Source organism: Eumetopias jubatus, unplaced genomic scaffold (genome assembly GCF_037043125.1).
Source record: "Eumetopias jubatus isolate StellerSeaLion01/CBP00866 unplaced genomic scaffold, mEumJub1_p1.0 scaffold_2, whole genome shotgun sequence".
In the NCBI taxonomy this organism is placed as follows: Eukaryota; Metazoa; Chordata; class Mammalia; order Carnivora; family Otariidae; genus Eumetopias; species Eumetopias jubatus.
The window spans coordinates 197,471,322-197,745,927 of record NW_028274808.1 but is presented as its reverse complement, the minus strand read 5'-3'; the positions used below and the strand labels follow the sequence as shown (position 1 = coordinate 197,745,927).

Sequence of the window (274,606 nt, the reverse complement as noted above, 5' to 3'; positions counted from 1 at the left end):
GCGAGCCTCTCCCAGCGCCCCCGCTTCTGGCTGAGCCTGTCACTGCGCCCGCACCGCAGTTATATAAGTGCGCCCAGTTGACGGGGAAGAGCCAATCAGCGACGGCTCATCTTTGAATGATGTATTTTAATATTTCCAAATCACACCAGAATACACAACGCATTATCACTATGGCGAAATTAGAAAATTCAGAGCAGTCCCTCTCCTGGAAGCTAGCGCTTCAAAGCCAACCACCTGTTAACCCATTGGTGCCTCCCTTACATTAAACATGTTTTTTTTTTTTCAAAATAAAATTTCTAAACATATAAAAATACCCACAAGCTCCAACTCTCCTTCCAGTGGCAACACTTCCAAGATCTTCTGGTCTGTGGCAGGTGACAGGAAGGCCGTCAGGGGCTTCATGCACTCTCTGGGTAATTTTAAGGTTGCCTATGGGACGGCACAGCCCCTAGAGCCAGACGGTCTGGGTTCATCAACCTACCTCTGCTGGGTGACCTTTGGACTGCTTACTTCATCTCTCTGGGCCTCAATCTCTTCATTGGTTAAATGGGGACAGTAATACTGCTTATTATTAGGCACAGTTGTGGGATCAAAGAGTTAGAGCTCCTAAAGCACAACGGAGGCACTCAGTAAATATGTCAGTTATTATTTCTGAGGTCTTCTGCATATGTCAAGGGTAATGAGCAATAGTTATGTAACAATAGATTTTGGTTTTTTCCTACTCCGCAAAGTTCCCAACTCCATTTCCATGTTTTCTTTTTAACCAACCAAGGGCTTCCACAAATAAGTCAGGAAAGCTGTCTGTTCCTCAGTTTCTTCCTCTATAGAATAGAGGTAGTATTAATAGCATCACAGGGATGTTTGAGGATTCTATGAAATGCTGTAAGGGTGCATGTATATAGGTTTGCTATTAATCGATACTGCTGATAACTGGCTAGCCATCTAAAAAGGGAATAGATTCCAATCTAATAAATAGAAAAGGAAACTCTAGATGGATTAAAGACCTAAATTAATAAGGCAAACAATAAAAACCACACAAGAAAACTTTGGCATCCCAATAGCATGCTCAGATAAGAAGCTCTCAACAGCAATACCTTGTCAGATGAAAATACTGAGATGGGGGATTATTCATACTTAAAATGCCTTGCTGAACTCACAAGAAAATCAGAGGAAATACCCAAGGACCACACGCTTCCCCACAAAAGGAGGAATAATCAGCCCAAACCAGAGTATGAACCCAGAAGTCTGGCTTCCACTGGGTACAACCACCTGGGACAGACAGGAGCTTCAGGTTTGAGGAACTCAGGCGGGTGCCATGGACCAATGAACAAATCTGCCCATATCGGCTGCCTCTGGTGGAAAAACCGAAGATGATATAAATAAACAGTCTCTCCCGTGTATATGTAGCCAGAAGACTGCTCCCATGTATGTCTGAGGATCCAGTCTGTACTGTCCTGCAGGGAAAATCTCACCCATCAAGCTAAATTAGAATAGCTACAGGTTAGTAGCGCCCCCTGGAGCCTAGAAGAAGCCAATGCAAACTGATGAATCACTAAATTCTACCTCTGAAACTAGTCATACAGTATATGTTAATTTGAATTTAAATAAAAAATTTAAAAAAGAAGCAAATGTAAATGCTCTCTGGAGAACAGTATCTTCAATCCAGGCCTATCATTTTGTACAGTAGATGAACCCATAATAAAAATGAAAAGACCAGTGAAGGTGACTTCATACCTATGAGAATGTGTAAACTTAAAAGACAGAGCATAGCAGGTTGTGGTGAGGATGTGGGCTCGACACATTGCTGCTGGGGATGCAGACTGGTGGTACCACTTTAGAAAGCAGTTGTCCGTTCTTAAAATTTCAACATACATTTCCACACGATCTGGCCATTACATTCCTAGGTATGTGTCCCAAAGAGATGAGGGCATATGTCCACACAAAGGCTTCCACACAAGTGTTTACAACAGCTTTATTTGTAATAGCCTTGAACTGGAAACATTCCAAATGGCATTAACAAGTGACTGGAGAAACGACCTGCAGTCCTCCCATGCAATGGGGGGCTCCTGAGCAATAAAGCCATAGTCCTGGCACATGCAACAACCTGGATGAAGCTCAAAATAACTATGCTTCGGTTCAGAGCCCCCAGTGCGCCCAAGTCCAGAAGGATGCCAGGGACCAGGGCTGGGTGTGGGGGAGGGGGAAGGGGTCACCAAGAGGCTCTGGGAAACTTTCAGTGGGACGGATGCATTCACTATCTTGACGGTACTCATGGTTCCACAGGTGTATACATGTGTCAAAGCTTCTCTGCATTCTGTGTATATGAAGTTTATTCTAGACTGATTTTACCTCAATTAAGTTGTTACAAAAACATAATTGACAGTTTTAAGCAAAAGTAATTATACTGCACTTTAGAATTTGTAAGAAATATGGAAGGAAAATAGCACAAAGTAAAGGCTGTGTGAGGGAGTCTATGTTATTGGAGTGAGACCATGATAAAGATGCACATTATAAGGACGCCTGGGTGGCTCAGTCACTTAAGCGTCCGCCTTTGGCTCAGGTCATGATCCCAGCGTCCTGGGATGAAGTCCCACACCGGGCTCCTTGCTCAGCAGGGAGTCTGCTTGTCCCTCTGCCTGCCGCTCCCCCTGCTTGTGCTCTCTCTCCCTCTCTGACAAATAAAATCCTTAATAAGAAAAGATGCACATTATAAATTCCAGGACAACCAGTAAAAGAATAGTGGGATAGCTGTTAATAGAAGATATAAAATGGGATGCTAAAAAGACTTAATTCGAAATAAGAAAGGGAAAAAAGAAACACGAATAAAGAACTGGTAAGGGAAATGAAAAGCAAGTACTAAAGTGGCAGACTTCAGCCGGACCCTGTGAACAATTACACTCAGGGTGAATGGACTCCCCCCACCATGGAAGAGGCAGAGACTATCAGACTGGGTACATAGAAGGGCCCGATGAGGTGCTGGCTGCAAGAAACTCTCTTTAAATATGAGGGAAAAGAGGCTGACAGGAGAAGGGTGGGAAAACAGACCATGGAAGACCCAAGGATAACGGGTTTCACAGGGCTATGTGAATATCAGACAAAACAGACCTTGCGCCAAGGAATAGTGCCAGAGATGTGTCACAGTGGCAAAGGGCCAATTCATGAAGAAGCCATGACAATCTTAAATACGTACATCTGTATTAATAAAGCTTCAGGATACACGAAACAAAACTGGCAGAACCGAAAGGAGAAACAGACAAGTTTGTAATTATGGTTGCAGATTTTTTGACATCATTGACTCTCTCAGTGATTGTTAGAAAAAGAAGATAAAAGTCAATAGGTATATGAGGAGATCTGGAAAGCCCCATCAATGACCCTGACCTGGTTGACATTATGGGATCCTCTCCCCAATAATAGCAGAAATTGCATCTTTTCACGTGTGAAAGGAAAATTCACCAAGATAGACCATGTGCCAGGCAATAAAACACATCCCAAATTGAAAACAACCCAAACCATACAGAACCATGTTCTTTGATGGCAGAAATGTTAAATTATAATTTAGTAACAATAAGATGTCAGAAAATCTCCCAATTATTGGGAAATTAAGTAACACATTTCTAATTAATACATCAAAGAAGAAATCAAGGGATTGATTGGAGACAGAATATTTAAAACTGAATGATAATACATATTGTGTCTATAAAATGGGTGATGTTTACTTTACAGGGTTAAAAAAAAAAAAACCGGAGGCTAGAACTACAATACTGAACAGATACCTTGTAACCTGGGAGAGCAGTGATGGAGGTCAAACCATTTATTGTTTGAGGCAATGGCTGAGTTTTTTTAAAAAAAGATTTCATTTATTTATTTATTTTTAGAGAGAGAGAAAGAGAGAGTGTGTGCACGTGGAGGGGCAGAGGGAGAGAAAGAGAGAATCTCTAGCAGACTCCATGCTAAGCCCAATGAGGAACTCTACATGAGCTTGTTCCTACAACCCTGAGATCACGACCTGAGCCAAAACCAAGAGTCGGAAGCTTAACCGACTGAGCCACCCAGGCACCTCTGATGGCTGAGATATTAATTAAAACTTTGTAAAATAAATACTGTAAAATTTCTAGGTTAAGCCCTGAAAACATGGAAATAAACTATATAACTTTCAAACAGAGGAAAATGGAATAAGAGCAAAAGCTCAAACAATCCAAAAGAAGAACAAAAAATGGAGAAAAAGGAGAAGTAAAGAAAAGAAAGACAAGTAAAAAATACAAAATCAGATGGGTAGAAATAGCTCCAAAGATACCAGTTGGTAGTCACAGGCTGCACAGACAAACAAGCCAGTGGGCTGGGTCAGAGAGTGTCATGTGGGCAACAGTACAAAACCCACCATACGCTCTTTGCTTGGGATGCACCTGAAGTGTGAGGAAGACTGGGGGAAGGGTTGAAAGTCAAGGGATGGATGAGAGTGTACTAAGTAACAGAAAGCCGCAGGAGCTTTAATATTGGATAAAATAACATTCAGATCAAGTCCTCATGGAGGTGGGGGGTGCCCGGGTGGCACAGTCAGCTGAGTCTCTGGCTCGGTTTCAGCTCAGGCTCAGGTCGTGATCTCTGGTTATGAGATCGAGCCCTGTGTTTGGCTCCATGCTCATTGCGGAGTCTGCTTCAGACTCTCTCTCCCTCTCTCTCTAACATGAATAAATAAATCTTTTAAAAATCATTAGCATAAAGAAGATTGCTACCAGATAATAAATCCACCAGCAAGAGACCACAATTCTAGAACGCATGTGTTTCCTATGAGGCGAAGACAGAGCACCAGAAGGAGAAGCTGAGGAATCGGCATCTCAGGGGGGCATCTCGACATGCCTCTTGCCAAGGTTCTGTTTGTTGTGATAAAATATGCATAACATAAAGTTTGCCATCTTTTTTTAAAGGATTTTATTTATTTATTTGAGACAGAGAGAGAGCATGCAGGAGCAGGTGAAGGGCAGAGGGAAGAGCAGACTCCCCGCTGAGTGGGGATCCGGACGTGGGGCTCGATCCTGGGACTCTGGGATCATGACCTGAGCTGAAGGCAGCCGCTTAACCGACTGAGCCACCCAGGTACCCCTAAAGTTTACCATCTTAACCACGTAAAATGTACAGTTTGGTGGCATGAAGCACGTGCACACTGTTGTGCAACCATCACCAGTATGTGTTTCCAGAGCTTTCTTCCCAAATGGAAACGGTCCGCATGAAACGTTAACTTCCCATTTTCCACTCTCCCCAGCCCCTGGCACCCACCCACCACCCTACCTTCTGTCTCTGTGAGTCTGACTGCTCTAGGACCTCCCTCACAGACGTGGAACCATACCGTGTCCTCTCAGGAGTGGCTTATCTCACTCAGCATGTGGTGACATGTGTCTGGATTTCCTTCCTCACTAAGAGTGAATAGTGTTCCTCTGTGTGTGTGTGTGTGTGTGTGTGTGTGTGTGTGTGTGTGTGTGTATCATGTATAATTCATCCATTCCTCTACTGATGGACACCTGGGCTGCTTGCACCACTTGGCTGCCGTAGCTAATGCTGCTGTGGATATGAGCGCACGACTTTCTGTTCAAGCCCCTGATCTCACTTCTTTCGGGTGTGGACTCAAAAGTGTTATCACCGCATCCTGCGGTGATTCTCGGTTTCATTTTTTGAGGAATCCCCACATCATTTTCCACAGTGGCCGCACCATTTTATTATATTTGCGCCAACAGTGCACAAGTGTTCTAATTTCTCCACACTCTCGCCGACACTTGTTATTTTTTTTGGACAGCAGCCGTCTTAATTAGCGTGAAGTGTTGATATACCTCTTAATAAATTATAGGCCAAATTGCAAAAAAAAAAAAAAAGCTGGTAAGGATAGAGAAGACTTGAACAACACAACTAATTGGCTTTATTTATTTAAATTTTTAAAAAAGATTTTATTTATTTGAGAGAGAGAGTGCATGTGCAAGCAGGGGGAGGGTCGGAGAGAGAGGGAGAAGCAGGCTCCCAGCTGAACAGGGAGCCCGACTCAGGGCTTGATCCCAGGACCCCGGGATCATGCCCTGAGCCAAAGGCAGATGCCTCACAGACTGAGCCACCCAGGCGCCCCCTAATTAGCTTTATTTAATGAATGTAAACAGAATATTCCACCTATCATATAAAGAACAGTTATAGTTTTAATAAAGATACCACTTATGGCAGCAAAATAAAATGAGAAATACATCTGCGGACAGATAGGCAAGACCTTTACACAACTCTCTATCAAAAGATGTTTAACAAGACCTATGTGAATAGAGGGATTCATCAGTGGGAGGACTGGATAGAAGGCGTCATATCCCTCCAAATTGTTTGATAGATTTAATGCAGTTCTGATCAAAATCCCAATAAGGTTCTTTGCAAAATGCGCCTTTCTAATTTCAAAGTGTATATGGAAGAGCAAAGGGCTGAGGGAGGGCTTGCTTGGGCAAATATCGAGACTCACTATAATGCTGACATGGTTATGACAACGTGACCCTGACACCGAGACAGACAAATAGACCAAGGAACAGAATAAGCAGACCATGAATGCCTGGACACCTGATGTATGTCACAGTCCATACTGCTGCTCCCTGTGAGAAAGGATGGGGTTTCTAATAAGCAATGCTTGGACAACTGGCTATTCCCAGGAGGGGAAAAAATGAAACAGGACCTCTTGCTCTCACATACATAAAGCTCAACTCCAGGGGCATTAGTCTCAAAACCAAAAAGTAAAACTTGAAAACACTTGGAAGGGAATGTGAGAGAAACTTCTTAAGGACTCTAGATAGGGAGGAATTTCTTAAAACACAAAAAAGTACAAATCATAAAGGAAAATATTAAAAATGTGGATTATGTTAAAATTAATATTTCTACTCACCCAAGGGAAACATAATAGAAAATGGCAAGTCCTTACCCAAAAGGAGGTATGTGCAAAAACATATGCCCAACAAGACATTAATAGCTGGAAAATATAAAGAATCCCTGAAAAACAATAAGAAAAAGACAACCCCCCGCCACCAAAATGGGCAGGATACATGAAAAGGCATGTTCATGGAGAGAAAGTATGAAAAGCCAAAAACAGACAAAGAGCCTCTGTTAGAGAAATTCACAATTGAATTGCTCCGAGACACCAGTTCACTCTCCCAGGGCCGGAAATAACCTAACATCCAGCTAAGACTGTAGGTTGGCAAAGATGCAGAGGATCTGGATTTCTTAGAGGCGGTTGGTTGGATGCTAAATTGGCACAAACATTTTGGACAACTATTTGGTAGTGTCTTGTAAAGATGGAGATGTCCCCGCCCCATGCTCTAGCACTTCCCATCCTATGGTGTCAACTCTAGAACCCTGGTTCTCAACCAAGGGTGATTTTGCCTTCTCGGGGGACATTTGGCACTGTCTGGAGACATTTCATTGTCACGTCTAGGAGGAGGGTACTAAGGGCATCTAGCAGGTGGAGGTCAGGAACAACCACCTCTACAAAGGATTATCCTACTTCCGCTGTTGAGAAACCCTGATGGAGAAACCTCTTGTCTGTGTGCATCGGAAGATACGGATGCAAATGTCCATGGTTGTGCTGTTTAAATTAAAAAAAAAAAAAAAATTGCCAGAAAGTCTATTCCCAGTTCAGCCACACGTATCAAAATGGATGAATTTTTAAAAACTCAGTGTGAAGTAAAAAGGCAAATGTGGGAGAATATATATAGGTATGATACCGTGCATAGGAAATTAGGAAAAAGATAAACACGCACAGAAAAATCTTGAAGTAATGAATCTGATGGCAAGTTCTTTGTAAAAATTACTTGAGGGCATCCTGTCCTCCGTCCAGCCCCTGTCCTCTAAACGGCCCCTAACATTTCTTACTATGTGAGGGGACTATGATCACCTGGAGCTCTCTGAGGTCCCTAATGGGGTTATTGTGTAGGTATAATTTCACTGGGTTTTTTTTTTGTGTGTGTGTGTGTGTGTGCCTTTTTCTTTTTTTTTTTTTAGGCAGTATAAAAATGCAACTGACATTTTTGGAAACCCCCTTCCTGGGCTTTGGAAAATACATATGTTATATATATTACTTGGCATTCTTGAAATATTTTCTACTAAAAATATTTTTTAATAATTGGAAATTTCTCTATTTAAATGTATTTTATAAGGTCACATTTGCTAGCCAGATCACAGGGAATAAACATGCATAGCAGCTGTCTGAGTTTTCTTGTACTTACAGGAAAATCTAGGCTACATGTACTGTCTAGGTGCCATGGAGACCATCTAACCAAGAATGAGACTCAGAAGCTACATTAAAAAGAAAAAAAGTGACAGCTCTGTCTACACATTTGACTACACAACAAGGTTGTTGTGTAGCAAAAGATGCCAGGAGCAAAATCAAGAGGGGAAAGCAAGATCTGGAAAAAGTGCTTGAACCCTAAGAACGAGCAGACAGGTGTGTCCATTGAGAACACTTAAAAATGGACAAAAGAAAGCAGACTCATAAATACAGAGAACAATCCTAAAGAGAAATATGATTTTATACATACAGTTTCCAGAGGGGAGGGAGTGAGCCGATGGGAGAAACAGGGGAAGAGCAGTGAGAGGCACAAGCTTCCAGTTATAAAATAAATGAGTTGCAAGGATGGAAAATACAGCACAGGGAACATAGTCAGTAATCCTGTGATACCGTTGAATGGAGATTACGCTCACTGTGGCAGGCACCGACTAATGTATAGAACTGCCGAATCGCTAGGTTATACACTGGACACTAATAGGACATGGTATGTCAACTATACTTCAATAAATTAAAAAAAAAAAAAACTGGACACAACCCCTCCCGCCCAACAAACGGACGAAAGAAAAAGCCCCAACTACAAATGGACAAAGAGTATGAAGACAATTTTCAAAAGAGCGTGTCTAAAGGCACATATCTATTCACATTCTCCTCAGTTCCCCAGGAGGCAGGGAGATGCATACTAAAATCACAAGGGCATATCACTTCGCACCCAAAAGGGCGGCAACATCCTCAGTGCCGAGGCATCGGCTGATGATGAGGAATTCGTGCACTGGGGCAGAAGGGTGACATGTCACAGAGTCCTGGGAAGGTAATCTGTCAGCATCGATTAAAATAAAAGTTTATGCCTTCAAACCAGCAATGCCCCTCCTGGGAATTCATCTGTGGAAATAAAAATACTGATACTGGCCAGGATATTTGCCGCCCATGGTTCTTAGCTGGCGGGGGCTAAGGGGATGTCCACATCGTGGGGTGTCATCAGCCTTTCAAAGAACAAAGCTAGTTCCCTCTGGATGCTGGCGGGGATTTCAGCAGGTGTTGGCGAGCGTGAAGAGTAAGAAGCAAATAAATGGGATTACATGATGGATTCATTTTGTAAAACAATGACCCCCAAAGCCCTGTATGGGTGTGTGTATATAGTATAGACTTCCATACGTCTAGAGAGAAAAATGTGAACCAAAACAAGTGAGTCTGTTATCATGGGCTACCTGATGGGGGATGTGATATGGGAATGGGAAGGGGGAAGCATCCATAATAAAATATTGTGTTTCGATTATGCCCATTCATGTAAATGACCACGGAGCCCTGGTCACCCTGATGCTCGTGGGGGTCACCCTGGTGCGGCGAGATTCAAGGTCACCTTCTTTATATCTGCCTATACCGTCTGAATTCTGTACAATAAGCATGTATTATTCATAGAACCAGAAATAGCCCATAGAAAGCTGCTTTCATTGCGAGGGGGAGGGGAGAAGAAAGAGCGAGTCCTGGTGTGGGGACCCTGCGTCCCAGGAGGCCGGACTCTCCTGCAGGGACAGTGATGGAGAACTTGGGCCCTCTGCCTGCCTCCCACCCCTCATGGCTGCTCCCCCTTGTTTCTGGGGGAATATCTACAGGCCCTCGGTGCCCATCCCCCTGCCCCAGTGACAGCCCTGTCCCACACAGGAGCCTGGGGCAGCTAGCTACCTTTACGGTCATCACTGTCTTTAGAAACCCTTTGTATTGAGATTATCGGACACTCACATGCAGTTGTAAGCAATAATCCAGGACCAGTATACCCTTCACCTGGTTTCCCCCAAAGGTAACACCTTGCAAACCTATAGTATTAATGTCACAAACCAGGCAACTAACATCGATACGATCCACCCACCTTATTCGGATTTCCGTGGCTTTACCTGAACTTTTGTGTGTGTGTGTGCACTTAGTTCCACGCAATCTTATCACGTGAGCAGACTGCTGTGTGCACCACCCCAGGCAGGACACAGACCCGCTCCGCACGAGGACCCCTCCTGCTACCCTTTACAGCCACAGCCGCCTCCCTCCCCTTCCCCAACTCCTGGTAGCATGCATCAGTCCTCTCTTTCTAGAATTCTGCCATTTTGATAAAGTTCTATAAATGGAATCAGGCAGGTGTTTAATGCATCGTAATTCCCACCATCATCCTTTAGGATCTGAAAGTGGACTGATGACAGTGTGGGCTTGGGGCCAGAGACCTGGCTGGAGTTTCCAGATCCTTTTGTCTGAGTCTCCATTATCTCATCCAGAACATGAGAATACAGCGCTTGCAGGGATGGAGGGCAGTAGGCTTTTCTGCTATGAATACCAGCAGTGTTCACCCACTGTGCACATTAATGGCCCAGCTGCTTTAGGTGGGTCACAACTGTGGTCTGCTTTAACAGCCTAGCCTGCCTGTGAAGTATGTTCTATTCTTCCCAGCACTCAGATGGTGATGGTGGGAGCAAACGGTGGAACCAGGACTCACAACCCAGGGTGGCCGGTGGCACGGTTCCTATTGGACAGGGAGGAGCCCAAGGCTCAGAGCACTGAGGGGACTTGTCCCAGGGACACAGCTAATTTGTGGCCAAGCCCGCAGCAGAGCCTGGGCCTCCCCACCCCTCCCCCAGCACTGGTTCATCTGTGCCCCTCGGCCTCAGGGGGACACCCGGAGCCTTCTCAAGCGTCTCCTCAGCAGCAGGGGGCTTTTCTGCTACTTAGGAGATGTGGAGTACCTCGGTGGTGTCTGTCACTGTGGGAGCCCGGCAGGCTGGAGTCAGTCCCCACTCAGCCACTCACCAGCTGAGAACCTGAGGTAAATTGTTGAACCTGTACATTTCTCAGTGTCTAAGGCTAAGGAGGGATTAAAATGAATCAATTCGTATGGAGCTCAGACAGTGCCTGGCACACAGTCTGTGATCAGTAAATGTGAGTCGTTATTAACCATGTGATGGTTTCTTTATCCCCAGAGCTAGGCTGACAGTGCTCTGCCTGGCTCTGGGGATGGAGAGTGCGGTGCACTCTTGGGCAAGTTACCTAACCTCTCTGTACCTAGGGCGGTTGTGTAGATTAAATAGGTTGATGCTCACAGAATGCCTGCATCAGTACCTGTCAGACCGAGCTTGACCAGCTCGTTATTACTACCCCTCCCCCAGCACAGCCCACCACCCAGAAGGCTAGTCTTACAAGTCAGATCAGTTTCCATCACCTGGTCGGGAGTGGGGGTGCTACCTGACCTGTCCTCCTGGGACCACAGCTCAAACTGTCCTGGTTCTGACCTTCAACCTCCCTCATCTCAACCAATTCAATAATAGTCTCTCACCTCTACCTTCCTACTCAGCCTCCACGCAAATCCTAGAGTCTGCCAACCAGCTCCGGTGGTCTGTTCCAAATTCCTTAATGACCCGAAGTCCCAGTGGGGCTTTCAGGGTCCTTACCAGCCTCTTAATCTTGTGCGCAGCCTTATGGGGCAGCAGGCCTGAAATCCATGTCTCAGTCTTTGATGCCTTCACGGTCCCGCCGCACCTGCTGTTCCCTCCACCTGGAAGGCCTGCTTCCTCCCCCCCTTGTCTAACCTCAGTGTAAGGGTCTCCTCCTCCAGGAAGCCTTTCCTGACTCCCTGAAGTGGCTCTAGGAATTCCTTCCCCTACACTCCTATCGCCTGGACTATCCCATTGTAACGATCCACTGTGGTCTCTCCCACTGACCCATGAGCCACTGGGGAGAGACAAGCTCTTTCCAGGCCATGTGCCTGCTGCCTGGGCAAAGTACCGATGTGCAGTGGTTGCCCATCTATGTCTGTGGAATCACTGATGGGGCGGGTGGGACCTGCCCACGCTTCTGCACGTGACCACGCCTCCTTTAATCCTGTCACTCATGCCCTTCCTCAAGAACCCTTGATGGCCCCCTTCCCGCTGGAAGGTTAAGTCCAAACTCAGGGCCCTCATGCTACCACTGCTTGCTCTCTCTGGAATATCCTCTCTTCCTCTTTGTTCAGCTAGCTAATACTCAGGACTGACCTCCTCAGGGAAGGCCAGGCCCTCAGATCAAGCCAAGTTCCACACGATGCGATCTCCTAGTACCTTTCCCCCCTCCTCGATCGGAACGATTACAACTGTAATTAAATAATTCTATAATTTATAACAACATCCTGGAACGTATAAATGTGGTCTTATTTGGAAAAAGGGTCTTTGTAGATGTGGTTAAGTTAAGGATCTTGAGGTGAGATAATCCTGGATTAGCTCAGTGGGTCCTAAATCCACAGACCAGAGTCTTTATAAAAGAGGAGGCATAGGAGCACCTGGGTAGTTCAGCGGGTTAGGTGTCCAGCTCTTGGTTTTGGTGTAGGTCATGGTCCCAGGGTTGTGGGACTGAGCTCCACGTCGGGCTCCACGCTGGGTGTGGAAGCTGCTTGGGATTCTCTCTCTCCTTCCCTCTCTGTTCTCCCCCTGCACCCCACTCCACTCACATGCTTGCTCTCTCTCTCTCAAAGATAAATACGTAAAAAAATTAAAGTAAGTAAACAAATAAATAAAAGCGGATGTGCAGACAGAGGAGAGGGCCTCGTGAAGGCAGAAGCCGAGAACTGAGTGACGTGGCCTCAAGTCTAGGAGCACCTGGAGTCCCTAGAAGCTGAGGGAGGCAGGGAAGAATTTCCCCTCAGAGCTTCTAGAGGGAACACGCCCCTGCCAAATCGCTGGACTTGGGACTTTTGCCCTTCAATATCACAAGAGCACAAATTTCTGTTGTTTTAAGCTTCCTGGTCTATGGTAATGTGGCAGCCTTCAGAAAGTAACACAGATACATATATACTAACTTATTTAATCCCCACCCAAACCCATGAGGTTGTTACTATTTTAAGCTCCATTTTACAGATAAGGAAACTGAGGAAAGCAAAGGGTCAATAACTTGCCTAAGGCCATCAGCTAGTAAGTGGCCAAGCCGGGAACCCCCACCTCCCGTGCCCTCGCCCCAGACAGCCTGGCTCCAGCAGAGGCGGGTTAACAGGCAGTCACTGCTGTTCTCCTCCCCATCCGGAAAGCAACAGGTGCCCCTTCCCCAAGACCCTCAAATGTGGATGGCCTCTCGAGGGGATGGTGGCTTTGAGACCTGGGCACACACACCACAGGTGCCCCGGTACTTGGAAGGCTGCTCTGGAGCCAGTCGGACTCTTGGTTCCCATGCTGCGGCTTGCTGTGTGTTCTGGGCCCCAGGGCCTCCTCATCCCTAATGAAGAGAAAGGGATGGTACCTGCCTCTTGGGTGGTCCTGAGCTGGGCAGTGTCCATGCGGAGCCTCTCTACTGAGAGGCAGAAGAAGCTGACCAGGACATTTAAAATAGGCACATCCGACAGTGGTCCCACAGACCACCTTTCCTGGTGAGACAGTCTCAGGATCAACTCCAAAGTCTTTCCCCACAGCCTACAGATCTCACACGTCCTGGCTGGCCTCTGCCCACCTGCCCATCTCCATCCTTGCCATTCTCCTCCTCACCTCTCTGTAGCCCAGAGATGCCCCTCTTCTTTAGATTCTCCAATATGCCACATTTTCCTCCAATCAAGCTGCTTATGTGAATGCTCTTCCCTTTCTTTTCTTTGCTGGAATATAAGCTCTCCAGGAGGGGCGGGGGCCTTCTTTCTGTTCGCTGCGGTATCCCTAGATCTTAATGGCTCCCTGGTACATAGTAGGTGCCCAATAAATATTTGTGGAATGGAACCGAATGAACGGATCTTTGCCTTGCTAAATCCTACCCTCCCTTCAAGCCTCCGCTGGACATCAGATCATTCATTCCACTATTTTTGGTGACAGGGTGATTTTTTGCCTCGTGATAAGACTCCTGGCTCTGCCACTTGCTAGCTGTGTCGCTTTCAACATTTCCGTTAACCTGTGACCCTGAGATTTCCGTCGGCACAAAGGGGAGAATACAGGACCGTCGGCAGTTGCGTCTTCCCTGACCACGACCGATGGCCTGGGATGGCCACAGTCCCAGGTGAGGGCAGGGATGAGCCTCCTGGGGCCTTTAGCCCTTGCTGGAGCCGGCAAACTCCTCCCCAGGGCCGCTCCGATCCGGCGGGCGCCACGACCCCGGGTGACACAGGGCGCTCAGCCGCGGGACCCCGGCCCTTCCCCGCGCTGGCTGCGCGGCCAAGTGCGCACGCTCAGGCCTCCCCGCACCTCCTCTGGCTGCAGCCGAACCGCTCCCGGCCTCGGCCTCGGGCGGGGGCGGGGGCGGGGCGAGCCCCTCGTCTTCCCCCTGACTGGCAGGAGGACGGGCCAATCGGAGGGGCGACCCGGGGAGGGGCGGGGCCGCGCCGCGAGCCGGGCGCCGGGCGGGAGCAGGAGCTGCAGCCGGGAGCGTGCGGCAGGCGCCTGCCGGCTGCCCCGAGCGCGGTCACCGGCGCCGCCGCACCTCGACCCCCGCCCGCCGAGCCGCGCGCGCATCTGTCCGGCTTCCTCGGTTGCTTCTTACGATTTTTCTTTCTCTCTCTCTCTCTTTTTTTTTTTGCACGCAACCTTTTTCTGTTCCGTTTTGTCCTTTTTAAGGCGGGGGCGGCGGCAGCGTAAGCTCGGGGCGGGGAGGGGGCGGCCGGAGGATGCGGCGCGGAGCTGCGCTCGCTACGTCCGCAGCTGCTGCCCGGCTCGGGCCTGAGCGCGGAGCAGGTGGGTACAGGTGCGCCGGGTGGGGTGGGGGGGAGCGGGAGGCGCACCCTGGCCGAAGGGGACCCGCGGACCCAGCGACCGATGGGCGGACCCCGCGGCAGGGGACACGGTGACCGGTGCCGCCCCGCCCCATCGCCCACCTCGCCCTCTTCCAGCCTTCTCGCCCCTCCAGATCCCCTGCCGCTCTCTCGTCTCACCTCTGTGGTCCCCCACCCTTCCGTTCCCATCCCCCATTCCCCTCCAAATTCCCCTGCAGTGTCTCCCAGCAGGAGGACTCTGCGTCGCCTCCCTCCATAGGCCCCCTCCCCGTTCTGCCCCCAGTTCCCCTCTCTCCCTCACGCCACCCCCATTTCCACTCCTCTCCCCATTCCGCCCCCGAGCCAAGGAGGGGGAGGGGGAGGGGGACCCACCGGCTGCCTCCAGGGAGTGGCGCGGGGGGCGTGGCCGGCCGGTTCCCTCGGAGTCCTACCCTCTGAGTAAGTCAGGGTTCCCCCAGGTCCCTGCCGAGGTGGCACAGAGGTTGGAGCCCAGGGCCGCTCCGGGGCGGCGGGGGGGCCGCCCTGCCTGCACCCTCGCCTCACGCACAGCACCAGCCGAGGCGGCCCCTGCCACGCACATCCCGCGCTGCTCCGCCCACGTGGGCTCCGGGAGGAGGCTGAAGCGCTGGGAAGAAAGGCTGGTACCCACCCTCCTAACCCCGCCGGAGCGCCCTGGACGCACGCAGCCTCGGGAGATGGCGCACAGAGACTGGTTCCGCGGGGCGGGGCACCTTGCCTGGACACCCTGCGCTCAGGCCCCGGCCTGTTGGCCAGCGTTAGTGCCCATGCCCTCGTCCCCAGCCCCCTGCCCCGTCACTCCATCACCACCCTCCCTGCTGCGGGCTCTTGAGGATCCGGCCTCGTCATCCCTGATGGAGGCCACTTGCCAGGCTGGAGTCTTTTGCCATAGAAGCATCCCGCCCTCCCACACACACCACCCCTACACCACCACCCCTCCCCACACACCGTAGTCTGCATTTCTCCTGATGGCTTGGCCGGCCTGGGCTCTCTGCCCGCCTCTGCCCGGCTCTTTAGACTCCAGAGATACTGTATCTAACTGCTGGTCCTGCGCCACCCCCACCCTTTACATGCACACTCACGGGCACGCTGTCCTTGGCCTTTGCTTGTGCTGTTCCCTCTCTGGGAACGAATGCCCTTCCTTCAACTGGCCAGCTCCTTCTCCACTAAGGTCAGGAAGAACCCCTTGCCCGGTCTGAGCTTCCTTGTATGGCAGAGCAGGACACACTGTTGTCCTGTCTGATGGTCTCAGCCTCCCAGGCCCCTGAGTTTTGGAAGGGCAGGGGCAGCCTCAGCCCTTCACACAGGGCTCTGATCACAGTAAATATCCCACCGGAGGGGGGCCCTCCCTGCTAACAGAGTGACCGGCTGGTGTAGAGTGAGTCTGGTTTCTCCTCCACACCTTGGGCAGGTGGGTGGCACTTCCATGAGCCCAAATGGGCAGAGATGGTTTGGGGATGGCACGGGGTGGTCAGGACCCCTCTCTGACGCTTGCCCAGCAGGGCGACTTCCAGGAGATCTGCTGCTCTAAGAGAGGTCTTCCAGACAGGGCATGATTGGGAAGTGTTTGTTGTTGAGACTCTTGCACGTGCTCTGTAATGCTGACCATCTCTCCAGAGCTTGGGGGTAACTCCCACCTTGAGAGCGCGGACCCAACAAATGCGATCATTGCCATTGTCTTTCACAAACCATCCTTAGCTCCCACTTGCCTCGGTGACCTCACATGGTTCTTCACATCCTGGCTTCCCTGTGCCACTGTCTCAGCCTCATGTGCTACCTCTGTGTTCCCTGGACCTGTCTTCACACCTAGGCTTCTCCCCACATTTTTGGTTTTCCTGGGAAATGTGCCTCTCTCTTGTCTGCCTGGAGAACTCCTACTCATATGTGAAGGCCCAGGTCTCCTTTGACGTCTTGGTGGTGTTTCCTGACTTTGCCAAACAGATTGTGGATTCTCTCGTCTGTGCTCTATTACAACATATATCCATGTATAGTTTCATATGTGTGTAGGTTTTCCTTAAGCAGACCTTGCCCACCGGAGAGTGGGGTCACAGTGAGGTCTGAGGGGGAGCCCTGCTTGGACGGGGGCTCCACCTTCCTGGGGAGGTGGTCATGCCCGCAGCGATCATGCCAGGCGCTATAAGAGGGACATGCATAGGGAGGGACAGAGCTCGACAGTCTCCTTAGCCTGGCCAGAAGATTTCACAATGAGGAGGCAGGATGGAAGCCCCACTCTGTTAGTGTCAGGGGTCGGTTGGGGCCGGGAGATAAGTGGCAGAAGGAATAATTGCCGAGCAAGGTGTCTGCCAGCATGAGAATGGGACCTGCCTCTCTGCAGGCTCTGGAGCCAGGCTGCCTGGCGTCCACTGGGGCCCTGCCCCTTCCCCAGCTGGGACTGAGGAAGTACCTCCCACCTGGGCTTTGTAACCAAAATGGGGTGCCTCCCTCAGAAAGATTGTGGATGACTGCGCCGTGTTCTGGGGCTCCTCGCTTGGTCTCCTTGGGGTGTTTGAGTCGACTTGCGGGGGCCCCTGAAGTCGATTCACCTTTGTCCTGTTCCTTAAGGCTGTGTGATCTCAGGCCACAGGATTAACCTTTCTGAGCCTCCATTTCCTGTACGACTGGGGGCAGTGGTCCTCTGGCCGGCCTGGTGTGGGCATCAGAGCGTGGTCTCTGGGCACAGGCACCACTGAGTAAGTGGTCATGATGATGAGGGAGTGTGTGGTTCAAAAATTAGTCCTTCGGTTTTGTCCCAGAGCAGCCACCCCAGTTAGAGGCCCTCCGTGTCCCTCCCCAGCTAACAACAGCAGGCCAATAAGCTAAATATTCCATAAATGGGAGTGAGAGATGGAGGGAGTGGGTGCGTGTTGGCTAATGGGAGTTGTGCACACTCGTGTGAGAAGGTGCCGAGGGATGTGGGCAGGAGTCCTGAGCTCATGGTGCACTAGTAAAGGCCACCCACCTGCCCCGAGCAGCTCCTTTGATGCTTCTGTCATCTGAGCTTCTTTCCTGCTCAGTGGTGACAGTGATTTCCACCCAGTTCCTAAGAAGACTCCTACCCCCTTAAAGGAACAAACCATCAGCACCAGCTAGGTGAGCTCAGCTGTGAAGGAACAGGGCTGGAACAGGGCTGGGTCGGAGGGGCTGCATTTTTTGAGGACCAGCTCAGACCCTCCTGGCTGTGCAACCTTGGGCAAGGCGCTGAACAGCTTGATGCCCGGTTCCTTTTCCTGGGATGCTCACATGAGGAATAGAGCTATTGTTGCTTAACCTCCCACTCCTGCTGGAATTCTCTTGCTGAAGCTGCCGAGAATCTCTCTAGGGAAGGGCTTATGTGAGCACCTGACAAGCAGAGACTGAGCCTGGAGGTGGAGGTGGAGGGAGGCAGAGGTGGGATTCGCCAGCGGGGGTCCCACACTCTAGAACTTAGGTGTTGCTCCATGGAACATGCTGATCCCTGTAATGGAAAGTCAACCTTCCTACAGGGCCCATGTGAGGAATCAATCAGAGGAGGCTTCTCAGTGCTTTTGATCGAAACCCGTTACCTTGAAGCCAGTAGAAACCATTTGTGTTGCTGTGATCTGAGGTTCAGGAAAGGACTCCAGGGCCAGCCAGCGGTGGGACCTTGCTTGTCATTGTCCCTCTAGCCCTGAACACTGTCAGAAAATGTTTTCTTTACTCTAGCCTTTCCAAGGCCAGGTGGACAGCCCAGAGACCGTGGGCCCGTGGGGGAGGGGCAGGAACAAGGAGGTGGGGGGGTAGGGTGGGGGCGCTGGGAGCCTCAGGCTGTGAAGCAGGGATTAGGAGCCCCTTCCTGTAGGAGGTAGGAGGGGAAGAGCTTGCGGAGAGTGGCCAGGGCTGGTCCAGCATGACCCGAAAGCAGCAGAGTGAGGGCGGGGCCCCCTCTCCAGCGGGCCCTGAGGTTCTGCTCCTGCCTTCCTATTAGTATTTATTTTTGGAACTGCAACAGGAAGTATTTTACCTCTCATTCATCTCTAGAAATGAATTAAGATAAACGCCATTTTTCTTGATCGTAGCAGTTAACATTTGTTAAGCACCTACCAAGGGCCAGGGTGTATGCCAGGGGTCGGCAAGCCCCGACCCTATCAGCTAGCCACCTGCTTCCGTAAATAAAGTTTTATTGGTACCCAGTCCTGACTGTTGGCACACCTGTTGTCCGTGGCTGCTTTCCTCCTGTGTTGACAGAGTGGCACAGCTGTGGCCGGCACCTGTAAAGCCAGAAACCCTCACTACCTGGCCCTTTGCAGCCGGAGTTTGCCGCGCCCTGGTCTGCGCTGTCCCTGATTTGGGTTCATTCAGTTCCGGACACAAGCCCAGAGGGAGGTGCCTTGTGTTTCTCACTTTACAGATGGGTACAGACAACCTCTGAAGCCTGCCGCTGGGTCACAGAGCTGGTAAGTGGGGAGCAGGGATCTGCACCCAAGCAGCCCGCATTATTACTTTTTTCGGGGGGGATTTATGTATTTTTAATTAGCTTCTAATTGAATTTTCCCATGTTTAGAGAATATGGTCTGTATGATACCTATTTTTAAAAATTTACTGACAGGGCGCCTGGGTGGCTCAGTTAGTTAAGCGACTGCCTTCGGCTCAGGTCATGACCCTGGAGTCCCGGGATCGAGTCCCGCATCGGGCTCCCTCCTCGGCACGGAGTCTGCTTCTCCCTCTGACCCTCTTCCCTCTCGCGCTCTCTATCTCTCATTCTCTCTCCAATAAATAAATAAAATCTTTTAAAAAAATTTACTGACAATTTTTTTAAAGATTTATTTATTTCAGAGAGACAGAGAGAGCGTTTCCATGTGTGGGGTGAAAGAGGGGCAGAGGGAGAGGGGGAGAGAGAGAATCTCAAGCCGACTCCCCACTGAGTGTGGAGCTGATGTAGGGCTCCAGCCCATGACCCTGAGATCATGACCTGAGCCGAAATCGAGAGGTGGATACTTAACCAACTGAACACCCAGGTGCCCCTATTGACAATTTCTTAATGACCTGGTACCTGATCATTTCTTAAAATATCTTTGTGCTACATATATATGTAATATTTAATAATGGTTATCATGTTAAGCACATTTAAGTGTACCGGTCAGTAGCAGTAAGTGTGTTCACACTGTTGTGCAGCCGCCCCCATCCAAGTCCAGAACTCTCCCGTCATCCCAAACTGGCAGTCCACGCTCTTAACCACACCCCCAGGCTGCCTTGTAGGAGTTTTGTAGGAAAAAAGCAAATGTCAGCGTCATCATAATTTAGTGCAGGAGGCTTTTGACGGCAGCTCTGGGTTCAAATGCTGGCTCTGACATTTGCCAGCTGATGGTGGACGAGCCTGTGTCCTCCTCTGTGTCCTCCTTTGTGAAACGGGGACAGCCCCAGGTCCCTATCCCTGCAGATCACATGGGTAAGGGGATGAAATAAAGAGCAGAGGTGAAGGCCCAGCCTCACGCGTTGGACAGTGGCTACGATGCTGTTCCCTCGAGCAGCCACACCTTAACAGGGTATTAGGTCTGTCCTCTCTGTGAGGCCCGTGGTGTCCCCTTTGTCCTTTCCAGGTCCTGAAAGGATCCTCAGGACCCGTCACATGTCCTGAAGCCCCCGCCTGGACCTCAGAGGACCCACATGCTGGGTGGATGTGGACTCCTGCTGTCCTTTCTGCCCTAGGGCCCAGACTTGGCTGAAGGGCCACGCTAGGGAATGAAAGGAGGTTCTGTATGCGACCGTCCCGAGACTGCCAAGGGCTGCCCATGTGGCAGTAATGCCCTTGTGTGTGCCAGGTCAGGGGACGCACTGGCTTGGCCTCCTGGCCCCAGCGCTTCCACTTCGGCTGCATTTTGATTTGGGAGCCCTGGACTGACCCCTGGTCCCTTTCTCAGAGCTGGAGGGGTGCGACATACCACCGAGGGGTGTCCTGCTTCCTTTGCAGGACAGGCAGCCTGTGAGGATCCCAAGCTATCGGTAGTGTGGTCACAATCTGACTTTTCTGTTGAAACAAGTCTCCCCCTCTCCCCCCGACCCCTGCTTTTTAAAAATTGAGGTGAAATTCACACAACCTAAGATGAACCATTTTAAAGTGTACCACTCAGTGGCATATGGTGCATTCGCAACGTCGAGCAACCACGGCCTCTCTCTAGTTCCAAAACATTTTTGTCTCCTGCAATGAAAGCCTTGTCCCCATTAAGCAGCTCCTCCCCATTCCCCCCTCCCTCAGCCCTTGGCAACCACTGGTCTGCATTGCGTCTCTAAGGATTTGCCCATTCTGGACATTTCGTGACAATGGAGTCCTCCTACATGTAGCCTCTTGTGACTGGCTCCTTTCACTCAGCATCATGTCCTCAAGGTTCACCCAGGTTGTATTGGGTATCAGTACTGCAGTACTTTTTATGGGTGAGTAATATTTCATCGTGTGGATAGACTGCATTGTATTATCCACTCACCTCTTGATGGATGTTTGGGTGGTTTCCACTTTTTGGCTGGTGTGCATAGTGTTTGAAGCAAGGCTTATAAAGTGTTAAAATGTTCTTCCTGGGGCTCCTGCTGCCCAGATTCCCTTCTGGCACTTCCAGGCTCTCCTCTCACTGCCCATGCATCATTCAGCCACTCAGCAGATGCTCCTGGGTGCAAACTCCATGCCAGGCGCTGTGCTGGGAGCTTCCAGCCTTGACTTGTTCTTGACATCTGGAGAATGGTTTGTTGGCTTCTCATTTTCCAAGCCAGGGCATGGGAGTGCCCTGAGGCAGGAGGAATGGCAGGGGGGCCAACCTGCTTGCTCCAGAGAGGCTTCGGGCATGGGAGCCCGGCTGCCTTTCTGTTGGTTCCTGGAACATGCTGGACTCTTCCTGCTTGGAGCTTTGTGTTTGCTGCTTGCTGTCTGCCATGCTCTTCCCTGCCCTCGCCAGAACTATGGTCTTCTCATCCTTCACATCTTGGCTTAAATTTCTCCTCCCTGCAGAGGTCTTCCCTGTGTACCCCAGGTAGATGCCTACCTCCCCTCTGCTGTTACTCTCTCCTACTGCAGTCTGTTTTCTTCTGAAATCATCACCATCCGAAGGGGGTTTTCCTTGTCTACTATCATTCTGCCATCCCCATAAGCTAGGGCGAAAGCACCAGGAGGGCAAGAACCTTGCCTGGTGTGTTTGCGCTCATCTTTCAAGACAGGATATTGGCACACAGCAGGTGCTCAATAAATAATTGCTGTTGTTGCTCGGAGTCAGATGTAACTTGACTTCCCGATTGCACCTTGTTAGCTCCGTGACCTAGAGCACATCTCTTAATCTTTCTGAGCCTCACTTCCTTTTTCAGTCAATGTGAAGACCAGCCAGGGTTCCCAGCTCTTGGGGTTGGTGCAAGTTCAGAAAAAACCTGTGCAGACCGCCCAGGGGCTTGCTGGTGTGCAGTAGGTGTTTATAACCGGTGCTGCTGCTGGTGGTAGTTGGAGATTGTGGTCGTAGTGATTGTGAATGAGTCTCCATGTGCTGGGTGACGTATATGCTTGCTTGCCCAGAGGTGGGCAGGGAGCTCCTGGAGCTGAGCTCCTGTCCCCTTGCCGCCCCTCAGCACCATTGAGCCCTGAAATGTGGCTCCTCTGAATCGACCTGGACTGGTGAGTGAAAAATACACACTGGATTTCTAAGACTTTGTATCAACCGGAGAGTGAAAAAGATCTCAGGAAAAAATGTTAACATTGATTACACATTAAAATGATACTCTTTGGGATCTGTTGGGCCAAATGAAATGTGAAATACGTTTCATATGTTTCTTTTTATTTTTTAATATGGCAACTAGAAAATTAAAAAATTGAAAATTGCGGGTGGGGTTCCCATTGTATTTCTTTTTTTTTTTAAGATTTTATTCATTTATTCATGAGAGACAGAGAGAGAGAGAAGCAGAGGGAGAAGCAGGCTCCCAAGGAGCAGGGAGCCTGATGCGGGACTCCATCCCAGGACCCTGGGATCATGACCTGAGCCGAAGGCAGACGCTCAACCATCTGAGCCACCCAGGCACCCATTGTATTTCTTTTGGGCAGTGCTGCTCTAGATTCTTGTCTCCTTGAGGGCAGGGGCTGGGCTTCAGGGGGCTGTGGCTCTGCCCTCTATGAAGTGCATGGCCTTTGGCAAGTTAATTAAATTTTGTTGTGCTTCAGATTCCTCCTCTGTAAACAAGAAGCTCAGGCTGATGATAGGCAATGACAGTGCATCTTTGAGGGCTTCCTGTGTGTCCCTGGAAGGAACGAGGGCCCCAGGAAGGAGAGGTGTGGCAAGGTCCCTGCCCACATCAGCCTTCATTCTGGGGAAGGAGAGGCCCACACAATCTAAATAAATCACAAACCCAGTCACTGAGACTGTGATTGTTCTCTGAAGAATCTAAGGAAGGAGGCGCTGTGGACACCATACCTGCCACGAGAGCTGGCAGTGACGGATCTCCGCGTAGCCCGGTGCACGGCAGCTGAGATGGCTACTCTGGGATGGCCTAAGAGCAGTGGGCCACTCTACGAAGACAGACCTCCATTTGATGGCTCTAGCCTTTGTAATCCCAATGCATGTAATAGCCACATCAGGATTTTGTTGCTATTCTCTGAGGAATTTGCAACCTCACCTGCGTTTTCCATGGCTATTGAACGCCGGAGTCCCAACCCAGCAGCTTCCCCACGACCAGCTCTGATTGGGTGAGAGGAGCTGATCAGCCAGCTCTGATTGGACAAGGGCAACTGATGGCCAGCTCTGGTTGGTCGAGGGCAAGATGGCAGACTCTGATTGGTTTAGGGCAGCTGCGTCTTAGGGTGTGGCACGACCGTCCTCTTATTGTGCACATCTCCTCTGCTCTGCACCCCATCTCCACTACTTCCTACCAGGCCTGGGAGTGAATCTGCCTTTCATCCCCGATCCAGCCAGGAACCACTAGGGAGACAAGTCACCTTACCCCTGGGAGCTCTGGCGTCCTTCTCGGGGTGGGGGGGGTGACCCCCGGACCCATCCCAAGGTGCTTGTGCTCCACATAGATGTCTGGGGAGGGCTTTGTTTCAGTTTCGCAGGGGTCACCTAATGTTGTCTTTGTTTCCCACATGCACACCTGCCTGCAGGTGCCTGGCATGGTACTGCCTGCTGGGGTGGGAGATTGAGAGTGGGGTGTGCTCACAAAGAAGCAGAAACGAGTCCCAGTGTGGCTTATGGAGGGCGGGAGAGTCTTTCTTTCCTGCCCTCATCGGGCCCGCACTGCCTCAGTGTTGCAGAATGAGTGAATTACCTGAGGTCGCAGGTAGAAATGGCAGTGGTGGGTCTGCACCGGGCACTTGGACAGTTGCTGATTACATATGAAAAGTGTGCAGACCTTAGCTGGGCGTTCAAAGCCCCCATGCCTGCTCCCAACTCAATTGCCATTATTTACCCCAGTGGAGTGTAGCTACCTGCTGAGCACTGCTCTTTCTTCCAGATCCTTGTTTGCCAGTTCCTTCTGCCTGGAATGGCTCCCCACCTCCCACCTGTGACATCCTGCTTGCTCTGTGGCCCGGCTGAGGTGTTACCTCCCACATTCTTCCTGGGCCCCCAGGAGAGACCTGTTTGCTTACTCTACAAGTTTGGATTGGGTGAATGAAGTCACCAGGGCCGGATCAAGACAGGAATAGCCTGGAAGCAGAAGAATGGACCAAAGGGGCTTCTGCTCATCCCAATTTTGCTAGCATGGTGTGGCTTGCTCCTGCCTCCCTCTCTTCCAGCGCCTTCCGTGGTGCATGCGTCCAGCTGCACCGTGTGCCCATGGCTCCTGATGGAGCCAGGCTTCTGCACATGCTGTTCCCTCTGACGGATTTGCTGATTCGCTTTTCCTGCCCTAATCCACGTGGTGAACCTCTTCCACTTGGCTGAGGATCCACCATTGGCCTTATTTCCTCCAGAAAACCTTCCCTGATAGCCCCCTCCCCCTTCCCCAGGCCAGGTCAGGCATGTTCCTGGGGCTCCTGCTGCCCTAAGTGCCCCCTGCCCCTGCCCTGGATGTGGTATTGCAGCTGTCAGTGACTTATCTGACTCTTCCTCTAGACAGAAGGCTCCAGAAGGTTCTGGGAGGCTTGAGATACCATCTGATTCACAGGAGGCTTCCCAGAGCCTGGCAAAGGGTGGGCTGCACAGTAGGTGGTCAGTAGATTTTGGGCCTTTAGTCTTGCAGATCCCGATAATCCCGATAATGGCAGTGCTGAGAGGGGCCCCATCAGGGAGGTGGTTGGTTGTCTCTGTTGCTTGTGTCGGGTCCGCTCTGTCCTTAACTAGCCTCACTCCAGTCTCTGCAGCAGCCCCCTCTCGTTGACTACCCTGCGAGCCTTAGATACCACAGCGCTCGGGCTGAAACAGCCCGGTGGCCATGTTAGCCTAGAGAAGACATTGTGGAGCATCTTGGCTTCTTCACAGAGTCTCCTTCCCCTGCACCCAGGGATCTCACCCTCTCACCTTCGGTTCGGGACAACAGATAGACTAGCAAGCTATTCTTCAGAATCCCAAACCCTCCGTTTACTGAAGCTTGTAGTTCTTGTTAAATTGTCTTGCTTTTTCCCTTTCCCTCAAAGTGGCACCTCACAATGCACTTTGGAAGACATGGCTTCTTTTGGGAAGTTGGCAGAATGGCTTCCTGACCCAGGGCAGCAGGGTGAGTGAGCTCATTGAGCCGGGCAGGAATTGGGTTCCTGCCGCAAGTCTGGGGTCCTTCCAGGCTGAGGGCTAGATGTTCTTTTTGCCAACCAGATACCTTATTGCGAACAAGGGCCTGGATGCCTACAGATTGTGCCTAATCTGTTTAAACCTTCAGGCAAACGGGTTCTTTAGTGACATTTATCTCTCCCTGGAGTTACCCGGGATGAGCCCAGTTGATGACGGCCTGGGCATTTTAGATCCCCTGAGACTTCTACAGAGGTGACTAAACCCAAATGCAAAACACTTCAGACCAGAGACACAAACAAGTCCTATTGCTGGGTAGGATATTGGAAATTGGGGGTGCTCCAGCCAGAAGATGGGGGAGGGGTGCCGGGTGCCGTAGACCTCACGTGTTGACGACATAGATTGTGAATTTGAGATTGCACAGTTCACAAAGTCCTGAGTTGTAGCTTTCCTTCATGGTTGTTGATGAACCAGAGGGCTTAGTAGGGAAACTAAGAGGTCAAGTGACCAGGAGGTTGGGGGCATAAGTCACTCAGGCAGGGATGTGGGCTGATCAGTTTGGGATGGGGTCTTAACTGTCCATTGTGACATGGACACAAGGACCCTCTGTTCACCAGAGGCTCATTAGTGTCTGTGCCAGGTCTGCAGGAGCAGTGCCATACATTTGAAAATAGCCATACCGTGGACTTTGTTGTAAATTCCAACTACCACTTTTCACTTTGGTTTGAAGCACTGAGCTCTCACCACACTTTTAGTTGCTCCATGTCATGAAGGTGATTCCCAAAACATTGTGAGTGGCCCCATCCCTCCTGGTGGGCAGGTCAACTTGTAGCTTCAAATCCTCCAACACAGGAAGCTGGTAGTAGACATTTCTTTAGATGGTGTCCCATGACTATTGGACAAATAATTGATGTGCTCCTGTTTGCTGGAACTAGAGAGAAAAAAATGGTTGATTTGAAAAACAGCCAGGGGTGCCTGGGTGGCTCAGTCAGTTAAGGGTTCAGCTATTGACTTCAGCTCAGGTCATGATCTCAGGGTCATGAGAGTGAGTCCTGCATTGGGCTCCGTGCTGGACACGAAGCTTATTTAAGATTCTCTCTCTCCCTCTCCCTCTGTCCCTCCCCCTCCTGCTTGCAAGCCCTCTCTCTCTCTCTCTTAAAGAAAGGGAAGGAAGGAAGGAAGGAAAAGAAAGAGGGAAAGAAAGGAAGAAAAGAAGCCATTTCAGAAACTAAAAATTGTCAGAAAGGTAATTTTGCTACCTGGATTCAAAGTAATTAGCCTTTTGAAGTTCTTGCTCTACTTTTTATGCCAAACCCAGTGTCTGATTCATTTAATGCAAAAGAACGCAGTAAAGAAGGAGCAGAGGAACCAAAAAGACATGAGACACATAGAAAACAATCAGTAAAATGGCAGACGTGAACTCAGGTGTACAAATAGTAACATTAAATGTGAATGGGTTAAACAATCCAATCAAAAGGCAAAGATTATCAGAACATATGAAGAATGATCTAACTATATGCTGTCTACAGGAGACACACATCTTTGGATTCAAAGATAAAATAGTTTGAAGGCAAGAGGATGGAAAAAGATCTATCATGCAAAGAGCAAAACCACAAGAAAACTGGAGTGGCTGTACTGGTACTATATAAGATAGACTTAAAAAATAGAGATAAAGAGGGACACTTTATAACGATGATGGGTCAGTCCATCAGGAAGATACAAACCATCAGAAAAGCATGTACACCTAACGACAGAGCGTCAAAATCCATGAAACAAAAACTGACCGAAATGAAGGGAGAGATAGATAATTCAATAATACATAGTGGGATACTTAAATACTCCACTTTCAATAATGGATAGAACAACTGGATAGAAGATCAACAAGGAAATAGAAAACTTGAGCAACGATGTAAACCAACTAGACCGACCAACAACATCAGGATACATATTCTCAATGGTACCTGGATTGTTCCCTAGGACAGATATGCTCAGCCATGAAACAACCTCAATACATTAAAAAGGGTAGAAATAATGCAAACTATACTTTCTGACCACAAGGCAATGACGTTAGGAGGCAATACCAGCAAACAGTGCCTGGCCTGTAGCTGATGCTCAACTCCTCTCTTGTCAGCCCGACATCCAAGACCTCCACTTGTGTCCTTCCCATTTCATCCTCCATCACCCCGACTCTCACCTTTACTTCCTGGCTGGACTGAGCTACTGACTTCCCCACCCACTGTTTCCAGCTTCCTTGCATTTGCTCATGCTGTCCCAATTCCTGGAATGCCCATTCATCTGCCTTCCCCCCCCACCATCCCGCTCCTAAGTTTGCATCCTGCCCTTCCTACCTTCCATGAACATCTGCCTCAGTGAGCCACAATGAGGAGAGTGTGTAAGCAACTGACCAGAGCAATGGTTCTCCAAGTTGGGTCCCGGACCAGCAGCAACAGCATACCCTGGGGGCATTTTAGAAATGCAACTTCTCAGGCTCCAGCCTGAGCTACTGGACCAGAAACCCTGGGCTGGAGCCTGGCAGCCTGGCTTTTAACAAACTCTGGAAAATTCTGATATTCCCTCCAGTCTGAGAACCAGGGAAGGCAGGGCTGGTCCCCACTTATCTTGTAGTTACACAGTCTGTCTTTTGGGTCATCACTGAGATAGTTAACTGGCTGGTTCCCTCCAGTAGGCAGGAATCACCCCCGCTGTCCTGAATCTACACCTGAGCGCGGAGACCCTTGCTTCTTAAGGGCAGTTCCTAGAGGGCAGCTCTCTGTCCAATATGCACACATCCCAAGTTGGTGCTCAGGGTGAAGGGTGCTTGGCTTCTAGTGGTTTCCTTTGGAAGAAGGAAGATGTCCTGGCCTTGCTCTATGGTACTCTCTCCCTCTTTGTGTTGGATGTGGGCTGTCACCTCATTTCTAAGAAAGAGGGAAAGTGGCAGAGTGTAAAAACCAGCCCTGAGCCGGGAGTCCCAGGCTCAGGTTCATGTGCTGCTCACCTGCGGCTATAATACCTCACAGTGGTCCTTTTTCCGCAGGGTGTGTGTGGAGTGCCTGCTGGGTGCTGGGCACTTGGTCTTTGCTCTCTCGAAGTGCAGTGAGCAGGGATGATTGGTCACAGATAATCACTGAACAATGCAATAGCCTTACCTCTCTCTGGACTTTTTTCCCCATCTGTAAAATGAAAAAAAATTTTTTTAATTTAACAGCTATACCATAATATACCTGAATATACAAAACAGGGAAATGATGGTTTGTTATGGCGTGTATTTTATGACCTTAAATTCGTAACACTTACTATAAGGTCAGTGCTTGAGAACAGCAAGGTCGCTTTGATGAATATAACTTCCGAAATGAAAAACTGGGAGTGATAGTTGTGGTCTTAACAGTCATGGCATCCTCAGTGTTGCCGAGCTTTTGTTGTGGTTGTGGAAATAGACTGTGTTTTGCGAATCTTTGCATACCATACTTGCAATTGGTAAGGGTTTGATCGGTCACTTGGCTTGCGATCTCAGGATGCCCTGTACTGGGGGGGATGAGAGAGGCTGCGCAAAGCTGGGCATTCCCCTGGGAGCTCAGGTCCATGCAGTGGGGTCTGCAGAGGGTTAACATTTGGTGTGCAGCTCATTTGAGCTCGTATGCTATCTGTGTAGTTTAAATGATTACACCTGAAAAGATAGAATCAAATATTTGTTGCTGTAGATCCCTGACCCCCAAGCATCTTCAGGGAGTACCAGGGCTCCCTGGAATGGGGTGTGCAATCCAGATCCCCAGTGTCACCTCCCAGGCCCCCGACATTCCGATGGTTCTGCTCTGTTTTAGACATTGGCCGCCATCCCTTCCCAGGCACCTGTGCCCATGTGTTGTCCTCCACCTGTCGGTACCATGTTTGGTTCTTTGTGGGGTCTCAAACTCCCAAGAGTCCCACGTTGCTCAGTCTGGGGCCTGGGAAGCTGGAGCCTCCAGGACCACCACTGACGGAGCTGGGCTGCGTGGGAAGAAGAGCCCCATGAGGGCCAGCCCTTGCCTCACCTTGAGTCTGTGGACAGATCCTGAGGGTCCCATGTCCTCCTAGGAGGGCTGCCGGTCCTGTCTGCCCACTCCTTCTGCATTACGGCTCTTGAGTTATTGGGTGTTTGGGAAGAACAGCAGTCATACCAAGAAAGGGTGATCTTCTCCTGAAATTACACCTGGCTACGTCACTCCTCTGCTTAACGCGTTCCCCGGGGCCCAGGATGAAGCCTGCCCTCCTTGTCATCACATCTGTGACCTCTCCTGATGCTCTTGCTTTTCCGACTGTCTTAGCTCAGGCCGCCATCCCCAAAACACCATAGACTGGGGGACCGAAACACTGGAAGTGTATTTCTCATTGTTCTGGAGGCTGAGGAGTCCAAGATCAGGCTGCCGGTCGATTTTGACGTGAGCTGTCTTCCTGCCTTCTTCCTGTGTGCTCCTGAGGGGGCAGGAGAGAAAGCCAGCTCTTTTGTGTCTTACAAGGGCCGGACCCTCACAATCTCATCCCACTCTAATCGCTCTCCTGAAGGCCCCATCTCCAAATCCCATCACACTGGGGATTCGGGTTTCAACACAGGAATCAGGGTGGGACACAAACATACCCTCCGGGACACTGACCCCTCCCTGGCAAACCCTGTGCCTTCCTTGAACTTGCCAGGCTCCCTTCCTTCCTCCTGACCCTGGGCTTCTGTGCCCTCTCCCTAGCACTGCCTTTCTGCTGCCTCTCTAGGTGCCTCAGGCTCATCTCCTTGGGCGCCTCCCGCCCTCCGCCCCCGGGCCCTGCACATCTCTCTGTCACTGCCCTGACCACACTGTGGGGCTGTCCTCTCTCGTAGTCTTTCTTGCTCACCGGCTGCCGCTCAGGACCCATGTGGGAGTCATGTCTGAGGCTTCTGTGCCCAGCCCGGGGCCAGCAAATGTCTACACCTGATGAGGTCATTGTTGACCATCCTCCCCCCTGGCTCAGCTGGTACTAACCTGGCAGGGAGTAGCCTGGCGGTAAGCCCATCTTGGACCGAGCACCCCAGCTCTGTAATTATGCCCCTCCTGGAGGCCCTGGTCTCTCCCTACCTGACTCAGCCCCACCCTAGCCCCATCATTTCTAGAGTCACCTGCTTGAGAGGAGCTAGGACACAGGCTCTGTGGCCACTCCGCCCCAGCTTTGTGCACACAGCAGGCGCTTGGTCGGTGTTTGCTGAAGAGTGCCCTAGGCACATTGAGTGGCTGGTGTAGAAAGGATGTGGAAACCACAAACGACGTTTGCTTGAAAGTCACTGGCTGCCCCTGCCTGTTCTTGGCGGTGTGATTACTTCTCAGCCTGGTGACTCATTTCAGCAGAGGCGGGACAGAAACCACCTGACAGCTGGGGCCTTTTCTGGGACTTCTTCGCAGGGGACTTTGCCCATCAATAAAGAGGAGATTCTAAAATGGAGCAGGGAGCTTGCCAAGAGCCAGCAAGTAGCAGTTGAAAGAGCAAAGGTAGGGACTTGAGCGAATCCTTTACTCGCTTTAAGCTGATATTTTGTCCTCGTGAGATGAGACTAACACATGTCTCTCTGGGACCTTGTGAGCCCTGGGATTATGTGTGTAAAGCACCTGATGCCTGGTGGCCACCCAGGGGCTGGCAGCCTTCTCCCCTCCCAGGTGTGCATGACTGCCGGGGCTAGCTGCTCAATAGTCACTTTGACCTTCCTTTGGACGAGGCAGTGTCCCGGCCACCCTTGGGGCTCTACGCTCAGGTCCTGGTGTAACACCTGTCGCCGGGAGCTACATAGCAGAGCAGGTGAGGACATGGACACTGGAGCTGGACCACCTATTTGCACCCCTATTTGCTAGCTGGGTCCCCTTGGCCAAGTTACCTACCCTTTCCTGCTGGGACACTAAAACGGGGACACTAATAATACCCATGTCTTAGGGCTGTGGGGTAATAGATACCTGGGAAAGTTTGGAACACTTTGTAGCACACGGGGACCGCGGTGTGAGTGGGGACTGTGGTTATTATTGCTTGGTGCATGTTGGTTGAGTTATATTGCATTGTGTTTGACGGGAGAGGATATGGGTGTCGCCAGGATGCTTTACTTTTCTTGCAGCCCAAGTATCAGTTGCCATTGCTCGTCCCCACCTCAGATTTTCCCTCCCTTTCAGCATCTGTAAGATTTTACAGCGAAGGGCTAAAGAAAACTCCACAGGCACAGAATGTTCAGGAGGAAGTTTCCTCATGTTCTTGTGAATGTTGATAACAACTCCCAACCCTCTATTTGATGGGAGTTTTCTGGTGTGGGTTTTTGAATGTGAGTAGCCGTTTTATCAGAAATTGTTTGTGTTTGTGGGAGTGTTTGGTGGGAAATTGAAGTAGGGGGTTTTTTGTTGATATTGGAAGCTTTTCATTAACTGGAATATTTCGAAACTATAGCTTTATGGAAGTGTTGAGGCTAACTCAGTGGTATTTAATTTGCTATCAATATGCTTTGTTCTGGGAGGGTGATGGCACCGTGAGCCTTGCTGTTCCTCCCTAAAAATGTGCTTGGGTGCCTTCCGGGAGTGTGCCTGGCATGCTGCTAAGTCCTGAGGATAGGAAACAGACTGACACCATTCCTCGGGCCGCTGGGAAGTAGCCTTAGAGTCAGACGGGCCTGGGTTCGAGTCCTGACTCTGCCACTGGTAAGCTGTGAACAGTGGGCAAGTGATTTCACTTCTTTCAAAGGTGTTCCTTATCTGTCAAATGGGGATGGCACTGTTCTGTGTTTTACAGGTTTTGAGGATGGATTGAGATGGGTATGCCCCGCACATTGCCTGGCAGAGAGCAGGCTTTTAGAAATGGCAGCTCTTGGTTTGGCTGCAGCTTTTGGGCCTGGGGGCAGGAGCCTGACTTGGGGCTGCCCTTGGGCCACTTCCTTGCCTTTGTGCTCTGCCTGGCAGAATGGGCAGGGTCACTGTCTGGGAGACGCCTGTGTCTGAGGGCGAGAGAGGCCTGGTTTCCTTTATGTTCCTCTCAAGCACCGCGCAGGAGGCCGGGAGGAAACCAGGCCCTCAGAGGTGGTGGAGGTGGCAGAGCCGTTTAGTGGTCAGAGTAGGGGAGCCATGGGGCCTCAGGACGGGAACTTGCACTCACCCACACACAAGGGGCATTGGCGGGCTGGTTCAGGGAGGGCAGCCTGGGAGTCAGGTTTGGGCAGCGGGTTGTTCCAGAAGCAGCAGCTCCGTGTGGACCCCCCAGCCCCCATAAGATTTCATTGCACGAGAAAAGCAAAACATGTTTGAGAAGCACCCTCTGGTCTTTTTTTCTTCCCACACTTTTGTGTGCAAATTTCATATTTCACCAGGCCACACTGTACCAACTTGGTAACCCGGCCTTCTTTTTTTTTTAATTTTATTTTTTAATAATTTTTTATTGTTATGTTAATCACCATACATTACATCATTAGTTTTTGATGTAGTGTTCCATGATTCATTGTTTGTGCATAACACCCAGTGCTCCACGCAGAACGTGTCCTCTTGAATACCCATCACCAGGCTAACCCATCCCCCCACCCCCCTCCCCTCTAGAACCCTCAGTTTGTTTTTCAGAGTCCATCGTCTCTCATGGTTCATCTCCCCCTCCGATTTACTCCCCTTCATTCTTCCACTCCTGCTATCTTCTTCTTTTTTTTTTTCTTAACATATCTTGCATTATTTGTTTCAGAGGTACAGATCTGTGATTCAACAGTCTTGCACAATTCATAGCGCTCACCATAGCACATACCCTCCCCAATGTCTATCACCCAGCCACCCCATCCCTCCCACCCCCCACCACTCCAGCAACCCTCAGTTTGTTTCATGAGATTAAGAATTCCTCGTATCAGTGAGGTCATATGATACATGTCTTTCTCTGATTGACTTACTTCACTCAGCATAACACCCTCCAGTTCCATCCACGTCGTTGACCCGGCCTTCTTTTTAAACACCACAGTCCAGGGTTGCCTGGGTGGCTCAGTTGGTTATGTGACTCTGCCTTCGGCCCAGGTCATGATCCTGGAGTCCCAGGATCGAGTCCTGCATCGGGCTCCCCGCTGAGTGGGGATCTGCTTCTCCCTCTGACCCTCCCCCCTCTCGTACTCTCTCTTTCTCTCATTCTCTTTCTCTCAAATAAATAAAAAATCTTTAAAAAAATAAATAAACACCACAGTCCATTCTGAAGGCTTCCCCACTACTGGGTTCCTCAGTGGTTAGTTTCTTCATCCCTGGGGAAAGGGGGCGGGACATAAAGTGGAAGGGGAGGAGTCAGTGTGACTGCCTGGAAGTGGGGCAGGACCAGAAGTGGGCGGGGCGGTGAGGGGTGACTTCGGCACCCTGGGGCGCGGCCTGGCAGGGGTGGGGAGGCCTGGCAGGGGTGGGGAGGCCTGGCAGGGGTGGGGAGGAGAGGGCTGGCCCGCAGCGCGAGAGGCTCAGAGGCACGATGGAATCAGGTACTTCCCAGGCCGCCAATGGGGTTGTGACCCCGATGTGGGTGGCGGCGTTGATTTTGGAGAGATGTGGCCATTATCGTGTCCTGGGTCGGTCCGCGGGTCCGTCCCGGAAAGGGGTTGCCTTAATTCACTTAATCTGTGCCACAGCCTCAGGAGGCAGGACAACCTCAGCTCCTGTGACATGACTTGATGTAGGTCCCACAGGCAGTAAGGGATGGAGCCAGGACTCAATTCTGGATCTGACCGACAGGCTTCCTGGGGAGGCTTGGGCCTTCAGGGGAGGGATCTTGGTGATCATGGAGGGCTTCCTGGAGCAGGTGGTGGTGTGGCTTATAAACCTTCACTAAGCTGAGTATGACACCAGGGTAAGAAGAGTCGGGGTTCCAGTGCTGCTGCCCTGTGTGCATTTGGATCAGACACACCCTCCTCTCTCAGCTCTCGGTCCCATCTGTACAATGGGGAAATGGTACCAGATGGCCTTTTAACATGTCGCTTCCAAGTCTGGAGCTCACTTCTTCTCTACATCAATGTTTGCTAAATATTTTTCACTTTAGGGAGCCTGGCGTCTGACTACTGACACCCTCTCCCTCCCCAAGCTCCCCTTGTGGTTTCAGGGTGCCAATGGGTGTCCAGGCAGGGGGTCACTGTTCATGACAGCAAGGACTTTGCCCTGCCCACCATTTGGACAGGCTCTGACTCCTGGCCACCAGGCTGTGGATGCTGATAGGAGGTTCAGCCTGTGGGGGATACCACAAAGCAAGCCCTGGGACCCGACAGATCTGTGTTCAAATCCCTGGTCTTGCACATTCAGTGGAAACTTCGGTCCATCAGTCCACCTCTGAGAGCCTCTAGTTCCCCATTTGTAGATGTGGAGGTAGTCTCTCCCAGCCTTTAATCTCCTTGGCCCCGCTGCCCCATTCCAACTGGGTCAGGGTCACGTGGCACAGTGCTTCTCCTTGTTCCTGCAGTAAAACAGCCCAGCAGCTGGGAGTGGTAAGGAGCTTGGCAAATGTTTGGAGAGATTCAAAAATAGATCAAAACGTATAACACAGCTTAACTCAAGCTTCAGGAATTCTTCCCTGTCCCTTGCACTTGGGCTGTAAGTCCTGTGTGGATCCTTACCCGTGGCTTGCCTCTGGCCTCTTCTCCTTCACCAGATGAAGACACAGCTTCATCTCTGTCTCTGCCCTCAGGAGGTCCCCTCCAGGCAGCCCTCGGTGTGGACCCTGAGCAACTGGTCTGAAATGCACAGGTGTCCAACCTTTCCCTCCCTGGCAGAAACCTCTCCATGGCTCCCTGCTGTGCTCAAGGTCAAGTTCAAGCCCTGTAGGGATTTATATTTCTTCCTTCCACGAGACATCCATTCACCCCCAGGGCAGAACTGCCTTGTTCATCTCTGTATCTTTAGTGCATGGGAAAGTATCTGGAACTTAATAGGTTCTCAAGAAATGGTAACGATGCCGTTTATTGTTTGTGGAACAGGGTACCTCGCCACTATTAGGAATGTCAGTTCCGGCCCCATGGATGTCGGTATTTCTATCTCTTACATGGATGAGGAAACAGGTGCAGAGAGGACAGGGGCCTTGGTGGGATTCAACATGATCCTGAAGTAAATACATGCTTACCCTTTAGAACCTCTTTAAAGGGACTTGTGAAGCATCTATTGCTGTAATTGGAGAGGAGAAGTCTGAGCCCTGAATCCCAAGTCTTTACCAGGCTCAGAGACAGCCAAGGATTGGCCAGCGTGGGGCAGGTGTGGTCTAGGGCAGCGTCCCTCTGCCTGGGCAGAGCCGGGTGGGAAATCCCGCCTGGTGCCAGCCACGGGGTGAGTCCTCAGCTCAAATCAGGCCACCAGCTTTATCACCTGTACGTAGCGTATCTGCAATGTGAAATGCTTGTGGGACTCTTTATCACTGATATCTGCTGATTTCTAGTCATTAATAGTTTCCCATTATGAACATAAAACTCTGTGAAATGATGAATGTCTTATGAAAAGAACAAGAAAATGGCATTCATGTGTATTCTCACCACCCTTCCAACCACTGTCAGGGTTCTTTCCAGCCTTGTCCAGAGGCAGCGTGAACGAAATGTTTTGCTTTTTATGTAGAATGAAGGCAGCTCACTCATTTGTGCCCTGGTCTGTCCCTCCTGAGCTGAGTGACCTTGTGCAAGTTCCTCAACCTCTCTGAACCTCCGTGGCCTCAACCACAGAGGCCTAGAGAATTCACCCACCTGCCAGGGTTGCTGCTTTCTGACGGTTGGTTTGGTGGGTGGGGAGAGTTGGAGTGGATCAGTGGTAAGGGAAGGTGGGGATCAGATGAGGAAGGGCCTCATTCAGGCCCAGGAGTGTGGTTTTCACCCCGAGGGCACTGGGGAGCGGAGGGTCTGTGAATATATTTTACTGCTTTCTAATTCTTAGAGAAGTAGTAATGGCCAGGATCAAGGGACCCTGAATGAGAACTCTGCACGGCTCAGGGTGACCATGGATGAGAGGGTGACTGGGGGGCTGCATGGGGTGGGAGAGGGTGAGGAGGTGGCCCGTGGGGAGCACACTGTGGAGGGAAGCAGAAGAAACCAGTCCTCAGCAGGGAGATCGGTGTCATGGTCTAGTTGGGAGTGCCGAGGGGTCAGAATGGGCCAGAAGGGGAGGGGAAACTGAGGCCCATGGCAGCTGTGTGACTTCTTCAGAGTGACTCAGGAGGTTGAGGGGTGTGAGCTCAGGTCCCCTGCTTTTCTGCCCCGTGACCTGACTGGCCAGCTCCCAAGGACAGAGGGGACTCCACAGTCAGGCTGGAGGGCGTGTGGCTTGTGTTTTCTTAGGCCGGAAGCCAAAGACCAGAGCTGGCATGAGCTGAAGATTTGTCATCCTCTCTCTCTCTGCGCTCAGAGTCCCTTCCAGCTGCTGTACCCTGTTGTCAAAGATTATTCTTTACCTGGTGATGCTTATTATTCTTGGTTATCATTATATTTTGCTTTTCTACTTGATTAATTCGGGGAAGTCTGTCTGTGGTCCAGAGTATCTCTGACAGACATGGCTGCATACTGCAAACAGTTGCTTTTAATAAGTGCTCTGAGGCTTGGGTCAAGAAAAATCATCGTTTTGCTACAGAGACATTATTGTGACAACTGCTGACATTTGAATATGAAACATGTATCAAGTACAGAACTGTGAAATATGTATCAATGATAACATTTCCTGGGTTTGCTAATTGTGTTGTGATTTCATAATGTCCTTGGTCTAAAGAGATAAAAGCCACGGCATTTAGGGTGAGATGCTGTGACTTCCGCAGCTTACTTTCAATTGTTGATAAAAATAGATGGAAATGTGTTCTTTATCGGTAGATAAAGCAGATGTGGAAAAATGTGAACAGTGAGTCTAGATGAAGGAATAAGGAGTTCATTGTACTATTCGTGGAATTTTTCTGTAGTTTTGCAACTTTGCAAAAATAAAAGATTTGAAAAAGTGTTGCTGAGTGGGGAGGTGTCTTAAGGATCTCGGGGTCCACCTGTCGGTCCCGTGCCCCCCGCCCCACCCTCGTCTCAGTCAGCTTGAGGCAGAGAGAAGTGCCTGCCCCCAGAGTTCAATTCTGAGCAGCCTCTTGGGGTCCAGTTTTGAAATAGTGGCAGAGGCTTTTGACAAAATGCATCCCCCCCCATAGAGAAATCATTACATTTTTAGAATCTTTGCTTTGGGATCAATTTTCCTTCAAATATTCATTTCTCCCCTCTTGTTTTTTTTTTTTAATTTTTATTGCCTTCTAAAATGGCTGAGGTAGTATTTGTTGTAATTACTCAAACAGAGAAGAGAATGCAGAAATTAAGAGACCCTTGTTGTCTCCATGCCCTCGGGGGGGGGGCGGTAGCCGGTGGTAGGTGTAATCCTGCGGAACACATACGAACATGCATGGACATCCAGTAGGGTTGGACGTCTTATCATTTTTATCCTTTGTTAACCTGGTTAGCCGGCTTCCTCCTTCTCCTTGAAGATGCAGCTTGGGGGTCGTCTCCAGGAAGCCCCCACCCAGGCTCTCTGTGCTGACGTCATCCTTTGCAGTCATCCGAATCTGAGCCGCCTCCCCTGCCAGGTCTTGGGTAACACGAGGGCAGCTGTTACTGTTTCACAGTCTGTACTTGAGCTGGGAGCCCAGGAGATGCACAGTCAGTGTTTGTGGAGGGAACAAATGTGCACAGGAGGCATCCCGAGCAGGGAGGTCTCGTGAGCAGAGCCTTGCAGGTACAAGAAGCTTTCTTCCTTCCTTTCTTTCTTTTTTTAAAAAAGATTTTGTTTATTTATTTGACAGAGAGAGACACAGAGAGAGAGGGAACACAAGCAGGGGGAGTGGGAGAGGGAGAAGCAGGCTTCCCGCGGAGCAGGGAGCCCGACGCGGGGCTCGATCCCCGGACCCCGGGACCATGACCTGAGCCGAAGGCAGACGCTTAATGACTGAGCCACCCAGGCACCCCTACAAGAAGCTTTCTCATTCAAAATGTTCCTCCTGGCCCCTGGGGAAGAGAGTCCCAGGGCCGTGGGTGTCTGGGGACAGAAAGTCACTTTATGGAATGTGGACACTGCCTCTCCGGGGCTCCCATGCCCTGGCTGATTCTCTCTTGGCACTAATGCCCTACATGGGTCGGGCTGATGGGGTGGCCGTGAGCTACCCAAGGGCTGGGCCGGGCCTGGGTCCTCTCTTCTCCCCAGGGCTCAGTACAGCCTGGTTTGCTGGGGGGTCTTGGGGACAACAGGAAGAAGCCCAGGCCAGGGCTGGAGCAGCACAGGACTCAGATGTGGGCCTGGCCTGGGTCTCTTTATCTTTCGTGATCCTGACTCCTTCCTCATTATAGGGGCACTGTTTTCCGCAGCTGGGATCTATTAATGTTATCTGCAGCTTGTCTGATGGATGCCAAGGATGGGGTCACTGCCAGCTTGAGGAAGTGGGAAGTTGAACGGGGCTGGAGAACCGAGAAAGATTCTCAGCCAGTGTGCTCACGCAGTGTCGAGAAAAGCATCCCTTGCTCTGAGAAGCCGTCCCGGGCTCACCCCCCATTTCAGGCCAGAGGGGCCCACCGATCTGATGGTGGGACTGTAGACAGTAGAGCATGGACCATGGTTTTGAAGGACTTACATCCTAGGGAGCGAGCGGGGCTGGGAATCCCCGTGTGACGCTGTGTGGCCTGCGTTCTGGGAGAGTGGTCAGTGTCATTGGGGAAAATATGGAGAAGTGAGAGACATTCTGCTTTTCTGTTAGTTGTTGATTAATGTAAATACCAATAATGTCTACATAGCTTTGTGAAAATATCCACTTCACCAGTTTCGGAATCCAGCACTTTCCCATTGAATGGAGGCATAAACGGAGTGGGAAGGTGGCTTTGGAAATCAGGGATTGTTGGTTCCCCTGATTCTGTGCCAGGCCCTGGAGAGTTTGGAGATGAGAGGTGCATGGTCATGCCCTCAGGGCGCACCTGGCCTAGGTGATTTTTGAGGTTGAATCATGGGTATTCAGAACACGCACACTGGTCTTCCCACACCAGTCACTATTTTGCACTTCTGCCCTTGACATTAGGTTCTGAACAAATGCTGAGGCAAATTGAAGCAGGTTATGTGACAGTTGGCTCTCTGTCCTTCTTTCTGCCTTTCTTGTCTGCCTTTTTGCCTAAACTGGCATTCTTTGCTGCTGGGACTATATTGTGAATATCTAGTGGTGGTGATGGTGGTGATAATGGTGATGGAGATGTTGGAGGAGATGGTGGTGGTGACCGTGGACACAGGGGTGGTGGTGGGAGGGGTGGCTGCACTCAACCTGGAAATTCCAGGCCCGTAGTGGGCATTCTTATCAGTCATCACTTTAGCTCTCCACGTCTGTTGCTCCCTCACAACAACCTATGATTTAGAACCACCACGGCCCATTTTCCAGGTGAGACGCCTGAGTCACAGGGCCATGCGGTGCCAGCTAGAGGAGGCTTAAAAGCCTGATAGACTAGCTTTTGAATACTAAACCAGGGGTACCCAACTGTGATCTCGGCATTGAGCATTCCGTCACCTGGGCGCTGGGTGGAAATGCACATTCAGGGCCCCCAGCCCATGCGATCCACCTTGCTGGGGAGAGGCCAGTTAAGGAGAATTCGAGGCACCCCTAGGCTGGTTGTCAGGCACATTACGGTTGAGAACCGCTGCCCTAAGCTGCCCCCACTCCTGTCCTCAGTGGCCGAGTCAGCTTGGACCCAGGCTCGTGGGACTCTGGTCTTATTGCTCAGTGGCCTGCCAGCAATGTGGCGTCACCTTTACACGGGACGTGGGCCTCACCCCTGGTGAGGTGAGGGGTTCTAATTTAAGAGTGCAGGTGGGGAGAGGAGGGAGGAGGGGCGCTTCTCAGTCAGAGTGTGTGTGTGTGTGTGTGTGTGTGTGTGTGTGTGTGTGTGTGTGTGTGTGTGTGTGTGTACGAATCCCCTGGGGACCTTGTTTAAACTGCAGGTTCTGGATCGTGGGTTTGGGTGGGGCCTGGGACTGTACCTTTCACAAGAGCCTGGTGACGCTGACATGGCTGGCCTGTGGCCCCACTTCCAGTAGCCAGGCTCTCTGCAAGAGGTGCTCACACTTGCGGTGGCATCAGCATCCCACGGAGCGCTGGTGAATGCAGACTGCTGGGTCCCACCCCAGAGTTTGGGGTTTAGTAGGCCTCGGGACCCGAAATCTTGCAATTCTAGCCAGCTTGCTGGGGATGCCAGCACTCCTGGCTAGAGACCGGCGCTGGAGCACACAGGGCCCTGAGCCAGATCTTTCTGCTTTGGCTGCACATTGGAATCAACTTAGAAACCACCGAGACCTGGTCTGCACGTTGGGGTCCTGAGTCGGTGGGACTGAGCAGAGCCTAGGCATTGGGAATTCTCAGTTTCCAGATGATTCTCACGTGAGACCCACTGCTCCAGAGTTATTCTTTGTACCCTGGTTGCCTAGGTGCCCGGGGAGGTGACAGCATCATATTAAGTCAGGCCTACCCACTAAGAGTTCTGGTTCTGGCCCGGTGGAGCCAGGCAATGGCACAAAGAATAGATTCTCTTGGTGTTCCTAGTGGGCAGTGGGGCTGGGACAGACTCCCTCGCATCGAGTGCTGGCCCCTCGTAGCTCCCCGGGCCACCAGACCCAGGCCCTGGGGAGCGGCCCCTTGTTCTGAGCCTCCCCTTCTTGCCCGTGACAGGCGAGGCATCTTTGCAGTCAGAGACCTACACGGAGACTCTGCTTTTGCTGCTCCTGGCTGGACCGTGGCACCTTCAGCAGCTTCGTTCCCCTCTCTCGAGCTCTTTCTTCTCTGTGAGATGGGAAAAATAAACAATTTGCTCCAAGGAGTTGCTTGAGAAATAGTGTAGCACAGTGCCCGACGCCCAGGAGGTCCTCTCAAGATGAGTATGTGCATCTGTCCAGCTAGTGTGGGTGGTCATGGGCAGCAGCTCTCAGACACAGGTGGCGGGAGAACCGCCTGGAGCCTGCAAGATCTGGGCCTCTGTGAGCTTCCTCAGCTGCCCCCCGGGGTTCCGATACACGCAGTCTGAGAACCACTGATGTGATTCTGATAATCTGATGTCTGGGGAATCTGATAAATGATGGTTATTATTCGCCAGTGGCTGAGAAGAACACCCCAGATTTCATATATATATATATATATATATATATATATATATATATATACATATATGAATTAGTGTTTTTGTTTTCTTTGGGTAAATACCCAGTAGTGGGATTGCTGGATCATAGGGTAGTTCTATTTTTAACTTCTTGAGGAAGCTCCATACTGTTTCCAAGAGTGGCTGCACCAGTTTGCGTTCCCAACAATGGTGCAAGAGGGTTCCCCTTCCTCCACAGCCTTGCCAACACCTGTTGTTTTAGCCATTCTGGCGGGTGTGAGGTGATGTCTTATTGTGGTTTGGATTCGTACTTTCCTGATGATGAGTGATGTTGAGCATCTTTTCAAGTGTCTGTTGGCCATCTGGATGTCTTCCTTTGCCGATTTTAGAATGAACTTGTTTGTCTTTTCATTGTTGAATTAAGAGTTCTTTATTCTGGATGTAGACCCTTTATTGCATGCATTTCTCCCATGCTGTGGGTGGTATTTCCCCCTTCTTTACGCTGCCTGTATTCATTTCCTAACCTGTCATAACAACTATAAATTGGGAGACTGCTGCTGTTAGCCGCCATCAGAGTCCCATCGGCTCTGACGAGATAGGAGCTGGTGGAGGGTGAGAAGGTGGGGGCGAGAGGTGAGTGCGGGGACAGAGAGCTGGGCCGGTCCAGGCCAGGACAGGACGGTGGGGACAGAGAGACAAAGGAGCTAATCCTGGCAGGACTTGGGGCCTGTCAGGTGTGAGAGGGAGGGAGGGGTAGGCTCATGTAGGTGGACTCGCAGGGCTCGGGCCCAGATGATTGACTGGAGGATGGCCCTTTGCAGAGCCCGGGGCCCCAGGGAGGAGGAGGAGTTTGGAGTAAGATGGATTCTGAGAATGCTAAAAACAACAGCCGTCCTTGAGTGCGTCTGTGCGCCCGGCGCTGTTCGGAGTGCTGGACGTGGATTGTTGCATGCAATGTTTGCCAGACCCTGAGTGGTAGAGGCTGTTATTACAGACAAGGAAACTGAGGCACGGGGCGAAACCTGTCCAAGGCCCACAGCTAGCGCGGTGAGCCAGGAGCCTGAGATTTGAGCCTCCAGGCTGCACGGCTGTTCTGATGTGGGCCTGTAGCGCCCCCCTGTGGCCGATAGGCAGACCTCTCCTGTCGGCTAGTTTCCACCTGTGGTATTTATTGGTCGTGGGTGAATGGTGGCCCCCAAGAGAAACGGGCACGTCCTAATTCTTGGAACCCGTGACTATTACCTTACATGGCAAAAGGTGTTAAAAGAATTTTGAGGGGAGGAACTTATCCTGCCTTATGTGTGTGGGCCCTAAATCCAATTAACAATTGTCCTTAGAAGGGTGAGGCAGGAAATGCGACACACAGAGAAGGCCATGTGAGAACGGGGTAGGGACTCCACAAGCCAGGTCATGCCACAGCCACCAGAAGCTGGAAGCGGCAAGGAGGGATTCTTCCCTAGAACCTCTTGGGGGGTGTGAGGCCCGGCTGACAGCATGAATTCTGCCCCATGATCTGGACTTGGGCTTTTGGCCTCCAGAGCCGTGAGAAATTACCTTCTGTGGTTTTAAGCCCCCAAGTCTGTGCTTATTTGTTAGAGCAGCCATGGGAAGCTAATGGCAGTCTGCGTCCCGGGGACTGGGGCCCCTGAACTCTGCAGAGCCCAGGCCTCCAGCTCTCAGGAGCATGGCCATTTCTTTCCACTGGAAGTCCTGCAGAGCCTGAAGCTGGATTTGATCAGGAGGCAGCAGAGCTGAATGGTCCAGCACCTCTCATGCCCCAGGCCGTGGCCTCACGTGGTCACCATGAGACTTCTCGGGCCAGCCCGCTGGCCCTGGCTGGGACCGATAAGCCGGCTTTGCTGGTGGCGGGAGGGCACAGCAGTGAGCGGCTTTGCAGGAGCAAAAGGCCTGGGCTTGCTTTTGCATGGCTGTCCGTCAGTTCTCCCGGCTGTTCCACAGCCCTCGCGCTGTCCCGGACCCCCTCCTTAAACTCCTCCCTGCCTGCGTCTGCTGGCCTGTCAGGTCGTGAGTGGTGCTGATGGTTGGGGGATGCAGGTTATGGAATCAGACACACTCGGGTCCCACACCTCGCTCCTGGCTGGGTGACCTTGGGCAAGTCACTCAGCCCCTCTGAGCCAGTTTCCTCCCCTTTACGATGGGGGTGCGGATGACATGGTCATGCTGCATCCCTAGCAGGGGGCCGTGGCCATGGAAGAGCGGATGGATGGGACGAGATGGTACTTTCCCAGTGCCGTGACTGCCTCGTGCAAGTCAGCCCATTCCGTGAAGTGTAATCACAGCTGCATTCTGGGACTTAAATGTAAAACCTCATCTGGATTGTGGAGAAGAGCGAAGATGTCTGTTTTCACCTACTCCTGCCGCTCGGCTCCCTGGGGGCCTCACCCGGAGAGGCCAGGGTCAGGCTCACATGGACGCACCATTTCCCAGGCCCTGGCTGACCTGACAGTGTAGGAGCAGGCTCGGCTGTGATGCTGGGCTGTGTCCTGGCCCTGGTGGCCTGGCCTGGCTACCGCCTTGGCGGGCCTTCCTGCAGCTGAGTCACGTCACTTGTCAGACCGGCGGCCGGCACTGGTTCCCACCGTCCTCCAGTAAGACAAGGTCCGAGTTCAGGAGTGTCCCTCACAAGCCCCCTCTTGACCTCGCCCCTGACCCCACTGAGCTCTCAGCATCCCACACGGTTCCAGCCTGCTCCATCCCAGATGTGGCCCAGCCTGCATGTGCAATCTGCCCATGCAAACCCTCCGCTGTATCAGCGAGGCACCACATAGCCCACTGTGCAAACATGACACGAGGGGCGCTCCAACACGGCCCATTCCCTGGGCCCCTGTGTCCCGTCTTCCCAGTGATCCTTCCTGATCGTCTCCCCACCACCTGGGCTCCTTGCTCTCCCCTGGGGCACCAGTTCCCCTGCCTGCAATGTTCCGTTCCTTTTCACTGGGTCAGCCCCTTCTCCTCCTTCAGAAGTCTACTCGGCATCGCTTCTTGCTCACAGTCTTTGCGGAGGGGCGCCTGGCTGGCTCAGGTAGTTGCATGGCCGACTCTTGATTTGGGCTCAGGTCATGATCTCAGCGTCCTGGGACTGAGCCCCACCTTGGGCTCTGTGCTCAGTGGGGAGTCTGCTTGAGGAGTCTCTCTCTCTCTTTCTCCCTCTGCCCTCCCCCACCGCCGTGTGCTCTCTCTCTCAAATAAATAAGTACATCTTAAAAAGAAAAAGTCTGGGGACCTCCATGTCTGGGACAGTTTGACCCTCCCATCGGCCAGTTTCCTTTCTTTGGGAGCACCTGTCTGGGGTCAGTCATCTGCTCAGTCGTCGGTATGTTTGACTAGTGTCCGCTTCTGCCCCTCGAGGGTGGCGTGTGCTGGTCTGGACACTCGCTTCCCAGGGTCCACAGGGCCGCGCACGGAGGAGGGGGCCGGTGAGTGCCCTCCCACCGAATGGCTGGAGAAATCCGGAAAAATACACGTGGTTCCTCCAAAGAGCGGCCTTTTCCTACTCCTCTGGGCCCTAACCCTGCACTCTGGTTGAAGCCCCTCCTCTCCCATGTCCTGGCCCCTGTCCCACCTGGCTCTTGTGGGTGCTGATTCTCAGGCAGCTCAGGGCTACTTTCTCTGGGACCGTCCCTGAACCCCAGGCCCCCACAGGACTGTGGGGTTCCCTGTCAGAGCTCTTACGTCCTCTGTCTCCCTGGAGATCTTCCCCACCGGACTGATGTCTTCACAGAGGCTGGGAGAGACCCACCCACACATGGGGTGCTAGGAGCAGATGCCCCCTAGGCATGTGGAATGTGAACGAGTCCGACCCAGTAAGTGCTAACAGTGACCCAGAGCACCTACTATGTGCTATGCACTGTGCTAGGCACTGGGGGCACAGTGGCGAACATGACAAACCATGCCCCTGCCCTCCAAGAGCTTATCTGCTAGTGGGGGCGGAGGAGAACACGCATAGACAGATGTATGACATGGGAGGTGTGCTGAGATCTAGAACTGTGTGAAGGGAGGTCTGGAGAGGCCTGAAGGGAGTGAGGGAGGAAGTCATGCAAGCATTTGGGGGAAGGATGGTCCCGGGAGAGAAGTAGCAAGTGCAAAGGCCCTGTGGTGGGAGCATGCCTCGTGGGTTGAGGAGCAGCAGGAGGCCACTGTGGCTGGGACCAGTGACCAAGGAAGTGAGGATGTGAGGTCTGAGGGGTGTTGGGGGTATACATGACAGAGGACCTCAGTGTTTGATGGCAATGATGCTGTCTTACCAGGGCCCACGCCTTTCCTTCCCAGGACCCTGCATTGTCAGCCAGCCAGTCTGGGGGTGCGCCCTCTTGCCTGGATGGCATAATGCCCTCACAGGCCTCCCTGCTTCCACTCTTACCCCTCAAAGCTACTCCACTGGGTAGCCAGGGGGAGCTTTTTAATGGAAACTGGGCCTTCGTGTTCTGTTGCTAAAAGCCCTTGCCTTTGTGCATTCAACAGTAATGGAACTGTGTTCAGTCACTGGAGAGAGTAAGTACAAGGCCCAGATTCTAACCTTGGGGAGGCTCCATCTGCCTCCAGTAGAGGCTTCACTCATCTGTGATGACTTCCATTTCCACAGAGCCCTCCCACCAACCCCCTGCAGTGGCATTGCATCGTGGGAAGAGAATGGGCTGGGGTTGCACTGACTAAGGGTGGGGCTGGGATGCTCTAGCGTGGTACCTACACATCGTGAGCGTTCAGTGATCCTGAGCAGCTAGGAACACGACGTCATGGACGAAATATGACAATAATCATCAGGGAAGAGTGTGTCTGGGCGGGAAGGCTGGGGTCAGGGGTGTCCAAGTCCACTTAACGGTCAAATAAGTTAGATTACAAAATGCAGGCTCAATCTGGCAACATGGAGGTCAAGGGAGGTGAGTAAAGGCCAGTGGAGGTCAGGGGAGATGCATGCGGCTAGTGGAGATCAGAGCCGGGGAGGAGGAGGTCAGTGGAGGTTAATGAAAGTCTGAAGAGTGCAGGGAAGGTAATTGGAGGCCGGGGGAGGCCAGGGGAGGGGAGTGGAGGCCAGCATAGCTGCATGGGCTAAAGCCGTACTGCAGGGAGGTGAGGGGGCCATGCAGACAACAGATGGAGACAGCCTCGATGAATGTGGACGAGCAGAGAGAGCCAGAGGTTGGGGGGATTGGGCACGGGGGCAGGGGAGGCTCTGTTTTGTTTTAATGGGAGGGACCTGAGGATGATAAGCTGATGGTGAGGCGCTCCTGGAGAGAGGACAGAATGGGGAGGTTTGGGGAAAGGTGGGAAGGAGGAGGGGGGTCCAGGGCCCAGGAGAAGAAGGGGGTGTTGATTTGGGGGTTTTAGCTCCGTTTAGTTTTCTTCTGCATCCTTAATAAAGAAATGCCATTTTCCTCTCTCTCCTGAACATTCTGTGCTATTTTTCATAGCTTCTTTTGATTTGGTTATAAATGGAATCACCTTCCAGTTTTACGCATGGGTTGCTTATTGCTGGTATGTAGGAAAGAAAACAATTGGTTTTTTGTTTGTTTTTTGGGTTTTTTTTGGCATCAAGCCACTATCCATTGCTTTGAGGGACCCTGAAGATCCCATCAGTGTATTTCCAAACAGATGTGTGCCTTACACCTCTCCCCATCTTCATTTCTTCCTCTGTTTTCTTGGCCCAAAAACTACCCTCTCCCGTCTCCCCTGCCCTTGGTGGGAGCAGGCCACCTTCTTTTTCCAGGAATTCCAAGCCTCTTGCCCCTGCCTCCATATGGAAATAGCTTTCTGGGTTCACCCTGTTTGTGAGGGCTGTGATGTCACAGGTATCTGTATCCGCATGGGTTTTTTCCTGAGAAAGGGGATCTCGCTGCTTGTGACTGGCTTTTCCCATGCGGCAGGTGTGGCCGAGATCTTCCCACGGCCTCCACGGTGTGGGCATCCCATGCTTGATTTAACCAGTTCTGTACCATTCCCGTTATTCTGGACTATGCCCTTGTCTGATCATTCCCTTAGGGTAGATTCTAGAAGTGAAGCTAGTGGGCCAAAGTGATCCATATTTAAATTTTTCACAGAAATTGTCAAAGAGCACTCCAGAAAAAGTTGTGCCAATTTGTACCCACCGAGAGTGAATGAGAATAGCAGTTTCCCAGAACCTTGCCAACCATGAATATGGAACATCTCTGCTAGTGGGATAAGTGAGGATTCTCCTTCTGGTCCTCATTCCGTTGGTTACCGATGAGGCTGAGCATCTTACTGTGTGAGCCCTGGCCCCGTGCTTCCTCTTCTTTGGGGAATTACTTCATTATTCATACTAATTTTTCTATTGGCATGTTGCTTAAAACAACTTTGATTTGTAAAGACTCTTAGTCCATTAAGGATATTAGCCTGTGGTCTGTGATACGGGACAAGTATTTTCTCCCAGCCTGTGGTCTGACGCTCTTGCCACGATGCTTTCCCTACGCAGAGCTTCAACATTTGTGCCTTCTGTGGCCGCTTATACTTTTTTTGCCTCCTTTCCTATTTGTGTTTCGGAGATTTCTTTGTTTTGTGGTTTCTTTGTGTTTATTTCAGTTTGCAGTCCACCTGTAAGTTCTTTCGCTGTAGGGATCTAAGTGGATATCCAGTTCTTTTGGCTCCCAAACAGCTAGTCCTTCACCCAGTGGTTGTGGACCAGCTGGTATCTCTCCCCGCTGGTGTGTGTTAAATTCCTGTCCACCCTTGGACCTGGTTTTGGACTTTCTGTTCTGTCTCATTGATCTTTTGAGCAGCCTAGTTTTTCGCCCTATGGAGAGAGGCACACGCTTCCAGCTTGGAATTTTCAAACCAGATTTCATTTCAAGCTAAAAACATGGACTTCCTGTAAGAGTATGACCGCGGCTGCCTGGGGGCAGGGAGCCCGGAAGGCCCTGTTGGGGTGATCACCCTTCCACTCCAGCCTTTCTAGAATGTTCTCATTCCTGCTTTCCATTTGTCATAGCCCACCTGTGGCCCCAAACCCCCAATCTTTATTTAACCTACAGACATTTGCTCACCACCTCCCCCTTGGGGCCCTGCGTCAGGGTAACCAGATGAATTCACCAGGGGCTTCCAAAGCCACAGTCTCTGGTGCCTTTCTTCCCCACTGTGAACCTTCATGGCCTTGTGCTCATCTGCAGCATCTCCGAGATCCCTACCTGGGGACAGGTGGGCAGGCGGACACCACCAGCCCACTGCTATCCCTGTACTGGAAGGTTCTTGGCCTTCAGTGCTTTGTGCTTGCGTTGTGGGCACTGGTGGGAAGCTGGAACATGCAGGGGAGCCGCTGGGACGCCTGGAGCACCTACTGTTCGTGGGACACGGTCTGTCGGCAGTCCTGCGAGTGTCCCGGTGAGGTAGCCCATTCTTAGGTAGCATCCCTGTGAGGTAGCCTGTTCTTGCTTTCCAGTCGGGGGACAGAGACAGAGCGGGCAGGAGTGACCTGGCCCAGGGCGACGGAGCCAGCCCACAGCTGGGGTCCCCCCTTGTTGCACTGTTCTCTAAGGCTGCAGCCTGGGGACGACTGCCCAGAGAACTCTTCTGCAGTTGTACAAGCTTGGTTCACTTTGTTGTCTGGGGGACTAAAATGACCCATGAAACCAAGCCGAGCCAGCCTAGGGCTATTATGAGGACTTCACTGGGAATAGCCCCCCTCCCCCTGCAAGGCTCTGGCCCGTGCTTTGCAGAGAGCTGGGTCTCCTGCACGGCGAATGTGAAGACGTACCCAGTTAGATCCAGTGTAAACACAAGGAGGCCAAGGCTCAGAGGGCTTGGGTGGTGTGTCTGAGAGTCTGAAGATTGCTGTATCTATGCATTGTCTCTTCCTAAATGTCACTCATTACCTTGTACAGAAAACTTGCTGCTTTTTAGGGAATTTTCAAGTGAATCTCACTTGGTTCTCAGAACAACCCTGGGTAATGGGCCAGATTCCCATCCCCAGCTCCTCTTTTGCAGATGAGAATGACTTGCACAGGGCACTCGACTCTCTTACTAGCCATGGGACCAGTTACAGGAAATGGGGGGCTGTGGAGTGTCAGCCGGTAGGTCCGAGTTCTCCGAGTGCCAGGAAGTCACAGCAGGACTGACAGCTGTCGGGGACAGACCACACGCCTGGCTGAATATCCAAGGCCAGTGGAGTAACCAACTAGCACCAGCCTCTGGCACATCCTGCGCCACCAAGGAAGATGTTGAAAAACCCTCCAGCTGATGCTGTCAGGAGCATCCAGGTGAAGACAGGTGCCACCTGCCATTTGCATCCGGTCCTGAGTTTATATCTCAGGAGCTAAGAGCTGGATGGCCAGAACTACTGGGGGCTGAAGCCAAAAGCTTAGAACAGATGGCATTGGATTAATTTTTGCAAATCGTAAGAAAGGGAGTGCACAGCAATCTGTTAGCTGTGTTGGCATTTGATTTTAATTTTTTAAATCAGAATCATGGACTCCATTAGTTACCATCTTCTATTAAATCTAAGATGCCATCAATTGAGAGATGCATCATCATTTTTGTACTGCTAAAGAAAGGGGCAGAAAGCAACACTGACAGAGTTAGGCTGTAAGACACATTCTAATTTCAGAAATGTTAAAAAGGGCATAAGCGTGCACCGCTCCCTTGTTCACTTGCTGGCAGACCACATCTCAGGGCTGGCTTTGTGTGGGCACAGGGGGATGAAGAGATGCTCATGGTCCCTGCTCCCCCAAAGAACATGGAACGCTCAGCAACATAAACACACTAAACAGATTCATTTCAAAAGTTTGCTGATCAAGGGGTTCGTTCAGGCACAGAATATTTCTTGAGCACCTACTCTGTGCGAGGCACTGTTCTAGGCACTGAGGACCCCACAGTGAACAAAACTTCTCATGGAGCTCACTCCTTCCTGTGGCAATAAATGGGCATCCTCAGCAGCCGTTCTCACACACTGCCGTGCCGAAGTAGCCACGTGCAAGAAATTTACGTTCTGACTGCTGGGCCCTCCTTCCAGGGTTTGCCACTCATCAGGTCCAGGGTGAAACTTAGGAATCTGCATTTTCACGAGCATGCCAGGAGATCCCAGGGCAGGAGGACCTCAAACCGGAAAGTGACACGTAGAGCTTTGGTGTTAATGACTTCGTGGTGTCCCATGAATGTTCTAGAATACACTTAGCTGTTGGGTATTTAGCAAATACGTAGTTGGTTTTGTATCTTCCTATTGTAAACAACACATCCACGAATGTCCTGCCGCTAAATAGTTGCCTCCCTTCTCCTTGGTTTCTTTAGGGTAAATTGGACAGGCATCCTTGGGCTGAGTTTTTAAGGGTGAGGTCGTCTCACTCTGGTTCTCCCAACCACCATATCTGGCCCCAGAGCCTGACTGCCTGGGTTCACTTCCCACTTATTAGCAGGGCATTTTTGAGCGAGTTCCTTGCCTTGTCACACCATTTCCTCATCCCTGAAATGGGACAATAATAGTACCTACTTTTTAGGGCTATCGTAAGGAGTAAATGACCAGAGCTGGTGGACAGCGCTGTGCCGGTAGCGGCTGTGGGGGTGGTGAGTGCTGATGTTGCACTGCAGGGGGAGGGGAGGGGGAGAGCTGAAGGGGGAGGGGAGGGGAGGGGAGACCTGTTTGTTCTGCACACCGCCTGCATTCACAACTTGGGCGCAGCAGCGGCTCTGGGGACGGAAGCTCTGGATGTGCGTAGCCAAGCATATACGACTTGATGCTGGAGAACAGACCTCGTGTCACGAATCCAGTCTTAGCCCGACTCCCACACTGCCGCTGGAAACATCTTCCCACCACACGGGTCTGGACGTGTTTCTCTGTTTGCATCTCCTCCCTGACATCCTGCTGCCTAGGCACGAACCATAACCTCCTTTACACACTGAACTAGGAAGGAGAGCCCTTTAGAACTTCGTTTCAGCCTCATCTGATATACTTCCACCCCCACCCCCACGTGCTCTGTGCTGCTGTATGACAGGAGTCTTCACGTGGGAGGTGATGGTGGGATTTGGCTGTCATCCCTTGGCTTTTGAGGGATGAATAGGAGTTTTCCAGGTGGAGAAGGAAGGAAGGAAGGGCTGTCCCGACAGATGAGCCAGGGCGTGCACAGGTGTGGCAGTGTGTTTGGGGTGATGTTAGGTTGTGGCTGGGTGTGGGGTGTTGGGGTGGGGTACATGGCAAGGAGGGTGGCTGTGGGCTGCAGAGGTGGGCCCAGCATCGGAGGGCTCTTGAAAGTCTCCCTAAATTTCCTCGTGTCTACGTCTTCAGTAGTGCCTCTTTCTAGGCTGAAATGCACCCCCACTCATTTCCTATCTTTTTAAAGGACCGTAACCATCTGACAAATTCCTTGCCTAATTGCTAAGGGCACAGAAGGCCTCCCCTTCAATTATTTAGTCTGTCTTGAAACTGGGACTTGGAAGGCGCCCAGTCCTTCTTTACACGCTTTGTGGTGAATCCCTTCTGGGAAGGCAGATGCGACATCTCTGAAGGTTTTTCTTGCACGAAGTTTGATGTGAAAGCGACAAAGTTATTAAAATAACTTAGCGGGCTGAGATGCGGCTCCCCAGAATATAGTCCCTGTGAATTCATCCCTCCGCTTCTCTTCTGCATTGGCCTGGTGTCCTGTTCGCTCTGCCTCCCCCTCGGCCTCTAGAGCCGTGTCCAAACGTGGTATTTATCAGCCCTGCACAACAGAAGCTGGCTGCCTCCTGCCAGGGGCGGTGGGTCTCGCGCAGCCGGAGATGGAAAACTGGGCCTTGAATCGTCACTGTTCCTCAGCCGACAGTAAGCCCCTGCTGTATGCAGGCCTCAGGCTAGACTCTGGTCCGATGAGGAATCCAGACTTCCTGAGCTGGAAGGGGCCTCAGGGAGTGGTCATTCCTCCAGGGGGTATGTGGCCCTGTTGGTACAGGACAAGGTTTTAGGTGGCACGTGGACAGACGGGTTAATTTTAATAGTACTTATCTCAGTGTGAATTGGAGAAAATACAACTCACACCTGAAACCTGTTTTTTTGGTGTGTGGATGCTATTGCTTAGGATAAGGCTGAAAGTGTACGTATGTTTTTTTAAAAGTGAGTAATTGTCAAGAAAACCTTGGCCGCTCGGTTGTCAAGGGAGGTGGCCGCGGTGGCCGTGCGGGGCGGGCAGGTGGCGTGGGTCCGCTGGAATTGCTAAGGAATGCCCGCTTCTGTGAGGAGGTTCTCAAGGAGGGGACTTTTCTAAGTTTCAAGAACTGGAGCTTACGTTTAGGGGTTAAAGAGTCATCCACACCCTCCCTAGGTATTAGCTTCAAATGTCCCATTTTCTCTTTTAGAGACTGCCGGGGCTGTGAGGGCCGAGGCCAGTTCTTCCCGGGCCAGGTCTTCTCTCGGTTCTGTGGCAGGTGGGCGGCCGTGCTCCGGGGGGCGCCTGGATCCGGGGCTGCAGTGCACCAGTGCCGCCGCTGTGGGGCGCTGTGGCCAGAATTCGAACACCCTGGGCTTTTTGGCTCCCATTTAGGGACTGTTGGCTAGGCTGTTGTATTCCCGGGTGATTCGCGGCCCTTTCCTCCCTCCCTCTCCCCCACCCTCCCTCCCTCAGTGGTTACAGGGCATCAGGCGCAGTGGTGTGGACCACAGTGGTGACCAAGTTAAGTAATCCTACTGACCCGAGCTAATGTTTAGTGAGCGTGTATCCTGTGCCTAGTACTGGGCGAACTGTTCTTCTGTCATCTCTCGCTTACTTCTCAGGATAACACTAGGAGTTAGGAATGTTGTTTAAGACTCCCACGTTAAGGATGGTCGTCGCCCCGACCGGGGTCCCTAAAGGCTGACCTCCTCCAGCACAGAACGGCGTCTTTTGTCCACGAGTGTCTTGCTGGGGAGGAGGAGCCTAGGCCCAGGTGTAGATGTGTCCTGCGTGTTCTCTTCTCCCCGTGCTGGTCTAGGAAGCGGATTTTAGAAGCCTGTGCTTGCAAAGGTGCTTTTTAAAGATTTTGCTTCCCACCAGCAGCATCAAAGCAATTTTCTGGGGCCCAGATGGAGTCTGTTGGGTTTCAGGGAGGAAGCCAGACAGATGCTGATGCAGGCGCTGCCAGGGCCTCGGGCTATTCATCACGATCGGGGAGGCCGCCCAAGGCCGGGAACGCTGCATCAATGCTGGGAGCAGAAGCATGTGTCTATTCCTGGAGGCAGAAACCACTCTGTTCAGCAAGCAGCGTTGTGTCCCTGCTGCGTCAGGGCCCTGGGTAGGGCCCTGGGGACACAGACGTGGATGAGCTGCAGACACTGACCTTGAAGTTCACCGCACAATAGGCAGGGTTCGGGTGGATAGAACTCTGAGCAGTGGGTGCCACTTCCCAGTCCATGATCTTAGGTGGGTCACTTAGTTTTGGGGGGGGGTCCCCTTGTCTACTTCTCTGAAATGAAAGTGGAATGGGGAGAATGACAGCATCTATTTCAAAGCCTTATGAAAGTCCCTGAGCTAAAACGCACAGAGCTCAGAGCCCAGGGCCTGCCCTAGGAGCTGCCCATTCCTCTGTCTCTCTGACCTGGTAGAATGTTCTGTGCTGGAGAGACAGGACCTGTCTCCTTCCCCTTTCCTCCCACAGCTGGGCATACAGCAGGTGCTCACGAACGTTGAGCATGTTTGTGGAAAGAATGAACGTGACACTGGCCTTGGAGGATTTGGGGTTTAGGCGGGGTAGAGACTTGGGAAGAGGGGCGGTGCTGCGGGCAGGCAGGGGGAGGGAAGGAGCAGAGGTGCAGAGGAGGGCAGGCCAGAGGCCCCGGCAGGGAGTGCGGGGGACGGATTTCTGTGGGGAGGACCGGGCGCTGGTGGGGAGACTCAGCTGGGGCTGTGCTGCAGATCCTGGACGCAGTCCTGAGGCCAGCTTTTGAGCCCAGGTAAGAAGGGTTTGGCCTTGTTTTCTCCAAACCGGTGGCAGATGAGGGCCTGCTCTGTGCTGGTGGGGAGGCAAGAAGTGTGGGCCGTGGCCCCGGTCTCACAGAGCTTACAGCCTGGTTGGGAGAAAAAGACCCCACAGGTAGAATGATATGACTTGGACTTTGTGAGCAGATCTAAATATTGAATTTAAGTTAGGTAATTTTTTTTGCCTAATCTTTGGAAGACAGATCTTGGGCACGTGTGGGACACGCTGTGATTTAGCGTCGGTCCTGGACTCTGTACTTCTTACCAGGGCAGCCTTGGGCCCCGACGCCTGATTTCACTGAAACTCTGTCTTCCCATCTGAGCCTCGGGCCATCAGGCCTGACCAGCCCTCCAGCCCCAGTACCTTGGATGAAGTCCCACCAGGGTGCAAGCCACCAGCCCCCTGTTTCCTGGGTGTGTGTTCTGCAGGGGCCAGCTCTGTAGCCTCTTGGAACTCTCCCTGCCTCCTGCAAACCTAAAAGCATCCCATGATGTCTTCCTGCCTTCTCCCCCTGTCCACTCATCCGGCCCCAGGCCCTGGCTGAGAACTCCCCTGTCTCCTTCCACATGTCTGTGCATGGAGTTTCAGTAAAGAAGAATGAGTGCTTATTAGAAACCAGGCCTGAGGATGGATGCTCTAGAAAGTCAACAGATAAAGTCCCAGCGTCCTGGACTTTTTATCTGGAGTGTGTGATGGGGCCGCGTGGGTCGGCGTGGGAGAGCAGCAGTGACCAAGCAGAAAATAAACGAGAAATGCACGTCTGCATTTGCCGTAGCTCCTGGAGGGCTGGACTACGAACTCAGTCTCTCAGCTCCAGTGTCCCAGTACCCGGTTGGCACCCAGGAAATGCTGCCCGCGAATGGAGCTGGGGGGAAGAAGGGAAGAAACAAGCTCTGCCAAATTGAAAAGGTAGACTTGCCCTTCATGGAGTCTGAGCCCATAGCAAGCATTCGGAGTCCAAGTTGTGTCTGGCTTATTGCAAAGGGCCCTGGGGAAAAGGGACGTTCACATGCATTTCCTAGAGTGCAGAAGCTGAGGCTTGAAATCCTCAGTTGCTTAAGAAGAAGCAAATGCAAAATGGCAGCACTCCTCTGCTCAGGGAAAATCTGCTGGGTGCAAGCCAGCATTTGAGACTGCAAGTCAGTTTTCTGCACGGAGTCTGTCACCAGGAAAGGCAGTTGTCCTACTCTTGGTCTGAAATAGATGCACCACAGCCATCAAATCGTTGTGCGCTAGCTGGCGTTCAATGTGGGGTACTCTAGTGTTTATTTAGCAGTGTACGTGTCACCCAACCTACAGCTTTTCCAGAAAGCTGTCATGCAATGGAAAGCATGCCTAATTTTCATTTGGTCACTCACTATTGTCTGGGCTTCTTCTCAGTACCAGGCTCTGGGGCAGGTCCCGGAGCACAAAGTTGACTAGATCGGGTCCTTGTTCCGAAGGAGTGAATGTTCAGAGAAGGTCAGCTCTGGGCGGGCAGGGACTTCTGGCTGTGTGGTGTTCCCAGTGCAGAGCGGAGGTGTGACGAATCCTTGAATGAACGAATGTTTGGGTGAAATGAATGAGTGATTGGATGGGAACAAGTCAGAAGGTGATGCCAGGGCAGGGTGGCCAGGGTGGCCAAGTCAGAGGGGAGCACGGGAGTCAGGGAGGCCCTGACTGATGCAGATTACAGAAGCTTCTGGGGGAGGCTTGTGAGCCAAGGAGAGTATCCATAGGGCGCCCAGGCCCTCCGGCAGAGGGAGGCATGGGGGCAGAACCCACGCCTGGGAGTAAGGAGAGTGAGCGTTTGGAGGGCTGAGTAGGGGGTGGCATGGGGAGGCTTCAGAGGAAGCAGATGCAGGTGGATAGAGCCCTGTTGGTCTGGCTAGTGGGCTTGGGTTGGACCCCAAGCTGGGGGGACCACCTGAAGCCATCTAGGCAGAGGAGTGGCATGATGGGGTACCCTAGGAGACCCCCGTGGATAACAGGGAGAGCAAGGCCTGGGGCACAGACCAGGCGGTCTTTCAGAGCCAGCCTTCCTCGGCTCTTAACTCACCAGGCACTGCCTGAACATACTGTCTGTGGACCGCCGGTTACTTACTGAGGTGCCCTTTTTAAAATAAGCAACTTTTTGTGAGCCCCCTTAAATGACTTAGGGGCCCCTTACGTGACTGAGTTCTAAGAGTTGGTCCTTTCAGACTTCTCATGCCATGAACTTGAATGAGGCAGAGAAGTTTCTCGTGTCATTTCCGCTCGTCAGCTCAAGTGTGCATTGGGAAGAACCCAGACCCGTGTTCCAGTTCTGCTCCATTACATAGGGGCTGTGTGACCCGGGGCTGTGTCCTCAGCTCACTGTCGGGGGAAGTGGAAGGTAAAGGAGATGATGCCTGTGGTGCGCCCAGTGTGATGTAATTCCCCGCCCCGCAGAGAAGGCGGTGTCTGACCTGGGGGTGAGAGTGCCCAGTGTCTTCATTAACTGAACTTGCTAATTAAAGTTGGCTCCAGGGAGAAGGGTACCTAGTAATTGAAGCTCATTTCCTTCATGCTCATTGGGCTTTCATGTGCACAGGGGGCATTTGGGTTAGTGGAGTGAAGCTGTGTGACCTTGCTCAAGTCACTTAACCTCTCTGAGCCTCAGATTCCAGTTTCTTAGCCTTTGAACTGGGGACCATAATAATTCCCATCTCACTGGGTGTTGGGACAGATATGAGAAGTCCAAAGCTAAGAGTTTTCTGATTCCTGGTTTTGCAAACTCAACCTAATTTATCTGAAGATGTGTTTTTGAGATAACACCTTATGTGTCCTTTTAGGCCTTCTGTGTAAGGTGATGCTTAAAAACAACTGAACATACTAAAAAAATAAACATAAACTATGCTGCCAAAAAAAATAAAAACAAATGAAGAACAACAGTTAGTGCACACCTTTCTTTGGTCAGTCTTTCTTTAGTAAGTCTTTGGTATGTCTTATCATAGTTGAGGATGAGTTCAGCTCGGCTGACTTCCCTAAGTGAATTGCAGGGTTGTATCTGGAAGGAAGCACAACCTGGGACAGCCTGTGTCTTTCAGGCAGGCAGGGTAACGTGGGAGGAAACACTGGAGAAGCTGCCATCTCTGCTGACTGTTCAGAGCAGATGTTCTCGACCCTGGCACAGGCTGCATGTTGGAATCCCCTTGGTTGCTTTGGAAATATACCAGTGTCTGTGTCCCGCTCTAGCTCAGTGTCGTCCGGACTATATCTGGGCATTTTCTCAATTTTGTTTTTAATCGTTGATTGCACTCTGTAGAAATACAATTAATTTTTGTATGCTAATCTCGTATCCTGCCACCTTGCTGAATTCATCTAGTCTACTAGTTTCATTTTTTTTTTTTTTTGTACGTTCCTTAGGGTTTTCTATACACAAAATCCTGTCATTTGCAGATAGAGATAGTTTTACTTCTTCCTTTACAATCTGGATGCCTTTTACCATTTTTTTTCTTGCCTAATTTCTCTGGATAAACCTGTAGTACAATGTTGAATAGAAGTGGTAAGAATAGACAGCCTCACCTAGCTCCTGTGTGTAGAGGGAAAGCTTTCAGTCTTTCACCATTGAATAAAATGTTGGGTGTGGGCATTCTGTAGATGTCCTTTATTGGGTTGAGGAAGTTTCCTTCTGTTCCTAGTTAGTTGAGTGTTTTTATCATGACAGGGTGATAGATTTCATCACGTGCCTTTTCGCATCTATTGAGATGATCATGAGGTTTTGTCCTTTATCTTATTATTATGGTGTATTACATGGATTAGGTTTGGGTGTTAAACCAGCTTTGCATCCTGGGATCAATCCCACCTGGTCGCGGTATATGGTTCTTTTTATATGTTGCTGGATTTGGTTGTCCAGTATTTTGTGGTGTTTTGGCTTATAGACACATCACTCCAATCTCTGCCTCCATCTTCACATGGTGTTGACCTCATTTTTCCAGGTGAGGAAACAAGCTCCGGGAGACAAGTATCCTGCCCAGGGACACACAGCTAATGTGGCGGCGCGGGGCGGGGGTGGTGGGGTCTTGATTCTAACTCAGTCTGATACGGAGCTGGCCCTCAAGAACACTCCACTCCACTGCCATTTTGAGGTTCTAGAATGTGAAGTTCTGTCAGTAGACCATAGGTGTAGATGGGGTCTATTTGTAGCAAGCATGAACAAAGTATTAGGTTTTCTGCTGTGTTATTTAAAGTTGTTTCGTGTGTTCCTCTTTAATTTTTTAAAAAGATATTTATTTATTTATTTATTTATTTATTTATTTATTTATTTGAGCGAGAGAGAGAGAGAGAGAGAGAGAGTGTGTGTGTGTGTGGAGGAGGGGCAGAGAGAGAGAGGGAGAAGCAGACTCTCCGCTGAGCAGGGAGCCCGATGTGGGGCTCGCTCCTGGGACTCCAGGATCATGACCTGAGCTGAAGGCGGACGCTTCACTGACTGAGCCACCGAGGTGCCCCTCCCTCTTTAATTTGAACTCAGGTTTCTGGGGCACCCCAGTCTCCATCTGCATTCATCTCTTGGTCTACTTTAAACAGACGGGGTGTAATACAGAGATGCAGGCGTGGTTAGAAGGTGGAGGAGCAGGGTCTTGGCTGGGCCTCAGGCTTGACACTCACCCCCAGGTGAGTGACACCCCAGAGTAACACCCCAGAGTTGCCCTCTGGGGAGCTGGGGGATCAGAAGCTATTGTGTCCAGGCTGACTCCGGTCACAGCTGTAAGCAGGGATGATGCCCAGACACCAGACACACCAGGGCACACCCTATCTGCCAGGCTCACACTAACAAGTGGGCACCTTGCTACACCACCCGGGTCCCCATTTGTCCTAGGGTCAAATCTTGTGTGAATGAGTGAATGAATGAATGAGTGAATTGAATGAATGATGGATCTACAGGTGCATGCAGAACCCTAGCTCCAAGGGAGTCTGGGAAATGTAGTTTCTGGCTCTCTAGCCTCCGCAGTTCAGGGTGGTACATTTGATCCCCCTTTGGGGTCATTTCCTCCGGGGGATGAGAGAGTATGGGCAGGCCGAGAAGGGTCACCATCTCAAATCTTCGAGCTATTCACAGTTCCCTGGTTCCCGGATTCCTCCCGGACTTGTGGCATGTACTGTCTCCAGGGTGTGCAGCGACTTCAGGAGCTGAGTCAGGTGGGATGCAAGCAGGAAGTGCAGCCTGAATCCGATCCGGCCCCTGGTAGGACAGCACACCTTCTCCCAGCCTCTTCCGTTCAGCCCACCTGGGTGAGCGCCAACCTGGGTGAGCCCCGGCCAGGAGGCACTGGGGACACAGGGCCTGACAAGCACGTGTCCAGTGACATGGAGGAGGTAGGGCTGCACACGGCTGTCTTCCGGGGCAGGAAGTAGGAAGTGCCCGAAGCAAAGCAACAGGAAGCTCCTTAGCCTGAAAACAGGTGAGGAAGAAGGGGTGGGGGCCACCGAGTGGGAGTCTGAATCATGGAGCAGGCGAGGGCTGCACCGGGCAGCCCGCAGAATCGGACAGGCTGGGTGGAATCTTGGCTCCTCGCTTCAGCAACTTGAGCCTTAGTTTCTTCACCTGTAAAATGGGGTAGTTGATTGAATTCCGTGAGCTTGTTGTTGAGATTCAGTACAAAACTCTGTTTAAACGCCTGGTGGAAGATGAGCTGCTGCCGCTCCCGTCACTTGTTCGATCCCCGCACGCCCCCTGCCAGAGCTTTCTGGCTATGGTCAGAGGTTTTACAGTGAGCTGGCAGGAGTGGGGGGAGAGGAGGACCTGACTTGTTGGCCTCTGCTTGAGTTGGCTCTTCCTTGGAAATCTAAATTCATTACCTTGGTTTGGCTCTTGACTAGTACTAATCACCATCAAAAGTAAGAAAAGCAGGAAGGAAAAGGGTAACTAGGGATCACTGAGCAGGGGGTGATGGCAGGGCTGCGTCTGGCTGTGTGAGTGCGGGCAGTGGCTTGGCCTCTCTGTGCCTCTGTTGTTTCTTGTACAAGGTATGGAAAATGAGCCCTCCTTCTCAGGAGCTTGATAGGGTTAAAGGGATGACCCCTTGCCGACACTTAGCATTTCTAACGGGTTCCTGTGGTGCTTCCCTCATTCCTGCTCCCGGAGGGAGGAAGGTGTTACCACTGGGATGCTACAATAGGATTTCCAAAAGTGCTTACATGTTTTCCTGGTTATTTGGGTTTAAACAAACCAAAATACGGGTTTATGGATGCCTGCTGGGAGTCCGAGCACTTCTGTATGTGCTGAAGGAGCTGTTCTTTTATTGTGAGATTTTCCCCACATCCACCATTTCTCAATTCCCATGACCCCAGTCTCCGCCACGGTGTTGGCTGATAATTCGAAAATGTGTGTAAGAACTTCCTTGAGAGCTGGAAGTGCTTCTGGGCAGTGGTTGGGGAGGAGCCAGTGGACCCAGCTTTCAAAGGTTTGGGTTCAAGTGCAGGCTGGCCACGGCTCTCTGTACCTCTGTTTTCTCCATTGTGAAATGGGGCCATACGTGCTTCCCCAGGCAGGCTGTGGCGGTTGATGCAATGATATGTGGGGGCTAGATTATGTCACTCCGCAAAGTGCTATGTACACAATGGCATTTTGATTCAGGAAGGGCCAGGCTGGGCCTGCTGGGAAGTGCCCGTCCCTGGAATGGGCTGGGTCAGCTCTGGTGACAACCCCTAGCTTGAGAATGGGAGAGGAGTGGTTCCCGAGGAGACTACGCAGCCCTGCCCCAGCCCCTTCCAGACTCCAAGCAGATGGACCATCCGGCTTGCTTCTGTCTCTGCGCCAGGTCCTGCCAGTCTGGCTGGGCCAGCTCATCTGTCGCCTCCTTCATGGAAGGCACCTCCCTGGCCTCTGGGAATCCACAGCGGCTATCCCTCCTCTTCTGTTTTGGGCCGTGACCACTCGTGGGCACCTCACCCTTGCCCTGCTGGACTTGAAGAGCTGGTGGAAGAGGTTGGGAAGAGGTCTCTAGCGCCGTGCAGTGTCTGGTAGCATCTGTGTGCCTGGAGGAGGGCATTGCGGTGTTTCTTGTGTGCGCATGTGGTCATCCATCTCACAGGCAGGTGCCCTCTGCCTTTACTTGGGTGCCTAGCCAGCCAGGCTCTCCAAAGGTGGAGGGACACTGAGGCCTCGCCAACCAGGAGTGCCTGGTCTGGTGGGGCGGACATGTGTGCTAATGCAGCACGATCGGGGCTGCGAGGAAGGGAAGCTCAGGGTGCTGTGGTGTGCAGAGGACACCCCCTCCGGCCTGAGGGTGGGGAGTGGTATCAGTGCTAGCTGTCCGAGGAGGTAATGCCCAAACTGAATTTTGAAGAAGATGGATAGGTGGGAAAGGGAGGGAAGGGCATTCTAGGAAGAGAGTATCAGCTAGGTTTGGTGAGGCAGTGCTGCGTAACAAAGGCGCCCCCAAAGATCAGTTCTGGGTCATGCATGCTCTGGTGCACGTCCCCTGGGCTCCCCTCCAGTGGGTGATCTCAGGGGTCCTGTGCTCCCATCTGGTCACACCATCATCTCAACACGAGGCTTCTCAGGTCCCTGCAGCCAGGGAGAGAGAGAAGAGGAGTCACTTGGGCTGTTCTGTGCCTCAGCCCCGCAGTGACACAAGTCACTGCTGCTTGCACACCACTGGCCCGGGCTGGTCACATGACCGCCACCCACTGCAGGGGAATCTGGGAAGTGGAGGGAAGCAGGTGGGGGGTTTGCCGAGCACACAGGGAACCCACTTCCAGAGGTACCCAGGCCCTGGAGAATGCAGCATCGATGGGAATTACAGTCCCAGGACCTCCAGCTCTGCCGGAACGCATAAAACACCGACTCCCTCCCCACCCATGAATATCATGGGTGGAAAAGAGACCAGGGGAAGGAACAGAGCTCAGGGGGTAAAGGGAATCTGATTATAACATGTCGGGAAGGGTTACGTTCTTTGGTGATTTTTATGTTTTTAAGGAATTGGGTTTAACATTGGCCCCATCTCCTTGATCTCCTTCTGTCCCTCTCAGAGTATAAATAAAATGGAGTACGTATGGTAGGCTTTTTCATATGAAAGTGAACCTTTTATGTTTATGAGTCTTCGAAGCCTTTCAAAGAAATTGTGCACAGAGTTACCTTCCTGTTACTTTGGCAGTGTTGGGGAAGCGGGGCCGAGGTCTGCTCACAAAATATCCAAGAGCACAGGCAGAAAATTTGTGCTCAGCTAACTTCCCCATTCTTATTGGCAAGGGCTTTGTCTCTGCTTGTGATTTTTTTTTTAAAGATTTTATTTATTTATTTGACAGAGAGATAGAGAGAGAACACAATTAGGCAGAGTGGCAGTCAGAGGGAGAGGGAGAAGCAGTCTCTCCGCCGAGCAGGGAGCCGGACATGGGGCTCGATCCCAAGACTGCAGGATCATGACCCGAGCTGAAGGCAGCCGCTTAACCGACTGAGCCACCCAGGAGCCCCCTCTGCTTGTGATTTTAATTTAGATTTATCCTTATGATTTTTTTCTGTTCTTACGGGCCGCATTGCTTCCTAATGGGCTTCTGGAGTACCATTTGTATAATGCAATTTTTATCTTACTGAATTTATTACAAAGATCTTTCTTCAGGTGGGGTTTGCTATCTTGGTTGTAGGTGAGAGATCGTCAGCATCGAGAGATCCACGGTGACTGGGAGTTCATTAGAGCTTTGTTTCCTTTAGCTCACCGTGAGCGTGCAGAAGTCCGCTGGCTCTGTGGCAGCCTTGTGGGTCTTGAAGTTCAGTGTTGTCTTGTAGACGACACATAGCTGTGTCTTGTTTTTCCACCCACTCTGGCAGTCCCTGTCTTCTCATTGGTGCAGCTAGACCCCTGATAGTTCGGTGATTATCAATATAGCTGGAGTCAAATCTACCATATCTGTTACTTTTCTATTTGCCTACTTTTGTTTCCTGCCCTTTTCCTGCCTTCTGTGGTTTTGACGGAGCATCTGTGTGTCCCTTTTCCTCTGTTTCCCCAGCGTATTGGTTGTACAAGCACACCTTGTTCTGTTGAGCTATGCTTTATTATGCTTTGTAGATATTGCATTTTTTTTTCCCCAAATGGAAGGTTTGTGGCAACCCTGAGTCAAGCCAATCTATTGGCACCATTTTTCCGACAGCATTTGCCCACTTCATGTCTCTGCATCACGTTTTGGTAATTCTCACAATATTTCAAACATTTTCATTATTATATTTGTTAGGGTGATCTATGATCAGAGATTATGACTTGCTGAAAGCTCTGATGATGGTTTTAGCAATAAAGTATTTTTTAATTAAGGTATGTGCATTTTTTTTAGATATAATGCTGTTGCACATGCAACAGATTACAGTATGGTGTGAACATAACTTTTATATGGACTGGGAAACCAAAGGGAGTCGTTTGACTCCCTTTACTGAGATGTTGACTTCATTGCAGCGGTCTGGAACCAGACCTGCAATATCTCCAAGGTGTGCCTCTATTTCTTCTTTAGCTTTTTAAAGTGGTAGCACTGGGTGTTATACGCAACTGATAAATCATTGAATAGTACATCTGAAACTAATGATGTACTCTACATTGGCTAATTGAATTTAAATAAAAAAATAAAGTGGTAGCCTTAGAATTTGCAATAGACATGTGCAGCCAATCCAAGTCCCTTTTCATACAATACCATGTGACTTCATGTACAGCGTAAGCGCCTTCAACAAAGTCTTCCTGTTTCCGTCCTTCCGTTCCTTGTCACAATGCTGTCATTCATGTCACTCATCCAGAAGCTGTCATCATGTAATACACCGTTGCAGTTATTATTTTTATCTGTTAGATCAATTGAGAATAAGAAAAATTAAAGTTTTTATTTTTCCTTCATTTATTCCTTGTCTGGCTCTCTTCCTTTTCCTGTGTAGATCTGTGTTTCTTTAGAAAATTTATTTTTTATTTTATTTTTTTTTTGTTTTTAGATCTGTATCTCTGACCTATGACATCTTTCTTCTCTCAGAACTTCCTGTAACTTTTGCTTTTTGCCAGGAAGATCTACTGGTGACAAATTTCTTCAAATTTTTTTTGTCAGAAAAAGTCTTTACTTCTCCTTCACTTTTGAAAGATAATTTCACAAGGTATAGAATTTTAGGTTGGTGGGATTTTCTCTTAACACTTGACTTCACTCCATTCTCTTCTCGCTCGCATGGTTTCTGAGGAGAAGTCGGATATAATTCTTTTTTTTTTAATTTTTAAAAATTTTATTGTGTTATGTTAATCACCATACATCACATCATTAGTTTTTGATGTAGTGTTCCATGATTCATTGTTTGCATATAACACCCAGTGCTCCATTCAGTATGTGCCCTCTTTAATACCCATCGGATATAATTCTTACCCTTGTTCCCCTATAGGTAAGGTGTTTTCCACCCCCTGGCATCTTTCACGATTTTTTTAGTTGTCTTTGATTTTCCTCAGTTTGCATATGATATGCCTACATGTCGGGTTTTTGATATTTGTCCTGTTTGGTGTTCTGTGAGCTTCGTGGATATTTGGTTTGGTGTCTGCCATTAATTTTTGGAAATTCCCAGACAGTGTGGGTACAAATATTTCTTCTGTTCCTTTCTCTCTCTCTTCTATTTCTGGTATTCCTATTATATATTTGTTACCCCTTTTGTAATTATCCCCCAGTTCTGGGATACTCTGTTCTGTTTCAGTCATAGTTTCCCTTGCTGTTCGGTTTGGAATGGTTTTATGGCCCTATCTTCAGACTCACTGATTCTTTCCCCAGCTGGGTCCAGTCTACTAATGAGTTCCTCAGAGGTGTTCTTCGTTTCCATTATAGTGTTTTGTTTTGTTCTTTTTTTCCTTTAGTATTTCTTTTCAGTCCTTTCTTAGAGCTTCCATGTTGGCTTACTTTAGCCATCTATTATTGCATATTGTCTACTTTTTCTGTTAGAGCCCATAGCATGTTAATCATACTTATTTTAAAGTCCTGGTCTGCTCATTCCTGCATCACTGCCGTATCTTAGCCTGGCTTTGATACTTGCTCTGTCTCTTCAAACTGGGTTTTGTATGCCTTGTAATTCTGTTGTTGTTGAAGGCTGGACAGGAGGTATTTGATAAAGGGAATCTGAACTGATTCCCATGGAGGTTTCTGCTCTGGTAGGGTTGTTATTCTCAGTATCCATCTGTCTGCCTCTCCAAATTTTGCCGTGTGATCTCAGTTCTCAGATGGATATAAGAAAAGTTACTGATTTTCAGTTTCTTCAGCTTTTTCCTTGTTGTGTGGATGGAAGTGATGACTTCCAAGCTCCTTACATGCCAGACCAGAAACTGGAAGTTAGATTCAGTTCTTTCTAGATTCTCCCCCCTCCTCCCCTCTTTCCCTCCACCATTTCCTCCCCTGTTCTTCCATTCCCTGCTCTGTTCCTCCCTCCTGTGTATGCCCCCACCCCCTTCACATCGGGCAGGACTTTGCTAAAGCGGCCGCAGGTTAGGTGACTGCACAGTGTTGCCCTGATTAGAGGTTACTCTGTTTTTTTTTGGGGGGGGTGGCATCATGAGTTCAGACCTGAGCTCCGTGCATTGTTGGCTGTGAGGTCTGGTGTTTTGAGAGGACTCCCTTCCCTGAACTTGGCTGCATTTTACTCCTTTGGGACATATCAAGATGGACATGCTAGGGCCAGGTGGTAGAGGTCGTCCGAAGATTCCTGATGAAGGCAGTGTCCTCATGGTGTCCAGCTGTTGGTGGGTCAGCTGCAGCCCTCCACCCGGGCCTTGAGCTTTAGCCATGACCATGCTTGTTCTGTGACTGGGGTGAGGATAACAAGTGACAGTGGCCGGTGGTGTCTGACTAGAGATGGAGGTGTGGTGGCCCATGGAAGAGTCTCATTGTGCCCTTCTGTGGCTGTATTTAGGATGCAGAGTGGCGTTCCTCCTACCTGTGTGTGGAGATGTTCAAAGGAGCAGACAGGCAGAGGTCTGCAAGGAGGGGGCTTTGGGCAGGAGAGACCGTGAGCATCATGGGGCACGGCAGGGTGTGGCTTTCTCAGTATTGTGTCACCGCACCACGCGTGGTGCCTGTGGGTAGGATGTGGGCAGTAAACTCGTGCTGGATGCATTCAACCAGCCGAGCTCCTCTGCTCATGGCTCTGTTTGCCCAAGAACAAGACCCAAGGTACTTGGGTCTTTGTGCTGCAGCCATGTTTAAACACCGAGGGAGCCTGGCTGGCAGGGGGAGGGGCCAGCTAACATGTGACCTGAGCCCACCTTTGGGTGCCCCCATCTCTGCCCACACACACGCCAGTCCTTATGTGGTTATACTTGGCTTCATGGAATGAGGGTTGTTTTTACCAAGTACTCAGGAAACCTGTGTCTCTTGAGGGATCTCTTGCGTCCTTCTGCCTGAACTTTGTGACTGAACCATGGAGATGGGCGCGAAAGGAGCACGTCACGTCCAGCGGACGTCCAAAGAGGGGTCCTGATGTTTTGGGCACCTGCTCTGGGCTGGTACTGGAGACTCATTCAATCAGGTGGTTTATAAATGGAGGAGCTGAGACTCTACAGGGCCAGGGTGAGCAAACAAGTAGGCAAGGCTGTGGGGGGCTGGTGGGGGGCCTTGCCAGCCAGACCTCCCACTGCGAGGTCATGTTGGTGCTCTCCCCTGAGGCAGTGGGGACTGGGAAGCTTGGTTTTTATTATTGCCATTATCACTGGTGGTGTTTTGTTAATTTTCTGCACTGGGGTGGGATGTGGGGACTTCCACTTCCAAAGACGCCCTGGGCAGGGGTGGTGGCTCGGAGGTGGGGGGCAGGGAGACTGTTTAAGGCTTTTGAGGTCCACAGGGCTGCAGGTGGTGGGGTGAGGGGACCCAGGAGAGCTCCAGAGGGAACCTGGCAGATAACACTGTGGGGCTTAGGTGGTGCCTGTGGGGGCGAGGTGTGGCAGGTGGCCATTCTTCTGCCCCCATTTGAAGATACACAGGCACCACCACACAGTCTCCCATTGTGGGACGGACTCCCAGGCCACGCCTGGGACCTGGTGTCAGTGAAGACTGCCCTTCACTCCCTCCTCCCAGCGTGTCCTGAGCTCACTGCAGTGCGTACCGCCACGGTGCCCTGTCTCCACGGCGAGCATCTGCCATCCAGGAGCAGTAAAGATCTCCGCTTCACAGATGAGGAAACTGAGGCCCAGAGAATTCAGGTGACTTACCCCAGATCAGAGGGTTAGATCTGTTTGGGATTTAAATCCACGTCTGCCAGGCTCTTTTCTAACCATGTGACCGTCTAGTTACTTACTGTATTTGGGCCTCAAATTCTCCACCCACAAGATGGGGGTAATAAGAGGACCCACATCATAGTCGTGAGAGGCTTGCTTGAGATTGTCTTGTGTGGGGCTGGTCGAGGTGTCTGGTGTAAGTTTGTGCTCCAGAAACACTCCTTCTTCTGATCTCATGTTACCTGGAGAAGAGAAGGTTCCAGGAGTATGACTGAGTTTCCACATCACTGAAGGGCCCCTCCGTGGGGAAGGGAGAATGGACTCCCTCTGGGTAGCTTCTGAGTGCTGGAAGGGGCCCGGGGGAGAAGTTACAAGGGGCCCTTTTGTTTGTTTTGTTTCTTTTAGGCTTGAGACAGGAGGTGCTTCCCAGAGCCTAGGGGCTGCCCTAGGGGAGCAGGTGTCCCCATGGTTGCGGTGGGGGGAGGCTTCCTGTCCTGGAGAGGACTATGGAGAAGGCCCCGAGGAGGGGATTCTTGTGGGGCCTGGAGGGCAGGAGGCGACAGGTGGGGCCTTGGAGTCCCAGCTTCTTAGGGACTGGGAGTCCTGCATCCTGCGGCTAATCGGGTCTTCATGTGTGTGATTTGTTCATCACACAGTGAAGGGCCCATTTCTGGGACACTTCATGGCCTTCCAAGTACTGTCACACCCACTGTCCCATTTGGTCCTCACCGACGTGCCAGCGAGGGTGCCGCGCTGACGCGGCCCTGGCAGGCAGGGTGGGCCACTGACTCCCCTGCCAGCCAGGGCCTGCCGTCTCTGCCCTGTCACCCTCGGGCACAGCGCATGCCCCTTTGTCTCCCCCACTTACCCACTTTCCTTCCAGAACAGCCAGCTTCTCAGCAAACCTAGCTGTGTGGCTTTCTGGTGTGTGTGTGTGTGTCTCGGAGGCTCCGTTTCTTCATCTCTAAGTCAGGAGGACAGCTGTGGCCCTGCCTCCCCGCAGGGAGGCTCTGTGGCTCGGCCGGGGTGAGGTGGGCCTGGGTGGGCAGCCAGTGGACGAGTTGGAGGGGCCCCCCTGCCCGTGTGGGGCCAGAGCCCTCTGAGCCTGACTCCCCCGATGGAGAACGGGCATTGTGGTCCCATGCAGCCCCCCTGCTCCCAGCCTGCATCCCTGTGCTGCCCCAGTTTGACGTGGCAATCCCCAAGGCAGCCGGGCTTTCCATCACCGGAGACTCCTTACAGGCCTCACGAGATGCCCGGGACCCCTCTGTGGGAATTCTGCTCAGCGGGCTGGAGAGACCTGCCTGCACAACCCAGAAACACTTCTCCTGCACATGTGGGGTTTTCCTGTCCGGGTCAGAGCTGTTGGGCTAGTGGGCGTGTGCATGTGTGGTGTGTGTGTGTGTGCGTGCACGCACGTGTGTGTGGCATGTAGTGTGTGGGGTGTATATGTGGTGTGTGCAAATGTGTGTGTAGTGTGTATGGTGTGTTGTGTAGTGTGTATAGTGTGTGTGTTGTGTGTAGCGCGTGTAGTGTGTATGTGTGGTGTGTGTTGTATATATGTGTGTTGTGTGTAGTTTGGGTGTGGTGTGTAGTGTGTATAGTGTGTAGTGTGGGTGTGGTGTGTAGTGTGTGTACATATGTGTGTTTAGTGTGTGTTGTGTGTGTGGTGTGTATATGTGTGTTGTGTATAGTGTGGGTGTACTGTGTATAGTGTATGTGTAGTGTGTTTATATATGTGGTTGTGTAGTGTGTGTGTGGTGTGTAGTGTATATATGTGTGTGGTGTGTAGTGTGGGTGTACTGTGTATAGCGTGTGTGTAGGTGTGTGTGGTGTGTAGTGTGTGTGTACTGTATGTGTGGTATGTGTAGTGTGCGTAGCGCGCGTGTGTGTGTAGCGTGTGTGTAGCATGTGTGGGGGCATGTGTGTGTAGCGTGTGTGTGTGTGTAGCCTGTGTGTAGTGTGTGTGTGGTGTGTAGTGTATGTGTAGCATGTGTGTGTAGCGCGGGTGTGTGGGTGTGGTGTGTGTATAGCATGTGTGTAGTGTGTGTGGGGGGGTGGGTGTGTAGCATGTGTGTAGTGTGTAGCGTGGTGTGTGGGTGTGGTGTGTGTAGTGTGTGTAGCGTGTGTGTGGGAGCGTGTGTGTGTAGCGTGTGTATAACGTGTGTGGGGGCATGTGTGTGTAGCGCGGGTGTGTGGGTGTGGTGTGTGTGGTGTGTGTGTACTGCAGGTGTGTGTGTGTGTGTGTGTGTGTGTGTGTGTGTGTGTGTGTGTGTGGCGCGCATCTCTGGGAGCCCCGCTGCCGGCCCTGGACTCTGCAGAGCGCCTGCCCGGAGCCACACACCTTCATCTCCCGCCCTGGCTGCGGCGGTGGAGGCTGGGAGGCCGGGGTTCCAACTGGGGGGCAGGGGGGTCGGGGGGGAGCTGGGGAGAGCCGCTGCTGCCCCGTCACCTCACAGAGCGGAGAGAGACCCTCTGTCCCTGAGGGCACGCACTGCATTCACGGGGTGCCACATGACCCAGTCACCCCCCGAAGCCCCCCCATCACATTGGCCCGTACAGGTCTGCCACATGAGGTGGGGCACGCGGACGTGGGGGGTGTGGGGGGGCGTGCGGGGTGTCTGTGCGCGCTGCGCGTGCGGGGCCTGCACTGCAGCCGCCCCTCCCTGCCACACCGGGGCTCTCAGGGGCTCGCCTGGCCGCAGGAGGAGCAACCTGGGCCCGAGGAGGAAGTCTGCAGGGCGCGGCCCCGTGGCGCTCAGGTCGGCAGCTGGGAGAGTGCCCCAGCGGCCTGAGTCCCCAGCTGGCGGGAGCGGGTGGCCCTGTCTGCAGGGAGGGGCTGGACGTCTGGGGCTTGCGTGGGCCCCTGGGATGGCAGGATCCTAAAAAGCAAGGCGAGGGGGGGACCCCAGCTGCTGTGATGAATGACATCATCTGCTGGACAGTGGGAGCCGGCGCGGGGCCCATGGCGTCCTCGTGGGGTGCTGTCCACTCCAGGGCCTCTGAAGCCCCAGGTAAGCTCCGCTGACCACCTGCTGAGAGGAGGGGAGCCTCCGGGTCTCCTCTCCCCTCTGGGTTGCCTCTCCCTCTGTGACCCCAGGCAGGCAGGTAAGCCCCTGACCTGTGTGGGCTTCAGTTTCCCCATCTGTAAATGGAGTTTGTCTCCTGTGACCACCCCCGCCCCTGCAGGCCTGCAGGCCCGGAGATGGTGGAGCAAAGGCACCTAGAGTCATCCGGTGTGGCTTGGGCCACGACGATCCCCCCTGCACCTTGCCTCTGGGGATAAAGGAGGCGTGGAGGAGGTGTGGCCCGAGGTGAGTCCTGGGGACGGTCAGGAGAACAGACGGTGTAGCTTGCTAACCTTGTATGTAAAGCACGAGATAACAGGCTCCGAGAGAGGGGCTGGCGATTTGCCTGTGGTGTGGTGTGCACTAGCCTCGGGCGATATTTGCGGAGCCTCCGTGGGGCTTCTCTGTCAGTACTGGGCTGTGCCGTCTGCTCAGTGGGCTGTCATGAGTTTGGAAAGCCCCTGGTACGGAGTGGGCACCGAGCTCATCTCAGGTCGGAGAATGACCTGTTGTTGCTCCCACGGGGGAGGCCCTCGTGGAGATCAGCAGCTGTGGGGCTGATTGTAAGGATACCAAGTGGCACCCTGAGCCTCGGGCCGGACCAGCCATGGTGTGTTCCTGGCAAGGAAGCCAGCCGCATGGGGCCCACCGAAAGCCCCGAGTTTGTCTTAAGCCCATAGCTTTGGGCACTGTCTCCTTCTGTGTCCCCGCATCTCAACCTTTACTGAGGCCCGGGCCTGAGAGTGAGTGTTGGTGTTAGTTCATTGCAGGCTCGGTGTTTGCTCACTGGAATTTATTCATCTTGGAAACACAGAGCTTGGAGTTTGGGCGGAGCACTGGGAGAGGCCCTACAAAGATGGAAGTCAAGATCCCACCCTCACAGGGGCTGACAGACGGGCAAACAGGCCAGCCCTCAGCCACCCTGGCAGCTCAGAGGAGGTGCCCGACCATGGGCTCATTGGGGGAGGCTTCCTGGAGGAGGCAAGAACTGGGCCGTCCGTCCCCAGGCATGGCCCGCCTTCTGGGTGTCTGGCCTGTCCCGCTGCCGTCTGTCTCTGCCCTTTGGCCCTTCTGCTTCTTGGGGCCTTGAAAGGCAGGCTGGGAGACTAGGGGGCCTTGGGGTCCAGCTGGCCAGGGTGTCTGAGAACAACTGGAGTCTGGGACTGGCCCTGAGACTGCCAGCCGCTGCTCTCGTGGTCCCCCAGATGCTCCTGGTGTGCTGTCTCCGCATGGGCCGGGTCTCCTCTCCCCCGCTCCCCTGGGCTTGCTGTCCCAGGGCCTCCCTGAGGAGTAGAACTGTTTCACTGCCTGCATCTCGTGTGCTGTGCTGCCTCGGGTGGGTGCTTGACCTCCCTGAGGCCCAGATGCCTCCTCTGCTGCGCCTTCCTCCCTGGCATCTTCAGTGTTCCTGGGAGGGTCTGCTGGGGAAGGAAATGGGCCTTCAGGTTGTACTAGGGCCACTGAGAAGCTGGGACAGCGTGACACCAGATGGGCCACACCTTGACGTGGCCCCTTCCAATGGTGCCTAGGCTTAGCACCTGTTTTCCTAACCTTCGTGGAGATTACTGGGAGGCTGGCCTTGCTCCTCCTAATAAGTTTGGCTTCATTTTGTTCGGTGAGTGTCTTCACTGGGCTGAGCATGGCTACGGATCGCAGCAATCCCCACACATCCCTGTGAGGCCAGTGCCATGGATCCCATTAAACAGATGGGAATACCAAGGTGTAGAGAAGTTCCGTGACTCTTCCAGAACCATCCAGTCAGCAAAGCATGAGCTGAGAGGACACACTTAACTGTGCAGGATAGCCCTTTGCTGGGGGACAGCACTTTTCCGGCCCTACAGAACGGCCAGCTCTGTCCCAGGGGGTGTGGCCCGTGTCCTCTCTTCTCGGGTGACCTTCCCCTTGCAGGCAGCCCTTAGAGACTCAGGCAGAGCTGCAGCTGTGTCCGGCTGTGCCTGGAGAGCTGGTCAGCCTCCAGACCAGGCTGTCGCGGCACTGGGGACAGGGCCCACGTGCTTTTCCTTCAGCTTCTTTCTGGTCTCTTTCCCAGCTTTACCCAGATGGTTTTCTGAAACTTGCTTACGTTCCTTTGGAAAAATGGCATCATTTTTTTTTTTTTTTCTGTAAAGCAGGAATAGAAATAGAAAATTGATTTATCAGGAAGAGTATAAAGAAGAAGATAAATATCACTTGTCGCTCGGGCCATCACGGCTAACATTTGGGAGGCCTGGCTGTCTGGTCCTCACTGCTGTGTCCCCAGGGCCTGGTGCCCAACAGATACTCAAAAAATATTTGTGACCAAATGGAAACAGTGAATGAGTATTTCTGAAAACTGAGATCAGAAATTATATTTGTTCTTTGGCTCTGTGACATTCACCTTCTCCTTTGGTGTCATTTACTTAACCATCCCTTTGGATGAGCATTGGGTTGCTGGGAAGAACACCTGTGTGTATGGAGAGGCCATATCTCTGGTGAGTCCTTACAGTGCATTCCTAGAGGTGGTGTCGTTGGGCCATGGGACGGAATCAAGGGGAGAGAAGCCTCCCCCATTCTGGTGCAGGATCTGAAGAGTGCTTCCTGCCGTCTCTTTGGGGTGGGGCGCCTTCTGAGTGCTGCTGTGCTGGTAAGGGCAGGCAGGTCAGAGCAGCAAGGAATGAATTATGGATTATGCTCTCATAAGTCACATCAGAGCAAATGGAGTTCATACTTATCTGCAGACACAATGTACCTTTCTGGAATCAATCAGTGGGGATGCTGATTCCCCCTGAATAATCCTGCGTGGCGTGTTGAGAAATGCTGCTCCCTCCTGTTCGAGAGGAGTATCACTGGCTTCCACCTCTGCCTTCCCAATCGGCTGGTTTGCACAAACATCCCAGTGCCCCTGGGCACGCTGGACCTCAGCTCACAGGCATTGCGGGTCTGCCGCTGGCCGGAAGTGCCGGCATCTGTGAGACCCCACCCAGCTCCCTGTCTGCCTGCCTGTCTCCCGACTCCCACCCCACAAAGCGGCTCCTGCTGAGGCCACTGACCCCCTATTCCTGAATCTGGTGGCCAGTTTCCCCTCCTCATCTTGACCACCTCCTAAAACCCCTTCTTCCCTGAGCCTCTCTGGTCCTCCTTCTGTCTCCAGGCTGCTGGTGTCCGATCTTCCTTGCTGATTTCATGTCTTCTGTTCCACTCCAAAGCCTGGCATTCCTCCATGCTGGAATGTTCTCCTCTTATTCTGCATTCTCTCCCAAGGCGATCTAATCTCATGGCCACCACTGAATCACTCTGTGGCCTTAGGTAGCTTACTAACCCTCTCTGTGCCTGGATTTTTTTCTCATCTCTAAGATGGGCCTAATATCTGTACCTATCTCTCCAGGTGCTGTGAGGACTATATGCTCCCCAACTCCTATCACAGGGCTTGACAGATAATAAGTGCTTCATTCATTCATTCATTCATTCATTCATTCATTCATTCAACAAATGCTTCTGGAGTGCCTCCTGCATGCTGAGCTCTGAGTCCAGGCACAGAGGATGCAGCGAGAATAAAACCGACCCAGGCCCTGCTTGCTTGGAGCTCGCATCATGGCGTAGCATGGTTTGTCATATGGAAAAGAGCAAGAAGGCAGAGCAAGGGGCCTGGGGAATGAGAGATGTGCTGTCAGAGGCAGGGCAGCGTGGCGTCAGGCTGGCCCAGGGCTCGGGGTTTGGATTCTGGGTTCAGACTCACCACGTCCAGCCCAGCTGCGGAGCTTGACTGCGTTAATGCTGTTGCCTCACCTTGGCTATGTGACTCTTGCTAGCACTCAGCCTCTCTGTGCCTCAGTTCCTCATCTGTGACACTGGGCAACCTCACCTACCTCACAGGGCAGTTGTGCGGATTAACGAAGGGTGGTCTAGGTGTCACACCCAGGATGCAGCGGTACTAGATGTCACTCCAGGCCTTGTTTTAAGGGCTTGGGCTTTGCCACCATGTGGGCTGTGAGGGTAGCCCTACCAAACGAAGGGCCCGGGCCTCCCCAGGAGGAATGTGAATGCTGGTGATGCTGTTAGCTCATCACGACGCCCCTGTCAACTGGGCAGCCGCTTGGGCCTGGCCTGGCAAGCATAGAGGCCTGGAGGGACTGCAGGCGCTTCCACTGGGTGCAGAGCTAGCGGCTCAGGGTGACCAGTGCTGTGCTAGTCTGGGGTCGGGGAGAGGGAGCCACCGACCTTTATGAAGTCAAAAAGGCCATTTTTCAGAGTGCAATCCTCAGATCCTACTCCAGAGTCACCTGGGAGTGTGGATGGAGCATCCGGATTCCTCGGTCCCACCATGCACCTCATGCTCTGAGCTCAGGGCTCCACAGGGACCCGCATTTTGGAACAAGCACCCTTGGTAACTGGGGCTCACTGACGGCTACAGCTGCTGGTTTACAGGTTGCTTGGGGGTGGTGGTGTGATCCCCTCTCGAGAAGGACAGAGGTGCACCAGAACTGCTGAGGGTGTGTTCGCCCAGGAGCATCACCTGGGTGCTCGTGAGAAATGCAAATCAGATTCTCTGGGGTGGGCGCAAGACTCTCCACCTTTACGAGCTTCCGAGAGATTGTGTGGCATCCAGTGTGAGAAGCACTAGGTCAGTGTTGTGAATGGCGGGGCCTCCGTGGGATGAGCAGGTGCGTGGCCCAGGCAGGGAGACCTCAGCCAGCGCTGGCTGCCGTTGTGTTTGAGTGCTCAGGCCAGGACGCCAGCCTCTCTGTCTCTCTGCTAACCTGGACTCCCTCCTCCCCAGCGTCCCAAGTGATGGTGGTTTACACGGAGGACAAGCTGAGCCCTGCACACCTGGTTAGCACGGCGGAGCCCGTAGCTGCACCTGCTGGCTGGTGGGTGTGAACCAAGGGATCTCAGCGTCTCAAGCCAAGAGGAAGCATGTCTAAGAAGAGCCGGAACAAGGGCGAGAGGCCCGAGATGGAGGCTGACGCCGTGCAAATGGCTAACGAGGAGCTGCGGGCCAAGCTGACGAGCATTCAGATCGAGTTCCAGCAGGAGAAGAGCAAGGTGGGAGGGGTGCGGGCCCCCTTGCTCCACGGAGGAGGGGGCGCTGCGAGTTCCCTGGCGGGGGTCTTCCCAGGCTGGGGTTGGGGGTGGGCGCTCAACCTTTGCGCCTCACCTTGCCCCTTGGTGAAATGGGTATACCATCAGTGGTGGTACCACGTGGGTTCCAGTCCTGGCCCCCTCCTGTCTCATTGTGACCTTGGACCAGCTCCATCACTGTCCATCCATGCCATAGCGCCCTCACCTGAAAGATGGGGTCACAACTGCCCCCCCCGCCCCCGATGGACCTGTGGGTAGGAGTTAGGAGGCGAGGGTACTAAAGAGCTTCCGGCAGAGTCTGGGTCTGGGATGGGGCTGTTGAGCTCTCGTGGGGCGAGAACGAGCTTTGGGGCTGGTCAGTACAGTGCCAGGTTGGGTGCCAGGCAGACTGTAGGCATCCAGGTCAAGTGCAGCTGTGACGGGCAGCCTGGCACCGTGGAGGAATAATAACCAGTCAGTTCAAAGTCCTAAAGATCCGGTGTCATGGATTCAGAACACAGCCCATCAGTGTTGTCACTCGGGTGGTTTGAAGGCCAAGCAGGACGGGGCTCTGTGGTGTCTGTGGGCGAAGAGAAGGGGGTGGAGCTTGCTCTCCGGCAGCCTGAGTGGCCGAGGGTCTGGCCTGTTCCGGGCAGGGTGGGGGAGGTTATACCCAGGCCCTGAGGTGGTGTGCCTTCCAGCCCTGCCCGCAGCACCGGGAGCCTTGGGAGGGACTGCTGGGGAATTGGCGTAGGTGTCCGTCTTGTTGAGCGCACTGGGACTGGGCAGCAGCAGGGGGCCAGATGGGGTCCAGCTCCCAGGTGGGGAGGGGCTGGGGCCTGGGCCCTGACTCAGTCCCCTGCTCAGGACAGCGCCATGGAGAGCAGAGGTAGAGGCCAGGACCTGGAGGAGAGGAAGGTTGGACTCCTGGAGCTTGGGGACAGATGTGCCCCCTCCCATCCCCAGACACTCAGGGCCCCACGCCTGGGGCGGTCCCCCTCTGCCAACCTGTCCACGCTTTGTACAGCTCAGGAGGGATTCACCTGCTGGGATCCCTTGGGGCTGGCAGGCCCCACCCCGAAGTAGCATCAGCAGCTGTGGCCACCGGGAAGCAGAGGTCGTTCTGCCAGGGCTCCATCCCACCCCCACCACCTGACTCACCCTGAGGTCTCGGGGCAAGCCATGTGACCACCCGTGCCTCAATTTTCCCCTTTGTTACATGGGGTCCTCTGATGTGCCTGCCTCCCTGAGTCATCTGAAGAATGGGACAGTCACACACGTGTGTTGCCTGTCACACACAGTCACCCGGCACTTGGCTGTGACATTTATTACGTGTCTACTATGCAGGTCATGCCAGGTGCCTTCGACGGCCTCCTGACCTTGGCAGTGACCTGTGAGGTCCGGCGGGGGGGGGGCTTTCTCCAGTTGATAGGTGAGCAAACTGAGGGTCAGAGAGGAGAGGTGACTTGCCCAGGTCAACTAGCTTGCCGGGGCCACCATCACAAAGCACCACAGACTTGGTGGCTTAAACAACAAGAAATTTATTCTGGAGGTTGGAAGTGGTAGATGAAGGTGTGGGCAAGTTGGTTTCTCCTGGGGTAACTCCCTCCTGGGCATGGAGATGGTCATCTTCTCCCCCGTGTCCTCACATGGCTGTCCCCATCTCTTCTTTTAAGGACACCGGTCATAATGGACCAGGGCCCACACAGATGACCTCATATGACTTAATTACATCTTTTCAGATTTAATCTCCAAATACAGTCACCTTCTGTGGTCACGCGGGTTGGGACCTCCATTGGGAATTTGGGGGACACACCTCCACCCATAACAGCAGGTCTCAGCACAGGTGTAGGTGGTGGCACTGGGTTGGGAGCCAGGCCGCCTCCCTGCGGGGCACGCCCTGGCTGCCTGATTTCTCAGCCCAGCCACCCCCACGGCCCCTCGGGAGGGCTTTCCCCGTGTCGCTGCTTGGGGAATTTCTGTTCTCAGAGCAGTCAGCAATGTGCTTATGGGCTGGTAGGAAAAACAGAAATAGAAACTTTACAGTTGCGTTTAAATGATATTTTTATATGATCTTATAAAATTGTAATTGATGCTGCAGTTAAAGTGTTGTCATTTTCCCAGAGGATCCTGTTGAACACCGTAGGACGAGGGGAAGTGCTAACTGTATCTGTTGATTCATTCATTCAGCAAGCCCCTGTGCCATCGCTCCGTGTTGCACGGGAAATATTAGGACACGGAGTAGGGGCAAGAGAGCCCAGGAAGGCTTCACAGAGGCCGTTTGGAGCCGGCTCCTAAGGCTTTTGCTGGCTAGTGAGCCAGGGAATGGTGCTTACATGGTCCCAAGTGTCCGGCAACACCCATGAGTTCCTGACTTGCCGAGGCCCGGGTCTGGGGTGGGCAGGGGCAGAGTTGGGGTGTTATTGGTTGGGAGGTGGCTGCCACAGTCAGGGTGGTGGCAGGGAGTGGGAGAAGCGACCAGGCCTGGAAATGGGGAGCCAGCACTGACAGATCGGACGAGGAGTGGGGCGGGGAGGGGGGGGCAGGGAGGCTGACTTCCCTGCTCCAGCCCAAGCTTCCCCACGCCAGCCGCCCTCCCCACCTCCCCCCGGGTGCGGCCCCTCCCAGTCAGTTTGCTCTTGCCTCATCTGGAGCCAAGGGCTGCTGAGTGGCGGGTGTGGGCCCCTCCGTCCTGCTGTGCCTCTGGACTTGGGGAATAGCTTGGAGGCGTCTGGCAGGTGAAGTGCCGGCCGCTTTTTAGACTTGCTTAGCTCGATGGAGTAAGGAGCAGGTGCTCTGTACACTGTGGGCCAACCCAGCCTTGCTCTGCTGGACTTGGGTTGTGGCCCCTGGGCTCGGCCCTCGGCTCCTCAGGGCAGAGCCGGTGGGACCCAGCGGGGCTTTCTCCCTTGACCTCGTCTTTTGTCAGCATCCCTGCCTTACACACGGTGTGGCCTGGCCGGTCTCAGCAGGCCCACCCTGCACCCCTCCACATTCTTTCCTCCTTGTCCACATGTGAGCAAACTGCCCTTTATCCACTCATCTGCCTTTGGCTTTCCTCCGCCCGAGTCCTCGTGGGTAGCTGCTGCTGTCCCGTTTCAGAGTATCTAGTCAGAGTTCTTCAGAGAGGCACGGAACCACACCAATCAGTGTGTGTGTGTGTGTGTGTGTGTGTGTGTGTGTGTGTGTGTGTGTGTGTGTGTGGATGGGGAGGGAGAAGGAGACAGATATTTTTTTAAGAAGTTGGCTCACATGATTACGGAGGCTGACAAGTCTGAACTTTGCAGAGCAGGCAGCTGGAGATTTCAGCAAGAGTTGATGTTGCAGTCATGAGTCTGAAGCAGTCTGGAGGCTGAATTCCTTTCTCATCCTGGAGCTCAGCCTTTTCTCTTGAGGCCACCAACAGATTGGGTGAGGCCCAGCCTCGTTATGAAGGGTCAGCTCCTTTACTCAAGGTCTGCTGACTTAAATGTGAATCACATCTTAAAAAAAAATACCTTCACAGCAACATCTACATTGGTGTTTGGCCAAATGACCTGATCCCATGGCCCTGCCAAGTTGACCTGTGACACTAACTGTCTTGAGGCTCAGTATCCCACATCAGTGCAGGCTGGGGTTGCGACCAGTCCCCTCCTTCCGACTCAGGTCCTTGTCAGCAATAACCAGGGAAATCAGAAGAGTGTGACCTCCCAGAAAGGACAGTGCCAGAAACATTTAATGCCTTGCTGGGGCAATCATGTTCAGTATTTAAACTTCTGGTTCATTGGCACTCAATCCATTAGGAAAAGACTCCTACTTCCAGCCCTGGGAGAGGTAGACCCAGAACTGATGGGGTCCCCCATTTTATTTCTGTGGTTGAGCGTATTCGACACAAGGAGATGCTGATCTTGTGTCTGCCTGGGCTGGTTTTGCTTCTTTCTCTGCTGTTGTAAGTGAGGGCTGATCAATACCCAGGCTCAGTGTGTAAAACTCCTCACCCAAAATTAACTTCAACATGTCTGGGGAAACCTGCCGCCTCCCACGGAAGTAGCTTGTCCTCGGTGCGATATAGTCGGTTTCTGTTTTCTGGAAACTGGTGTGATTTAGAAAGCGAATGGATTGGCAAGGGTTCCTGCCGAGTGTGTGTTTTGTGTGATCCTTGAAAAGGTTGAATAAAGCATTTTGGAGTGTTTTAAGAAAATACTCCTTTGGCACATTTTACAAAGCAATGTTTTAAGTTTTGCTGATTCGATAAATACACTCAGGCGGGGTTGGCAGCCTGGTGTCTGCGGAGCCAGGCCCTGGGGCCAGGTGCTTGGGGGTGAGCGTGGCTCCGTCCCCTGCTGGCTCCTGCCCGCGGGCAGGTCGCCACTGCTACTTTCCAGCAAAACAGGTACCTCCCTCTCAAGGCTCCTAGGAGTTAAAGTGGGGGAACCGTGGGAGCCCCCAGCCTATGGAGGGGGCAGCTTAGTAAGGGTGGTTGCTCCCCGCATGCCCCTCTCTGCCCCCATCTTCTCATCCTCCCTAAGTCCCCAGTCCAGTGCGTAGGCCCTGGAAAGGTATTTCTGGAGTGAAATATGTTCCTCTTTGGTGAGAGATGATCTCTGCCTGTGTGTCTTGTGTTTTGCGATAGATAAATTGTGCTCTCTTGTGAATCTCCAAATTGGTAGAGATGTCAAAGTCTTGACTGTCCTCTCCAGCATCTTCAGATGTTTTTTCCACCTCTAGAGAAATTCTCAAGAAAATAGTAGGAAATATAGTAGGAAGGAAAAGAGGTGGGGTTGGTGAGGGTCAGGACTGTGGGGGTGGCATGAGGGGGAATTGGGGTGCAGGGACCTGGGGAGGGTCACGGGGCCCTTGTGCCCAAAGTGGCATGGGGAGGTGGCTGCTGGGTCTGGCTGGCTCCCCCAGCTCTGACCCTGACCACCTCTCCCGGGGCTCCGGCCACAGGTGGGCAAACTGCGCGAGCGGCTGCAGGAGGCCAAGCTGGAGCGGGAGCAGGAACAGCGGCGGCACACGGCCTACATCTCAGAGCTCAGGGCCAAGCTGCATGAGGAGAAGACCAAGGAGCTGCAGGCACTGCGCGAGGTGCTCATCCGGCAGCACGAGCAGGAGGCGGCGCGCACGGCCAAGATCAAGGAGGGCGAGCTGCAGCGGCTGCAGGCCACGCTGAATGTGCTGCGGGACGGCGCGGCCGACAAGGTCAAGACGGCGCTGCTGGCCGAGGCGCGAGAGGAGGCGCGCAGGACCTTTGATGGCGAGCGCCTACGGCTGCAGCAGGAAATCCTGGAGCTCAAGGCTGCACGCAAGCAGGCCGAGGAGGCGCTCAGCAACTGCATGCAGGCCGACAAGACCAAGGCGGCGGACCTGCGCGCTGCCTACCAGGCACACCAGGACGAGGTGCACCGCATCAAGCGTGAATGCGAGCGTGACATCCGCAGGCTGGTACGTGCTGCCTGCACCCCTTCCCAGCTGGCCTGCATGCACCCTTTTCTTCCCGCCCACATGCATCCTTTCCTTCATGCATTCTTTCCTCCCCCGCTTGCATGCATCCTTTCCTTCCCATAGGTGTGCAGTGAAAGCAAGAGTTTTGAGGACCCACTGCGCAACAGACGTGGTTCTATGCACGGGGCTTCTAGCAAAGCCCCTCCCCGTCCTAGTGGTGGTAAAGAGGCTTTGGGCAGTTAGAACTCTTCCTGCTAGGTGTCGGATCCTTGGTATTTCATGGAACAGCTCAGAAGCACAAGTTTCTCACCTGTAAAATGAGGTTAATAGATAAGGGGCAGGGTTATTGGAAGAAAGGACTGTGGAAGCTTATTGAAGTGCTGGGCATTTATTTATTCATTTCATTAATAAACCGGAGCACATTTATACCTCCAGGTAAGACGAGTACATAGGAATAGGCCAGCCATTCTGTTGCAACAACTGGGGAAGACCATAAATTGCCAATAATAGTATTTTTAAAGACTGGAGGGCTATGGAAGTTCTGAGGTCTAGAAGAGCTAAAATCTCAAAGGGAGGAATGAGAGCCTGCCCAAGTGAGCCGACAGTTACCAGCCACTGTCTTCCCTGGGGGGCATTTGCTCATCCTGGGTGTGGGCTGGGGATTGGGCTTCCCCCAGCAAAGAGACTCCACCAGGGCTGAGAGAGGTGAGCAGGGCTTTTTGCCATCTCTCAGGGTCAACATGACAGATAGGAAACTAGAGGATCCCACACATGGGGCCGGTTTGCATTCTAAAATATTCACTGAGTTCTGGGGTGATGTGGGAGGCCAGTGAGGCTGGGCAGAAAGGCAGAGTGAAATCTCCCAGAGCCATACCATACTTAGGAAACAAAGCTGGCCAGCCGGAGGGGCTGCGACAGGCACCCCACCAGTCTGCCCTTCGGGACGACTGTCGGACTTGGAGCCTGTGCGCTGCAGAAGGTTGAAAAGGCAAGTAAGCTAAGCTTCTCAGACTAGAGTCAATGACAGCAACAATAGTGATATTTATAAGAGGTGCGTCTTGATTATGGGGACAAGGTTAGACTGAAAACTGTAAGGATGAACATAGGTACAACATCCAAACACTAAGCAAAAGAAAGCTGGTCTGACTGTATTCATGCCAAAGATCTTAAGGCAAGGAGTAAAACTAAAGAAAAGTAGGGACAATTCTTAATAATAAAGGGGTCAATTCTTAATAGCACTTAATAACAAAACTTCAAAATGTGCAAAAGAGAAACATCAAAATTAAAGGAGAAACAAATCCACAGTTATAGTTGGAGAATAGCACTCTGTCTCAGCAAGTGATAGAACGCATAGGTAATAGATGAACAAAGATACGTAAGATTTAAACAGTACAGTGAACTGACTGGAGCTATACTGACAGAACACAGTATTTTAGTAGCTGCAGATACGATTCTTTTCAAGGGGACATACACACTTTCTTTCAAAAATTGTGTTCTTTAGAATAAAACAGATTTTAGACAAAAAGGAAGAAAGAGTAAAAATCAAACTTCCAAGCTTCCATCTCGAGAAGAAAGAAAAAGAACAGCAAATTAATCTCTGAGAAAGCAGAATGAAGGGCCTTAAAGAGCAGGAATCACTGAAGTAAATCAGTAAAGAAAATCAACACATCAAAAGTTATTAGAATAGGTCAACTGATAAGCTCTGAGGAACACGGATGAAGGGACAAAGAGACAAATCCCCAGTATACAGACCGTAAAAGGGGCACTACCACAGCCCCTACAGAAACGAAAGAGACAGTACATGTACTTTGTGAACAGCATATCTAACTTGGATGAAGTGGGCAGATCTCTTGAACAAGTACAACTTAACCAGACTGACACTATAAGAAATAGAAAATGTGAGTAGTCCTGTGGCTGTTCAAATTAAATCTGTAATTAATAGTTTTCCCACAATGAAAAGCCCAAGCCCAGAGGCTTCACAAGTAAATTCTTCTAAGTATTTAAGGAAGAAATAAAACTAATTACACAGACTCTTCCAGAAAAGCGAAATTGGGAACATATTCTAATTCATTTTATGAAGGCAGCATAACTCTGATCCCAAAACCAATGATACAAAAAGAAAAGAAAAAATGTAAATCGTCCTTTGTAAACATAGACATGAGTACTAAATAAAATATTAACAAATAAAATCCAGCAATATATAGATTAGGGAGGATGTGGAGCAGTGGGAACATTCAGATGCTGCTGTTGGGATCGTCAAATGCTATGACCACTTTGGAAAATGATTTGGCAGTTTCTTAAAACAACAATTTATGCTGCCCAGCACTTCTACCCACCAGGGGTAGACCCAAGGGAAATGAAAACACGCGTTTACATACAGATGAGAACGTGATCACAGCAGTGCTATTTGTAATGGTAAAAACGTGGAAGCAAGCAACCTACATGTCTATCAGTTGGGGGATGGACAAAAGGTGCTCTATTCATATAATGGACAGCTACTTGGCAGTAAGAAGGAGAGGAATACTGAGGGTGTAAACAGCACCCACCGTGATGAAATACTCTGTCAGGATGGCCCTCTATAGAGCAAACAGAGTTGTTATTCCTCCCATTTAATATTTATTTGCCTGAGTTCCAGCACTAGCCTAGGCACCAGAGCATCAGAGAAAAATAAGATGTGGGCCTAGACAGCAGAGAGCTGACAGTCAACCAGGTGACGGAGCATGAACAGGTTATTATAGTGTGAGGAGGTCAGTTTGATGACAGGACCGTGCCAGCTCAAAAGGCAGCAAAGAAGAGCAGGTGGTGACTCTGGTACGTGAACCCAGGAGTCATTTCCACAGAGGAAGTGAGCTGGGTTTTGAAGGATGAATAGGAGTTTGTCTGGTGATGGGAGACCATTTCGTGCAGAGGGGAAAACCCTGGAGGTAAGAAGGAGCACAGTGTGATCATTTTTCCTGTAAATTTAAAATAGCCATGGTGATGTTTGGTACTTGGATTCCCAGTAAAATATTAAATGAAAATACAGTGGAACCTGCCATTGTCAAGGATGAGAGACTTCATTTTCTTCCCTTTAACAAAAATTTTAAAATTATGAAATGTTTCTGGGGCGCCTGGCTGGCTCAGTCGGTTAATCATCCGACTCTTGATTTCGGCTCAGATCATGATCTCAGGGTCATGGGATCGAGCCCCAGGTCGAGTTCTGTGCTGGGTGTGGAGACTGCTTGAGATTCTCTCTCTCCCTCTCCCTCTGCTTTTCTCACTCTCTCCCTCTCTAAAAAAAAAATTATGAAATGTTTCTGACAAAAAGGATAGAGGAGATAATGAACCGTTATGTACCCATCACACATTTCATGAACAGAAACATCACAGGCACTATTGAAACCCCCTGCCCGCTCCAGGCTCCTGCCCTGAATTTGGAGTGCATGATTCCATTTCTTGTGCATGCAGCTCTAAAGGGTACACCATATTCCAATGACTTGTGGTCAAGGTCACATTGCCGAAGGATGGTCTCATGCCCTGGGGGACGTCCTCTGGCAGACCCCATCATAGCATACAGGGTTTGGGGGGCAGAATAATGATGGAAGGCATTTTGCTTGCATGCTATCTTTTCTCCTAATGGACTCTCAGGCGTGGGCACAATATCAAATGCCCTCCGCGTGGTTTAAAAACTGCCCTCTGTGGCGTCCTGTGGAGCACAAAAGGAGTCGGGCCAGGGATGTGGCTGTGGGGGTGGGGAGGACGGATGGCTGAGCAGCGGATGATGTTGCTGGGGCACAGGGACTTTGCCCGTTCTCCCTGTTGGGTTTCTGTACATAGACTTGTTTGCAGAAAGTGGTTCTTTACCCGCTGTCTCATTTTGTGGACTAGGAAGCCAGTCCAGGGAAAGTGACTTCACAAGCAGAGTCCCTGTGACCTGGCCTGGTCACTCACTCGTTGGCAGTACCAAGCTCCTCTGTGTGCCCGGTCCTGGCCTGGCCCGGATCCCACCATGCCTGTGACAAGCTCTAGCAGTGCAGGTGGCCAGGAAGGCAAGGGGCAGGACACTTCGATGACAGGCCCTTAGAATGTTTTCTGGTGGCAGGAACCTCTTTTTTTTTTTTTTCTTTAAAAAGTTTTGGTCATTGGAGGACATGGTCATTCATTCCCCACCCTCAATACCTGAAAGATTTTGAGATTCCAAAGGCTCCAAAGAGTAGAACTGCCACCTTCCTGGGGAGATAGTGAGTATCTCAGCATGGGGAATGTGTAAGTAGAGGCTGGGGGAGGGACCCTCTGTGGGAGACCCTGTCCAGCTGTCCAACTTGAGATCGGTCACCCGACTGGTCAGTTTGCATCTTACCAATCCAGCACTGGGAGCAGCAAGAGGAGATACACTGATTTTAAATTTCTAACTTATAGAAAATCTAAGCACATACTGATACTGAGTTCTCAGAAATAATCTCTGGCTCCTTTTCTCTTCATGTGTGTTTGTGTGTGGGGGTACATTATCACATCAGGGGAAGGCGAGCATTTGGAGAAGGTCTGCTCTGGGTGCAAATCCAGTCTTGTTCACTGGGTGAGCCCAATCAAGTTGCTTACCATCTCTGAACCTGTGGCGCCTCATCTACAAAATGGGACTAATCACATACCTGCCCCACGGTGATGAGAATCAAGTGAACTCCAGCTTATCACTTCTGTAACAGGAGGCCCGTAAACTATGTTCCTCTCTTGCAGGAGAAATTCGTGTTGAAAGTAAATAAAATGGGGGAAGGGACTGCTTGAGCTTAATTTAAAATAAACTCAAGGATTTGATGTCTGTTTCCGTTTCAGCACTAAACAGGAATATCCTCAATTCAGGTGTTCTCGGCGTGTGTGTGGTTTTCCCTTAAAATGGACACTTGAAGAATAGAGGGACACGAACAAGTGTCCATTTCTCTGTTATCCTGCAGTTTGGAAAATGTCACTCCTCAGGCAGGCCTGTTGCTCATGGCAACGTGTTCGGAAGGTGGCCTGCACTTCATTTCTTCATCAACTGGATCGGATTAGAAATGCAGGAAGGCCTTTGGACCCCTGCTTGCACATTTAACATACCTCATAAGAGAAGCAAATAAGAAAAGGCAGTTATGGTCCACATGGGGCAGTGACACCACTTTCTGGATTTGTTTCCTAGACCAGTTAGGCTTTGGCCTGGTTGCACATAACGGACGACCCCCCGCCCCCCGCCCCAGTCCACTGGGGCTTAACAGTTGGAAGTTTATTTCTCTCTCATGTACAAAGTCTGGAAAGGGTCGCCACAGGGCTCATGAGGGACTAGGGTACCTCCCAGCTTTGGCCTCAGAATGGGCTCTGGGATGTGGCTCTGGTCCTCATGGCCCCTCATCCCTGCTGAGTGCCAGCCATCACACTGTCATCCCAGGTTGGCAGTAGGAGGGCAGATGAAGAAGGGCGTGGTCTTCCCTGAAGTTCCATACACTTCCCCTTCTGGCACTTGGGCCAGCACTTACTCACTTAGCCTCACCTAGTTGCAGTGGGGACCAGGAAATGTCCTTCTGCTGAGTGCACAGTAGCCCTTAACAAATCCAAGTCTGGCCCTCTGTTCATCTTCCAGGGCTGCCGTGACAAATTACTGCCAGCTCAGTAGCTTAAAACCAGAATGTATCCTCTCGTGGTGGTGGAGGCCGGAAGTCTGAAATCAAGGGGTCAGTAGGACGGTGCTCCCCTCCAGCTTCTGGGGGAGAGTCCTTTCTTGCCCCTTCCGGCTTCCGGTGGTGGCTGGGAATCCTTGGCTTGTGGCCGCTCCATTCCCAGCTCTGCTGCCACCCGGCCTTCTCCTCCCCTGTGTGTCTTTGGCCCCCTTCTCGCAGGGACCCCAGGAGTAGATCCAGGGCTCACCCTAATCTGGCGTGACCTCATCTTCACTTACTTACATCATCATCCCATCTGCGGAGACCCCTTTTCCAAATAAGATCACGTTCTGACTTTTAGGGTGGACGTGAAATCTGGGTGAACCCTAGTCACTGATGACAGGGACCAAAGAGAGTGAGAACGGGTGTTGGGGTAGCAGCCTGGGCTTCATTTTTTGTTCCTTGAACTTTGGGGCAGAGTGGGGCTAACAAAGTTACTCGCATGTTGGTGGGCATGTTGGGAGCTGACCAGATAAAGGTTTTCACTGGGACAAATGTCCTGGTGGATGTGGGACTGACGGGACAGTGTGGGCTCTGCAGACGGGGCCCTCCGTTGGCATCACGGCTCTGCTGCTCTCGAGAGCCTGGGCACATGCATCGCTCTGGGCCTCCGCTGGCCGTAAGGGGGTGAATGCCATCTACTGTGAGGGTCTTCCGAAGACCCCGAGAGAGTGTGTCTCGTCAGTACACGCATAGTACTGAGCTCACACTGGCGTATGAGAAGGAAGGAACAGCCATCTCCCAGTTGGTGTGCTTTCCCAAACTGTGTCAGGCTCTTTTGGTTGCAAGTGACAGAAATTCCACCTGGAACCAGCTTGCACCGTCATCTGTCAGCCTCTGTAACTGAAGGAGTGGGATGAGCTCCGGGCACAGCTCCCGAGGCGCTCACGCCCTCCAGGGTCCAGGGCTGGCAGGCTCTGCTCGGCCTCCTGCTGCGTCATTCTCAGCCGTCTGGGCTCTCACATCGCGCTGTGCCGGACCCCCGTCCTCACACACACAGCCCAGAGAAAATCTCCTTTTTGGCTCCGAATAAGGAGGAACAAAAGTGTCCTAGCTATGTTGTCTCCAGGCTGTTGGCTCTGATTGCATCACGAATCCATCCCCAACCAATTACTGTCAGGGGGCGGGGCATGTGGGTGGTGTGAGCCAATCAGGACCTGCCCTGGAAACTGGAATGGCTTCGGTCCCACCCCTCTCCTAAAGCCTATGCTGAGACCAGGAGCTAGGAGAAGGAATGGCTTCACACTCGGGTGTTGCAGGTCGGGGAATCTCAACAGCAGAGATTCATGGCCTCGTCAGGGTCCTGGGGGCAGGGGGTAGGGTGGCTAAGAACTCAGCCTGGGAATCGACAGAAAGTCGACAGATCGAGAGCCTGCCATTGGCTGTGTGAGCTTGGCGAGTCTCCTACCCTTGGGGACCTCCAGACTCTGGCTGGGGAAATAGAACAGCTTAGCAGATGTGGACTCCAGAAGCCATTCTGCATTGTCCATTTGTTCCTGGAAGTCATATCTGCTGGTGGCGACTGTTTTCTAGGAACCTCTCCTGTGGTGATGGGTGTAAGCCCTCTGCTCATTACCTGGGGTAAGTGGGGAATTGGCACTTTTCTAGGCGCAGAATTTGGGATTCCAGAATTGTCTTGCTTGCCATGCTGTTGCTTTGTGTGGGAGGAGCTAGTGTAATGCATGGTGAGGGCTTCATTTCTGGGCTCCAGTGCAAAGCAAGAAGTGTGTGGCCTGGATGCTGCGGGCGATCCTACATATTAACTTGCACCCCCCACCCCCCCAATGATTCCTGCACTTTATTTTTTTCTGCCGGCAGTAATCACTCTCCGATCTACTGTAGTGTTGACTTATTTATTATGTTTATTGGCTACCTCCCCCTCTAGAATGGAAGCTCTGAGGGCAGGGACTCTGGCCTGTTTTGCTCACAGAGGTTTCCCAGTACCCATTGATGGCACCTGGCTCAGTATTTGTTGCATTAATGAAAGCAGGTGAGTGGTTTACATTAATGAACTACTTTCACATACTTCTTACTGCTTCTGGACTGGCATCAGCGGTGGGGACAATGTCTTCTGCATCCTTAAGGATTCTTCCCTACAGCCTGGAGGTGCTTCTCCCCATGCAGAGGGCATTTGGCCCAGGCGGGGAGCTCCTGGTGGGTCGCCACCAGGGGGAGCCATGGGCACGTTCTGCAGCTGCTTCAGGAACGCACCTGGCAGGCCCTGGGCTGGATCCAGGAGACGGTCACACGGGGCTGGGGAATGGGGGAAGGGGGGCACACTTTTTACTCTCCAAGAAAGGTGACTCAGAGAGTTTTCCAGAACTGAAGGACTCTGCTTGAACACCTCCCAGTATTTGGGGGTATCAATTACACCTTCTATTATATTTGATTAGTGTTTAACGGTCTGCTGTTTAAATAAGATAGCCTTATGTTCACCGGGAGCTAACATAGATTAGTGGTGGCAGCCAACACTGAACGCAGCTTATAGTATGCCAGGAATCTGCACTAAAATCTAAATCTCCACAACTGGACAGGATAGGTTCTAGAATGGTCTCCGTGTCCCCACTTTACAGAGGCTGAGGCTGGGTCCGACAGGTGGCCCTGCCTGTGTGTCAGAAGGTCACACAGTGTGTGTCTGGGGTGGGGGGGCGTTTGAGCCTGCTTTCGTCTGCTGCCCAGGCTTTTAACCAGCATTTTTCGTCATGGCGGTCATCGTCTGGATTCGAGGTGCATGATTCACAAGGAAGAGGGTGTAGATCACAATCAGCTTTAATTCATCACCCCGAGTGTGCTGAGTGGGAAGGGCATTTGTATTCCTCTCCTGTGACTTTCTTTTTTTACCCCCCCATTTGGTCTTTTTTAAAAAATTATTATGTTATGTTAGTCACCATACAATACATCATTAGTTTTTGATGTGGTGATCCACGATCCATTGTTTTCGTATAACACCCAGTGTTCCATGCAGTACGTGCCCTTCTTAATACCCATCACCAGGCTAACCCATCCCCCCACCCCCCTCCTCTCTAAAACCCTGTTTGTTTCTCAGAGTCCATAGTCTCTCATGGTTCATCTCTCCCTCCGATTCCCCCCCTTCATTTTTCCCTTCCTTCTCCTAGTATCTCCCTGCTATTCTTTATGTTCCACAAATAAGTGAAACCATATGATAATTGACTTTCTCTGCTTGACTTACTTCACTTAGCATAATCTCCTCCAGTCCCCATCCATGTGGATGTAAAAGTTGGGTATTCCTCCTTTCTGATGGCTGAGTAATATTCCGTTGTATATATGGACCACATCTTCTTTGCAAATGACACTACAGATAAAGGGCTGGTATCCAAGATCTATAAAGAACTTCTCAAACTCAACACCCAAAAAACAAATAATCAAGTCAAAAAGTGGGCAGAAGACATGAAAAGACACTTCTCTGAAGAAGACATACAAATGGCTAACAGACACATGAAAAAATGTTCATCATCATTAGCCATCAGGAAATTCAAATCAAAACCACATTGAGATACCACCTTACACCAGTTAGAATGGCAAAAATGGACAGGGAAAGAAACAACAAATGTTGGAGAGGTTGTGGAAAAAGGGGAACCCTCTTACACTGTTGGTGGGAATGCAAGTTGTACAGCCACTCTGGGAAAACAGTGTGGAGGTTCCTCAAAAAATTAAAAACAGAGCTACCCTATGACCCAGCAATTGCACTGCTGGGTATTTACCCCAAAGACACAGACGTGGTGAAAAGAAGGGCCATCTGCACCCCAATGTTCATAGCAGCAGTGTCCCAATAGCCAAACTGTGGAAGGAGCCGAGATGCCCCTCAACAGATGAATGGATAAAGAAGATGTGGTCCCGTGACTTTCTTAACGCATGACCACAAACTTCGTGGCTTAAAACTACAGAAGTGGATTCTTGCACAGTCCAGAGGCCAGAAGTCAGAAATCAAGATGTGGGTAGGGCCGTGCCCCTCTGGAGGCTCTGGGCGGGGAGGCTCCTTCCCTCCTCTCCCAGCTCCTGGGGCTCCTGGTGCTGCACCCCTCTGTCCTCCCTCTTCACCTGACCTCCTCCCTGTGGCTTCTCTTCTCTGTCCCTGGCCTCTCTTCTTACAACGGCACTCGTCGGTGGATTTAGGACCTACCCAGTTAATCCAGGACGATCTCCTCATTTTACTATCTTTAACTTAATGATGTCTGCAAAGACCCTTTCCCCAAATGAGGTCACATTCACAGGAATCTGAGGTGAGGATGTTGGCATGTCTTTTTAGGGACCACAGTTCAGACATCTACAGTATTCATTCATTTTCTCAATGTCTGAGTATGTAAAGGAGACAAAGTCTAGGAAGAACAGGTGCTACTGTTTGTGGACACCTACTATGTGCCATTGGACAACTCTCATCAGAGCTAGCGTCTATTGAATGCCTGCCCCATGCCGGTTGCTTTCCTCGTGTTAACATGTTTAATTCTCAAAACATCCCTAGTATTTATGTGCTGTTCTTATCCCCATTTCACAGATGAGAACACTGAGGTGCAGGAGGAAATCAGGGAACATGACCCAGGTGATGGGGCCGGGAAGTGGTGGGGTCAAGGCCCAGTGGCCCAGTTCCCCACCAGCCTGCTTGTCTCTGCTCCCCTTTTGAGTGGATATTCCTATGACCTCTTTTCTATGTGCAGAAGCTGAGGTGTAGAGAGGTTATGTGGCTTGGCCAAGGTCACACAGCTTGCCAACGGGTCTTAGTGCCCGGTCCATAATTTCTTGCCCTGGACACTGTGCTTGCTTTTTCCACTGTGCCAAGTTGTTGATCTCATCTGGCTGTAACTTGTAGGCTGGGTGATCAAAGCACCAGAGTGTTGCATTGCTTCCATCCTTCCGTGCATGCCCCCCCGCCCCCAGATATGTATTAAGTAGCACCGCAGATAGCATATCCTGCAGACTTTATCTATAGGGGATTTCGTCAAAATCGGCCTTACTAAAGCATTGGTGTTCTTTTCAGAACTTTTTGTGTGCCTTAGGTCAAGTAGCATTTATTCCTAAATCCCATGATGATAGAGTCATCCCTGTAGCTGAAACTCTTGTGGTTTTTGTCAATGAATGAAACCCCAGTGCTCGGGAACTTCTCCCTGTTAAAGCCTGCCTCAGTTTCCCAGGGCTGCTGTAATGAAGGACCACGGACTGGGTGGCTGAGGCAACAGGAATTTACTGGCTTGTAGTTTTGGAGGCAGGAGGTCTGAGATCCGGGTGGCACGGGGCTGTGCTCTCCGAAGGCGCAGGGAGGAGCCGGGCTTGTTGCTTCTGGCTACTGGGGCTGCAGATAGTCCATGACGTTCCCGGGCTCCTGGGTCCATCCCTGTGGCCCCTGCCCTCCATCTCCACCCAGCCTTCTTCCTGTGTGTCTGTGTGTCCGTTCCTCTCTTCTAAGGACGCGGTCATAAGGGCCCGCCCTGCTCCAGGGTGACCTTCTCCTAACTTATTATATCTGCAACTATCCTTTCTCAAATGACATCATGTTCTCAGGTTCTAGGAAGGACATGGATTTGGGGGTTGCAAACCCTAGTACAGCACCCTTACTGGGGCAGTTTCCCAGCTTTCGGCTTTGTGTGTGGAATCAGTGCAAGTCTATGGCGCAGGGCCAAAGCTTTCTCTTCTGTAAGCTTCTTTCTGCTTGGTGTCCTCTGGAGAACACGGGACAGGAGCAGGCCGGGCGAACCGGGGCTTACTTGAAGGTTTGCACGTGGAGAGGCTGAGGTCCTTTAGAGACCCCAGCATAGATGTCGAGTAACCAGTTCGTTCTATGAATCTGGTGCTCTGCAAGAAGTCAGGGCCTGGGGAATACGTTGGGGTGTCAGCAGCAGATGGGGGCAGTTAATACTGTGGATGAGGACATGGCTGCCTGGGGAAAGGGTACAGACTGGGGAGAGGGCCAGGCCTTGGAAACTCCAGACTTTGATGGCAGCCAGAGCAAGGTGAGTCTGTAAAGATAGAAACCAAGCTCTCATGGCAGAGGGCTGGAGGTGGGTGGGGGGAGAGGTTCATGGGCCAGATGCTGGTGAGAAGGATGGAGGGCAGAAAGTTGTCCTGTGGGTTTGAGGGGCCAGGGGAGCATTGAAGACCTTAGCAGGAGCTATTTTGGTGGAGGGATGGGAGCTGTGACCAGACAGGAGAGGCTTGGGGAGTGAGTGGGAGACGAGACCCACCAACTCTGTGAAGAAGCTGAGCTGCGGGGGATGAGGTGGCTGGAGGGGGCTGAGGGGGGGGGTCAGGATTTTATTTTCTTTCATTAAGATGAGAGAGACATGATCATAGATATCTTTCACCGGTAAGTGTCTAGTTGGCCATATAGATCACTGAACCCATAGCGTCTCTGCTCCTTTGTGCTCAGGGGAGCAGGGCCTGGGCCATGGGCTGTGGTCTCTCTATGTCCTGAGTTTTCTGAGTTCAGCTGACCCAAGTCCATGGTCCTGCTTAACCGTTTCCTGGGCCTCAGGCCAACGAGGGAGAGATTTCCCTGGTTGCGAGCCCCTAGATTGATGGCTTATTCTTTCTCTTTTGCAGATGGATGAGATCAGAGGAAAGGACCGTGTGATTCTGGCCTTGGAGAAGGAACTTGGGGTTCAGACAGGTCAGACCCAGAAGCTGCTTCTTCAGAAGGAGGCTTTGGATGAGCAGTTGGTTCAGGTCAAAGAGGCAGAACGGTACCACAGTAGCCCAAAGAGAGAGCTCCCGCCTGGGATAGGGGACATGGCAGAGCTCATGGGCGTCCAGGTGAGGGGACGGCGGCAGGTGCAAGCGCCGGGGCCTGCCCTTCTTTCTATGGGTCATTCTTCTGGTTACCTTGCCTGCCGCCGCCTCACACCCTTCCTCCCTCCCATCCGTCCATCTGTCCTGCCCTCCCCCCCTCCCTAAACGAGCTGACATTCATGATGTGCCAGGCCCAGGCCTGGGGATATAGAGGTGAGCATCCAACTGCCTGTGCCTCCAGCCGTCTTGAGCTCAGTGGACAAGCAGGAAATGACATCTGAGCCGCGTGTGCGATAGGAGCATAGGAAGGGGGCCCGGTCCTGAAGTCGGAGTCCTGGTAGGGGCTTAGCCAGCAGGAAAGGGCTTTGGGGGCAATGGCTTGGTGCTTAATGTGCACAGAGGAGGCTGAAGCAGCATGCACTCATTCACTCATTCAATCACCACATATGTGAATGTCTGTCATGCATGCTCTGTGCAGATCCCATATGGGGTGCTGGCATTTCGGTGGTCAGCAAGATTGGCCCAGTGGGTTTGAGGAATGTCCTAGCATGGCCATGATGGGCCTTTGTAAGAGAGGCCCAGTGGATGGGGGCTCAGACGTGAAGGTCCCCAGAGACCACATTTGGCTGTTCGGGAGCCATTGGAGGGCCTTGTTGCCTTGTCACTTGGAGATGAAGTCTTCCTGTGAGTCCCTGGTGGGACCTGGGGTGCCGGTCTGTGTGGCTCAACTTCAGGGAGCCCCACCTGGCGTTGGGCCTCCCAGTGAGGAGCTCTTGGTCACATCCCATGGGTTTTCTGAGAGTGCTTGGAGTCCTGTAAGCTTCTTCAAAGTACATTTGTATCTTGACGTTTTTCTTAGGACCAGCATATGGACGAGCGAGACGTGCGGCGATTCCAGCTAAAAATTGCCGAGCTGAACTCGGTGATACGGAAGCTGGAGGACAGAAATACCCTTCTGGCAGACGAGAGGAACGAACTGGTAATCAGCCCCCTGAGGCACAGACGGTGCCCTTGTAGCGCATGAGGAAGTCGCCCCAGGGCCACAAAGCCTGCCTTGAACACATAGTGTGGAGGCCTTCTGGTTTTCTTTACTTTCTTTCTCATTAATCTCTGATTAAAAATCTAGCACATGCTCAGTGAAGAATGCTGAGACTGCCCTTTGTTTCTACAGGAATTTATCCGGAGCAAACAGTTGGAGGGAGATTTGGGGAGTGTGGACAGTCTGTTCACTACAGTGTTGTTTATGCTAGCGACCAAAACTGACCCGAAACAAAACAAAAGCCCAATTGTTCAATACTCAAGTACTGGGAAACACAATTACAGACCATTTATGCAGTGCATTGTGTGCCATCATTAAGAATGGTGATACAGGTCCTATTTATTTGCCATGGAAATGGGCTCACGGTAAATTAAATGATAAGCAGTTTATAGAACGAAAATCCGTTGTCATCGTGCTGCATATTGGACGTTGTTTTAGGTGGTGTGGTTATGGATCACGTTTATTTTTTGCATCTCTGTTTACTTTCTTCTGCATAAAAGTTCACGGATTTCTAATTTTAAAATAACGAACAGGGACTTTGGGTTAAAAACATAAATCTGTAGTAAAAAGAGCAGTTTATTGAATACGCGTAAATTTGCTGGATGAACAGCCAAATGAATTTTTATGAAGTGGGAGTCGGTACGTAAACTTCTTGCCAAACGCCTCATCATATTCCTGTTGATTCTAAATTTTATTATGTTGTGCCATCCTTCGACCCAGCCCCAGCCCCAAGTAGGGCTTCCCTGATGCCGATCAGACTAGAAGGATACCCCGCCTGTTGTTGAGACCCAGGGAGTGCCTCTCCAGGGCTGATGCCCACCCTACTTATCTTTGTACCCCCAGCACGGAGTCTGGCAATGAGTGGCGCCCAGGCCTTCCCTGTTGCCTGCAGAAGGCAGAGCTTTCTGCTAGGTCTGCACTTTGGGGGAGAATGGTGGCCAGGAGCAGCTAGGTCACTGGATTGACTTTTATGCCCGTGACTCCTGACCCCTGTGGGTTATGCCCAGAGGTGGAGGAAGTGCAGACGAGTGGAGGTATATTAACACCAGGGGGGCGGCCTGAGGCAGATCTGTGAGCCTCCCTGTTGGGCGGGCTCTTGCCTTACCCAGAGCCTCCTGAGCCTCACATAGGATATTGTGTTTGGAAGCCAGGTGTCTGTGGGGTCTTTTTGGAGGTTTGTGCCATCCAGGAAATGTGGTCCTAACAGTGGCAGCTCCAGTCCCAAGGAAGGCCCAGGCTGGATCTCCGCCAGCCTCCATGGTGTGACGTCAGCAGTTCACTGGGGGTTAAAGCCACCGGCCTTCTGTGTCTTTCTGATCGTAGCTGAAACGTTCCCGGGAGACCGAGGTCCAGCTGAAGCCCCTTGTGGAGAAGAACAAGCGAATGAACAAGAAGAATGAGGATTTGCTGCAGAGCATCCAGAGGATGGAGGAGAAAATCAAGAACCTCACGAGGGAAAATGTGGAAATGGTGAGTCATTGGCGACCTGGGACCACCAGCCCCGAGTTTTGGTCTCCGTCCGGGGTTCTCCAGCCCCTGACCCGCCCAGTCTGTGTTCTCCCCGCAGCCCCTCCCTCCCCCAGGAAGCTCGTGAGGGGTCTCAGTCCGCGCCCATCCCCCCTGCTCCCACTTCTCCGGGCCCCTCAATGCCCCACAGCTGGGGCTGTACGTGTGTTCTGTTGCCTGCCACCCCCGTGGCCTTAGATGCACTCCTCATTCCCTCTGCACCTCAGTGCCTTCATCCAGAAAGTGGGGATGGCCATGCCAGCATCGAGGGTTGTCTGGAGGATGGAGTGGTGGCAGGGAAAGGCCTCCCAGCATACCTGGCTCTAGTGCACCCTAGACTAGGTGAAAAGCTATGGCCATTTCGGCTCCAAGGGCCTTCTTTGCATAAGGAATTTGCATTCTCCCCGACAAGAGTGGCTCGTCTTTGTGGTCAGGGCGGTTCTGGTCTGTGATGGCCTGTGCAAGAGTCTGAGGTTCATTGTCCAAGGTAGGGTCAGTCACCCCATTTACAGCAACCAGACTGAGGCTCTGCGGGGTACAAGGCCCTCGTCCCGGTGTCCCCAGCAGGCCCAGGTGTGAGGGCGTGTCATCACCGGTGGCAGGCTTGCCTCCCAGGCTTCCTCGTCCAGCTTCCAGGGCCCGGTCTGGGTGACCACCTCCCACCCCCGTGCCTGCCCAGCCCTTTCTCTCAGCAGTGGACCCTGCTGGCCGGGCCCCGCGCTGGCTTCTGGTCTGTATCTGTCGTTTCCTCCAGCCTGGGGACCGGCTGGCCGTCATCCTTCCTTCGGTCCCGTATCCCTGAGCTCACGCCCCGTTGCCCTGTCACGATGCCGCTGGCCGAGCAGCCCGGCAGTGCTCTCTCCCTCTGGCTGCAGAAAGAAAAGCTGTCCGCGCAGGCGTCTCTGAAGCGACACACTTCCTTGAATGACCTCAGCCTGACCAGGGACGAGCAGGAGATCGAGTTCCTGCGGCTGCAGGTGCTGGAGCAGCAGCATGTCATCGACGACCTCTCACTGGTATGTCTGTGCTTGGTGTGGCGCCAAGGGACACGGTGTCAGGAATGGTGTGGAGGCTCCAGGGCGCAGCTGCTAAGGCGGGCGGGGCCTCACGGAGCTCATCCCGGGCACCTCCCTGCTTTATTCAGCCTGAAAGCAGCCTCCGACTTTGTATAAACTGGGAGCCGTTTCCATGGCTACTCTTTTTCTCAAATCTTCTCCCCGATTTGCTGTTGTTAAGAGGAAGCATCGGTTTCGAGAATGAGTCTTCTGGCCTCTACAGAGTGGGCACGATTTGTCCCTGAGAAGTCTATTTTTTTTTTTTTTTTTTTTAGCTCAGTTGTCACAGACAATGAACTTGAAAGCCTGAACCTTATAATCAGACTAGAATTTGAAGGGCTTACTAAGACTCTGTGTGTGTGGAAGATTAAGGGGAGATGAGTATGTCTTAGTAGGTGGAGTGTTACTTCCAGAGAATTCTCCAGCTGACTGTGAAAGGAGCTTAGGCCCTGTAAGGGAGCATTTGTAGTAAGCTTCAGTTGGATCTTAGAAGCAAAGTGTGTTCTTACTGCCCAAGAGGGAATGTGGTGGTTCCATTCATGGGTCTTCAAAGTGTAGACAAACCAGTGATCAAAATTCTAGAAAAAGCTTTGACCGTAATTGTCAAGGTCACATTGCTGGCTTCTCTCCCTCTCTCTTTAACCCCTTCTCTCCTTCCTTCCACCCGCTGATCCATTCTATCCCTCCATCCTTCTCATCCGTCCATGCTCCCATCTTCCCATCCCCCTTCCATCCCTTCTTCTTTCCATCCATCCATCTGTCCATCCATCCATCCATCTAGCCACCTTCCCATCCTCCCCGCCCTTCTTCCTTCCATCTGTCCACCCATCCTCTCATCTCTCCTCATTACACAAAGACTTGATACAGCATAAGATAAACACACCTTCAATAAAATGATGATACAGTTGAAAAAGGAATAATAAACCAATGAGACTAGAGGACATACAGACAGTCACATCCACTGAGAGGAGGAGGGACAAATAGGTGGACCATAGGGGCTGGACCCAAGCACTGGATTTGTCTCTGGGTTTCCTGGCAGCCAAGGGGGAAAGCAGGGCTTGGTTAGGAGGGAGAGATGTCCTGGTTTTGCCTGGGATAGAAGGCTGCACACCTACAGCTCTGTAGACACCAATCTTACTGACGGCAGCCACCAGGCGGCCACAGGCTCCACACTGCATGGTGGGTTCTAGCCCCATAGAGCAAAGGAAGAACCTGAAGTCAGAGGAATAAAGTGCATCACCTGGTCCGGAGGAGGTCCCAGGGGATTTGGTCCCAGCTCAGTCTGAACTCAGCCACAAGCTATTTCGTCCTGGGCTGCAGACCTCACTAGTCCATACTGCCCAGGGCTTTACAGCTTCCAGCCCCCAAAGCACACAGGCAGGGGCTTTCAGGATTGGCAAATTTGGGGATTTTTCTCAAGACAGTCCCACTCTCGTTAAGGACTTGAGTAAACTGGGTGGCCCCATAGTTTGCAGTTCTGGGAAGCGGCCATCACGTGGGTGCTCAGAACTTGGACTGACCCACGCCCGGTGCGGACAGGCAGGCACGGGGTGAGGGCTGGCGGGTTGGCTGGTGTGATGTGAGCCGGTGCAAATGCCAACAGGTGTGTCTCCTTCTAGGAGAGGGAACGGCTCCTGCGCTCCAAAAGACATCGCGGGAAAAGTCTGAAGCCCCCCAAGGTAAGCCCGCAGTGGTGCATCTGTCCCGCTTTGTGGCCCTGCCCGGGCTGCAGGGCGGATGGTCCAGGAGCGGGGAAACATGAGCAATCCATAGGGGGTCCTCGAGGCAGAGACACTCATGTCTCTGCATGTCTGATGGGGAGAAAGCTGTTACGGTGTCTCTCAAAGCAACATTCAGTTACAGCCATGGGCCAGCGATTGTGATTTATTCATGGAAAACTTACTGATGGATTCTGTATGTGGGCCTCAGGGGCTGCTCACCCAAAATTAAAAGCATAAATACTTAGACCTTTTGAAGGATTTAAAGGGCACTCAGTCTTGGTTTGTAACATCTTATATCCTGTTCTGACAAAGTCAGGAGCTTTGGGATTTTTCTGGAGTAACACAGAACCGTTCTCTTTGGAAAATGTGGTCTTACAGAGACAGTGCCCAAATGTCCTGACAGAGAGAGCACTGCTGGCCTGGGAACATTCAGATGCCATAGGGACCAGGCTGGAATGAAGAGAGCAAATTCGGGCAGGTGTAAAAAAAAAAAAAAAAAGACTTGGTTTGCATTTAAACCTGTGAACATTTTTTTCATTGCCACAAAGACGTGGGCCTGCTCTCCCTTCTGTTGAACTGGATGTCCCTCCTGGTTTCTCTTTGGGTAGAGATACGGTCCTGAAATATTTCTCTTCTCTAAAGAAAACAGCGGTGCTGATGTGCTATGCGTAGCCACCAATGTGGAGGCTTTCATATTGGAGTGGCAGTAGGGAGTGCTGGGGCCTGTGGTGAACTGAGCCCCCAGCAGCAGGTGTCACATATTCCAGGGGTTTGAGGGAAGTGGGGACCCTTCTGCGTTAGTTTCCTGGGGGTGGCTGTAACAAAGTACCCCATCCCGGGGGCGGGGGGCGAGAACAATGCAAACATACTGTGTCTGAGCTGGTTCAGGGTTGTTTCCACTTACTGTTTCTATGACCCACAGCCTCTTTTCTTTTTCTCAAGATTCAGGGTAGAGCAGTTTCCCCCACATACTCATGCTTTCTCCCGGCATTGTCCAGGGCCAGATGGGGACCTGAGCAGGTTTTGAACCCCCCAGGGTTATCTCTCAGGCCTGGGTGGCTTCCCTCTCTTCCCTTCCAGAGGCCGCTGGGATTCAGTAGTTTCTTTCTCCCCTTCAATGCCTCCCTCGAGCTCTGTCCGTTGTGTATCCGTGGGCTTTACCACACTTTGCCCGGGCCTTTGTTTGCCCCAATTTTTTGTGCCAGAATTTTCTGGAAGTCCCTGGACTCTGCATTTCCCCTGGCAGGGGCTTCTCCAGTTTCACGCCCACACCCCAATCTGCTACATTTGCAGGGATGGCAGAGCCGCGATGCCCTCATCCCAGGGGGACCTTCACACCCTGAGGGCCGCTGACCCTGTCTCACTGTGCTTCTGGGGATAGGACTGGTGTGGGCGTCTCTGCCCCAGGACGCTGCTCGTTCGGCCCCCCACAGGGAGTAGCAGGAGAGAACCCCGAGCGGTTCTCCAGACCCCGTGTGGGGAGGGCGGGCTTGCTCTGCAGAAGGACTGGCATCACAGATGAACCTAAACAGAGCCTCTGCTTTGGGGTGGGCGGCGGGTTTGCTTTCTGAAAACTTGCTGTCCAGCAACATGGAATCGTGTCTCAGTAGAGAGCCAAGCACATGAGCATGGCTAAAGTCAGCACGGTTGGCTCACGCGCCTTGGTTAAAGTGGGGCTGGGATCTGGGGAGAGGCTGAGACCCTGTAGCCTGGCAGCCGCGTGAGAGGTCTGGCTCCTGGCCATGTGGCATTGACCTTGGGGAGACTGTTTCCTGGCTCTCATCATGATTGTCCCATCCAGGAGTCCAAACAGAGCATCTGGCTCTGTGCCTGGCATGTAGTCAGGGATCCATAAATTATGATTTTTCCTTCTCCCTTCCCCTTACATCAGTAGCTTTCCTTTGGCAGGTCTGCTGAATGCAGATTCCCAGGCCCTGCGCTTCACTTCCCTGGTTCTTATTCATGTCACCTTTTTCAAAAGAGAGGCCGTCTCAGGTAATAGCGAGGTGAGCTCTTGACGCCCTTTAGACAGTAGCTAGCCATCATTCGCGAGAGGCTGGGAAGATCGCTGAGAAACATCAGAGCGCCGTGGGAGGAACCGCCCTTCCTGGGGCCCAAGTGTCAGTACTGGGGGCCCCTCATCCCAAAATGGCCCCTGGGGCTGCTGTCACCAGGAAGCAGCTGATGCCTGGGCAGATCCCTTCTGGCAGGTCACTCATGGTCCCCCTGCACCCTGCAGGGGCTCCTGCGTCCATTCTCATCAGGCGCTTGGGGGCTATCCAAACTTGACCTTGTGCCCCCCAAGGCCAAGCCTGCAGCTCTGTGGTGGCAGTTGGTTTGGAACAGAAGCCAGGGCACACCACCTTCCGTGGCTGGGGCTCCTGGGCATTTGTCGTCATGTGCCACGCTTTCCATTTCTAAGTGGCTAAAGGAATCTTATTTTCTCTGTAGGGTTTTTTCCACTGGACTTCGTTCCTGGGCTGTCCTTCCCCACAGCTCTGTCACCAGCCAGCCTCTGAGCAAACTCAACAGCTTGCAGATAGCATAATTTCTAGGATTATCTCCCCTTCCCCCATTAGCCAAGATTCTTTTTACTGTGAGTGTCAGAAACTCAAAGTCATTTAAGAAAGGAAAGGAATTTATATAGCTGAGAAGTCTAGAGGTAGCTGGTTGCAGGCATAGCTGGATCCAGATGCTTACACAATATTGCCCGGAACCTGTCTCTCTCCCTTTCTATTCTGCTTTCCCCATGGGCTGGCCTCTTTCTCAGGCAGGCTCTCCCCATGTGGCGCCCCGATTGGCTTCAGCAGCTGTAAGCTGGCATTACACCTGCCTAGCAACTTCTGTGGCAGGAGGGCATCTCTCCTCAGTGGCCCCAGCAAAAGTCCCAGGGCTGGTGCTCCTTGGCTCAGGTTGGTTACAGGCCCATTCCTGAGCTAGTCCCAACTCGGCCTGGGTGGAGGAGGGGAGCTCATTTGGAAACATGAGTGAAAGGCTTAGTGGGCGCTATGATGTGGTTACATAGCTCATATCATGGACACTTTGGGAGGAGCAGAGTATCAAGCATTATTACAATTGAAATATACATATGAACCTGATTGTCTATATTTTTCTTTTTGTGGTGGTCCTTTGCCTTTTAATATGGTGTGAATATCTTTCCAAGTATAGCAGTTTTCCTTTTTAATGGTATTATCTATCTGTTTTTTCCAATGTGCGGGATCTTACTTTTGCTGCTCTGCTAAGAGAAGCTTCTCCAAGAAACGCCTTCTCCTGTGGGCACCCCAGGTGTGGATCCTGGTTTGGTCAGTCTGTATAAATAAAATAGGTGAAGGACAGACTGCTGAGAAGCCCATGAGTTTAGCTAGTCTGGGGTGCATGTGGGGTGCTCGGGGGACGGACAGAGAACTTGCCCAAGCACACGTGGTGGGAGGCACCTCCTGGGTTTTGGCTCTGGGCCTGAAGAAAGCTCTCCCCACGTCACCGTTGCTACCGCTGTTCCCAGGGACCTTGCGCTTGTCCAGGGACCCAGGGCCTGTGGCAGGGCAGCGCCAGGAGGGCGGTCCCCAGAGAATGCACCGGCGCGGAAGCTGTCCTGGGTGCCGACGATGCCAGCCCAGGCCTGGGAAACCAGCTGCTCTCAGCCCCCGGATCTGCCCTCGAGCTGGCCACCGGAGGCTGATCACAGAGCTGCAGGCACGGGAGTGGGCGGGAAGCCTCGGACACAGTGGGCTGGGTGTGGTGGAGGGGAGGAGAATGTTCCAGGGGAGAAGTGGTGCTTCCCCCTAGCACTGGAGAGAGGCCTGAGAGCGGGTGCCAGAGAGGCTGCTCTGGGCTCTCCGGGTGCACGCCGGCTAGCGGGCTCTGCCTCTGCGCCCCGCGATGGAGTACATTCTCTTTGTGTTGTACTTCTCCTTCTTTCTCTGTCTCTGTGCCCTGGTGTGTCTGTACTTTTCCGGCTGCCAGGAGATGACCTATAAGCATGAAGGTAAGCAGCCGGCTCTGGGCGACTGTTGGCGGTTCTGAGAAAGGACGCAGCCCCGGGCTGGGGAGCCCCTGCCACACGGGCGGCTGTCCGAAGGGACGTGGGCAGGCAGGAGCGAGGGGGCTCGGAGGCTGCAGTCCATGGAGGGTGATTTATTTCGGAGGTACCTCTCTTCCCCTCGGGGCCTTTCCATCTGCTGAGAAGGAGCACCTCTGTCCGTTCCAGGTGTAAACGGAGTAGACATGTTTGTTTTTCATTTTTGCCCCAGCAGCATCTTAAACATTTGGATTGGTTTATAAAAAGGAGTGGGCAAGGCAGGACTCTGGGGGTAAAGAAGATGGAAATCTGGAGGAGCAAGCCCCCAGAAGGTGTGCGGCCAGGAGCCAAGGCTTTTCCTGGGAAATAAATGCCCAGGGACTCTGAGAAAGGTGGACAACTCTGGGAACCCACAGTTGCCCCAGTGCTCGACTCTTTCTTAAAGAGCCGAGTGTTCGAGGAAGCAGTGTTTTCTAGGTGATTCTGTCCTTCCGCGGAGGCAGGTGCTATTTGACATTGATTTTGAAAATGCGGCGTCAGGGGGAGGTGGCAATGGCCTCAAAGAAGACAGCCCCAGATTTTCGCTTTAAGTGTGGAGAATGTCTTTTCTATCTTGCTTTTATTAACAAAGGCATATATCTCTGTGGTGTATTTCGGCTTCCCCTATAATGAAAAAACTAACCCTTCGAGGAAACAAACTAACCCAACCCGTGTGTTGTACAAGGTTGCGGGGGTTCTTAGGCCACTCGTTGCCTTGGGGGGGGGTGTTGTGGGTGCCGGGGGTCTGCGGATTCACCTCCTGTTGGGAGAGGGACATAATGGGAGTGGTCCTTTTCTGCTTGATGCCCCGTCAGAGCTCTGTCCCTCCTCCCGCACTGCAGCATGCTTCCCCGGAGTCTTGGTCTCCAGGGCCATATTGGACTTCATGGGGCTCCACTTGGGTCTGGGGATAGGCTGTCGACAAAGGCAGTGCTACTTTAAATGTACATTGGCAACATCTGTCGTGATGTTGTATTAGGGCTCGGTGAGGGAGGACCTAACTAGCCACCCCGAGAGGTTTCGAGAAGTGGATCATCCTGGCTAATGAGTCGTTAGCCCCCAGAATGGTCCAGGACGCTGACGGGGGTGTTGGAGAGAGCGTGGCGGGAGGGTTCCTGGAGCTCTGTCCGTGCGCGTCGCGGCTGCCCGCCGGCACCGCCCCAAACGGTCCTGTCCCGGAGGCCTCGCGGTTAGCAGTGTTTACAAGAAATAAGGTGGGTGAATGGCCGCCCAGAAAAATGAGGAGCCTGGAGCTCGGGGAGGTGAGGTGCGTGTGTGTGCAGAGGAGCTTTGGGTGCTGTATAGCTGTTGCTCCTGAAGGTGCCATCATCATCAGGATGTCACCGCCGCTCACTGCTCCCTGGAAATCATCTGGAGAGTTTTCGATACCTGAATTCAAGCGAGGTCTCTCCTCTGAAGAGGAGATGGGAGCATATATGACTGTCCCCAGCTTCTACTTGGAGAGAAGGAATCATTTGAAATCGACAGAGCCTAATAGGTCCCCACGGTTTTTTTTTTTTTTTTAAGATTTTATTTATTTCTTTGACAGAGAGAGAGACAGCGAGAGCAGGAACACAAGCAGGGGGAGTGGGAGAGGGAGAAGCGGGCTTCCCGCCGAGCAGGGAGCCCGACGCGGGGCTCGATCCCAGGACCCCGGGATCATGACCTGAGCCGAAGGCAGACGCTTAGCGACTGAGCCACCCGGGTGCCCCGGTCCCCACGGTTCTACCTCCTAAACTCACCTGGGGTGTGTGACCAGGTGCCTGCCCAGCTGGTGCTAGCTGCGTGAACGAGGGGAGGGGCTGTCAGTGCAAGCCTAAAACTCTTTGTGGGCAAACAAGTTAGTTTAGCTTTGAGTTCATTAACAAAGACACGTTCACAAATATGCATTTGAGAACCAGTATTTATTGAGTGTGCCAGGCTCTGGGCCATGGTGGGGAATACAAAAGCCCAAATCTCACCCCTCATGAGCAAACCCCTGTCCTCCTGGGTGCCTCCAGCAAAACCTCTCCAGAAACTCTAGCTCTACAAGAGGACAGAGTAGTCACTCTGTCTCCCTCTCCCTTCCTGATGGCTGAATTCTTTCTTAATTATGTTATTAATTATGGTTGCAACCATATTTCTTTTACATGTGGGCTCCTGCGAGTGCAGACATACGCCAGCTTCAACAAGCAGAGTGTGTGGGGGGATGCCCTCAATGTGCAGGATGAGCGCTGATCCCTCTGTGGGATGAAGAGTGGGGAGGGGGCTCTGGGAGGAGCTAGGTTCTGGATGAACCAGTGGGAGCCTGGGGCCTGACTCTGGATTTAGTTATGGTTCTTTCCTCATGGTCATGAAAAGCATTCCTTGATTGTAAACAGAAATAAAAATCTTTCTCCGGGGCTATTTTAGAGGGAAAAAAGGCCAATGTTCCTAAAACAAGGGAAATTGATCTGGTGATTGTCAGTTAATGTCTGCAGTTCCCAGGGGACCCAAGCTCCTTGTGGGGGAGAGCATGCCTGGTTTTAATCATGTTGTGTTCCTCAGGCCTCATCCAGTGTCTGACCCATAGAAAGTGCTCAGTCGAGTGTTTGCTGAACGAATGCAGGAATGTATGCGTGAATGGCTCAGTGAAACCCCATATATCATGGTATTTGGGGTGGGAGAAGTGCTGGGTAGGCTAACCAGGAAGCCGGCACACCGAGCGTTAACATTGCCTCTGAGTGATTGGTGCACGAGCGTCCCTTACACTGTTCCTTCTAATTTTATGAGTGTTCCAAGTTTTCTGTAATAAAAAGTTAAACAAAAATTGCCTTTTAGTGCAGGACCAGTTGAGGACCTGGACCACACGCTCACCTAGCCAGTCAGAGCCTGAGGTCCATCTGTGGGCCCTCTGCCCCTTTAGCCTTTCCCTGTGTCTGGCACGTAGAATGAGACATCTCACGTGGCCCGGCTGCCCCTCCTTAGTAGGACACACATGCTGCCCATCAAGGGTCAGCATGCCAGGCACAGTACACACATAACCTTGCTCTTGGGTGAGGTGGAGGGATGCCATGTCTGTCTGATGGAAAAGGAAGCTGGTGCTCAGAGGGGCTAAGTGGCTGCAGAAGGAGCCAGGGTCAGGCCAGTGTGCTCTGACCTCCTCTCCCACCCAGTCCATCAGGAACCCCACCAACCGCCTCTTGGGATGCTTTTGGGGCTCAGATGTGTGTAGTCACCCCTGTGCCCTGGGGGTGATGGGCTGGGGTGTGCAGGAGGGGAACTCAGCAATTCTGAGTCTGTTCCTGATGTCATGCACATTGACTTAACATTCCTAGAAGCATGTTGTGGAGACATTTTTTGGATTTGATGAGGAATCCGTGGACTCGGAGACATTGTCAGAAACATCCTGCAACACAGACAGGACGGACAGGGCCCCAGCCACGCCGGAGGAAGACTTGGACGATGTAAGCAACCCCACATCTGAGGTGTGTGGGGGCACCTCCGGCACATGACAGCCGCCCGCCGCTCCCCCACCTAAAGATCTAAGCCTGGAGGGCCTGTGTCATCACAACCCGTAGCCCCGAGGGCAGGTGGCCCTCCACTGGGCGGGACTCCCGAATGGCGGGGGGGGGGGGGGGTGCTAGCAGCATGTGGCCGTCCCTTCCTTTCCCCAGTGCTGATCTCACAAAGGAAATCTGTTGTCACCTTGCTGTTATCTTTTCAATTAAACTTGCTGCGTGGTGGGCTGTCCCTGGCCCCCCTGTGCGCGTGCGCATGCACAGGCACATGCGCACGCACACAGGAACACACACGCATGCATACGTGCGCACACACGTGCACATGCACAGGTGCACGCACACACAGGCACACCACCTAGTGGCAATAGCATGAACTGCCTTTTCATTAAGAAGATGACGTCACGCAGGAGAGAAACCACAGGGTGCTGGCAAGTGCAGAGGGTGGTAAAAACCACCGGAAGCCCTCTCCCGCCGAGTCACCACCCTGACGTTTCCCAATCATCGAGCACATCCAGGTTCATGACCGCGGCACTGAGTGAGCTGGGCTCACGAAGGTGCAAAGGGCAGCGTGGTCCTTGCCCACCCGCGCACCCCCCAGCTGAATTCTCTTAGGAAACCCGAGTAAAACGTGGTCATACCAGACGCATGTGACCAACAGGATGTAACAGGCAGCTCTGGGCACCAAACACCGTGTTCACATCCCCATCTCTCGTGAGAGCGGGGGACGTCTCACGCGGACGCATTTAATGTGACAGGTCCCGCATAACGGGTGGTTCCCACTTCTCATGACTACAAACGATGCTCCAGTGCCCATCCAGTACTGTACCTCTGCCTTCCTAGGGGGTTGTCTCCTGCGGAGAAATTGCCAGAGTGAGAAGTGCTGGTGGAAGGGGCTGGCTCCGGGGCGCTCTTGCCCTTTCTCCCTTGCCCGCGACTCAAGGATCCCCCCGGGGTTCCATGAGTTCCCGGGAAGGGTGCCGTTGATTGGGACAGCATCCCCCCTCCACAGCCTGTCACTCCAGGGCCCTGGTGACATCCTGGCAGTGACCAGTTCCCTAAGTAATTACTGGCCACGGCTGTGAGGGCTGGATGTGTGTTTCTGTCTCAGAGGACCCCGGCACTCGGAGCCACACCAAGTCACGTGCTTCCTTATGTCTTTCTTCTCCATGACGCTAAGACAACAACCAGGGAGGAGGCCGACCTGAGGTTCTGTCAGCTGACCAGGGAGTACCAGGCCCTGCAGCGGGCCTATGCCCTGCTTCAGGAGCAGGTCGGGGGGACGCTGGATGCCGAGAGAGAGGCCCGGGTGAGTGTCGCAGGCCCAACGGCCACAAGGGGCTGGGTGGACCGCCGGGGTCTCCACGCCTTGCCTGTGACACTTGGAGGGGATTCTGAGAGGTGTTGGGGGGCACCTAACAAAGCCTTGGCAGACCCCACAGGTGCTATCTCGCCATCCTCAGTGTGACGGCAGGACTTGCTGGAAGAAACGATACTGTTGTCTAGCACACATCATGTGTGCCATCTGTTTGTAGGAATGCATTCAGACTTTAGGACTCAGTGACAAAATCACAGATGTGGTGGCCTTGTGGACTTCACCCTCCTCCCCCTCCCAGGCTGTGAACGCCCCACAGAGCCCATGCAGGGATTGTTGGGGGGGGGTGCTCCCTCAAGGCACTCCAGTCCCTGCTGGCCCCCCAGGTCTGGGCCGTGCCCGCCATTGTGTTGGGCTGAGCTCTGCCTTCCAGTAACTTCCACTCACTGGCCCTTACCCCACCTTCGGGAGTCACAGAGAGCAGCAGGTGCCTGCGCTTCCTTCTGAAAGGGAGGGGACACCCAGAGAGCACACCATTGCTGTCAGCACGTTCCCGATCTCATTCCTGCAACAGCCCCATGAGGTCGGAGGTGGCGGATGAGGCTGGTGGGGAGGGAAGCTTTTTGTGCCACAATAAAGGGTTCAGCCTATAACCTATATAGGTCAGAGGAGGTAAAGGACTGGGCATAGTTCCGGCTGAATCATGTGGTTTTTATTAAATGTTTCATCTAGTTGCCAACATTTAAACATCAGGAGATTTCACATAGAAATCCAGGTTCCTGACCTCTCTTGGCAGCTCAAAACACGCTCAGCCTGGCAGCAGCCGGCTTCCCGTTCCACGTGGTAGCAGCTTTGGCTGCAGCCAGGTGGTGATTTCCCTTGAGATGGGCTGTATGCCAGTCCTCCCCGCCCCCTCAGACCCCCACACGCAGTCGGCTTCCCTGACTCACACACCTGCCTGGTCCTTGAGGTGTCTTGGCTTTCAGCCCTTACTGCAGGCAATCAAGGGCCCATGAAACATGCCTGGTAGTGTTGGTGAAGGCAACCACCAAATTGATCAGAAAGCCAGGATGGGGAACCCTGACACGCCTGGCTTCTGGCTCACTCACCCCCTCGAAGACGCTGACCCCTGCTCCAGGCTTGCAAGTCATTATCTGTAACATCGAGGGGGTTAGAGCCACTAACCTCTCAAGACCCTTCCATTCTTAAAAACCGTATATGTGCAGCCGGGTAGGCCACCTTTGAACCCGTGCATGGATGTGCTTCCAAGGCCTGGATTACAGCACGGTCCTTGCTGCTCCTCTGTCACCCATTCCCGGTGACCTGCTCACTTTTTGATCCTTTTCGTTCCAGACTCGGGAACAGCTCCAAGCTGACCTGCTGAGGTGTCAGGCCAAAATCGAAGACTTGGAGAAGTTACTGGTTGAGAAGGGACAGGTGAGCAGGAGTGATTGTGGGGTTTTTGCACGTCTGTCCCCTTGTGGTGTCGCTGTGGCCTTGGTGCCGAGGGGGTCCCCCCTTTATGGGTCTGAGTTGTTTGCTCCAGAGACATTAGAGAAAAAAACACCCAGGCCAAACCCAGGCGAGAATATCCTAGCTGAGGTGCCTATTTGCAGGGTTTTAAAAAACCAAAACACGTTATGAAATTCTAACTTGGCTTTTTCATTGTTGGCCAAGTGCATGAAAGCAGGAGACGATTCAGAAAGCAAAGTGGTGACCAGAATCCTTTTTGACTTGAATCTGAAGGAAAGCTGTCATCATTTATCAATAAGGGTTTAATTGTGAAAATGAACTGGCCCCTCAGCCCATGCTTCAGGATTCCAGGCTGTGTGTGACTCTGTCCCGGGAAATCCCGGCCCTTGAGTTTCTCAGGAGTCGAGTCGCCTCCATGTGTACATTCTCTGAGCTGACAAGGCCAGGCTGACGGCAGGACACAGTACGGAGGCAAAGCCCAGGCCCAGACCTGTGCCCTCGGCTGGGGCAGAGCATGGAGGGGGCTCTGGATGGTGGTCCAGCCTCTCAGAGGGAAACATCCAAAGGCAGTGCCCACCTGGGGTCAGTGCAGGTCAGCTGTTCTCTCTGTGGTAAGAGGTAGCTGGAACTTCTCAGCGGCTTAGCACAGTGAGGTTTATTTCCCGCTCAGTACACCGCCTGTCTCTCTTGGAGGCAGGGGTTGCCCACTCCGGGGGTCACTCAGGGATCCTGTGCCGGAGGCACCGCCATCTGGGAACCGCCCCATCCACGGTGCGCCCTCCTCTGCAGAGGGCAGGAGAAGGCGGGTTTGCTGCCTCTGGCGCCTTTCTCCCAAACGGTCACAGGGCCCCCCCTCACACCTCACGGTGAGGGTGCCGAGGGCTGTGTGGTGGTGGGTGGAGTCTGGTGGCACCACTGTCCCGGTGCACAGGCAGGCTGTGGGGGCTGAGGAGGGCTGGCGAGGGTTTCCCGAGGTCCTCGGCTGGCACACGGGGCCTGGGGGTGGGTGTTCAGGGAAGGTGGTATCCGGGGTTCTGAACAGGTGGTTAGAACGAACTCGGCCTCGTGTCCAGTTAGTGGGACGAGGGCTCGGGTGGTGGTGACCAGGATGCTCTGGGCACGGACGGAGCCAGCGAGTGGCCAATCCCTGGGTACTGCTTCTGTAACCGTGGTCTGGAACGCTCCACAGAGGCAGGGGAGGGGTGAAGAGCACACGCTCTGGGACTGGCTTGCCTGATGTGTTACGTGACCCGCACAACTGACGTTGTCTCTTTTCCTCATCTTTAAAACGGGGTAGTAATCATACTTCACGCACTGGGGAAGCAGAAGTGGGGAGAAGGAAGCAGCCAGGGAAGAGTCCAGGTGGGAGAGAAGGCTGTTCTCAAATTCCTGTTCTACCTGCCACTGACCTCGGCCCCTCTTGCAGGCTGAGCTCACGTGACGCCTGACCGTTGTCTTCGACTAAGTTCCGTCCCCACCCGAGGGTGCTCGCCCTATGTTTGTGGGCCGGTTCTGCCCTCAGCACCTGCTGAATGGAAGGTCCAGTTTGGGACAAAACAAATGGCCATTTGTTGAGGGAGCAGCCACCAGAGCCCTCACCCTATACCGAGTTTTGTGCTCGGTGTGCAGGGATAATGCGGCAGTTAGCTATCACTGTGTAACCAACAACCCCAAAACTTAGTTGTTTAAAACAACAAAAATTTTACTTGCTCACAGTCCCGTGGGTCAGCAGTTTGGGCTAGACCCAGCTGTGTGGTTCTTCTGCTGGTCTCACCTGGGGTCATTCTTGAGGCTGCTTTGCCAACACATCAGCTGGGCCTCGGTGGCCTGAAACGGCCTCTCCCTCCTGTCTGGGCATGGGCACCTGCTGTTGGCCAGATCTCTCTTGTGGCCTCTTATTCTCAAGGAAGCTAACCTGGCTTCTTTGCCTCGCAGTCTGGGGAGAGGAAGAAAGGGGAGGCCTCAATGCACAAGCATGTTCCAAGCCTCTGCTCGAGTCCCATTTGCGAATGTCCAGGAGCCAACGCACGCCACAGCATGCCCCGCTTCAGGGTTGGAGAAGTAGCCATCACGTCTCATTGGAAGGAGCTGCAAAGTCACATTGCAAAGGGTCATGTGCATGCAGATGGGCGGGACGGCTGCAGGCAGTCTGCTCCAGGCAAAAAGATGAGTGGAACATGGCTTGGTCCTCACGGGGACTCACAGCCTTGTGGGGCCTACACTTGTCAACCCAGGGACAACACAGGGTGATGAATGTTGGTAGAAGGAAGCCCAGGAGGCCACCAGAGCTGAGAGAAAGGAAGAAGGAAGTTCTTTCACCTATTCCTTTATCCATGTATCCATCCTCCAGGATTTACTGAGCACCAGCTGTATACCAGGCCCTGTGCTAGGCGCTGGGGGTGCCATGGTGGAAACAGAGGCCTGGTGCCCCGTGCTCACAGGACTTCCCTGGATGGGACCTGACCAGGCAAAGAAATGCCGTCAGGGCATCACGGGCAGTGGGGCCAGAAGGCACAGAAGCACGTCCCCGTGATGCCAGGTCCGTGGGTGAGGGGCAGACCCTCGGGGTGTGGCCTGGGCGCCAGCCCACGGGCTGTGGTGAGCAAGCCGGAGCGGGTCTGCAGGGCCGATTCAGTCCCTCTGCAGCTGCTTTCCCATCCAGAATACTCACAGCGCGAACTCTGTGTGCTTTCAGGGGGTGTGAGCCGTGGGGAAGGGACACCCCACAAACCTGCCGGCTCTCTTTTTTGGGTGTCGCAGTTTAGAGGGACCATGAAGTCTTTCCAGCTGCTGTCCCTTTCTCTGACCTTTCCATAGAGTGTTCTATTGCCTTTTGGTCACCGACACCACCTTTGCTCTTTAGCTGCCTGTTTGCTTCAAGGAGTGTGAACATATTTAGTGCTTTTTCTTAGGATTCCAAGTGGGTTGAAGAGAAACAGCTGCTCATCAGAACAAACCAAGACTTGCTGGAAAAGGTAGGTGGGTGGGCATCAATCCTCTCACTGCCCCCTCAGAGAATCACCGAGCCTGGACAGTCAGGGCCCTCAGAGGCCCATGGAGGCGCCCCCGTGGCAGCCCTCGGCTCCTGACCGGCTCTCAGAGGAGGGACCTGTCCCTTACCTTGAGTCAGAGCCTGATTCCTGGGGCTTCCCAGGCATTGGCCCCCGTTCTGTCCCCTGGGACGAGGCCTGCACAGCTGGCTCAGACCACGCTGCAGACCCAGTGAGGGTCACTATTACCCCTTCCCCCCTCCCACCTCTGCCATTGTTTTGGGTTCCAGAGCCCTTCCCCTCCCACCAGAGGGGACCGAAGGTGCTGGTTGCTGAGCAGGCCTTCAGGCCATCATGGTTCGGTTGCTGGACTGGAGGCCACGGCACCGGCAAAGCTGAGCCTGTCTTCTGTGGTCATGGAACTTTCTAGACCTTTCTCGAGACAGCTTGGGGAGTAGATTTAATGCTTTGGGACAAGACTTTAGCTTTATTTTTTTCCTTTTTGTGCACAATTCAGAGTTGTTTTATTTTAGTAAATTTACTGAGTTGTGTAGCCATCACCACAATGCAGTTTTAGAACATTTTCAGCCTCCCATAAAGGTCCCTTGTACCCATTTCTGGTCCCTCCTTATTTCCCACCCCTCAGCCCCCGGCAACCACCAGTGTACTTTCTGTCCAGACCTTCCATACTAGCAGAACCAGACAGACCTAGGTTAGGCCTTAGGCTTTGACCATCCTAGAATGCCTGCCCTGGATAAGCCCAGCCTTGCCCTCTTGGGAGGGGGCTTGATCCAGCCCCAGCCCTTCACTGACCAGCTGTGTGGCTGCTCACTTTCCTGTGTTTCTCTGTAGCGTTTGGAGCACTGGGACAAGAACTGTCACTGCCCTCCAGGTCACATCCGTGCGTGGGGAGAGATTCCGTGTCCTTGGTCCTGCTCACTAAATTTAAGGAGCCAGGGAGAAAACACACAGTTTCCAAATGTCCCCTGGGGCGCAGCACCCCGTCAATGGAGAACCCCCTCTGGTTCTCTAGGCAGGAGGAGGGAGAGGCCTTTGCCTGTGGCTGTGACTCACGGAAGCCCTCGATAAGGAGGCGTGCCTTCTCTCAGTCAGTCCTGGCTACCGCCAGAGGAGGATGGGCAGCTCTATGCTCCTTGGACAGAAACTGAGCCACAGAGCCATTAGGGTGCTTTTCCAGGGTCTCCCGGTGGGTGTCGGACCAAGCAGCCCACCTTAGCAGATAGACTTGTGCCTACAGGAGAGCTGCTTGTGCTGAGCCTTCTCCTGAGCCCTCTGGTTGGGTGACAGCAACGTATGCTTTTCTGTTGTGGTTTGTCCCACTCTGGCTGGGGGCAGGGGGTATCACCCTGGCGGCTGGGGGGGGGGGGAGACAGCACGCAAAAAGAGTACACACAGACTTTGGGATCAGAAGCGCCCATGATGCCCTCCTGCCTCCCTCACATTTGACCTCAGGAAGGGACTTAGTGGCTCCATGCCTCAGTTTCCCCATCATTCATTTATTCAGCAAGTCTATGGAGGAGCCCATCTTCTGGGCCAGGCCTGGAGCCAGAGGGATGGAGCAGGCACCCCCCGCCCCGATCTGCACTGAGCAGGCCACGTCTCCGTGGAGACGGCGGTCCTCCCCCCCCCCCACTAACCCACAGGTGCGTCTGCTCTAGATTTACAGACTGGAAATGGAAGAGAGCCAGCTGAAGAACGAAATGCAAGATGCGAAGGACCAGAACGAGCTGCTAGAGTTCCGAGTGCTGGAGCTCGAAGTAAGAGACTCTATCTGTTGTGCGCTCTCAAATGGAGCAGACCTTCTCTTTGAGCCCAAACTGAAATTCATGTAAAAGCTCCCAGATGTCCTCCAGCATGTGTAAAGGGACGTGGTAGAGTTGTTTTCTTTTCTTTTCTTTTTCTTTTTCTTCTTTTTTTTTAAATCTGTATGTTCAGAATAATTTCACTGCCTTAATATGTTCTGGAGAGAATGCTCACCGAAGTCTTTGGACATGTACCAGAGCTAATCTATTTATTGCCTACGGCTTGTTTTGCACTTAATAAAATAATTTGTTTTTGCAATATTTTGCCTTTTTTATTTGTGTTTCATTTCCATAACTACTTCTTTCCTGCATGCATAGTCACCTGGTATGCATTCTGCAAACCCGGACAGAAGCACTGTTGCAATTAATAACACACCTTTTTAAGTGACCTTGCATGCAGGGAATCTCTCCTTTTGAAAGAGCAGGGCCCGACCTGGCCCACAACTGACTCTGTAGTGTGTTTACTGCTAGTTTGGCCCATTTTCTATTTGCCGAGGTAAACACAGGTAAGTAAGTAAGCAGGGGAGGAGGGAGGTATTTGTATAGGCGTTTGAGAGAACCCGTATGGTTGTTCCAAATCCCCGTCCAGTGAATGCAGGCTTGGGTGTCACACAGGGTTGCACTGGACCGAAAACTTACTGTTTGTAACTCAACCTGCAACTCAAAACTGCTATTAGCACAGAGGGAGCCTGAATGCTTTTCACGGGTAGCCATCACATTCCAAACCTTCAGTAATGTCCCCAGTACAGAGTTGGATCCAGCATAAGAATAGTGATGGTTTACTGCTTCCCACTGAAGCCTGGCCCTCGGGTGCCTAGCATTGTATTGCAATGCAACTTCATCTCCTTTTTTTGTTTGTTGCCATTTAAAAACCATCCACATTTTAAATATCACCTAGGTTTGTGACTCGTTTGTCTGAGCACCTGTTTGTCTGAGCACCTGAGCGGCCCCGCTCTCCCTCCGCTGAAGCCTTTGCATGCACGGATTCCCCCAGGGAAAGCCAGCACCCTTGCGACACTGGTGTCCCTCCTGTTCTGTTTCCTCCTCCTGGCTTCTGTTAAAGTTGTTTGCACCAGAACTTACCATCTTGTCCTTTGTCGTGTTGGCATGGACTGTGGCCTGAATGTCTCCAAACCAAGTGTTACCGTGCAACTCAACTCTTGCTTGAGCGTGAACAGGGTCTTCCATTCACGTGGCAGGAGCCGGAAGCCATGCGAGGTCCCTGTTCACACTTCGGCCAGCGAGGAAGCCTTTCCCAGGGCTTTGTCACGCGTCTTTCTCAGGAGATTTCCATGAGCATTTCTCAGTGTGCTAGAATTTTCTTTACGTGTCTCCACCATCCTTCAGAGCCATTAGAAACCAATTTTCTGACTTTTGTTCATATTAAAATAGCTTTCTGTTGTCCCCTTTTCTATGGAGACTCCATTTAAGTGTTGTAGGTAGGAAGACATCCATAGAATGGAACCACTGTGAATTTTGGTCTTCTTGGCTAATAAGAGAAATAAACTTTTCCCCCTGAACTGCCTCAGACCAGGTTAGCCAGGTTGGGCTTTGGGGAAGTCAACTGAATGAATAACACCCCCCTCCATTCACCTTATCCAAGAGCATCTGTGTAGGTCCCACCATCCAAGCTAGTGCTCATTTGGTTACATTTCTTAGTTGAGTGACAAAAGAGACCAATGGGTGCTGTCACTAGATTCTGCAGGAATGGTCCAAAGCATGCTTATCTTACTGTAATTTTGAGAAAATAAAAGCAGTTTGATTTAAAGGTATAATTTAGAAAGGTCTTCTCTGCTGGCCTTCCCATAAAGCTAGCCTGTCCGTTGCTCAAGTTTTAAAGGCAGATCTATATAATATATCCCTGTAATTAATTGGGCTTCTCCTGTCCTTTTTAAAAACATGTCACTTTACGTCTGATTAATAAGCACCTCTTCTGGGAAAATGCTTACTTTTCCTTCCTTAGTAATGGAGATTAGACTATCAATCTAAGGCAGGGATAGAATGATCACTGGTATGTTGGTGCAATTCAAAAAAAAGACTGTAAACGAAATCAGCAGATTATTTTGAAAAAAAAAAAAAAAAAGTGAATGGGGGGTTTGTGTCCTGGTCCTGCCGCCCTGTCTATGAAGTGAAAGCAATAATGCCCGCCTCGTGGGGTTGTGAGGATTCAATGAGAGAGTGATGTGCCACACGGGGCAGGTGACACGCCATGGCTGGTGGCTATGTTGTCTGTTGAGATTTCACGCACTCGTTCTTACCAAGTACTGAATGATGATGATCTGTGGCTTCCTGGGTTTCCATCTCGCAGCAGGTGAACACATGACACCTTGTTAACCGTTTCTTCCTAGCCGAGTAGGTAAGAAGTAGACACATTTCCGCAGGAGATCCAGTGCGCTGCAGAGGTGGGACCACGGCGCGCGCCTTCGCCGACCAGGAGATGGTAGTCTGTGCGCCTTTTAGTAACACCTTTGCCAACTGGAATGCCTTGGTTTTTGCTGCGTAACGTGGGAAAATGGCAAGTGGTAAATAATCCAATAAAGTTCTGTTTTTAAACCAAATCTTTTCTCCAGGAGAGAGAGCGGAGGTCGCCAGCCTTTAACCTCCAAATCACCACCTTCCCCGAGAACAACAGCAGCGCTCTCCAGCTGTTCTGTCACCAGGAAGGAGTTAAGGTAGCGTGCTTGGGGGGGTGCCTCCGCTAAACCGACCGCCAGGGGCCCGCTCGAAGGCCAGGCTCAGCCATAAAGGGGGACTGTGCCTTTGTGCCAGACATAGAATGCAGTTAGAGGAGATGGCCCGGCCCCCCACCATATTTTGAAAGCCAGAGTTCATTTTTCAGAGGGTCACCCAATGTCACTCTATTTGTACCCATGTTAAAAGAGCAGAGCCGTGGGACACAGCTTTGAGGGCACACCCCAGCTTGGCCACCTCCCAGCTCTGGGCTGCGAGCTCTCCGAGCCGCACTCTCCCGTGCGTGAGGTCTGAACTGCCGCACCCACCCCGAGACGCGACGTGACGTGACGTGACGTGGCGTGGGTGTGACGTCAGAGCAGCGCTGCGCCCCGCGGCCTCGCGCAGTGAGTGAGTGGGCGGGAGACGAGGCTGCGGGTTGCGGTCCTCCTGACCCTCGCGACTCCTCGAGCCTTTCTGGAAAGCTCCGCGGGCCGGGCGAGTGGCAGGTACTGCCTTCTCTCCCTCGACCCCGAAGGAGCTGCCGGGAGCGGGACGGGCGAGGCCGAGGCCGCGGCGCTAGAGACGGGTCTGCACGGCCTGGGCGCCTCCCGCAAAATGAACGTTGGAAATCTTTTCCAGGATGTGAATGTTTCTGAACTTATGAAGAAGCTAGATATCCTTGGCGATAATGGGGTAACTATGCCGGTCGGCTTCTGCTCGCGCGCTCTTGTCTCCACCTGGGTGTGCTCTGTGTGCCTTTCCTTTCCTTTGGGTTTGGTTTCTTCCTAACCGAAGAGATCTGACACGTGCAGTGTAAGGCTTCTGTCTGGCCGTGCCCCCGCGGGGGTGGGCGGGCCGCGCTGTCACGGGTGGATCGCGCTGTCAGGGGCGGGTCACGCTGTCACAGGGGGGTCGCGGTGTCGCTGGGGGGAAGGGGAGGCTTCCGGACTTAGCTTCTGGATTTAGCTCCTCCCTCGCTCCTGCAAGGGATGAGGGCGCGCACAAAGGATCACCCAGAGGGAGCGCGGGATCCCTCCAGATTTCCGAAAGCAGAACGTGGTATTTTTCCCCCTTAAAAGATTGGCTCGAACAGGCCCTATCTCCAAAAGTCCTGGCCCCCGAGAGGACAGGGCTGCAGCTGCCTTTGAACGCTGGCCTCTTTAGAGAGTGGGGGCCGAGCCCCGGGGTCCCCTCTCGGAGGGGCGTCAAAGCCGGTCAGCGCTGGCTGTCTGCACGGGGATGTGGGGTCCAGTGTAAAACGCCCTTCCCGCATTTTTGTGTTTTAGAATTTGAGAAACGAAGAACAGGTTGCAATAATCCAAGCTGGAACTGTGCTTGCCCTGTGTGAAAAGGTAGAGCCCCGCGGCACTTCTGTCCGTGCACCATGTCTGAGCTTCCCAGCGCCACACAGGAACCTGCGCACTGGTGTCTCGCTTGGCTCTGGGGCATGCGCTCCTCGTCTGCGTCTGCATGTGCACGCGCATGCTGTTCCTTCCCGGGCCCAAAGCCGCCCCCGCTTCCCCTAGAGAGCTTAGCGCAGAAGCAGAGGAAAACCCCGTCGAGGAAAGCATCTGCAGCACTGGGGTGGATTTCCTACCAGGTTTTTCCCATGCCTATTTTTTAAATTTAGTCAAAATCGTACTTGACTTCCCGTTTTTAACCCTGCCTCCTCCGCTTCCCCTTCGCCTTGTTCTACCCAGTGGCTAAATCAGAAGCTGATTATGCTAGATTTTGCCTTTCCATTTGTTTTGTTTTGTTTTCTTCTTATTTATCGTTATGCAGCGGTGAACATCGCTACCTGGAGATTCCTACCTACCTTTTAAAACACTTCCACAGGATAGATTCTAGGGGTAGAATCACTGGGCCAACTGGTAGGGAGGTTTTTCAGAGATTTAATATTGTCAAAGTGGTTTCCAGAAAAGGGGTACCAGTTCCCCCTCGACCTGAGTGTGACCACATTGCTGGTTCCATGTTCAGCGGCATAGCGTGTCTCCGCTAAAGAACCCTGCCAGTTCCAGAGGTTAAAATCACATAGATGTTCGTATATCTGTTTGCATTGATTTGAATGCTAGTGATACTGGGTTGTTATTATGTATTATCTATTTTCTTCCTTCTTTGTGAATTGTAATAACATTTCTGTTGACAGTTTTCATTGGGTTTGTTTGTTATTGGTTCGTTCGTTCATTCATTCATTCATTCATTCATCTGTTCATCTGTTCATTCAATAGTGTTTGTCCTAAATATGGTGTTTCTTACTGACTCCTCCTTGTGCTTTACATATTAAGATAATAACTCTTTGCTGTATTTGTTAAAAATGCGTTCCTGGTTCGTTTACCTTTTACTTTTGTTTAGGATATTTTAGGTGCACATAACTTTTATGCAGTACCATCCAGAGAGCTTTTCCTTTCAAAGCACAGGAGTTAAACTTTAAAATGCTGTTTTAATAACAAGGAGGTCTTAGTGATCTTAATCAAGATTCTTCCCAGAGTTTTTGGAGGGGCATTGAAAATAGAAATACTTTTCTGCCCTGGGCTCTTGTCCTGCGTCCCTAGTCACATGAAGGGCACAAAGTGTTGGTAACAGACTTCAGCAAAGCCTTGCCTGAGGCCACACAGGAGGTAAGTCACTTCCCAAATCCCTTCTCCTGGCTGAGCCTGTGTCCCCAGGTGGACGGGGTGATGCTGACTCACACCTGGCTGGCTGCTGGACCCATTGGCGCAGGGTTAGGCACAAGGGGCTCGTTCAGTAAACAGCCTCCACACCAGTATATCCAAACGTCCTGTGCAGAGCTCTGGGGAGTATTACATAAAAGTGCCTGGTAAACACTCGAAACTCAGTTGAGTGCCGAGCACTCCCTGGACGATTGGTGAGGTCAGGCCCAGCAGTTCCTTCCTCATCCCCTGGGAGGCCCCTTCTGGGTGGACCCCCACCTCGGGCTTCTGCAGATCAGTCTCTGGGTCACTGTGAGCCACCGAACGGAGAACCCGCAAACCTGGCAGGGTTGGTGTCGGGACTCCAGGGCATGGCATTTTTAAGCAGAACCAAACATTGCTACTGAGCACCTAGGGCAAAGGGGTTTGATCAGTGATGGTGGGTGGTGAACCAAGAGCAGCAAGCCTCTGTGACTGGGGTGGCTGGTTTGGGAGGGGGCTGGGCAGCAGGCCTGGGGGCCTCCCTCTCTCCAATCCCCAGAGTCTCTTGGAGGGCCACACCCTGTAGGGAGTTCACAGCCTCATTGAGAGTAGCCCCTTTCAAGCTGCTCCCTTCTCCCTGATACATTCCTCCCCACAGCCCGGCAAATCGTGGGTGTCCAGACCTGCAGCCTTGGGCTTCCGACCTCAGATCTATAGGGCCCCTGTTCCTCTCAGCAACTGTGCGAGATTAGCAATGTGCCCCCGTCATAACCCTGCCTGGCCTACAGCAACTGTCTGCTTTGACCCTGTCACAGGCCTCCCCCCCCCGCCCCTCCACATTTCACCAGCCAACTGGGTGGAGGTGAGAGGGACCCACCTCCAGATCTGGGACATTCCTTGGAGACTGGACTCAGACCAGTATTTTCCCATTTTCTCAGGGTGGGTCTAGGAGACCTCAGCTCTGCCACAGGTCTGTGACTAAAGATCCCATAGGTTTGGGAGTTGCTATCTGTCCCCCTAGCGGGAGTGTTGGTGCTAGGAGTGGCCCCAAGAGCAAAGGTGGGTCTGCAGGACCAGCTGAGAGCCCTGACAGGACCCCCAGGGACACAGTCTGCCCAGTTTGCCTGGGACTGAGGCGTTCCTGGGACATGGAGATGTCAGTGCTGGGATGGGGACAGTCCTGAGCAAGCACACATGAGTTGGTCACCCTGGAGCTCACGAGCTGGCAGCAGGGTCAGAGACCCCCCACCCAAATGCATGTGGTTTTAAAAATTGCCACTCAGTGTCAGCATCTAACCAAACTGAGGGCAAATTCAGTTTTCTCTTTGGAGGCACAATGCCGCTTTTGTGGCATATAAGTGAAGTGCAGCTCTAAATAAGAACATCACATGGTGCTCCTGGATGACCTTGCCAGGGCATCTTGCTCTGGGGGTTTGCTCCTGCTTGCCTGGGGAAGCCCGGTTCCTTCTTGAAGGTTAGCAGAGTCCAGGGTCAGGGGCCATGTCTTCCTCCACCCCACGTCCTCTGTACACAGCACGTGCCCAGAAGAGAAGCTTGAACGTAGGACATCTGAGGGTTTACGGGTGATCAGAGTCACACCTCCTTTTTTATTAAATTTTATTTATTTATTTTTAGAGAAGGAGAGAGAGGTGAGGGGAGGGACGGAGGGGGAGGAAGAGAGAGAATCCCAAGCAGGCTCCATCCCCAGTGCAGAGCCCAACTCAGGACTCCATCCCACAACCCCAAGATCATGACCTGAGCCAAAATTTAGATTCCAACGCCTAACCCACTGAGCCACCTAGGCGCCCCAATTCACGCCTCTTCTTTATGAAGCTCTTTCAAGTTTAAAACCAATTGAGAAATAGTCAAAACAACCAGACAGATGGCAGTTTTTAAAAAATTTTCATGTTCTCACTGGTAACAATAGATTAGTGAATTCAGCTTAGGCCTGTGGCCACAGTCAAGCTTTCCAGTAGTTGGCCTGGGGTCAAGGTCTTGGGACCCTCTTGAAGGGAGAGTTGGGTTTTAGAGTAGAGAGGGTCCCCGCCCTCCAGCTCTGGGGCTCAGGACCCTGCACCTGTGGGCAGAGACCTGGCTTCCTACAGGATGTCCTCTTCTCTGCACCCCTCTAGGTTGAATCACTTCTCCCCTGAGGGTTTGGAAGAGGGCAGGTGTCCCCATACCCCTCTTCCCTGGAGGGTGGTGCGGAGCCACTTGCATGTAGGTGCTCACTCCTGGAGTGTGGCCCAGTGGCTATCTGGCGGACTCTCTTCCATACGAAATTCATGACCTTTCGTACCTAGGATGCTCATGGCCAGCATTTTCTGTCCTCATTTGCCTCTTTCAGTTACTGAGAAGCACTTGTCAAGTTTTTCTTTCTATGCCTAATATGCATGTCAAATCTTTTTTTTTGTAGAAACTGGACACCATATTCTATAAAACCTATTCTAAGAGCAGCTTGTTGTAATGATTCAAAACTGGATTTTGATTTTTTTCCTATTTAAATTTTATTCATTTTAGGACTGCCTGCATTAGGATATTAAAAATGAAGTGTCTTTCCTTTCCTACCCAAAATATGCTGATCTATTTCTAAGACATTGTACATCCTCTCAGTAACGTCTAATGAGATGCTCTATTTTGGGCGCCTGCTTCTGCTGCTGGCTCTGGGGGTCCACTCTGGGGGCCAAGCTCACTTTGATGTTGGGGGAAGCCTGTGTGATCACAGCTTTATCTAGTCTTGTTCCTTCCATGGAGCCAGCACACCCCCCCGCCCCCCCGCCGCCAGACCGCCACACTCTCATGTCTGCTCTCGTTCAGCAAATGTTTGTTGGGCTCATGCTTCATCCTGGGCCTGTGCTGGGTAAGGAAGTGTAACACAACACGTCTGATACGGTCCCCACCTTCAGGCTTCTGTGGGAGGGAAACAGGCAACAGCAATCCATCAGGTGAGTGCTGTGAGAACCACTCATAGGATGACATAGGGATCCTGGAGGGCACCTGACCCCATGGAGGTAGGAAGTAGGGCCGGCTTCCTGGAGGAGGTGACAGCTAACTTGACCTGAAGGCTGAGTAGGTGTTAGTGAAGGCCTGGGGCTGAGGCCAGGGGTGGGAGAGGTGGTGAATTCCAGTCAGGGAGAGCGGGCTTGGCTTGGGGGCCAGCCATTGTCAGGAGTGATGGGATATCCCCGAGGGCTTTAAGCAGAAGTGGGTTTTTGAGAGGACATGAGGACTCGAAAGCACGAAGGGCTTTGGGTCCAGACAGGAGCCTGGAGGGGTGGTGGCAGTGGTGTGTGGCAGGAGGGTGTTTGAGACAGTAGGAGGTGGAACCAGCGTATGGGTAGGGGAGGGGAAGGAGAAATCAAGGCTGCTCCCCTTCCTGGTTTGGGTGAAACAGGGCTCTTCCCCAGCAGAGGGACCAGGGATGCTAGGGAGGCATCAGAGGGAGGTGTGGTGGGGCGGTCTGGGCTGCAGGGGGACACTGCAGAGAGCAGAGGGAGCACAGGGGCAGGTAGAATCCCCAGGGGGGGCAAGGAGCGAGGGGGAGAAGCAAAGGGCAGGGCTCTAAGGGGAGGGGGAGCCCCTAACAGGAGAGGAGAAGGAAAGCCAGGAGGCAGCTGAGTCTCGCGTGGCAGCTGAGGGAGGCTGGGAGGCCAGGAAAGGTCCCCAGGCTGGAGGCAAGGAGGCTGTCTGTTGTGTTGAGTGCACACATTCATACACGGTGTCAAACGTGGACACCCCCTTGCCCTCAGACATTCCCATCAAAGCCCCCGCAGGTCTCCCCACCAGCCCATCTCTTAGGTGGGCTCCTCATAAAGACACACCTACATACCTCCATCCCGAGAAATAGCTGCCCACCTCCTGCTCACCACCAGCCCAGACCCAAGAAGAGGTAGACTGTCCCTGTGACCTGCCCTTGGCAGGTGCTTGCCCGCCCACTTCAGCACCCTTGTGCCCTGGGACTCAGCACACCCCTCACTCCACAGTGCACCTGGCCACTTGGGTGTGTTGCAGGGGTGTGGTTTTGCAGGCTGGGTTAGAAGTCCTCATTGCCCACCTGTGTGACCTTGGACAAGTGACTTAACTAGGCATCCATGTCTTCTCCTATAATATGCATGATGCTGCCTCTGCCATGGGGTGGGTATGAAGGCTGGATGAGGTCCCCAGCATGAAGCCACCCTCGAGGCACTTAGCAGTAGACCTCAATGACACTCAGCCACCCAGCCGCACGGCCCCCAGACGCACACAGGGGCCCACTCTGCACGGAGTCAGGCCCCCAGAGCGTGCACACCAAGCCTCTCCTGGACACACAGGCTCGATTGGACATACATACCCAAGCCCATGCACAGGTACGCACACGCGCACGCATGCATGCACACGCACACACACGTGCACACATGCACACACACGCATGCACGCATGCACGCATCGATATCCATGACCCAGTTGATCCCTGAGCAAACATCTGTCAAAGCTGAACATCTGTACAGACAATGAAATTCTGTTTCGAGGGCCACCCTGGGATGGGCCGAGGAGGCCAGGAGCCTCGTCGGGGAGGAGGCCCCCTGCACACAGCTTTGGTGGAAGGCCCCCAGCCAGCATGGGTTCTCATTTGCTGGCCCTCTGTCCCTGCTGTTTTCCAGTGGCTGAAGCAAATAGAGGGAACTGAGGCAGCCCTGACCCAGAAGATGCTGGACCTGGAGAGGGAAAAGGTAAAAGACTCAGTCCTCTGGGAGGCAGGAGGGTGGAAAGGGTGCTGACAGCTTCCTTCCCAGGAAGGCCTCCCATGTATTTTTTTTAAGATTGATTTTATTGATTGATTGATTTATCTGAGAGAGTGAGCACGTGCACAAGCGGGGGGTGGTGCACACAGGGAGAGAGAGACTCAAGCAGACCCTCCACGCCCAGCGTAGAGCCTGACGCGGGGCTCAATCTCACAACCCTGAGATCATGAGCTGAGCCGAAATCAAGGGTCTGAGGCCACCCAGGTGCCCCCTTGCATGTATTTTCATAGGCGTTTATTTGCACGCATTTCTAAATTTTGCATTTGCCCTAATGGCCGTTCCAGGTAGTTGTCATCCATTCGTTCACTCTTTCACTCGCTCAGTCGTTCACTTAATACCTATTTTTGGAGGCTCTGTTATCCCAGGCACCATGCCAGGATTAGCAGTCCAGTAAGGAATATGTGGAGTCCCTGCCTTGAGGAGCTAGCTTACAAGCCTATGGGGATGTGTGCTCAGGAGCCAACAGCCACGGTGCTGCCTGAGGACATTAGGAACAGCACGTGGGTGATGCCGAGGCACTTGGCCCGGTGGCTCCGGAGACACACAGCTGGGCCTCCCATCTTTGCTGGCCTCCTTAACGGCCATGAGAGTTTGGGAAAGATGGACTGGCCCTTCATTTCCTCATTGCTAAGTGGGGGTTCCACGTTCCACCTTGCTGGGCCGTAGGGATAAGAGACACACAGCCAATTGTGCACCTTGCCTGGCACGTACAGATCCCTGATGAGCTGCAGTGGTGGCAGTTATTTACCAGGGGGCTATGGCATGTGGGGGGTCCATTGTGCCCAGCCTGGGGGATGCAGAGAGGGCTGCCCGGAAGAAATGGGTCTTGAGCCTTCAAAGACCAATTCAAGTTTTGCAAATAGAAATGAGATGTGGAAACAGAAGGTAGAAGGAATTGCTTACAGCCTGGGAGCACACGTGGTATGAGAGGGCCCTGGCTTGAAGTCTAGTCGGTCCTTGGCCACCATGACACCGTGGCATCTAGGCCAAGGCACTGGGCTTCTCTGGCCCTGTTTCCTCATCTGTGAAGTCAAGGGCCCACAGGAGAGGAGCTCTCACCTTGGAACCCTCCAATCAGTAGTAGAGATTTGCATTCTGGAAAGACCGTGCTTGCAGGGACCGGAAGAGTGACCCGGGCACAGGGAGGAGGTGCACAGCAGTGAGACTGGTCGGAAGGTGGGGGATACTGTCATGGGGGGAGGCAGAGCCACATCTGAGAACTGTTGGGATGGTCTTCAGGGGCAACCAGGACGTGACAAGAGGGACTGAGGATTCTCGCGTGGGCACCGGGTTGGAGGGGTGTCGCTTTGCTGGAGTTGGGCCCCCACGGGGAAGAAAAGCCAGGCTGGATCACGGCTCCTGGGCCTGCAAGGTTCCTGTAGGAGATTCATGCAGGGGGCGGTGAGCAGGGCAGAACATCACCTCCCTTCTCACCTGAGCCCCTGGCGGGCCCCCGGCTTGGTGGGACCGTCGCCCTCTAGCAGAGGTGATGGCGGGCCCCCGGCTTGGTGGGACCGTCGCCCTCTAGCAGAGGTGATGGCGGGCCCCCGGCTTGGTGGGACCGTCGCTCTCTAGCAGAGGTGATGGCGGGCCCCCGGCTTGGTGGGACCGTCGCTCTCTAGCAGAGGTGATGGCGGGCTCTGCAGAGCCTGACAGGGACGGGTTCTTATGCTGACCTCGATCATGGGGGCCCTCCTCTTTTTCAGGACCTGTTCAGCAGGCAGAAGGGCTACCTGGAGGAGGAGCTAGACTACAGGAAGGAAGCCCTCGACCAGGCGTACCTGGTAGGACTGGGAGTGGGTTGGTCGCTTTGGCCTGTTAGACTCTCCCTTAGAGGCTGTGTTTTCCTTCGGGGCTGACACCACATTTAGGGGCCTCACCAGGGCCCCGTGGGTGCCATGAAAATGCCCTGTCTGTGTTCTGACCGGAATGACTGTACAGAGAAATTGTCCCTTTTTTCCAAATCAGTCATGATTTTCCAAAGTACTTACTTAGCGGGATGGTTTCTTCAGGCGTGCTTATTCAATTCTAGGAATCGTTTGAGACGAGTGTGAAGAAACCGTCTTTCTTATGTGTTTGTTACACTTGAATACTTGTTTATGTGTAAAACCCCAGAGCAAGTTTTCCTGTGCACAGGAATGAGGGGCAGCCACCGAGGGACACAGAGGCTCAGCAAGTACAGTAGAGGCCACTGATCATCAAAACAAAAATTACTTGTGCCGTATTGCGTTTGGGTCACAAAATTTGCCCTGGGCTTCCTGGTGATTAGCTTAAAATGGGATCTGTCCAGGTTCACGTGTCATATGGTTTTGAGGACTCTCCCAGCAGTGAGTGAGACAGTGAGATAATACGGGTCCCACCAGGGGTCCCCATGGCACAGAGAAGGGAGAGTTGAGTGTCCCTTCTTGCAGGAAGAAGCGCTGCGGTACCCAAAGTCTCCAGCAAGGCTTTGCCCCAGTCATTTGTAGTTAGGATCATTTTATGAAGTGGTGCGTACCCGAGAAATGCAGAGTCCACAACTGAAAAACGACTTTCAAGACCTTGTTTCCATGAGCTTGTCCAGGAAGACGGAGAGCCAGGAGCCTGGGCATGAGGGCTGGCCCACCTCCCCAAGACCCCCGGCTTTTGGTGTCCAGGCTCTGAGACCTGAATGAGGAGGATGGGGAGCTGGAGAGGTCGTAGGTCCTGGGGATTGAGCCTCACTGGGACGGGCCATCTTCTCTTCTAGCGCTTACTTCTGGGCACACGGTATTATCACGGTGCGGACGGCAATTTAAAAGAGAAATACCTCCTCCTTCTAGGGGAGGGATGCTCACACTCAACCATTCCCTTGCTGGTTTTGCCTCAACTCCTTCTCCACCTTGGTCCTTTCGAGAACGCCTTTCCCGCGCCACACACCATCTGTCGCGTGGCACTGCCTCCCTAGCATTTCCTAGAAAGCTCTGAGGAATGTGATTTCAGGAGATTCGTAGGCACTGAAGCCAATGGAACAAGTTTGGAAAACTCTGAAGGGCTTCTTGGGTCCTTAATGTGTTGAAGGTTGAAGGGTGGGCCAGGGCTCTGAGAGGAACATAAGCAAGCACTTTGCCAAGCTCACTGGATCACGGACTGACTTTTCAAGGGGCCTCTGGCAGGACTGGTGATTTCCAACACATTTTGGAAAAGCTCGGTGTCCACCCTTTGCTGTCTAAGTACCGCTCGCAGGAAGGCCCCGGGGGTCCCTCTGAGTCTGGGTTCTGCAGAGGAGGCCCCTGGGCGTGCTGATCCTGCCACCCTGTAGAAACTATGTTCCTTCCCAAAACCGTTCCAAAGCCTCGGGATTTCAGGCCCATGACGGGGTTGTGTTCTGATGCTAAGCTGGATGGATTTGAACAGTGAGGGAAGTAACAAGCTCCAAGAGGGTGGCAGTACCTCATGCCTGGGCGAGAGTGAGGGCGGCACGGCAGGTACCACATACGGACCTGCATTCCTTTGTCATCATGCTGAATGAGATGGGGCAGGTCTGCAGTGGAGCTTCTGGAATTGGGTGGTGGGGTCCTGGCTGGAAGCTGGTGACCTGCGGTCTCCTAGAAGCTCAGCTCTGAATGGGGAGGGGGTGAGCCAGCAGTCACAGGCAAGCTCTGACGAGAGCAGCTGGGAGAGCTGGGGGCCAGACGGCTGCAGACGCTTGTCCGTGGAAAACCTCCCCCCCCCGCCCCCCTGCCTCTAACCACCTCTCGCCTCTTCTTGGCAGTTTCCATCCAAACTGAAGATTGGTCTAGTCCGTCTTAGGAAGACGAGGAGCAGTTTCTTAGTTCCTTAGCTCCCTTGCCTAGAAGCCTTGTGGTGGGGAAAGTTGCAGGGGTAGGACAGGCCTCGGAGGGAGGGGACCAAGAATTTGCAGTGACAATGACCAGAGCGATGGTCAGCCTGGCCCAGGATGGGGTTTGCTTTCAAGGATGACGTGGGTGGGGGTTTAGGGAAGCAGCAAAGGAGATAATTCTCTCTTTTGTCCCTAGATATCCCTATGAGGTAACTATATTTAAGTGTCTTGGGGTGAAGTGGAAAAGAACTTCCTCTAATGATTAAAAGCCTTGCCTTTCACAAGGAGCCTTCGACTGGCCACTAATCTCTCATCCGCTTTGCTAACACCTGGTGTCTCGCGTTTTTAGCAGGGAGGGCCCAGTTAGAACACCGTCACTGTTTGCTTTAGGTGAAAATCGCATTCCGAGCTAGCTGGCTGAAAACCACGTGTGTGCAGTTTGAGACTTTTTGTTCCCCCACTGCCACCCAGGATAAAAGGGGAGGTTTGCTCCCAAGGCGGGGGGAACACGTGGGGCGCCAAGAACAAAATGAAAACAAGCCTCCCTCCGAAGCACACGTTTTAAGGGGCGGTTGTGATGATTCCCTCTTATGGCCCTGTCCTCTACTACACAAGAGGAGGGCGATTCTTGACAGAATCGAGTAAGACATGTTCTCTACAAGGTGTGCACGGGGCTGAAAGGGGCTCCCTCACTCCCCCCCCGCGCACCCCTGCCTGCGCCTGCTGGCCCCTCCGCGAGGCCCCCCGCACGCCTCCCCTCCCTGCCTGAGACCTCCAGCTCTGCCTCCCTGAGCCGCACTGCCCTGGCCGTTACTGTCCGCCCCTGTGTGATCTCCCACTGTCTGGGATTTGGGCTCCTCAGAAAATCCAGGAGCTGGAGGCCACGCTGTACAACGCGCTGCAGCAGGAGCCCGGGCGGAGGGCCAGCGAGGCGCTGAGCGAGGGCCAACGGGAGGACCTGCGGGCCGCCGTGGAGAAGCTGCGCCGGCAGATCCTGAGACAGAGCCGGGAGTCCGACAGCCAGGTCCTGCGGGAGCGCATGGAGCTGCTGCAGCAGGCCCAGCAGGTGAGGGGCAGGCCCACACCAGGCGCCTCTTGCCCTCTTCCCAGCCTCTGAGCCCTCGGGCGGGCCCCTGGGTGTTCCAGGCGTGTCTGACGGACAGCTGACAGCCAAGCGAGTCTCCCCGGGACCAAGGCAGGTCTTCTCTCGGATGTCCTCACAGCGCAGAGTGTGCATTGTCCGCAAAGGGGGGCGCTGGGCCGATGCGCATGTCAACCCTATGGCTCACCCCTGCTGAGTCCTCAGGCAAACCAGAGCCAGCTCTGCCCTGGGACCTCTCCCTCCAGCAGGTGTATTCTGTTTGAAAGTCAGGTTCTTTTTAAAACCAGGAGGCGTGGCTGAATGGTTTGCTTTTTCTTTTGGCTGTATTTTGGGATGACGGCTAATTTGAGGACTGGACCTGGCAGCTATATTCGTCGTTGACTCTGAAACCCTAAATGTATTCCAAGGTTTGTGTGAGTGTCACGTGCTGCCGAGCACACGGGGAGCCAGGCTTCGCGGACTGCAGGGTGATAATGGGGATGAGAACGGGGACGCTTGTTGGGTGCTCGCTGGCGGGGACCCTTGATGGCGGCCCCCCCTCCCCGTGGGGTGGGGACGATGATGTCCATTCCCCTGATGAGAACGCTGGGGCTCAAGAAGTCTAAGTCACGTGCCTGCAGGTCACACAGCTCGTAGGGAGTCCCACCAGTGAGGAAGGGCCCGGGTGAGCAGGGGAGGTGACATCATAGAAGGCAGAGGGAGCAGGCCATCAGGAAGGGGCAGGGGAGGGTTGTATCCAAAGAGAGCACAGGCCCCTGCAGATTTGAGGAAGGCACGTGGGGGGGCACAGCCAGACGCCAGCGGTGCCGGGGTGGAAGGAGGCGGGGAAGGGGGACCTGTCAGTCTGGGAGAGCTCTTTACTCAGAACTTGGTTTGGTTGAGAGGACACGCAGGCAGCCCCTGTGACCCTGGCCTGGCTGTCGCCTCCGTCCCCATGCTGCCTGCTCTGTGCTGGTGGCATCTGGTCATTGGCTCCTCGGCACTCCTGCTCAGCCGGGGTGCACAGGTGTGCACACACACACACCCTGTGTAGAGGGAGGGGGGGTTTCATTAGAGAGATTCCTGATCAGGTTGGCACAGCGAGGGGCAAGGGGGAGGGGGAGGTTGGGGACAGAGCAAGGAGAGGGGGAAAAGGCATCAATCCATTGACTGAGAAGGTCTGGTGTGTGGAAGGGATGAGTGGGGCCCAGGGTGCAGACCAGCGGGTGAGGCGCAGGCTCAGGCTTCTGAGCAGAGGGGGTGGGGGAGGGGGAGGGGAAGGAGGTGACTGTGGTGAAGCTGCAGCTTTGTGCCCACACACAGGGCCACCTTGAATCCTGAGGGAAGGTAAAGGCAGACCACTTTGTTCATGTGGGGTGGAAGGGGGGAAGGGAGGACTTGGGATCCCCGTGGCCCAGGTAGGTGGGGAAGCTGCTGGTGCAGGGCAGGCCCCTGAGGATGGAGACCAAGAATTTGCAGTGACAAGGACCAGAGTGATGGTCAGCCTTGCCAGGCAGGGCATCGCAGGATGGAGAGGGGAGGGAAGGGGAGGCACGAGAGGGAGGGGGAGGAGGGGCTTATGGCCAGTACCGTCGAGGAGATCTTGGCACAGGGATATAGGCGTGGGCATTTGCCTTCAAGGACATTGCCACTGAGCCACCTCTGTTTTGGTCACATGGATAGTGAAAAGTGGCCTGGGGCACCCCCAGCCCAGTGGAAAGCCCAAACACAGCACAGATCCTCACCAGTTCGTGTGGCTGAGGCTTTTATGCCAGGATGTCCCTGCCCAGGACATTGGTTAGGAGTCTGGGAAGGTTCCCAGTGGAGGGCGCAGCTGTGCCAGGCTTTGAAGATAACTAGGAAGAGACCAGGCAGCCACCAAGGGGGAAGAGCATTTCAGAGAGCAGTGCAGCATGGCGCGGTCAGTTTGGGGTGGCAGAGTGGTTGAGAAACACTGGCACCAGACAGTGTGGCTTCGAACCCTGTTCTCCTGGATATTAGCTGTGTGGCCTTGGCCAAGTGACTTGGCCTCTCTGGGCCTCAGTGCCCTTGTGAGGATGGAAATAATGCCTACTCACTGGGATGTTGTAAGGTTTAAACAGACTCTTGCAGGTGAAATGCTCCCAGCAAGTGTAGGCGGCTATTTTAATTGCCAAGTGTCTCCACTTGTCTCCACGAGTAGGTGTAGCGGGAGCAGGACCAGACCGGGGAGCTGGGTGCTGGCTTGCATCTGAGGTCCAGCACTGTGCCTCATTTGTGGGGCTTGCTGATGGAGTGTGCAGTGCATGGAGGGGTTGTTCAGAAAACCCAGCCCAAAGCAGAACGACATTTGCATGTTTGAACCGAAAAGTCATTACCCGCCGCGAGGGCTCACATCTCATGAAGGTGCTCCTCACGGCCGAAGTCTGGAACATATGATGAGCTAGTGAGTATATCCCAAAGACCCAGGGCAATGTGGTATTCGGCTGTGACTCCTGGGGAGGCTTCGATGAGACAAGACATGCAAATCAATTAGCTATGCTTGGAGTTCAGTGAAAGGAGACGCTCTCTCTATAATAATCCTGGTGGATGCCGACCCCTGCTACTCAAAGTGTGGTCTTTGGACCAGCAGCAGCATCAGGAGGAACCTCACCTGGGAGCTGTTAGAAATGTAGACTCTCGGGCCCCACCCCAGACCTACTGAATCGGATTCTGCATTTTACAGGATCCAAAGGTGATTCCTTGCAGATTAAAGTTGCTCAGTTTTGGTGACTCGTAAATAAAGATCTGTGGCTGTGAGTTCCAGAGGGGAGTAAGAAGGGTCTGTCTCTGTCTGCTCTGGCATCGTAACAAATGCCACATGAGGGACTTGGACAACAGACATCTGTGGCTCCCAGCTCTGGAGGCGGGAGGTCCAGGAGCAAGGAAGGGGCTGGCTGATCTGGTTGCCGGTGAGGGCTCCTGGCTCGCAGACAGCTGCCTCCTGTCTGTGCCCTCAGATGGCCGAGGGGGACGGGAGGAGAAGGAAGACGGGCAGAGGAGGGCAGGTTGGAGGGAGAGATTGTTCTCCTCTTCCAAGGCCACTGGCCCTACCAGATCAGGGACCCATTCCATGGCCTTATTTAACCTTAGTATCTCCGAAGGCCCCGTCCCCAAATACACTCACACTGCGGGTTAGGGCTCCAGCCTAGGGATTTGGGGCGGGGGTGCAGCTCGGTCCATAGCAGGGTCTCATTCCTTTTTTGGTTCTGGAAGGAAGTGAGCTCTCGTTCCTTCTTGCGCTCCTTCCCTCGCCCTGTCGCCCTGACTCAGGCCAGGGGAGCCCCTCCTCTGTCGCGTCGGGCCATAGAATTCAGAGGACCGGGCCCACCTCCTCCCTGCTCTGGGCCCGGTGCCCGAATCAGTGGCAAGGCTTAACACTCGGGTTTCAGCTTCTTCATCTGTACTCTGGGCAATCGGGAGCAGCTCTGCCTCCAGGCTTTGCCTCGAGGGGGAAGTGCCTGGCCAGACTCTCCTGGTGTGGCACGCGCAGGGGTATCTGAGATGCCACGGCGCTCGCTGCTCCTTGCTCCCCGCCCCTGCCAAGTGCCACACGTGTGACAGCCACCGGCACAGGGCCCCCCGCCCGGCATCTCGGTGCCTTCATAAGAGATGCTCAGACTTCAGAGCACATCCGTTCCCTGTAACAGAATTTCCTGGAGTTGGTCATCCGGGTGCGATGCCCAAGCAGAGGGGAGGGTTTCCTTCCAGCAAGCCCTGAGACAACAGGGCGCCGGCAAAAGCGAGGTGTTGTGGCTTCCTGCTTGCTTTCGATGGTCGAGTACCTATCATGTGCCAGGCACGGGTCTGGCCGCTGGGGCTGGGGCAGTGAGCCAAGTCCCTGCTTTCGTGGAGAAGAACATACTCTTATAATCCAGTGAGGAAACTCACAACACAAATAAATGCCAAGGATGTCAGAAAGGCTGAGAGGACAGGTGGGAAATGAGGAGGAGGTGAAACCCCAGACTCTGTGCAGAGAGCAGCAAGTCCAAAGGCCCTGAGGTAGGAATGGGTTTACTGTGCTTGACGAAAGGTGTACATTGTCTGTAAGCTGTAATTTTCAAAAGTAGCAGCTGCTGAATATAGGATTTTTTTTAAAGATTTTATTTATTTATTTGACAGAGAGAGGGAGACAGGGTGAGAGGGAACACAAGCAGGGGGAGCGGCAGGCAGAAGGAGAAGCGATGCGGGGCTCAATCCCAGGACCCTGAGATCATGACCTGAGCTGAAGGAGGACGCTTAACTGACTGAGCCAGCCAGGTGTCCCCCAGCTGAGTTCTGTGCTCATTCTTGGGTGCTCTCTGTCTCGTCACCTTGCAAGGGGATCCTTGGGGGGTGGTCATGGCCACACTGAGGTACACACCCCTTCCCTCAGGTGGAAGAGAATTAGAAACGTATGGGTTTCCTAATCCTTTATAGGGTGTGTACTCTATGCCAACTCCGCTCTGAGCCCTTGGTGCAGAGTCACTTGTTAGATCCTCAGATGTGGGCAACACGATTACCCCCAATCTACAGATCAGGAAACCAAGGCCTAGAGAGGTTGAATCACTTGCCTGAGAGCTCATATCTGAGGATAAGTAATTTTCTTGTCTTCCATGCCAGTCCGTTCTGTTTCTGCCAAAATCAAACTCTCATTATTTCCCTGCTTAAAACCCTTCACAGGCTCCCCATGTCACCCCCAAATCTGTGAGCTCCTCATTGGGACATTCCAGACCCTCTGAGCTCTGCCCCCGTCCCCCCACCCCCACGTCCCTGCGCACCCTCTTCCCTCTGCTTGGAATTCCCTTCCCCCTTCCAAGTCTAGCAAACCACTGTGGGTGCTGGGCTGGGCTCTGCCTCTTCTGGCTTCCCCAGCTCACAGCTCAGTGCCCCACTCTTCTCCCCTCTGGGCTCCAGTGCCACCTGCCTGGAGCACCCACATAAAATAGCACCCCACCCCCTTCCCTACCCCTGCTTCATTTTCTCCGTGATGTTTGTATTCATCCACTGCACCATCTGGGTACCCGAATGATGCTTTTGTATGAACTCTACTGGACTGCAAACTCCTTAGGGCCCCAGGCATATTGACCCATATTTGTTGAGTGGGTGAATGTGTCCATAGAGGTGGTTCTCAAAGTGGGTCCCCAGACAAGCAGCATCTGCATCACTCAGGAACTTGCTGGAGTGCAGCTACTCGGGCTCAGCCCCCCGAAACTGAGTCAGAAACTCTGCTGGGGGGGGCCCCCCAGTGATCTGTAAGCCTTCCAGGTGACATTAATCCGGATTCAAGAACCACTGTCCTACAGAATGCACGGAACGCTTCTCCAGGCCTGGCTAAATGTCCGTGGAGGCCACGTGCTTATTGGGCCTGACCTGGGTTGCCCACCCTGCAGCCCGAGCACTCTCTGCAGGAGTGAACTCTCCATCTGCATGCAGCCCTGGCAGGGCTGTAGCCGGCTGGGCAGTGGTCAGGGGGGCGGTGGGTACCAGCCCTTGAGGGGTGACTCTTGGGCATGTGACAGTCTGGAAAAGGTTCATGCTTGCCAGACATCCTGGGTGGGATGCTGTGTGGAACTGGAAGGAACGGGCTGGTAAACCCTGGCGCGGGGGTGAGTGCCCCAAGGGGCGTTTGGCAGACACAGCCGCAGGCAGGGTGACCAGCTTTTCCGGTTTCCTGGGGCTGAAGGGTTTCTAGGGACTCCAGACTTCAATGGCAAAACCAGGAATGTCCTGAGCAAACCGGGACGCTTGGCCATCCTGGCACCTGTGCTGAACGGGCTTCTAAGGGGCTGGGGTGCATGAGGGGGTGATGGCCACAAGCCGGTCCTTGCTTCCTCCGCTCAGCGCCCCGCCTCCAGCTAAGTCAGTCTTGCACGAGTACATCATCTGTTGCCACTTCAAATCCATGCTCTTTATCAGCCTGCACCGGGTGTCTGCGTGTCCTGGTCCAGGGGGGATGCTTCTGTTTTAGAGAGACCCTGTCCGAAGAGTCCACACCCCGTGTGATTCCGTTTCCGTGCGCTTCAAGAACAGGCAATGTCGACCCTCCTTGTTGGAGGGCGGAGGGCCCGAGGAGCCTCCCGGTGGGGGCCCTCTATCTGGATTCGGGCGGTGGAGATATGGTCCTGCACACATATAAAAGCCAGTCACACTGCCCGCCTGCATTTGCCCGATTCTCTGCTTGTGTGCCACACCACGATCAAGAGTAAAGAGTAAGTTTTGAACCTGGAAACTTTACCTTTTCTGATGCATGAGGTCGTGTGTTTCAGAGAATCCGAGAATTGGAGGCTAAGCTGGAGATCCAGAAGAGACATCTGAAGGAGCTTGAGGAAAAGGTAGGTGGGGCACCCGGCCCCTCCCCCGCCCCGGGGCTTCTTGCCGGGACTGGTCACCGTGGGGCCTTGTCCTTCTGCGCTGCCAGCTTTGTAATGCGAGAAGGGGCTGCCTCCCGCCTCCCTTCTCTGCCCCAGTCCCCCCAAGATGGGCACATCCACGAACTAAGTAGCTCCTTCAAAGGCTTTTCTAGGGAAGAAAAGTGCAGTTTGGGACCAACTTTGTGTGTGGGCGAAGTGGGGGGTGAGATGTCTTTTATTTTCCCTCACAAAAGACCTTTCGGGGACGGTGTGACCCTCTCTGGAGCGATAAGCCAGGCTTGGTTCTGTCCCACGGACTTTACCTTAGATGACCTCTGTGTGCCAAAACCCAGTTGTGTGTTCTTGGGAGTCTCTCCCCTCCCGCCGGGAAGCAAGGCTGACCTGTCCCATGTTGGCACCTGGCCTCATGTGTCTCTCTGCGTTAGCGTCATTTTATGGGTGGGGAGCCTGGGCCGGAGATGGGTTCAGACACTGGACCCTGATTCCGCAGCTGGGAAGGTGTAGCTGGTCTCCTGGGTGCTGCAGCCACCACTCAGCCCCTCCAGCATGTTCCTTTGGTCCAGGCAGACAGACAACTGCCCCTCAGAACCACGTGTGTGGCATCTGCGTCCCCCCACTTAACATCCGCCCGGTGACCACGGGGTCCTTGAGCTCAGGGACCAGCTCGTATGCATCGCCGTATTCAAGACAGTTCTCACCATGGAATAGGGCACCTCACATGTTTGCCAAACGAGTCATAGATGAGTCATAGATGAGTAAAGCAAAGCCTGTCATTGCACATTCTGTGTCACAGAGGTAAGCTCACGTGTGGGAGCCACACGAAGGCTCCAGCCCCGTCCGGGGGTCATCGGGGACGATGTGCCCAAGGAGGGGATCCCAGTCAACCTCGAAGGCTGATACGCAGTCACCCCAGGGAGGAAGAGGGAGAAAGGGCATTGGTGGGCTTCAGTTGCCTGATTCGGGTCTTAAGAGAGAGGACGCCAATTCCCCCCATGGACAAAGTGGGGCCAAAGTCACAGAAGTCCCCCAAGGACCGATTTCTGGGCAGATAATCTAAAAATGGGAAAACGGCCCCTCCCCATCCTGGAGGCAATCAAACACCGTGGACCCAAAGAGACAGGACAGCTCTTCAGATGATGCTAAGCAAGTTTTAGAAGCTTCCTCCCCTTTCCCGAGAGGGGGTGCAGGAGTCACCTTCCTTCTCCATCCAGAGCCTCTGCGCCTCCGGCCCGCACAACTGGCAGTGTCCTCCGGGGGGCAGCAGAGGGTCGTGGCGGGCCGGCTTAACCCAGGGATTCGGGCCAGTTCTCCCACTAGAGCCCTGGGAACCTCAGTGGGATTCTGGTTTCAGCGGATGCCTAGTGTCTCCGTCTGCAGATGCCACCGCAACCATCTGGGGCTGTTTTGAGGTCCCGAGGGAATCTCAAGTCTAATTCCATCCAAGAATCTCCGGGGATAACCTGGCTTTGCAGGCAGGTGTGTCTGGGCTCTGCCCCAGGCCGGCCCTGGAACCCTGGGGGATTTATCCGTCCGCCCCGGCCTGGGGGCTCGCATCTCTCCCCGTCTTCTGGGGTGGTTGTGAGGATTGCATGAGTGTGGGCATGTGACGTTCTGAGCCCCAGGCCCAGACGAGGTCGGTGGGCCGTCAACGTTGGTTCTGCGTCTCAGTCCCCCAGCTGGGCTTTAGGACTCGAGTGGGCAAAATGGGTCACAGAACAGGAAAGGACAGCAAAGAGACTTCAAACACGCCACAGTTGTCTGGCTGATTGAAGTTTTACAAGGTGGTCTAGGCACGCATGTAAAATAAGGCAGGCGGCATTTTTAATGAGGAGGCCTCCTGGGCAATGTTTGAAGCCCCCATCTGCCACTTGTCTGAAAGCAAGTGTGTGCGGGATGGTCTGTGTCCTTTTGTCACAAAGGAGTTGCCGAGGGGGGCAAGCGGCGTGGCTCATGCCAGTGGCCAGGAAGTCTTCCCTGCCACACCCCACTGGGTGCTCTTGGCAAGTCCTTCCACCTCCTCGGGCCTCAGTTTCCCCACGTAGAAAATGACAGTGGGTGACTCCACGTAAGCCCCGTCCGGCTCCAATCTCCAATGACTCTAAAACTTGTGTAAAAGTTGGTGGTTGTCTGTTTGGATTTTAATTTTTTCAATAAATTAGGGGAGTTAGTACCTCATGGGGGGAGGGAGAATGATTTTCAAAAGCCCCGCATGATGCTCCGACAGCATCATCATTACCTAACGAGCAGTAATTCTTTCGGAACAAAGTGGGTCATGAATTCAGTTCAGAAAGAGAAGTCTACTTTCAAACTGATCTGTGTAATTTTTTCTTCCTTTAAGGCCATTTTTTCCCCCTGCTATTTTTTTTTTTCTTTTAAAGCAGACGAACTGAATCTCTTGGGAGAGGGGGCCCTGGCAGAGATGGTACAGTGGGGAGGGCGTCTGCTCGTGGGCAGGTGGGTCTGGGGGGGCCTGTGGCCCGAGGAGAACATGCCTGGTCCTTGGGCACTGGCCAGGCCCGGCCTTTGGTGGGAGCCACCAGCCGTGACCATGGGAGGGTCCTTTCTCTGTTTGTAGCGCGTCCTGCCACCGTCTGCAGGAAAGCCACGTCTCAGCGCCGAAAGCATCCTGGTCTGTCTGAGTCAGCCAGGGGTTTGGGGAGAGCACTTGGGGGTGCAGAGGGACTCCAGAGGACGGGTTTCCCGGTGAGGTCAGCTGCCCAGGCCTGCTCACTTCCCTGTCCCCCTCCTGAACCCGACCCTGGTACGGTAGTTCTTGTGAAATGTGTCACTGAATCCCATACTACGTATCTTACACCTTTCTTTCTTTTCTTTTTTTTTTCCCCCTCATTTTCTTTTGGTCTTATTTTATAGTTTTTGTTCCTTTTTTTGTTTTTCTCACTAGCATTCATTCTGTGGCCTTGAAGACTTCACTAAGCAAAGAACTCGGGTTGGTATTCTTTTAATTTCACAGATAAACATGATGATTTTCTGAAAAGGAGAATTTCTCCCATTTCTGACCATAGCATTCCTTGAGCGCTGAGGCTCCGTGGAAGGTGGCCTGTGGCAGATGCCTCAGCTCCCTGGCTCCCTGGGCGGGGGGGTGGGGGCCACCAGGGGTCTCTGGCGAGTCCCACCCCTCAGAGGGAGGTTGGGAGAGGTCTTTGTGAAGAAGAAGAAGGGACAGTGGGGACCTGGTTGTCGCCCTGTTGTAGTTCATCTTCCAAAGCGGGGGGTGTGGTTTTTCCAAAGTTTCTTTCTATTTTGGCTTTAGTTTCTGGGGCTCCCTATTGCCTGTGGACCAGACCATAGCAGGTTTCTGGGGTCAGGGGTCTTCAGGAGCAGGAGACTGATGGGCAAGTCCATGACCTGCCCACACAATACCCAGGAAGCCTGTGTGAAGAGCCCCCAGCTCCCTGTCCCTCCCCCACCCTTAACCTCGTGCCTGGTTCTGATGCTCAGGGACCTTGAACGGAAGCCATCGGGGCAGCTAGTCCTGCTCTGCCCTGCGTGCCCCTGGGACCCAGCTCTCACCAAGTTCTTGCTTGGACACCCATGTCCTTCCCCATTCTCTTTGCTCTGAGTGTCCACCTTGGGGCTGGGGGGCATCTGCCAGGGCCCCTAGGATCTACAGTTCTGTCTCTGAATCTAGCCCAAGCTGAGAGCCCTCTGAGCTCTGGGGATGCCCACAGTGCCCATTAGCTGTCCTGACTCCCAGGCTGAGCTCTGCTGCTGGTTCCTCCCCTGCCTGATGTTCTCATGGGAGCCCTGAGCCTGGCCCCTGAACGCAAGGGCTTTGCATTGTATCTCCTGTGTCCCAAGGCCTAGGTCAGTGCTTGGCACGTGGTCGACCTTCATGCAGTGTTTGTGTAGTGAGTAAAGGGATGGTCCCAGACCTAATCAGATGGGGAGTGAGGGTAACCATGGGGGGTGAGGTAGGTACTGGAGGACAGGCCATCCAAGTCCCATTTCCTCTTACCCTACATGGTCAGGGAAGGTCCTTCAGTGGGCTCAGCTGGAGAGTTTGGGACAGCAGAGGGGGCAGGTAGGGGAGATAAGCCAGGGGCTTCCCCAGCCATTTTAACGTTGAGTCTTACAGCATTTCAAATTGTTTTTTAATCTTACAGGATAGAAAAAGAGCTTATGGAATAAATTGAGTCCCTACGGCAACCCCAACCCCACTCAAACCAAAATTCAACAGCAAAACAAGCTACTTCAAGCCAGAGACTGAAAACAGAATCCACGCATACTTGATGAGGAAGCCTTTTGGATCCATGGCTGGGTCCTGGCTGGGCCGAGCTGTAGGAGCCCTGAAGATGATGGGGATTTTTGTCGAGCTCGGGGCCACCTCTGAGTCCCCACTCTGGCACCTTCAAAGCCCGAGGGGCAGAGACCTGAATACCAGGAAACTAAGTGCAATTACTAGAAACTGAGTCACTGGAGGGCCACTGCACTGTCAGGGACCAGGCCGGACTCCTTGTCCCTGTGGTGCATGCCTCCCCTGGCCACAGGGGTGTGACCAGCTGGACCAGACCTATGTACATATGTCTCCATGAACTGTGCTTCATGTAGCCCGGAATCTGTCAGCCAGAGTGACTTGCAAATGTCCTTGTGACCTGAACCCAAATTCAAACCCTGGTCAGCAAATCCCTTCAGATCCCCATGCAGCTGATCCAGCAGGTGGCGACCAGGGAGGGAGGGAGGGAGAGAGAGCGAGCGAGTGAGCAGGACTCTGACGAGGGGCTGGAGGCTCGCCCATTGTGGAGGGTGGATCCAAGGGCCTCAGATTTCCAAGAAAGAAGCCACAAGCTCCTTCACTCTTGTGGGTGTGACACGGCAACAGTCGCAGAGCATGACTGTCCCTGGGGCCATGCAGAGTGGGGACTGAGAAGGTGGACACAGACTACACCAGTCCCAGGCTGTCTTTCATCTTGGTTGTAATTTGCAAGGCGCTGCGGAGGGAAAATGCTGGAAGGTGGAGTGTTCTGTGGCACGTCCATGGGGAACGAGCCTCCCTCTGACCCCAGTGCTGCTCTCACAGTCATGGAGGAAGGAGCCCTTCCTGATCTCAGGACACGGGCCCCTGAATGGAACCTCCTAGAAGATGGAGTGGGGCAGCCAAGGAGGGCAGGCAGGAGCTGGTGAGAGTTGGCTCCAGAGGGAGCCCCTCGGAAGGGAAGTGACTTGGGGGTGTTGCTGCTGCTGTTATCCTAGGGCGAGTGGGGTAGGTGGGCGAGCGTCTGCAGAAGAAGCCCCTGCTCACATGACCGTTCTCTCCTAAACTTCTGGAAGAAGACATGTGGAATTAGGAGGGATGAAGTGAAACGGAACGTGTGAAGGAGAGGATGAGTGCCCTAGGAGGACCATCAGGGATCGGGCTGATCCCAAGGATGGGAAGATTCACTGCTCTGTGTTTGCTGGGCTTTGAGAGCAACCCTGGGATTTCTAGTAAGAAGAACCCCGGGAGAAAACCAAGTGACTGAGACTGAGGCCACCGAGGGGACCCACGGAGATGGGAGCCCAGCAGAGGAGCTGGAAGTTCTCCGAAGGGCAAACCCAAGGATGGAGAAGGATGTTGCAGTGGGCACAGAAGGGGTGCCCCAGCCAGAGGGGGCGGGATGTCCAAACCAAATCAAAGAATTGGGGCAGGGGGGCGCTCTAAGCAAACGCACACCAGGACAGCTGAGAAGTGGCCATTCTCTGTTGCAATCTAAACCCAAAGCACCTGCCACACCTGGTGTGCAAGCGAGTGAGCAGGACTCTGAGCAGGTGACAGGGGCCACCTGCCACGACTTACCAACATTTGGTATCCAAATGGGAATGAACTCATGTCTTTGCTTGAAGACAGACAGCTGAGCATCCTGGGTAGCAAAGGGAGCGTGGAACCATGCAGTGAGTGAAAATGAACGCCCATCCGCTTCCCCTGGGAGCTCAGGCAGCACAGAGAGCCATTGCTTTGCTAACTTAGTCGACAAAAGTCCGGAGGTGCACACAGGTCTCTGGGAAGCATTTCTGAGGCACCGAGTGCCCAGCCTCTCCCCACTGCAGGAGCATCCAGGGGGGTGGTCCTCATGCCCTCCTGCCCGCGTTCTTCTGTCTGCTCGGCTCTCCCACTCAGACAACAGGGCAGGAATGCTGTTGGCTTTGAAGTCAGACCCATCTGGGTCCACTCCCAGCCTGGCCCCTTTCCCGCAGCAGACATTCGCAAAGTACCTGCTGCTCTGAGTCTTAACTTCTTCTCCGTGGGATGGGGGTGATGGTTTCCATGCAACACCTTGCCTCTTGTCTCCATGGGGCATAACTAGACAGACCTGCAGGATTCTCTCCTGGCAGGAGATGTGACAGGCAGCACCCATGGCTCCCTTGGTGGGACTTGTTGGCGAAGGAGACCACCTGACCCCTGGGGGACCAGGAGCCGTTCTCTGAGACAGTGCAGGTGCAAAGGAGTGAGACCCACACCAGCAGGTATGGGAGCAGCCCTGGCTTAGAAACCTGAAGTCCCCCGGCAGGAGCTAGTGTTTCTTGTGACCGTCCCGGGCATTGCTTCCAAGGTCCCTGCCAGGGACAGGCCTGGTTCCAAGAGCCATTGTAATCAGGGGACCCCGGAGCTCTGGTGGCCCAGCAGACGTGTACCCAGACTCCATCACAGCCCTCCGCTTGCAGGAGGGGGTGTACACCCCTCGTGGCTGCCTCGTAGCACAACGTCCCCCGCGGGTGTGGCTCCCAGGGCAGCAGAGCTACGAGGTCAGCTGAACCCCCGATCAGTGTCTCGTGTGGGAAGAAGGGTTGGGTCTACCCTTTCCCACCCCCCTCCTCACAGATCTGCTGGCAGGCTGAAGGGAGAGAGCCCTGGCAAGTTGCTGGCACATGGGGAAGCCCCTCCCCCTCATTCCTGGCTCCTCCATGGCCAGCGACAACCCGTGCGGAGCTGGGCAGGGAAGCCCGGGGTCACCCCTGTGTTCTGTCCCCGCCGTTCTGGCAGCGCTGTGGGCCAGGAGACCAGCAACGCAGGCTGACAAGCCATCCCCGTTTGTCTGGGATGTGGGACTTCCAGTTTGAAAGTGGGGTAAGTCCCAGTCAAGCTGGGACGAGGGGGTCCACGTACAGCACGAGGACTTGGCTGCTGGCCCCACTTCACTTTGGTTGCCGATGCTCACGGGTGTGTTTGCCCTCCGCGGCGCATCCTGAGCTCGACTTCTGTGAAATGCAAACGGGTGGGGGGCCTGTGTGCTGCATGGATGCTTAGTTCACCCGAAAGGCCCGAGATTTACTGCCGGCACCTGGCCACAGTTTGAGGCCCTGTGGGGGAGGGAGCTGGCTGCAGGGGCACTGCGTCCGCTGTTCCTTGTCAGGGTTACCTTGGAGAGATGAACACGGTGCTTCGGCGTGAGCTCAACGCCCGTCTGAGCAAATTCATTGGTTTTCCTCCCACCGGCGCTCCTTCCCCTCCTTCCATCCTGTGGGCAGAAAGTCTCACGGTCCCTTCTGGCTCCAGCTTTTCCCTCACCTTCCATGGCCAGTTTGTGACCCATGGAATCCTGCCCGATGGTCCCAGTACAAACAATGACATGTTTGTTTTTGCCAGTTTTCTCACACTTAACCAGAACCTGCTAAAGGCCTGCCAATTTGGGGGTGCTCCTCCCTGAGGTTGTCTAAGAGCTCTTGGGGGCTTCTGCAGACTCCAAACTATGCCCCCCCAGACTATACCCAGCAGTTAAGTAATTTCCCTGGATTCTGAGAATAGAAATGAGATTCAATCCCATGCAGTGTGGTCCAGGCACCTGACTACACCCCCTCTCAGCCGCCACCCGACCCTGCTGCCTCCATGTCTGTCGCAAGCTCTGTGGGTCACCCCAGCACACCGGCCACTGCTGGAGCAGTGTAATTAAAAACCTTTCCCCAACCCAGAAGACCTCTCCATGGAGGTAGATAAGAAAGGAAGCATGTTTATTCTTGAATGAGCATCAAACCAGAATGTGATGCACATCCTAGGTGCTCTGCTCAGAGATTTGCAGAGACAGAAAGAAATCTCACCCCTTTATTAGCCAAGCAGCCACAATCCATTCTGTACATGTCCTCAGGATAATAGTGATCAGTTTTCCAATAAGAGGACTTGACAGCACCATCTGTTATGCCTAGGTCACCCTAAATTCACCTTGCCATTGGGGTGACCCTCTGTATTTGTTAATTTGGGTTTTTTTGTGGTTTTAGTTTCAGAGGTAGAATTTAGTGATTCATCAGTTGTATATCACACCGAGTGCCCATCACATCACGTGACCCCCTTAATGCCTGATGCTCGGTTACCCCATCCCCCTCCAGCAACCCTCAGTTTGTTTCCTAGAGTTAACAGTGTCTCTTATGGTTTGCCTTCCTCTCAATTTTCATCTCTTTTTATTTTTCTTTTTATACAAAGGAGAACAAAACTTTTCTTGTCTTTAGGACAGGGTGGCTTTGGGGCGTGGAGCCAGGCATCCCCTGAAGTTAGGCCCCTCACCTCCGACAGGACCTGGGAGACAGGGTTGTATTTTCCTTGGATGTTTGCATTCCACAGAGATGGTCCCCAGGCACTTCAGAGAGACATCCCTGGGTCAGAAAGCTGGCAAAAGGCTTACCCTGTCACCTCCTGCATGCCCCAGAGGGCTCCGTCCTTAAAGCAATATCTGACCAGGCCCTCCTGCCTCTAAACACTCCCAGGACACCCCCCCCCCCCGCCCGGTGGCCCAGAGATATGCCAAAGTCTTTGCCCTGGAGCTCAAGGTCCACACGGACATGGCCCTAAGCCGCCGTCTGTCCTTCCTCATTTCCCGTCTGAGCACCCACAGGGCCGGCCACTCCCTTCATCTGTCCTGACGCTGCCATGGGTCTGGGACCCCCAGGCCGCCCCCGCCTGGCAGAATCCTGTGCCCGCCTCTGTCAGCTGCAGTCCCTCCAGCCCCTGGCTCCCTCCCACAGGACATGTTTGCTCCTGCCGGGGTTGTGATGCAGTCAGTTCTCACCTCCTGGGTTTTGGATTCAGACCCAGGTTTGAATCCTGATTCTAGCACTTCTCCTGTGTGAGGCCTGGACAAGCTCCTGCACCTTCTGGAGCCTCTGTCTCACCTTCTACAAAATGGGTCTGATAATGCCCACTTCCTAGGATTACTTAGGAAGTGAGCCTCTGTCTCACCATCTACAAAATGGGTATGACAATGCTCACCTCCTAGGGTTACCAGCACAGTTGGACCAGCTAGGGTGACGTGACTGAGATCTCGGGCGACACGCAGAGTGCAGCGCTAGACCTAGGTCCCTGATTAATGTTTCCTGTCCTCAGGAGGCATAGAGCGAATTCACTCACACAGGAGGGTGAAACTTGAGCTGCACCGCTGAGAATTTATATTTCTGATGGTGCTGCCTGGAAATTTCATCCTACCTCTCTGTGCACATCATTAAGCATTAAATTCCAAGTGACTTTTCTGCGATGTTTTCTTGCTTTGGGTGCGTCCTGGCATGCCCGCTTGTAAACCGAGAGGCGTTCGTTCGTATTGTATGACGCGTGTGAATGAAACCCAAGGCCCACTTGTGAATAATTCACCTCTTCTTGCCCTCCTCAAAGGGTATGCTGCACGATCTGAAGGCCCTGCAGACATCTCGGGATCTCCAGAGAGTCAGTGTTGCAAATCCACTTGATGTCACGACGTCCTGAGGCGGGAGCGTTGCACGGGTTGGAGCCCACAGCTGCGGGACGGACCGAGAAGAGCTTCAGCTGCGTTGTCAGAGCGCCCAGCAGGGATGGGTTTGACGTAATGAACGTTGATGCGAAGATCGACACTCGCTGGGTATTTCAGGACGCAGAGGACAGCGGTGAGGAGCGGGGCCGTCCTGCGGGCAGAGCAGCCGGAAGCCCAGACGTGGGTACGGGCGCGCTCAGGAAGCAGCTGGAATCCTCCGAGCGAAAGCTCTTGGCCACTGTGGACGAGTACGTGATGTCCGAGGCTGGGCTGAGGAGCAGGTAAATACAGTGTTTGCACCTCTTCTTGGTGTATTTAGTGAATCCTGGGCATCCTAATGGGGTTCGATCAGTGTGTTGAGTCGCTTCTGCGGCTGAGGACGTGGATGCCCGGGGCAGCCCCACCTCTGGTTCCTCCTCTGTCCTGTCCCGTCCTCTGCTGCGCAGCTCAGGGGCTGAGTCCGCAACGTGTCCCAGGCTCCCGAGCTCCAGCTTCCATGGGGGCCCAGCCAATGGAAGGCACCAAAGAGAGGAGGAAGGGAGAGACCACGGTTTCCCCTCTCCTGCCAGGGGTGACATCCCACAGCGACCCAGCCATGCTTTCGGGCTCCTCTCTGGTCCTCCCCGCCTGGTGGCTGGCTCCTGGGCCCAGTATCACCGCCCCCTCCCTGTGTGTCCCACGGGCCGCAGGGGCAGGAGGGGCGCCTGGCAGTGGCTTATCTCTGGGTTGCCAGTCCTTTCTGTCTGGCCTTTTAGCTCTTCCGTCCTTACAGCAGACTCTCTGTGCTTCTTTCTCACTGCTGACCTTCCTGGCCTGGGTACTGTTCTCCTGGTGGAAGCGATGGGGTCCGGAGGTTGGCATGTGAGCCCAGGTCCTCCTCCAAGCCCGCGCTCTTTCATGACCGTTATCTGATACTGAGGCCAGCAGAGTGAGGCGGGGCCCTGCATGCATGTCAGGGGAGAAATCCAGCGTGGAAACGCAGAACGGTAATGCCTGGGATCCATCCAGACAGCCTTACCACCATCCCAGCAGCCAAGTGTCTTGGATTTGTCTGGGACTTCATCATTTTTTGTATTTTCCTTCATTTTAATAAAGGCAAGTCATTAAATGTGTATCTACATGTGGTTTTTATCTTTTTTCCTCTTTGTAAGACTTTTTACAGGAAGAAATTCACACATCAGAAAAGTTGTTTTGTTACTTTATGTGATTGTCCATTCATTCATTCATTCCCCATTCATTCATTCATTCTCACTCATTCTACCGCCTGCTCTAGCCCACCCCAGAGTCATGTGCTGAGTTATGTCAGTGTGCTCGGGCTGCTTTAACAGAGTACCACAGACTGGGGGACTTAACAGAACTGTACTATCTCACAGTCCCAGAGGCTGGAAGTCCAAGTTCAAGGTGTGGGCAGGTTGGTTCCTTCTGAGGCCTCTCTCCGTGGGGTGTGGACAGCTGCCTTCTCCCCGTGTCCTCGCGTGGTCGTCCCTCTGTGTCCTCGCGTGGCCGTCCCTCTGTGTCCTCGCGTGGCCGTCCCTCTGTGTCCTCGCGTGGTCGTCCCTCTGTCCTCGCGTGGCCGTCCCTCTGTGTCCTCGCGTGGCCGTCCCTCTGTGTCCTCGCGTGGCCGTCCCTCTGTGTCCTCGCGTGGCCGTCCCTCTGTGTCCTCGCGTGGTCGTCCCTCTGTGTCCTCGCGTGGCCGTCCCTCTGTGTCCTCGCGTGGTCGTCCCTCTGTGTCCTCGCGTGGCTGTCCCTCTGTGTCCTCGCGTGGCCGTCCCTCTGTGTCCTCGTGTGGTCGTCCCTCTGTGCGTGTCTGTGTCCTAGTCTCCTGGTCTTGGAAGGACCCCCATCAGATTGGATCAGGGCCCACCCAGATGACCCCATTTTAACTCAACTACCTTTGTAAAGGCCCCGTCTCCAAATACAGTCACATTCTGAGGTCCGTCCTGGAGGGTAGGCTTTCAATATATGAATTTGAGGGGACACAAATCAGCCCATAACATAAATCCTGGGGGTTGCGACCCAGGGAAGGTAGGGCCCTCCCAGCCCTGGAGAGAGCTGAACTGTAACCCCACGTGGTTGTGGTTTCAAATCTTTCTCTGGAAAGATTGGCAGCAAAAACCAGAAAGTCATCGAGCCCGGAGAAAATGGTGGGAAACTTACCAAAGGAGACCCCTCTGTGCAAGGAGAGCCCTAGGGGCACCATGAGCAATGGAGGAGAGGGGGCCTCTGGGGCTGGGGCCCGGGGTGAGGCCGCTCAAAGGGAGCATCCTGGACCTGCCTGTGGGGAAATGTGGGCTGTGTCCTCTGTTCTCGGAAGGTGGGCCACAGCACCCTGCATGAGGGGAGCTGGGGCGGGGAGGATGGACTGTGTTATCCAGGGTCACTAAGAGGGGAAGCCAGGGTTTGAACGCACATGGGTTAATTTCACCGTGGGTGTCATCTCGCCAGGGTAAGGTAAATGTTAGTAGGGTACATTGGGGTTCACTTTGGCGAAAGAGTTAAAATTCTAAAGTATTTATTATGGGGCGCCTGGGTGGTGCAGTTGGTTAAGCGCCTGACTCTCAGTTTCAGCTCAGGTTGTGATCCCAGGGTCGTGGGATCAAGCCCCACGTGGGGCTCTCTGCTCAGCACAGCATCTGCTTGAGTTTCTTTCTCCCTCTGCTCCTCCCTCCCCCGAAATAAATAAAAATCTTTAAAAAAGTACTTATGATAAAAAGAATAAACAGTGTAGTTAGAAATTTGAGAAAGAAAACCCACTCCCACCTTCACTACCCTAGCAATCATGCATATTCATCCCCAACCTAAATGCCACAGATTTATCAGTAGCTCTACACTTGAGTAGTTTACTTGGTTCCAGGCATGGTTTACATGTTTGTTTACATATTCATGTATTTAATCCTGAAAACAATACCCAAATCAGATGATAGTGTTATTCTCAATTTATAGATGGGGAAAGGAAGGCGCAGGGCAGTTAAGTGACCTCTCCACGGTTACCCACACATCCAGCCATGTCAGGGGGCTGGGACTTGAACCCAGGCGGCCCTCCCAGGGTGGTGATGGCAGCCAGCCATTTCTCCTGCTGCCCTGGTGGGGTCTCCCAGCTTCATAGCACTCTGCAGCACTGCCTATTAATGTTTGTTTAACTGGTCGTTAATCCGTGAAAGATGGTACCTCATCGTCTATTTCCTATTTGTGAGCACATCAGTTCCCGAGGGCTGTGAAAACAAAATACTGCAAACTCGGTGGCTTAAAGCAACATACGTGCATTGTCTTATAGTGCTGGAGGCCAGAGTCCTAAAGCGGCATCCCGAGGCTAACGCCAAGGTTGTCGGGGACGAGGGGTGGGGGCAGGCGTGCTCTTGCCCGAGACTGTAGGGGGATGTTTCCTTGTCTTTTCCAGCATGGACAGATGCATTCCTTGGCTCCTGGCTGCTCCCTCCACCTGCAGAGCCAGCAGGGTAACATCTGGCTTCAGGGCTCACTTGGCCTTCACCTTCCGTGTCAAATGCCCACACCAGTGATGGCAGGCAGGGCCCACCCAGGTGGCCCGGGGCATCTCCCCATCTTCAGGTCTCTAAGTCACATCTACAGTCTCTTGCATTTCAAGCAATATTCGTGGGTGCCAGGGATTAGAGCCTGGATATATTTGGGGGCCAATATTCAATCTGCCACAGCGATTAGTCATTTCCTGCTTCCAATATAGGGATAATACCAGAGTTAAATGTTGTTTCCTATTTAGTGTTTTCAGTTGATCTCAAAAACTGAAAAGAGAGGCTTTTCTTGTCCCTTTCAGATATCACCATGTTTTATAAGCAAGCAGGTGCTCAGCTTGCTTATAAACCTGGGGTTTATAACCTGGGGCCACTCCTTGGTTCAGTTTAGAAGGAACTTGATCACAAGAGGCACGCTTCCTTCTGTCACTTACACGAGTATTCCCCAGGGCCTCAGAACTAGAGCGAGAGAGAAGACTCTTGGCCTTATTATTGATCATCATGCAACGTTTCATTCAATCTCCACAATAACGCTCCGAGCTAGGTACAATGACCTCTATTTTACAGATAGGGAGACTATGGGCCAGGGTGGGGAGCAAGCCCAGTGAAGGCCTCATGGCTGGTTGGTGGCAGAGTCAGGAAGCAGAGCTAGGGCCTGACCCAGGGAGGCAGAGTGTGTCTTGGGGGAGCGGGCCCCCCTGCGTGGGCTCGGGCAGAGGAGTGAAGGTGTGCTCAACATTCCCCCAGGATAAGAAAAGGCTTCATGTGGCTTGGCCGTCCCTAACTATGAGGCTGCTTCCACCTTCTCTTTTCTGTAAGTAATAACAAAGATTAGTGATTTTAATTGCAGAAACTTTTTTCTGAATTTCAATCATTTCCTTGGAAGAGATTCGAAAGAGTGTAGCTCAGATGGGAGGCAATGGAACATAGGGTTAAAAGTATGAGTTCAGGAGTCAGATGGTCTGGGATCTAGAATGCTGTGTGATCTCGGGCAAGTTGCCTGGCCTCTCTGATTCTCAGTTTTCTGGTGTGTTAAGTAAGGGTAAGGGAACTCACCTGCAAGCTGGTAATATGAGGCTTGATTGAAACAATACAGATGAAGCTCTTAGGTCACGTGTCTCTGGCTCAGTTCTTTGTTGGTATCACCTGAACTTGGGATTACCGGTTTAGGGAGAACAGTCTTTAAGATTCCTGACGCATCGTGCATTATTATTCCATAGATACCTCTGAAGTATTCTAAATCATCTTACATATGTATGAATGTTTCACAAAATGTGATTTTGTCAGAATTTCAAATTGGCCAAATGAACCAAAAAAAAAAAAAAAAAGGTTGGCCTCAGTGTCAGTGAAAGTCTTAGGCCGTGTTTACTGCCTCCTGAGTAAGCAAGCACCTTCCTGCTTCAATGCTGCAGAATCCAGGAGCTGGAGCTCTCCGAAAGACACCTCCTCCGGACGGTGGAGCAGCTGAGCGCCCACATGGCACAGGAAAGGAGCGCCGCTGTCCAAGCCCAGGAGAAGCTGCAAGCCTTGCTGGGGGAGCTGGCCAGCCAGGTACCATGTCCCCTCTTTCCAGAACTTGTTTCCTGACCCAGCAGGGTAGCCCCATGTGTTTGGAGGAGGCGGCAGCTGCAGCTGAGCAAAGACAATGGTGGGTAGTGGTGGGGGGGTGCTGGGAAATCCCAGCCAGGGGGCTTAGAGGGGTCTTGATTCCAACGGTGCAGGCCGGGGCTGTGGCGCCTGGGGCAAGGGCCTCAGCCGCTCCATCCAATGGGATCCGCATCCCGCCCTGCCTGGCTCACCAGGGTTCCGGCTGGGATCCGCTGCGGGGGAAGGGGGTCAGTGAGAGCATTGGGTGACCTGCAGGAGTCGTGCCCTCACTGGGAGCTTTGGTCAGAGGTTCATTTCTGTGGCCCTTGTGCCTGGCCCCAGGGAAGCCAGCTCGGGCTTAGGGATAAGCTGATGACTGATGTAGGGTCCCTGCTCTCAGGAGCCGGCATGCAGGTGGGGACGTGGATAGGAGACAAGTAACTCCCCAGTTGGATGCCAGGTGCCAGGGGGGATGGTGCAGGCACAGTGTGTGTGCATGGAGTCAGGGTAGAGGGGAGCTACAGAGAACCGAGCCAACTGAGTTGGCCCTCACGGGAAGGGCGTGTGAGGTGTGGACAACAGCCTGTGCACAGGCACAGGAGTGTGGGAGAACATACTGGAGCCAGAGCAGAGGGTGCGGCCATAGAGAGGGCATTGGCGAGACAGGAGGCTTCCCAGAGGGGCCAGGTTGCCAGGACCACGTTGTGGACCAAATATTGACTGCAATAAGGAGCAGGCTTTAGGGGACTTTAGCAGGAGAGGCTCAGGACAGGGTTTTGGGGAAATTATTCTAATTGCCTGGGCAAGAGAAAGAGAGAGAGAGGGAGAGAGGGAGAGATGGTGGAGGCACGGGGACAAGTTAGTGCTTTGGACAAGCAGTGAGTGGTGCCAAACCCTGACTCTGACACTGCCTGGCTGTGTGACCTGGGGCAAGTGATTTAGCCTTTCTGGGTCTCAGTTTCCTCTTCTGTGAAATGGGAATGATATAGTACCAACCAACTGGGGTCGTTGTGTGGGCTAATTGAGTTGGTACGTGTAAAACACTCACAACAGTAACAGTAAATAATACCAGCTGCTTTCGTAAATATTAGCCTTTATTGCAAGATTCCAGGGGAGATGATGAAGGCTGGAGGTAGGGCACACTTGGGGAATACTGCAGATGCAGAAACGACAGGCTCCCAGGACGGCTGCATGCGGCTCTCAGAGCCTCACCCGCCCCACCCCCCTGGACAGCCCAACAGCGACCATCAAACCGCAGGTGGACGCCCGCTTGAGGGTTGTGAGACGAGTTCCGTGTTGCAACCAGCATCTTAAAAACGGAACCAACTAGGAAATAAAGGGCATTAGCATACAAGGAGTGTTGTTTCATGAAACTTCTGTTTCCATGGCACATGTGTGCGTGTCATGGGACACGGGGGGAAAGTATTTTCTCAGAGTGGGGAGCAGTCAAAACAGCAGGAAAGGGGTGAACAGAGACAGGATGTGGAGCGCGTGGAAAGATAAGGAGCTCATTTAAATTGAAATTCGTCTTCGAGACCCCAGGGGAGACATGCAAGTGCATCCTCCCCTCTGCACTGAAGTCCGGCTGCAGAAAGTACCGTCAATGTCCTCCGCCCCCACAGCATGCTCTCGTCGGTGTCCCGAGAGGAGGTAGGGGCGTTGTATGGGATCCCACCTCGAAGGATGTCACCTCTCTCTGGAAAATACTTCAATAAAGATGTGTTGGGCCGTGCCCTATATCCATGTAGGATTTCCAAGGGGCCTCAGCCACAGCCCCTTGCGGTCACGAGATGTTCCCAGTGTGGCTGGGAGACACAGGACGAGGGTGGGAGCAGGGACAATGCTGTCAGGGGGCTCAGAGGCACCGTGGGACCAGCAGGTCTGTAGGACGCTGTGGTGTCTTCGGAACGCGTGTCCTTATTAGCGTGTCATGTGATCTATACACTCCTGGGAAGACCTATCAGGAAACCCCACTTCCAGATGAGGGGCACAAGTTCAGAGGGGTGGGGGTGCCTGCTCAGGGTCCCTCCGAGACCACTTAGCCCAGCTACAGCCCTGAACCTCTAGTGATGTCCACGTTTCAGAGCAAGTTTTCTAGGAGCACATGGATGAGTTTTTTCTGCCTTGTGTACCTGCTATTTGCCACCTCTTGTCCTGTTCCCAAGGAAGCATTTGCATATGCAAAGCGACCTCGTTTCTGTAGTGACCTGTGGTCGTTCTGAAAGCCGATAAAGACGGACCAGTCGGGTGATGGAGCTGATTCCGGGATAGCTGGGTGCGGTTTTCCTGCCAGGCTGCAGCTTCACCTGCCCCACATCCCCCAAGAGCAAGCTGTCAGACCCAGTCTGCTGAGCTGTCCCCGGGCTTACCTCTTCCACTGTGCTCTGTGCTCTCTTCTGTAAGCTGGGCCACAGCAGCGGCCAGCTCTCGGCACACACTAGGGGCTGAGACAGAGCTTAACATGGAGACAGTGCCACCCTCGTGGAAATTGGGCAAGGACTCCCGTTTTCACCCTGGCCGGGTCACCCCGGTCCCGCTTACAGCTCCAGGGCTGGCAGAGGGCTGGGTCCAAGAACAAAGAGATGTGTTGTCCAGACCTGGGGAAAAAACCTTGAGCCAGATACATGGAGGTTCGAATCCTGGCCATAGTGACCTGTCGCACAGTGATATTGTGCTAACCGCTTCTGAGCGTCCCAAGGGGTTAGTGACAGTGCCCAGTGCTTGGGGGTAGGCACAATAAGGAACAGCTGCGTGCCGTGTCTCATCAGCCAGAAGCCAGGGCCGACTGACCTTTTCAGGGCCAGGCATTAACCCTTTAGGGCTAGGGAAATGGAGAGATCTGGAAGGTCCTGGGTGGACATGGGGAAACTCAGGTGGGTCCAGGTCACAGTTCTTTACAAACTGGTGTGGAGGTATTCAGTATTGAAACCACTGGTGCGGCCCTCTCGGTGTGCACCAGCTGATGCCCCCGCGGCCCAGCACACAGTTTCCTTGCAAGGACCCAGGGAGCTCCCTCCCGGTGTGCAGGGCTCCTAGGAGGGTGAGGTGGGGAGGCACTCCTCCCCTGCAAAATCTGCGTGGGCGCCAAAAAACTCAGTAATGAAATAAATAATATTTGATGCAATATTTTAATGCAAAAATTAATGCACGAAAAAAAAAAAACCCATGCACAAAATATGGAAGTTTAAAATAAAGACAGTGTGAGCGACGGTGTGTCCCGGGGCTGGCTTCCTGACGCCCTCATCCACCGCCAACTTGTAGGTTCTGGAGAAGGAGCGCGCGGCCCGGCGGCTGCGGGAGCGGCTGCGGCGCAAGGACGAGGCGCTGGGTCGGCAGGCGGCGGCCCTGGAGCGGGGCCGGCGGACCCAGCGGCTCCAGCTGGGCCTGTTGCGCGAGCAGGAGCGCGGCCTGCGGGAGCAGGTGCAGCGGCTGGAGCGGGACGTGCGGCGCCTCTGTCGCGCGGCTGGCCTCTTGCTGGCTGAGCTGGACGCCCCGGCCCCGGGCAGCCCCCGCCCTCGCCCCCTCGGCCGGACCGGCCCCCGGGGCGACCCCGGGGAGGCCGCGGAGCGGCGCGCCCTGCAGACGCGGGCCGAGCGTGGCGAGCGCGAGCAGGACGAGGCTGCGCGCCGGCTTCGGGACCACCGCGCCACAGAGCGCCGGCTCCGCGGGCAGCTGGAGGATCTGCGCTGCTGCATCTATGAGCTCAAGCTGTCGGAGATCGGCCTGCAGGGCCAGGTGGAGGACCTCGCCCGGCAAAACCAGAGCCTGCGCGAGGCCCTGGGGGCCCAGGCCCCGGGGGAGAGAGCGCACAGTGCCGCCCCTGCCGGTCACTGCAGCCGGGTAAGTGGCCGCAACCCGGGGCACGAGTGACTTTTTGATTTTTTTCTAACTTTAGCCTACAGCCACGTGTTAAGTCACCAGCTCTTTCATTCCCTAGTCTTCCTCTTCATCCACTCATCCAGCCTAGCAGCCCCATCCATCCGTCCTGATTCCATCAGTCACCTACCCACCTAGATGCACAGCTAGTCATACACCTTCATCTACCCATCCTTCAGCGCAGTCACCCCACTAGCCATCTGTCCACCTTCTCATCCACCCATCCACCTGTCCACCCACGGACCACCCACTTGTTTGCACATCCATCCGTTTGTCTCCCTACCCTCCACCATCTCGTTCACCCTACCACCTGCCCGTCTAATCCCTCCATCCAGCCACTCTACAGGGAGCCAGCCAGCTACCCTTTACCCCTTATCATCTGCTCCCTCCTGTCCATCCATCTCTCCAGCAGTTAGAGTCCCTGCTGTGTGCCAGGCCCCGTGCCAGATGAGCCCCTTTGGGTGTGCACTATTGTGTAACTGCCATGTGCCCGGGAAGTCTTCCCAATCCATCCCCTCCTTCGAAGGTGATGACCCCTCTTCCACCTCCTGCACAGCCCCAAAGGTGGGGATGGTTCCCTGCTGACAGTGCTGTATGTGCATCTTCATTTCTCCTCCGTTAGACTGTGAGCTCCTTGAGGGCAGGGTCTGTGTCTGATGGGTCTTTGTAGCCCACACCATCAGCACACAGAAGGTCCCCAAGACTAGCAGCGGAAAACACACAGGGTTGGGTCCCCTTCTGGTTCTCTTATTTATTAGCTGTGTGACCTTGGGCAAGTTTCTTAAGATTGCAAGCAAAGGCAGATTGGACATTTATTTATTCATTTGACTGACAGAAGAGTAAAAACTTACGTTTAAGATATTCCTGCTCTGTGCTCAGCACCCTCCTGGGGGTTTTCAAAGGCATTATTGCATTTAATGCTCAAGGAGACTATGAGGTGGGCACTGTTAGTATCCCCACCCCGCATGTAAGGAAATCGAGGCTCAGAGAGGTAGTGCATTGATCTGTTGTCACACAGCTAGTAGGGAACAGAACTGGAACTTGATCCAGATTTGATGCGAGTCCAAAGTGCTCTGTTTCTCCTGCACCAGCCTGCCTTCCTGAAAAGAGAGAGTTAACTCAGCCCCTCCCAAGAGATCAAGATCCTGCTTCTTTCCACCAGGTCAGTTTACATTTAAGGAGCAATCAGTGAGCAACCTTACCCAAAGAAGACTACTAGTTAAACAAACTAACAAAAAAAAAAGTCAAATTTTTCTTTGGGTAAGATAAATCTATTTCAAATTAACTAGAATTTTAAATGCTCTATGGTGTCTCTCTGCTTAGATCATATTAATAATGAGTTTCCCTGTGGCCATTTAAAAAAATTACTTTATGCTCTTGTTTCTCTTCTGCGTGATCTATTCATTCTTCCTCCGTTCTATCCATCAGATAAAAGGAAACCAGTGTACATTTAGTATTGGCACCTTATTGTAATTCTGGAAAATAAATTGTGTGTAGATGGAAATTGTCATTTATTGGGGCTGCTGTAATGAAGGACCATGAGCCGAGTGGTTTGAACAGCAGTTCTGGAACTTGAAGTCCAAAGTCAGGGTGTCGGCAGGATTGGTTCTCTCTGAGATTGTGAGGGAGGGTCTGTTCCAGCCTCTCTCCTGGGCTGGTGGAAGCCATCTTGTTTCTGTGTCTTCCCTGTCTGCACATCTATCTCTGTGCCCAGTGTCCCCTTTTCATAAGGACACTGGTCACATGAATGGACCTCATCGTAACTAACTGCATCTGCAAAGACCCCATTTCCAAATCAGGTCACATTCTGAGATTCTGGAGATTAAGGCCTTAACTTGGGAATTCTGGGGGACACCATTCAACCCGTGACAAGTGTCCCTCTGGATGACAGTTATGAAGACCCGCATGGTGGTAAACTGTGGGTTCCAGTTCCTTGATGGTAGGAACATGTGCTCCTTCTCCAGCTTTGCATGGGTGGATGCCGACGATCCTCAACACTCACTAGAGCATCTTTGTGCCAAGACACTGTTTTCTGGGCTCTGTATCTGTCACTGATTTAGCCCATCCACAATCTTCGGAGGGAGGTGCTATTTTATTCTCATTTCACAGATGAGGAAGTAGGGGCACAGAGAGGCTCATGACCTGCCCAGGGTCACAGAGATACAAAGTGGTGGGGCTCGTGGTGCCCCTCCAGTGCATACTGGTCAGGGGCTTAGTAATTAGCATCTCATGGGTGCTCACTTGGTGCCTACGCTTGGCTTGGGCTTTAGCTGGGTATAGGGGCTGGAAAGTGCCCAAGACAGACCCCTGCCTGCACAGGATGACCAAACCATCTGAGTGCAGGGCGTGGGGCTGAGGAAGGGGCCTGACAGTCTGTGGGTCACTGCTGAGGGCCCTGGCATTTAGAATGGGGGCTGGACCCAGGACCATGGGGTGTGACAGTCTGCCAGGCTCTGTCTTACTCTCAGAGGGCAGTGACAGTCCCGATTTGGAGCATTTTGGAGTCGAAAAGGGCCATCTTGAGAGCAAGAGAGCAAGAGAGGGCCGCTGGGGAGATGTAAAGTGCCAGCCAGTTACTAGCTCGTGGGAAGTGTAGCTGAGATTTCAAATTTAAATGCTGGAGCCTATTGATAACAAAACTGCCAGTGCCCTTCAGGGTCTTGGTGTAGAATTGAACACCTGAGAAATTGTAGGCAGAGTTCTGAGAACATTGCACGGGTGTGTGAATATTTGCTCCACTGTCCATGGCAAATGGAAACTTCCAGCGAAGGGACCGCCTCACAATGGCAGTGCTGGAGGAAGGCCTAGAAACTGGGAAACCTGGAGCAGTGTCTAGCCCCGGAGAAGTGTGCATCAGATAGAAAACCATTACAAATCACCAGGGAGCCCCTGTCCGCCCCCACCCCCCGGGCGTCGAGGTGTGAGTTATGGTGATGTTAATCATCATGGGAAGATGTTTTACTTGCTTCATATTTACAAACACTTTTCCAAACAGGATCTCATCAGTGCTGAGAGGTAGCCAGGCAGGGATCTGCATCCTTGTACCCAACCCCACAGTCCAGGGGAGGCACATGACTTGCCTGGGATCACACACTTGCCAGTTTCCAGAGCAAATCAGTCGGGACCCAGGTCCCTGAAGGAACAGGCCACGGCAGGGACAAACCCTGGCGTGGGGAGGTGTCTGGGGAGGGGGTTTCTGCTCAGGGTGTGGGTGAAAGGAAATTTAAAAGGACTGTGGTTTGCAAAACAAGAAAGGCCTGCCTGCGGATGTGTCCACTTTCTAGCGAGCGTGCCCTGAGTACCTGCCATGTCTCAGGCACTGTGCGGGCACCGGGGCTGGAAGGATGACCCCGCTCTTTGAAAGCTTATAGGGGAGACAGACATAGGTGCAGACAGTGGAGGCTTGGTCTGTAGACTGCTGCGGCAGGGGACAGCCCAGGGACTGTGGCCTGGCCTAGAGGGAGGCTTGTGCAGGGAGATGGGAAGTCACACACTTAAAAATGTCAGTGTCAGGCTGTCGTGCCCGAGCTGAGATCCTGCTCCTGGTGACAGTAGCATCAGGAATGCTGACACTGTTGGAGCCTCTCTGCCCCAACAGTGTGGGCAGAGCGACCCCTGGTGGCGATTATGAGAATCGTCTCCTTGTTCGGCAAGTCCCAGGCGGCCCCCTCCGTGCTCACTCTGCATCTGTGCAGAGGTGACTATTGCACATTTGGTACTCAAGGGCTTTCAAACGCAGGTCAGTGATGTCAAAAAAATTAAATGTAGCAAAGCCACAAAGGTACAAGTAATGTACAAGGAAATAAGAATGGTTAGTGGCCTTACGCAAAGATATCAAATGCGTTAGTTACAAAATAAGTACAGGAAAGCTCGAGATTCCGTTCTATTCTGAATATTTGTCAGATATTAAAGGCACCTCAGCACTGTTTATAGTTGGTGAACACTGGAAACTACCTAAATGTCCCATAAGAAGGAACAGCCTTGGTAAGTGAAGGCGTTCCATATGTCAGCGGTTATTAGGCGCTATAAAACACCACATTATAGAGGAACTTGTGGGGAGATGATCCTTCGATATCATCAAATGAGAAATGCACAAAGCAAAAATGGACATTCTGTAGAAACAGACTTTTGGAAGAATTTAAATGTCTCTGCAAAGAAGAAAGCCCGGAAGGGTATATTCTAACACATGGATCATGTTTGTGTCTGGATTACTCTGTATTCCTCATGTTCTTCTTTTTGCTTATCTTTCAAAATAGTTGCACATGAAAGCTCAATTCCCATGAAATTGGGGGTCACTGCTCCCGTGAGTAGAGGAGGGCAAGAAGGGTTGACCAGACGGAGCAGAGAGGGGTCGACAGGGTGAGAGAAAGCCCGGATCCAGCTTAAGACCTGAGCTCTGGTTCTGCTCTCCCATCCCGTGTGCTCTGTGATCTCGGACAAGTCACTCTCCCTCTCTGAGCAGTGATTTTGTCACTTGTCACATGAAGGGGGGGTAGCATCGTCCTCTAGGATGGCCCCTCCTCCCCATCAGGTCCCCTCCCCGAGGCAGGGGTTGTGAGTTTTATCCATGGTGGCATCCCCAGCTCCAGAACAGGGCCTGTCCCTTACCGGTGCGCAGGAAGTACTTGTGGAACCGAGCTGAAGTCACCTTGGGCATCGGAGGGAAACCCGAACAGCATTGAATGGTGCAGCAGTGCCGGTCTTTGATGCTGCCCTTCCAACTCTCCTTGGCCCGCTCCTTTGTCCTCCTTGCTATCGCTCTCCTGCTGGCTCCCAGGCGGAGTTTCTGTCTCTCCCATTCTCCATCCAGTTCCCTCCTCTTCTTCTCATTCCTTTCTCCTGCTCCCTTTCTCTTCTGCCCTCTCTCTCGTCCACTTCCCTTCTCTGCCTCTTTCCAGTGGTGCCCGTAAGATGCTGGCAGAAAGCTTCATTCTGATCACGCGGGAAGCAGGTGGATCAATGCAAGAGGCGGCACCAGGCACCACGGGTCAACGGGCCTGGCGCCCACAGCACAATGCTGGTGCCCAGGCCCGTCTGGCTGCAGGGGCTGTGTGGGCTGAGGCCCTGCTTTGTGACTGTTACAAGCTTCTGGGTGATTCTGCGGTGTGGCCAGATTGAGATTCCTGGTCTGTGAAGATGCTGGACGTAACACAGACAACGGGAAGGTCCCAAACTCAGAGCGTCAGGAGGAGATGCTTGAGGGAGAAAGCGGACTTAATTTGGAGGAGGGCCAGGGAAGGCCTTGTTGAGGATTTGGCCTTTAAGCTGAGCCCAGAGGGGAGCCGGTTAGCTGGGCAGAGGGGCAGAAAGAGAGGCAGACAGCAGGCACTTGGGGTGCAGGGCTCTGACGCAGGGGGGAGCAGGGTCCCTTTAAGGAGCAGAATGAGGGTGGGGGCAATGTCCCTGGGCAGGGGTTTTCTCTTTCCTTACAGTGGGAAGCTTCGAAGGTTGGAAACAGGAGAACCACCTGATCCTGTTTCTGTTTCAGTGGGATTGCTCCGATGCTGAGTGGGGTGTGGAAGGGAGGGGCAGAGAGTGAGGTGCAGGCAACCCACATCCTTCCTAGGAAGACACGCTATCCAGGCAGAAGGAACAGCATATGCAGAGGTGCAGAGGCAGGCACGAACCAGGGTGGGGAGGGGCAGGGAGTCTGCCATGAGCAGAAACCCGAGTGAGGTGCATCAGGGGCACCCCTGGCAGCCCGTGGATGGCCTGCAGTACCCCACTGCAGCATTGAACTCATCCCAGACTGGGGGGAGCCAAGGGATGCCTTATAGGTGAGAGAGTGCATGCCAGGAGGGCTCCCTGGCACTGCGAGCAGGACTGGGGGAGGAGAAGGAAGCCTAGCTGGGAGTCGATGCTCTCTATTGAGAGCAGGTGAGGAGCTGGGGGGGGCAGGTGAGAAGGAGACGGATTGGTGTTACCTATTCACTTCTGTTTCCCCCGCCCCTCACCTAGAATAGCACCTGACACACAGAGCCTAATAAGTGCTTGCTGAGTAAGTGCTGAGCACCTGTCTTTCTGCAGGTTCTGCCTTTCCATCTATCAAACATTTATTAAGCACCTAATGTGTGTCAGGCTAAGGTGGGGGCGCAGACCAGGTGAAGCCACGTTGAAGGCCTGAAGGACTCACGGTCTGGTGGGAGAGGCAGCGAGGGAGGCAAATAACACCCATTAGAACCTGGCTAGAAGTGGCAGAGGGGGGTCTTCCCCAGACTCGTCCCCAGCCCCTCGTGGACGGTGGGTCAGAGCTGAGCTGTCCCTAAATAATACTCTGCAGGGTGGGAGCCAGCTCAGGGAGGCTCCTCCCTGCACACCGGGCTTGCCTTTTGCGAGAGGCCAGGGGGAGGGGGTGCCGCCCGGAGACACCCGACTGCAGCGTTGGGGACTTGTTGACGGTTGAGGGACAGGTCCGCCCGGAGCCCCTGGGCAGACCCCTGCCTCCGCTGTATGGGACCTAGAGGAGGGAGAGGGGCCTGGGAGCCTGTGGTGCCCCTCTGGGGAGCCCAGACGCATCTTGGCTGGACAGACAAGCTCCCCAGAGAACGGGCTGCCGCGCCTCATTGTCTGCTGAGCAGAGAGGTGCTAGCAGGAGGGAGTTTGGCCCGCAGGACCAGGAGCACAAGGCCACGGGCAGGCCGCGTGCCCTCTGCTTTCCTCAGCGGGAGTGGGGATCTGGCTCCCTCCTGGAGTCGCTGGGGCTGGGCTCGGCTCGGAGGGGAACCCTCTTGCTGTAAGGACACTCAACAGCTCTCTTCCTGTGTCTTCCTCAAGGACACTCTGAGCCGTATTCAGGATGAACCACTGTCCCCACCCAGAGAGGACGCACGGGATGCCTGCAGAAGACGAGGCCCACAAGCCCCCCTCTGCTCCGCCCATGTGCCTGGACCGGGGGGCTCTGCAGGTGTGTGGGGCACCTGCAGGGACACTGGCTGACAGGTAGCTCACCTAGGACGTGCTAACGTGCCGGGGGCCGGGGGCGGGGCGACTGCCCCACTCTTCAGACAGGAAGCTGAGGCCCAGAGAAGTAGTGTCGCTTGCTTGATGTCACACAGCTGGAGAAGGTTGGATTAGAGCCGGCAATGTCCATGACAAGGCCCTTGACTTGGGCTCAGCTGACATTTAGGCTGACTCCTGTTAGCGCCTCACCACCCGTGCCAGTGCGGGGCAGCGGGTGTCTCGGGAGGAGGGCTCTTTGCAGGAGGCCGTGGGATGACTATCTTATCCCTGCCCACCCCTTGACAGCTCAGGTGTGAGACAGGTGCGAGGTTTCTGGGAGCTCGTGGGGCTGAGGAGCCCCTTGTTCCTGACTTGTCCCTAATGGGAACCAATGTCTCTGATCGCAGTCTCGGGCATGGCTTCTGGATTCCCTGCAACAAAAGCCACTATACTCGGGGAGCCCAAAGCCACGATGTCCCACTGGGAGTCTGTGGCTTGCTTAGTCTTCCAAGGCCAAATGCGGTGGGAGATGAGGGGGTTATTTATAGCCAGCAGTGCCGCTGACCCACACAGCTGTCATTCCCCCACTATCCTATTTCTGGGGAACAGAGCTGGCAAGTCACATGGTCAAATTTGTCCTCGGCGAAGAAGGAGGGGCCCGTCTGGTGGTGAAGCCTAGGACCAGCTCCTTCCCCTGCACGCCTGCCGTGCGGGCGGGGCTGGAGGGAGGGGATTACAACCCTGTGGGACCCTGAGGGTGACCCGGGTGAGGGAGGTGTCATGGGATTTGCCACCTGTGTGAGTTTCGTGGTCAGCAAAGGTGGCTTCCAGACCCAGTCCACTGCGCATCAGAGGACAGTCATTCCCTGTCTCTGAGCCGTGGTTTCCTTACCTGGCAGGTGGTGGTGATCCTCAGGCCGCCTCTGGGGCTCCCGCGCCTTGAGTCAGTGAGAAGTGCCAGGTCATCCCAAGAGCTGGGGGCTCAGTCGCTAGTGGCCGTTGTGACAAAACTCCCAGGAGGGTCTCATTAACTGCTGGGGTGCTCTTGCCTCCCAGACCAGCCCTCTGAGGGCCGCTGCTCCTGGGGATGCATCGGGGTTGGACAAGGCCCCTCTGTTTTGGTGCCAGGCCTGGAGACCACGGATGAGTCACTGGAAGACGTCACAGGATCTGACTGTGGACTGGTGAGGCCGGAGGCTTCCCGCGTGCCTGGAGTGCCAGCCGGGTCTGCCAGCCGGGTCTGATCAGCCCTGCTGCATGTGGGAGGTGGGAGAAGGGGCTAAAGAAGGGTTTGCAAGATAATTGAGAGGGAGGTTTGAGGAGACAGAATGGATACTTGCATTGAAGAAGTGTATGTAAAAATATAGTTTAAAATATCTATGAAATGCATCTTGGGGGCCTGGCACTGGTCTATGCCCAGGGCCCCTGCCCTCGGAGGGGATCGTCTACCCCGCCCATCCACTAAAGCCTTCCATGACAACAGAAATGTGCTACGCCTGTGCCGTCCAGTAGGGGAGCCATGAACCCCAAGCTTCTGAGCTCTTGTAACGTGGCTGGTGGCCTGTGGCTACTGTGTTGGACCCGCAGGGATAAAGCAGGGAGACAATGCACACACAGATACACAGCAGGCTGTGAGAGGGTGGGAGGCGCAGTAAAGGGGAACACACACAGCGTGGTGACATGGCCAGGGGGCTGCTGGAGGAAGTAACGTCTGAGCGGAGATGTGAATGGATGGAGGATGAGCCACGAGGGGATCTGGGGAAGGATATTCTGGGCAGAGGGAAAAGCAGGTGCACAGGCCCTGGGGTGGTGTTGGGCTTGGCACATTAGGGAGGCCTATAAGGCCAGGTGAGGAAACACCAAGAGCATCAGGAGATGAGGTCACAGAGGTGTGGGGGGCTAAACGGAGGAAGGGGCTGCTTCATTACCTTCTCTTCTCTTCCTGTCCCTAGCCGACTCCTGCTGAGCCTAGCTTGGATGAACAGGCTCTCCTTCGCCCCTGTGGCTGCCCCCCGGGGCAGTACAGGGACGGCTCACCCCTCCCCGTGGAGCTGGCCTGGATTTTGGGGCGGAGGCTAACAGCTGCCCAGGCCCAGGGGTCCTTTCTCCTGGTGCAGACGTCGACACTCCCTCCCCGGGGGCCGGCCAGAGACCCCTCTTCCCTGCTGCCGCTGCTCCAGGAGTCTTCTCCACAAGAATCCCAAATGCAACAGATGCTGGATGCCAGAGCCATAGGACAGCCCCGTCGGGATCATCACTGGGCAAGGAGCCCCAAAGCCCCCCTCTGCCAGGAGTCCCCACAGACTTCAAGTCACCGATTTCCCAGGAGAGGGCCCAGAGATCTGAAAGACCCTTGGAAAGACGGAGGAGGACCAGAGTGGAGAACGGAAGAGCAGGGGGCGAGGCGGGCTTGGGACAGGAAGGAGGAAGATGTCCACCGAGACGGGAGCAAGCTCAGTCAGGAAAGCCGAGTGAACCTGAACTTGCGGGGTGGCGTGTGCATCCAGAATGGGGCTTTAGAAACCCAGGCCTCTGCCTCCTGCCCTTGGCCCAGGCCAAATCTCCCACTGCCTCTTCTACAGGGGGAGGTCTCAGTGCCAACGGCGGGGCCCAAACCCCTGAGGGGGAGGGTGGGAGGGCTTTCATCATCATCAGAGGAGGAAGAGCACCCCACAGCCAGGGCCCGGGGTGCCCAGAGGCTGTCTCCAGCCGGCGCTCAGCTCCTTGCAGGGCAGGACACGGAGGAAACTCTTGTGTGGGCTGGAAAGGCTCTGCATCTGAAAGAGGAAAGCCCTGGGGATGAAGGGCAAGAAGAGAAGGAAGAGGAGGCATCGCCTCTAGAAGGGTCCAGCCTGGGCCATGGGGATGTCCCGGAGGATGCTGGCCCCACAGAACATGCGGGCCAGGATATGTTCTTCTCTGCGGCAGAGGGAGGTCTGACACCGGCTCCCAGATTGGCCTTTTCACCCAAGGGGACTGAACCCACCAGTAACCCGTGGGCTCTAAGCAAAGGACCTGGCAGTTCTGAGCTCAGACTAGACGAATTTGAAAAGGAGATGGAAGCTTATTTCCAGCAACTCTCCATCCTGGAGCTTGAGGGTGGGGGGCGGTGGCCGCAAGCCTCCACGCTGGCGGGAGAGAGCAGGAACTTGCCTGGGAAATGGCCCCGCTACCAGGGGAAGGCTTACTCCCGGCAGGCTTTGGGAAACGAGGGCTTGGATATTTGTTTGGCCAGCGAAGTCAAACCCGGGGAGGTTAGTGAAGAGATTAGACCAGGAGAGACAGAGGCCTTGGGAGCCAGCGTGGTTCTTCCTGGGACGGTGCCTGATTTGGATGATGTGAGTCCGCGTCCAGAGGGGCCCGCTGAGTTGGGTCGGAACCAGCCACCAAGAGCCCTTGAAAGGCAGAAGAGAAGGTTCCAGCAGCTCATTTCTGGACTGAAAAAAGAGAGAAGCCAGGTTTTACGTGACAATGCCGAGCTTTGGGGCGACCGAGAGAGATGCCGTAGAAAATTGCGCATCCTTGAAAAAGAGAGGGACAGAAATGGGACAAAGATCGCCATGCTGGAACAGGAAAACAGCACATTGTTAGGGGACATCTCTCACTTAAAGGGGGAGCTGGACCAATGCTGGCAGGTCATTTCCGAACTTGAAGACTGCAACGGGAAAAGTTACAGTAAAATTTCTGAGCTCGAACAGGAGAACGAGAAGCTGAAAAGGCACGCGGCCCAGCTTCACAAAGCCACATGGGAGAGCCTCAGAAAATCCAAAGGTGTGGGGGAACGCATCACCCTGGGAAACCAGGAGCTCAAGGCACTGATCTCGGAGCTCGGGGTCAGTTACAAGGAGCTGATGAAGGGTGTAATGCTGGGGATAGAAGACACAGTCCGGGCCTTCAGGGGGGAGAATGCCCACCTTCTGCACAGGATCCGCGTCTTGGAGACGGAAGTCGCCGTGGGGGCGAGCACCGCTGTGGGCTGCGTAGTGAGAGCAGAGGAGGGTCTGCAGGGGGAAAGCAAGATGCAGGGGGACAAAGGGAACGTTGTGGAAAGGGAGGTGCAGGTGACTCGGCTCTCAGGGCAACTGACTCCAAGAGCCCACGGACTGCCCTTGGAGGAGAAATTGGGTCCGGCTGACAGGTGGATGGGGCCTTCCTTAGGCATGAAGAATTCCAGATACGATGTCAATTCTGGCACTCTGTCCTTGGTCTGGGGGGATGCCGAAGTGTCCAGTGCCCCACAAGGACACATCAATGGAGCAGGAATAAAAGAAGCACATTTGGAAGAGGAGGAGGAAAGACCAGGGTGTTCTGCGGACCCAGGGCAAGCTCCGACCACCCCGAGCAATGGCCCCCAGGTAGGTTGATGATGCACAGCTGCTGCCTCGGCCTCTTGCTAGCTGTCTAGACTGCTGACCACCACTTTTCCTCAGGGGAGGCTCCCCAGGCAGCCCTCGGGGGAGGTACCGCATCATCCCCACTTAGCAGAGAAGGAGGGAAGTTGAGTACCGGGCAGTCATGCGGCAGGAGGGGTGGGGCTGGGACTGCCACCTGGGCACTCGCCACCTGTGTTTCTGCACACAACCTGGGACACTAGCCTGCCCCCCTGCTTGGGCTGTTCCCCTGGGTATCGGGTGGAACAGCGGAGGGGCGGTGTTGGCACTTCAAGATCAGAGCTCATGTTTTCAGATCCAAGAGTTTATCAAGCAGTCCAAATCCTAAGTCTGCTCATTGGGTCTCTCTCTCTCTCTCTTTTATGTTTTATTGTTATGTTAATCACCATACGTTACATCATTCATTTTTTTCCCTTTAAATTTTTTATTGTTATCTTAATCACCATACGTTACATCATTAGTTTTTGATGTAGTGTTCCATGATTCATTGTGCATAAAACCCAGTGCTCCACGCAGAACGTGCCCTCTTTAATACCCATCACCAGGTTAACCCATCCCCCCACCCCCCTCCCCTCTAGAACCCTCAGTTTGTTTTTCAGAGTCCATCGTCTCTCATGGGTCATCTCCCCCTCCGATTTACTCCCCTTCATTCTTCCCCTCCTGCTATCTTCTTTTTTTTTCTCTTAACATATAATGCATTATTTGTTTCAGAGGTACAGATCTGTGATTCAACAGTCTTGCACAATTCACAGCACTCACCGTAGCACATACCCTCCCCAATGTCTATCACCCAGTCGCCCCATCCCTCCCACGCCCCACCACTCCAGCAACCCTTAATCTTAACTGCTTAATCTCAGTTTCCTGAGATTAAGAATTCCTCGTATCAGTGAGGTCATATGATACATGTCTTTCTCTGATTGACTTATTTCACTCAGCATAACACCCTCCAGTTCCATCCATGTCATTGCAAGTGGCAAGATCTCATTCATTTTGATGGCTGCATAATATTCCATCATGTATATATACCACCTCTTCTTTATCCATTCATCTGTCGACGGACATCTTGGCTCTTTCCACAGTTTGGCTATTGTGGACATTGCTGCTATAAACATCGGGGTGCACGTTCCCCTTCAGATCCCTACATTTGTATCTTTGGGGTAAATACCCAGTAGTGCAATTGCAGGGTCGTATGGTAGCTCTATTTTCAACTGTTTGAGGACCCTCCATACTGTTTTCCAGAGTGGTTGCACCGGCTTGCATTCCCACCAACAGTGAGGGAGGGTTCCCCTTTCTCCGCATCCCCGCCAACAGCTGTTGTTTCCTGACTTGTTAATTTTAGCCATTCTGACTGGTGTGAGGTGATATCTCCTTGAGGTTTTGATTTGGATTTCCCTGATGCTGAGTGATGTTGAGCACTTTTTCATGTGTCTGTTGGCCATTTGGATGTCTTCTTTGGCAAAATGTCTGTTCATGTCTTCTGCCCATTTCTTCATTGGATCATTTGTTCTTTGGGTGTTGAGTTTAAGAAGTTCTTTATAGATTTTGGATACTAGCCCTTTATCTGATATGTCATTTGCAAATATCTTCTCCCATTCTGTCGGTTGTCTTTTGGTTTTGTGGACTGTTTCTTTTGCTGTGCAAAAGCTTTTTATCTTGATGAAGTCCCAATAGTTCATTTTGTCCTTGCTTCCCTTGCCTTTGGCGATGTTTCTAGGAAGAAGTTGCTGCGGCTGAGGTCGAAGAGGTTGCTGCCTGTGTTCTCCTTTAGGATTTTGATGGACTCCTGTCTCACGTTTAGGTCTTTCAACTATTTGGAGTCTATTTTTGTGTGTGGTGTAAGGAAATGGTCCAGTTTCATTCTTCTGCACGGGGCTGTCCAATTTTCCCAACACCATTTGTTGAAGAGACTGTCTTTTTGCCATTGGACATTCTTTCCTGCTTTGTCAAAGATGAGTTGACCATAGAGTTGAGGGTCCATTTCTGGGCTCTCAATTCTGTTCCATTGATCCATGTGTCTGTTTTTGCGCCAGGACCATACTGTCTTGATGATGACAGCTTTGTAATAGAGCCAGAAGTCCGGAATTGTGATGCCGCCAGCTTTGCTTTTCTTTTTCAATATTCCTCTGGCTATTTGGGGTCTTTTCTGGTTCCATACAAATTTTAGGATTATTTGTTCCATTTCTTTGAAAAAAGTGGTTGGTATTTTGATGGGGATTGCATTGAATGTGTAGATTGCTCAAGGTAGCATTGACATCTTCACAATGTTTGTACTTCCAATCCATGAGCATGGAACGTTTTTCCATTTCTTTGTGTCTTCCTCAGTTTCTTTCATGAGTATTTTATAGCTTTCTGAGTACAGATCCTTTGCCTCTTTGGTTAGATTCATTCCTAGGTATCTTATGGTTTGGGGTGCAATTGTAAATGGGATCGACTCCTTAATTTCTCTTTCTTCTGTCTTGTTGTCGGTGTATAGGAATGCCACTGATTTCTGTGCATTGATTTTATATCCTGCCACTTTACTGAATTCCTGTATGAGTTCTAGCAGTTTTGGGGTGGAGTCATTTGGGTTTTCCACAAACAATATCATATCATCTACAAAGAGTGAGAGTTTGACTTCTTCTTTGCCGATTTGGATGCCCTTCATTTCTTTTTGTTGTCTGATGGCTGTGGCTAGGACTTCTAATACTATGTTGAATAGCAGTGGTGATAGTGGACATCCCTGCCGCGTTCCTGACCTTAGGGGGAAAGCTCTCAGTTTTTCCCCATTGAGAATGATATTGATTGTAGGTTTTTCATAGATGGCTTTTATGATATTGAGGTATGTACCCTCTGTCCCTATACTCTGAAGAGTTTTGATCAAGAAAGGATGCTGTACTTTGTCAAATGCTTTTTCTGCATCTACTGGGTGGATCATACGATTCTTGTTCTTTCTTTTGTTAATGTTTTGTATCACATTGATTGATTTGCAGATGTTGAACCAACCTTGCAGCCCAGGGATAAATCCCACTTGGTCGTGGTGAATAATCCTTTTAATGTACTGTTGGATCCTATTGGCTAGTGTTTTGGTGAGAATTGTTGCACACATGTTCATCAAGGATATTGATATGTATTTCTCGTGTTTGATGGGGTCTTTGGTTTGGGGATCAAAGTAATGGTGGCCTCATAAAATGAGTTTGGAAGTTTTCCTTCCATTTCTATTTTTTGGAATAGTTTCAGGAGAATAGGTATTAATTCTTCTTGAAATATTTGGTAGAATTCCCCTGGGAAGCCATCTGGCCCTGGGCTTTTGTTTGTTGGGAGATTTTTGATGACTGCTTCAATTTCCTTAGTGGCTATAGGTTTGTTCAGGTTTTCTATTTCTTCCTGGTTCAGTTTTGGTAGTTGATACATCTCTAGGAATGCATCCATTTCTTCCAGGCATCCAATTTGCTGGCATAGAGTTGCTCATAATATGTTCTTATAATTGTTTGTATTTCTTTGGTGTTGGTTGTGATCCTCTTTCATTCATGATTTTGTTGATTTGGGTCATTTCTCTTTTCCTTTTGATAAGTCTGGCCAGGGGTTTATCAATCTTGTTCATTCTTTCAAAGAACCAGCTCCTAGTTCCGTTGATCTGTTCTACTGTTCTTTTGGTTTCTAGTTCATTGATTTCTGCTCTGATCTTTATTATTTCTCTTCTCCTGCTGGGTTTAGGCTTTATTTGCTGTTCTTTCTCCAGCTCCTTTAGGCGTAGGGTTAGGTTGTGTATTTGAGACCTTTCTTGTTTCTTGAGAAAGGCTTGTATTGCTATATACTTTCCTCTCAGGACTGCCTTTGCTGTATCCCAAAGTTTTTGAACAGTTGTGTTTTCATTTTCATTGGTTTCCATGAATTTTTTTTTAATTCTTCTTTAATTTCCTGGTTGACCCATTCATTCTTTAGTAGGATGCTCTTTAGCCTCCATGTATTTGAGTTCTTTCTGACGTTCCTCTTGTGACTGAGTTCTAGTTTCAAAGCATTGTGGTCTGAAAATATGCAGGGAATGATCTCAATCTTTTGGTATTGGTTGAGACCTGATTTGTGACCTAGGATGTGATCTATTCTGGAGAATGTTCCATGGGCACTAGAGAAGAATGTGTATTCCGTTGCTTTGGGATGGAATGTTCTGAATATATCTGTGAAGTCCATTTGGTGCAGTGTGTCATTTAAAGTCTTTATTTCCTTGTTGATCTTTTGCTTAAATGATCTGTCCATTTCAGTCAGGGGGGTGTTAACGTCCCCCACTATTATTGTATTGTTGTCAATGTGTTTCTTCACTTTTGTTATTAATTGCCTTATATAATTGGCTGCTCCCATGTTAGGGGCATAGATATTTACAATTGTTAGATCTTCTTGTTAGATAGACCCTTTAAGTAGGATATAGTGTCCTTCCTCATCTCTAATTATTACAGTCTTCGGTTTAAAATCTAATTTGTCTGATATAAGGATTGCCACCCCAGCTTTCTTTTGGTGTCCATTAGCATGGTAAATGGCTTTCCACCCCCTCACTTTCAATGTGGGGATGTCTTTGGGTCTAAAATGATTCTCTTGCAGACAGCATACCAATGGGTCTTGTTTTTTAATCCAGTCTGATAGCCTGTGTCTTTTTTTTTTATTATTATGTTATGTTAATCACCATACATTACACCATTAGTTTCTGATGTAGTGTTCCATGATTTATTGTTTGCATGTAACACCCAGTGCTCCAGGCAGAACGTGCCCTCTTTAACACCCATCACCAGACTAAGAAATCCTCCCACCCCCTCCCCTCTAGAACCCTCAGTTTGTTTTTCAGAGTCCATCGTCTCTCATGGTTCGTCTCCCCCTCTGATTTCCCCCCTTCATTCTTCCCCTCCTGAGCCTGTGTCCTTTGATTGGGGCATTTAGCCCATTTACATTCAGGGTAACTATTGAAAGATATGAATTTAGTGCCATTGTATTGCCTGTAAGGTGACTGTTACTGTATATTGTCTGTGTTCCTTTCTGGTCTATGTTGCTTTTAGGCTCTCTCTTTGCTTAGAGGACCCCTTTCAATATTTCTTGGAGGGCTGCTTTCGTGTTTGCAAATTCCTTTAGTTTTTGTTTGTTCTGGAAGCTTTTTACCTCTCCTTCTATTTTCAGTGATAGCCTAGCTGGATATAGTATTCTTGGCTGCATATTTTTCTCGTTTAGTGCTCTGAATATATCATGCCAGTCCTTTCTGGCTTGCCAGGTCTCTGTGGATAGGTCTGTTGCCAGTCTAATATTTCTACTATTGTAGGTTACATATCTCTTCTCCCGAGCTACTTTCAGGATTTTCTCTTTGTCTCTGAGACTCGTAAGTTTTACTATTCGATGTCGGGGTGTTGACCTATTTTTATTGATTTTGAGAGGGGTTCTCTGTGCCTCCTGGATTTTGATGCCTGTTTCCCTCCCCACATTAGGGAAGTTCTCTGTTATCATTTGCTCCAATATACCTTCTGCCCCCTCTCTCTTTCTTCTTCTTCTGGGATCCCAATTATTCTGATGTTGTTTCGTCTTATCGTATCGCTTATCTCTCGAATTCTGCCCTCGTGATCCAGTAGTTGTTTATCTCTCTTTTTCTCAGCTTCTTTATTTTCCATCATTTGGTCTTCTATATCGCTGATTCTTTCTTCTGCCTCATTTATCCTAGCAGTTAGTGCCCCCATTTTTTATTGCACCTCATTAAAAGCCTTTTTGATTTTGACTTGGTTAGATTTTAGTTCTTTTATTTCTCCAGAAAGGGTTTCTCTAATAATTTCCATGCTTTTTTCAAGCCCAGCTAGTATCTTTAAAATCATGATTCTGAAGCCTGGGTCCGACATCGTACTAATGTCCGTATTGAGTAGGTCCCTGGCAGTCGGTACTGCCTCTTGCTCTTTTTGTTGAGATGATTTTTTCCGTCTTGTCATTTTGTCCAGAGGAGAATAGATATGAATGAGAGAACAAAATGCTAACAGGTTAACAACATCCCCAGAAAATATACTCTATACAAATCAGAAAAGACCTGAAACCGGGGGAAAAGAAAGGGAAAGAAAGAAGAAAGAAAAAGAAAAAGATAAAAACAAACAAAAACAGAACAAAACAACAACAACAAAAAAACCAGAATATGATCAAATATAGTCAGGCTGGTGCATAGATCAGTGCCACACACTAGATTTTGGGTGTATTTTGTTCTGTTAGAAGAAATTGCCTCCCAAAATTTTAAAGAAAGAAAAACTTATATATGTACAAAAATAAGGGTTAATATGATGAAGGGATGGAATATGTCTGTAAAGATGAAAATTATAAAAAATTTTATAAAAGGAATTGATAAGAAGTTGTTTGAAAAAAGTAAGAAGAGGATTTAAAAAAAAAAAAAGGAGAGAATGTGATCAGGCAGGAGACTAGAACCAAGCCATACATTAGAGATTTAGGGTATATTTTGATCTGTTAGAAGAAACTGTATCTCAAAATTTTAAAGAGAGAACAAATTATATACATATGCCTAAAATAAGGGTAACTACTATGAAGGGATAGAATATAACTCTAAAAATGAAAAATAAAAATGTTTTTTTTTAAAGGGATTGATGTTGGTTGAAAAAGGGAAAAAGAAAAATTAAAAAAAGACAGTTAAAAAAATTAACTTTGAAAGTCTAAAGAATCATGGTAAAAAAGCCATGAATTCTATGTGCAGTATTCCCCTAGTGCTGGAGTTCTGCCTTTCTCATTGATCGGTAAACTTGGGCTTGGCTGGCTGTTCTTGCTGATCTTCTGGGGGAGGGGCCTGTTGCTGTGGTTCCCAAATGTCTTTGCCGGAGGCGGAATTGCCCCACCCTTGTTGGTCTGGGCTAAGTCATCTGCTCGGGTTTGCTCTCGGGAGCTTTTGTTCCCTGCAAGCTTTCCCTACAGCATTGGAGGAGGAGAGTGAAAATGGCGGCTTCCCAATGTCTGCCCTGGAGGAGCCGAGAACTTGGGGCCCCACTCCTCAGTGTGCCCCCAGAGAAAAGCAGTCAGTCACTCCCATCTCCCCGGTCTCCGGCCGCACTCCGTGCTCACCCGGCCTGTGACCGAGCGTTTCTATCTCTGGCACCTGACCCCGTGTGGAGTCTCCAAACCCAGCAGATCCCTGCGGTGCACTCCCGCGCCGCTCCTCCCCGGGGAGGAAGGGGAGTCTCCCCAGATCTGCCACTTGTTGGCTCCCTGTGGGAGGAGTCGTGGCCCGACTGAGCCAGATAAACTGTGAGCAGATCACAGTTTATAGCAACCCTGAGGTGAGAGCCCGCGCCTCGGCTCCATCTCTGCAGCCGGCTTCCCCGCTCCGATATGTGGGAGCTCTGCCGCACTCAGGCACCCCCGGTCTTTCTGTGACCCCGAGGGTCCCGAGACCCACTGTCCCGTGAGTGTTCCACCCCCTGCTTAGCCACTGGAGCGACATCCCTCAGTGGATCCGACTTCTAAAAGTTCCGATTTTGTGCTCTGCGGCTCTATCACTTGCCAGAAGCGGCCGACGGAGGCCCCCTCCCCCACCGTCTATCCTCCCAAATATCACCTCAGATTCACTTCTCTGCACGTCCTACCTTCCAGTAAGTGGTCGCTTTTCTGTGCAGAGTTGTTGTTCTTTTCTTCGATCTCCTGTTGAGTTCACAGGTGTTCAGAATGGTTTGATCTCTATCCAGCTGAATTCCTGGGACCAGATGAAATCCAGGTCTCCTACTCCTCCGCCATCTTGCTCCCCCTCCCTCTTTTTAAGATGTAACCAACATATAACATTGTATAAGCTTAAGGTGCACGATGTGTCGACTTCATACATTTATGTATTTCAATATGATTATCACCATAGGTTGGACAACACCTCAATCATCCTCTGTGTTGGGTCTTAAAAAGGACAATGGAAAGAGTAGGGACTTAGGACTTAATCGAAGGTCAAACCCACCTCTGCACTTAACCACATCTGTGATTTGGCCAAGACACGGGCTTCCCTGAGTCATTGTCCACACGTATGGAGGGTTCTTGCTGTTCAGGAATCCCAGGATGAAATGCTTATGATATTCTCACTGTGGTCTTGCATGTCTATAAGATGTTGTGTTGAGCCCTTTGTACCCACTCATTCATTCTCTCCCAGTCTCTCTCTCTCCCCCTTTCCCTCCCTCTCTCCCCCCCCCTTGGCATTTTTATCAGTCATTTCAGAAGATCCCTTTTGGTTTTGTCAATTTTCTTCATTGTATGTGTTTTATTTCCCTGGATTCCATTTATACCTTCATTCTTCCCTTTCTTTCACTTTCTTTTGATTTAGTTAGCTGTTCTTTTTTTTTTTTTTTTTTTTTGCTTCCTGTGTTGAAAGCTTAGATCACTGATTTTCAGCTGTTCTTCTTTTGTGATCCATGCACTTACATCTCTGCATGTCGCTCTGAGCAGTGTTTCAGCTACGTCCCACACATTTTGATATGTTGTGCTTTTATGTCCGTTCACTTCAAAGTACTTTCTAGTTTCCATCTGTGACGTCTCTCTTCACCCATGGGTGATTTAGAAGTGTGTTGCTGAATTTCCAAGCACCTGCTGAATTTTTTCGTTATATTTTTGTTCCTGATTTGTAGTTTTATTTCACTGTTGTCAGAAAACATAACTATATTATTTTAATTATTTTTAAAATTTGAGATTTGTTCTATTGACCAGGTTATGGTCTATTTGGGTAAATATCCTGGGTGTCCTTGTAGAGAATGAATAGTTTGCTGTTGTTGATGTGTGATGGGGCCAAGCCGGTTAATTGTGCTGATCAGATCTACTGATGGGCCAGCTATTTGCTTCATTATTTACCCAGATATGTTGCAATCTCTGAATGTGCATTTGTGTATTTCTTCTTCTGGTAATGTTAGTTTTGATTCATATATCTGGAAATTATTTATGAGATACATGCAGATTTACAATTATGTTTTCCTGCTGACTTGACTCTTTGATCATGATGAAATGCCCCTCATTACCTCCCATGCTTATTGCCCAAACTGCACTTCGTCTGATATGGAAGTAGTCATATCAGTTTCTTTCCCTTAGTGTTTTCATGGAATCCAACTTCTTTTAGACCATCCACCCTTTTACATTCAACCTGTGGGCATCTTTATATTTAAAGTGTGTTTCTTTGAAACAGCATGTGGCTGGTTTGTTTTTGTTTGGCTCAGTTTTGCAATCTCTGCTTTTCACTTGGGGTGTTTGGTCCACATATATTTCATACATGTGATGCTAGAATTGGGTGTTTGTCTTCCTTCTTACCATGTATTTTCTTTGTTCTGTTCTGTTCTATTTCTCCTTTCTTGCCTTTGTTTTTGGTACGAGTAGGTATTTTCTCTTATTCCTTTGTCTTCTCCATTAGCTCATTCTGCTATACATTTTAGTATCATTCCTTCAGTGCTTACCCTAGAGATTTCAGAATGTATCTATTCATTATTTAAATGTACCCTAAATTAGTACTTTTACCATGTAATACAGAAATCCCAAATAAATAATAATTATTAATAAATAATGCAAAATTTTTAATAGTTTATCTCCATTTACTCTTTCTTCTTTTCCTCATTTTTGTCATATGTGTTATGCCCATGGATGATAAACTTCATAAGGCATTGTTACTATTGTTATTCTAGGCAAGCGATAATCTTCTACATTTACTGGATCTCCCACATGGTCCTGTGCTCTCCAGTCTTGCTCTCACTTCTGGGGATCTGTTTTCCTTCTGCCTAAAGAGTTTGTCATTTCTCAGAGTGAGGATCTGGTGGTGATGAATTCTCTCCTATCTCTTTTTATGGAAAGAAACTTCAACTTCCACTTTTAAGAGATATTCCCCTCCCCCCCCCCGCTGGATTCAGAATTTTACATAGGCAGAGATTTCCCCTTCTTTGGCACTTTGAAGATCTCATTGCAAGTCTCCTCATGGCTCCCATAGTTTCTGTTAAAAAAAAATTGGTTGTTTTTGTCATTTTTTTTTTATTTGGTTTTGTTTTCCTGAAGTAAGTGTGTTATTTTCTCTCTGACTGCTTTTAAGATTTCCTTCTTATCTTTGGGTTTTGGCAATTTGACTGTGATGGGCCTGGTGTGGTTTTATTTGTACTTATCCTGTTTGGATTTTTATGAGCTTCTTAAAATCATAGATTCCAGCCTTTTATCATATTTGGAGAATTTTTGGTTATTTTTCAGATATTCTGTCATATTTTTCTCTGTTTCCTAGAATCCAGACTTTTTGATTATATCCCACATCTTTTGAAACTGTTCTATTTTTCCCCCTTTTTTAAGCTTTGTGCATTAGTTTGAATTTTCTATTGACTCGTTTTTTAGTTCACTAATTCTGTGTTCTGTCGTGTCCTATCTTCTGATAATTTCATCCAAGGAGTTCTTCATTTCATTTGTTATATTTTGCAACTCTAGGATATACATTGTATACTTTTTAAGAGATCCTCATTCTCTCCTGAAATACCCCATATTTTCATCCATTTCATCTATCTTTCCTATATTTTTAAAAATATATAATCATAGTTATTTTGAAGGTCTTGTCTGCTAATGCCAGTATCTGGATTATCTCTGGGTCTGTTTTTATCGACTATTTTATTTCTTGGTTAAGTCCCATTTTCTAGCTTCTTCACATGTCTAGTGATTTTTAAAGAAATTTTATGTTGGACATCATGTAGGATATCTGGTAGAGATTCCTGGGTGTCACCTCCCACTAGAGAGTGTTGAGTGACTTCTGCTCTGGCAGGTAGTGGAAGGGTCAGCAGACCAGATCATTCCTAGGCAGGTGTATGTTAGTTTCAACCTAGTTCTAGGGCCTGATTTTCCTCCTGGGGCATGGCCTTTCAGGGGCAGCTGTTGAGTCCCCTGAGCATTCGCCGAGGATACCAATTTGGTCTCAGCCAGAACTCTGCCATCTCGGCAGCAGGGTGAGACCTCTGAAGTCTCCTCAGCAGTTGGCCTGCCAGCTTCTCTTCTCTGCTAGGCCTCCAAGCCCTGCACTGCGCTGCCCAGCGTAGGATTCAACCACGGATCCAACAGGCATTTCTAGGGAGGTACCTGGCTCTCTCTTTTCTGTTACTTTGCTCCACAGACCCAGCTATCAGAGCACCTATGAACTCCAGCCTCTGAGTCCCCCATCAAGCAGGACCACCCCTCTCAGCTTGGATTCCCACTCCTGACCCATGGTTTGGAAAATGCTGCAGAGAGAAATCCAGGGAGAATGTGGAGCTCGCCTTGATGTGCATCCTTTCCCTCAGGGATTGTAGCCCTGCATTGGCTGCCACTCAATGCTTGCAAAGAATTGTTTTATGCATTTCCCCAGATTTTGTAGTTGTCCAATCTCAGCTGTCAGACCTGGTAGAAACAGGACTCTGAGGAGAGGACTATCAAGCTGAGCATTTCAAGGTGGGAAAAGTGGCGGCAGATGAAGAGCTTTTCAGCAGAGGGAGAAGCAAGTGGCCAGGTCCCGAGGCAGGAATGAACCTGGCTCAGAAAAAAAAACAGAGAGTAGCCAGGGTGGCAGGACCATATGGCAAGGGTGGGGTGTGGTGCGAGATGGGGCAGAGCTCAGATGGCCTGCAGGGCCCAGTTACGATCCTTTCTAAATGCAGTGGGAAGCCGCAGGGGCTTTTAAGCAGGAGAACAACGTGACTCAATTTCTTTTGTAAAAAGATCATTGCTGGGATGAAGGAGGCCAGGGGGACACGGGAACACAGTCAAGACAACTTTGTAGTCAAGAAATGATGCCAGGATAGAGGAATTTGGAACTAAAAGAAGGGAGGATTCCAGACAAAAACCAGAGTTGAAGGAAATGAGGTTTGTTGATGCATGGGGGGCAGAGGACAAGAAAGCTTCCCCATTTCATCCTCCCAAGTCACAGACTTGATCATGTTGCTATTTTGCTTAAAATGTGTCTGTCCCTTCCTCTTGTACTTGGTGTGAAATCCCAGTTCCTTCTGGTGAATTCTAATCCAGGCCTGGGGAACCTTAGCTGTTGCTGTTTACCTCCCATCCTCGGCTTGGCTGCATCCTTACTCATCCCCTCTTCTACCCCAGCCTTCTCCTGGGAACTGCCGCACATCCTCGGGGTCTCCTTTTGGGGGGACAGTGCCTCCCAGGGGCACAGAATGGGCTCATGCAGAGGTGTGACACCATTTTCATAGCTTGTCATTGGTCCTAGTGGGAGCATCTACGCCATGGGAATCAGCAGATGCTACGGATTCGCGGGTCCCTCGACCAGCCCAGAGAAGAGTGCTTGCCTCCTGGCTTAGTGCCTCCCGATTTCCCCTCGCCGTGCTGTGTCGAATGGCCTGTTTCTGTGTTGGTCTCCCCCACCAGAGCTCCCTGAGGGCCCGTGGGCACCATGGCTCAGCCCACGGAGAGCATGTGGCTGGAGCCCGTGCCGATCATGCCCCTTTGGGAGCAAGTGGGTCATGGGGCCCATCACGAGGCTGCTGGGTGGTGCCGTCCCATGTGGCAGGCAGGGCTGGCCCCCACCCCACACCCCACATGCCCATTCTCTTTAGAACATACTGGGGGATCCAGTAGAACATACCCTTAGGATCCTGGGGGCAAACCCTTCGTCCAAGTCACTGGGGAGGGGACGCAGTGAAGGCACCAAACTTCCCAGAAAGGCCAAGTTGTTTTGCAAGTCTTAGAACTGGATTTCATGAAACCATCCGGAGCACCCATCTGTTCTTGACAGGGCCCAGCCTGTGCATCTCAGGCCCACGCTCTGTGAATTTCTATTAATTAGGAGAAAACCACATTCTGCTCTTGGATTTCTTTACTAACGAGGGGGAGGCCTCCTCAGCCACGAGGCACGTTGATTCTGTCCTCACACTGGCCTCTCTCTCCTCTCCCAGCAGAATGGCTCAGCCCCTGCCCCCCTGCTCACACCCAGGCCAAGAGCACAAGGCAGAGATGACCTTGGCAGGCCTCACATTCCCAGGGCGACAGGTGCTTTAAATGAAGGGTGGACTGCCACGGCCAAAGGAAGGGAGTGTGAAAAGCCTCTGAGCTCCTGGGCTCCTGCGCACAGAGCCTGATGATTAGCAGTGCTGCACCTTCCTAGGCCACTGTAGCATGTGAATTGTGGTTTAACGATGCTCAGACCCTGGGCCCAGAAAATCCTCCTCTGATGATCTCAGGGAAGGACTCAGAGGTCCGTCCAGTAGTTATGTGGAAGGCTGTTTTTGACAAGCCCAACTATAGCAGGAAAGTTTTAGAATGCCCCGAGCATTCAGCATGCCACAGAATGTGTGCTCACAATGGTGTTTTCAACATCCTTTTATAATATGGAAAAATGCTCCTGACATGGTATTGAGGGAGAAAAGCAGGATACCAAAGATGTAAATGGTCTGTTAAATGTTATGTAGGGAAAATGTAGGGGTGTGTCTGTATGTGTATATATGCATCTATGTGTGTATGGAAGTTATTAAAAAATAAAACCTGAGAACCCAGAGCCACTGGATGGCAGTATTACTGCTATCCAGCCACACTCCCAGAGTGCTAAATCACCCCTCCTTCCACCTTTCTGCCTCCCAGAAAGTCCCCATGACATCCGTAGGAAACCCGCTCATGTCTGACCCAAAAAGAGTGAGAGACCATTTTGTACTGATTTAAGAAAAGCGTTTGGCGGAGTGGGGGGGGGGGTGCAGTATCCTCTGTTTTATATAAACAGAGGATACTTTAATGTAATAAGCATCTCCTAATTGGATTTGAACCTTAAATTCCATTCATTATACTTTTTTTTTTTTTTTTTTTAAGCAGCGTGGTGACTGAAATCGATTGAAACAGATTCTGGAATGCCATGCCATTTTGCATATTTTTGAAAAGATGTGCAAAAGATATATATATCTGAATATATATATCTATGTATATAGCCACACGCACATATATATCTGAAAATCACATTCTTGAATGCTATTCTATGATTCCCCAGACCCTCTCTAACACCCACCCCTCCACTCAAAAATCCCAGCATGGCCACACACTCACACGTGCACATGCATAAAGGCATAGCAAAAAGACTGGGAAAAAAAATATGGATAATAATGATTATTTTGGCTAATAGGACTTGGGGTGATTTCTGTTCCTTTATTTTCTAAAAATATTGACCTGAGAAAAAATGTAGGACAGAAAAAAAAAATTAAGAAGGAAAACAGGTCCTTTGTTTGCTGAGACAAATTACTTGGAAGCTAAGCTAATCTAAGCATTTCAATCAGATGGGTGATTTCCACAGCTGCGGGACCCAGAGGTGGACCCCCCCACGGAGGACCTGAGGCTGCGCGTGGGGCGGCTCCAGCACCAGGTGCTGACCCTGCAGTGCCAACTCAGAGACCAGGCGTCTGCCCACCTCCAGCTGCAGGTGACGCTCCGGGAAGCCGCCCGCCTCCGGGACCAGCTCCAGGGTGAGGTAGGCTCGAGCTGCACTTCCTTTCCCACCTGTAAATGAAATGGGCCCATGCTCCAGGAAGTTTTGTTTTTGTATGTATGTATGTATGTATGTACGTATTTATTTATTTTAAGATTGTATTTATTTGAGAGAAAGAGTGAGCATGAATTGGGGGACACGAGGGAGAAGCAGACAGACCCTCCGCTGAGCAGGGAGCCAGATGCGGGGCTCAATCCTAGGACCCTGAGATCATGACCTGAGCCAAAGGCAGATGCTTAACCTAACTGGCTGAGCCACCCAGGCGCCCCTCTGGGAAGTTTTGAAGATGGAAAAAAGAATCAGGCAAAATCTCACCATTCCCAGCATTTTGGTAGTATTTATGAGATTTCCAAGGTAAAGAACAGTATGCAGAAGGAAGCAAGGCCTGTAATCCCTCCACCAGCTAACTTCTGTTCATCTGAAACTAGCATACATGCGTTTTTCTAGAAAGTCTAACTAGTTTTCAAATGTTACATAAATAGGAGTGAAGTGAGTGTGATTTTATGAAAGGGCAGAGAGATCCTTGTCGACGTGAAAGCGTTCCTTATCTTATCTGTGATGATGGAGATACGAACTTTCGTGGGGGATAAAATCGCACAGAACTTAGTACACACATATACACACAGGACAAGCAGAACTAGAGAAATCTGAGCACGATTGTTACCAATATAATTGACATTATAGGGTTGTAATATACTATAGTTTTGCAAAATGTTCCCCTTGGGGGAGACGGGGCAAAGGATACAAGGGGTTTCTTCGTATTATTTCTTAACAACTGCATGTAGATCTATAATTATCTCATTTTTTAAATGCAAAACAAAAAAACAGTCGTTCCTCCCTTTGACCCCAACCCCTTCTGAACTCTGGCATTTTTTTTTTCAACCCTTTCTACTCACATTCAGTGTATGTGTGGATGTGTATACATAAATGAAATTTTACCATACAAAAATATTCTGCGTCTTGATTTTCTCATTAAAAAAATTATTTTTAAAGATTTTATTGATTTGACAGAGAGAGGGGAGCAGGAGATAGTGAGAGAGAGCATAAGTGGAGAGGAGACGGAGAAGCAGGCTGACATAGGTCCGATCCCAGGACCTGGAGATCATGACCTGAGCCAAAGGCAGATGCCTAACCGACTGAGCCACTCAGGCACCCTAAATTTTCTCATTTAATAGAAAATCTTGGTGATATCTTCATATCAGCACATACAAACTGATCTCATTTTTTTAAAAACTATTATATTTTCATAAGGCCAGACCATAACTGACTGAATCAATTCTTTGTTTATGGAAATCCAAATTTTTTCTGTTTCTTTGCTTGACAAAGCTTAGTGAACCTTTCTATAGCTCTGTCTTGGGATATGTTTCTGCTACATATTCCAAGGGTAAAAGTCTAGCAAAGTAATTATTGGGTCAAAGGATATGTATGTAATTAACTTTGATATGTAAGGGCGAGTAACCCGCTATAAACCCTGCATCATTTATGCTTCTGCCAGGAATAAATGAGTGTATGTGTTTGCCCGCACTTGTTACTCTGAATGTTATCACATTTTACATGTTTTTGACAAGCTGATGGATGAAAAACACACCATCAACATTGCGATGTAATCTCTGGCTCCGTTCCCGTGCATTCTTTGTATAATCAGATGCACTATACTTAGAGTTTCGTGTCTGTTGCATCCTAGACCTTGTGCCCAGTATTTTTTTTTTTGCCTGTGCAGTAATTGGGTGGATGTGATTTTCATTCACCTGTTGTTGGATCTATGGTTATTTCCATTAATTTATATATTCCTGTTTATATGCAAGAGTTCAGAGAACTGGGATTACTGGTGCAGAGTGGGGGTAATGATGGTTCTTAATACATATTGCAGAGAGCCTTCCCAGCACTGGCACCACTTGCAAAGCCCAAGCAGTGAACAGGGAATGTTCCTCACCATGCTCTCAGCCAGCAAGGGAGCTATTAGGCCTTTTTTCTCCTGCCACTGATCTGTGAGGAACATAATTCCATTTGCACATGTTGGAGCTTTTATCATATCCAGTATCTTTTGAAGTCTGTTTTTCATAATTTTCAATGTTTTTTTTCTTTCTGCTCTTCAGTTTGGGTATTTTTTTCTAACCCATCTTCCAGTGAATTCTCTCCCAGAGAGTCAGATTTACTCACAAACTCATTATTTTTGTTCTTAATTTTGCAATCCTAGAATTTCTATATGATCCTTTAAAAAAAAAAGGTTTTACTTATTTGAAAGAGAGAGAGCGTGTGCACAAGCAGGGGGAGGGGCAGAGGGAAAGGAAGAAGCAGACTTCCCACTGAGCAGGGAGCCCGATGCAGGGCTCGATCCCAGGACTCCCAGATTAAGACCTGAGCTGAAGGCAGAAGCTTAACAGACTGAGCTACCCAGGCACCCCTTCATTTTGTTCTTTTTAATTTTTATTTTATTTCAGCTCCCCTCCCCCGCCTTTTTTTTTTTTTTTTTTTTTTTTTTTGAGAAAGAGAGTAAGCGCAAATGGGGTGGGGCAGGGCAGAGGGAGAGGGAGAATCTCAAGCAGACTCTTTGCTGAGCACAGGACCTGATGCGGGGCTCAGTCTCATGACCCTGAGATCAGGACTTGAGCCGAAATCAAGAGTCAGATGCCTAATTGACTGAGCTACTCATTTCCCCCCTCCTATTTTGTTCTTTCTTTCTTTTTTTTTGGTAGCTTTCTGTTCTCTGATGAAATTCTTGTAATATAACGGTGGAGCATTTCAATCACAGTTACCTTAAGGTCGGTCTGTGTTCCCGTAGCTCTGTTCCCCACTCCCAGCAGCATGGGCAGAGGCCCCCACCTCTCCACGAGCTCACCGACGTTCATTACCCTCTGTTTGGTGATGACCATCTCAGTGAGCACGAAGTGTTAGCTCCGTGTGGTTTGATTTGCCTTTCTCCAGTGGCTGATGGTGTTGAGCATTTTTCACATGCTTACTGGCCATTTGTCTATCTTCCGTTGGAGAAATGACCATTCAGTTCTTTTGTCCATTTTGCAACTGGGTGGTTTATTTCTTTGTGGTTGAGACGCAAGAGTCTGTATATGTCCTAGATATGAGTCCCACATTAGATATGTGGTTGGCAAATATTTCCTCCCTTCTGTTGTCTTTTCGCTTTCTTCTCATTGACTTTTTCGTTGCAATGCATTCACGCTGTTTCCTAAACCGAAGCAGAGAGGAGGTTGAATCCAAGCCTGCAAATATTATTGAGTGCCTTTTGAATAGAAGACCGTCTGCTTGGAGCTGGCGTTTTACTCTTTGAATACTTTCGGAAAGGTATGCCAAAAGAGCTGTATAGGAATGTTCATCGGAGCCTTGTTTGTGAAGCAAAGAAATGATATACATTTTCATAAAGAATGGGCTCAAAAGATCATATTTCACCCTCATGCTGAAATAATATGCAAGATTTTAAACAGATGTGATCAGTCCGTATGTATTGACATAGAAATAACACCTTTGATGTAAATTAAGTGACAAAACCAAGATGTAAAACGTTTGAATAGTGTCATTTCCTATGTGTATATACATACGTAGGCATTCTGGTTGTGAATATGCAGGGTTGAGAACTGCGTGAGAGATCAGAAGAGGTTGGGAAGAGGAAGAAGGATTTTTATTTGTGTAGCTTCCTTGTTCTGACTACAGAGGGAACAAGAAGATGAAGGAGAAGAACTTCTAGAACAGCCATCTTGTTCTGTCTTAGGATTTTGTGGGTCAGCAATTTAGACAGGACTTGGCTGGGCAATTGTGCTCCACAAAGCATCAGTGGGAATGACTCGCTGGTATTCAGCCGGGTGTTGGGCTTGCCTGGAAGGTCCAGAGTTCTTCTACTCACGTACGCGTGCCGGATAATAATAATGGTTTACATTCAGTGAGCATTAACTGGATGTTCTAAGCAAAAGGGAAACAATTCATGGAGCCCTTGCTATATAACCCTCACTAATTGGGTAGGTGCTAATATTACCCCCACTTTACAGATGAGAAGACTGAGGCAGAAAGAGAAGTGATTTGTACAAGGTCACAGTTCTAGTGAGTGGCTGAGCCAGGATTGGGACCCAGGGTGTCTGGCTCAGTTACCCAGAAGTTTAACATGGCACCAAAAAAACTGGCATGTCTGCAGGAGGAATCCAGGAATGCTTCCTGCCCGAAGGAAGAGGCAACAGAACTGGCCCCACAGCGGCAGTCTGGCAGTGCTCAGAGCATCCTTCCTCCTCTGATCTTGCGGAGACAAGGATGGGAAAGGTCCCTGTGCCTCACTGAGAAGCCCATTTTGGGGGGGAAAGGGGACTAGAGCCAACCTCTCTGAGCCCAGCTTGCCTGGGGAGACGCTGGCTGTGTAAAAGGGGACTCAGCATTCTTAAGCACGTTGGTTCTCTTTCACCTTAGTGAGCTTCAGAAAAACCAACTGTGCCTATGAGGTCAATATTAAATGTCTCTTTCGAGCAAATAGAGCTCGGGTTTTCCCCATTCTAGATGTTTAGTCCATCTTTATTATTTAAAAAAAAAACTGGGAAGAAGAGAAATACCCCCCAAATTCCCATTTGAATCTAGTGTTTTCGTGTATTTTCTTCCAGTATGCTTTACATGTGTCTGAGATCCCACCACACCTACATGTCTGTGTCCTGCTTTTCCTGCCTGAGAATAATCCAGAAGGCCTGTCCTTGTCTGTCCTGAGCCCCGAATCTGCTGTTCGTGCTGGAGAACAAAGCACGAGATGCTGCAGTACATAAAGCTGCTGGGCCTTTGCTCCGTGGTCAGGTCCGTCTGTCCGTCCTCCCCGCTCCTGCCCCCTCTTTTGCATTCTCGTATATAAACACCGTGATGCACACATTTTATTAGAAAGATTTTCCCTACATAGCCAGACGTGTCTTTAGGACAGATTCCCAGAAGCGGCCTTACTGGCCCAAATGTTCTTCGCCATTCGGACGTGTTGTTTGTTGGAGACGACACATTTCACCTCCGATGTGACACCTGGATTTGGGAAGTGGACCCCGAGGGCCAGCCCTTTCTGTCCCGTCTCCGGGCGGGGTGCAGAGGGGGCCCTGGGCCCCACTGACTCACTGGCCCGACCCATGCTGGGGCCTCAGTTTCCTTAGATGTTAACTCAGAAATATGAGCCACGCAAGCCCTCAAGCCCTTCTCCCTCCCAGCGCTCCCATGTCTGTCAGATGCTCCGGTCTACGGCTGTGACATGGAGTGATGGTCATTCGCACTCACAGCTTCTCCTGACGTCAGCGGTGGAAACGTCCACTGTAATGCCCTATGAAAACGTGAAGCTTCCATGCTCCGCCCTCTTGTTTTTATCATTTCCTTGTACCTTTTTCTTCAACAAGGACCATAATCCCTTATAAACTATGAAGGCTGCCATATGCCAGGGACTTCACACAGAGTTTGTTCTAAGGTCCACAAGCAGCATGTCAGGAAAAGGGAACATGAGCCCCACCTTACAGATGGGGAAAACTGAGGCTCACAGGGGAAGTGACCTGCGCATAGTCACACAGAGCTACTTGGTAGCAGAGCCATGATTTCATCCAGCTCTATCTGATGCCAAAGGCTCCCCTCAGCCACACGGCCCCTCCAGGAGGTCAGATTCATGAAGAGCCCAGTAGAGTCACTGTCACCATCAACAAGGCCACCTTCTCTTGGGGGAGCCGCACGTACGATGTTCAACAGATGCTGGCCAAATGCACGAGGCCCTGATGTTTTGGGGTGGTGTGGTCCAGGGGGCCCGGGGAGCCCCACCCAAGTGTGCTGAGAGCCCTGACGTCCGAGTCAGAGCCCCCATTCCTGCCCTGCCTTCTTGCTGGGACTGGGTGTCCAAGTACCGCTGCCTAGGGGATGTGCCCAAGCCTCTGGGCAAAAAGTCCTGGCAGGAAAGGATCATCACCTCCTCCTCTGACGGAGCAGAAGAGCACACCAGGAGGGAAGGAGACTGGCCCAGGGCCACCCTCGAATGACGAGAGTCTGTCATCCCCTCCAGACACGCACAGACACGAGAGGTCATTTCAAGGTGGGAGGGTCACTCACTCATACCATTTGTATGACAAATCCCTCCCAAGGGCCATGCTGTGCCCAGCGATGGGCCAGCGAAGGTGCAGGGATCCAGGGCTGTGTCACTCTTGAACTTGAGTTACTCCCAAGCTATGTGGGAGACAGACCCACAAATATAAAAATCAACTGTCGTGATAGAAGGAAGCTGGGAGCCAAGCACAGAGGGACACGAGCTCCTTTTACCCTGGGGCCCTTAACGATGCCCATTGTACAGATGAGCAAGTCGAGGTGTAGAGAGGAGCTTGGTCACAGAGATGGTCAGTGGCGGAGTCCACACTCTTGACCCCCTGATCCTGGACCCTGTATCCAGAGGGCAGTGGGGAGCCCCTGGCGGGAGCAGAGTGCAGCAATGTGGTGACTTATTTTCAAAGCAGGTTCTGGCTTCTGGGCACGGGGAGGAATTGCAGGGAGGGGGCTGAGCTAAGGCAGTGCTGAGGGATGCAGAGCAGGGACCCAAGGCCCCAAGCCCAGCTCAGCCGACCAGCCCCTGAGGGTGCCCGGCATCCGTGGACCCACCTGGCTGTGTCTCTGCTCCCACACCTTCAGGCCAAGCTGGCTTCCCTGGTCCAGAAGTGCCGGGAGAGGAACCGCCTGATCATGCACATACTGCAGGAGCTGTGCAGACACGGGGCGGAGGATCGGCTGCTCTCTGAGATGGCGCAGAGCATGGGGGATGACGTGGTGCTGGCTGAGTACGTGGCCACCTTCCTGGCTCCGGGGCTCCCAGAGGTAGTTTCCATAGACAGCGCTGTCCCCCTTCCGGGGGCAGCTGTGGGCCCGTGAGCTCCCTGTCCACCCGCCTGACCTGAACTGTCCCTCCCCGCTTCCGTCCACTGAGCCCACCCAGAACGTGCCTAAGACTCCGGCCCCGTGTTGGCCCCCGTGCTCCCAGCTGGTACAGGAGGGTGATCTGGGCGTCCCTACCCTTAAAGTGCTTACACCCCAGTGCGGGAGACAGACACACGGACAGCATCAATACAGTGTCCTGCGAGCACCGGGGGTTCTTTCACTTGTGCCCCAGGGCCTTAGCGCTCACCACTCCCCCCACCCCGGCAAGAACCTCCTACCCATCCTCTGAGACGCAGTTCAAGTGTGACCTTGTCCAGGGAGACTTCCCTGAGTCCCATGGACCACGGAGTTAGCCACATCCTCTGTCCTCCGTGGCATATCAGAGGGATTTTCCCCTGCTGTTGTGGGAGCTTTGTCAGCACCCCTCTGTTGGGGCCAGAGCGGCCCCATAACCATCTCTGTCTCCCTAGTGCCTGGTCCAGAGAAGCTGCTCAGGGAATACTTGTTGAGTGAATGAAATCAGGAACTAATTCAATGAGGATCTCCTCTCCTAAGAGCCATCCAAAGAGGAAACAGGCCCAGAGAGGTTGGGAGGCTGACTCAAGGTCACACAGCCTCCAGGCAGTGTGGATGGTCGTGGATGCCACTCCACGTGGATGCCGTGGGGTCTGGGCTGCAGTGCGGGGTCTGGCACATCACCCAGGTCTGGTCCCGAATATCTCTGTTCAGGGGTCTGTGTTCATGGTGCGGTGGGTGCTCAGCTGAGGCCACAACTCACCCCCCTTCACACACAGGCAGGCACACAAACTCATTCCTGGGGACCAGCCAGCAACACCCCCCTCCCCAAACGCAGCTTCTGATGGTGTGAGGGCGAAGTACAGTTCCTTCTGTAGACAGAGCCGGCCCTGTTTTCCACACTCCTGCTCAGCAGCTCAGCACTAGCTCTACTCCCCCACTCCTTGGCCCTTCCCAGCCCAGCTCTGCAAGGCGTGCTTTCTCTGTCCCTTCCGTTCCCCCACAGCCCAAGAGGCGGAGACCTGGAGGCCAAGGGGTCTGCTCAGGGCTGCATGGTGACTCGGTTCAGAGTCAGAATTTGAATCCAGAGTCCCAGACTCCCAGTCCAGTGCTCATCTCTTCGCATGGATGGTTCAAGCCTCTTCAGAGCCAGCATAGGGCTGAGGAAAGAAGTTAGCAGCTTGCTGAAATGCTTGGCACAGTCTCTGTTGACTGGGGCAGGAGGGAAAGCAGAGTTCCAGGGGTTGGGATGCAGTAGGTGTCACGTGGGAGGGCCAGCTGGCTGTGTGCTGAGGGGGCATCTTAGCACTGAGAGCCCCACCCTCCAAGGGCTTCTCTGAAACTAGAACTAAAATGTTTGCTGGGATTGGATAGGCTGATAGGCTGACTTACAATGACCAAATTCAGAGAGACTGATGTATACACCTAAACACTAATTTATCAATTTCCTGTGAGGACTAGAACTATGTGCAGGCTGATGGATTGGATGGATGGATGAAAAAAATGTCAGCATATTCTTCCTCTAAATGGCAGAGTTGTCTGGAAAGTCAAGTTCATTCATTCATTCCTTTGTTCATTTGTTACTCACTGAACACTTATAATCATTTATAATCAGAATCCTTTTGGACACTGGGATGAGAACAGAGAGAGTTAATGGTATTGTCAGCCTGATTTCATTCATTTCCTGTAAGGATGTGCTCCTGGGGCCTGGACGTGCCTCCCGCCGGGCCAGGATGTCTCCCCGAGACCTGTTGAAAGCTGTGGCTAGTTATAAGCTTCTACTGTTCTAAGGTGGCTTTGAATCCACCCTGACTCATTTTGCATTACTTTACAGTTCCGCTCTCTAAGAACACCCCCATTTTCATGATTGGGGCAGGGGTGGGTGACTCATTGTTCTCTGTGCAAACCACAAAATCCACAGATACTTACTGAGCACCTATCGCCATACCCCAGACCTGGTGCTGAGCGGTGCGCAGAAATGGTGAAGCGGACAGACCAAGTGGACAAGAATCTTACAGGCTCCGAGCCTCAGTTTTCCCATCTGTAAAATGGCAACAGTATAGCCTACATGGCAGAGTTGACCTGAAGACAGATAATCTGTTAAGCGTCCCATACAGGGGGTCCCACTGGGTAGGAACCTGGCCTTCGTGTGGGCAGTTGTCAAGAGGGCACGCTCTGACGTCAGGGAGCTCCACCACTGCCTGTTTGCCGTAGGAGGGGACACTTATATGTACCCCTTAACAGTGCACGGGCACTTCCTGCATGATTTATGAAGCTCACTCAGGAGGTCCTTCCACGGGGAAGAAGCCTCATTATCCCTTCCCCAGATGGGAAACCTGAGGCTCAGTGGTTGCAAGTCTGGCTCAAAGACACACATCTCTGAGTAGCTTTCTAGCTCGGCCTTCTCGGTGTGAAACTGCTTCGTTGAGCCCAGCTGGGATTTGACCCCAGTAGGGGGCTTCTGGGTCCTGCCACTGCAGTCACGAGCCTGTGGGAAAGGGGGTGTAGCAGGTGCATGTGCGCTGTTGGGAGTCTGGGCTGCAACGCCGGGTCTGGCACATCCCACGTCCTCAATGAATTGATCCCTCTTGTTGCTGGAAGGCCAACCCTCAGCGTGTGGCCACTAGGCAGTGATGTGTCTAAGAAACCAAGGGTGGTGCTCCAGGCTGGCTGGATGGAGGGGCTGGGTGCCGAGGGGAGCAGTGGTGGGAGACTGGAGTGGGTGGGAGGTCACTTGTGCTTCATTCCTGAATGAGTGGGGGGCCAGCGCTGGTGTCGGAGCGGGGTCGCTGTGCTTCGGGAAGGCAGATCCAGCAGGCGTGTGGGCTAGGCCGGGCTGCCGGTGCCATGAAGGCCGTGCACATGGCAGCTTGTCTAGTTCAATAGCCAGTGACTTGGGCTGTGAGGACCGAGGGCCAGGCAGCCGAGCAGAGCCTTGGGGGCCACCGAGACCCTTGAGGTGGTGGTGGCAATTCCTCCTGCTGGCAGCTGGGCACTGACTTTATGGGCACTGACTCTCATTTCAGAGAACACAGATGGAATTCCCGATGCAGGTTGTGGAGCCTGGCTTGCAGCCTGGGAGTCCTGCCCGGCTGGCTGGGGAGAGACACGTGTGGGCTCGGGGTGGGATGCACCAGAGCAGAGGGAGCACTGAGGCTGGGCAGCAGGGCCGGCCTACATGCCAACTGAGGCCTTGCGGAAACATCTCTGGGAGGGCCTGGACCCTGGAGGCTCAGGATGTCTGGTCTCTGCCCTTGGGAGGAGACCCACACTGACCGCAGACGTCCAAGGAAGGACAGGCTGCCATTCGTTTGTTCACTGGATGTGGCGATTATGGCCGAGACTCAGCCCTCCCCTGTTCCAGCATGTTCCATGGATTAGCTCACTTCATCCTCCCAAGGCCCGCTTTATCAGGGGGAAACCGAGGCTCAGAGCAGTCAAAGAGCTAGTCAGGGTCACACCTGGGGCCGGCAGACTGGGGTTCAGAGCTATGTCCGCCCACACTCCTGCCCTTGGAGTAGAGTGCTCACACCTGCAGCAGATCACTCGGGTCAATGTGTATCTCCCGTTGAGTTGATGATTTTCTTGCCCTGGTGGGGCGGGTGATAGATGGTAAGCCTCGGCCCTCTGAGCACCTGTGCCTTTTCCTCGGGGCCGTGTCTGAGTCTCTTAGTTGGCTCAGGCAGCTGTAACAGAATCCCACAGGTGGGGGTTTAAACCACAAACATTCATTTCTCATGGTTCTGGAGCCTGGAAGTCAGAGATGAAAGTGCAGGCGTGGAGGGGGGCTGGTCAGGGGGTCATCTGGACTGCACCTCAGGAAGATGGAGGTGATCGGGGCAAGGGAGCTGCTCATTTCCCTCCTCTTGCCCTGCTCGTTTCTCTCCCCTCCACCTCCTGGAAAAAGCTTGCTTTCCTCTGAGTATTGTCAACAAGATCTATATATGGGCCTTCAGAAATGGATCTCGTCTTAAAAAGAAGCAGCGAGACTTGGAGCTCTAAACTCCCCTGATTCATTAAATCAACGACCCCAAGCCTGGGCCTCCAAGGATCCATGCAATTATTTTCTCTTTAGCTTTTGCCTTTTATGAAGTTTAGAATATTCCCCAAAAGTTTACAGAGAGAGAGAGGCAGGGGGAGCGGAACATGTAGGGCAAATCTTTGCTACCCTGTGTGGAACATCCAGTAGATATCCATTCTCATTGTATTCCACCAAAACCCCGCAAGGGACTTAGTAGAATGTCCATTCTACAGATGGATAGGGCAAGGCTCAGGGAGTTCCACTAACTTGGCCAAGACCATGGAATTGTAAGCAGCAGAACCAGGATTCAGCCTGAGAGTGTCTGGCTCTGAGCCTGTCCAGGCTGGTGGGATACAGGAGGAGCAGGAAGCAGAGAAGGACCACTAAAACCCTGATCACATGCCGAATGCAGTGCCCCCTGGAAGCCAGTTGAACGGATCTGAGGCTGCCCTGGATACGAAGGTCAAGGAAACCTTGTTCTCACGTTGAAGGCATCTGCATCGAATGAGACGCGATCTAAAGCCAGGTGCAAGGGGAGGCATGTGTGTGGAGCACGGGCAGTGAGCAGAGAGGAGAGAGAGACTTGATGGGGAAGAGGCTTCCTGGAGGAGAAGGTATGCACACCAGGCTTGGAAGGATATAGGGGGGTTATGATAGCTGGAGGGATGGAATGAAGGCACTCGAGACCCGGAGACATGCATGAGGGAGGGCCCTGGGGTGTGAACAGTGAAGGTGCTGGAAGATGTGTGGTGTCCCGGGCATATAAACACCGAGCGCTGAGAAGAGGCAGCGAGCGTGCCTAGTGCAGAAGGCTCCAGTCAGCGTGTGGATTATGGTCAAGCCATAATCTGTGCCCTTGTGCATTAGCTGCCGGATTCGTCAATCCCCTTTAGAGGGGACAGATGGTCCAGTTGTCCCAGCACAGCACATGGAGGGGCTTTGTGACAGGCAGGTGGCTGAACTCCGCCGGGTGGAGTCAGGGAAGACTCCACACAGCAGGGGACATTTGAATGAGGTCATGGCATACACACAGGGAGAGAGCGAGTGAGCGCCGGGGCCTTCAGGCAGGGGGGCCGCTGATGTAAGTGCTTGCTGGGCACGGTGGCTGGGGAAGGAGGTACCCCAGTGACCATCTCACAGGGCCCCTGCTCTACCAGAAACACCCATGAAGAGGCAAGGGCGGGGCCGCTGGTCTGGCATCTGACCTGCCTTCGAGGCCAGCACTGATCTTGAACCAGTTAGGGGCTGCCAGGCCAACCAGCCAAGTTGCCATTGCCACACCATCTTGCAGACCCCGTGCGGTCATGGGATCCAGGAGGACCACCACCCAGTCGATGGGGTGGCATGGGGGACTCGGGTTCCAGCCCGACCTGAGTTCCTGGGCGACTGAGCCAGGGACTCCAGGGGCAGCTCAGCGATCAGCTCTCACAATGTGTCGGTCGGACCTCCGTGGAGAAAGAATATTCCTCTTGGAAACTCTTGCTGTCCAGCTGCCCTCCATTTACCCACTTTCAACAGCAGTTTCTAAAACACATTAATCACAGGCTCCGTTTGGAGAATGAATTCGGGTGAAGGAAATGCAGTCGTTTCCCTGCACCTGTATTCCCTCAGAGCCGGTCCTTCTCCTCTGTGGGCCACGGGCAGGGGAGGGACGGGTGGAGCTGCGCAGGGAATGTGCTTCCTGCAGGGAGGGGTGAGAAGCCTGCTTCGTTCCAGTTGCGGCCACCTTCGTGGGGCTTTTTCTCCTGAGCCGTTCAGAATAACTTGCTGAGATGTCTTTTCTTCCAGACCAGCCACCATCTGGATGTCGAGTCTGAGAAGGCAGCTGTTGTAAGAGGTCAGTGCGATCTTCAATTAGGAATATCTCTGTGCTCAGACACGGTCCAAGCCAGCAGGACGACCTGACGGGTGGGCCTGGGTCAAGTGTGAGGTGAGGTGAGGTGAGGAACGGAACCCCGTTTTCTCCCCCCTCCTTCTTGACTTGGCCCTGCCTTCTCAGTTCACAATGTAAGCAGAACACAGTCGGAAAAATACGGTCTCTGCAGAAGTAGCCCAACTCCTCAGCCCTGCAGTTTCACTCCTGGAGATTCATCCTACGTGAATAATTCTCTGTGTGGAAAAGCTCAATGGACAGGTGTATTCATGCCAGGGCATTTCTAATAATGAAAAACTGGAGGTGTCGGTGGGGGCGGATTGCCCTCCATCATTGTTAGTTAACCCATAGACTCAATGAACTATTGGTCACTAAAATCATGCTGCTAAGCCTCATGTAATACCATAGGAATGATGATATTCTCCTAAATTTTTAAAAGCTAGGGAATGGAATGTAAGGGGTGATTACACTGAGAAAGCTATATAAGCACATCTGGATGATTGGCAACATACGCTAGCAGATAAATTCTAAACGTGGTTACTTAGAAAGATGGTAATAGGGGTGATTGGTTGTGTTCTGTTATTTTTATTATGAAAAGAGAAATTAAGATGCTACCCAGGCAGGCAGAATTTCCGTAGTTAAGTGCAGCATGCTCTCAGCGTGGGGGAAGGAAGGCTTCTAAGGATTTGTTTAGGGTTATGTTCATATCAGGGGCTCAATAGAAACATGGAGAAAGTATGGATGGTGTTGACTTTAGGCACCTGAGCTACTCATGAGATCTGCTCATCTAGCAATTCTTTTTTTTTAATTTTTTATTGTTATGTTAATCACCATACATTACATCATCAGTTTTTGATGTAGTGTTCCATGATTCATTGTTTGTGCATAACACCCAGTGCTCCACGCAGAACGTGCCCTCTTGAATACCCATCACCAGGCTAACCCATCCCCCTACCCTCCTCCCCTCTAGAACCCTCAGTTTGTTTTTCAGAGTCCATCGTCTCTCATGGTTCGTCTCCCCCTCTGACTTACTCCCCTTCATTCTTCCCCTCCTGCTATCTTCTTCTTTTTCTTTTTTCTTAACATATGTTGCATTATTTGTTGCAGAAGTACAGATCCGCGATTCAACAGTCTTGCACAATTCACAGCACTCACCATAGCACATACCCCCCCCAATGTCTATCACCCAGCCACCCCATCCCTCCCACCCCCCACCACTCCAGCAACCCTCAGTTTGTTTCCTGAGATTAAGAATTCCTCATATCAGTGAGGTCATATGATACATGTCTTTCTCTGATTGACTTATTTCACTCAGCATAACACCCTCCAGTTCCATTCACGTCGTTGCAAATGGCAAGATCTCATTCCTTTTGATGGCTGCATAATATTCCATTGTGTATATATACCAGCTCTTCTTTATCCATTCATCTGTCAATGGACATCTTGGCTCTTTCCACAGTTTGGCTATTGTGGACATTGCTGCTATAAACATCGGGGTGCACGTACCCCTTCGGATCCCTACATTTCTATCTTTGGGGTAAATACCCAGTAGTGCAATTGCAGGGTCGTATGGTAGCTCTATTTTCAACTGTTTGAGGCACCTCCATACTGTTTTCGAGAGTGACTGCACCAGCTTGCATTCCCACCAACAGTGAGGGAGGGTTCCCCTTTCTCCGCATCCCCGCCAACATCTGTCGTTTCCTGACTTGTTCATTTTAGCCATTCTGACTGGTGTGAGGTGGTATCTCCTTGAGGTTTTGATTTGGATTTCCCTGATGCCGAGCGATGTTGAGCACTTTTTCATGTGTCTGTTGGCCATTTGGATGTCTTCTTTGGAAAAATGTCTGTTTATGTCTTCTGCCCATTTCTTGATTGGGTTACTTGTTCTTTGGGTGTTGAGTTTGATAAGTTCTTTATAGATTTTGGATACTAGCCCTTTATCTGATATGTCATTTGCAAATATTTTCTCCCATTCTGTCGGTTGGCTTTTGGTTTTGTGGACTGTTTCTTTTGCTGTGCAAAAGCTTTTTATCTTGATGAAGTCCCAATAGTTCATTTTTGCCCTGGCTTCCCTTGCCTTTGGCGATGTTTCTAGGAAGAAGTTGCTGCGGCTGAGGTCGAAGAGGTTGCTGCCTGTGTTCTCCTTTAGGATTTTGATGGACTCCTGTCTCACGTTTAGGTCTTTCAACCATTTGGAGTCTATTTTTGTGTGTGGTGTAAGGAAATGGTCCAGTTTCATTCTTCTGCATGTGGCTGTCCAATTTTCCCAACACCATTTGTTGAAGAGACTGTCTTTTTGCCATTGGACATTCTTTCCTGCTTTGTCAAAGATGAGTTGACCATAGAGTTGAGGGTCCATTTCTGGGCTCTCGATTCTGTTCCATTGATCTATGTGTCTGTTTTTGTGCCAGGACCATACTGTCTTGATGATGACAGCTTTGTAATAGAGCCGGAAGTCCGGAATTGTGATGCCGCCAGCTTTGCTTTTCTTTTTCAATATTCCTGTGGCTATTCGGGGTCCCTTCTGGTTCCATACAAATTTTAGGATTATTTGTTCCCTTTCCTTGAAAAAAGTGGATGGTATTTTGATGGGGATTGCATTGAATGTGTAGATTGCTCTAGGTAGCATTGACATCTTCACAATGTTTGTTCTTCCAATCCATGAGCATGGAACATTTTTCCATTTCTTTGTGTCTTCTTCAATTTCTTTCATGAGTATTTTATAGTTTTCTGAGTACAGATCCTTTGCCTCTTTGGTTAGATTTATTCCTAGGTATCTTATGGTTTTGGGTGCAATTGTAAATGGGATCGACTCCTTGATTTGTCTCTCTTCTGTCTTGTTGTCGGTGTATAGGAATGCCACTGATTTCTGTGCATTGATTTTATATCCTGCTACTTTACTGAATTCCTGTGTGAGTTCTAGCAGTTTTGGGGTGTAGTCTTTTGGGTTTTCCACATACAGTATCATATCATCTGCAAAGAGTGAGAGTTTGACTTCCTCTTTGCCGATTTGGATGCCTTTGATTTCTTTTTGTTGTCTGATTGCTGTGGCTAGGACTTCTAATACTATGTTGAATAGCAGTGGTGAGAGTGGACATCCCTGCCGCGTTCCTGACCTTTGGGGAAAAGCTCTCAGCTTTTCCCCATTGAGAATGATATTCGCTGTAGGTTTTTCATAGATGGCTTTTATGATATTGAGGTAGGTACCCTCTATCCCTATACTCTGAAGAGTTTTGATCAAGAAAGGATGCTGTACGTTGTCAAATGCTTTTTCTGCATCTATTGAGAGGATCATATGATTCTTGTTCTTTCTTTTGTTAAGGTATTGTATCACGTTGATTGATTTGCGGATGTTGAATCAACCTTGCAGCCCAGGGATAAATCCCACTTGGTCGTGGTGAATAATCCTTTTAATGTACTGTTGGATCCTATTGGCTAGTATTTTGGTGAGAATTTTTGCATCCATGTTCATCAAGGATATTAGTCTGTAATTCTCCTTTTTCATGGGATCTTTGTCTGGTTTTGGGATGAAGGCAATGATGGCCTCATAAAATGAGTTTGGAAGTTTTCCTCCCATTTTTATTTTTTGGAACAGTTTCAGGAGAATAGGTATTAATTCTTCTTTAAATGTCTGATAGAATTCCCCTGGGAAGCCATCTGGGCCCGGGCTTTTGTTTCTTGGGAGATTTTTGATGACTGCTTCAATATCCTTAGTGGCTATAAGTCTGTTCCGGTTTTCTATTTCTTCCTGGTTCAATTTTGGTAGTTGACACATCTCTAGGAATGCACCCATTTCTTCCAGGTTATCTAATTTGCTGGCATAGAGTTGCTCATAATATGTTCTTATAATTGTTTGTATTTCTTTGGTGTTGGTTGTGATCTCTCCTCTTTCATTCATGATTTTGTTGATTTGGGTCATTTCTCTTTTCTTTTTGATAAGTCTGGCCAAGGGTTTATCAATCTTGTTAATTCTTTCAAAGAACCAGCTCCTAGTTCCGTTGATCTGTTCTGCTGTTCTTTGGTTTCTATTTCATTGATTTCTGCTCTGATCCATATTATTTCTCTTCTCCTGCTGGGTTTAGGCTTTATTTGCTGTTCTTTCTCCAGCTCCTTTAGGTGTAGGGTTAGGTTGTGTATTTGAGACCTTTCTTGTTTCTTGAGAAAGGTTTGTATTGCTCTATACTTTCCTCTCAGGACTGCCTTCGCTGTATCCCAAAGATTTTGAACAGTTGTGTTTTCATTTTCATTGGTTTCCATGAATTTTTTTAATTCTTCTTTAATTTCCTGGTTGACCCATTCATTCTTTAGTAGGATGCTCTTTAGCCTCCATGTATTTGAGTTCTTTCCGACTTTCCTCTTGTGATTGAGTTCTAGTTTCAAAGCATTGTGGTCTGAAAATATGCAGGGAATGATCCCAATCTTTTGGTAGCGGTTGAGACCTGATTGGTGACCTAGGATGTGATCAGTTCTGGAGAATGTTCCATGGGCACTAGAGAAGAATGTGTATTCCGTTGCTTTGGGATGGAATGTTCTGAATATATCTGTGAAGTCCATTTGGTCCAGTGTGTCATTTAAAGTCTTTATTTTCTTGTTGATCTTTTGCTTAGATGATCTGTCCATTTCAGTCAGGGGGGTGTTAAAGTCCCCCACTATTATTGTATTGTTGTCAATGTGTTTCTTTGCTTTTGTTATTAATTGCCTTATATAATTGGCTGCTCCCATGTTAGGGGCATAGATATTTACAACTGTTAGATCTTCTCTTTGGATAGACCCTTTAAGTAGGATATAGTGTCCTTCCTCATCTCTTATTACAGTCTTTGTTTTAAAATCTAGTTTTCTGATATCAGGATTGCCACCCCAGCTTTCTTTTGGTGTCCATTAGCATGGTAAATGGTTTTCCACCCCCTCACTTTCAATCTGGGGGTGTCTTTGGGTCTAAAATGAGTCTCTTGCAGACAGCATATGGATGAGTCTTGTTTTTTAATCCAATCTGATAGCCTGTGTCTTTTGATTGGGGCATTGAGCCCATTTACATTCAGGGTAACTATTGAAAGGTATGAATTTAGTGCCATTGTATTGCCTGTAAGGTGACTGTTACTGTATATTGTCTCTATTCCTTCCTGATCTATGCTGCTTTTAGGCTCTCTCTTTGCTTAGAGGACCCCTTTCAATATTTCTTGGAGGGCTGCTTTCGTGTTTGCAAATTCCTTTAGTTTTTGTTTGTCCTGGAAGCTTTTTATCTCTCCTTTAATTTTCAATGAGAGCCTAGCTAGATATAGTATTCTTGGCTGCATATTTTTCTCGTTTAGTGCTCTGAAGATATCTTGCCAGTCCTTTCTGGCCTGCCAGGTCTCTGTGGATAGGTCTGTTGCCAATCTAATATTTCTACCATTGTAGGTTACATCTCTCTTCTCCCGAGCTGCTTTCAGGATTTTCTCTTTGTCTCTGAGACTCATAAGTTTTACTATTCGATGTCGGGGTGTTGACCTATTATTATTGATTTTGAGAGGGGTTCTCTGTGCCTCCTGGATTTTGATGCCTGTTTCCTTCCCCACATTAGGGAAGTTCTCTGCTATCATTTGCTCCAATATACTTTCTGTCCCTCTCTCTCTTTCTTCTTCTTCTGGGATCCCAATTATTCTAATGTTGTTTCGTCTTATCGTATCGCTTATCTCTCGAATTCTGCCCTCGTGATCCTGTTTTTGTTTATCTCTCTTTTTCTCAGCCTCTTTATTTTCCATCATTTGGTCTTCTATATCACTGATTCTCTCTTCTGCCTCATTTATCCTAGCCGTTAGTGCCCCCATTTTTGATTGCACCTCATCAATAGCCTTTTTGATTTTGACTTGGTTAGATTTTAGTTCTTTTATTTCTCCAGAAAGGGTTTCTCTAATAACTTCCATGCTTTTTTCAAGCCCAGCTAGTATCTTTAAAGTCAGGATTCTGAACTCTAGGTCCAACATCGTACTAATGTCCGTATTGAGTAGGTCCCTGGCTGATGGTTCTACCTCTTGTTCTTTTTGCTGAGGTGATTTTTTTCGTCTTGTCATTTTGTCCAGAGGAGAATAGATGAATGAGAGAACAAAATGCTAACAGGTTAACAACATCCCCAGCAAATAAACTGTATACAAATCAGAAAAGACCTGAAACCAGGGGAAAGAAAGGGAAAGAAAGAAAAAAGAAAGAGAAAAAAAAGGAAAAAAAAGATATAAACAAAAACAGAACAATACAACAAAAGCAGAATATGATCAAATATGATCAGGCTAGTGCATAGATCAGTGCCACACACTAGATTTTGGGCGTATTTTGGTGTGTTAGAAAAAAGTGCCTCCTAAAATTTTAAAGGAAGAAAGACATATATGTACAAAATAAGGGTTGATACAATGAAGGGATAGAAGATGACTGTAAAGATGAAAATTATATAAGATTTTATAAAAGGAATTGATAAGATAAGAAGTTGTTTGAAAAAAGAAAGAAGAAGATTTAGAAAAAAAAAAGGGAGAGAATGTGATCAGGCAGGAGACTAGAACAAAGCCATACACTAGTGATTTAGGGTATATTTTGATCTGTTAGAAGAAACTGTATCTCAAAATTTTAAAGAGAGAACAACTTATATATATATGCCAAAAATAAGGGTAACTACTATGAAGGGATAAAATATGACTCTAAAAATGAAAAATAAAAAATGCTTTTTTTAAAAAAAGGGATTGATAAGATGTTGGTTGAAAAAGGGAAAAAGAAAATTAAAAAAAAAACAGTTAAAAAATTAATTTTGATGAACTAATGAATCATGGTAAAAAAAAGCCATGAATTCTATGTGCAGTATTCCCCTAGCGCTGGAGTTCTCCCGTTCTCCATGATCGGTAAACTTGGTCTTGGCTTGCTGGCTGTTCCGGCTGATCTTCTGGGGGAGGGGCCTGTTGCCGTGGTTCCCAAATGTCTTTGCCGGAGGCGGAATTGCCCCGCCCTTGTCGGTCCGGGCTAAGCAAGCTGCTCGGGTTTGCTCTCAGGAGCTTTTTTTCCCTACAAGCTCTCGGTACAGCTGGAGGACTAGGGCAAAAAATGGTGGCCTCCCAATCTCCACCCGGAGGAGCTGAGAACTCGGGGCCCCGCTCCTCAGTGCGCCCCCTGGAGAAAAGCAGTCATTCCCGTCTCCCTGGTCTCCGGCCGCACTCCGTGCTCACCCGGCCTGTGACCGAGCGTTTCTATCTCTGGCACCCGACCCCGTGTGGAGTCTCCAAACCCAGCAGATCCCTGCGGTGCGCTCCCGTGCCGCTCCTCCGCGGGGAGGAAGGGGAGTCTCCCCGGCTCTGCCGCTTGTTGGGTCCCTGCTGGAGGAGCAGTGGCCCGACTGGGCCGCGGATCCCAGTTTATGGCCACCCCGAGCTGAGAGCCCACGCCTCGGCTCCGTCTCTGCAGCTGGCTTCCCCGCCCCAATACCCGGTAGCTCTGCCGCACTCAGACACCCCCAGTCTTTCTGTCACCCCAAGGGTCCTGAGACCACACTGTCCCGGGAGGATTTCACCCCCCACTTAGCCACTGGAGCGACGTCCCTCAGCGGAGCCGACTTCTAAAAGGTCCGATTTTGTGTTCTGCGGCTCTATCACTTGCCAGAAGCGGCCGTCGGAGGCCCCCTCCCCCGCCGTCTATCCTCCCGAATATCGCCTCGGATTCACTTCTCCGCACGTCCTACCTTCCCGAAAGTGGTCGCTTTTCCGTTCAGAGAGTTGTTGCTATTCTTTTCTTCGATCTCCTGTTGAGTTCGTAGGTGTTCAGAATGGTTTGATCCCTATTCAGCTGAATTCCTGAGACCAGACGAAATCTAGGTCTCCTACTCCTTCGCCATCTTGCTCCTCATCTAGCAATTCTTAATACAGGATTCTGTACTTACCAGCTGTATATTCTTAGAGGAGTTGATTAACCTCTCTGAGTCTCAGAGTCTTATCTTCTAGAGGAGGACTATAGGACCTTTCTCAGGAGTGTCTAGTGCCTAGCCCAAAAAGAGAGACCTTTTCCCTGTCTTTGTCTGGCCAGGCTGGACCTGTCCTCCTGTACCTTCCTCTCCTATCCTTGCAGTCTGGGTGAGCATCCGTTTTCACGGTTGGAAGGGCATAATTCCACTTGGTCCTGCATCTGCCAATAATTTTTGCCAGTGTCCTTCCTTCTCTGGGCTCAGCTTCCACACCTTTAAAAGAAGGAAATGTGCTAGATTGATTGAGTTATTTGTACAGTCAACATTTCTGGAAAACTGCTGTGTACCAGATCCCCTGTAGGTGTTTCAGGGTTTACAAAGATGGGTCGGCTTGCAGAGGTGGTGGTCCCTGTATTGAATGAGCTGGCAGCTGGGGAAGGAAAGGTGAGGCAGGAAGGCAGTTTTCTAGGATAACCATGACCATGGCAGGACCATCAGAGGGGTATGAATGAAGCACTCGAGAGTTCGAGGATACCCGAGAGGGCCTCTGTCATGGGATGTGGGGATCTCGGAATAACAGAGACTGGAAAAGGTTATTCCAAGGCTCAGAGCCTTGTTGATTTTTAGAATAGATTTCTGGTTTGAGGCTTGACTGAGAATACTCTCTTCTAGCTCAGAAATACCTCCTGAATCCCAAAATGGACAGTATCATCATCCAAAGACCTTTGCATTCAGAGTCCTGGCCTGTTCCCGAGGCTGAATGGCCAGCACAGATGGCTCGACTGCATTCTCTGAAGGTAAGAGGCCACCAGTCATGTAATTTCTTAGATCAGCTTTTTTTTATTAAAAGTGTAACACACATACGGAAAGGGACCTAACTTGTAAGTGTACGGACCAACGAATTATCATGGAGTAATGCCCAGAAAGCCATCACCAGGTTGAGAACTGGAAAATGCCCAGCCCCACAGAGACAGACCCCTTGGCTTCCCCTCCTGGTCTCTGTCTGTTATCTCTTTTTTAATTTGTGGGTTTGGTCAAGTCGTGTGTTCTGTGTCTGGTTATTTTTCATCGAGAGCTGGACATCATGTGTGAAAACTTGAAGACATCATTTGAGGTTGATAATGTCTTCATCCAGAAAGGGCTTCCTTTTGCTTGTTACAGGTGATGAGGCCAGGACAGAGACAATTCCTCATGTCACAGCTGGTTCAGAGATGAGTTTCAGTACTTGCGAGGTCTGCTTTCCTTCCTATTCACTCTTACTCCTTGGGCACAGCCTTTTGGGGTCCCGACCAGAAGCCTGTAGTGTTTATCAGCATCTTTTGTCTGTGGCCCTTGTCGGTCCCATGAGGCTCTCAGAAGCTCTGCTTAGCCTTCTGCCTCTCAGCCACCACCAGCTCTGCCCTCACCTCAAGGGAAATACGGTCTCCACGGCCATGCAAGCTACTCCGGCTTGTCTCCTGTTTTCCATTTAAGTCCCTCAGATCCTGACCATATTGGTAGCTCTTGGATGGTTTAAATAGATGCTGTGTTATGTTCTGTCCAGCTTTTCTGGTACTTACTGGAGGTTTGGTCCAAAATGTCCTAATCAGATGCAGCCCAAGCAGCCTTCTCTTTTCCCAGAGAAAATATATTTTACTTATGAGGTGTGGAGTCTGATAGGCCTGAGTTCAAATCCCAGCTGTAGTTTGGTGTGATGGTGGGCAGATTACTTAACGTGTCTGTGTTTCCACCTCCTCGTCTGTGACATGGGGCTAATACTGCCTACTGCTAGTATGAGCACAAAATCAGGGAAGCAGGGCAGAATGTGTGTCTGAACAAGAGAGATGCTCAAGAGGAGAAAAAAAAAAGCAGCCATGACTCAGGAGGCAACTGATCTTATTCTTAGCATTTTATTTGTTTCCTTCTACTGGCCATTCCTGTGGCTTCTCTCCTGCCTCCATGATTATATTAATTTGTTATCTAAAAGCTGGAGAGAGGGGCACCTGGGTGGCTCAGTCAGTGAAGCGTCTGCCTTTGGCTTAGGTCATGATCTCAGGGTCCCAGGGTCGAGCCCCACGTCGGGCTCCCTGCTGAGCAGGGAGCCTGCTTCTGTCTCTCTCTCCCTCTGCCCCTCCCCCAACTTGTGCTTTCTCTCTCTCAAATAAGTAAAACCTTTAAAAAAATAAAACCTGGGGACAATATTTACCTCTTGGAATTGTTGAGACAGTTCAGTGGAATCATAATGTGCTTACTATTCTGCCGGGTGCAAGAGACACACATTCAATAAATGTTAGCTATCGCTATTGACCTTCTTAAACCTTTTTTCCCCCCCTGACTGGTGACTTTCATTTTAAATTCCTCGTCTACAGGTTTATCGCCTAGGAATGAGAACTTTCTTTCCAGCTCTGGTCTCTTTCTAGGAAAATTACCTCTGACTTTTAATCTTTGGCCTGGCTTATCACAAGCAGGTGGGAGGTATTCTCAACAAAGGGAACAATGCCCGTCAAGACAGAGGGGTGAGTGCTCCTCAGGGGTTGGGGGAGCTGCGAGCCGTTAAACGTGGCTATGGCACAACCCGAGAAAGTGTACAGAGGAGTCTAGGAGATCCCAGTGATGGTGTGGATGAGAACAGCAATGGGAAAGAAAACCCCCACTCCCGCTTCTTCAATGCTTGCTTACTATGTACAATGCACTGGCTTTTCCAGTCCTCACGAGGGGCCTACAAAATAGGAATCAGCATTAACCCCCTTTCCCTATGAGAGAAGGTGAGGAGCAGAGGGGGTACCCAGTTAGTAAGCGGCAGAGCCGGGGTCCAGCCCAGGCAGCCTGGCTCTGAAGCTGGTGTGGACAGATCGAGTGGGGCCTTCCCTGGGGGGATGGGAGCAGTCCCTCCTACCTCCAGTGCAGCCCAGTCTGGAATTCAGTGTGAGAAAAAAACCCTCAAAGGTGTGCTCTAAGTGGTGCTGGCCAGAAAACGACAGCTACCGTCTCAAGGACGTGGTCGGAGCAGAACTTGCATGAATGAATGAACCAAAAGTGCACCCTAACACTCATATGGTCCCAGGTTTCTCCATTATTCTTTAACTTTCTCCAAAGTCATCACCACGCCTGTAGGATGCCACTGGATGAAAACCCTTCCTTTGTTGGACAGAATTTCCAGCCCACAGGACGTTTTTGGGCCTTTGCAGCAAGATGAGGGAATGTCAATGTCGACATTTCTGTTTCCATGCTTCACCCAGCACTTGGCTGTGGGGGGCCTTCCTGAGTAATTAGAGAGAGGCTGGTGGGATCTTTCTCTAGAGGGTCACATGAGCACCTCGCTCTCACCCCCCAGCACAGCGCTGTCACTCCCCTGCTCAGTTGTGCTTTTGCTCAGTCGTAAAGGACATTGAGGAACAGAGCCCTCTGCCTTGCAGAAAAACAGATTGTAAGCCATGGATCCAGGCTGGCTCGGGGCAACAGCTTCCTACGGGGAAAATGAGTTTGTTAAGTAATTGCACCAGGGGATCAGTGACCCGTCAGCAAAATGAGGTCATTTTTGAAGGACAGTAACTAAATTTGTCACATGTCGCAATTCTATTATTTTATGGTTGAGCTTAGACCACAAAAAAAAAAAAAAAAAACCCCGAAGGGAGCCTAAAAATACACAAAAATATCCTGAAAAGGCTGGTAAACCTTTGGTGATTGAAGAAATATTTGTCCCTATGTCACTTTACCCTGATCCTGTCACTCGGTCACCGAAGACCCCTCATCCATCCTGTGTTTAACAGCAGACTGTAATGGTGAACAGTGCGGGCTCGGGGGTCCTGTGGCCTGGGCTCACATCCTGACTTTGCCTCCTATTGGCTGTGTGGCCATAGGCAAGTCACTTAACCTCTCTGGCCCTCTGTTTCTTCATCTGTGTAATAGGATAATAATACTAGTTACCTCTTTGGGTTCAAGACTGAATGAATCAATATGCATACATTGCTTAGCATGATACCTGGCCCATCACAGGAGCTCAATGAATGTTCACCATCGTGGGTTGAACCATATAAAATACGCCCCCGTCCTACAAAATCTGTGGTTTCATAAGGTTTAAACTATTCTTATTAGGATAAGTCCAGTTTCCTTAAGTCGCTGTTTGCATTCAGTGCGTACATTACTCTACATGGAATGACCTTCAGTTTTTAACACCGCAGAATCCCGCTCCTTCCCCAAAGTCTGGCTCAGACACGGCCTCCTCCAGGAGGCCTTCCTACTCCTCAGTGTGCAGTGGTGCTTCCTTCCTGGGTGCTCCCTGGCGGCTGCATGGGCCTCTCTTCCGGCTCCATCTCTGCAGAATTGCTGTACATGTGTCTGTCTGCCTGTACCGCTGGGTGGGGAGCACCCTGGGGGAGGGGCTGGTCCAGGCAGGGCCCGCAGGGCGGTACCCGGCACCCCTCACCCCCTCTCCTTTTGCGCTCTGCCTTTCTCAGCCATCGTCCACTGCTGGCACTGAGAGGGCGCTGAGCGTGCACCATTGCGCACGGTCACTGCCCCCCTGGGGTCGCCGGAGAAGTGTGCGCCATTCCACCTGTCTGACCGCTGAGGCACAGACCGCTAGTCTGTCAGCCAGGGCACTGAGCAGGGATGGAAGTAGGACTTGCACTGCTGAGCACAGGGGTCCTTCCTTCCTGTCATTTGCAGGGAAGGCGTATGATAAACGCGGGATGCTGGGCATGAAGGGCTGAGACTGTGTAGAAGCTGCTGGGGGAGCTCCAGGAAGGGTGGGGTCTTGAGGAGGTTGGGTGGCTTGGGTTTGAGCATTGAGCTAGTCTCGCCAGAGCGGCATAGATGTAGGTAAGCTATTTAGAGTGTGTGAAACAGGCACCGGGTTCCTCATCCATCGTGCGGGCCTGATGGCCACCTGGCGGGAGGATTCCGTGGAGACGGGTGAACCAGTTCGTTGAGAAGAGCCTTGGGCAGTGCTGGGCATGAGGTCGGCATCCCGTTGATGCCGATTTCCTTCTGATGGGATGGTCACCATCTCTCGACCCTGCGAACAAGAAACCTTAGAGCGGACCCCTGCTCTGTGGGGACAGCCATCAGCAACCCTCTTGGCAGACACCTGCTGGGTGATGTGGTGGGAGCCACCCCCCCAGCCCTGGCTCCTCACCCGTGGCACCATGATGGCATTGTGTGCCTCGTTGAACTGTCATAGAAGGAAATGAGCAATGCAGGGGGACCCCTGGTGGGAGGCCTGGAAAGTGATCAATACATATTCCTCATCATTGCCGTCTCTTCCCTGGACGAATGTGGGATCGGGGGCTTTTATGAACATGTAGAAGCAGAGATCATTTCATTCTGCTCTTGCCTCCAGCTTCCCCTGCCCTCAGGGTGGACATCTGCTCCTGGAGTGTGCCCAGCTGAAGCCGCCTCAGAACCAGCACTCCCCACACAGCACCTGCAAGAAGAAGGTGGACTGTCCTGTCCCATCCCCCGAGCTGATGGCCTCTCGCCACCCTCTGAGCTCCTGAGTCCTGCAAGGATCCTGGCTTTCCACAAAGAGCTTCGACAAAGCATTTGCAGCAATTCCCAGGTCAATAAATCACCGCTGGAGTTATAAATTTAATAGAACCACTCATGCTCTGGGGCCATTTCATAGACTCCATAAATATTTGAAGCAGAACCTTCAGACACTGCTTTAAGAAATTGGTAGCAATCAAAGCCCTCATTCAGTGGCAAGTGGTTTTGCCTTTGGCTTGGGCGGTGGGGGGATCCGTGTTGGTTGTCAGAGCTTGGGAGAAATGCTGGAAGGAGCTCATACATTCTGAGGGCTTCGGCTTTGGCTAATGTCAAGGCAGCAGAGAGAGTATTTACTGTACCAAAACCTATTGAATGACAGGTCCGATGGTTCTCCACTGGGCATGATTTTTCCCAAGCAGGGAAAAATTTGGCAATGTCCAGAGACATTTTTTGTCGTCCCAACAGGGAAGTGCTCCTGGCTTCTAGTGGGCAGAGGCCAGGGATGCTGTTACACATCCCACGATGCACAAGACAGCATCCTACAACAGAGATTTCCAACCCAATGTCAACAGTGCTGGGGTTGGGAAGCCCTGGACTGGTCCGATAGCTCCTAACATCGCCAGCAGCAGAGAACTCTTTTGTTATGTTCCTGCCCTCAGGGCCCTTCCCCATGTTTTAGAAGATTTTTGTCTACTAACAGACAGGCTTAATTTAAGTAATTATATATTTGACATTTTAAAACATTAAAACCAACCAGAACTTTCTAATAAGCCCGATCATTCAACAGACACTTGTTGATATCCCACAAATGCCAGGAAATATAATGTGGAGGGTGAGGGGGTGACTCCCCGCCCCGGGAGCTCAGAGGGCAATGGGACACACAGGGACAAACAAAGCTCTGTGCAGCCCATGGTTAAGAGTGCCATGAGACGTGAGACAGAGGGAAGGGCCCTTTCTGCCTGGCTTCGGAGAATAAAGGTTATTCAGGAGGGAAGCCCTGAGAGAGCCCCTAGGCCCACTGAGGTGTTCAACACAAGGGTGAGGTAGGGAAGGGTGTCACAGTCGATGGGAACAGCATGTGCAAGTCTCTGAGTCATGAGACTGAACTTTGGGCGTGTCATTGAAGAAGTGTGCAGAGCAACCCCTTGCCAAGCCAGCTGCAAGCCCCTGAGAACAGGACTCATGCCCTGACCTGGGAGTAGGACTCAGGGGTAGAAGGAAAATGCATCCCTCCCAAGGGCAGGCTACTCAACGAGAGAATCATGGGAGCTTGGACCACATATGCTCAGATCCTGTCTGCAGTCTCAATCAGAGACATCATCTCTGTCTTTAGAAAGGGGCTGGTGAGGGGTTTGAGGCAAAGGTCAGGGTTATCTTCCCAGTGCTGTTCCCTCCTGGAAGCTCTGGTCACTGAGGGTCAGGGAGGTACCAGAACAAGAAACCTAGGACTCTCAGGGTAGCAGCCAAAGCGTGAAGATTTTATTTTAATGTAGTTTTACTTTTACATTGAAAAGTGCAGAGAGTTCCCACATACCCTTCACCTAGCTTCTCGTAATGTTGACATCTTATACACCTGACCACACCACAGTGACAGAAACAAACGGATCGCCAGTGATCACTAACGCTGGTGTGTGACCTCCTCCTTTGGCGCCTTTCCCACCTTTATTTTGGGGCAACGCCATCAGCTTCGAGCATCGGGAATGTGATGAAGAGAGTATCTAACCAGTGAAGCGAGGGCCCAGCCAGCTGCTCCGCCCTGCTAAGCCAGCCGGATGCCCGCCAGGCCGCCCCCTCCAGGGGTGAACCATCTCCGGGTTCAGGTGCCCTGTGTCCTGTCCCTGGAGTGCTCCCCACTCCCTGCTTCGGCTCAGATACGGGGCCTTGGCGGAGAGGTGGCTGGGGGAGCCCATAACTGGAAGCCAAGGCGATCTTCGCAGCCTAACATGGTGATTCCGTAATAAATCATGTTCCAAAGCCAGAAACCGCTTATTCACCCAGCAACGCGCTCCTGCCTGGGGCTGGCGCTTTGGGTCACCTCAAGCTGGGTCATTGCTTCGTGCCGTGATCCCCTGGGGGCACTTTTGTGATGGCGGATGGAGGACTCTGGCATTTTCTTCGCCTCAACCACAGACCCCAGCCCTTGGACAGGGCCACCCCCTCAGTCCGGTCAGATGCCCCTGGGCGTGGAGGCTGTATCTGCTCGGGAGGCTGAGCGGGGTTGGGCAGGAACTCGGCATGCGGGAGCTGGTGTCAGGCCGCCCCCCGCACCAGAAGGCCACCATGAGTGACCTGACCTCCAGAGAGCAGCCAGATGGGCCAGCCCGGGCTGCTGCGGCAGAAAACAATTTGTCAGCCCGGCTGTCAGCGAGCGACAATGGTGGCCTTCTATGGGACCGTCTGGCCAGGCTCTGCAGCGCGGAAGCCCCGAACCCAAGCGAGGTAATGCACGTCCCCTCCCCCACTACTGTGAAAGGGCCCCACCTGGGCTTTTAAGTAAATCAGATGAGAGGGTTGGCCTGGCCCGTGGCCAAGCAGCAGAAAACGTTAAGGGCAGTGAGTCTGTGTCTCCCTGCTGCCTGATTCATTGTCCTGCTCTCCTGGGAGGCATTTTGCTTGAGTGGCAGAGGTTCTGCTCAGCAGATACTTCCCTGGGCAACTGCTGGGGCAGGTGAAGGGCTGGGAGATGGGTCGCAGGGGTCTCATTCCTGGTTCCCATCCTCCAGGCTCCTGGTGGGCGGATGTGCAGATCGATTGAGACTGCATGGCATGGGCCGCGGGCAGCAGGGAGGGAGAACACAGGATCAGGGGGCACAAAGCTGTGGCTAACCAGCGAAGGGTCAGTGAGGACTTCCTGAAGGAGGTGTCAACTGGGATGGGTCCTGGAGATGAGCAGGGGTCAGCCAAGGAGGAAGGACTTGCAGACCCGGGCAGCCACATGTGCCAAGGCCTGGGGTGGGGTCAGGGGTAGGAAATGGGGTGTACATACTTGTCTTTCTGTAATCCTGGGATGGAAGGTGCCAGAAAGAAGGTGCTATCTTTTTGCAATCCTACTGTGACTTTCTTCTTTACTTACGCACGTTAGTATGAGTAAGACATTTTCACTCTTCAGAATTTGGAAGGCGCAGAAGTGTGCCCAGTGCAAATTTCTTCCTTGTCCCCAGTTCCCTTCTGCAGAGGCAAACAGGTCCCAGTATTTTAGGAATCCTTCCAGAGATGCTGATACACTGTCAGCAGTAACACTCGGACAGACACGTTGTTCTCTGAGCAGCCCGTCGGTCCTGCCTCCCAGCGTTTGCCCTCTGGTCTGCTGTGCCTGCCCGCCATCCTTGGGAGCAGTGACACGGTGGGTCAGGGTCGGCTCCAGCAGCCTGCCCTTTGCTCTCTGTATGGCCTCAGGCAAGTTTAGCTCCTCGGGGCCTCAGCGTTCTTATCTGTAAAATGGGGACACTTAAAGGAGGCAATTCAGTGAGTCATCAAGCGCAGAGCCCCCTCGCTGGGTAAACTATGATTATTTCTGTTGTTAAATTCTTCACTGGTGAAAGTCAGGGGACAGCATCAACCTTCCTGTTGCTGGAGTCGGGCAGGACACAGAGCTGCACCTGCGGCTCCAGGCCGGGGCTGTGTCTCCGAACTTCTTCACTGTCCAGCCTGTGAGGGAGGGGGGTTTATGCCCATTTTGTGGCTGAGAAAATGGAGGCTCCCACAGACCCAAACTGCTAGATTCAGGATTTGAGTCCCCATCTGTAGGGCTCTGACTCTGAAATCAGTTTTCCTTGCCCCTGGCATGAGGGTCCTCACGTCTGTTCCCTTGTGATGCATGCCCCCCACCCTGGGCATGCCACATGTGTTCCTCTCTGCTTCCAGGAAGGAGCTCGCGAGACCTAAAATAAAAGACAAAGATACAATAGAAAGACTCTGTATTACGGAAGAGTGAAAACTTAGGGCCGAATAATAGTTGAAGAGGGAGCCAGAGAGAATAACCACACTGGGCACCGAGGCCACGGGGGCCTGTGATATCTGAATGGAAAAGTGAGTTCTGAGCTTCCCGGTAGTCAAGGCAAAAAGCGGAACAGCATGGGTGTCTTGGTGTTGACTTTCCGATAAAAGGAAACAGGTCTGAAGAACGCTCCTTCCAGCTCTGAGCTCTGAGGGAAATCATCCTGTGGGTCTGTACACCGTCAACAGGACAAATGTGGACTTGTGTCCCTGGTAACACGCCTCCGCATCCTTGGGAGAGGGAAGACACATCTGTTGGAAGCTGTGATCCACTTCTCCCTTTGCCAGGGGCCCATGCCAGGCTTCGTGGGGTTCTCATGGCTCCCTGGGCTGAGCAGTATTACTTGCCCTTTCTGGATGAGACCCGTGGAGAAGCCTCGGCTCTGTCCCAAGTCTGTCTGCTTGTGGGGCACCAGCGCAGGCCTGCCGCACTCCTCTGCTGTCCTGCCCAGCTCAGGGGGCTCCGTGGTGGATTTCCTGCCAGGAGCTGATGCCCCCTCCCTCCCCTCCCCCTCCCAGTCTCTTCCTTCCCCCCCTCCCTCTCCCCTCCACACACACACAGCAACTCTCCCTCGGCTATAAATCTCAGCTAAGGGCTCCCCTGGGCTCCTAAGCCCTCGGGGGCCCAGCTCTAGGACTGGCAGCTCTGTCTGCTGGAGCTGGGACGCAGGGGCGAGGCTGGGGGGTGGGGAGAGTGGTGTGCAGAGGGGGGAGCTGGACTCTGGCTGCCTCCTGATGCTGCCACTTCCCTCATCCCCATCCCCAGGCCTGGGGTGTCCTGCAGTTTGCCTCACACTGGACCAGACCCAAGAATCAATCTCTTGCACCACACACACACAAGGGGAAGCTGGCACACAGAAGCTGATGGCTTATGTCCCAGTGGCCTTAGGTAACCAGCTCCCCCGTTGTTAACCATGGTTCACTATTGGGTACGTGCCATTACTCCGGATCTGTTGTGTTGGTGCTGTCCTGGATTCGAGGTAGGCAGAGCTGAGTCAGAGAATACTTACTGGGGGTGGGGGGTGCGGTTCACTGTCAGGTAGCAGGAACCAGCCAGCCAGCCACCCTCTCTCCTTTTCCAGGGCTGCTGTGTCTGGTTGTTCAGGTTGTATACTGAACAAAGCATCTGGCTCGGGGGCAAAAGGGGATGAAATCCAGCCCTCCTCGCAGAGGCCTGCAGGCTGTGACCCCCCTGCAAGGGGTATCTTTTTGTGATTCGACACAGAGGGTCTGTGGAGCCTCTGTGTCATGTTTTGCTGACCCAGACCCAGACGTGCCAAGTCAGCAGGCAGAGGCCAGTGGGTCTTTGGAGGACACACGATGCCTCCCCAGTACAGCCCTCCAGCTTGTGAAGTGCTAGGGGGCCTTGTCCTGCCCCCATGCACCTTTGGGCTTGGCTCAGGAGCCGGGAGGCCTGAGCCTGGGAGCAGTCCTGAGACAGGACGGTGGTCTCTGCCCACAGACATAATTAGGATTCTGCAGCCCACCAAAGCCACCCATTCCTTCCTTTTACCCCCACGTAGTCTGAGCCCTGCATCCTCGGTCCCATGTTAGGAACTTACTGCTACTTCACCCCAGGACCAAGCTGAGGGGAGAGAAGGAGCACTGGACCAGGAGCCAATGGACCTGGGCCTACTCACAGGGCTGCTGCTCAATACCTGTGTGTCCCTAGGTGAGTCACTTGACCTCTCTGTGTTAATGGGCCGTAGCTTCGTTATGACTGCGTAAAAAACCAGCCCAAAGCCAGCTACCCGAACCATCTATCCTCACACACTTGGGGCTGTAGGTTGCCTAGGGTTTGGCCAGCCAGGCTGGGTTTGGGCCGAGGGCCGAGTTAGGCCGGCTCCACCTGTCACCATGTTCTCCTTGGAATTCTCGGGATTCCTTCTCCTGGCCCCGGGGGCCTGGTCATCTGTGGCACGCAGGAGGGCAAACAGAGCTTGCAGCGCCTCTTAACACCTCTCTGCTCAGAACAGTCAAAATCAGTCTTGCAAACACGTTGGACATTGACAGCACGAGGAAAGGCCCTCCCGAGTCACAAGCTCACGCACAGGAGGAGGAACGGGTCAGAACAACCCGACTTCCTACACCCTCCCAGCGGGACTAGAGTGCGTCCGACTGCGGGAAGGGCGGGAAGCGACCACATACTCAGAGTGCCCATCGCAGAGGACAGCGGTGGCTTTGTGTACCCCTGCCTTCCTCCTCTGCTGTTCTTTGAAGATCTTTACATTGACATAAAATATTTCGAGCAAATCCAAAACTCACCAGAGAAAATCCACACACCCCAAGTGGAGCGAGGGGTGGAAGGTAATCCTTACGGGCAGGAGCGCCCCGCTCGAGGGTCCTGCCCCTTTGGCATCCCCTCTGATGGTGTCCCTCCTCCCCACTCCGCCTCCTGGCAACACTTGGCTTTCCTCCCAGCTTTTCCAGATGGATCTGATCGGAGACATCCAGAAGGGAGTAACTGACTCCAGTCCTCCGGGGGGCCAGGTGGTTTTGTCTTCAATGCTTGATCTTCCAGGAGGCTCGGAATGTTTTCCCCATGGTCTTCTCAAGGTTGGGAGGTGGGGTGGGAAGGGCTGTCTGTCCCCATGTCCTGGGTCTGGGACCTCCCGGCAGCAGGGGTAGGGTCACCTGGCTGAGCAGCCTGGAAGCAGGGACCCCAGGCCCTGCTGTGTCCTGAACAAGTGTCAGCCAGGCTGGTGTCCCCCTCTCCCTCCAGCTGTCAGAGGCTAGTCCGGTGGCCTGGGCCATCGCCAGCTTTGTCAGGGTTCTGAGATGTGAGTTCGCTGAATTCCTGTGGCTTTCTGCAGGAATTCAGGAGAGCAAAGAAAGCTGAAAAGCTGAACTTCTGTTCCCTTTCTCTCTCCTTCTTTTTGCTCGTGTGTGTGTGTGTGCGCGCGCGTGTGCGCACGCGCGTGTGTGTGTATCCCCCGATATTCAGAGTACATCCGGGAGCCAACTACCTGTTACCACTCCCAACACTGGTTGTCCTGCAGACGTATTCCCAGCGCCTAGGATAGTGGCTGGTACATGCTAGCGACTCCATGTTTGTTGAATGAATGCGTGAACTAGTTGCTCAATTTTCTTTGGCACTCCCAAGCACGCATTTCACTGCATCTGGTGGTCTGTGGAGCAAATTCTGTTGGATGGGAAAGTATTAGTTTTGTGTTCATTTTTGCTCTGGGGGTGGGAGGGAGAGGAAAGAAGGGACTCAGAGAAGAGCAGGAGGATGAGCTGGAGTCTCACCGGCGCCCCCTCCCCACCCCCACGCCTCCTATATCAGGACACTCTGCCATTAGCTGCTTAGCTGCGGAAGGAGCAAAGGGGCCCGGGATTGCAGGGGCCTGGAGTAGGAGGGGCAGCATGAGGGTGTTACAGGGAAGGCGGGTGGAGGGTGCAGAGGTCGGGAGGACGGTGGGGCAGAGAAACCTCTGACCCGCTCTTCATCTTGGAACCTTTCCTTTGGAAGGACTGGTATTCATTACACACAGTCTGCCTTGGTGCATTTAACACAGACGCTTTATCTGTGCCGTTGTTATGAGGACCATAAATTTCCCCTTCTAGATACAGGGACACGTTTCTTAGCTTCATGTTGGTATTTCCGGTATCATGACGATTATTCTCCCAGTGGTGGTTTGCAGGGTCCTGGACAGCGACTAGGAATGGCACAGACTGTTCTAGATCTGCGCTCACGTGCTGTGGGATCCCAGGTGATGGGACCTCTCTGAGCCTCAGTTTCCCATTCCTGTTTGCCTCACTCCCCCCCCCCCCATCAGAGTGGTCATTCCCTCAGTGCAGGTGGCTCTACTGTACTGTGACTAGGACAGTCCTCGTGTGTAACTATTTCACACTATGTGGTGAATGGCTGATAGTTTCTAGGGACGTTTGTATTTTGTGAAGAAGATGCTCGTCTGCACAGAGAAATTCATTGGCATCATTTTGGAAAACATTTTCTTATGGGAAAATACAAACATTTACAAAAGTAGACAGAATAGTAAAAGGAGCCCCCATGCAGATGTCACTCAGCTTCAACACCAGCTCATTCAAGAACAACCTCGTTTCATCTGTACCCCGCCCACTCTCCCCACACATATTCTTTTGAAGTAAAACTAGACAGTTTATCACTGAATTCATAAATATTTTAAAAAGCCATCATACCTCAAATAAACAATCCCCTGATTTTGTCAAACAACCAGTCTTCAAGTTTCTAATTGTCTTATGAATTAATAGTTAAATTGTTTTATGTAGTTTGTTTGAATCAGGATCTAAATAAGGTCTTTACACGTTGATTGACTGATACGTCTCTCTTTGTGGTAAAATTTAGCATTTTAACCGATAAGTATTCATATTGTTGTGCAACCATCTCCACCCCATCTCCAGAACTTTCTCATCTTTCCGAACTGAAGCTCTGTCCCCCCGTTAAACACTCACTCCCCACATCCCCCTTCCCCCAGCCCCTGGCACCCACCATCTGCCTTCTGTCCATGAATCTGATTACTCCGGGGACCTCATATGAATGGAAGCATACAGCGTTTGTGCCTTTGTGACCCGGTCTGCAAGGTTCATCCGTGGGTAGCGTGTGGCCGAATGCCCTTCCTGTTTAAGGCTGAATCACGTTCCCCAGAGTAGACATATTTTGTTTGTCCATTCATCCCTCAGTGGGCACTTGTGGTATGTTTTTTTGACTCTACTCATCTTTCTTGTCTTGGAATATTCTGGAAGCAGGTGGCTTGTCCTGCAGTTTCCCATGCAGGCTCTTACTGGTTGAGTCCTCACGGTGCTGTTGTCCACATTGCTCTGTCTTCTGTGTGTCCATACATCACCCCTGGACCTAGAGCTTTGGTACGATCCAGGCTGAGCTGGGGTTTCTCCTAGACACTTCAGGGTAGTGTTATGTCCTTCCTTCAGGAGACGTGGGTCTGGCTGGCTCTTCTTTTGTGATGTTGGCATCTGCTGCTGCCAGGACTCAGATTCACGGATCCATTACTGGGTACAAACTGACAGGTTACGTCATTCCTTTACATGTGAGCTGGGACCCTTCTACAACGAAGGAGTCCCCTTGCCTGCTCTCTAGCTACTCTGTTTATTTGCTTTGTATCTGCATCCAGAGTTTGCATGCTGGAGGAGCACTCACTCAGTCACTCACACATTCATTCACTCATCACTCATTCATTCGCTCACTCACTCATTAACTCACACCCTCATTCACTCCCTCATTTAATCCCTCATTCACTGTCACTCATTCACTCACTCAGACATTCACTCACTCATTCGTTCATTAACTCACTACTCATTTATTCATTCGTTCACCCACTCACACATTCACTCACTCATCACTCATTCACTGATTCATTCATTCACTCATTCATTAACATTACTCATTCACTCACTCATTCATTAACTCAATACTCATTTATTCATTTGTTCACTCACACATTTGCTCACTCATCATTCACTCATTCATTAACTCACTCCCTCATTCACTCTCTCATTCATTCACTCACACACTCATTCCGTTCATTCACTCACTCATTCACTCACACACTCATCTCATCCATTTATTCACTCACTCATTAACTCACTACTCATTCACCCACTCATTCATTAACTCACTCACTCTCACTCACTCTTTCATGCACTCACTCATTTCTCACCCTCTCATTCATTAATTCATTCACACACCCATTCACTCACTCACTCACCCACTCACTAATTCACTCATTCACTTACTTCCTGACTTTTACTGACTGCCTGTTTTGGATGCTCACTGAGGTGAGAAAGATGAAGCACTGGGTCGCACACCTGAAGGAGAGAACAGGACAATAGAAGCATTAAGGTCCCATGGGTACACAGAGGTGAGGGAGCCTGGAAGAAGTGATATAATGGCAGCATCTGGCTCCACGCCATCTTGTGCAGCGACTAGCAGATGGTGAATTCAGCTGGCTGACGTGGCTCGCTGCTGGCCTGGCTGATAACTCATACTTTTAGACTTTCTAAGTTTGGGTTTTCAAAGTTGGGATGCCCGTAGAGCGGTCCTGACACTATTGGTCTCCCAGAGGGACAGATCCAGCTGACATTTCCCGGGGTGTTCCCCATCCCCTTCAACCAGAGGAGTGTTAGGTTCGAGTCCGGACACAGCTGCATGCAAGGGCTTCAGTGGGAGTGACCTGGACCTTGGAGGACACAGGAGGAAGCTGCTTTGCTGCAGGAGCCAGTGGCTGTCATGCGAGAGGCCCCAGGGCTGGGGGGGCCAGGGAGCCTGGCCTCCATAGACCCAGCTGCCCTGCCTCTCTGTACTCACATGGCTCTTTAGATCTTTTCTTCCAGAGAACTTCTTGTTCCATCTGTGCGTCTTCCCTGGCTGCACTCACCTATTCCTGGGAGCGGGAGGTGATGGGTGTTGAGTTCCTCTCCCCATCTCTGCACCCCTAAAGGGGGCTTGACCACAAAACTGTCTGGCTGGTAGAATTTGGGTCAACAGGAAAAGAAGGCCAAGTCTTAGAGGCTACACAGTTCAGCTTCTTCATCTCACACCCTGGTTCTGGCGGGAAAGAGGCGACATCCCCAAGTGGGTGATTGGAGGGGGTGTATTTGCTGTTGGGGTGAGGTGACACGGGAGGGCAAGAGCGGGAAGCCGTTACTACCCAAGGGCTACAGGGCAAGGAGAGGGCTCTGCTACCCCAGAAGCTGGTGGAAAGTGGGTAGAGGGGCCCGCCCTGCATCGGCCCAACCTCTTGATGGGATGGAGAATAAATTCTGGAACCTTCTTTCTTCCCTCTCTCCAGACTCCTGCCTGCATCTCTCATTGGCAGGAAGCCAGAGACCAAGGGAAGGATTATTCTTGAATCAACCTCCTCGGGCCCATCCTTAGGAGTCGGCCTCCTGGGGCCCAGAGAATGTGACCAGGCAGAATAACCAGCAGAGGACATGAAAACACAGACAGGAGATTAGCTGGCCAAGGTCAGTCACAGCCTAGACACCTAGTAGATACTCAACAAAAGTCTGAATTTCCCTCCATGATTAAGAAGAGCCACTGAGATGGAGAGGAAGAGCCTGGTAAGGAGTCAGGAGACCTGGGCAAGGTTGGACTGGGCCTCCCTGGGCGGGCTGCTCCGGAACATTCCGGGGCTCGCTTTGCTCATTGGGCCACTCTGGGAGTCACTGAGTGTACAGATGCTTGGCGCTCAGGGCCATGAAGCACATCTGTGAATGCACTGTGGGGTTTTCCCTTCCCCGGAGCTCTGTCTGGATGAATGCTGGGGAAGAGGTTGTGGAGGAAGGTAACGTGCATCCTCAGGGTTTGGCCTTAGCCAGGACCTGGGGACCAGCGGCTGACTCAGCCCCTGGGGAATCCACGTGATGAGCTGAATCACAAATGGCACTGGAAGGAAGATTAGGGTGTCTTGCCATTGCCAGGCTGTCTCATCAGGACGTGGCTTCCTAAGGGAACCTTCTGCTCTCTGCTTTGGCTCCCTTATGCAGTGGGGGCTGGGGGCTCCAACGACCCAGGAAAATCCTTCTGCTTCACCAGAAGGACTTCAAAATTCTCAGCCCCCAGCACCTCATCATACAGGCTCAGGTGATGGAGCCACTCATCTTTTATGAAGATTTGTTTTATAAATCTGAGAACAGGTGATGGGGCCAGATGTGCCTGGGTGTGAATTCCAGCCACACCATTTACCAGCCATGGGGCCTTGGGCCGGTGTCTCAGGTTCCCTCCTGGTAAAGTAGGTTTTCATAAGGAGTAGATGAATTGGGCCAGACCCTGCCACCCCACGCACTTGCCTCCCCAGCCTCCGCTACCCACTGTGCCAATGAGCCTTGCCCCAGCCACCTTGTTCTGCTGCTTGTCACCAGTCTGTTTCCCTGCCAGGCTATGTCCTCTTCAAGGGTGTGGACCCACCCTGCTCCTCTCTCATCCTCCACCCCTGCATGCCCTAGGAGGGCAGAGGTCCTTCCTCCACTGGGGGATTCCAGGAGATTCTCCCAGGTATTAACTAGGCTGCGGCTTTTACTCGTCAGTCAGAGCGGAGGATGTGCCAAGCTGCTCTGGGTCACATTTTCTGTCTCGATATTGGCTCCATCTGTCACTCCCATTTGTTCACTCCCTCACTCATTCCCCAAACCTTTACCTAGTTCCTCTGAGGTGCCAGGGAGCAGAGAAGAGGAAGAAAGGACCTCTGGGGGAGAGATGGCTATATAAGCAGGCCAACTCCCTGCCATGGGCTATGGGGACAACAGGGGCAGCCCTGGACACTCTGAGAACCCAGGAACTTAGATGCTGTCCACTGTCATTGTCCAGGAGACAGATGAGGGACCTGGAAGCCAGAGGCATGTGGTGACTCCAGCGCGGGGCTTGTGACTTACTGTCCAGGGCTTTGTCCCATCAGCTAGGGACACAGGTGTCAGAGGTTCCTGCGGGAGGGATAGGGGAGCTCCAGGGCTGCTTGAATGGCCTCCCGAAGGGACAGCTTCCAGGGCTGCTGGGGGTGGGGGGCTACAGGGGCCTTTGACCCCGACGGTCTGACCACGCCCTCCTAGAACCCATCCTCACATCCAGGCAGCTAGAGCGTGCTGACCTTCTCTCTCAAAAGGAACTTGCCATTTGAGAAATAAAATGAACTTCAGATGAGTATATGATATAGGGAAGTGATTCCTAATGAAATGTACTTTCCTGACTTGTAAAGGAATTAATGCCGGGTTCTCAGTTTCCTGCCCATTTTCCAACCCCTGAGTTGTCTCAGTCCATTGGGGCTGTTGTAACAGAATCCCATGGATTGGGGGCTTATAAACAGCGGGAGTGTATTTCTCATCGTTCTGAAAGTCTGAGATCAGGGTGCCAACATGGTTGGGCTCTGGGGGGATGGTTGCTGCCTTCTGGCTGTGTCTGCACACCATGGAAGGGGTGAGAGAGCTCTGCCTGGTCCTTTTCTAAGGGTACAAATCCCAACATGGGGCTCCACCCTCAAGACCCAAGCACTGCATGGAGTTCCCACCTCCAAATACCATCACATTGGGCATTAGGATTTCAACGTGTGAATTTGCGGGGCCACAAACGTTCAGACAAATGGTAGGTGTCTTAGTGGTTGCATGCCTGAGATCCTCAGAAGTATTTCCCACCTCTAGTTTCTGGATGGGACTTGACAGTTTGTAAAGTGCTCCCCTGCATGTGCTCTTCTTTGAGTTTCCCAGCAATATCCACCAACTATACAGAGCCGGGAACTGAAGCTCAGAGAGGTTTATGTCTGCCCAAGACCACACAGCACAGGTGAGAGGCGGAGGTCCGCTTTACTCTGACTCCCTATGAGGGTCTGGAAAGGATGCCCCACAACTCTGTGTTATCCCAGGTTCCACCTGCTGGTGCTTGGACCGCAACCCAAAGGGGCACCCCTGGTAAAATTCAAAAAATTAACTGTGGGGACCCAAAAATGAGAACCCCTGGGGAAACTTATCTTCAGAGTGAATGTAAAGAAACAAAATCATTGAGATATTGGTAGGTTGTGTTGTGTTCAGAACGGTTTTAGGAAGGATGTGACCATTTTAAGAAGAAACCTACCATGGGTGCCTCGTGGGGCCGGAGAGCACAGAATAGCTTCTGCTGCTGTGGGGAAAGATGCTAAGCGTTACTGAGCATCTATTCTGGGTCAGGCTAGAAGCCTTCCAGAGATTGCCTGAAAAACCAGGATAATATCATAGCCTTTAAAAGAAACCTGGTGCCGGGGCGCCTGGGTGTCTCAATCAGTTAAGTGGCTGCCTTCGGCCCAGGTCATGATCTCAGGGTCCTGGGATCAAGCCCCGCATCAGGTTCCCTGCTCAGTCATCAGGGAGTCTGCTTCTCCCTCTCCCTCTGTGATCTCTCGTTTTCTCTCTCTCAAAGAAATAAAATCTTTTAAAAAAATAAATACAATAAAATAAACCTGGTGCCCACATAAGCCCGGCAGAGCAGATATTAAGAAACATATTTTTATTTTTATTTTTATTTTATTTTATCTTATTTTATTATTTGGGGGGGGCAGAGGGAGAGGGAGAGAGAGAATCTTAAGCAGGCGCAATGCTCAGTGCACATCCTAACACAGAGCTCGATCTCATGACCCTGAGATCATGACCTGAGCCGAAATCAAGAGTCAGATGCTTAGCCAACCACCAGAGTCATCCCAGCACCCTAAGAAACATATTTTAAATAATGATCTTTTTCCTGGTTATAAAAATTAATATTTATTTATTTGAGTAAATTTGGAAAATACAAAAAATAAAAGTACATGGAATCCCACCATTGAGATGTTAGCTTTCAACATTTTGACATTTATCCTTGTTCAGCCAGACTTTCTACCACCTGTGATCATACTGGGTATAGTGGTATTTAGGAGTATTTCCCATTCAACGATGTGTTCTTGTCATATGATTTCATAGAGGCAGGAGATTAAAGTAGTGGATTCTGGAGCAAGTCTCGGCCATTTGCTAGCTGTGGACAAGTTTACTTAATTCCCCTGGGCCTTCATTTCCTCAAATAAATTAGAGATGAGCATAGTATCTCTCTTACCTACTCGTGGGAACAATGAACTGAATGTGCTTAGAACAGGCCTGGCATATACCAAGTTCTAAGTATTAATAATTTGGCTATTGTTGACAATGCTGCTATAAACATCGTGGTGCATGTACCCCTTCAAATTAGTATTTTTGTATCCTTTGGGTAAATACCTAGCAATGCAATTGCTGGATCATAGGGTAGCCCTATTTTTAACTTTCTGAGGAACCTCCATACTGTTTCCCAGAGTGGCTGCTCCAGTTTGCATTCCCACCAACAGTGCACGAGGGTTGCCCTTTCTCCATATTCTCCCCAATACCTGTTGTTTCTTGTGTTGTTGATTTTAGCTATTCTGACATTTTAGCCATTCTGAGGTGATGTTTTATTGTGGATTTGATTTGCATTTCCCTCTTGCTGAGTGATGTTGAGCATCTTTTCACGTGTCTGTTGGCCATCTGGATGTCTTCTTTGGGAAAAAGTCTACTCGTGTCTTCTGCCCATTTTTTAACTGGATTATTTGTTTTTGGAGTGTTGAGTTTTATAAGTTCTTTATAGATTTTAGATACTAACCCTTTATCAGATATGTCATTTGCAAGTATCTTCTCCCATTCCATAGGTTGCCTTTAGTTTTGTTGATCATGTTGCCACACTTAATTTCTGTGATGATGCCAAGAAATCAGCATTGTTTCCCATTTCACAGATGTTGACATTTAGACTTGGAGCAGACAAGTCACTTGCCATGTCATGTAGTGATGGGTGTAGTCTGACCCCCAAACCCTTGGCCCGCTCGCAGACCACTGCTGTCCATCTTAGCTCTGAGCAAACCAGATTGGCCCTGTAGATGCTACTATTGATTTGTCCAGCATTGATTGTTGCTGCTTCCTGGCACAACGTGTGCACGAAGGAAGGCCTTTTCATTCCATTTGTCACCCACCCCTTCCCCCCCGTGATTTCAAGCCAGCTGCCACCTCTGCCTGCACTTTTCTTAGGCAGCTGGGACTGGGATTCTCCTTGAGAGCCAGCCCTTTCCCCAGGGCCTGGCAGATGCCAAGTGCCCCATAAATGTGTGCACAATTCAGCTGGAAACCACTCTTTAAACATAAACATTGACAAACAAGAGTTCTTGGGACTGAAGACCTAAGAAGGACAAAGAAAGGAAATGGGGCCTTTAGTTTGGAGAAGATTCGGGACATCCATACCCAAGGAGTTGCGAGGTAAGGGGGGCGGTCCAGTGGTAAATTGGGGAAAGCTTAGGTCTGGGGTCAGGCCAAGCTGGGTTACATCCCTGAGTGACCTTGAGTGAGTGTCCTTATCTTCCTTGGCCCCATCTGTAAGATGGGGCTGATGCTCCTTACCCCACAGGCTGCAGCAAGGGGGACCATGTGAGTGAATGTGCTCAGAGTGGCTGTGTGTGCTAGGCACACGTTTAGACCCTTAAGAGCAGAGGTCTTGTCTGCTTTGCTCTAGAAGTGAATATTTTTAATTTAAAAATGTGTGAGGACATGTTATTGCATAAATGAATACTCATTCTGTATGAGTCCCAGGGGAAAGTTATGGGGAGGTGGGGTCAGGGGATGGGGAGTCGGGGAGAGGATGGCTGGATGAGAGAGAAACATGAGAGCAGAGGTGAGGTGCCACACTGGGGCCAGCACACCCTCGGTCCAGCCCCTGCTCTGTCCCCTGCTGGCCATGGAGCTCTAGGCAAAGTGCCTCATCTTGGGTCCATGGCCTCCTCATTAGCAATAATGGTCCCTAACTCATAGAATTGTTGTAAGAATTATATAGAGCGTGGCACAAAGGAAGCACCTACTTAATATAAATCATCATCAGGACAGTCTTTTAATAGACAGAAAGAAAGTGTATTAGTTAGCTATGGTTGGGTTATAAACCACCCCAAAGCTTACTGGCTTAAAACCATCACCATTTTATGTATTCACTCATCTGGATTAGCAGGTTGGATTGGCTCTACAGGGTGGTTTTTTGCTGGTCTCACCTGGGTCACTCATGCGGCCCTGCTCATCAGACAGCTCGACTGGGGCTGGGTCATCAGATGACCTCATGTCTAGCAGTTGGTGCCAGCCATTAGCTGGCTGGTCTGTTCTGAGGATGTTCAGTTCTACTTCATGTGGACAATCATTCTTCATCTTCTGGTCTAAAGGCAGTGTTCCAAGAGAGCAAGACCTTGAAGGCCCCTGTGGCCCAGGCTCAGAATGGCCACAGTGTCACTTCTGCCCCCTTTCTATGGATCCAAGTCCATTACAAGGCCAGCCCAAGGAGTGTGGAGCCACACTCTCTTGATAGGAGGAGTAGGGGAGTCATTTTGCAAATGCATGAGCACATAGAGATGGGAGGAATTCTTGCAACCAGCTTTACAAACAGTCCTCTACAGAAGGAGCTAATATTGTTGAGGCCCTGCCGACCTGCCAGGCACATTGACTTTCATAGCCATTATTCACACAGCAAAATTATCTCCCTGGTGATGCAAGGACCTCCCTATACTAGGACTATCTAAGCCAAGTCTGCAGCACCGTTAAAATGACAGAGATGGTGGGATCTAGGCTGCAGACTAGGGACTGGGAGAAGGGCACTATGGTTCTTTCTGTTAACAAGAATTGCAGGTTTTGAAGAAAATGCACAATAACAAACTGAATTATGGATGAGAGGTATGATTTCTCTTGAACAGTAGGATTGCAAAGTCATGTTGATTTTGTTGATTAGAAACGTGAATATCGGCCGAGGTGTGTAGTTCTTCTCAGGCATTAAGGAAGAGACAGGAACATGATTTTTGAAGCGCCTTAACTGAGAAGGGAGAATAGAATTATCTAGTCAGTCTTGTAGGGGCTCTTGGTGAGGTCACTGTAATGTCCTGACCACATAAAGCAAGGTGGGTGTGGATACATCACTTCTTCATCCACGTACTTGTTGCTCTTGCCTCTGGATTTTTGAAGCCAGTGAGTTTTTGGCTGGAAAGTGAGATGTGATTCTGGGGAGGATGGTTTGTTGGCAGGAGACAACCACTCTTACCAAGAACACTGAGAAAGTCTATGTTGGATAAAATACAAAAATTATCCATTTAAATCCTCAGGGAGCAGCTGAAGTGGTGAGAGCTGGAGGAGCCTGGTTCTGGGGAGGGGAGAACCTTGGCGAGCCAACTGTAGCTTTTTCTCTGGGGTCTTTTGTTACCCGGGGGCAGGCAGTGAGTCCAGGCCTGGGTCCAGTAGATGACACTGCTGGGAACAGAGAGATGCCCTCTCCTGGGGACAAAGAGACAAAATTAGAGACTCGGGTGTTGGGGGGAGTCTTCAAACACCTGGTTGATTTCCTCCTCCAGATATTAGCCAGATTCTAAAGCTTGCAGGATGGGGCGTATATAAACCAACAAGAAAACCCCTGAACAGCAAAGCAGAGTTTTCCTAGTCTAGATGCTGAGAAGCAGAGGATCAGTGTTGAGGCTCTACCATGGACAGGACCCAGTGAGCTACCTGGACCCTCAACTGGCTACTGTAGGTGTTTGAGCTCGGGGCCCCTTATGACCACAGGGTGCTTCCAGCAGGGGAATGGCTGTGGGATTTAGGAAGACCGTTCTGGACTCAGTGTGGAGAAGGGATGGGAGGGGACAGGAGAAGGGTGTTAGAGGATGCTGCCTGGTTGTGGACAATGAGGGGCTGCATGTTGATTGATTTGCTCCATTTCTTTCGTAAAGCAAAGGAGCAGATAAACATGAGCAGACAGAGGAAGGCACGCCACTTGATGAATGAGCCATCTATCTCAGCAGCAAACTTGGGAAGATGAGGGTGAAGCCAAAACAGAAAAGAGGCATCATTCATCTTAAGTGATAAGAAAGAAAAGAAAACTGACATTATATTATGAAAGGGGTTTGACAGGTTTTTACAATGTGAGAGAAGAATTTGTCTTGATTCATGTGATATTAAGCAGTATTGAAACTAAGGATAGATCAAAATTATGTTGAAAAAAACAATAAAGCAGTTCTCTAAGACCTGCAGATGAATCAGCTCAACTACTGCATTTGAAGAAACCAAGGCCCAGGCAGGAAAATAGCATCGTTTTTTCAAGGGACCCAGTAAACTGATTACAACCCCCTGTCTTTTTCACTTCTGTGGACTTGCTCTATTGCCGAGATGATGATCAATTCTTGCAAATGCCCCATGTATGTTTGAAAATAATACATATTTAGTTATTATTGATTTCAGACTTCTATAGTTATGTCATTATATCAAGCTTGTTAATTATGTTCTTCAAATTTTATTTATCCAGACTGGCGTTTTTGTATGCTCAATCTGTCGAGTTCTGAAGAAGATGAGTTTAATCATCCAACTATGGTGGGAGATTTAGCAATTTCTCTTTCTAATTTTCTTAATTTTGTTTTGTGTATTTTGAGGGTGTATTATTTAGTACGTGTGAGTCTAGTATTTTTCTATTATGCTATGAATTTTTGTTTTACAAAGAGGTAGTGACCTTCTTTCTGCTTTTGAGTCTATTTTGTTTAATGTTAATATAGTGATATCGAGTTTGTTTTGGTTAGTTTTTGCTTGGTACAACTTTTCCTGTTCTTTTAAAGTCAACCTTTCTCTGCCCTTCTATTTTAGTTATGTCTCTGGTAACAGCATGAGGCTACATTTTGGAAATCCACTAGGAAGATCCCTGTCCTTTTAATGGAGAGTTTAGTCCATTTGTAATTATTATAACTGATATATATGTTTATTTCCACCATCTTATTTTGTGCCTGTTGTCTGCCCTGCCTTTGCTATGCTTCTTGTTTTTCTCTTTTCCACTTCTCTATAAAATAGATTGTTTTCTTACTCCACCTTTCACCCTAGGCACATTTCCACTCTTTTAGTGGCAGTTATTTAAAGAGTTAATTTCCCAGCCTAATTTCTCTACCCCCCTCCTGTACACAAGATCCTAAATGGCTTTATCTTTCATATTGCCCAGAAGCATATTTCTACTCTGTACTTTTATACTTCTCAAATTAGTCATTATCTTATATTTTACCAATTTCTTTGCTTACCATTCCTTCTTATATTTGGGGGGTGGTTTAATTTAGTTCTCCCTGGAACACATTCTTTACTGTATTTTATCAGCAGGGCATTTTATCAGTAAGCTTCTTACTCTTTGTCTGAAAATGTGTTTATTTTATTTTCATTACTGAGTGATCATTTAGGTAGACATAGGATTCTAGATCCCCAGTTATTTCCTCTTGGCAATATGAAAAAGTTATTCCATTGTCTTTTGGTTTCCATCAAAATGCCTGCTGTTGGTGTAATTACCATATATTTTTAGGGAATCTGTCTTTCTTTCTGGTTGCTTTAGGATCTTCTGTTTGTCTTTGGGATTCTGGACCTCTGCTACAAGACATGTTTCTTTTTATTTACCCTACTTGAAACTTGTGATTCCTGACTCTGAGGATTTATATCTTTCAGCATTTCTGGAACATTGTCATTATATATTTGAATATTACCCTCCCCACTTCTCCTTTCTTTCCTTCCGGAACTCATAGTAACATTGTTAGAGTGTCCCATGTTTTCCTCAGTGACTCATAATCACTTTCATGTTTTCTAATGATCTCTCCAAGTAACACGCTATGTCATCTCAGATCAATCTTCAAGATGACCATTTTCATTTATATATATAATGTATTTGCAGTGTGAAGGCTCTGTAGCTAGACTGTTTGGGTTCAAATTTAGACAATGAGCTCTTTCTGTCCCTCAGTTTTATCATCTTTAAAGTGAGAGTTACAGTAATACCTACCCACCTAAAATTATTTTGAGGTTAAATGAGTCAATATATGTCAAACTCTTAGAGTAGAACCTGGCCCCTAGTAAGTCCTGTATATAAGTTAGAACTTATTTTAATTACTTTAAGAATCTACTTTATGGTCTTTATCCAATAGTTCTGTTATTTGGTATTCTTGGGGAACTTAAACCTGCTGATTATATGTCTTGTGTCTTCATTCATGAAATACTATTCTCTTGAGTGCTCTGTAATCTTGGCCCCTGGGGCTTTATCTGTAGGACTCCTATGGGACTCGGTCTTAGCCCCAAGGTTATTACAAGGCTCAAGGATATCAGGCATATTACAGCCCAGGCGAATCGGGAATATCCCTGATCTGGGATGTCAGGGATATTAGGAGCATCACTGACCCGCAGTTTCACTGGCTTGGGACACCTTTTTCTGTTCCTTTACTGATTGGAGGCTTGTGGGCCATTTGGATGATATAAGTTCAACCCCAAATTCCCATGGGATATAGGGCTGTAGTCACATATTCTCCAAGGGAGATTTTTTCCCCCCACCTAGAGCTCAGGCTAAGAAAGACAGCCTCCTAGTGATCTCTTGTGCTAAAGTGGAGTTTCCCACCCACCCTGCTCTGTGGAGAGACTAGCCCTTCCAGGGTTGCGATCGCCACCGCCGCTGGCTTTCTGCGGCGGGCTTAGTTCCAGCTGACTCTCTCTGCGTATGTGTTCTATCCGACTTCCCTCATCCACAGAGACCAGCATGGCCTTCCGGGGGCAGCTATGGCATCGTCTCTCACGCAGATCTCCCTTAGCGGCTTCTGACTTCAAGCGTTCGCGTCGAAGACCTGGTAAGTGCTCTCTCCAGCCACGTGGAAGGTATCCTGTCCACCATTTTGCAGGAGGCTGAAGCCTTCCTTGGTCTTCTTCACAATCCCACACCTTGCATGGAGCCCTACTCAAGGTTGCTCTCAGGAAATATTTGTTGAAGGACAGACTGAATGGCAGGACGTACAAGGGCTCAGGCCTCCAGTTCAGAGCCTTGACCAGCACTTGGGGCCACATCCCCACCTCGTCAGGAGTCCTGCCCTAAGCACAGACTATGTCTGGAAAGGAGGACGACAGGAATTTAATTGGAGACTGTGATCTTCTCTCCCGAGGGCAGCTAACAATGTTTCTTACATACTTCCCCTGTGCCTGATGCTGTCTGAGACCTGAGCACAGCAGGGACTAAGGCAGACCGGGGCGCAGCCCTTCTGGAGCTGACGGCATCAAGTGGGGCAGCTCTTCTCAAAGGTCAAAGCATGTAAGATCCCCTGGCGATCTTGTCAACGGGCAGATAAGGCAGGAAGTCTAACCACCTATCCCAGCATTTGCGGCTAACTCAGAGCCCTCCTGGCAGCTCTACGTGCACACAGTTGCCAACCCTGTCTGCAGGTGGGACAACGGAGACACAGCTGTTATGTAACGGGCCAGGGATCACCCAGCCAGAAAGTGGGAGCTGGGATTTGAACCCAGGCAGTTTACGTCCAGATCCATGCTGGTAAGCCAACATGGTGCTGCTCCCCAGCTACGGGAAGACCCTTTTCACGGTCTCTGGCCCATAAAAGGGAGTACGTGGTATTGGCCATTAACATTCTTTTTTTTTAAGATTTTATTTCTTTCTTTCAGAGAGAGTACACAAGCAGGGGGAGACAGGCCAAGGGAAAGGGAGAAGCGGACTCCCTGCTTAGCAGGGTGCCTGATATGGGACTCGATTCCAGGACCCCAAGATCATGACCTGAGCCGAAGTCAGATGCTTAACCGACTGAGCCACCCAGGCGCCCCAACCATTAGCATTCTCATAGTAAATGTCATTATTGTTATTCCTACTATGATGACTATTGCTATTATTTACAAGTAAATCCTGTTCCCAGACCCCAGGAGCCCAGAGATGCATACGGAAGGAAGTGCCACATAGATCCACATTACAGGACCCCACAGAGCTGGGGAGGCAGGGTCGCAGAGGTGGGGACAGGCGATGTGGAAACTGAGGCATCGTAAACAAGTGCCAGGGTCAGTGTGGCTGGGAGGAGGACACGGAGGGACAGCAGGACACCAAGGAAGGGCAGCTGGGGCCAGAAAATGGTGTGCACTGGAGGCCAGACCAAGGAGTGCAGAATTCCTCCTGCTGAGAATGAGGAGCTGTGAGGTGTTCGTGTGTTGCGGTGGTGATCGATTTGTTTAAAAAGCTCAGTTCTGTGTTGTTTTCCCTTAAAAGGAAATTTGTAGAGAAACGTATTGGTGATATTTGAGCGGAAAGATAATGGAGGCAGGGTGGCATGGGAAGGATCCAAGTGTTTGAGGATGGTGACGCTTGAGGTTCACGGAGGTTAAGACCAGCAGCTGATACTTCGGGGTGCAGGCACTGCTCCCAGCACTCATGACAGAGGAGTCATCTCATGGTCCTACTATCCAGTGGGTACTTCACTTTGATCATCCCTTTCTACAGATGAGGAAACTGAGGCACAGAGGAGTTAAGAAAATTATGTGGGGGGGCGGTGGAGAGGCCTTGGTTCTGGGGAACATTCTCAACCCCTATGCCAGGTGCCTCTCCAGTTTTAGAGGGAAAAGCAGGGAAGCGGCCTTGGTCCCGGAGTCATCCCTCTTCCCTCCTCCCTCCTCTCCTCCCCCTTCTTTCCTTCCCTCACTTCCCCACCCCTCCCCACTGCAGGCCTGTAACCAGGATCCCAGTGTTTCCGGCCTGAGGGGGTCTTTCACCCACCTCTGGCTCACTCCCAGGCCTCCCAGGGCTGCCTGAGTGCCAGCCTCGAGAATGGTGTCCTCTGTGGGTCCAGGACGTGGTGGTTGCCCCAGCCTGTTTCCCCACAAGGGCCTGAGCCCTTAGGGAAGAGCCAGTTTGGACAGGACAGAAACAGCTCTGCCTGAGAGACAGTCCCCACCCCCACCCCCTGCCCCCCGCCCCGCCCCGCCATGCCACCTCAGTTCTTGCACCAGACACTGAGCGAGTCCGGGCTGGCAAGTGCTGGCGCGGGGGACGCAGGGATGAGCGAGACAGTGCCAGCCCTCAGGGACTCCAGCCACATAAGCAAGTCACTGGAGTGTAGCCTGATGTGATGGATGCATTTTGGGAGAAGTCCCCCCTCCTTCCCACACACGGAGAATGTGGGGGTTGGGTGGGAGGGGGCAGGCAGACTGCCTTTCAAGGAGGCTGGAGAAGCAGAGAACAGCCTCATCACTCAAAGTTCTGTGAACGGTGCCCTGGGAATTTGGATCTTCTCCCAGAATCCACAGGGAGCCGTCCGGAGATTTTAAGCAGGGCAGTAACAACATGTATTTTTATTCTGTGAGGCGTATTTAAAAAAAAAAAAGGCGTTTTCATGCGCATCACTGCATCTGTGGGAAAGGAGAGCAGGTAAGACAATCCCCATGTTACAGATGAGGAAACTGAGCTGCCGAAGCCCCAAGGGACTTGCCGGGGTCGCTTACAATCATCTAAAAGGAAACTTAGTTACAAAAGCTATGGTGCAGAGATCACGGCGATAACATGTAACAATAATGAGAATAATATCTGTGCCGTTCAAGGAGTGCCTGCTGCCGGCCAGGAGCTGTGCTCCCTGCCCTAAGCGCATCATGTGTAATGCCCTATGAACTGGTAATACTCTCACATTGCAGCCAGGGAAACTGAGGCTCCAAAGAGTTAAGCTATTTTCTCTTTGGTGGCAGATTGGGCCCTTCAGTGCCCCTCTTTGATGGCTGGGTCCTCAAAAGGAGCCCAGCCTAGCTGTTCATGTGGGTACACTGTGAACAGACCAAGGAAGGAAGATGCTAGAATGGAAATGATATATTCTTCAGCTCTTGGGGACATTCAGCCAAGAACTGCGGTCCATCTGCCTGTAAAGACAGGTGGCTGCTGGGCTCGTACCTGGCAGGCTACTGAGTTACACCTGCCATCCTGACCCTGATGGGCAGAAGTCCAAACACTGTGTAGAAGTGAGCCCCCATGAAGAGGGCTATTGGAAAGAGCTTAGCATTTGGGTGTCCTGTGGCAACTCTCTCTAAATAGTCACTGAACAAATATGCTGCTGCCTGGCTTCTTTCATTTATTTATTTATTTATCTTTTCATTTTATTTGATTATATTATGTTAATCACCATACATTACATCATTAGTCTTTGAGGCAGTGTTCCCTGATTCATTGTTTGCGTATAACACCCAGTGTTCCACTCAATACGTGCCCTCTTTAATACCCATCACCAGGCCAACCCATCCCCCCACCTCCCTCCCCTCTAGAACCCTCAGTTTGTTTCTCAGAGTCTATAGTCTCTCAGGGTTCTTCTCCCCCTCCGATTTCCCCCCTTCATTTTTCCCTTCCTACTATCTTTTTTTTTTTTGACGTAAAGTATTATTTGTTTCAGAGGTACCGATCTGTGATTCAACAGTCTTACACAAGTCACAGCGCTCACCATAGCACCTACCCTCCCCAATGCCTATCACCCAGGCACCCCATCCCTCCCACCCCCCACCACTCCAGCAACCCTGTTTGTTTCCTGAGATTAAGAATTCCTCATATCAGTGAGGTCATATGATACATGTCCTTCTCTGATTGGCTTATTTTGCTTAGCATAATACCCTCTAGTTCCATCCACATCTTTGCAAATGGCAAGATTTCGGGGTTTTTTTGATGGCTGCATAATATTCCATTGTGTATATATACCACCTCTTCTTTATCCATTCATCTGTGGATGGACATCTTGGCTCTTTCCATAGTTTGGCTATTGTGGACATTGCTGCTATAAACATTGGGGTGCACGTACCCCTTCAGATCACTACACTTGTATCTTTGGGGTAAATACCCAGTAGTGCAATTGCAGGGTCGTAGGGTAGCTCTATTTTCAACTTTTTGAGGAACCTCCATACTGTTTTCCAGAGTGGCTGCACCAGCTTGCTTTCCCACCAACAGTGTAGGAGGGTTCCCCTTTCTCCGCATCCCTGCCAACATCTGTCGTTTCCTGACTTGTTAATTTTAGCCATTCTTACTGGTGTGAGGTGGGATCTCATTGAGGTTTTTATTTGGATTTCCCTGATGCTGAGCGATGTGGCCTGGCTTCTAATCTAGCTTTCTCTGTGGCCTTGCACAATTTGACCCAGTTCCCAGACTCCGTCTCCCCTTTTCGAGGTGCTCTATAAATTTTCTAGAATAAATTACCTGAGAGAGGAAATGACATCGGGAGACTATGACGACCCAGGGTGGTGAATTCTATGTTAAAACCCACAGAAGAGGCGTGGATCCAGCCAGGATGGGTGCATGGAGGGAGCATGAGTAATCTGAGAAGACTTCCTGGACGAGGTGCCATGAGGAATCCTCCTGCACAGAGAGTGGAGCAGGGCCCTCCCAGAAGCAGGGGAGGACTTCTGTGTTAGAAGGGTGGATGGAGAGCATCAGAGCCAAGCCAGAGCATGGTGTCTGGAGGGTGGAACCCTGGGGGACTCAGGGAGCAGGGGTTTAGCTGTGTATGGCCTCACAAGAACAGTACAACCTCTGGGAAAATGGGTCTTTGTTTCGAAGCCTTTTTTTTCCTCTTCCATGAAATGAGATAATGTGAAATTATTTCATCTTCCCCAAAGGGAGATTGACAGAGAAAAGTCTTTGCCCATGTGAGGATGTATTTCTCTATGCAGGAAACTGAGCACCATTCCTCGTAGCTCGGTGCAGACCCCCGAAGAGAGACCCTGGCCCGGGGTGTTGGGAGGCTGTTTCTGTGTCTCCTTCCTCTGCCCTGGATACAAACCGAGGTCATGGGAACCCAGCAGCCACGTGGCCAGGATGGTGAGGCCCTGGGGGCTTGTTCCCCGGCATGTTTCTGGCTCAGTCTAGTTTCTGGCATTGTCTTTGTAGCCGGACTGACAGAGATGGATTCCAGCCACCTTGGGACCTGGGGATGGCACTTTAATTCTGGGCTCATTGGAAGGGAGCCAGGCACTGTTGCACTCATCACCAGTGTGCCAGGCGGGCCTGAATCATTTACTCACTTATGCATAGGGCATCGATTCGTTCTGTCCGGGGCTATCCCTCCGTCCTTTCCTTGTCCTCTCTCCACCTCTCTCCTTCCATTTGTGCCCTTCAACATTGTTTTGAGCACCTACCAGACCCAGGCCAGGCATCAGGGATAGCAGAGTTGAATCTAAATGTGGTACCTGCCCCCAGGGGCTCACAAGCTCTCTGGGGAGAGGCACAGGAGTCGTTGTAGCCCCTCAAACTGTGAACACGTTTGCACAGCCTTATGGGAGGGTGACCCAGCTTCTAGAGGGGGCAATCAGACCTCCACACATGGGATGGGAGTCAGGGGTCTTGCTCCGTGCACCCCCTATACAAACCTGCTGCACCTGTCCCCATAGTGTGATACTGGGGGGTGTGTGACCAGATATGTTGATTAAAATTGTTAAAATCATCTAGTATTTCAAAGTTTACAAAATCTCAACAGTGAGGTGGCCAGCAGAGAAAAACAAACAAACAAACAAACAAAACAGAAAAGTTTGATGAGAGGTTTCAACCGATACTTGAAGCCACAGTCAGTCTGATGCCCAGGGCAGGATTAGGGTATCAAGAGTTGTCCCCATAGAGCTTTTGAGACAACACCTGGTGCATAATTAACACCCAGTACCGTTGACTCTTATTGCTAGTCGAAACGGAAAGTGCACAGAGACCATCCAATCTGACGTCCTCACTGAAGGGAAAAGGAATCTGAGACTCAGGGAGAGGCAGTGCCTTGAACGGGGTTCTGAAGCGTGTCAGTGGTGGAGCTCTGGCTTCCTTGGAGCCCAGCTCCCTGATTCCCAGTCCTGTACCCACAACACAGGGCAGTCTCTGCCGGGCACCCCGTGATTTCCATAGCCACACCTGGCTGCCATCGTGCCCGAATATGTCATCTGAATCCTATAAACACGGGAGCAAAATTTAAAGACCGTAAACATTCATGAGTCTATAAACCTGTCGTGTAAAAGCCATCTGAAACCTCACTTCTCTGGTAGTCACGTTCACTCTCTGTGGGGCAGCTAGTGTTTAAAGCTGCTTATTGTCACAATGGTCCTTAATGATCTAGCATTTTCAATACTTAATTACCCTTTATTAGATTATTGCAGAATTAGATAATTGGATCAAGCACTTGAACTGTTAGCTCTCTCCCATTTATCTGGTGGTATACACAGACTGAGAATTTCTTCAGTACCTTTGGGTTTGGTTCAAGCAGAGCTGTGGGCAGGGTATAGCTTGCTGCCACTGTATTTACTCAAGATGCACTTAATATACGGGAGCTTCATCTCTCTGAGTTTCTCGATTTCATTTTTCTGTGTATAAGAAGTAAATTGTAAATTTCCTCCCCCCCCCACTGCTTACCTTCTGTCCTTTTGTTTCCAATACAAGTCACTGCTATTCAAATACAGTTCACGTCAGAGTCAGTTCTCTCGGGCTGCTCAAAGGTGTATATTTCATATTGCGCATAAATGTCAAGATTTAATGTTATTCCTAAAGGAGAATGCACTCTCTTTAGCAAAACAAAATGTAAATTCTAGCTGCCTGGCTATTGGGTTTGGGATAAAGGAATATTTACATAACCTCCAGCTTTTAAAATGATGCAGATATTGGCTTAAACAAACCAACCAACCAACCATGCCTGTTGGTAGAGGAGTCAGTGGCCTGGAAGATGTTCACACCCTTTGACTGGGTGATAGCCCCTTTTGGGGATTCTTTACACGCTTGATCACTGAGACACAGATACAACTAATAGCACTCTTTATCACGGTATGATTTATAATAGCTAGCTATTAGAAACAAGCCACAGGTCCAACTGCAGGAAATGGTCAGGTAGATAATGATATATCTACCTGTGAAATATTGGCCATTTAACATTCACACAGCACATATTTACTGAACGCCTGCTGTGTCCCCAGGACAGTGGTAGGAGGTGGGCATACAATGATGCTGCCGATCATGTTGCTGTTAGCAATGGCTACTATGAGCACGGTGCTTTGAGGAAAGCTTATAATGCTGAGTAAAAACCCCTGTGAAATGTTACAATCTCAATTCTGTTGAAAACACACACACACATCTGCCGTTTCTGGGAAACGGACGTATTTTTCATTTTGATCTGTCTCTCCGAATATCTTTAAGATGCACATAAAACTTCTATAATGGGGGGGAAGCAAGTTTTTGAAAAGCATGTTGACATGAATTTGGAGTTGCCACTATTAGGAATTGTGTCTACGTTGGAAGTCACTACCCCTTTGGAAGTGACACGAGAAGGTGTCCTCCCCAGTAAGAATGGCTCCTGGCCCCAGGGAGATGTGATATCACAGGGAAGTGAGCGGGGCATCTGTGTCTCCAGCTCACGATCGCGCCCACCCCTCTTCCCCCAGCAGCTCACAGGGAGTGTTGCCTCCTTCCTCCCTGTCCACCAGCACACAGACCAGCCTGCCGGCTTTGGCTTCCGCACAGCACTTGGTCAGAGCAAACAAAGGTACTTCATCATCTGCTCCACACACTCCCTGGTGACCAGCACTCCCAGCTGCTGCTGCCTGAGGTAGCCGTGTGTGTGTGTGTGTGTGTGTGTGTGTGTGTGTGTGTACAAGAAGGAGAGAGAGCCAGCCCACCAAAGGGCTTTGTTTACTGATTTCTCCTTTGACCTTGTACGTTTAAGTACCTTGCAATGTGTATTCTAGGACCCTGCGTATGATAGACACTCCCTGAATATAAAATGAGCTAAAACATGTTATTCAGGAGAGTTTTGTAAAAGACTTTTATTTCTATTTTTGACTTAATGAGTTCTACCTCAATTAAATTATCAGGTGTATTATGAACGTTTAACATTTATAGAAGACTATAAACTTTATGTTCCTTAATATTGCAAGTTCCATGTGTTAATTTCAGCTCCTCGTTTCAGATCCCTCCAGCGACCTATAACTGGGACTCCGAGGTGACCGAGGCAGTCTCCTGTCCTGATGGCTCAGGGTCCACCGGGGATGCTTACCTGACTCACACATTGGCGACGTTGTGTGGTCAGTGCTGGGATGCCCAGAAGAGGCAGATGGCCCCGGGCAGGGATCCACAGTGTAGTTGAGGAAAGGTTTCTAGAAACCACATCTAAGCTAAAACCTGGAGATTGGGTAGGAGTTATCAGGCAGCAGGCAGGGGTAGAGAGTGAGAAAGTTCCAGGCAGAGGGGACACAATGGGACAAGGGCTGGAGGCTAGAAAGACTGGAACAGGATTGCATGTGGTTGAAGGGGAAGTGGCCAGTGGTCAGTGGCGGGCTGGAGAAGGGGCAGGGTCTGGAGGACTCCTGCTCTCAAGGTGTGGGGGTCTCAATGGTGGCCCTACACACATGCGGACCTCACACCTGCAGCCATGACATCCGATCCTGAGCCCCTATGACTGAGTCACCTCTGGATGACCAGTCCTTTGGCTCCGAGGCCCAGCTGGCTTCTGAGGGAGACTGTGCCACCAAGCCTCCCCTACCTTCCCCTCATCCTACTTTGTGGTTTTTTTATAGCACCCATGGCCATCTGGCAAGTGTGCGTCTGCTCCTTGTCTGCCTTCCCCTTTCAGAGTGGAGATCCGAGAAAGCAGGACCTTCATGCATTTCATAGCACCCTTAAAATATTTATTGGATGAACGAATGAATGATATGATACAAATGGGCTATGGGGACACTATGGTTCTCCCTAAGGCCAGAGAGCAGGTGTCCCTTGTGCTAGAAGAATAGGCAGGGTGTGGGGAGGGGGTGTCTTTTCTACTTATAAACGAGTTTATTTCAGTCAGTTTATTTAGCTCTTCCTCCGGCTCAGAAATGTGGTCTACAGGTCAGAGGGCACAGGTGCTCTGCTGGCTCATCCATTTTTGCAAAAAATTGAGGTCAAATTCACATACCATAAAATTCACCCTTCTACCCATTTTCAAGTTTGCAGTTCCGTGGCTCTTATTACTTGCATCACCGCTAGCTAGTTTCAGAACATTTTCATCATCCTAAAAAGAAACCCTCCTTCCCATGAAACATTGGAGGCCCATTCCCTCCTCCCCCAGCTCCTGGAAGCCACGAATCCTCTTTCTGTCTCTATGGATTTGCCTCCGGACATTTCATACAAATGGGATCATACAGCACCTGGCCTTTTGTGTCTGGCTTCAAGAAGCACTTAGTGTGAGGTTTCAAGGGTCGGCTGCCTTGAGGCACGTGGCCGTAGTTCATCCCTTTTATGGTCACATAATTGTCCTTTGTATGGATGGGCCACCTTTTGTTTACCCATCCATCAACTGGTGGACATTTGGGTCATTTCCATTATTTGGCTATTGTGAGAATTTCAGTTACCAAATGATGAATAGCGTCTGTGATGAATATTCAGACCTTACAGAAATACACATGATGCGGGCGAAGGGAAGAGTCCCTGGAGCCCCACCTCTCAGCGGTCACCGCCAGGGACCTGGGAGCGGCTCTGCTCTGTGGTCTTCCCATCCGCCCTGGGCTTTTGCTCCCCGCTACTCACAACATCCCTGAGGCTGCAGCTCTTCCCAGCCCCCTGGGCAGCTCCCAGCAGAGGTGCTGCCGGCCCGGAAGTCCTCCCTGCTTCCCGCAGATGCATCCGAGCATCCTAGGCTCACCCTCACCCCAAACCCTGGTGTGAATGTGTCCCCCTTCAGTCTCCCCTACGAGACCATGGGCTTCCCAGGGCCAGGACCATGCGGGGCTGGGTGCTCAGAAAGTGCTTTGCTGAAGCTGAACATCTGTGGGGTATGCGGGTCAGAGGCAGTTGCCATAGAAACTCAGTTTTTGGATGTCTAAGACTGGGACCCGTCTGTGTGTGGCAGCCCCCCGTCTCTCAACATCTCCCGTAAGAGATTGGCTGCCTGTGGCCTCGTGCAGGCCACAAGCTCCGGGGTGCAGCCTTCCCCGCGGGGCGGCCATTGGCCTGCCCGGTCCCGGGGCCTTGGGTCAAGGGTGTTCTAGATCTCGGGCCATGGAAGGAATGGCCACCCACTCCCACACACAGGCCCCTGCGTGCCCTGTGCACCCTCTGTCTGGAGAGGTCTTCACAAAGAGAATGGGGACTCTGGGTCTTGGACGGCCAGCAACACCCCGTCCCCAGTTTACCTCATCTTCTTACAGTCACGGAGGATGGGGGGAGGGGACTCTCCTTGTCTGTCGCGCCCCCCGGCCCCGCGTCCTCTTAGAATCCCCTCTACCAGCAAGCACACAAGCATTCCCAAGCCTCTGGTTCTCCTGCTCCAGCCAAGTCCCCACTTTTCCGTCCGTCCTCCCCTCAGTCCGGTGCTCCCCTCCCGGGCCTGCTGGGCTCTTGCACTCACTCTCTCTGGCCTCTCCCCACAGCCCTACTCCTCACACCCTGCTCCCTCCTGAGCCTCCATTCGGGCTCACATCCCAAGCCCACTTCTAGGTCCTTATGTGCTGGGTCTCTTTCCGTACTTGTTAGTGAGCCATTGCTCAGCCGCCCCTCCCCTGCACCCCTACGCCACCCTGTCCCCTCTCCTTCCTGCCTGTGGGACCTGCTAGCCTCTTCCCCGTCGGCTCTTCTTGCCTCCTCTGTGCTCTTTTTTTTTTTTTAATTTTATTATGTTATGTTAGTCACCACACAATACATCATTAGTTTTTGATGCAGTGATCCACGATCCATTGTTTTCGTACAACACCCAGTGCTCCGTGCAGTACGTGCCCTCCTTAACACCCATCACCCGGCTAACTCATCCCCCCTCCCCCTCCCCTCTAAAACCCTGTTTGTTTCTCAGAGTCCACAGTCTCTCATGGTTCATCTCTCCCTCCAGTTCCGCCCCCCCCCTCTTTTTTCCCTTCCTTCTCCTTAGTGTCTTTTCCCCGGGTTTGCCTGAGCCTGGCATCTGCCCTTCCCCCCTTGCTGGCACCTCCCAAACATGCACAGCCCCCCACCCCCACCCTGCACTGCAGTTTCTAGAAAGGCCTGACTGTAGGACTTAGGCTCATGAAGCTCGAGCTCATCTGGGGAGGTATCAGGGAAGATGGGCTTTGCTCCGGCTTGGATGCTCTCTGGAGGGGGGCATCTCAGTCCATCTGACCTCACAGGAGGGAAGGCTCGATCGAGCGCTGTGTGTGTGGTCGTGTGTTGGAGCAGCGGCTAAAGGGAATGGATGCAGCCGGGGTGGGGTGTTGGCCAGCTCTGCGGTTTGCACTGTGACCTTGTCTTAGCCCGTGAAGATGATGAAATGGGCTTGCTTTTGGTCTCGCTTCATCCCTGGCTCAGAGGAGGCTAGTCTGATATCGGTGTTCTGGAAAATCATTTGTGTTTACAGGAGAACCCCTTGGCTATGAGTGCCTGCGGCTAGCTGCTAACCCAGCCCCTTAAACCCCCCCAGGCTGGCTCTGGTTCTCAGAGCGGCTCTTCTCCTCCCTGCTACCCCATAAGGACTTACCTACCTGACTTTCTTGCTTCAGTGGCCTTTTTTTCCTGTGGAGAGACCCACCCACACGCACAGAACTGCTACTTCCTGGGTGCTCAGCGTTTTGTCCCTTTAATCTGCACATCTGGGGACAGGGAGCTCACTATTGTCCCAGGTGGCACAGCCCACTTCCAAAGACCTTGAATTCTTAGAAAAACCTTTGTTCTTCAGAGCTGAAGTCACCCTTCTCAGGGTCTGAGAACAAGCATAATGAAAACAAAACTCAGATAGTATCAGGTCTGGAGATACAGTTCATTTATGCCTCTTGGGAGGATGTCTTCCTATGTCTGGTTCATTTCCACTTTCCAATATGGCCACAATGCTGAGGGCTGAGCCCTACACTGGTCATGCAGAGTAGTCAACCTAGAGCTACCTAATGCTTGGGAAGCATCGAGTACCAGCCCCTGACTGCATGTGGCCCATCATGGTGGGTACCAGTAGTATGGGATTGCCAGCAGTATTAAATTAGTATTAGCTGAGTACTAGGTTAATATTATTTTTTTATTTTATTTAAATTCAATTAATTAACATATAGTATATTATTAGTTTCAGAGGTAGAGTTCCGTGATTCATCTGTTGTATATAACACCTAGTACTCATTACATCACATGCTCTCCTTAATACTCATCACCCGGTTACCCCATCCCCCCAGCAACCCTCAATTTGTTTCCTATGATTAAGAGTCTCTTATGGTTTGTCTCCCTCTCTGATTATATTTTGTTTTATTTTTCCCCTCCCTTCCCCTATGATCCTCTGTTTTGTTTCTTAAATTCCGCATATGAGTGAGATCATATGTTAATTGTCTTTCTCTGATTGACTTATTTCGCTCAGCATAATACCCTCTAGTTCCATCCACATCATTGCAAATGGCAAGATTTCATTTTTTGATGGCTGAGTAGTATTCCATTGTATATATATGGCTCATCTTCTTTATCCATTCATCTGTTGATGGATATATGGGCTCTTTCCATAGTTTGGCTATTGTGGACATTGCTGCTATAAACATTGAGGTGCAGGTGCCCCTTCGGATCACAACGTTTATATCCTTTGGTAAAAACCTAGCAGTGTATTTGCTGGATAATAGGGTAGCTCTATTTTTAACTTTTTGAGGAAACTCCATACTGTTTTCCAGAGTGGCTGCACCAACTTGCATTTACTAGGTTAATATTAAATGAGTATTGAATTAACGAAACTTGTAGAGGGCCAGGCTCAGTGCTTGGCCCAGAGTTAGCACTCAACAAGTGCCTACCACCACCACCACCACCACCATCATCGCTGGCTTTGGGAATGAGACAGATCAGGGTTTGAATCCCACTTCACTAGCTGTGTATCCTTGGGCAAGATGCTTGACCTCTCTGAATATCAATTTGTCATGTAAGACAGGAATGGTAATAATTACCTGGAAGATAATGTAATTATCTGAGATAATTTAATAACTTGCATGTAAAAATGAACAAAATAACAGCATGTGTAAGACAACCAGAACATGCGGGCACGTGTAATAGCCCAGTGCCCCCTCCCTCCTGTAACAGGGAAAATCGTGAACACCCTCGGTGAAGTCGATCATCTGTCCCTTCTTACGGAGTTGTGTGAGATCCCAGGGAGATAATGTGTGCAGAGTGGTTTGTAAATGCTAAAGTGCTATAAACATGTTTATAATGATTATGACTAATTAAAATTTAGGGCAGCCGGGAGAGAAGCCCGGTGTGAGATGAAGCTCTATGCTCCTGCCTTTGGAGGGTCTTTTAGAGACCCGGAGTGAGAAAACATAACCGATGAAGAGACGGTGGGTTGTGTGTCACTGAGAGTGTGTGTGGGGGGGGCGCCGTCCCGGCCCTGGGTCCTTCCACAGCTTCAGCTCCTGTGCATCCATCCCTGGAACATGAGTCAAGAGTTTGTTCTGTGCCTGGCACTGCTGAAGACTGACAGTCTTTGGGCAAGACAGAAAAACAATTTGTAAGAAACCTTCCCCCAAAGACCTCCTCTGAAGAGGCACCCATTATGTACAGCGCCAGCCCCTTTTGGGGGGTAGAGCCCCCCCCAGAGCCCCCAGAGCACAAGCTCCTTGAGGCTAAGGACTCTGTCTTGCTCCCGACACCTGGTACAGGGCCCAGTACCTGGAAGGCATGGATGGATGGGTGTGGAGCGGAACTGAGCTCATGAGAGCTGGTGTCTGAGCAGCCAGGGACCAGGCATGCGTGCCCTGACCCACAAGGTATTCATTTGTCTTCCATCTGAGCCCGATCTGAGCTGGGCAGCCACCTTGAGCTCTTTCAAGTTTGCTTTTTTCTCTGGGTTCCCATCACTTCCACACTCTGGCAGGAGACCAGCTTGCTGGGGGCAGAACGCTGGGTTGTTGTTGCTTCTGGTTATTTGGCTCCTTTTGGGACTTTCCAAGTGGCATCAGAGAGCTGTTCAGTTGCCTTTTGTGTCTGAGGGGGAGCTGAGCCCACTCTGGCTTCCCCCCACCCCCCGCCCTGCGCCTACACTGTCAGACCAGCTCTCCTGTCCCATTTTCTCACTTCTCAGCACTGGCCATCAGACTGGTCTTTCTTTAGAAGAGCAGCCCTTTTCACAGCACTCCTGTGTGAAAGTACTTCTTGTACCTGCCTCTCTGTTATCACAGGGAAAAGTCCTAACTCCCTAACTTGGCATTCAAAGCCTCTCTCCAGTTCCTCTTCCATCTCCAGCCCTACTTGCCAACACACACAACCCAGTGGCTCTTCCCGACACTCATTCTGCTTCTCCCCATCCCATGACTTTCTCAGAGCTTCCCTGTGGCTAAGCCCTCCTGCCCTTGGATGGTGCCTCAAAAGCCACTACTTCCATAGTCTCCAGCGGTTTCCATCAGCTGAAAGCAGTTTCCAACTCTGCATTCCCTTGCCTTACGTGCACTGTCTTATGGCATGCATCCCATTCTCCATGTGTGCCCAGAAAACATGTGTCATCATGTAATACACAGACACGCAAGCATGTACATGGCCCAACTGTCATTTGTCCCAGGGCCTTGGGTTCCTGTGACCTGAGTTATATCTATTTTCCCCAACCACCAGCAGCCTTTGGCTTCTCTTTGAGCCCCCTAAAGAATGCACTTACCCAAGCACTACTGAGCAAGGGACAATTGACTGAAGAGTATGTGGAGACTGGGAATAGCAACCAGCCCCAGAATCCACATGTCAAAGCCCTAATGGCCAATGTCATGGTGTTAGGGGGTGGGGCCCCAGGGAGGTGCTTAGGTCATGAGGGTGGAGTCCCCATGATGGGATTTGTGCCCTTATAAAGGACCCCACGGACCTCCCTTGCCCCCATTCTGCTGCGTGAGGACACAGCCTGGTAGTGGGTTCTCACCAGACCCTGACCTTGATCAGGACTGCTCTTGGACTTCCAGCCTCCAGAACTGGGAGAAAGACATTTCCATTGTTGACTTTTTTTAAACTGGGGTACAATCAACAGAGAACATTATATTAGTTTCAGGTGTACAAGATAATATCTGTGTCTGTGTATATTGCACAAATGCTGTATTTGCATGTATTGCAAAATGGTCCCCACAATAGTTGTAATTAACATGCACTGCCACACGATTACACATTTTTTTCTTGTGATGAGAACTTTTAAGATCTACTCTCTTAGCAACTTTCAAATATACAATACAGTGTTATCAATGATAGTAACTATGCTGTACATGACATCCCCATGACTTACTTATCTTATAACTAGAATTCTGTACCTTTTGCCCCCCTTCACCCATTTCTGTCACCCCACCCCAGCAACCACCGATCCGCTCTCTGTAACATTGAGCTCATTTTGAGCTCAATTCTTCTTTTTTTCAGATTCCACATATAAGTGAGGTCATACAGTATTTGTCTTTCTCTGATGAACTTATTTCATTTAGCATAATGCCCTCAAGTTCCCTTTGTGTTGTTGCAAATGGCAAGAGTTCATTCTTTTTTATGGCTGAGTAATATTCCATTGTGTGTGTGTGTGTGTGTGTGTGTGTGTGTGTGTGTCTGTGTGTGTGTGTGTGTATACCACTTCTTTGTCCACTCGTCCACTGATGGACACTTAGGTTATTTCCATGTCTTGGCTGTTGTAAATGCTGCCATATGCACATATCCTTTCAAGTAAATGTTTTTGTTTTCTTCAAAAATACCCAAGAGTAGAATTGCTAGATCATATGGTAATACTATTTTTAATTTTTTAAAAAAATTTATTTATTTGACACAGGGAAGAGAGAGAGAACAGAAGCAGGGGGAGCAGCAGGCAGAGGGAGAAGCAGGATCCCCGCTGAGCAGGGAGCCCGACGTGGGGCTCGATCCCAGGACCCTGGGATCATGACCTGAGCCAAAGGAAGATGCTTAACCGACTGAGCCACCCAGGTGCCCCTATTTTTAATTTTTTGAGGAACCTCCATACTGTTACCCAGAGTGGCTGCACCAGTTTGCATTTCCACCAACAGTGCACAAGGGTTCCCCTTTCTCTGCATCCTCGCCAACACTCGTTGTTTCTTGTATTTTTTTTAATTTTTTTACTGTTATGTTAATCACCATACATTACATCATTAGTTTTTGATGTAGTGTTCCATGATTCATTGTTTGTGCATAACACCCAGTGCTCCACACAGAATGTGCCCTCTTTAATACCCATCACCAGGCTAACCCAACCCCCCATGCCCCTCCCCTCTAGAACCCTCAATTTGTTTTTCAGAGTCCATCATCTCTCATGGTTCATCTCCCCCTCTGACTTACTCTCCTTCATTCTTCCCCTACTGCTAACTTCTTCTTTTTTTTTCTTAACATATATTAGATTGTTTCAGAAGTACAGATCTGTGATTCAACAGTCTTGCACAATTCACAGCGCTCACCATAGCACATACCCTCCCCAATGTCTATCACCCAGCCACCCCATCCCTCCCACCCCCCCCACTCCAGCAACCCTCAGTTTGTTTCCAAAGATTAAGAATTCCTCGTATCAGTGAGGTCATATGATACATGTCTTTCTCTGATTGACTTATTTCACTCAGCATAACACCCTCCAGTTCCATCCACGTCGTTGCAAATGGCAAGATCTCATTCCTTTTGATGGCTGCATAATATTCCATTGTGTATATAGACCACCTCTTCTTTATCCATTCATCTGTCGATGGACATCTTGGCTCTTTCCACAGTTTGGCTATTGTGGACATTGCTGCTATAAACATTGGGGTGCATGTACCCCTTCGGATCCCTACATTTCTATCTTTGTGGTAAATACCCAGTAGTGCAATGGCTGGGTCATACGGTAGCTTTATTTTCAACTGTTTGAGGAATCTCCATACTGTTTTCCGGAGTGGTTGCACCAGCTTGCATTCCCACCAACAGTGTAGGAGGGTTCCTCTTTCTCTGCATCCCCGCCAAAATCTGTCGTTTCCTGACTTGTTAATTTTAGCCATTCTTACTGGTGTGAGGTGGTATCTCCTTGAGGTTTTGATTTGGATTTCCCTGATGACGAGCGACGTTGAGCACTTTTTCATGTGTCTGTTGGCCATTTGGATGTCTTCTTTGGAAAAATGTCTGTTCATGTCTTCTGCCCATTTCTTCATTGGATCATTTGTTCTTTGGGTGTTGAGTTTGATAAGTTCTTTATAGATTTTGGATACTAGCCCTTTATCTGATATGTCATTTGCAAATATTTTCTCCCATTCTGTCGGTTGTCTTTTGGTTTTGTGGACTGTTTCTTTTGCTGTGCAAAAGCTTTTTATCTTGACGAAATCCCAATAGTTCATTTTTGCCCTTGCTTCCCTTGCCTTTGGCGATGTGTCTAGGAAGGAGTTGCTGTGGCTGAGGTCGAAGAGGTTGCTACCTTTAGGATTTTGATGGACTCCTGTCTCACGTTTAGGTCTTTCAACCATTTGGAGTCTATTTTTGTGTGTGGTGTAAGGAAATGGTCCAGTTTCATTCTTCTGCACGTGGCTGTCCAATTTTCCCAACACCATTTGTTGAAGAGACTGTCTTTTTTCCATTGGACATTCTTTCCTGCTTTGTCAAAGATGAGTTGACCATAGAGTTGAGGGTCCATTTCTGGGCTCTCGATTCTGTTCCATTGATCTATGTGTCTGTTTTTGTGCCAGGACCATACTGTCTTGATGATGACAGCTTTGTAATAGAGCTGGAAGTCCGGAATTGTGATGCCGCCAGCTTTGCTTTTCTTTTTCAATATTCCTCTGGCTATTCGGGGTCCCTTCTGGTTCCATACAAATTTTAGGATTATTTGTTCCCTTTCTTTGAAAAAAGTGGATGGTATTTTGATGGGGATTGCATTGAATGTGTAGATTGCTCTAGGTAGCATTCACATCTTCACAATGTTTGTTCTTCCAATCCATGAGCATGGAACATTTTTCCATTTCTTTGTGTCTTCTTCAATTTCTTTCATGAGTATTTTATAGTTTTCTGAGTACAGATCCTTTGCCTCTTTGGTTAGATTTATTCCTAGGTATCTTATGGTTTTGGGTGCAATTGTAAATGGGATCGACTCCTTGATTTGTCTCTCTTCTGTCTTGTTGTTGGTGTATAGGAATGCCACTGATTTCTGTGCATTGATTTTATATCCTGCTACTTTACTGAATTCCTGTGTGAGTTCTAGCAGTTTTGGGGTGTAGTCTTTTGGGTTTTCCACATACAGTATCATATCATCTGCAAAGAGTGAGAGTTTGACTTCCTCTTTGCCGATTTGGATGCCTTTGATTTCTTTTTGTTGTCTGATTGCTGTGGGAGGACTTCTAATACTATGTTGAATAGCAGTGGTGAGAGTGGACATCCCTGCCGCGTTCCTGACCTTAGGGAAAAGCTCTCAGCTTTTCCCCATTGAGAATGATATTCGCTGTAGTTTTTTCATAGATGGCTTTTATGATATTGAGGTATATACCCTCTATCCCTATACTCTGAAGAGTTTTGATCAAGAAAGGATGCTGTATGTTGTCAAATGCTTTTTCTGCATCTATTGAGAGGATCATATGATTCTTGTTCTTTCTTTTGTTAATGTATTTTATCACATTGATTGATTTGCAGATGTTGAACCAACCTTGCAGCCCAGGGATAAATCCCACTTGGTCATGGTGAATAATCCTTTTAATGTACTGTTGGATCCTATTGGCTAGTATTTTGGTGAGAATTTTTGCATCCATGTTCATCAAGGATATTGGTCTGTAATTCTCCTTTTTGATGGGATCTTTGTCTGGTTTTGGGATCAAGGTAATGGTGGCCTCATAAAATGAGTTTGGAAGTTTTCCTTCCATTTCTATTTTTTGGAACAGTTTCAGGAGAATAGGTATTAATTCTTCTTGAAATGTTTGGTAGAATTCTCCTGGGAAGCCATCTGGCCCCGGGCTTTTGTTTTTTGGGAGATCTTTGATGACTGCTTCAATTTCCTTAGTGGCTATAGGTCTGTTCAGGTTTTCTATTTCTTCCTGGTTCAATTTTGGTAGTTGACACATCTCTAGGAATGCACCCATTTCTTCCAGGTTATCTAATTTGCTGGCATAGAGTTGCTCATAATATGTTCTTATAATTGTATTTCTTTGGTGTTGGTTGTGATCTCTCCTCTTTCATTCATGATTTTGTTGATTTGGGTCATTTCTCTTTTCTTTTTGATAAGTCTGGCCAGGGGTTTATCAATCTTGTTAATTCTTTCAAAGAACCAGCTCCTAGTTTCGTTGATCTGTTCTACTGTTCTTTTGGTTTCTATTTCATTGATTTCTGCCCTGATCCATATTATTTCTCTTTTCCTGCTGGGTTTAGGCTTTATTTGCTGTTTTTTCTCTAGCTCCTTTAGGTGTAGGGTTAGGTTGTGTATTTGAGACCTTTCTTGTTTCTTGAGAAAGGCTTGTATTGCTATATACTTTCCTCTCAGGACTGCCTTTGCTGTATCCCAAAGATTTTGAACAGTTGTGTTTTCATTTTCATTGGTTTCCATGAATTTTTTTAATTCTTCTTTAATTTCCTGGTTGACCCATTCATTCTTTAGTAGGATGCTCTTTAGCCTCCATGTATTTGAGTTCTTTCCGACGTTCCTCTTGTGATTGAGTTCTAGTTTCAAAGCATTGTGGTCTGAAAATATGCAGGGAATGATCCCAATCTTTTGGTACCAGTTGAGACCTGATTTGTGACCTAGGATGTGATCAATTCTGGAGAATGTTCCATGGGCACTAGAGAAAAATGTGTATTCCGTTGCTTTGGGATGGAATGTTCTGAATATATCTGTGAAGTCCATTTGGTCCAGTGTTTCATTTAAAGTCTTTATTTCCTTGTTGATCTTTTGCTTAGATGATCTGTCCATTTCAGTCAGGGGCGTGTTAAAGTCCCCCACTATTATTGTATTGTTGTCAATGTGTTTCTTTGCTTTTGTTATTAATTGCCTTATATAATTGGCTGCTCCCATGTTAGGGGCATAGATATTTACAATTGTTAGATCTTCTTGTTGGATAGACCCTTTAAGTAGGATATAGTGTCCTTCCTCATCTCTTATTACAGTCTTTGTTTTAAAATCGAATTTGTCTGACATAAGGATTGCCACCCCAGCTTTCTTTTGGTGTCCATTAGCATGGTAAATGGTTTTCCACCCCCTCACTTTCAATGTGGGGGTGTCTTTGGGTCTAAAATGAGTCTCTTGCAGACAGCATATGGATGGGTCTTGTTTTTTAATCCAATCTGATAGCCTGTGTCTTTTGTTTGGGGCATTGAGCCCATTTACATTTACATTCAGGGTAACTATTGAAAGATAGGAATTTAGTGCCATTGTATTGCCTGTAAGGTGACTGTTACTGTATATTGTCTGTATTCCTTTCTGATCTATGCTGCTTTTAGGCTCTCTCTTTGCTTAGAGGACCCCTTTCAATATTTCTTGGAGGGCTGCTTTCGTATTTGCAAATTCCTTTAGTTTTTGTTTGTCCTGGAAGCTTTTTATCTCTCCTTCAATTTTCAATGAGAGCCTAGCTGGATATAGTATTCTTGGCTGCAGATTTTTCTCGTTTAGTGCTCTGTAGATATCATGCCTGTCCTTTCTGGCCTGCCAGGTCTCTGTGGATCGGTCTGTTGCCAATCTAATGTTTCTACCATTGTAGGTTACATATCTCTTCTCCCGCGCTGCTTTCTGGATTTTCTCTTTGTCTCTGAGACTTGTAAGTTTTACTCTTAGATGTCGGGGTGTTGACCTATTATTATTGATTTTGAGAGGGGTTCTCTGTGCCTCCTGGATTTTGATGCCTGTTTCCTTCCCTACATTAGGGAAGTTCTCTGCTATCATTTGCTCCAATATACCTTCTGCCCCCTCTCTCTTTCTTCTTCTTCTGGGATCCCAATTATTCTAATGTTGTTTCGTCTTATCGTATCGCTTATCTCTCGAATTCTGCCCTCGTGATCCTGTAGTTGTTTATCGCTCTTTTTCTCAGCCTCTTTATTTTCCATCATTTGGTCTTCGATATCGCTGATTCTCTCTTCTGCCTCATTTATCCTAGCAGTTAGTGCCCCCATTTTTGATTGCACCTCATCAATAGCCTTTTTCATTTTGACTTGGTTAGATTTTAGTTCTTTTATTTCTCCAGAAAGGGTTTCTCTAATAACTTTCACGCTTTTTTCAAGCCCAGCTAGTATCTTTAAAGTCATGATTCTGAACTCTAGGTCCAACATCGTACTAATGTCTGTATTGAGTATGTCCCTGGCTGACGGTACTACCTCTTGTTCTTTTTGCTGAGGTGATTTTTTTCATCTTGTCATTTTGTCCAGAGGAGAACAGATGAATGAGAGAACAAAATGCTAACAGGTTAACAACGTCCCTAGCAAATATACTCTATACAAATCAGAAAAAACCTGAAACCAGGGGAAAAGAAAGGGAAAGAAAGAAAAAAGAGAAAAAAAAAGATAAAACAAACAAACAAAAAAAACAGAACAAAACAAAAAACAGAATATGATCAAATATGATCAGGCTAGTGCATAGATCAGTGCCACACACTAGATTTTGGGCGTATTTTGGTCTGTTAGAAGAAAGTGCCTCCTAAAATTTTAAAGGAAGAAAGACATATATGTACAAAATAAGGGTTGATACAATGAAGGGATGTAAGATGACTGTTAAGATGAAAATTATAAAAGATTTTATAAAAGGAATTGATAAGATAAGAAGCTGTTTGAAAAAAGAAAGAAGATTTTAAAAAAAAGAAAAGAAAAAAAAGGGAGAGAATGTGATCAGGCAGGAGACTAGAACAAAGCCATACACTAGTGATTTAGGGTATATTTTGCTCTGTTAGAAGAAACTGTATCTCAAAATTTTAAAGAGAGAACAAGTTAAATATATATGCCAAAAATAAGGGTAACTATTATGAAGGGATAAATTTTCTAAAAATGAAAAATAACAAATGTTTTTTTAAAAAAGGGATTGATAACATGTTGGTTGAAAAAGAGAAAAAGAAAAATTCAGAAAAAAAGAAAAAACAGTTAAAAAATTAACTTTGAAAAACTAATGGATCATGGTAAAAAAGCCATGAATTCTATGTGCAGTATTCCCCTAGCGCTGGAGTTCTCCCGTTCTCCTTGATGGGTAAACTTGGTCTTGGCTTGCTGGCTGTTCGTGCTGATCTTCTGGCGGAGGGGCCTGTTGCCGTGGTTTCCAAATGTCTTTGCCGGAGGCGGAATTGCCCCGCCCTTGTTGGTCCGGGCTAAGCAATCGACTCGGGTTTGCTCTCAGGAGCTTTTGTTCCCTGCAAGCTCTCGGTACAGCTTTGGAGGACCAGGGTGAAAATGGTGGCCTCCCACTCTCTGCCTGGAGGAGGTGAGAACTCGGGGTCCCGCTCCTCAGTGCGCCCCTAGAGAAAAGCAGTCACTCCCGTGTCCCCGGTCTCCGGCCGCACTCCGTGCTCACCCGGCCTGTGACCGAGCGTTTGTATCTCTGGCACCCGACCCCGTGTGGAGTCTCCAAACCCAGCAGATCCCTGCAGTGCGCTCCCACGCTGCTCCCCCCAGGGGAGGAAGGGGAGTCTCCCCGGATCTGCCGCTTGTTGGGTCCCTGCTGGAGGAGCAGTGGCCCGAGTGGGCCGCGGATCCCAGTTTATGGCCACCCCGAGCTGAGAGCCCGCGCCTCGGCTCCGTCTCTGCAGCCGGCTTCCCCGCTCCGACACCTGGGACTCTGCCGCACTCAGGCACCCCCGGTCTTTCTGCGACCCCGAGGGTCCTGAGACCACACTGTCCCGCGAGGGTTCCACTCCCTGCTTAGCCACTGGAGCGACGTCCCTCAGCGGAGCCGACTTCTAAACGCTCCGATTTTGTGCTCCGCGGCTCTAGCACTTGCCAGAAGCGGCCGACGGAGGCCCCCTCCCCCGCCGTCTATCCTCCCGAATATCGCCTCGGATTCACTTCTCCGCAAGTCCTACCTTCCAGTAAGTGGTCGTTTCTCTGTTCAGAGAGTTGTTGCTACTCTCTTCTTCGATCTCCTGTTGAGTTCGTAGGTGTTCAGAATGGTTTGATCCCTAACCAGCTGAATTCCTGCGACCAGACGAAATCTAGGTCTCCTACTCCTCCGCCATCTTGCTCCGCCCCCGTTTCTTGTCTTTTTGATAATAGTCAATATGAGAGGTATGAGGTGATATCTCATTACGGTTTTGATTTGCATTTCCCTGATGATGAGTGATGTTGAACATCTTTTCATGTGTCTGCCGGCCATCTGGATATCTTCTTTGGAAAAACATCTATTCAGATCTTCTGCCTATTTTTTAATTGGATCCTTTGGCTTTTTGCCATTGGGTTGTGTGAGTTCTTTATATATTTTGGATATTAGCCCCTTAACAGATATATGATGTGCAAATATTTTCTCGTATTTGGTAGTCTGCTTTTTTGTTTTGTTGATAGTGTCCTTTGCTGTGCAGAGACTTTTTAGCTTGATGTGGTCCCGCTTGTTTATTTTTGCTTTTGTCGCTTTACATTTCTGTTGTCTCTGAGCTACCCAGTCTATGGTGCTTTGTGGTAACAGCGGGAATGGACTGAGACTACAAACAGCTAGCATGTAGTAAGAGCTCATCATGTTCCAGGCCCCATTTTAAGCACTTTGCACACATTCATCCACTTAATCATTACAACTAACACTGTGAAGTAGATATTACTATCTACCTCTTTGTAGATGCAGGAACAGAGAGATTAGTTAACTTGCCCAAGATCACCCAGTGAATAAGTGGCAGAGATGGGATCTGAACCCTGGCAGTCTGATTCCGGAGCCCAAGCTCATGATTACCATGCAATAAATAATAATGACTTTCCCTTAAGAAACCCTGAATCCAGAGTAGACTCAGGTAGAGCGTCTGACACCATGTGCTTTGGTGAAGCTCAGTGAGTGGGCATTTCCTTTACTACCCACCTCCACTCCAGCAACTTTATCTGGCATGGTTGTCCCAGAGCCTGCTGGGCACCAGCCTGTGTCACACTTGCTAGCAGTGGCAGACCCTGAAAAGACACTGCTGGTCAGGATCAGCACGGTGTTTGCTGATCCTGGCTTCCCAACAGGACCCTGTCTGGTGGTGGCCTTAGAAAGGAGGCTTTTGGAGACAGAGCAGCGGTCCTGGTCATTTGTGCTTCTGTTGCTAGTTGCTCGGAGAGGCCTTCCCAGGGCATCCTCAGCCCAGCCTCCCTGCAGGGGCTGAGAAGAGCTGCTTCAGACACTAAGGCCCATGAGTCCCCGGGAGAAGGTGTGTGTCCCCCCTTGCTACCACGCCCACCTGCACCTGCCTCAGCCCACTGCTTCTGAGGAGTGAGTGAAGCAGACCTGATGTGTCACCCCAGGTTAGCCCACCCAGACTTCCAGAACCCTCCTGAACTACAGTATCCACAGAAACTGGGGCTGGATCTGCCAGCTTGCAAACCTGGGGAGCTTTCTCTGAGCTGGAAACTGGACCCTGAGTCAGCGGCAACACATCCAGCTCTGGCGATGAGACAGCCAAGAGACCCTGAACAAGAAAGAGGGGTCCTATGATGTCAGCCCCCACCCTGCCACTCACTGGCAATGTCATCATCTGGGAGAGAGAGAGTAATATCTGTTCCCAACTAGGGGTCGTATCAGCAAATTCTCTGAAACTCACCAAGCCTCATGGAACCTCGAGGGAGCTTTCTGCATCTCCAGCCTCAGATTCTCCCTCTGCCTGGAGAGGAAGATGCACTGGACCAGTGACCCTCAGCCCCGGCCACACATTAAAACCCGTGGGGGAGCTTTAAAGGCTGTGGTGCCACGGCCCTGGGCCCTGAGACTCTACCCACTCGGCCCAGGGGCAGCCAGGGATGAATACTTTGGAAAGGTCCCCAGGTGGCTTTGACAGCTAAGATGAGATTGGCTCTATCCTTCCCCTTAAAACTTCCTTCTGAAATCACGGGGCACAGCCCTGAGCTCCTCTCTTCTACTGTGGCATCGGCCCCTGGGGGCCCAACATGGTTCATTACCCATGAGCTGAAGCCTGCTTGAACCACTTGCAAAGACCTCACTGTGAAAAGAGATTGGCTGTTTTCATTTTTCCCTCTGAAGGTGGTGGTGGGAGCCGATTATGAGAGTGGCTCAGGAGCAAAACCATCCAGATTTGAACTCCCACATCACCGTGTTCTAGATGGGGGTAACCTCGGGCAAGGCACTCCGTGCCCCGTTGACTCCATGTCCTCATCTGTGGGGGCGGCCCTACCTCCCAGGGTGGTTGTGAGGATTAACGAGGTATAGCACCCCTCACAGCATGCCGTAAATACCAGCGATCATTGCCAGCTTATGACTTTATTATTCTTTTTTTTAAGATTTTATTTTATTTATTTGAGAGAGAGAGAGAGAGAGCACAAGAGGGGGGAGGGTCAGAGGAAGAAGCAGACTCCCGCCGAGCAGGGAGCCCGATGCGGGACTCGATCCCGGGACTCCAGGATCACGACCCAAGCCGAAGGCAGTCGCCCAACCAACTGAGCCACCCAGGCGCCCTGACCTTAGGATTCTTATATCCTTTTGTATAAGAGAGATAAACATTGGTGCTTATTGTCAGTGAAAGGTGCAAAATTCTTTGTCTTATTTTGCTTTTGGTTGTTTCTTTGAAAAGAAAGATGGTTATACATTAAAATCTAAACATGACTGAAGAATAGAGAATGAGTTTGAAGGCTTTTAATCAGGATGGCATCAGTCCATAAGTGCCATTCATTCATTTATCAAATATTTTATTTACCAAGTATTTATCAAATACTCCTTGTGTACCAGGCCCTGGGCTCAGTGTAGGAGCTCCAGAATTGAGTGACAGAGACACAACCATCCTGTCCACACAGAGCTAACAGCCAGTCATTGTAATGACTATGAAGAGGAATGTGAGAGTCTATAACAGGGCGAGTCTGGAAGGGGAAGCTTCCAGAGGAAGTGACAACTAAACCAAGATCTGAAGGTTGAGCAGAAGGTCTCTCAGTGTTGAGGGGAGGAGCATTCCAGCAGAAGGAAGAGCGCACGCACGTCCCTGGAGCAGGAGAGAACCTGGCTACTCAGGGGACAGTGAAGAGCCCCGAGTCCTGGGAGGGCAGCGAGCATGGGAGGGAGTGTTGGGAGATGTGATCCGAGAGGCAGACGTGAGCTGGTAATTTGGGCCCTGTGGGCTGGGGTGGGAGTTTGCATTAGCTGCAGTGGGAAGCTATTGGAGATTTTTAAAGCAGGGATGTTTGTTCACTGTAGCTGCTGTTTGGAGATTTCTAGCAGGGTCACAGGTGGATGTGAGAAAGGGAAGGACCAGCTAGGAAGCCCCAGGGTGCTGTGAGTGTCACCGAGGAACTCAAAAGGCCAAATAACGAAGTCATCACATTCAGGTAGAATTGGGGCGGGGGGCGGGTGATGGTTGGGGAAAGAGGGAGGAGAAAGGAGCCCACACTGTTGGACACGTGTGGTGCGTCCAGGTCACCCGCAGTACATCGTCTGAATTTTCACATGGGTCATGAAGAGGGGCTCTAACCCAGAGCCTGCTTCCCTTTCTGTTACTGATGCTCGGCATCCCTGCTGCTGGGGAGGTGGTCGTGCCAGGGAACCTCTCCTCTTTTGCTTCTTGCAGTGGAGTTTTGGGGGCCTCCTGTCTCCGGGGGCTTCTCAGAGCTTCATGATGACAGAAGCGACAGTGTGGTTTCTTCTTTGAATGTAGCCGTTTCATTATATGCCTCTCGCTCTGGGCCCTGGAATCATTCTTCTCAATAATCATTTGCATCCTTCTGGTCCCTGCGCTCTGTGATGAATGACTGGCCACATATCATTTTACTCTGAGCCGATTGCGCCACCTCGCCCTGGGCCCCTGCTTGGTTGGCAATGATTTACAGACGTCATAGGCTGGATGTCTCCGCATGACCTGTGCAAACAGAGACCTGCAGTGCTCGGTAATGAAATGCCTTCTGGGCTTGGGCGTGTGATTCAAGACTCAAGGAGGAGATGTGCTATAGCTCTCAGTAGAAATCAAGGAACAGAACCCCCCCAACTCCCCTACATGACTAGCCCAATGCTATTTCACAGATATGTTTAGGTTATACTTTCCTGCATGTTTTATTTTCTTTTAGGTAAATGTTAAAAATGCCTAGCTTTTGCAGTCTCAGGCTGGCTGATCAGGGCTGTGTGAATGAGGCCACATTCTCGGAGGCTCTCAGGGACTGGCTCTCATCCAGCTCTCCTTTTGTGTTGAAACGACGGGGGCAATGGGGTGCTCTTTGGGAGTCCTGACCTGGGAGCGAGGTGGATCTGGATTTGAATACCAGCTTTGCCCACTTTCCAGCTAGGTGACTTTGGGCAAGTTACTTGGCATCTCTGAGCCATCTGTAACATGGGGATGAATACAGTAGTTATAGGATTAGAGAATTACATAGAAAAAGAGTGTTGGGGTTATCTGGTGGGGAGCTCGGTGTAGTGGTCTAGACATCCTGGGTTCACTCTGTTTGGCCACACCCTTATTTAGGTCAGGCTAATTTCTTTTCTTTTGTTTTTTAAAGATTTTACTTATTTATTTTGACCGAGAGAGCATGAAGAGGGAGGGGCAGAGGGAGAGAGATAATCTCAAGCAGACTCCCCGCTGAGCACAGAGCCTGACTGGGGGTTCAGTCCCACGATCCTGAGATCATGACCTGGGCTGAAATTAAGAGTGGGACGCTTAACCAACTGAGCCACCCAGGCGCCCCTAGGTCAGGGTAATCTCATATGGAACCAGGGTTCCTTTCAACTTCAAAGAAAAGGCATCTCTGGGGCCGTACCCTTCTTGGTCTGTGCAGTCGATGGGTTTAGGGCATGATGCCACATCCCCTGAGCCTGCCTCTGCTCTCAGCAGCAGTGACTGGTGCTCAGAGAGCTCAGAACACCTTGTGCCCGCCTCAGGCATGGGCTCCAGTCCTCTAAGCAGAAAAGGGTCTCCTGTGCACTTCTCAGAAGCCTCACGCTCTGTTTTTAGGGGCACCCAAACCAAGACAGTTTTTATGAACATGCAGAGTAATGGTTTTTGCCCTTGCGAGTCACCCTGCTCTAAGGGTGACTGGGTTGGGTGTACTTGGGAGGGAGGGCAGGGCTGTGGTGTGAGGGAGACTAACCAAGCACTGGGGGTCGGGCTAGACAAAGACCTATCTCCACACCTGTTCTCCAGGGGTCTGAACTCCCGGGGGCTCTGCTCTGCCTCCTTGTTATTGATTGGCCTACCGCCGGCCAACCGGGATTCTAGGATTTTTCACTCTGAAACCCTGAAAAATTCTCTCTAGTTGGGGCGCCCTAGTAACTTCAGGAGCTGTTGGTGTGTCTGTTCTCTGTCACAGCGAAGGAAGGCTGTGCAGAGTAAGAAAGAAACAAGTATCAGCCAAGGAGAAACAGAAAGGTGGCGAGAGCTTTCCGGTAGTGTTTGGGTCATTGGTCACGGCTGTGTGTGGAGCTCGTTTACCCCTGGGGATGGCTGCTCATCCTTCCTTTCAGTCATGGGAGAGATCCATAACTGCCATAAAGTCTCATTTTTTGCCTAAGTCACTTCAATTTGCTTGCTTTCACAGATAGTCATATTGTAAACCAGATTGTATGCCAAATTGTATGCCAGACAACCTGATTTGTCTCAGTAAAATATATAGTTCTGGGTACAGTGTATTCCCAGCAGGTGAATAAGTTTGGCCCAAAAAGAATGCTTAGGAAGAAAAGGAAAAGGAATGAACATGGATTGAACATCTAGAGTGTTCCAGCCACTGAACTCACTATTTTGCATACATTGCCTAATATGAGGGAAGAAGTCCAGTACAAGGTTAGCAATGGAACACCTCATTTTACTTATTAAGGAGATAGAGCTAGGTGGCCTCAAGCCTGCTCTGTCATTTCACTGATAACCATGAATGTCTGAGCTGCTTTCCACCTTTCAGATCCACTGTCTTCAGCTTATTTGTGTTTATTCCTGGTGATTACTGCCTCATGGTCACAGGGGGGCTGCTGTAGCCTCAGACTTCACATCTGTGTCCCAAAAGGAAAGGAAGAGGAAAACCTTTCCCAGATGCCTCTAGCCAACTTTGCTTTGTATCACATTGGCCAGATTTGACCCAAAAATGTGTCCCTTGACCATTTCTACTTGAAAGCCAATTTTCACCTTCCCGACCTCTGGGCCGGGAGGTGACAAGGATTGGGAATAGCTGTGGACTGGGAAACAACCTGTGTCTTTCCATAGCTGAGCACACATAATGGGATGAAGAACATGCTGTGTCTGGGAATGGCAGGAACTGGATATGAGTGGACCTTGGAGTACGTGGGCTGGTGGGGACAAATGAAGTCAACAGTCAAGATGAAGGAGGACCTGATGTGGTGGGCACCACTGAAGGCTCTTAAGCCTGGTGGAGGAATGTCAGGATGAAATTTACATCCTAGAAAGACCACTCTGGCTATTACCTGGAACCTGGTTTGGAGTGAAATGGGACTGGAAGGAGGTGAGAGGTGTGTGCCGTGCCCTTCCTATGAATTCAAGATAACATAAGCAGGCATGGCATTTAGAATAACTCAGCACATTTCTGAGCTGCTTATTGGATCAAGGAAGTGACCAGACAAATAAGACTAGATTAATATGAGAACTATAGGAAAATGCATCCTCATGATATGGCACCTATATCCCATGTTTGATCTGATGGAGATGGCTTTTCTCTGCATTTTGTGTGCATGGAAAATTCTAGGCCACACTGAGTTACTGACTCAGCCATGTTAAAGCAAGCTCAAGGGTACATCCAAGGGAGAGTGAGTACAAATTACACTATAGAATACGACATTAGACTCCCTAAGTATTTCTTTTTTTTTTTTTAAAGATTTTATTTATTTATTTGAGAGAGAGAATGAGATAGAGAGAGCACGAGAGGGAAGAGGGTCAGAGGGAGAAGCAGACTCCCTGCTGAGCAGGGAACCCGATGCGGGACTCGATCCTGGGACTCCAGGATCATGACCTGAGCCGAAGGCAGTCGCTTAACCAACTGAGCCACCCAGGCGCCCCTCCCTAAGTATTTCTAACAAGTGAAAAATGAAGAGCATCATTACGCATGTTCTTTCATATAGATCTGCTGGCTTTGTAAGATGCCATTGTATGCTCATATATCTACTGAAAATGCAACTTATGAAAATTAACTACAGGTAAGAAGAAAATATTAGAAACCATAGACACCAAATCACTTAACATTTTGGCACATGTCCCTTTTCATCCCTATGGGTAGGTTTCCCTACAATATTCATCATCATAATCAATGCACAATCTTATATACCGCTTTTTCATCTCATTTCATCTCATCTCATCTCATCTTGTAGACATTTCCCCCCCTGCTAACAGTCTACATAAACTTCCCTTTGCATGGTTTATAGAACACAAAACGCTCTCAACCCCTGTTATTGCACATTTGAGTGGCTTTCTTTTTTTTGTAATAAATAACATGGTGATTATCATTGTATACAAATTTAGTCTTCATAGGAGACAATTTTCTGGAGATGGAGTCTCAGAAATGGAATTACTGTCTCAGAGGGGACAAGCATTTTTAAAGCCATTGGTACCTATCACCGATTCAGAAATCCACACTTGTAATAGAAGTTAAAGACAGACAGTGTGCGAGAAAGCCCTGCTTTCTGGACTCTCTCCTCAGCAGCCTATGGGTTTGGTCATTACGTCTGTGGACTATTTATTGCCTTATTTCTAAATAGGATCGATTCACCCAGGAGCCCCAGAGTAATGAGATTCACGGGGCCCTCCACTCATGAATGCATCCGTCAATTAGACCAGAATGTTAAGAACGGTGAAAGTGAAAATGGCCCCAATGAATCTTGATATTGAAACACAGATTAGGGCATTTTGGGGGGAAAAAGCATTTTATCTTTATCCATATCTTCTGTATTCTGTACGATTAGGAAGCTCATGGAAACTGAATAGAGGCTCATCTGTTTTCTGGTATATGCTCTTTCTGCATTACCCACGAGCACGCTGACCTCTAGTACCCTTACTCAAAATTTACTTCAAGGATAACCATTGCATGTCTGCCATGCTCCAGGAACTGTGCCAGGCGCTGGGGACGTGGTCATCCTCAAGGAGCTGCAGTCTGGTGTCTCCATTATTTGCCAGAACTCAGATGCTAACCCTGCCATTTGCTGAGGCCTCTGAGCACTGCCCTCTTCACACTAGTGAAGTGGGTGTTATCACCCTCATGTTCTTGACAAGGAAACAGAGAGAGATTAACAAACATGCCCAGGGTCACAAAGGTAGGACGCTATGGAGCCATGCCCTTTGTCATCATTCCTCTTTATAAAAAGACAGAGGCAGGACTCTGAAAGCAATTTGAAGAAGCTGCTTCAAATGCTTTTCACCCTGATTCTGGCCTGTTTTACTTGTAAAGTTGTATCTCCTGCAGTTATAAACACATCCTGCTCATTCTACTTCTCTCTTATTGCTTTTACAGAATTGCAACCCCTCCCTCATTCATTTACGTGTGCATCCAGTCTTCACACACACACACACACACACACACACACACACACACACAAAACACGGGAGCTGGAGATGTTTCCTTCTGGCTCATGAGAGCTGATCATGAGCATCGCTTACCAACTCTTCAGTTGCATCAGCCATGGTTGGGATATTTATACCACAGAAATTGGCAAATGCCAAAAAATCAGGTCTTCCTCCCCACCCCATCCCGAGCCCCAGTTATTAACATTTACCAGCTCAGCACCAGAACAACCATGGTTGTTCTCTGGACACTCCTTCAGTGGCTCCATGAACTTCTAGCAAGTCTTATTTTAATTCTCCTCATGGAGGAATTTTTGTGATATTGTGACTTATAATAAGGAATATCTTATCCCACCGTTCCTGGCAGAAAAGCCTACATGTTCAGAAGGCATAGAGGGGGAAGGAAGCCATCAGCTCTGGTGAAACATCTGTGATAGAAATAGGGACATGGTACCACTTTCAAGTTCATGAAGGAGTCACTCCTGCCCCCAACTGTGAGCAGCTTGAGGGCAGAGATTTCATCCCTATTTCACCTGAACACCAAAATAGCTTCCTGCCCAGCTCTGGAAGAAGCTGGGTTCTTGAATGCTGGCAGGAGTGAGGCTGAGTGAGCATTGGTTGGAGGACTGGGGAGCTATTCCAAGTGCCACCATTATCAAGCTGGGTGAGTACTGGGGGGGCACTTTCTCTCTGGGGATCTGTTTTCTCAACTAATTCTATGAGGACTTATTTTAGATGACTTCTTTGGAATAACTAATATTCTAATTAAAACACCGTGATTCACACCAAACCTGTTTATAGCATAATGTGGATCACAAACAGACATCATTTAAAATATAAAAATTAGTGGCCAGCTGGAACCCATTGAATAGATTATCAGATTTTGAAGGCTTTTGTTTGAAACACGCTCATACACACACAATCATGAATTTTGCATTTGATTCCCTTTACCTGCAAGAAAATGCCGAATATTCCCTGAGGAAATATGATGGAACCGGGTTGCATTCAAAGAGAATCACATTAAGTTGATCCCAGGTTTAATCTCTCCTTTGTCAGCATCCCCATTCAGAGGCTGTTTCTCCTCTTGCTTGGGGCCGTTTTCAGATGCATTTTTCTGTGGGTCCTGGCGTCTGATGGGTATCCTTTAAAAGTCCCAGCTGCACCACTCACTGGCTGTGGGACCTTGGGGAAATTTCTTGCGAAGCTTCCACGTCCTCCTTTGTAAACAGTGGAAATGATAAACACGCATCATGGGGAGTCGTGAGGATTCAGTGTGACCAAACCGGTCAAGGGGTCAGGACAGTGGCTGACACATAGCAGGTGTGGTCCAGGATGCTGTCCCTATAATTCTTGGATTATCAGATTCTGTACATGCTCATCCTCCCACTTGGAGCACTAGGTGTCTCAGGATAGGTGCTCCCATGTAACCCTCCTCACCCGCATTTACCCAAGTTCTCCTACTTGGGTAGGAGCTGATTGCCCCATGGAGACTGCTGGTCCTTCTGTTCTGTCCTGCAAGCTCCTGACAGCATAAGCCTTGCGTTGGTGCAAATCCTTAGCACTCAGCCCAGTGTCCAGCACATAGGGAGCCAAGCACCTGCTTTACTGACTGAGCTGGACTTCACGTTTAGAAGAGGGACACATGAAAAGGGAAACTATTTCTGGCTCGGGAACTGCTCCTGATAGTGTTGATAGAAAGAAGGTCATAACCCCCAAACACCAAGAAGAGAATAAAAATGAAGAGAAAACCCACTGAATGTGTTCCTCAGTGCCAGGAGCACTTGCCATCAAGCACCGATTTGTTCATTCCGCCCCTAGACACCTGGCACTGCTATGTGACCGTGGCAAGCACGCTCAGTGTGCAAGTTCATGTAGCCGCTGTGTGAGATGGAAGGGCTTGAATTTCAAGTGATGAGATAAGAGAAGTGGGCAGGGCCACACATTAACAGGGTCCTGGGAGTCTTGCTAAGGACCTTGGCTTTATTCTAAGAGCAGAGAAAGACAAGGGGTGGAGACAAGGGAGTGATCCACTCAGCTTTCCAGTAATTCTGGCTGCTGTGTGGATTGGGATGGGTACCCCCTGGAAGCCGGGAGCCTGGTTAGGAAGCTGTCCTGGGGGTCCAGGTCATAGATGGTGGTGGTCTGGCTGGGACTATGGCAGTGCAGAGGAAGGAGGAAACGGAGCAGAGAATACCAGTTCTGTACTTTCTGGGCATTTTTAGTCTATGAAGTAGGTCAGGTCAGCACTGCTTTGATTTACACATCAGAGTGAGAGCAAGGGCGATGATGAAGTGGTCCCCAAGTATGACCTTCTCATCTCCCTTCTGCATCCCCACAGAAGGCTGCTTGACCTTGGAGGTTAAGTGAATGATGTCAAGGACAGTGACATCTGTGTGGGCCCCTCCTGTCAGAGCACCTTCTCTCATAGAGGAGATCTTGTCTTCACAAAGGTCTGAAACTAAGTAGGGCATGGATTAGTGTCCCCAATTTTGCCCTCATTTTCTGATACCCAAGGGCTTCCCTCCTCCACATCATGTGGTTATCTCCCTGCCTGGGATCTCCACTGTTATCTGCTCATACATTTGCTTCCCCCATTGGGCCAGGAAGGGAGGCTGGAGCTTAGACCTCTCCAAGTCCCTGGGGCTTGTGAACACCGGCCGTGGTTATGTAGAAACATCGAGTCACATGGTAGGAAGGGACATTACAGTCCACTGGTTAAATATTCCTCCAAATGCAAGAGTCCTGTTCAATATTCCCAATATCCCCCCATATGTCTGGCATATAGGAGGTACTTGATAATGAGTAAATGAGTGACGAATGAAAAATGAATGAGTGAGTAAGTGAATGAGTGAGTGAATGAATTAATGAATGAATGAGTGACTGAGTGAGCAAATGAGTTCATGAATGAATGAGTGAGTGAATGAGTGAGTGAGTTTGTGAATGAATGAATGTGTGAGTGAGTTTAGTGAGTGAGTGAATGTTTAACTCTGATTGTTAGGAAGTTCTTTACCTTTGGCTGAAACATGCCTCCTGCTAACCACCACTTTCTGAGCAGAAGTCCACTGACTGACTCGGCAAGGATTCACAGGATCACACTCTCCTCCTCCCCATGGTGGCTTCTCACATAGAGGAGCCACAGTGACCTGTTTTCTGTTCTTCAAATGTGCCAACCTGGTCCTGCCAAGTGTGTTCCCACCTTAAGCCTTTTGCATGCCTGGACCTTCCGCCCAGGACACCTGACTCACATTTCTTTTCATGGCTGGATGTTTCTTGTCATTTTAGTCTTAGCTCAGTTATCACTTCCTCAGAAAAGCCATTTCTAACTACTCAGTCTAGAGTAACCTTTCCCGTCCTTTCCCCTCTTTATCTCTCTGTGCTGAATCCTGGGTGATTTCTTCAGATCTGTCTTTCAGTTCACAAAATCTTTCTTCATCTATATCTAGTCTAGTGCTTAACCTGCCTGTTGAGGTCTTATATCAGTTACTCTTTTATTCATAGAATATATTTGTGAATATTGTAAACATTCTTATTTTAAAGTTCTTAAAAAAAAAAAAGTCCTTTTTAGAGTCCCTGTTACATGTGATCCCCCACAGTGATTTCTCCTCTTTATTGTATCTGCTGGCCGTGTCTCAGGAGTTGAGTATCTTTGTATTGTTATAATGTTTTAAATGTAACTTTATCAATAATTATTTATGAGTCACCCACATGAGTTATGGAGATGAGCCTAGGGTGTTTATTAATCCTAGAAGAGTTGTTATATTAATTTCTTTTTTTTTAAAGATTTTTTTATTTATTTATTGAGAGAGAGAGAGAATGGTAGAGAGAGAGCATGAGAGGGAAGAAGGTCAGAGGGAGAAGCAGACTCCCCGCTGAGCAGGGAGCCCGATGCGGGACTCGATCCTGGGACTCCAGGATCATGACCTGAGCCGACGGCAGTCGCTTAACCAACCGAGCCACCCAGGTGCCCGTTATATTAATTTCTTGATGAATGCAAGATCAATGCGAGGATTTGGGCACTCAACCTCATGCTTGATGTAGGCAGGAGGCGAATTTCCTATGTTTGGTATCACTCACCTGATTCCGATAAAGAAGACTTTACACTGAAAGACTCACACAGAAGTATCACTCAGTGCAGCAGTCCCCAGATGCTTGGTATTTAATGCATGAGCTCAATGCATAAAAATCACCCAGCTCAATGCATGAGCATGGAACTCATTGGAAACAGATTTCTGAGGTTGCCTCCTGGATACTGATTCCCTAAGTCTGGCGTTGAGCCCAGGAATCTGAATTCCTATAAAGTTCTCCACGTGATTCTGATGTACAGTGAAGTTTGGGTACCAAAGGTCCTATAAGCTTTGAGGATTGGAATTGGAATTATTTTTTGTCTTATTTTCTTCAAATGAAAAGATTTAAAGCAGCTTATAAGATATATGCAAATCCATTTTGAAAATCAGACAGAAAACACCTGCACAAACAGATCACCTAAGTGGGTGAGAGCTGAGTTTATTTGCTCCAATACTGGGGAGCGCACAGGGGACGCTGTGGTTGGCATCCTCACCAATGTTATATCATGAATGTAGCCGTGACCTGTGCTTGACCCACCCTTATCCATCTCTGGACACTGTGGGCATTGGTCCAAAGCCCACCTCAGTGAAATCAATTATGGGGTAATTGTGGAACTGCAAAGTGGTGCTGCTCTCTGATAGGGCTTTGCTGTTTCTGGGGTCCCCTTCTGCAGAACTTCAGGTTGCTCAAATGCATTTATTGACTGGCAGCACCCTTTGTTTCCTAGATCACCCCCTGTCTGGGCAATGCAGCCTCCTCTTGGCAAGCTGATGTGCCTTGCTGACCCGTGTTCTCTTGCACCTCTAGCGTTCTGCCCAAGCTGTTTCCTCTGCCCAGAGAACTCTTGTGTATCTCTAAGACTCCATTCAATTACCACTGTCTCCAGGCAGTCTTTCTCCTCTGCCTCCTTCATTTCCTTCCTTCCTTTATCCTTTATTAATTGAGCCCATACCATGTCCCGGCACTGCACTGGAACTCCCCAAATTCCCTCCATCCCAGCATCTGCCACACTGCAGACCTTTCCAGCCTCATCCCCCACCATGCTGTCCTCTCTTCTCTGCTCTCTCCACACTGGCTTCTTGTGCTCCCTCTCCCTCTCTACAGGACCTTTGCACAGGCTGTACCCTTCTCTGCCGGGTAAATTCCTCCCCCCACACTCCTGCTCTTCCCACCTTGACTGTTACCTCCTGGCCCCCTGCAGTTGTCTCACTCTGCCTTCCTTCTTCACTTCTGCCCTTTTGTGTTTCCTAGATTGCCCTCTGTCTCCTCAACCACACTGTAACCTCACAGGGGCAAGCCATGTAACCTCAGTGCCTAGCACTGAGCCTGACATATAGCAGGTGACCAATGTTGAGCAGCTGAATGAAGACAGCCTCAAGAATCTCAATCTCTCTCCTCCTTTGGATCAGTTCCTAACCTTCTTTTGACCATTGGCCCCTTTGGGAATCTCGAAGGCTAGAAACCCTCTCTGAACAAATACACATGAATGCTTCTATGTTATTTCAGAATTGAAAACCACCGCAAATAAAGAGGCCATTGTCTATTCCAAGTGAAGATTCTTTTCTTGAGAGAGCAGCTGGTGAATTACATATAGATATCATGATTTAAGCCCACCATATTTAGAGAGGAAAATGGGCCTTCCCGCATCTTTAAGGCTTGTGCATTCAGACGGCTTCATGTAGATGCCACACTGGCTGGTATGTCCCCTTTAAGAACTCATCTCCCTGCTTTTGTTATTGCAGGAAAGAAGACAGTACAGAGGCAGACTCATCAAGCTGGGAAATATTTATATCCCCCCAACTGACCAACAGAGCAGTGGCGGCCCCAGGATTTGTGGTCCCTTCCAGGGAGCTGAGTTACAAGCCAAAGGCCTGTCTTCCTATTCCAAGTCATTCATGGGAATATCCCTTTTTGTATAATACCAACCAGGGGACCAAAGGATGGCTCTTGACTGTCAGAAGCCCGTACATATCGGCACGGGGTGGTGGAAGGAACTTGGGGTCTGGCGTCCCAAGGTCTTGGCTGGCTTTGCCAATCCTAAGCTGTGTCACCTTGCACAGGTTTCTATGAACTTCCATTTCTTTATCTGTTTGAGGGTCTTACCACCTACTTGACAGTTTTTTTCTGATGACCAAATGATCTAATGGTTATGAACGTGTTCTGAACACTGCAAGATGCTTCCCATATGTCAGGGATCATTGTTGTCTGTGAATGTGATCCTGTCTTCTCCCATTCATGTCACTGGTGGTTGCTCAGGAGCACGGTCTGCCATAGCTGTGCATTACACGTACAGTTCCATATCGCTGCTGCCCAAGATGGGTGATGTGGTTCCATGGCAATAGAAAAGTTTAAAAAATAAACCTTAGTAGTCATCTCAATATTATAGAGCTCCTGCAGAAGCCTGGGCTAAGGTGGAGGTCCTAACCTGTGTGAAAAATTGTATGCCTGTGAGCACTTCCCTAGGAAGAAGGGCCATGGATTTCATTAGATTCTCAAAAGAAATGACACTGGAACTCCCTAAGGCCAAGCACCCCTAGTCTATGGGGAAAGGACTCCATGAGGGAACCCAGAGATCGGGCTCTGCCTCTAACCAGCTGGTGACTTTGAGGCCTCCGTTCCTGATCTGTAAAATGGGTGCAGCCACCTGCCTTCCAGTAACCTCCCAGCCTGACAGTGGATGAGTCTGTCGCCCCTCCCTACATGTGTCCCCCATCAGAGAGGAGACTGCTCCCGCTGCAGCAAGCATTTGCTGGGGCCCTACTCTGTTGCAAGCTCTGTCTGGCTGGAAGACCCCATACCCAGTCTTCTTGCTTCCTGAGTAAGTAAAGCATTCTTCTAACCTAACCATATGTCACTTCAGGCAACAATATCTGTGGATTATCCCCGCAAATAACCACAGCACCCCAAATTGCTCAAAGCACTGCAGTGCCACTCAGCTCATTTTGCCAGGAGGTTAATTAAAGAGCATTATGGCCTAGCCACTGTGTGCCGACTGAGGGGTTTGCTCCCTCTGCAAACACTTCCCTGGAAATCGCAGAACTGTGAGGCTATCTTCCCCAAACCGAACCTCTGTCCCCATGAAACACTAGCCCGCTCTCCTCCCCTGCCTCAGCCCTCAGCCCTCAGCCCCTGGCGACCCCCACTGCACCTTCTGTCTTGATGTACAAGTGGAGTCAGACAAGATTTGTCTCTTAGGGACTGGCTTGTTTCACTCAGCATGATGTCCTCAAGGTTCATCCATGTTGTAGCCGGTGTCAGAATGCCCTTCCTGTTGAAGGCTGAATAATGTTCCAGGGGATGGACAGATCTTACTTTGTTTGCCCATCTCCCTGTTGACAGACATTTGGGTGGCCTCCACCTGTTGGTTAATGTGAGTAGTACTGCTCTGAACATGGAGGTACAAATACCTGTGTTGTATTTGTTAATACTGGAATTAGCAAATGGCAATTGCAAACAAGATTTCTCATGAAAATCGGAATTTCTGGCTTCCCTTGGAAGAACAGTGGATCTGGCTATTCAAGGCTTCTATCTTCATGGCCATACTCAGAGATGAATGAGGCCAGCACGCTCCTTCCCCGGCTGACAGGCACACCCAGCCTGATGGGCTTCAGGTACCCACTCCCTCCTATGGCCTCTCCCACTGACCACCTAAGCTGCCCCGTCTGCCCAGCACTCTCAGGGGATGGCTGAAAATAGAGACCAAGAGGCACCACGACCTGGGCCCGTGATCTCACAGGTGGGATTGTGAGTGACTTGCTGTCGTCTGGGAAAGGCCTGCACTGAGTTCAAGTTCCAGCTCTGCTGCTTGCCTGCCCCAGTGACCTTCACCTGTCTGAACCTGTTTCCTCCTTTGGAAGAAAATGGGAGATGTGATACCTTCTCCAGCGGCTGTGTAGAATTATTGTCAAGACGGAAGAAGAAGGTGGGTGGCGACTGGAACATGGAGGGACGTTATTAACAGCACAAGCCGAGTCTGGCAACCTAGAGTTTGGGGGGGTCCATTTCCTCATCTGCAAAATTGGAAAAGGGACCGTGCCTCCCCATGGGATTATTCTGAGGGCTAACTAAGACAGGGAAGGTAAAGCGTCCCTGGGCCCTCAGATTATTCTGAGGGCTTGGTAAGGTAAGGCATACAGCAGGTGCATCACACATGTTACTTTGTAACAAGAGAGGGCTACGTTGGAGGGCTCCAGATCCCCCTTGGCAGCAGAGCACAATCCAGCAAGAGACCTGATGTCCTGATGTTGTGGGGACAGTCTGGCTGTAGTCTGCCAACCTGATTTCAAAGCCCACCCTCTGCCTTTTTACCTGCTGGAGCCCGAGCAGGTCAGCTGCTTCCCTGAGCTGCAGACTCCACTCCACAATCACTGTTCTTGCTAACACAAGGGGAAATAATGAGCATCAGTTGCCTGGCACATACTAGATGCTCAACAAAATTTCATTCCTCTCCTCCCCTTCCCAAGCAGAAGTCTGCCTCTGAGGTTAAAAGGATGGCATGTTTTCCAAATGAATGTTAGAAGAAGGGGTGGTTGGGGAGGAGGGGGAGACAAAGACAAAGATGAAGAAGAAGAGGAAAAATGTGGTTTCTAGCCTCCCACTGGAGTGCTTCATGGCTCACATGTTCTTGGGGTTGAGGTTTGTCATTCACTGGGATTCATTCATCCATCCAACCGGCAAACATTTACTGAGCACCACTAAATGCCAAGCACCTCTACAGGCCCTCCTGGGGTTATAGGAGAGGACAAAACAGACCAAATCCCTGCTCTTTGGGGTCAGTTCATATCAGTCAATGGGTCAGTTGATGGATAAATGCTCAGTAAGTGCCTCTTTTGAGCTGGCTTTATGTGGGACCCCAGGCTTCACCTTCAAGGCTCATCTCTGTTGCTGGCTGTGGACCACCTCCTTATCTGGGCCCTGCCTGCTCCTCTGGCAGCCCCAAATGGCATGCTTGTCCTGTGCCCTTGATCACCCACCACTGGTCTTTCTGCCCACTTGTGTTGCTTCATTGCATCTGTCCTTTCCAGACTCCCCAAGGGAAGTCTCTGAGCCACTTTGGGACCAGTGAGGCACCCCTGGGGGAGCAGTCCATCCCACTGCCTGCAGGAGATCCATAGAGGCCAGGTGTGGAGCCTGGCAAAGCCCTGCCTCTTTACCTTTAGGCTTTGAGTGAAATGGAAATGTGACCAGAAAAAGAACTTTGTAAACTCTTAAGCTCTCCATAAATATAAGGATTTGACTTTCATATGCTCGAGAGTTGAGAGAGACCACCTGGTATAGGAGAAGGAGATGAGGGCTTAAACCAGAATTGCTGGGCTGGAATCCAGGTTCTGCAATTTCTTAGCTCCAAGACCATGGGAAAGGCTCTTCTCCACCCCAGTTTACTTACCTGTCCAATGGGCTAATAAAATACCTGCCTCAGCACCTGCTGTGAGCATGAACAGGTAAACAATGAGATGGGAAAGCACTTTGCAGACTTCAGTGTTGTGCATATGCTTCATTCGTGTCCTTAATTCAATGCATGTCTATTATGCACCTACTGTGTGCCCTTATGAACAAGGTGGTCTGTCTTATGACAACTTGGAAAAAGGTCCCCAGGCTAAGGAAGAAAAGAATTGCTTGTCAGATGGTTGTACTGTGCATTCATAGATTATGATTAGCAACAGCCAGGGAGTTGGCATGGCAACGTTCCCCCACAAACTGCTAGGCAGTGTTCTTAAAATAGGTTCACCAGAGGTGTGGCAGCCGTGGAGATGCGCAGCGTCTCTGCAGACCAACATAGCCTGCACTGTTACCTGTGTGCTCAGCATGCTACTCCCCTTCCCAAGTAGACCAGTGGCACGGTAATTACATCCGGAAGCATCCATTGTGGGAACTGGAGACTTACTTTGGTATAAATACTATTGGTGTTCCCCATTTTACAGGTGAGGTGAAGAAACTGGAGCCCAGAGGAGCCCAAAGGGGTTAAGTGACATATCCATGGTCACAGTCACTTGATTGCTGATGTGACTGAATTTGGTTCTGACATCTTCATGGAAGATTCTCCAACCACGCTATGAAGCACGCTTTTCTGATTCGGAATTTTCTAGATGTGGGTCTAATGCAATTCCTTTCCTAATGGCTTACAATCCATATGGCATCACTTAGCAACATGTATTAGGTCAAAGAATTCTTTCCTTTTGTGTGGAATCCATGCCCACGTTTCTCCCTGGGGAAGTGTTGAATCCGAGATGTCAGGAAAGCTCACCTAACTTCTTGGTCATGCTGAGATGATTGTGGTTTAAGTCCCTCCCTCCACGGTCTTCCCTAACCTAGTTTCCCAGTGTGAAAATCAAGCAGCAGAGCTGATCAAAAGTTTATGAGCTGCTTTGCAAGGAGAGTACTGCGTGAGTTAGTGACCCCTCATTGCAGAGAACAAGGAAGCCAAATCCTTTAAAAGATGAGTTCCTTTCTTCTATTTGTGTTACTCAGCGATTTACTGAGTAAACTTTATAAACTTGAGAAGGGCTTTTTTGTTGTTGTTGTTTTTTAAACCTTCAGGCTGGTGAGCTGCTTTTAAGAGATTCACAATTCTTGTTTAATTCCAGGGTGAAATTCCAGGACTGGAATGTGAAACTTTTTGAGCACTGTCAACTTCTGAGAATAGGGTGCTAGACATTTGTGACATATTTTAGATATTCAACCTTTCTTTCTCTATGCAGATAGTGCCTTGCAGTAGAAAAGGCTCTGGGCTGGGAGCAGGGAGGATGGGAGGGGAGGCTGTAACAGGAGCTCTGCCACTGCCCCTCCCCGCCCCCGGGGCTGTTTGTAGGCTATAAAGATTGCACTACGTAGTTGATAATTCTTTATCACTGCCTGTTAGACTCACCTGCAGAGCTCTTTAAAAACTCAATGCACAGGCCCCTCTCCAGGTCATGAAATCAGCCTGTCTTGGGTGGGGCCCAGGCAGGGATCTTTTAAAAAGGCCCCTAGTGATTCTAATGGGTTGCCAGGGGGAAAAGTATCAGACCATTCCTTTCAGTTCACCCATTGCCCCTGTGTTAATTAAATTCCAAGATGCCCCTGGAGCTGTCTTCTGTGTTCGACTTTTATTTATTTTTGCTCCTTGCTAGGAAAGAATAGTGTACTCAGAGTTGATGGGAGGAAGCTTCTCATCTTTGGGATATTTTTGATCATGAGTTGGCTTTGTAACTTCACCTTCAGAGGCCCTTTTAAGCAGCTAATGATTCTTTTGAAAACGAAATGCATGGCGCTGTAGCACTCAGCTCCACTGAGGCAGAACCTAGTGCTGAGCTCTTGGTGTCTGATCACAGCACACTTACATGGAAGCTCAGATAACGCAGTTGGGTGATGTAATAGGCACTGAAAATGAGCCTCGTGTGTATAATTGCTTGCATCCTAAAATCTTCCAGAAATAGATATTCCAAATCCACCACTATATATAGATTTATCAGTTGTGTAAGTAATAGAAGCTGATTTCTGTTCAGCATTTGTGCCCGTGACCAACTGTGTTCCTACCTGGCTTTGAAATAAATTCTTTGGGAATTCTTGATGCCTTAAGGTGGAAAAAGAAGACCCCTGGGAGTTGGTCATGTATTTAGTCCTTTTCCTTATTTTAGAAGAATTTCTAGAAAAAGATTGTGTGTGTCTTGGACCAGAACCTGTTTTTAAGAATTTGGTAGGCTTAGGATGGAAGGATTGGGTTTTCTTTATCCCATTTGCTTTTCCCTAAATCCTACTTTAGTTTCAGCAAGCATAGCTCCCATCCAAATCTGACTTCTGCATCCTCAGCACAAATGTATTACATAGAATCACGGAAAGACTAACAGGAGAATCGATACAATCAAAGTAAGTTTTGCTCTAACACCATATATATATATATTTGTCTTTGAAAAGTATCATCAGGCTATGTCCAAAGGTGGATTGATGATACCTTTATATGATGGCAGAACAAAGGAGGAGAAAGACAAATGAATGGGATTGTTAAAAATGCCTGACAACTTGACATCAACTCTGTATCAATATTTTCTTGTTTAAGGTAAAGTAATATAATACAGTGCTTGTGAATATGACATCGAAAGGGATGGGGGGACAAATATGTATGCAGTGATGTTAGAACTATTAACTTAGACTTTTCACTGGGGTGAAGACAGGTTTGCCTCTAACAGAGATCAAAGAAGGAGTTATGGGCCAGACACACCGGGCTTGAACTGTCACTCTGCCACCAACTGGTTGTGCAAGTTTGGACGGTGTACTTACCTCTCTAAATCCCAAAGTCTTCCATGGAAACAGCAGGGAAGGTGTGAACCTTGATGAGACAGCACGTGTCTTCTAAAGCATCTGCACATGTTAGTGCTCTGTAGATGTTGGGAACATTTCCTCTCCTCTTTGAAAATGCCCAGATGCATTTCAGTGCAATGGTTGGGCTTGTGTTACCAATCTGAGTTCGGTGATTCCACTGGTCTCCCAAAGTTCAGATTTGCACAACCAACTTTTGATAATGAGGTAGGGAAGGGACCTGGGTGTCACTGGCAAAGATGATGAACAAGGCTTATGAATTCATTTTGGCAGAACGCCCCTGGTCCCCTCAGTCTTTTGGGTTGACTCCTGGGAGGGTATCATGCGAAAGCCTTGAAGCACAGACGGTGGTTTGGAAATTGCATACTTTCCCATTGGGTCCCAAATGTATAATACCTCTCCACTTTGCCATTGCTTGAACATTAAAGGAATTTTATATTATACACGGCCATTAATAAACACAAGGGCCAGAATTTTGGCAGAGTTCTGCCCCTCCCCTCAGAAGCATGGGTTCACATGGGAGTGATATCTGACAACAGGAGTGGAGCCCCCTTCCTTTTGGATGCTCTTCAGCAGGACCCTCCCTTGGGTCCATGGGCAGTGGCTGTCCCCCAGCTCCAGCCTTCAGTGAATGAGCAGAGTGCTCAGTCCCTGGAGATGCTCATTGGATTCCTGATCAGTTGGGAAAAAGGCTCAAAACTCCCTTCTGGGTTTTCAAGATTTGTAATGCTTGCTCAATCTTGTGTAAACTAGGCTGGCATTTTCTCTTGTTACCAAGATGTATTTTTCTATGTTCATTAAATGTATAATTTGTGTAATTTTGTACATTAAAATGTATGCTTTTTCACAATTAAAGGTTTTTTTTTTCCCTTTTGAATGTCTAACTTACTGATGGTTCATTACAAAAAGTTGTAGACTTTGACACCATATGAAAAGGCAATGAATCCAAGAGTCTTGATTTTTGGTGGGGAGTAGTGACCTTCTCAGAAGTCAAATCCCCTTTGCACAAATAACGAAGTGACTTCCTTTATGGCCCTTTAAATGCATGTTTTAGTTTTACTGTCGTTGCTGTAACAAGTTACCACTAAGCTAGGGGCTCAACAGGTTTATTATCTTACAGCTCTGGAGGTTAGAAATCTGCATTGGGTCTCATGGGGCTAAAATCAAGGTCTCGGCAGGGCTGTGTTCCTTTGGGAGGCCCTGGGGAGAATTTGCTTCCTTGCCTTTTCCAGCTCCTAGACGCTGCCTGTGTTCTTTGGCGTATGCTCTCTTCCTCCATCTTGAAAGTCAACAGCGTAGCATCTTCGACTCTCTCTGACTCTGACGCCTGCTTCTGCTGCCACATCTTCTCTGACTCTGATCCTCCTGTGTCCCTCTTTCACTTATAATGATGCTTGTGATTACTTTAGGCCAAACTGGATAATCCAGGATAATCTCCCCTTCTCAAGATCCCAGACTTTGCCACATCTGCAAATTCTCTTTCCCTTTTGCCAGGTAAGGTGACAAATACACAGGTCCTAGGGATTAGGAGGTGGGCATCTTTGGGAAAGGGGCTATTATTCTGCCTACCACATCCCCTATGCACTGCTTTGGAGGCTGCCAGGGAAAAGCATACATTTCAGAATCAAACGGGCCTGAAGCTGAACTGTTTCTCTGCCACTTGCTGGCCACATAACTTTAGGCAGCATGCTTAACTTCTTGCAGCCTTGTTTCTTAGACACAAAATGACGGCAATAATCCATTACCCACCTTGCAGATTCACACCTGACAGTAAACTACAATTCCCTTTCCCTCATCTTTTGGAAAGCATTCTTTGTACAACTGATGCTTTTTTAAAAATATCTTTTTGTTTGTTATTTTGCCCAACGAGGGCCCTGATGGAGAGCATGCATTAGAACTGAGTGGCCTCTCCTGTTCTCTCCCTGCTGCCATGTTACCCGGCCCTCTCTCTTCTCTGCCACCGTGCCGGAAGTCTTCCTGGCCTGACAGGATGGGCTCCTGGCTTGTCCTTCACCAGATGTCATGGTTTAATTCACTTGTGAGCACTCCTTCCCTGGAGGACTGAGAGCAATCAGAGGACAGTGTGGGGAAGGTCATAGCCATCCTCTGGCCCGAATGCAGTTTGCTCAGCTTTCCTGGGCTTTCTTCTGCTGGCCTCAGCCAGATGCTGTTCCCTGGGCTTCCCTGCAGGCTGGCAGGTACATTTCCTAACTTAAGCCCCCAGCTTTGTTTCTGGTTTCCCTTTCTTTGCTACACTTGGGTTATTGCCCTTGAAGGAGGAGATGTTGTAGGCACTCAGACAAGCCCACGCTGAACCCCAGCACCTCCTGGCAGAAAACTGGGGCTGTGAGTTTAAGGTATGTACCCCTCAGCCCTGGAGCCTGAATATGGAGATGGTGTTGTCTGCCATGTGGGTCTGCTGAGAGAGCCGGTGGCGTAAAAAGTGACAGGTAAAGCAGATTGCAGTGTGTAGAGATGAATAGTGTGTGCAAAGACCCTTACATACATTTGGTAGACACTCCATAAAAGCCAGACCCCCTCCCTTGTCTTTAGGGAATCAGAGGAGTCCAGAGGAGTCCTGAGGAGTAACATAAAGTCTCTGACATACAGGGGGTACCCAAATGTATGCTGGATGAAGGCTGAATGATTAGTTGCCCCAGGCTGCAGGGAGGACAGGAGTCTACCTCAAAAATCCAGACTCTTCTGACTATCCCAGGCCTTTTCCTTTATCTCCCCTCTCCCAAAGGGACTCCTTCAGCCACACTTCTTGAGAAGGGTAAAGAGCACCAATTAAGATGCAGACTCTGGGACCAGACGGCTGTGTTTAAATCCTAAGCAGCATTACTTACCAGCTGTGACCCTAGGCAAGCCACTTATCTCTCTGAGCCTTAGTTTTCTCATCTGTAGAATGAGGCTAAAATAGTACCTATGCCAAAGGTTGCTGTGAGGCTTGCAAGAGTTACTATATGTACAGTGCCCACAACGGTCCTTGGCGTGTAGTAAACTCTCCGTAAATGGGAATTATACTTTTCTTTTCTTGCTTCTGCACAAAGGCAACTCTTTCCCTCCTTCTTCCTTGCGCTAACTCCCTCCTAGTCTTGACAACTGCCTAGCCCTTTCTTGCAGCAGAAAGGGTTTTCTTGGAAAGCAGTGGGATCTCTATCACCAGTGGTATTTAAGCAAAGCAGGGGAGACAAGCTTCTCAAAATGTTGAGAGCAGGTTCAGGCATAGAGGATTGACCTCAAAAGTTCTGTCTAACTCAGATTCTTGGATTCTCTGCTATTCCTATGGGTTTAGTTGTTGTGAATATTTGTGGAGCTTTAGAAGTCTAGGTGGGCTTCAGTATGAAGTTTCCTGGCTTGGGATATCCTGGAAATGGTATTTCCCAGGACAGATAGAAGTTTTCATTGAAAACACTTGCAATGAAGCCTAGAGTCCTCCAGACCTCAAGTGGATTATTTGTGTCAGAAATCTGTGCAGGGTGCTCAGAGACAAAGGAGGAGGCCA

General features: G+C 50.7%; 2 protein-coding genes across 2 annotated transcripts; both read left to right on the top strand.

Moving 5' to 3' along the window:
* The first annotated feature begins 31,047 nt into the window (after nt 1–31,047).
* On the top strand, nt 31,048–139,649 carry JAKMIP1 (janus kinase and microtubule interacting protein 1). Its single transcript, XM_088020883.1, has 22 exons — nt 31,048–31,128; nt 75,563–75,828; nt 80,773–81,267; nt 93,483–93,692; nt 94,528–94,647; nt 96,031–96,177; nt 97,089–97,229; nt 98,888–98,947; nt 106,343–106,471; nt 107,703–107,831; nt 109,191–109,274; nt 112,223–112,285; nt 113,980–114,078; nt 116,694–116,795; nt 117,436–117,489; nt 118,083–118,148; nt 124,070–124,138; nt 125,917–125,994; nt 128,875–129,078; nt 135,360–135,425; nt 138,336–138,411; nt 139,589–139,649. Exons 2-21 carry the CDS (start codon nt 75,700–75,702, stop codon nt 138,384–138,386), a joined length of 2,496 nt encoding a protein of 831 aa, XP_087877009.1. The 5' UTR covers nt 31,048–31,128; nt 75,563–75,699; the 3' UTR covers nt 138,387–138,411; nt 139,589–139,649.
* Nucleotides 139,650–141,826: 2,177 nt separating this feature from the next.
* On the top strand, nt 141,827–206,122 carry CUNH4orf50 (chromosome unknown C4orf50 homolog). Its single transcript, XM_028089830.2, has 12 exons — nt 141,827–141,926; nt 145,054–145,449; nt 150,069–150,207; nt 153,505–154,083; nt 161,958–162,012; nt 162,115–162,242; nt 163,011–165,413; nt 179,686–179,859; nt 186,493–186,675; nt 192,560–192,608; nt 201,229–201,353; nt 205,877–206,122. The coding sequence occupies exons 2-12, from the start codon at nt 145,127–145,129 to the stop codon at nt 206,120–206,122; spliced, it is 4,404 nt and encodes a 1,467-aa protein (XP_027945631.1). The 5' UTR covers nt 141,827–141,926; nt 145,054–145,126.
* The last annotated feature ends 68,484 nt before the right edge of the window (nt 206,123–274,606 follow it).

What these genes read in the sequence shown, in the direction of transcription:
- JAKMIP1 (XM_088020883.1), top strand. Translation starts at nt 75,700, where the DNA reads ATGTCTAAGAAGAGCCGGAACAAGGGCGAGAGGCCCGAGATGGAGGCT. An exon ending in ATGCCGAGAGAGAGGCCCGG is followed by an intron (nt 107,832 to 109,190) that starts GTGAGTGTCGCA and finishes TTTTCGTTCCAG; the next exon opens with ACTCGGGAACAGCTCCAAGC. An exon ending in ACCAAGACTTGCTGGAAAAG is followed by an intron (nt 112,286 to 113,979) that starts GTAGGTGGGTGG and finishes CGTCTGCTCTAG; the next exon opens with ATTTACAGACTGGAAATGGA.
- CUNH4orf50 (XM_028089830.2), top strand. Translation starts at nt 145,127, where the DNA reads ATGTCACGACGTCCTGAGGCGGGAGCGTTGCACGGGTTGGAGCCCACA. An exon ending in GAGGCTGGGCTGAGGAGCAG is followed by an intron (nt 145,450 to 150,068) that starts GTAAATACAGTG and finishes TCAATGCTGCAG; the next exon opens with AATCCAGGAGCTGGAGCTCT. An exon ending in TGGCTCCGGGGCTCCCAGAG is followed by an intron (nt 186,676 to 192,559) that starts GTAGTTTCCATA and finishes CTTTTCTTCCAG; the next exon opens with ACCAGCCACCATCTGGATGT.